The sequence below is a fragment of the Schistocerca piceifrons genome, chromosome 1 (genome assembly GCF_021461385.2).
Source record: "Schistocerca piceifrons isolate TAMUIC-IGC-003096 chromosome 1, iqSchPice1.1, whole genome shotgun sequence".
Taxonomy (NCBI): domain Eukaryota; kingdom Metazoa; phylum Arthropoda; class Insecta; order Orthoptera; family Acrididae; genus Schistocerca; species Schistocerca piceifrons.
The window spans coordinates 812437082-812725439 of record NC_060138.1 but is presented as its reverse complement, the minus strand read 5'-3'; the positions used below and the strand labels follow the sequence as shown (position 1 = coordinate 812725439).

Below are 288358 nucleotides of genomic sequence, written 5' to 3'. Positions count from 1 at the left end.
CAAGATCATACTTTTAATGATCCCAGCCGGCCGAAGTGGCCGTGCGGTTCTAGGCGCTGCAGTCTGGAACCGCGAGACCCCTACGGTCGCAAGTTCGAATCCTGCCTCGGGCATGGATGTGTGTGATGTCCTTAGGTTAGTTGGGTTCAACTAGTTCTAAGTTCTAGGGGGCTAATGACCTCCGAAGTTGAGTCCCATAGTGCTCAGAGCCATTTAAATGATCCCAAATGGTTCAAATGGCTCTGAGCACTATGGGACTTAACATCTATGGTCATCAGTCCCCTAGAACTTAGAACTACTTAAACCTAACTAACCTAAGGACATCACACACATCCATGCCCGAGGCAGGATTCGAACCTGCGACCGTAGCAGCCGCGCGGCTCCGGACTGAGCGCCTAGAACCGCGAGACCACCGCGGCCGGCAAATGATCCCAGCTTTCTTCTTCTTCACCTACAAGCATATTTCTACTTTAAACGATTGAGTTCAATATTTTCTTTGTATATCGTAGGTCGACTATAGACAAAGCCCTTTTTTCAGTTGTAGGAGGTCTGATTTGCTTCTCATTCAAGAGTTGCTTCACCATGTCATAGCCCGTCGGAGTGGCCGAGCGGTTTTAGGCGCCACAGTCTGGAACGGCGCGACCGCTACGGTCGCAGGTTCGAATGCCGCCTCGGGCATTGATGTGTCTAATGTCCTTAGGGTAGTTAGGTTTAAGTAGTTCTAAGTTCTAGGGGACTGATGATCACAGAAGTTAAGTCCCAAAGTGCTCAGAGCCATTTGAACAATTTTGAACCATGTCATAAAAATGGATTTAACGTCCTTACTCTATACTACGTATGTCCTATACTAATGACGGAAATAACTAACGTTTGTAAAACCATAGCCACCCATCTTACACATTCTTTTCTTCTTCGAATTATTTTTATTCAAGTTCTTAGGTTTGCAATCTTTTTTTCTTAATTTAGTTTTCATGTGTTGTGAACTCCAGCATTCTTCGTTTTGTGAACCAGTTGTTTCTTTCAGAGCGTTTCTCATGGCAGTATGGTACATCTCATCTCTGGTCTTTTTTCCACTACACTGCTTCCAGTACTCGTAACCACTGATAATTTATATCTCAGGTAACTTGACTTCATCTTTAAGTTACATGTATCCCTGTGGCGTAGTTGTCTTGAACCATCTTCAAATTGCTTACATGTATTACTCAAGCCTGTAAACACTCAACTATGAGATTTCTGTTTCATTGATGTTGAGCTGCTGGATCCTTTCCTTTTCACCAATAGTTTCTTTTGAATAAACCAATCGAAACAATGATTAGCCCCTCCATTTCTTCATCTATTTAATTCACCTTCTTCTGGTTACGGACTGAAAGTCTTTAGCAGTTGTGCTAATTTAATCCAGGTTCAAAGACGAATATTTTTTAATTGCAGTTTTCATCACAGTTTCGCTTGACCGCTTTCTTTCAATACGTATTTATTCTACCGTGGCAGACCATACCAAACCACCCTATTCATCTCTGTCTTCAGACTATATTTTTTATTTCCTTACATAGATAACCTTAACATTTACAAACTAAGTCATATAGCGCTAATATAATATCTTTTATTTCTGATGGTCTTTGAATAGCACTTTCAGTATTACCGCAAGTGACGTAAGCACATTTTTCCAATTCTGCTATTATTCTTCTTCCATTTCCGGCCACTATTTCCATCAAGTACAGTGAACTACTTCAATAAATCACTCGGTATTCCTTCACGTTAATACAGAATGTCTGTCACATTATATGGATGTAATTATCTTGTGCTGGAGAAATACTTCGTAAATCAGCTCTGGCATTTCAGTCGCTAGCATCTGCTATAAACTACAATTACTTTTGCATCTGCAATTTTGTCATATGATGACACGCTTGGAGGCCGTGGCTGTTATTTGAAGACAAATGTTGATGGTGTTAGAACAGCAACTGTACTGTTTTACCCAAAAAAAGGAACAACTTTATAATTACTGTAACAGTATTCGCTAAAAAAGTCACAAAATCAATGTCTCGCTGTACTAGTGTAAAAGGCGTTTTAATTGCATAAGTGAACATTTGATCTTTTTCCAAACGCAGGACATCTTCAAATGTTACGATATATCATAGCATTTTTGATACTCATATGTTTGTAAACACTTTGTATGTATCAAAACATGTGGTGCGTGGTAGAAGTCTTTTCAGTGACAAATCTAAAGTGTTCACTGAGAAAAATTTGCGTGTGCAACGATAAGAATGAAGTGGGGATGTATTCACATCTGTTGGACGAATGTTATTAGAACTAACACTCCAAACCGACATTTCACGTAAGTCACATCCAATGAAAACCTGTAACGCAATCATCTTTATGTTGTGTGCTTATAATTATGTGTTATTTATATTTTAGGACAATTAATCTGCAAAAAAACGCACCACATGTTGAAAAGAAAAGCATGTAAACCGTCTGAGGATGAAGCATAACAATTCGAAACCGGTAACGGTAACCTTTGAATAAAGGAACTGAAAGTGAATTTGTGGCTGGTTGCTGTCCCAACACCACCAACTTTTAGATCTAACTGTGAATCATCGGTTCACAGAGCTTCCATTCCATTAATCAACTTAAGATTCTTTTGTTACACATGTAGCAGTATCCACAAAAGCTTGAAGTGTCATTCGAGTATCGTACTGCTTTTTACATCCTGTCGACGTTAGAAGGGCGTAGTTTGACTTACTTGCGCTGTCTTCTTACACAATATCTGTTTTTTCGTAGCTTAATCGTAAGATATTATATACCTTACTCATATTGTTGTAAATAATTAGTTTTTGTTTATTTCCACTTGAAAAGGAATTCTCAAATGCTAATTTGTTCGACAGTTTTTGTTACGAGTATCTAGCAATTTCTGTTCCGTTCTGAGAAGTTCTGTTGCCGAGGAAGAACGTAGTTCCTAGGTAAACAGGCTTAGCGCCAGCAAGAAAGGGCCGCGGTATTACGCAGTGAAGTATCGTACAATAAGCCGATAATCTCCGAAGAGCTAATTAGCAAAGCAGATGAGCTCATCAACTGTGTACTCACCCCGGGGTCAAGATAAATCCGCACACACATCTACGGGTGCTGCAGAGATAGATAATTAATTTCCTGCTTCGCTGAAGAGAATCAGACGCGACTAACAACCATTCATTGAAATTGAAGATCTTTATTTCTGTTTAAAATTCACTCTGGCTTATTTACTTGTTTTTCTTCTCAAGATTGAGTTTCTAAAGCCCTCTCTTGCATCTAATTACACACTGCTAATATTTTACCACAACATTCACTGCAACACGCATTGCAAATGTCTTATATTCATTATTGAAACTAACGTGCAATATGGTCCATAACAGCTACAAAACAAATGACCGTTGTTGCGCTAACTGTCCGGGGAGGTTTTACGCTGTGCGTTCTGCAGCATTGTGAGTGAAGGAACAGATTGTAGATGAGGAGGAAAAGAAAAGTTTCGATAAAATGAAGATAAAAATAAAAATGAGAATTTTCTTGAAAGGAATCAGTTTCGTGCATGGGCTGCTATTTATTTCCATTTCATTTTTATTTTTCGTACCGTGACGTTTCGACTGTGCGACCGTTCTCAAGTAACAAGCTTGAAAGCTATAGCCATGCTATTTGGTACAGTTCAAAAAGCATCATACAGTTGCACCATTTACTACTGTCCGATATCACTGATCTCTGTGCAGCCTATGTTTGGCTACTCTGCCGAAACGTCGCCGCGCGCAAAATAATACTGAAATGGAAATAAAAAGCAGGTCAAAATGGTTCAAATGGCTTTGAGCACTATGGGACTTAACATCTGAGGTCATCAGTCCCCTATAAATTAGAACTACTTAAATCTAACTAACCTAAAGACATCACACACATCCATGCCCGAGGCAGGATTCGAACCTGCGACCGTAGCGATCGCGCGGCTCCAGACTGAAGCGCCTAGAACCGCTCGGCCACATGGCCGGCAAAAAGCACGTCACACAGGACACTTATTTCCTTCAAGAATTTGCAACTACAAATCAGGAGAGTGATTGAGACAGAAAAACGAAAACTAAAAGAAGCACTAGCGGTTCGTAATATACATTCTGGGTTTCACAAATTTTTAAATTTAGCTAAATATGAGAGTACGAAATTAATAGCATTTTCTGTATAACAGTTATGCTCATCAACATATTTATGCAACTACAGCTGCTGTCAATAACAATTATGGAAATTGAAATACCGTGTGGCTAGGGTCTCCCGTTGGATAGACCGTTCGTCTGGTGCAAGTCTTTCGAGTTGACGCCACTTCGGCGACTTGCGTGTCGATGGGGATGAAATGATGATGATAAGGGCAACACAACACCCAGTCCCTGAGCGGAGAAAATCTCCGATCCAGCCGGGAATCGAACCCGGGCCGTTAGGCATGACATTCCGTTGCGCTGACCACTCACCTACATGGGGCGGACATAATAATAACAATAATAATAATACGCATAACTTGCCTGAAAAACGGAAGAATTAATTAAGTACAGTTTACGCCAAGAACATAATAATGTTTAAACTTTCGCTACTCTTTGTTTCGCACTTGTGTGAAAGTGGAAGTTTTCGTGTTTTTTTATTTTTTCGGACAAATGTACAAGATACCTAATTCATATTTTAGCTAACGAATTAACTTCTGGGCTGAAAATCGGGCATTCGTACGTTGCACCCACATGACGACTTACGCTTACTATGCACTGCTTTGTTAAATCTTCGCTTGTAGTCAAACGTATTTGATTTCGTCACTTTCTCAGACGACAAAACTTGTCTGGAAAGCCCTAGTTCCTTTGCGGCCAGCTTTTATACATAATTTTTTTTTGTTAGTGCTTGATACAGATTCAACAGAGTTCATGTTGACAATCCACAGGAAGGGCGATTCCTGTACGGTAGACAACCAACTCCAAACACAAGCTGCCGTTTGAGGAAATAATTAAATTCAAATAGTACTATTTACCAACAAGGTCACTTGTCTATAATACAAATGAGGCGCTGAGAGTCATAACGGCCAAAAGTACATCGTCTTCGACCCCTGTTTAAGTGAATATCAGAGAAACCAGAGAGACAGCTTTCTGTAAATGTTCAAACATACAGAGTGTAAATTTTAAGTTGGCAAGTCATAATAACTCGAAAAATAGCTTCACACGAAAAAATGTGTAGAATCCAAAGTTGATTATTTTCGAGGGGGACACTGCAGGTTCTAAAATCAGCCCGCAACCCCAGCCCCCTGTAAGTGGGGCGGGAGGCAACTTTAAAATTTCAAATGGAAACCCGCATTTTTTATTGCAGAGTCAGATTCTACAAAAAAAACTACGTGCATATTGTCTTAAACACTTGTTTTGATTCTTAGTAGTTAGCGCTGTAATTCAAGAAAATCCATGTCCTCGTTTTTGCGTGGGAAATGGTTACAGATAAATAAAAAATACTTATTTACTTCTTAAAGTTTGATTTGCTAAAACTAAAACTCTCCCTCTCTCCCCATAGGGTGGGGTTTGAGAGAGAGGAATTATTTACAAATGTTGACAACGAAACAAACAAAACTTATCTGAATCTGCGGAAAAAATTAATATTTGGGTCAACATTTATAAAATTCTAATTCGACGCACTAGAACGGCCATTTCAGAAATCTGAAGAAGCTACTCCTTCACGTCTGTCATAGCTTTACATATTATGTGTTATTTCCTTTTTCCTGTTAACATTACTCTTTTTCTTGATGCCTTCTCTCTTAAATCAAATATCGTAGTGTCCATAAAAACTAGTTACTCATCACGTGGGTCGTTCCATAGGGGCTTAACAAGAAGTGTTTGTTTCCATATTTTTGTCCATCAGGGATACTGATGTCGCGGACTCACTAGATGCAACTCAGAAATATTTCCGAACGGTTTCATAGTGGAAATTTGAAGACGAATAGAAATGCATTTACTTACTTTACTTTACGTGTGGCAAGGGCCTTATCGACCATACGCCTGCTCTATGAGCCTCTTCCACTTCTGTCTGTCCAATGCGCTGTTTGTCCAGTTGCTGTTGCTGTTCATCCTAGTTGTGTCCTCCCGAATGTTACCTCGCCGTCCAATTCTGGGTCTTCCTCTTCCTCTCGTTCCATCTATTGTTCTGCTCAATGTCATTCTTGCTATATGGCCTCCCGAATTCAACCTTCTCGTCTTGAGATCTTCGACAATGTTACGGTGTTTGTACAGCCCTCTTAATTCTTAATTTCTTCTTATTCTCCATTCCATGTTATTTTCATCGTATACAGGTCCAAAAATTTTCCTTAGCACTTTTCTTTCTAATATTAACAGTTTTTCTTCATCTTTCTTTCTAAATATTAATGTTTCACATCTATATAACATCACAGGTATAATGGTCGACTGATTTAAGCGGATTTTGAAGTTACTGCTAAGATCTTTTTCTTAGAATTTTGATGAAACTAAAAAGTGTCTTGTTTGCTGTTGCTAAATGGGCATCTATTTCTATATCTGTTGTTGTTATTACTAAAAAGTCTTCCTAAGTACTTGAAGTGGTCAACAGTGTTGAAATGGAATCCATCTAAAGTCAAAGGTGCATCTTTTCTGGTTTTCTTACTTATGGGCAGGTATTCTGTCATTCCTTCATTAACATGTAATCCTGTTTTCTCAGCAATTTTGTAGTAATTTTGCATCATTCTGATTAATTCTGTTTTGGAACTACTTATTCGTGCTTCATCATCTTCATGGGCAAGTCTTGTAATGTTCACATCCTGTAGCTGGATTCCTTGTGGACTGGTTTTAGAAATTTCTCCATCGATCTTCTCTAGGACAAGGTTAAATAAAATAGGTGAAATGGCATCCCCTTGTCTCAGTCCAGTGTACACCTTAAAATCTTCAGTTTCCCCTACCGGTGTCTTTATGCGACATAAAGTTTCGTCTATACACATTTTAACTAATCTGATTAATTTTGATGGTATTTTAAATTCCTTCATTATATTTAGGAGTGTCTGTCGCTGTATGCCATCATAGGCGTTTTTAAAATCTACGAATAATATGTGGACATCGACAATGAATTCCCACGCCTTCTCAGTTACTTGTCTTAGGGTCAATAAGTCATCTAGTGTGGATCTGTTTCTGCGGAAACCGCATTGGTAGTCCCCAATCAGTTCTTCCGTTATTGGTATCAGCCTGTTTAATAGGCAGCTCGATAAGATTTTGTAGGTGACATCCAGTAAGGCAATTCCTCTGTAGTTATCACAAACAAGTGGATCATTCTTCTTAAATATTGGGCATACAACTGAAGTTTTCCAATATGTAGGAATGGTTTCTGTCTTCCAAATTGTTTCTATTAACGCCTGTATTTCTAATTCCAGTTGTGGGCCTCCATTCTTTAATAACTCAGCGCATAACAAGCCTTGTTATTCTTTAGTTTCTTTATTGCTTGCTGGATTTCACTTACTGATGGACTAGTGACTGTACCAGTTGTATCAATTGTATCAAGTTCTTCCAATTTAAAGTAAGAGTGTGGGTAATTGCAGTTGAGAAGTTGCATTTATGTACTGTTTATTTGCCGAACTTTAAATATTATCTCTTTGAAGGAAGCTCCGAAGCTAATATTTCCCAACTGAACGTGCTATAGTATTGGGTGGATGCGCGCTTTGCGTCCTCTGTGTTGAACTTAATGTCAGTACTCTTAAAATTAGATTACTAGCTGAATGAAAACGTCTAACCCATAACTTCTTTCTTTTTAAAGCAACACTTGTTTCTGATGAAAAGTTACAATGGCAATTTAGTACATGGACAGAAAGCTTTAAACTGATTCCCTATACATTATCATGCGATAATCATGATAATTATGGGGTAGGGTGTGAACAAAAATGTGTAAACACCGCGAGAAATGCATGTTTGAACATAACTGCATGTTGCGCTGTTGTACTTGGCCACGAACGGCATCTGCCCAACGTCCTCAATATGTTGCAGGTCTCATTCGTGGTCAGAATAGTGTCCTCTGTATTTGAGAGCGCACTATCTCGGAGCCAAGTGAATTCCATCGCGCTGATCACTCAGCTACAAAGAGCAGACATAATAATATTACGCATAACTTGCCTGAAAAAGGGAAGAATTGTTTTTGTGGACTTATGTTGTTCTGTGCATAATTAAGTACAGTTTACGGCAGGAGCAAGATAATGTTTAAACTTCCGCTACTCTTCATTTCGCATTTGTGTGAAAGTGGAAGTCTTCGTGTTCAATATGTTGCAGGGCTCATTCGTGGTCAGAATAGTGTCCTCTGTATTTGAGAGTGCACTATCTCGGAGCCAAGTGAATTTGAACGTGGGAAAATTTTTGGTGCTCGTATGGTGGGTGTTTCCGAAACCAAGGGAGTAGAAGTGTTTGGTGCTCCAAGAGGCGTCGTACCACTATCGAAAATTTATACCGTATAGGGGAAAGAGGCGAAACATCGTCCGCTATGTCTAAACGCAGATGGAAGTGTGTGTTGATTGCTGACGACGGACGTTCTCTGAAGATGATTGTAACGAAAAATAAGAGACGACAGCTGCAAAAGTCACTGGAGAATTGAATGTCGCACTCGTGAATCCTGTCAGCACCAAAAAATCGAATGCGAATGGAGTGCGTAATCTGGAAACTGCATGGCGAGCTGTTAATCCAAAACCACTTTCGAGAGATGAAAATGCCCGTAACTGAGAAACGTGATGCCAAACGCACGGAACTTTGGCTGTGGAGCACTGGAAGAATGTCACTTGGTCGGGTGCGTCTTGTTTCACACTGTTTCCAAGTTTTTGTCGAATTAACGCCGAGGCGTGGGTACGGTGTTGATTTGGGCTGCCGTATTGTGATATTCCGTGAGCACCATGATCACTCTCAACATCGCGTTACATCCAAGGGTTATATGGGCATTTTGGCTGAACAGGTCCATCCCATGGTACAATGTTTGTTCCTCAGCGGTGATGCTGTTTTTCAAGACGATAGGGACTATGTTCACACAACTTGCATCTTGCAAGACTGGTTTTGTGGGCAAGCACCCTCTGCCAGGCACTTAAATGTGATTTGCAGAGTATCCATGCAGATGTAGATGAATAGTGTGAATTTCCGTACATCCCCCGGCCACCAGTGTCAATAGATTTGAATACTATTGAGCCTTTGCGTCCTGCTTTGGGTAGAAGCTTGCGTGATCGCTATCTACGTCCATCATCGAAACCGGAAGTACTTACTATTTTGCAGAAAGAATGATATAAGATTCCCTTCGAAACCATACGGGATCTGTATTTATCCATTCCGAGACGATGAGAAGCTGTTTTTTGTGCTAACGCTCTTCCTACACCGGATTAGGCATGGTAATGTGTTTGTGGCGTTTCCGTATTTTTTCCGCCCCTTGTATCTCTCTTACATACGTTGCTTGCTCTGCACGCATCGCTGGCCGAACTCTTCCTTTTGATGGGAACCGTGCAGCAGCGGCACACAGGAGCAGGAAAGGATCTGAAGATTGTGCTCACAGCCGCATATGCTCCAAGAGTGACACTGCACATCACAACGGCACGATGGGAGAGAGTAAGCGTGACACACTATCAAATGAAAGGTCTGAAGCAGCAGATTAGGATCTTTCTGCATCCCCTTGGCATATGGAGCGCTGTAATTGGTATAATCTTCTCTTTTCCTAGCCAGGATGGCAATACAAGTTGTCGTAAATCATTAGATTACTCAATACTGACTGTCGAATCTTTGCAAGTTGGCATTTATAGAATAGCTCATTATGATATACAAAACATTGAACGGAACATTATACAGTCTTTTCCGGTAAAGCATGAGAGGTCTGGCTATACAAATGGAGGCACCAATACTTTAGCCATTGCTACCCAGGCAGAATCTCTTAAGCTTATTTTTCTACACGGTGACAAACCCGGCATTGCGTGGGTATTCATTTTGTCAATTTCCTATTAGAAAGGAAAAAAATGTAGTGTGTTTATAGTGAAGTATCGAAAAAACATCGTTTCCATTGACTCGTGAAAACACTTTTGAAGCTATGAAATAGTCGTGCAAAGAAATATGCATAATTTACAAATGTATAAGTACAGTAGCCAGATTGAAAACATGATCCCGGACAGTTTCCGTACGCTGAAAGCAGATGCTTCGAATGTCTATAACGCGATTTTGTAAACATCTCTGTGACAACGCCTCTGCATAGCTGTGTAGTCGGCTAACGTTTTCGTCCACAGCCGTTTGCGCTTCGCATTTAAAACCTATCAAAAACGCTTCAAGGTGTCAGGGATTTCCTTAAGTCGACTCGACTACACGAGAGTCTCAGTAGTAAAGAATGATTGTATTAAAACTTAATTCATGATGCTAGGACAGTTGGAGTTGGGTCACAGTCTGGAGAAACAGTTTCAGACTCTATCTATTTTTCAATAACGTCTGGTTTTGAGTTTATTTAAATAGTGATGAGCATTTATTTTATAAACAATTGCTATCTGAGTAATATAAGACACTGAAAATTTTGTTTATTTTAAGTTCATGTACCTACCATGCGTTTGTGTGATCAACCCTAGCACAGACAGTGTACCAAAGTTTTAGTTTCAGCCCAAACATTGTCCCGAAACCCATTTTAAATACTCTCTAGATAAGGGACTGTGGCGCCGTACTTGGAAAAACTTAAAACATAAAACAACCAATGATTTGTAACCAGATAATCTCAAAACCGTATTTAAGCTTAGCATAATTTGGTTATTTATAACACTGAGGAGGGGGGCGTGCTGGATAGTCCGCACAGTTGTCAAAGCTACTGAGCTAGAGTGGCGTGGTGCGTCGCGCCTCTGCCTACTGAGCAGGAGACCCGGGGTTGAATCCTGGCCTTGGTACAAATTTTCTCAGTTTGCGGATATACATTATTTTTTGAGACTTGGGAAGACCTCTGAAACCTATTGTCTCATTTGATAAAATAACATAGTTAATTTCGCCGATAAGCAACAACAAAAATTACTATTCAATACAGAGCGCTTTCATTGCTGTGAGGGTTTTATTGCGTTTTACACATATGTATAATACAAGTAAAACAAGTGGTACTTTCCAAAATTTACACAGACCGTCAGTCGTGGTAGATTCTTTGGATATGACATGTGTCGAGCTGTGTGAAGTATTAGGAATGTGCATACATTACTGTGCATACATTTACTGAGAAACGCTTCAAAAGTTTTTCAGGTTTACTGAAACACGAGTAGGTGTCAAGCGTTATTTCGATTTTCGTTCACATTAGCATATTATGGTAGATAAGTAACATATGTGTTTAGTTTCAAAGAATCTATTGCAACGTGAAGAACATGAATAAGTAGAACAAATCTAACCAATATAATTTCATTGTTTTATAGTGCAACTCTGACTAGTTTCCTAGTGCAAATTCAGCTACTAGTAGCTATGTGTTGTAGCAATAATCGTAGCCAAATTTGGGACCACGAATTAGATGAGTGAAGCATTACTGTTACCTTGTAAGCAAAATGACATATGGACGAAGCAAGGAGAATATAGGAGGCAGAGTGTCACAGACAAAGAGGGTACACCTGCCAAAAAGAAGTTTAATAATTTCACGCCGAGTGATTCTAGGAATGTCTTTGCCACTGATATCAAACGAGCTTGCTACAACTGCTGTGTGGGAGTGTTATCTGTTGCCGAGAAGGAAGTGGAGCACCGTCAACTAGTGCAGAGGCTCCGTCACAGTCTGCCTGTGGACGAGGAAGACAGCACTCTGTCGACTGGGTTGTGTTTGGTGAGCATCCAGCCTGCATACGGAGTACAAGAAACGTATTTTCAGTTACGTATATCAACAACTTTCAGCTGTCGTCGTCCATGTGTCATAGCCTTCACTCATACGTTACGTATATTCCCGTCGAGGAAGTAAATTGGCATGCATATCCAAAGGAACATGGTGCAAGGTGGCTATAATTTCCTACCTTACAAGCACTCATCTACATATTTTGCCGTGATTTACAACTGGAATTGGGTATTATTTGATAGGTTGTATATAGTATATTTAAATATTTAAAGAAGACTGACGTTCTTACATACACCTTGTGGATAGTTGTTAATGTTTATTGTATGAAGGGTGATGATTGCCTATACTAGCAGAGGTCGGAATGCCAGTGGAAATGAAAAGGCAGGCGTAAGTCAAGCCCTGGGTGGAAAAGGCCGTACAGGTGTGTTGCTGCTGCTGAAAACATGTAGCAGCCCAAGACGGACAGTCAGAGTACCTGAGCCCTGAAGCACGATAGAGTAGCACCTGGCCTGTATTGTAGCTAGGCCAGAAGGATAACCGGAAACTCTGAAAACTTGGACGCAGCTGAGCTGAACAAGGAAGCGTTACTTTGTAAATCACACAGGCTGGGTTATTTCCGAAGTTATTTACTCTGAATTTTTAATTAACGGGGATAGGTATTTACTCGCAGACTTTCGGCCTGGACGACTAAAGACTAAAATACGGTTGGTCGGCGTTCGAAAGAATCTGTAGAGAGGGAGAATATTCCGTGGAGAATATGATTCGCCTTCTGCAGTTACGAGGGAGGCGAGACTAGCTTTGCTGGGTAGCCACCGGTGGAGAGAAAGAGGTCTTCCGTTTTGAGCACCCATGTTTGACAGTCGCTCACTATCAGCTTTGTTGGTACAGATGGACTGGCAGTCATTGCTCTCAGGAGCTTTTATAGTTACAACGATTAAGCACTGTACTATTGCGAACTTATACGATTCTCGACGGCCTCCAGGTAGGGAGTTGTCATTGAGTATGCAGTGTTCAGTGATTGAGAGCACGTCTTCTGCCTATAGTCACATTGAGTCCTTGTGGCTGGGAGTTCGGATTTCTCGTCTGTAGAACATAGAGAGGAGAAGACAGTACTAGATTATGCTAGTCAGAGGACCGTCTTCAGACGTCCTAGTGTTTGAGTGAGGTTTTCTTGTATTTTGTGGCTGGAGTTCTTCCGCCGTCGCGGACAAAAAAATGGTTCAAATGGCTCTGAGCACTATGGGACTTAGCGTCCGAGGTCATCAGTCCCCCAGAACTTAGAATTACTTAAACCTAACTAACCTAAGGACATCACACACATCCATGCCCGAGGCAGGATTCGAACCTACGACCGTAGCGGTCGCGCGGTTCCAGACTGTGGCGCCTAGAACCGCTCGGCCACTCCGGCCGGCTCCGTCGCAGACGTGTACGAGAACCATCACTCCGATGCACTGGACACAGTACTTACGATGATATTGCTAATTGCTTCGGCTATGAGGGCTATAAAGCTAAACAGCTGTGATCACGTAAATTTTATTTCCACTGAGGTTGCACAACACTGTGGATCATCTTTGAAAGTAGTGTCTTCTAGCGTTTGGTAAGTAGGTGACGTCAGTCATCTCGCATTTTAGATCGCGTAGCCATAAAAAAGGGCACATTTGGGGAAGTGATCAATCATATTAGTTAGGAAATCCATTTGTATCTCTAAGTCCATTGGACATTGATACAGAAACATTTGTAATATATAAAGGAGTTTTAATCCACAATAAATGTATAAGCATAAATAGCATTAATCATTTGTAGTTACTGGTTCTCTTAATTATTCATTTATATTGATGTTGTAATTTATATGTTAAAGAGCAAGAAGGAGGAGATAATATCACCACTAAGAGATCTTATGATCTGCTTCAGGTAGTTGTCAGACAGGGCCAAATCTTCATTTTCCGTTGCGCACATTCATTTTACACCCGCCTGGAGTAGCATCTTGTAATGGGATCGTACTTCTTAATAACAGAGGCATTGCTATTAATATACACAGAATCACCTAAGTGCGACCGTTTAGCCACGTCGGCGGTGCCGAGCCTCTGACGGTGGGTGCAGGCCATCTGCGTATCATTTGCTCTCCGCCGTGTTTTTTTTTATAGCGTCCGGAAGGATAGTGTGTAGGCACCGGAAATGAATGCAGGCTGCGTACCTGCCCTTTTTCGCTAGCGTGTGCAGAATACGATGCCCAGACAGATGCTACTGAGCTGCGAGCAACGAGTACAAACCATCTTGTCGCTGCCGTGTTCGAAGTACGATACGCTGGTTCATGCTGTACGTGGCACGTTCGGATGGATGCAGAAGTGACAGTCACATACTACCATAGTTTTCGGCTGCTGATGGAAGAGAACAAGTAGCCAAAATACCAGTGGTAGCCAGAGTAAAGTCATGGTATGTTTGCTGTGGTTCAGTGAACATCTCTTCTGGTGGAGCCATTCGTGTTTTCCTCTTGACTGCTGCATACCGGAACAGCAGTGTGATGCGTATCAAGAGTGTGGGTAAATTATGTTTAATCGACGTTGTGTGGCAGTCATTGTTCAGGTTTCAGTGACGTTGCTTGAGAGGTATTGTACTACGTCAGTGGCCGGCCGGAGTGGCCAAGCGGTTCTAGGCTCTACAGTGTGGAACCGTGCGACCGCTTCGGTCGCAGGTTCGAATCCTGGCTCGGGCATGGATGTGTGTGATGTCCTTAGGTTAGTTAGGTTTAAGTAGTTCTAAGTTCTAGGGGACTGATGACCTCAGAAGTTAAGTCCCATAGTGCTCAGAGCCATTTGAACCATTTTGAACTTCGTCAGTGTACAAGTGACTTTGTTTTAAACTGTCTTGACCTCTATTACGGCGTTGTCCTTGTCGGTGGCATCCTTTTGGTCATGTTTGGTGAAGTATTGCCTCGTGTTAGTGTTTCCTTCAACCGCGGATTCGTATCTTAAACTATATGTGTTATCTAGCACGAGTGTGGGGTTTCTTTACGACAACAAGATTTTCCTCGTCCATCCCCTATTTTAATTAAAATTATCTTGGATTCCCTTTTCTTCATATGTCTTTCAGTGATGTAAGGAACTCTAATGTTTGAGTTATGGAAGGAGCCCCCTTCCCCCTTGTTTTGTAATATTTCGTGCGACGTCTAGGGTGGCTGGTGTGTATAGATGGTATCATGTATACTTAGAGCCATCATGATTCAAAGTTTAATTTGATGGCCAGCACGTGTTTGTTTTGGTATTGTTCGACTGTGTTAAAGTTTAGAATGCTTGTTGTACTAGGGCTATGAGAAAGGTTTAATACCTCTAAAATAATTTGGTATGCTTTTATGTCTATTTTAATATGTGTCGAAGACATCTTTTGTGATTGGCAAGACCAAAGAGTTGTTAAAGTTATTGTTCAATGTGACCTAAATGCAAATGCCTATCAAATTTGGTAGTGACTGCAAAAGTGTTATATGGTGATGCTACGTTTACTAATAATGGTAACTTGGAACTATGTCCAGTAAAATACCCAGCACACTCAATTCTCCATCACTCACGCTCCAACCTTACCCCACACAATCTTCATTTGAGAAAAAAAATCTGAGAATACATGTTTGGAGGTTAGCACTGTATAATAACTAGAGACGGTGGGAAAGCCGGCCGATGTGGCCGAGCGGTTCTAGGCGCGTCATTCTGGAACCGTACGAATGCTACGGTCGCAGGTTCGAATCCTGCATCGGGAATGGATGTGTGTGATGTCCTTAGGTTAGTTTGGTTTAAGTAGTTCTACGTTCTAGGGGACTGATGACCTCAGATGTTAAGTCCCATAGTGCTCAGAGACATTTGAAATATTTGAAGTGGGAAACCCGGAAAAGAAGAGGATCGAAGCGTCTCAGATATGGCGCTATAAAAAGAGGTTGAAAATTAATTCGACTAATAAAATGAGAAATGAAATTCTCTATAAAATTGACAAGGAGGAAAACATGTGGAAAATATTCACAAGAAGGAGGGACAGCAGGGTAGTATTGGTATTAAAACATAAAAGAATGACTTTTGTGGTACTTTACGGGGCTGTAGAGGGTAAAAACTATAGGGAAGGCACATTCTGGAATACATATGTACAAAAAGCAAGTGCCTCATTCTGTGTCATGAAAGAAGCTAAGCTTTCTACAAAGTGCTGATGGATGATGACGCTTCTTATCATCTTTCGTATCATGGACAGTGTCCTGAAGACTAATGTCGGAAACATTTTCACGGTGCGTGGTTTGTCAAAGATACTTGTGGTTGCAGAGTGTGGATAATACGAACGGTGATCTCCTGCCTACTGAAAAAGAGAGAAGCCACAGGTTAGCAATGAAAACCGCAGCATCGGACTGTGAACCAATAACTCAATACAATCCTATTAACTGCTGGCAACGAGCCAGCCGTTAGTAGATCAATGGATTTGGTGGCCGGCGAAATCTCGATAAAGTCATTAAGGAACAAAGCTCTTTTTTCTATCTGAGGCGCGGTGCGCTTCCTGGTAGAACAGTTCAGCATCGTTTTTCTGTGATTCACAAATCTGGAGAACCTGAGTGAAAATCAGTCGAAATTTGTTTGTAATTGTGCAACAAATTAATATTCAATCTTTATGTTGATGTAAAAGGTACCTTTGTTAGAACTACGTGAAGAAATGGCTGTATCTGAAACAGGTTCCAATTTTAAACATCCATTTTTATCCCGTTTTGCTAGCCCATTATCTCGTTCTGTTTACTAGTGTTTTTATATTGGAACAATCTCTTCATATCCGAGTACATACTGAAATAACCATCTGTATATACTATACCTTCCTGTACCCGTTCACAGAAGTTTGTTGTTACACATATTTCTATTTACCGTTCGTTTCAACAGTCAAGTATTCATACCAAACGCAAGTTCAAAATTCATACATAAAAAGAGTTAAGAGTACAGGTTAATTGGTGAGTTTTTAGATGTTGATCTTGATCCTCGAAGAGCACAGTACATAATAACGCAATGAGTAACTTCTGGCTTAGGAGATAACAAAAAAATTAGTGCCTTTACGTTGCTCATGCTATGCACCTTCTTTACTATATTTGGACCTGCCCCTTCGTTTTTATCTCATCAGTGTGCAATGTAATGACTGGAGTCCATCCACATTGATAAGGTTAACGGTTATTTCGTAATTACGAACTGATCTATTTATTTATCTTACCTATAATAATTGCTACTGTACTCCTGTATTGGTTCCAGACCAAGTTCATATCAGATCTTCTCATTCTGAAATGTTCTCGGGTATTCAGCCGTTAGCAAGGACGACGTCACCCAGTTAAATACTCAAGAACATATCAAAATAACGAGACGCTGGGAAAGTCTAAAATCACACATTTTTTTCATTTATTTTCATTTTCTGGTCTGTGTAGTCCGATGTTTAGTGTCCGAACTTGGTCTCATTAGCAGCTATTTAGTCATCACTTCTGTTTAAAGTTCATGAGTTCCATAGTTAAAATGACGATAAAATAATAATAATTTTGAGGCCTATAAGTCTTTTTCTGTTCCGATAATTTTTCTTCTGCAACACTGTAATGGGCGAAAATCCGTCACTTGCCTTTATGAAAAGTGACTTAGATGGTGACAAAGCTGCTCACCATGCACAGGTGCCTCCTGCAAGAGTAGTAAGTGGGTTCCTTGAGTGCACTGTGGGATTATTTTATGATCAGACCCACCCCACCCACAAAATTAAATATAAAATCAAATCATTTAATATAATCCATTATGGAGTCGAGGTAGCAGTTGTCGTTATACCGGCAATTACTTCTTTCGCGATCTTCTTGTTAAATGATGGCTCAATATAACAAGAAGATCGCGAAAGAAGTAATTGCCCTCACTAAAATGACAACAGAAATTGCCAAATTAAATAATAATGAAACCGGGCATGTCGGTCATAAGCTACATAAAATAGTAAAAAATGAACTAAATAAGCGAAATAGTGTTAATCATAAGACTAGAGCAGACCGACTAACTGTCGATTCTATAAATAAAAAACTTAATGCAGTGAAAGCTATTGCCACGAAAGCGGATAAGGGGAATACGGTCGTAATATTAAAAGAGGAGGAGTACGTTTCGAAGACCTTCGCGTTTTTTGTCGAAAATAGCATTACGGAAATTCCGAAAGACATAACAGCCAATTTCCAAATTAAACTAATAAATGTTCTTCAACGCACACACTTCCTGCTGACAGAAGCCGAAAAAAGAAGATGTGTTATTATGAATCCAACGGCCCACAAATTAAGATCACAGGTGAAGATACATAAAGATCTGCATCCGGTTCGTCCGATTGTTAACGGTCGAAATAGTCCAGCATATAAAATAACGAAATTGTTGAACCAAATTCTGAAAAAGGCTTACGTGTATAAAAATAACTATTCGGTGCGTGGTAGTATGACCATGATAGGTGAAATTAAAGATACGCCAATCACTGACACTTCCCGTTTGGTTTCGTTGGATGTTAAGAACTTATACTCCAGTGTTCCGGTTAAAGAAATTATAGAAATCATTAAGAGAAATTTCCTTAAATACGGTAAAATTTCAACGCAAGAGACAATTGAATTTATTGAACTCCTACAGCTCATTACAAGTTTCAATTATTTTATGTTTAATAACAAATTTTATATTCAGGACGATGGGTTAGCCATGGGGTCCAGTATTTCAGGAACTATGGCGGACATTTTTATCAACGACCTTGAAGATGAAGTTCTCAATTCTGACGATAACATTATGGATAAAATCGTTTATTACAAACGTTATGTTGACGACACTCTGTTACTTGTCGATGGTTCCCGTGAGGACATTGAGGAAATAGTAAAAAAGTTCAACAACGCACATAAATAGTAGAATTTACCGTGGAGTAAGAAACTGACAATTGTTTACAGTTCCTGGACCTGAATATAAAAAAGCAGGGCAACAAACATGCGTTCTCCGTTTATAGAAAACAAACTACGACTGATGCCGTGATCCCGAATGATCCATGCCATCCGCAGGCTTATAAAGAAGCTGCTTTCCGTAGTCTCGTGCATAGGGCTCTCAATATACCTATGAGCGAAAAAGATAGGGAGACTGAAATTAATACCGTTAAGATAATAGCGATGAATAACGGTTACAGAATAGATATGGTTAAAAAACTGTTACGGAAAAGTAATAAGCGCAAAAAGAAAAAACCTGATGGAGAGAAAGTGAAAATTATCACGATGCCATACTACGGAACAGTCTCACAAAAGATAGCAAATTTTTTTAAGCCATACGATGTTAAAATAGCTTTTCAGACTAATAACCTAGTGAGGTATAGCCTTAAGCACGATATAGGCGAGAAGAGAAATAAGTTTGAAAGATCGGGAGTTTATAAGATTCAGTGCAGAAACTGTGATGCAAAATATATAGGGCAGACAGGAAGAGCATTCGCGATCCGGTATAAAGAACATAAAGATGCGTTCAGGTTAGGAAATTATGACAAATCAGCTGTTGCGAACCATATATATGAAACAGGCCATCCCCTTAATAGCATAGAAGATAACGTAGAAATATTGCATGTAGAAAAGAAAGGGAGGAAACTTTATTTACTAGAGGAATTCGAGAGAGCTATCCCTGAAAAGAAACAAAGCAATATTCTAAATGGACAAGATAATTTTAAAGAAATGAGATTTTTCAGGGGGTTTTTAGATTTATTTTAGGGTAGGTATGCGACTTTAAACTTGTAGCATGTCACTGACGGAGTTGCGAGAGGCTAACGATGGCAGACCAATGCAATAAGGAAATAAGGCGCCCAATAGCATAGCGTTACCGTCAAGCACACGGCTGTAACCACGCCACAACACCTAGGCACGTCAGTCCACAACAGCTCCCGAGCCGGCACAGTGCGACAGCATACTTGGTAGCTATGGGACGGCCATCGACTTGTGTCAACAACTTCAATGTAAGACGAGGACCCGCAGTCCAATATACTTTTCATTCTGTTTTACTCTATGGACTTCCCAACTATTTGTGATGGTATTCTGTCTTTTTAGCCCGTTTAATTTCATGACATAGACTTTACAACCTGATGATGAGGGCATTGTCTCTTGAAACGCGTTGTTAAAATATATGTATAAGAATCGCGGTTGAATGCTAACAGTGATAAACAAAATCAAATCAATAAAAATTTGCTCACATATTGAATTTTTTATCTATATAAAAATGATTAATGTGTGAAATGAATTTAAATTTGACATTTTTTCTGGAGAAACAAGTTGAATATAATATTTGCAAAGAATATTTTAAACCATCTTGAACGGTCACCTTCCCCATTGTTATCTTTTTTCTCTCTCTCCCAATGTAAGTTGTTGCATCTGTAGTCTATCTGCTTGGACAGTGACTGAAATTTGCATCCCATGTTTTTACTTCGACCGAATCGTTATGAATCAATGTACCGCGCTTCGGTTCCTCAATGGTCACTCTCTCCATTACTTCGCAGCACCATTCCCTTAGTCAAAATTATAGCAAAAATCCTTGGGGGGAAAACAGGGGAACAAAGCAGACATAAACATCACTAATATACACAAAAGACTTTTTTAAAATAAAACACCCTATAAAATTTGGCACACGCAAAATAATGGCACATGCAAGCATCCTCACCTTAACTATTTTCAAGAGCAAACTGGTAGCTCGCTGGTGGTGCAGTTCGACACCACGTGAGTGATCGACACCAACAACCAATTATTTTTTTTGCTCACGCCACTGTTCGTTCTTGTTTTCAATCTATACAATTATTCACACGCACAACCATTTATTTACCAATTAGTTAGAACGTGGAGCCTCATCTAGGTTGCTGCTGGCAAATGGGGGTAGTCATGAATCAAAAGATCCATGCACAAAATTTCTCTTCTTCAGAAATGCTTTCCTTGCCATTTCCAGTCTACATTTTATATCCTCTCTACTTCGACCACCATCAGTTATTTTCCTCCTCAAGTAGCAAAACTCATTTACTACTTTAAATGTCTCATTTTCTAATCAAATTCCCTCAGCATCACCAGACTTAATTCGACTACACTCCATTATCCTCGTTTTGCTTTTGATGATGTTCATCTTATATCCTCCTTTCAAGACATTATCCATTCCATTCAGCTTCTCTTCACAGAATTACCGTATCATAGGCAAACCTCAAAGTTTTAATTTCTTCTCCATGGATTTTAATTCCCAGTCCTAATTTTTCTTTTGTTTTCTTTACTGCTTGCTCAATATACAGATTGAATAACGTCGGGGAAAGACTACAACCCTGTCTCACTCCCTTACAAACCACTGCTTCCTTTCATGCCCCTCGACACATATAACTGCCATCTGGTTTCTGTACAAATTGTAAATAGCCTTTCGAGTCCTGTATTTGACCCCTGCCACATTCAGAATTTGAAAGAGAATATTCCAGTCAACATTTTCAAAAGCTTTTCTTAGTCTACAAATGCTAGAAACTTAGATTTGCCATTCCTTAATCTATCTTGTAAGATAAGTCGTAGGGTCATTTCTACGGAATCGAAACTGATTTTCCCCACAGTCGGCTTCTGCCAGTCTTTCCATTCGTCTTTAAAGAATTCGTGTTAGTGTTCTGCAGCCATGACTTATTAAACTGATAGTTCGGTAATTGTCACACTTGTCAACACCTGCTTTCTTTGGGATGGGAATTATGATCTTCTTGAACTCTGGGGGGTATTTCGCCTATCTCATACATCCTGCTCCGCAGATGTTAGAATTTTTGTCAGCGTTGGCTCTCCCAAGGTTATCAGTAGTTCTAATGGAATGTTGTCTGCTGCTGGGGCCATGATTCGAATCAGGTCTTTCAATCGCCTGTCAAACTCTTCACGCGCTATCATATCTCCCATTTCATCTTCATCTACATCCTCTTCCATTTCCATAATATTGTCCTGAAGTACAGCGCCCTTGTATAGACCCTCTACGTACTCCTTCCACCATTCTGCTTTCCCTTCTTTGCTTAGAACTGGTTTTACCTCTGAGCTCTTGATATTCAGATAAGTGGTTCTCTTTTCTCCAAGGGTTTCTTCAATTTTCCTGTAGGCAGCCTCTATCTTACCCTAAGTGATACCTACCTCTACATTCTTACATTTGTCCTCTAGTCATCCTTGCTTAGCTATTTTGCACTTCCTGTCAATCTCCTTTTTAGATATTTGTATTGCTTTTTGCCTGCTTCATGTACTACATTTTTATATTTTCTCCTTGCATCAATTAAATTCAATATCTCTTCTGCTACCCAAGGATTTCTCCTAGCCATCATACTTTTACCTACTTGATCCTTTGCTACCTTCACTATTTTATCCCTCAAAGCTACCCATTCGTCTTCTACTGTATTTCTTTCCCCCATTCCTGTCAATCGTTCCCTGATGCTCTCCCTGAAACTTCTAAAGCCTTTTGTTCTTTAAGTTTACCCAGGTCCCATCTCCTTAAATTCCCACCTTTTTGCAGTTTCTTCAGTTTTGGTCTACATTCATAACCAATAAATTGTGGTCAAAGTCCACATCTGCCCCTGGAAATGTCTTACAATTTAAAACCTGATTCCTAAACCTTTGTCTTTCCATTATATAATCTATCTGAAACCCTCCCTTGTCACCAGGCCTCTTCCACATATACAACCTTCTTTCATGATTCTTAAACCAAGTGTTAGCTATGATTAATTTATGCTCTGTGCAAAATGCTACCAGGCGGCTTCCTCTATCATTACTTACCTCCATTCCATATTCACCTACTACTTTTCCTTCTCTTCCTTTTCGTACTATCGAATTCCAGTCCCCCATGACTATTAAATTTTCGTCTCGTCTCATTATCGGAATGATTTCTTTTATCTCATCATACATTTCTTCAATCACTTTGTCATCTGCGGAGCTAGTTGGCATATAAACTTGTACTACTGTGGTAGACGTCGGCTTCGTGTCGATCTTGGCTACAATAATGCCTTCACTTTGCTGTTCGTTGTAGAATACCCACGTTCCTATTTTTTTATTCATTAATAAACCTACTCCTGCATCACCCCTATTTGATTTTGTATTTATAACACAATATTCACCTACCAATAGTTTTGTTCCTCCTGCCACCCAATATTCACTAATACCCGCTATATCTAACTTTAACCTATCCATTTCCGTTTTTAAATTTTCTAACCTACCTGCCCGATTAATGCATCTGACATTCCACACTCCGATCCGTAGAACGACAGTTTTCTTTCTATTGATGACGCCCTCCTGAGTAGTCCCCGCCTGGAGATCCGAATGGGGGACTATTTTAAGTCAGGAATATTTTATCCAATAGGATGCCATCATCATTTAAACATACAGTAAAGCTGCATGCCCTCAGGACAAATTACTGCTAGTCCAGATCAGTCAATCATCCAGACTGTTGCCCCTGGAACTACTGAAAAGGCTGCTGCCCCACTTCAGAGACCACATGTTTGTCTGACTTTTAAACAGATATCCCTCCATTGTGGTTGCACCTGCGGTAGGGCTATCTGTATCACTGAGGCAAGCAAGCCTCCCCACCAATGGCAAGGTCCATGGTTCATGGTGGGAATTCTTTAATTATGAAATCTGAAATGAAAAAATCTGATAAATTTCGAGATTGGGTAACTGGAGTAGTTTTATCAGCAGTTTACGAACATGGTGACTATAAGATTAGAAAAGTAATTGTAGATTCCTATTAAAATCAAATAAAAAATTTAGGAGAAATAAGCAAACTGGATGAGAAACGAATAGAATATTTGGAAGAAACAGTTAATATGGCATTAGATGTAATAAACAGAAAGAACAGTGCAATAGACACACTGTTACCTCATGTTTTTCCTCAAACAGTTCCTGAAAATTTAAGACCGTCTTCTGTTATTTGAAGATTATAATATTTTACTCATGAATATTATGTTATTCTGACACAATTTAAAAATGCGCAAAATCAAATAGATATTATCACGAACAGACCTCAAAATTGTGAAGAAATTTTAAGAATTAATTATGTGCCAAATAGTCCTCACATTCACACAACCGATGAGAAATCGTGGCATTAAGGTCTGATATACGGTCTCATTGCAGTTATTATAATAAGTAATACTCGTGATCACGGCCTTCTTAAATCACATGTAAACTACATGTAATTGCATATGTTGAGGGTTACCTCAGTTAACTGATCGCATTTTTAACCCAAAGAGAAAGTGTACTAATGAATGCAGTCAAGCATATCATCTCAGTGCTATGCTTGAAACTTTAACGTCTTTCTCTTTTTATGTTGTGTAAAATGTCTTCCATTGGTGGAAAAATTTATCCATGTAATCTGATCGGTACCTCGTTGTAAGGTTATGTTCAAAACATGGCTATTTTTATATACTGATGAGAAACCTATAGAGAAAATTGATTTTGCGCTATAGAACGAAAGAAGGGTCATTTTGATATGTATACCACAAGAATTTTGCACACAATATTGTCTTTCGAACACGTGGTACATAGTTTCGAGTTGATTCTTGAAGCAGCAAATGACAGTTGTATAGCTACAAACCATTCGTACTAACCACGGACATTGCACAAACAGAATGTATACATTCATCTGTCTACTGGATGTTGGCCAAGAGGATGACAGGCATATCATAGAACGCATTTTCTTCTAAATTTCAACTTTTTGTATTATACATCTAACGTTAAGCAAAACTAGACATTATAGTCATTGCAGTTGCAACAAAATGTTCGATTATTTCCATAGTTTGCCCGTTAAAAATTTTTTGTCCCTCTCGATGTAGACGATTTGCAGCGTTTTGAACTTAACTTGATAAACATGTGCAGGTACTTCAGATAACATGTAGACTAATCTTCCAAGACCTTTGCCACCTCTGCCCGATTTACGGTGTCATCTGTAATTCTTGAAGTTTTCGTTATGTCTTAATGAACTTTAATAGTAAGGACACGATGATCTAAAGGCAGAATCTTTTAACACTGACCAAATTTTCCTTTATCCCGAGCAGAAACCCACCACACTTTAAACTTTTCACTAAAATCATAAGAAATGCCGACTGAAGACTTCCGGCATAAGAAGTCACCCTCATCCTGTCAACGGCCTTGTCAAAGAGGATAGAAGGATCACAGCACTCTCTTGATCTTGGGATAGCAAACTAATCTTAAAGGGTAGAAGAATAAACAATGATCAACGGAATGAGGATGCAGAAGGCAATGGAAACCACCACATTAAAGCCACATAATGTGTACCTACAACAGATGTGGTCTGTAATTGAAAAAGTGTCATGGTGATCTCTCCATTGGCAAAAGATTCCGGGCCAGTCTCCCATTCAGACGTCTGGGAAGGGACTGCCATCAGAAAAAGAGTGAAAAACGAATGAAAGGGTAAAGTTTTACGTGTCGGGGCATGGACGTCATAGGGAAGCTAGAAAATCTGAAAACGGAAATTCTAAGGCCAATCTAGATATAGTGCGGATCATTGAAGCGAAATGGAAAGAAGACAATGATTTATGGGTAGGCGAGTAAAGGGTAATATCAAACGCAGTAGAAAATGGTGTAACGGGAGAAGAATTCGTTATGAATAGGAAGGTAGCGCAGACAGTGATTTACTGTGAACAGTTCAGTGATAGGTTTGTTCCCATCAAAGGCGACAGAAAACCAACATCGACAACAATTGTTCAGGTGTACATGCCGACGCGGCAGGCAGAAGATGAAGAGGTAGAGGGCATGAATGAAGTTACAGAACATGAAAAGAGAGATGAAAATCTAATACTCATGGAGCACTGCAGTACGGTTGCAGGGGATGGAGAAGAGAAAGCGTTACAGGAGACTACAGGGTTGGTAGCAGGAACGAAAGAGGAGAAAGACTAACTGAAATCTGCAAGAATATGTGGTATACGTGGAAAAGACCGGCGGATAAGTTGCATTACCAGACGATCAGGCAGAGATTCCGACCTCAGATATTGGATTGTAAGGTGTACCAAGCAAAGAATCAGTGCACAAAGAAGTGGAAAGAGAAGTACTAAGAAATGAAGAGATACGCTTTAGGCTGTAGACACTGCGATAATGAATATTACAGTAGGCAGTTCAGTTGAAGAGGAATTAAAATCTCCAAAAAAGGGCAATCAGAGAAGGTGGGAAGAAAAACACTAGTATAAAAAAGGTAAATGCGGAGAAACCATGGAAACATAAGAAAAACTTTATCTGAGCGACGAAACAAGGAAGTACAACAATATTCAGGAAAATTCAGGAATACAGAAATACAAGTCACTGAGGAATGAAATAAATAGGAAATGCAGAGACGCTGAGGCAAAATGGCTGAATGAAAAATCTGAAGAAATTGAAAAAGAAACTACTGTCGTAAGCATATACAAAAATCAAAACAACTTCTGGCGATGTTAAAAGCAACGGCCGTAACATTAAGAGTGCAGTGGGACTTCCACTGTTAAATGCAGAGGAGAGAGCGGGTAGGTGGAAAGGGTAGACTGAGCGGCTCTGTGACGGGAGGGCTTGTCTGGTGACGTAATAGAAGAAGAAACAAGATTCGACAGTGGAGAGTTAGGGGATTCAGTTTTAGAATCAAAATGTAAAAGAGCTTTGAATGACTTGGGATCAAATAAGGCAGAATGTGTATACAGCATTCTATCACAATCTCTTAAATCACTGTGGGAAGTGGCAAAAAAATGACTGTTCAAGTTGGTCTGTAGAGTCTATGAGACTGGCAACCTACCATTAGACTTTCGGAAAAAATATCATCCACACAAGGGCACATAAGTGCGAAAACTACCGAACAATCATCTTAACACATCTTGCTTCCAAGATGCTGACAAAAAAAATATCTATAAGAATGGAAAATAAAGTTGAGGATCTGTCAGATGACGACAAGTTTGGCCTTATGGAAGGTAAAGGTACCAGAGAGGATAATGGAAGAAACACTGAAGGGATTTCAAGATACATTTATTGGGTATATCGGCCTTGAAATAGCGTTCGACAGTGTGAACTAGTGCAACATGTTTGAAATTCTGAGAAAATCTGCAGTAAGCTGTAGGGAAATACGGATAATACACCCCATGTACATGAACGAAGGGGGAACAACAATATTGGAAGACCAAGAACGAAGTGCTCGGAATAAAAACGGTCTAGGACAGGAATGAAAGCTTTCGACTTTATTCTTCTATCGCGGATTCAAATTCAAGGTGGAAAGGTATCAGTAATAAGATTCGCTGATGACACTGTATCCTCAGTGAAAGTGAAGAAGAATTACAGGATCCGTTAAATGGAATGAGTCTCATGGGAGCAGAACATCAACTGATGGTGAGAGTAAGCCGAAGAAGCAGAAAAGTAGTGAGAGGTAGTAGAAATGAGAAAAGCGAGAAGCCTAGTACCAAAATTGATGATTAGGAAGGAGACAAATTTAAGGATTTCTGCTACTTTTGAAGCAAAATAACCCACGGTGGATGAAACAAGGTGGATATAAAAAGCAGACTTGCACAGGCAAAGAGGGCATCCTTGCCAAGAGAAGTCTGCTAGTATCAACCAATGAAACTTGTGAAATGTGAGTTTGGAGCACAGCATTGTATGGTAGTGAAACATGGTCTGTGTGAAAACTGGAACTGAGAGAATCGAAGCATTGAGATGTGATGCTACAGAAGAACATTGAAAATTAGATGGAATGATTAGCTAAGGAATGAATAGGTTTAGGTCTCTGTATTTTATCCCTACTAATTTCATAATTTAAAAGACTATATTACGTTCAACAGTGTCAAAAGCCTTAAATAAACCTAGGATCCGTATTGCTTCGCATAACTCTACATTTATCAGGAACTCAAAGTTAACGTCCGCCACGTCGATTTATGCAAGTCTCTCCATACCTCTGTAGATAATTTATGCTATATTTTGCAGCCAATTATTGATAAATTGATAGTTTGTAATACTTAAATCCGTCAACGCGTGCCCCCGCTATTATTGGATTACTACATCCCCGAAGTCTGTCAGTGTTTCGCCTGTCTCATACATCCCACACCTTAGGTGAAGCAATTTCCTCATGTTCGATTCATAATTTTAATTAGATGAATATGTAGAGATCATCACCGTAGAATACATAGGTCGTAAAAAGTGGTCTAAACCTAAGAGGAGGAAAAAAGGAGGAGAAAGTAGGTTCAAGGTGTTATTGTCGACGAGACGACGATAACTAACCATTGGATCACTACACAGATTCATATCTTTTTCAAACGTTTTAAAGCATCATACCCAGCAGCGAAAAAAGATTTTTTTTCAAATTGGCGAACACTGTATGGATGTACAAACGTACAGGGAGTAACGGGTATAAGTGCAGATATTTCTATTGGTGCCTGAGGACGGTGTGCACAACATTACATGACTATTAACGTCATTTGCAGACTAATAATTACAGAAGTCGCATGTTTTTAGCTTAGTTAGTACTTCGAAGTACATGAGGCAAGAGCAAGATATTAATGCTTATTTTCCTCACAGCAGCAGGTCAGGTGTTGAAGAGTGGTCACCAGTCTTTGCTGACGGTCGCAATCCACGTCGTGGTGCAGAAAATATTAGGTAGTAAGTGACACACACACACACACAAACAGTGGTTACGGTTACTACAAGCCACACCACAAGTTGGGAAACGGGGCCAAATTTTTAGTAGTTTACTGTCGAGTTGAGATTTTCACATACAAATGTTTTATTCATATCTTATGTAGTGTCGCGGAATAGTAAAGAGTAGGAAACGTGGAATATTGTCAAAGTTTCGTTGCCTATGCCGAGAGCCAGAGGCAGTAGGTTAGCCAAGAGCTAAGAGGATTGCACATATATCGGAATGTGTCGTCACGCAGGGGCAATGGCCTGGTTACGCACAACAGGCGAGAGAGAACTGCTTAGCACGCGGGTTTGTGTTAGACGGAGACTTTCGTAGAGTGCAAGACAGAGCTATAGCGTCAGCTGTACTGCATTTCACAACTTCGCTTAAGTCTGTCGCAACAACACGTAACTCTGTCGCAAGAACACCTAAGGGGCAAGTGCGACAGATGAATCAGCAGTATAAGTGGAACGAATGCGGTCATTACAAATGATCATGACGTCAGGACGTCGCTCGTGCTTCCTTTAAATACGCCAGCTTTGATAGCAACAAGGCACTCGACTCGCAGTTAGACTTGCAGTTAGATGTGTACTGGGTCGCTGCATAGCGCTCAGCTCGATGATCGATATGTCAATCTGTATTAAGGAGATGTTGCAGTAAGGGCGGCCCATCCAGCAGCAGACGTGAGGGGACAGTACCAGCTCTGGTCCTCTCTGCTGCTGCTGTCAATCATCAACCCAGGATTAGCAGACATCGCGGCAGACTCGTTCGCCGCCAATGCTGACCACATCAGTGAGCCGTCGTCGAGATCGTGCGGGGCCTAGGCCCTGTGCATCCGCCGTCACAACCGGGTGAGCCGACGACGCTGGGGGACTGCAGCCCGTTCCGCCCATCCACCGCGGACGAGCCACCAGGAGGAGCAGGGAAGAAGACGAGGTGGGATAGAGTACACTCCGCACTACGAGAGCGCTTCTCGTGCCGACAGCGCCGGGGACTCCAACCCGGAGCCTCTACGCGCAGCAGCCTGCTGTCCGCCGAGTCGGCCCAACCGGGCGCCGCCAGCCACGCGCAGCCGAAGTAAGGGCATTCCTCCGCTACGTCACAGCACTCGGCGCTGCGCTAGCAAGACTGCGCAGCCCGGATCTGGTGTCATCGCTACGAGTCAGCGAGGACGCGGGGAAGGTCGTTGATATCACCAAGCCACATTGTACTCGGCAGGAATAAAGATGTTATGGGTTAATAATGTTTCTTTGGCGTTTCTGACGCTTCTACAGCCATTTCCTAGCATCCTGACAACTGGAGAGGTCACCGCTCGGCCATCCAGTCCACCGTAGGCGACCGGGACCACTAGCAATATGGCAATAAACAGCTTTTTAGCCACGCCGCTAACAGCAATCAAATCATTTATAGCAAAACAACAATTTAAAAAAAAATTCTTTTTAAAAAAATAGAAGTAACAGTACGGCAATAACAGCCTTTCAAAACACGCCGCCAACGGCAATCAAGTAATTTATAGCAATGTAACAGTTTAAAAATTTCTTTAAAGAAAACCCACAGAGCAGATAGCAGTACGGCAATAACAGCCTTTCAAAACACGCCGCTAACGGCAATCAAGTAATTTATAGCAATACAACAATTTAAAAAATTTAAAGAACATTAGTAAACAGGCTACTAAAGTAAATACAGAATTTTGTTAATAAAGTACGGTGAGGTAGTGAAGCTACCAACACCGCCATTAAAAAAAAAATCAAAGGTCTCAGCAAACACATGATTAATGGCAATAAAGGAATGGAGTAATTTAAAAAGTTTTTAAACAAAAGTGTCCTGGAATATCATTAGAACATAATAGATATGACGGACCCGTGTAAGGCGGCCACAAATCACCCACTCAGGGATGCACAGGCTACGCAGAATACTGACCAATTTAAATACGCCCTTAAACACAGTTGCCACTCTCAGGCTGGTCACTGCACCGTCACTGCAGCGAAAACTTGCAATAAGATGGCTTAACTTGGTGACAGAATTAGAGTTAACCTCGTTCAAGGAAACATTATACCACACAGTCCTGAATCAGCGACCACATTATCAACCAACAAGAAGCATGAATTTACTCATAACACACGACAGAATAGCGAAACAATTAAACTGCCAAAACTACACCTCCCGTCGGGCAGTAAAGAGAGGAGGAGGAAAGATCACTATCTTCAATTACACCAGTGCCGGGGACAGGAAACCCGATCGCCGGAGGCCACAAGGCAGAAGAGACACTGTTTACGCAAACTTATTATTTAATGATTAAACCTTCCACTAATTTAACTTTCAATTATGCTCGAACAGGCAGTACACGACCTCTGATGGCAAGGATCCACACATCCGACCGCGCACGCGTCGCCAGCGTACCCAACACGCCACGGTCACGCGACAACACGCTCTGTCACCGGAGTTCACGTCTTCTCTGCAACGTTGAGGGGTAGTGACCGCTCCTTCATGTTAGGTGTCTCCTTTTTAAACTCCAGTGTTGAAACGGAGGACTTAAAGAAGCTTGTTAGCGTTCCACCAAGGTGAAATGAACAGCAACTAGTCGTGGGGCGATAATGTATTCAACCAACCCGCGGGGAGCTCTTCCGTCAACTCCACCCGGTCGTTCCACACAACCGACATACATCACGTGGCGACCCGGTACAACCGACCGCGCCTGGTCCGCGCTGGCGAGCCACACTGCCCTCCCGTGTCCACCACACTCTCTCTGAGCGCACCACGCCCCTACTTCCGCGTCACCACACGAAGTTACCACCGGTCAAAGATCTCACTTCCTCCATAGCAGTTTCCCGGAAGCAAAAACGCAGATATCGATAGCAGGGAAAAGACAACCAAGCAGCCACTTAATGACAGACAACATATCAAATAAACATGTCAGAGGAAGAAAAGGAAAATCAATGCAATTTAAACACAAGGTGTATCACGAGATGAGTTTGTGATAAAAAAGTTTGACACAGAAAAAGAACAACAAACAGTACATATTAAGGTACTACATAGAAAAATACCAGCACTTAAGTCCGTCACAACGTGTATTATTTACCAACACTAGGACATATTTCTAGATAAACCAATTGTCAATAGACCTGAAATTATATGAATTAACTGTGTTTACATATAGACTTAATTCCGCATATTTCCACGTCTGTTGGTAATGGTTTATCTGGAAACATAACCACATGTTGATAAATAAAATATTGTGAAGCTACAAGGTGTTTGTGAAGATGGTGTCATTCTTTTAGTCAGAAGGTATGCTCATACATACGGTTAAACTTGAATCACTTTCTTCGTCTCTTACCTGGTTTATAGTTCCTATTATTGCATGTTTCATATGTTCTGTTTGAAAATATCTTCTGATGCTATATATTTTGCACCCAAGTCTTTACTATGTAACTTCTGAATTTATTTTTAGATTGTTGGTTGTTGTCATTAACATATTTTCATTTGAGACTGGAATACAGCTTTGAGTTCAGCATTCAGTTTCAACTTACCTAAATGTTCGTTACTGCGTGTACATTGCTAAAGAATAAGAAGACAGAGTGTGTTTAAAGTGTATGATTTGGGATGTCCCAGAAGTGCTCATCCAGTAGCACAGATGGGGAAGAAGCTTAGTAGAAATGTAACCAAGTGACGAGTTGAAACAGTGAGTCGCTCTGAGAATAACTGTTTTCTCAGTTGAACTGTCGATTTCATTTATTTTTCTACTGTCCCCTATCGGATTGACGATTTGAAGCAGAAATTCCGGCTTGCTACGTACAAGGAAAAAATGGTTCTGAGCACTATGGGACTTAACATCTGTGGTCATCAGTCCCCTAGAACTTAGAACTACTTAAACCTAACTAACCTAAGGAGATCACACACATCCATGCCCGAGGCAGGATTCGAACCTGCGACCGTAGCAGTCGCGCAGTTCCGGACTACAAGGAAAACCTGAATTAGATCAGTCGTTATTATGAGACTTGATTTTTTTAAAAATTTGTCTCAAAATAATAAAATTCCCTTTCTATTTCTGTATAAGCATTTCTGGATATTTAACATGCCTAGTGTATGTGAATATTGTGAAGTTTTTGATGCTTAAGTGCATATTCATTTAAAGGACGACAGCTGAATTTAAACTGGCCCTACCGAATCAGAGCTCACTTGGTCACAGTTACCGTGAAGAATCATCGAAAATATTATTGGGAGGGAAGGTATGCATTGCGAACTAAATATATTTCCGGACATACCTTTCTTCGCCAGGTTGCTTTCAAGTGGACCTGTTTCTTACAAGGTTAGCCAAAAGACACTCATTACAGAGTACAGGAACCAGCGGATTTGCAGAGCCGAAGTCACCACATTTGCTCTGTGTTTCTACGGTCTTCCTGATCAGTGTGTAATATGAGCCGTACAGAATAGTGATCTCCAGTGACGAAAACAGATTGCCGTTTCGGAACTTTACGGCGAGTGCGATTGCTATCGGCAGGTGTATGATTGAGCCGAGCCTGTGGTCGACGCAGGAACCCGTGTGGTCACGGCAGCTCGCATGGAAATTGCGTACCAATGCTGTGCCCCATACTTCAGAGCAACCTCTACACGGTTGTCGCAATTCTTTTGCCACTGCACTGTTGCATTCAATTAGAACGTATTCCCTTCCAAGTGCCGATGCAAACTAACAGGCCGCCTGTTGACCGAAATGAAATAAAAGCTACTCGGTCCTCTTCTAAAACGATTTCGTTCATATATTTTGTTCCTTATATTCCTTTTATAAAACACTTTTAACTATGATACAACTACTGTATTAGGTGTTCTACATTTGTGACCCATACAATCACATAAAAGAATTTATTCTTACCAAAGCAGTTATTCTTACTACCATTCTGATCTCCGTAGTTTTGTACACATGCTTCATTGAATGAGACAATGACTGTAGCATTGTTCAAAAACATGATTGAGGTTTTGGTACCTGGAAGCGTTATGATCGCCATGTTTTGTTTTGTAAGTTACAAAAAAATGGTTCAAATGGCTCTGAGCACTATGGGACTCAACTGCTGAGGTCATTAGTCCCCTAGAACTTAGAACTAGTTAAACCTAACTAACCTAAGGACATCACAAACATCCATGCCCGAGGCAGGATTCGAACCTGCGACCGTAGCGGTCTTGCGGTTCCAGACTGCACGGCCTGTAAGTTACAGAATGCGATGTAATAAATGAGATGATGCAATAACTATAACTGTTTTTTTTTTTCAGGTCTACAGCTGAATTGCAAAGTTGTCTTGACACAATATCTCCGCGGTCTACATGGCCGCCATCTTGTGAGTGTAGGCTGTTGCACCAACTCGCGGCTCCTATATACATCGCGGAAGGGCAACAGCGCGTGCACAAAAAATCGTAACTGCTCTCTAGCGCAAGTGAACATACAACGCCCTTGAGGTGGAAGCTGGTGAAATCGCTAGATCGCTGTCAAAAACTAATAGCTGAGTTAAGGACTGTTGTATTTTAATGTGTGATAAAACATGATGACTTCATGATCCAGCTGCATACCCGAGAATAACGTTGTCAGTTCCTACGCCAGGAACACATACGTAGTCACAACTATAGTTGTGTTTTAAAGGAAGGACTGTTAAGTTGCCTTTGCTCTGTTTTGGATCACCTACCCTCTTTCTGCTATTCTTGCATAGAGAACATAATTGTATTTCACGCTGACAAGAAGCGTGTTGAACAGAAAGGGCAATATATTTATCAATGATTAAAAGAATGTACACCGCTGGCCACTAAAGCTGCAATGTCATGAAGACAGCAATAAACAAACATAAATTGGCATGAACTGTAGTACATGTTTTGGTATGTAAATGATTTCAGAGCAACTACACAAGTCAACTGGGAGTAAAAGTTCTAAATTACACATATAAGGAAAGATTACCCAGTGGGTTTCCCGTTCGGAAGCCGTATATAAATGTTGGTTTTTTGTGAGAAGATCACATAAGAAGAAAAAACGTCACTCAGCGTGTTCCACAATTCGACACCGGCAGGATCGTCAACTATCGACGATGCCGTTTATCGATCCGCGATATTGGTGCTTGCGTTTGTCGGAACCACACGACTGTCATGCAAATATGAAATCAATGGACGCAGCAGGGTCACAGTAAACGCCATGCAGTATGTCAGTGAGTCTGTCAGAGAGGACGGACATAAAATGTGACCGCCGCCCATGTTCGACGTCAAAGTTCAATAACCACTCATAGACCCCAGGAGGCAGCACGACAAGTGGATGGTATATACACCAAGGTGACAAGTCATGGGATAGCAATATTCACATAAACACATGGCGGTAGTATCGCGTACACAAGGTATAAAAGGCGAGTGCTTTGGTGGAGCTGGCGTTTCTACTCAGGTGACTCATGTGAAAAGGTTTGCGACGTATAGCAGCACGATGGGAATTAACAGATTCTGAACGCGGAGAGGCAGTTGGAGCTAGACGCATGGGACATTCTGTTCCGGAAATCGTTAGGAAATTCAATGTTTTGAGATCCACAGCGTCAAAAATACCAAATTTCACGCATTACCGCTCACCATGGACGACGAAGTGGCTGACGGCCTCCACTTATCAACCGAAAGCAGCGGCGTTTGCGAAGAGCTGTCAGTGTTAAGAGACAATCAACGCTGCTTGAAACTGCCGCAGAAATCAATGTGGGACGTACGACGAGCGTATCCGTTAAGGCAGTGCAGCGAAATTCGGCGTCAATGGGCTGTGGCAGCAGACGACCGACGTAAGTGCCTTTGATAAAAACACATCACCTGTAACGCCTCTCCTTGCACCCTAGACGACTGTAAACCCTTGCCTGGTTAGGTGACGCCCGATGTCAGTTGTAAGAGCTGATGGTAGGGTCCGAGTGTGGCGCGGACTCCACGAAGCCATCAACCCAAGCTATCGTCAAGGAACTGTGCACGCTGGTGATGGCTCCAAAACAGGGTGGGCAGTGTTCACATGGAATGGACTGGATCTTCTGGTCAAACTGACCAGATCATTTACTGGAAATTGTTATTTTCGATTACTTGGAGATCGCCTGCAGTATTCATGGATTTCATTTTCCCAAACAACGCGCCGTGTCACCGGGCCAAAATTGTTCGCGACTGGTCTGAAGAACATTCTGGACAATTCGAGCGAATGATTTGACCACCCATCGAACACTTATGGGACATAATCGAGACGTATGTTTCTGGAGGTCCGTTCTTGCACAGATTTATGCAACGGCAACACTTTCGCAATTACGGTCGGCTGTAGAGGCAGCATTACTCAGTATTTCTGCAGAGCACTTCCAACGACTTTTTGAGTTCATGCCACGTCGAGATGCTGCGCTACGTCGGATAGGACGAGGTCCGACACATTGTGATGAGGTATTCCAAAACTTTTGTCATCTAAGTGTAAAACATGTTGGAGGTGCGCGGAAAACAGTGCAGTCGTTGTCGTAATACAGAAAGAAGGGATTCGCCGGCGTCCAAAGGAGCATGACCATTGGCTTCCGAGCCAAGGGTGCAAGCATTTCCAAAACGACAAAGTTTGTAACCCATTCACTTACTATAGTTGTAATATTTTTCCCAGATCTGCAGCTGGATCACGAAGTCGTCTTGACACAATATTTCCGACGTCCATCTGGCCGCCATCTTCTGGTGAATGTAAGCTATTGCACCATCTCGCCGGAACTGAATTCACACTGCGGGCGGCGGTTCCGTTAGACGTCACTGAAGGCCATCAGTGCGTGCGCAAGATATCGTCGTAACTGCCCTCTAGCGCAAGTGAACATATAGTGTCCCAACGGTGGAAGCTGGGGAAATTGATAGATCGCTGTCAGAAACTATTCTGACAGCACCGTGGCAAAACCTGCACCGAGGCAATTGTGGTACACCACAGGCCGTAGATAATAAGAGTGAACGATGGCTGTGGAGATGTGTATGGACGAATAGATGTACAACTGCTTAGCAACTGATCGACCCGATGTACCAAGGGGCTACCAGCCATTCGGCGAACGTTTCTGCTATGGGTCTCTGTTGCGGACGCCAGTTTCAGGCAAGCATGCTAACTGCTGTTCACCGGCGATGAAGGCTAGAAATTGCACGCCACTATCATAACCAAACGTCATTGAGGGGCGACATGTGGTCTTTTCTGATGAATAAGGTTTTATGCTCAATCGATCAAATGATCGTTGGCGTGTGGGGAATGAAACGTCTGAAGGGAAACGCCCTACAACAATTGTCGGAAGGGTCCAGGCCGGAGGAGGGAATGTTTTAGCCTGGGGAATGTTCTCATGTTATTTTCTAGGTGATTTCGTCATTCTGGAAGGCACAATGCATCAACGCAAGTGTGCATCTATGCTTCGGGACCATGTCCACTTCCTCAGCGTCACTTAAGGCCTGAAGTTGGTGTACTGAATCACGGAAACTGGTAGCTATATAATAAATAACATTGAATGGGCGGCTGCAAGTGTTACATTTTTCTATATAAGTGAACGCCCCAAGTCCCTCAGATCTTCAGTCAGAAACATGGACATAGAAAAATTCCGTGACAATTTGTTGCTGCATCAATAATACTGCTTCCTGCACACTGCATCCTTCATTGGGGCTAACAGATGGCAGTCGGAAGGTGCGAAATTCAGGCTGTAGGTTGGATGAGGAAGGACAGTGCAATGAAGCTATGTTAGCTGCTCTCGGGGGCTCAGACTTGTGTGAAGGCTTGTGTTGTTGTGGAGAAGGAGAAGTTTACGTGCATTTTTGTGGACACGAGCACTCTGAAGTCGTTTCTTTCAGTTTCCCTAAGGTAGCATAATATACTTCAGAGTTGATCGTTGCACCATGAGGGAGAACATCAAACACAGTAACTCCTCCAGAGTCCCAGAAGACTGACAGCATGACTTTACCAGCTGAGAGTGTGGCTTTGCACTTTTTTTCCGAGGAAGGTGATGTGGCGCCATGGACTGTCATTTTGTCTCTTGTTCGAAGTGATGAACCCACGTTGCATCGCCTTTAACGATGTTCGACAAAAAATTGTGACGATCAGGCTCGTAACTCGCAAGCAATTCCCCTCAATGGTCTTTCTTTTGTCTATATGGTCTTCTGTTTGGCTGCGAAGAACGCAGCAGGCACACACCTTTGCGTGCCCCAACAGAGACGTCGAGATGAGAAGCGAGCTCCTTTATTGTGATCCGTAGATCACCTCGAATGACAATGTCCGCACGCTCCAACATTGCAGGAATCATAGCTGTGTTTGACCAGCCGGTACGCGGGAGATCGAACAATTTTGCACGACCTTATTGCGGCAATGACAGACGCATCGCCCAACGACTCACTGTGCTTTTGGACATTGCCAGGTCTTCGCAGACATTCTGCAAGCACCTATAAGAATCTGTGATTCTCTGGTTTTCCGAGGAAAAAACTCAATAACGTCTACCCGCTTAGAACACACCTCCGTTATAGACGCCATTCTGAAGGCTACGTGTTGCGCCACCGCCTATCAGAACATAAAAAAATTCTGCATTTTTTTCAACCGAAACGGAAGAAGAAAAGAATGTGTTGTATAGCTTATTGAATGTCCCACGAATGTATTGGTCTACAGAGGTTCTGAGGAGTACATCGATTTATTGCATTCCTCCTCATATGGACCCAGCACTTCACATAATGGTATGGGATGCCATTCGGTACACAACACTAACACATCTGGTTTTCATCACCGTTAGTTTGGGGAGAACACGTTTCGCTTCAGGTGTAAGGTGTATAATAATTACGTGTTATTTATGGTTGTTCAACGTAGGGATTCGGCAGAAAAACACGTAAAGACTTATTACAGGTTAAGTAAACATTTTAGAGACTTTGACACATAAGTCACAATATTTGGAAGCGGCAGCAGTCGAACAAGGAGGCCAATGACGAGCGGAGATTGCGCAGCAGCAGTCAGCATTTCGACAGATCAACGATGGGGTAATGCTTCCACGGAGAACAACGACCAGCACAGTTCGCACATCAGCGGTCGACACCCCAGCATTTCTCAGCATACTGAACTCACGTGCATGACCTGTCGGGGAATGCGGAGGAGGACGACAGGGCAATGCCTGATCACACCAGCGTAGAGGTGAAACAAGGAAAGCCGGCACCTGTGTTGAAACTGGTCACGTTTCTGCCCAACGTGAGAAGCATACATCAATGACCGCAGAGTAAGTAGGGAAAAAAAACGAATAAATACCTCCGACAAAGGGGCATGAGGGGGACCTTCAACGGGAGAAAAAAAAGACGAAAAAACGTCGTCTGGATGAACGGGCTGATGGTTAGTCAGTGGAACATCAAACAGTACAGGATTCCAACGAGAGATAACACCCCAATACAGAGTTCCTCAGCAATTACAACCGTTAATTGATGAATTCGTAGATCAGAAATTAACGGATGGTATAGCAGAATATTCGGATTCGCCACACAGCACAAATGTCGTAATTATGCCAAAGAAATCTGCTGACTGTGCCAAATGTTATAGATTCTGTTGTTTTCCTATTTAAATAAATAGCAAAACAATTTCAGATCTGTTTCCATTACCGAATATCATAGATACCATTGACCATCTCGGCAATAGTAAATAGTTCTCCACAACTGACTTGAGGAGCAGATAGCATCAAATAGAAGTTCCACCAGAGGACAGACATAAAACTGCTTTCTCCACCCCTTTAGGTCATTGGCACTTCTTAAGGATGTCTTTTGGATTTAAAAAAAATGCCCCGCAACATTCCAATGATTGCTAGATGGTGTGTTACATGGATTAAAACCTCGACAGTGCACGATTACCTCGATGACACAATCGTATTTTCAAAAGACAGCAAGGAGCATAAGATTCACTTACGAGAAGTTTTCCAACCTCTCAGGGACACTAAATTAATATTAAATTTGGAAAAGTGTCATTTCGCATTAAAGGAAGTAACGTATTTAGACCACATTATCAGCTATCACGGAATCAAAACCGATCCATGGCTAATAACTTCAGTTAAAGATTTTACAACACCGCAATCTATGAAGGAAGTACAGCAATTTCTAGGCCTCTCAAATTATTACCCAAAATTTGTAAAAGACTATGCAAAAATAGCACGACCTCTCAAGCAATTACTGAGAAAAGGTACTAAATTTCACTGGACAAGAGAATGCGACACAGTATTTGAGCCACTAAATACAAATTAACGCATAGTCCTGTACTAATCCACCTAGATTTCAGCGAAGAATTCATCCTGTCCTGCGATGCATCTGGAGATGCTGTCGAAGCAGTTTTCGATCAAAACATTAACGGTGTTGAACATCCAGCAGCCTACACATCCAGACAATTAAATATGGCAGAAAAGAAATTCTCAACAACGAAAAGGAGTTACTGAGTATCGTCTATGGTATTCAATATTTCAGGTGCTATCTGTACGGCAATAAATTCAAGATAATCATGGACCACGCTGCTCTCAAGTGATTACTTGGGCTAAAAGACCTTCTGTCGTTGATCATTGCTTCTCACGTCGTGTCCGCACAGGTGTCTGCTTTCCTTGTTTTACCTCCATGCTGGTGTGATCGCTACATAGGTCAGGCACGTAAGTTCAGTATGCTGAGAGTTCCTGAACCGTACACCACTGATGTGCGAACTGTGCTGGTCGTTGTTCTCCTTGGAAGCATTGCCCATCTGTATCGTCGTTGCAAGAGGTCATGTTGCGGGAGACCTACAGATGGCGGTATTTTTTGTGGTGTGCTCGACATGGTGGACGTAGTGTTGTCAGATTCGCGTAGATGGAGATATTGCATGTGGTTTCGTCGTATTTTCATAGATGGCGATGCTGTGTTTTGGCGGTACGGTTGGCGTAGTTTCGTTGGATTCCTGTAGATGGAAGTGTCGTTTCTGTGCGGGATGTCAATGTAGTTTAGTCACATTCCCATAGGTGGCGTTGTTGTACCTGTGGGTGGCATTATCGACGTCGTTGCATCGGAGTCCAATAGAGGGCAGTATGGTGTCCTAACGACATAGACGTCTCAGTGGCGTGGGTATTTCACAAAGGCGGTATGGTCTGTTTTTGGGATGTTTATTGTGGACATTGATATCGTCACTACGAGAGGGCGCGCGCGAATCCGTTGTGTATGTAACATAAGTTGGGGTGGTGCGACCATCATCTCTTTATTTATATGTCATTTATTTATTGATGTTGTCTATTTGGTTTATTTATTCATTTCATTGTCTATTTATGTATTGTTTATTTCGTTTATGCGCGTACAAATGTGCTGATACTATTGCGTATCTGTCGGAGTGATGAACACTGCTGCGCAAACTCAGCTAGTCATCGGCCTCCTTATACGACTCCTGCCGCTTCCGAATATTGTGGCTTAACGTATCAAACTCTCCAAAACGTTAACATATAACAAGTCTTTACGTATTCTTCTGCCGGACCTCTGCTCCGAACAACCATAAATAACACATAACTATTATACATAATTATTTTACATCCTACATTCCTCCCCCGTCCGGAAAAACTCGTTGTCCAATTTTCTTTTACGTTCATCTACAAATTACTAACATACAAGAAACAAAAACATCAGCATTAAGAAAACTTCTGGAAATAGTGTTAGAAATATGGCAGAATAACGATCAGCAATAATACAATGAAGTAGCAAGCAACAATTATCTCTACGTATATTTTAGCAGAACATGTGTATGCTCAGTAGTTTTGTAGCCACTCAACTGGAATTTGATGTAGGTTCCCGGAACTCCTTAAGATAGTAGTTGACTGTGAATATTATATCACAGACACAGTCCCTTTGAGTGTGCAAAGATGTAAACAACCATGCACGAGCAGCGAGCAGCGCCTATTAGACGGAGGGGGTCCGACAGCCGATCGGTTCAGTCATTCCACCAGGAAGGAAGTAAACGGCTCGTGTTGTCTGTAGTTCAACCATGCCTAGCCGGTAAATAGCGCCGTTCGATAGCGTCCGCATTTTTACGTTGTATGAGGAAAGGCTCTCAACAATGTAAGTGTCCAGGGGTCTTGGAGTGAACCTAAGTCATGTTGTTCGTACATGGAGGAGATACAGACAGGCAGGAACTGTCGATGACATGCCTCGCTCAGTCCGCCCAAGGGCAACAACTGCAGTGGATGACCGCTACCTACGGATTATGGCTCGGAGGAAACCTGACGGCAACGCCACCATGTTGATAATGCTTTTCGTGCAGCCACAGGACGTCGTGTTACGACTCAAATTGTGTGCAATAGGCTGCATGATGCGCAACTTCACTCCCGACGTCCAAGGCGAGGTGGATCTTCTGCAACCACGACACCATGCAGCGCGGTACAGATGGGCCCAACAACATGCTAAATGGACCGCTCAGAACTGGAATCACGTTCTCTTCACCGATGAGTGTCACATATGCGTTTAACCAGACGATCGTTGGAGACGTGTTTAGTGGCAACCCTGTCAGGCTGAACGCCTTACACACACTGTCCAGCGAGTGCAGCAAGGTGGAGGTTCCCTGCTGTTTTGGCGTAGCATGATGTAGGGCCGACGTACGCCGCTGGTGGCCATGGAAGGCGCCGTAACGGCTGTACGAAACGTATATGCCTTCCTCCGACCGATAGTGCAGCATATTGGCGAGGCATTCGTCTTCGTGGACGTCAATTCGCGCCCCCATCGTGCACATCTTGTGAATGACTTCCTTCAGGATAACGACATCGTTCGACTAGAGTGGCCAGCTCGTTCTCCAGACGTGAACCCTACCGAACATGACTGGGATGGATTGAATAGGGCAGTTTACGGGCGATGTGACCCACCAACCACTCTGAGGAATCTACGCCGAATCGCAGTTGGGGAGCGGGACAATCTGGACCAACAGTGCCGTGATGAGCTTGTGGATAGTATGCCACTACGAATACAGGAATCCACCAATGCAAGAGGACGTGCTGCTGGGTATTAGAGGTACCGGTGTGTACAGCAATCTGGAAAACCACCCCTGAAACTCTCGCTGTGTGGTGGTGAGCAATAAAAAGGGCGGAAATGATGCTTATATTGATCTATGTTCCAATTTTCTGTACAGGTTCTGGAACTCTCAGAACCGAGGTGATGCAAAACTTTTTTATGGTGTGTGTATTATTATGTGTCTTGGGTTTTCGTGTGATACACAGGATATCAGTGCAAAGTACAATTACGAATCAGGAGGTTTCAGAAATATCTGTGCCCAATATCATAATTCGTTGTAAGTTCCTCTTTCAACTGTACAGTATGCTGTATAATAGCGTTGGCATCAATATTGCCTTTTTGTGCAGTGATAAGAACATCTAAAGACTGCGGGATGGAGGAATCAAGAGAGTTGTTTAGGTAAGACAAGTTTTGAGGAGCCAATAGTTGCAACAGGTGTTTCTGACCAGTAAATTAGTGGATACGATGAGGTGACAATGGTCGAACTGGTTATGGCTGTGGGTAAGTGAAATTTCACACCTGATAGAGAACATAATGTGCCTGTAATATGGGAAGTAGTATTCCTAAGCGCATCTTACATAATTGTGATTTTACGGTAAAATAATAATTATTGTGCACTTTTTATGACCTAGATACCCTCATCGACACATTCTACTGAATGACTTATTTAAGCACACGTTGTCTAATCACATGTCGGTATTTCCTATCATTTAAAACCGAGAATGCCCCTTCGTGTATGTTTCTGATTCCCTTTTCTGTACCTGATTCGCTTTTAGTACATTATCACTAGAATCTGTAGTATACAAAGCTTACTTACATTTGCATTATAATGGTAGATTTTATACTGGCGATGCATAATTGACTGCGCGTGGCCGAAGGTTATTCGGGGCCAAGTGCGTGTTGTGTGTTGGTGGATCAGCGGTCCTCTGTTTCCACTGTCAAAAAAAAAATGGTTCAAATGGCTCTGAGCACTATGGGACTTAACTTCTGAGGTCATCAGCCCCCTAGAACTTAGAACTACTAAAACCTAACTAACCTAAGGACGTCCCACACATCCATGCCCGAGGCAGGATTCGAGCCTGCGACCGTAGCGGTAGCGCGGTTCCAGACTGTAGCGCCTAGAACCGCTCGACCACTCCAGCCGGCTTTCCATTGTCCAGTACGCCTCAGAACAGTATTTTCTACCATTGGTGGCATTACATGTGTTACGCCCCGGTTTCAATTGGCTTGCATGAAGAATAGTTGTTTTTGTGGGTAACTGTAGCTTGACGTTAACTGCTGACGTGATTTCGACCACTTAGCAAGAACCCTAGTAATTTGTCATAATTTTTTTCGTTTTTCCTGTAGGCAACATAGGGATAGGAAAACCCATTGTCCAATTTTGAAATCTGGATACTTAGCATGTATGTTGCATAATTTCTCTTGCCATTCTAGTGCTCTAGTATTTGCTTTCTGTACTTTTTTCTAAACGTCCTTAATGATTCGAGCAAATTTCCTAACTGCTTCTCCATTCTTTCCTCATTTGGGCTCAATAACATCGAATGGATACATCATCTTCCTTCCATAAATAACTTCATAAGGCGGCATGCCCGTTTCTTCATGTGTTTTGGCGCTTAACCAGTACTGAATGACAGTATCCCTATTGTTGTGTTGGTCGTTGATAAAATGACTAAGCATCTCTCTGTCCATCCGTTTGCCTGTGGGTGTAATGGGGCGATGCGTAATTTGCCTACTTTCAGCAAACAGCAAAGTTGTAACGGCCAGACTGGCTAACTTCAATGCCAATTAACTTAGAAAACGCGTAACGCACAGAATTTTTCGGACAGTTTCTGACCATCCTGTATATACAGGGTGAGTCAGCTGCCCTACCTATGGGTTTTATGCAAGTCACAACAACTTCAAAAGTCACAGGTGATATTTTCATATTCTCTCTCTTGTTAAGCACAAATTATTAGTCCTAAAGAAAAATGAACAAGACTTTTCTGTAGGAAATTTAATGTGGTTAAATTTTGTACTGGAATACATTTCTGCTGAACGCCACAATTTTCGAGTTAGTCAAGAAAACGGCACTTGAAAGTCAATCTTGTACGTTTTTCCTGAATAATTCGAAAAATATGGCTCTAGCGAAAACTTATCCTAGTTCAAAATTTAGGTACATTAAATTTCCTACGAAAATGTCCTGTTCATTTTTTCTGCGGGACTAATGGTTTGCACGTAGCAAGGCAGAGAATATGAAAATCTTACTCATGTATTTGAAGGCGTTGTGAGTTGCATAAAACCCGTAGGTTTTATCACACTGTATATTATATAACTTTTCCCTAACAAAACTTCAGCTTCTGGAAGAATCTGCACGTTTTTACGAAATAAACTGCTGCAAATTTCCCACGTTTAGGTACGCATGTGATGGATAAGCAAGTATGGTAGCTCAGTGTGTTCGTTCAGGAAACTGGCAATCCTCTGTAATAAAAAATAAAAAAATTAAAAAAAACGGTGCAGTCTCGTAGATGGAATTTCAGAGGTACCATCCAACAACCGCACACGCCGTGTCAGACACTGTTTTCGAAAATATCGTACTATATCGTTCACCTTCCACTAGGAAGGAACTACCAGTCTCAGTCAGCTTTACGTGTGAGATGGAATACCGATACATTTCAAAAAAATTGTTCGCGGAGTCGCCTCCCACCCCATCGGTTTAATATCGCTGGAAACTACACCAAGCACTGCCGTTATCGACTTTTCTTTACAGACTGTGTACGCGAATGTCCACGTCACAGTACGATTTCTGCGGTTAACAGTAGTATCGCCGACGGAATCAACTTGGCTGCCACGTTATGCGGGCGTGGCATTGAAATGTGTTCCACAGAGTTCGACAGAAGTGCCTGCCGTATAATTTATTCATGACTACCGCAGTGATTTGTGAGCATATATAATAAACTTGTGTGTGCGTGCGCCTAGCCAGTAGATGTTTCCAGCTTTGAGAGTAGCAATGCGTGCCCGACGAGGAATTCTCTCGAGGATCGCGGCAGCCGTTGTGGATTTCTGTCGTAGTACCAGCGTGCACGGCCTGCGATATGTCGCCGGGCATGACCTCCCGTGGACAGACAGGTTTCTGCTAGCTCTTGCCAGTACTACATCATTCTTGTTCATAAGATATTAAATAAAACTGCTGCTTGGCATCCACGTTTCTGCGAGCTCTTGCCAGCACTACAGCTTCCGTGTTCATGAGATATAAAATAAAATTGCTGCTTGGCATCCACACACTAAGACAAAAAAAAAACGACTCACCACGAAGGGATCATCCGAATAGGACGGAAATCGATATATATGATGTACATGTACAGACAAAAAGATGATTACAATTTCAGAAAAATTGGGTGAATTATTCAGGATAAAGAGCTTCATAAGCTGAGCAAGTCAGCAACGCATTGGTCCACCTCCAGCTGTTATTCGGCTTGTCTTTGATTAAAAGAGTTGCTGGATGTTCCCCTGGGCGATAACCGTGAAATGCTTTCCAACTGACGCGTGAGGTCGTCAAAATCCCGAGCTGGTTGGAAGGCCCTCCCCATAATGATCCGAACGTTCTCAATTTGGAAAAGATTCGGCGGCCTTGTTGGCCAAGGTAAGGTTTGGCAAGCACGAACGCAAGCAGTAGACACTCTCGCCGCGTGCGAGCGGGTATTATGTGGCTGAATATCGTCGATTTGCCGCTGTGCTGGAAGGGTGTTGCGGATGAAAACTAAATGGGTCCTGCTATGAAAGAAGTGCCACCCCAGACCATCACTCCTGGTTATCGGGCCGTGTGGTGGGTGACAGTGTGTTTGGTGACCCAACGTTGTCTGGATCGTCTCCAGACGCATCATCGCTGCTCAGTACAAAGCGGGTCTCATCACTGAACACAATTCTACTCCAATCAATGGGAGAAAAGGCCTAAAACACCAATTGGATAGAAATTGGCACGATATTCCTCAGGAGGGCATCCTACAACTCTATCAGTTATTGTCATGCCGAGTAACTACTCGCTTGAGGGCCAGAGCGGGACCAACACATTATTGAGTTGCTCAATTTGTGAATCTGTTTCTCTTGAATAAATTATCCATTATTTCTGTAATTATAGTCGTTTCTTTTTCTGTACATGTAAATCACATCTACCGATTTCAATCCTATTCTGATAATTCCTGGGTGGTGCGGCTTTTTTTTTTTTTCTTTTTTTTGTCTCGATTGTATGTCATGGTTTCAATGAACAAGGGGAAAACATGAAAGTATGAAAAATCGCTGACTATAGATGAAATAAAACAATTAAAAAGGAAGCTGATTTTGGTGTTCTACAACTATATCTGGATTTATCCCCCGAAAGTCATTGTACGGTGCATGGAGGAGGGTATATCGTTCCATTATTATTGATTATATTTCCTGTTCCATTTGCGCATTGAGCTAAGAAAAAAATAACTGTCCATATGCATCTCTACGTACACTGAACTCTATCACCTCACGCTTATGAGCTTAAGAGCTTAGGATATACGATGGTTGCAGCCTGTCGGCCGGAGTGGCCGAGCGGTTCTGGGCGCTACAGTCTGGAACCGCGTGACCGCTACTGTCGCAGGTTCGAATCCTGCCTCGGGCATGGATGTCTGTGATGTCCTTAGGTTAGTTAGGTTTAAGTAGTTCTAAGTCCTAGGGGACTGATGATCACAGCAGTTATGTCCCATAGTGCTCAGAGCCATTTGGTTGCAGTCTAATGGCCGAACAGTCTTCTTCGAATACAGATTCTCTAAATTCTCCGAACAGGTTTTCGCGAGAACTATATCGTATTTGTTCCAAGTACTCCAAATTAAGCTCCCCAAACATATCTTATACGTTTTTTAAGAGGTTAATCTGATCTGTCCTAGCAGCGCGTCTCTAAATTCATGCCTGCCTGATATGAACTCCAAACTATGGAACAATATTTTAGAGTAGGCCACATTGGCGTCTTGTACGACATATACTGTATACATGCATTCCATTTCCGCACAAAAATTTCAACAAATCTAAGTCATTCTTTCGCCATCCCTAAAGTTCATTTTCTATTACCATTCCATCTCATATCACTTCTTATTATTACGCGTATTAGACGACTTTCCGTGCTGAATATGTTCACCACTATCCTTGTAAGCAGCTACTATCGTGGTTGTTTCTCTTTGCTACAGACATTACCTTATGTTTATTCACTTTTAAAGAGACCTGTCATTCATTGCAGCAAGTGGATGTTTTGTTCAAGTCTTTCTGCTATTATTTAAGATCGTGCAACGTCGACGCTTCCTTGTACTCAGCAGCATCGCCAGCGAAGAGTTTCATAAAGAGGATGATAGTAACTGATAAATCATGTTTGCATAGTAAGAAATTTAGAGGTCCTATTGCGCTTCCTTGCAAGACACTTTCATTTCTACAGAACTTTCACTATCCAGTATATAAAACGGGGTTTTATCAGTCAATTATTCCTACGTATCTCCGAAGACACTCCGTATCATCCAGCCTTGGCTTGTGGAAGCCGATGTAACACAGTGTCGAAGATCTTCCGGAGCTCTAGAAAGACAGAGTCTACCTGTTCAATTGTATCTGTTGCTTGCAAGACGTCGTGTGCTAACAAAAGCAGCCAGGTGTTTCACGCCAGTGGTTTTCCCTGTAAACATGCCGATTTTGTGTGACACGCTAGTTCTCCTCCAAATGCTTTACTATCTTTGAGTTTACAATATGACCTAGGACGTATTCCTAATTTTGTATACAAGCTTCACAGAGCGCGATAATAACTGTAGTGTTTTGTTTATAGACGAGACATCGAGATAACGGTGTAATGTAACGATGTAGTAACTGTTGCTATTAACGATGTTGTTTCATGAGGCTCTGTAAGCACTTTTATATTTTACACAGCTTGCGAAAAAAAAAGTGCGAATAGAAGTGGAGCTGTGAGGCTAATTATGTGTATATACTCTTATATAGATAATAACAATAATGACCTGGTGCAACACTTTCTGCTGAGTGCCACTTCGGCGACACTTGCGTGCCCCTGTCCTACCCCAGCTGGGGAAAGGGCACCTATACTTCAATGTTAAATCCGAACCACGTGTTGTTTCTGGCGACTTCTTGCATCATTGAGAGGTGAAGGCTCAAAACGAAGAGAGAAATATTGGTGACCCGACCAAGATTCGATCCTGCGACCTTTCGGTGTTCGGGCAAGTGATTTGTTTCTTAACCACAGCTCATCTACAGGGTTTGATGAATGAGTCTGCGAGTACCGAGATATGTGACTGCACTGACTTAAAAACTTAATTTTTTCACAACGTCAAGGAATCGAAGATTTAGTATGTGACATAAATTTCAACTTGATGCCTCTACCCGTTCCTGAGGAAAAGGAAACTAATCAGTCTGACACACAGACATACAACAAGGTGACCCTACAAGAGTTCGTCTTTTACCGACTGAGATACGAAACCCTAAAAATTAAGCACTCAGTGGACAGGTGGAAACGAAATTAAACTTTACAGGTTGAGAGGGTGCGTCATATTGCTTTAACGATTATAAAATCGTGTCAAATTTACAAAAAACTTGGCAGTATTAGCCCATTTACTAGTAAGAAGATGTCCCCCTTTGGCCTTGGCGCATGCACTGATTCGATTGGGCGAGGTGTATCCTCTCCTGAGGGAAGCTGGTCCACAACTTAAGTAACCAGTGCTTGATATTCTGGATACTGACATAACGATGGAGCTGACATCGGGGCTTGTCCCACACCTGTTCTATCGGGGAAAAGTCTGGGGAGCTTGCTGGCCACTGGAGCACATCCGTGTCATCGTTCATAAGGACATGTGCCATGTGTGTATGACCATTGTCCTGTTGAGAAAAGGTACCACAATACTACCACATGAGAGGTAACAAATAAGGGCACAGGATAGCCGTGGCGTACCGTTGTACCGCCAGAGTTATCTCAGGCACTACCAGCAGTGTCCTGAAGTCGTACCTGGTGTATCTCCAAAACATTTGAAGAATGGGACCTCTCAGCAGTTCGCCGCCATACTCGTCAGCAATGGCCGTCTGGGGTACTGCAAAACCGCGATTCATCGTTGAACACAATGCGACGCCATTTATCATCAGTCCGCACTTCCTGGGCACGGTGCCGTTCCAGAGGCAGTCGTTTGTGTTGTGGTGCTAGCGGCAGCCGACTTGTGGGACAGTAATTAAATATCCTGGCTGCTGCTAGTCTCCGGTCATTGGTGCAGAGTGATACAGATTATTGCAGAGACTCCACTTGTTGTTCTCGGCTAGCAGGTGACATGTGAAGGGGTTACGATATCCTTGGTGCACAATACTGCGGCCCTCCTTTGTGGTTTGTTTTTGGATGACCGCGATAATATCCACATACAGTACCTATACTGTAAAGTTTGTGGAGTGATTTGAAGCAGGGGATAGACAAAGATAGTACAGGCTTCCTTGTAATGGAAGACGTATGGGGTACCTTCGTAAATCTTTTCAGAAAGAGACAATACACCATGGCAAGGTAGGTATATACTTTTCCTAGCACAGGAACACTTGTAATTTACTCCTCTCTGGACATGTAAAGAAAACAAAGAAAGAAAAGGAGACGCCGGCCGCTGTGGTCGAGCGGTTATAGGCGCTTCAGTCCGCAACCGTGCTGCTGCCTCGGGCATGGATGTGTGTGATGTCCTTAGGTTAGCTAGGTTTAAGGAGTTCTAAGTCTAGGGGGCTGATGACCTCAGATGTTAGCCTTGCATTTTGTTCCCATGCAATACAACATCGTGCCAATGTCACATCCGAATGCCCCATAAATCTGAACATCACTACTCGATCAGCTGATCAAATGAAGACCTACAACAAGGCTCCTAAAAAACTGTCAGGTGCTGACGACGCTGTCTTACACGAGGACACGCCATCTCCGTGTCTTCACAGTGATCACTCCACACCTTCCGCTGTTCTCGCCCGCTATGTGCACTACCAGGTCTCGTAACAAAAATAAAGACGGGCAACGCTGAAATCAAATGGAATGTCGTGTGGCTACAGTCTCCCGTGGACGACGCATCGACTTACGGAAACCCAAACGTATATCATTTTTTTCTCTACCACTTTTTTCCGCCCCTCGATAGGAAAGGGAAACTACAAAATAAATCTACTTGCCACTGCCGCTTGTGTTCTGACAAAAAAATAAAATGCAACTCTTCAGGCGTTGGCGTCTATCTAAGCCTATCCCAAAACAACTAACCTATTACTACAAGGGTGTAGGAAAGGAAGAAATTAGGGGGGAACATAGAGAGTAGCGATAAAAATGAAAGTAGCTGAGTACAGGCTTTTTTTCTAGTTTATTTTATTGCATTTTTTTATTTTTGCGTTTTTTTTATATGTACACTTTTATTTTCTTTTATTTATTTAATAATTTTTCATTTTTAATTTTTTTTCAACTTTTTTATTTAATTAGTCAATGTACCAGAATTCCAGGAGTCGCTAGCGCCTTCCGATTGGCGGAAAATCCAAACGTGATTTCTCGAATTTTAATGGAGATTCCATTTGAAGTGCGTTCAGAATATCATGTCGGCAAAAAATCATCAGCATCTCATGGGTTGGACGTTCCAGCAGGAAGGCAAGTCATGAAAGAAGGCATGTCATGAAAGCCGCTCCATAGAAAATTGGAAAAGGACTGATTGTATCTGGGGTTACCACCAAGTGCAGAGTGTCGATTATTAAGGTCCATCCAACAACCTAGTTCTGATTTCTCGTCAGAGCCAAAGAGGTAGAGGACTGAATATCCACACATCGAATTCACAGAGTTAATTTTTGTTGCGGAGTAATGATCACATCCGGGAATGCTGCTGTCTGTCTGTAAGTCACGAAATACAAAACGTCAAGAAAAAGTTTGTCAGTTTTCACAAAAGTGAAAGATTGTCTCCTTTTCTTTCAAAAAATGGCTCCAAGCACTTAACATCTGAGGTCATCAGCCCCCTAGACTTAGAACTCCTTAAACCTAGCTAACCTAAGGACATCACACACATCCATGCCCGAGGCAGCAGCACGGTTGCGGACTGAAGCGCCTATAACCGCTCGACCACAGCGGCCGGCGTCTCCTTTTCTTTCTTTGTTTTCTTTACATGTCCAGAGAGGAGTAAATTACAAGTGTTCCTGTGCTAGGAAAAGTATATACCTACCTTGCCATGGTGTATTGTCTCTTTCTGAAAAGATTTACGAAGGTACCCCATACGTCTTCCATTACAAGGAAGCCTGTACTATCTTTGTCTATCCCCTGCTTCAAATCACTCCACAAACTTTACAGTATAGGTACTGTATGTGGATATTATCGCGGTCATCCAAAAACAAACCAGCCGGAATGTATCGTAATGCCTTGGCCGAAGGAAGAAGCCATGCCACCTACAAAAGCGCTGAGGCTCCAAAATCGCTACTAGAGGGACATGGGAGCACACCCACGGGACGACAGAGCAAGCACGTGCACACATCGTCCGAAAACTGCATTCTATCTCTCTGAAAATAAAGAAAGGGAAGCTTCAAAACAAGAGAAAAGTGGTGTAGGCGTTTTCTGACAGTGGAGGGAATGCAGAGAATGGAATTTCATATAAGTATGGCACAAGTCTACGAAGAGCATTGCATATCAGTTATGAGGGTCAAGATGAGCGATATGCCATTCAAGGAAGGATCGGTGTCGTTGGCCGAAGATGGACGATGTGGAACGCCATATCTCATTACCGATACTACACCGGCGGGAAAAAAACCGTAGCACCAAAAAATAATTAATGTAGGGTAATGAAAATTCGGGCTGCATTTGCTAGGTAATAAATTTCAGTTCTTAACACTGCAGGATCACAGGTTAATGTAAGCGCGAGATAAGCCATTGCATATGTGAAATTCTGGGACATTAATAACCGGTGTAACGGCGAGAATGTTAAATGTATGGATGCAAACGTTCCAACATGTGTAAGACTGGTTCTGGTCCATCTTCCTATCACAGTTGCGCAAGCACACTCTGTGAGTGTTTTAGGAATTTGCGTTGAACCTAACGCCTGCACGGTAGAAAGATACCATCTCATGCACGCAGTGTTCAGAACAGTGCAGCAGTACGGACAGTAATGTAATCAGACAATGACCTCAATGTCGGTTCCACTACACTCCCTGTATAGGAAACGTTATCGCTAACAGAAATTAGTGTACGGATTCAGGCATGCATGGTAGCAAAAAAAGAAAACCTTAGATTTTCGTTATCATTACACAGGTTTATATTTTCCTTAAGTGTGACTTCCTGATATCATAATATCATAATTATAATACGTACATGATGGTAAAATATTGATACTGAGTGTTCACAACTGTGAAGCGAAATTCCTAGCTATTCTAAGGTTCTGTAATAGTAAAGTGGTTGACGACCATGTCTGGGAAACGATAAAATACAAACAAATTAAACATAATTGGGGCCAAAGATATGAATTATGCTAAAATGCACAATGAAAATACCCAAAATTGCATGGGGGTCGGTAAAGAGCAATCAAAAGAAGTACACAGTTAAAACAACTTAATAACTTCAGGGTAAAAAGCGCTCTACAGTGGCTGATCAGTTCTTTCCTTTGAATGGTATATTTCGCCTTTCTGTTTCAATTAAGCCCGACAATCGTGAATATATTTAACTACAGGTCATGGTTGAGTCTACAAAGCTGCACGGGATAGCCGTGCGGTCTGAGGCGCCTTGTCTCAGTTCGTGCGGCTGTGCCCGTCGGAGTTTCGAGTCCTCCCTCGGGCATGGGTGAGTGTATTATCCTTAGCATAAAAAAATGGTTCAAATGGCTCTGAGCACTATGGGACTCAACTGCTGAGGTCATTAGTCTCCTAGAACTTAGAACTAGTTAAACCGAACTAACCTAAGGACATCACAAACATCCATGCCCGAGGCAGGATTCGAACCTGCGACCGTAGCGGTCTTGCGGTTCCAGACTGCAGCGCCTTTAACCGCACGGCCACTTCGGCCGGCCCTTAGCATAAACCGATGACCTCAGTAGTTTTGTCCCATAGAACTTACCACAAATTTGAATCTACAAGGATAAAATAGGAGAGACGGAGACGAGTGAGTGTAATTGAATATCACTTGCTGGCGTAGCGTGAGCGCGCGTGTTTACCTTTCGGCGGCGGCGGCAGTGACGGCGGTCGGCGCGAGCTGTGAATCTGAGAATCTATTCTAAATCTCTCTCGACTGTTAAACCCCAGTCTGATACCTTTCCTTCGTCTTTGGTGATGCCGAGATTCCTAGTTATTTCCTAGCTAAGTTAAATGGCAAAGTACACGCTGTTTGGCTGGAATAGAGCATACGTTGTTGCCCTCAAATCGCTCGCAAGTGTTAACTGTCAGTACTTGGTGCGATTCTCTGTACAAGGAGACTTTGCAGTTCGACTGCTTACGAGTTAAGACGAACCTGTGAACAGGTTTTCACTTAATGACTCTCGCAATCGTCTCATTGCGGCGCGAATCGCCTTGCTGAAACACTCGATGATTTGCTGCAAGAGAAAGAGCGAATTATTCTCTCTACATTAGCCTGTATCAAAGCTGGTGGCCACGCGTTATCATTCTGGCCAGTCAGAGCGTTCGTACTTGTTATAATTCCACCCACTACAGTTTTTGTAGCCTATCACAGGCGTCGTTTCTTTCGCAGGATAGAGTTTAACTTCTGCTACGTAGTACTGAGATAAACAGCTTTTTCTTTCATGCAAGTTTTAACACAGGTGGCTACAGTGAGTCGCAATGTTTTGAGTTGGGTTTCTCCAGACATTTATCTGTCATCTCTGGCTGTGTTCCTATAGAAAGGCGTTCCGAAGGGTCGTCGTTAAAAGCAGGGACAAGGAGAGCTTTTGCTGCCATCGGTCTGCGCAGTGACTCCAGCGTCTCATTGTGTCTGCTAAAGGTCCCACTATGTGGTTTTCAGCCTAACGTTGGCAAGGGCATTGCCGTCGTAAAATCCTCCTTCCCTCAGAGCTGCACCTCGTAGCTCGGGTCTGGAAAATTACTTGTGTGCGATTACTAGTGTGAGTGTTAGTGGTTTATATTCATAAAATTCTGGCTTGTTTATTGGCTTTGTCTATCAATAATTCGTCCATTTTCGCGTAACTATGTTGTGTGACATATCGAGTTAACCGGAATTGTTTCAGGAGTTCAATGTAAGACGTGTTATTTGTTTGATGCCTTACAACATGCATCCAGAGTGTTCTACAGGCACCAGATGTCAGTTTATGGGATGGAGTTCCATATCTGGTGCACTTAATCAGTCAATAAGGGTTAATGCTCGATTTGTCATCCGATGATGTACCCTATATGTTCAATTGAAGACAGATCTGGTGATGGAGCAGGGAAAGACAAAATTTGGTCACTCTGTAGAGTATGTTGGGTTACAACAGCGGACGAGCGTCATCCTCTTGGAAAACACTCCTTGGAATTCTGTTGATGAATGGCATCCTATGACAAGACTGATGTACAAATTTGCAGTCAAGATGCATGAGATACTCATGAGAGTGCTCCCGCCGTCATACGAAATCACACCCCCGACCATAAGTCCAGGTATAGGTTCATCGCGACTAACATGCAGACTGGTTGGTTGTCTGACCTCCTCTTAACCAACACGTGGTCATCATTGGCACCAAGGGAAACCAGTTTTTACCAGAAAATACAACAGAATTCCACCCTGCCCTCCAATGAGTTATCACTTGACACCACTGAAGTCGCAAATGGCGGTGGTGTGGGGTCAGTGGAGTGTACGCTACAGGCAACTGACTCGGAGCTGTCCTAGAAGTAACAGATTTGTAACACTTTGTTGTGTCGCTGCGGCGGCAACTTCTGCTCGCATTGCTGCTACAGGTGCCACAGCCACACGCCGAACATGACGGTCTTCCCTCTCGGTAGTGCCATGTGGTCGTCTAGAACCTGGTCTTCCTAAGACTCTAAATTATCGTGACCACTGCTGCCAGCTATCATGCACACTGTTCACATTCCTGGCAAATCTTTTAGCAATATCGCAGAAGAAACATCCATATTTCAGTATTCCTTTTACACGACCTCGTTCAAACTCAGTGAGGTATTGATAATGGCGTCTTTGTCATCTTAAGCCCATTCTTGTCTAACATCGGCTCACCACGCACAGTCTCGAAGATAACTAATGCTCACGATCGTTACAACTTGTATTTAAAGCATACCTCATAGTGACGCTACTAGAACCACTACTATGCGACTGGCGCGAAATTTGAATAGACATCATCTTTCAAATGTAGAAACATGCCTATCAACTTTCGCTTATACCGCACAATTCCTTGTTGTTGTGGTTTTTTTCTCTCACTGTATTTATCCAGCAGGTGGATTTGCTCATTATAGAATACCGACGATTTATGGTGGCTGCCATTGCCGCAGAGGTCCGACTGACTGTCGGAATTGCAACGGACATGCAGTGGTCTCCTTATACTGGTGCCATACTTCGGTTCTGCTGTAAGGAAACGCGCTACCCCCCTTTGCTCTTATCTGAAGCGTCCGTTTCTCTATTTTCACCACTACTGAGTGCATTGGACAGCTGACATGTGCATGTGCTCGTTCTGTCGTCACATGGGTGTGCGGCCATGTCCTTCTAGCAACGAGTTTGGAGCTTCAGCACTATTGTAGAGAAAACATTTGCCTACCTAGGCAGTGAGATCACAGTACGATGCCTCAAGCGGGTTTCATTGTACAACCTCCGGCTCGTTTCTTTTTGAATGATCTTAAAAATATAATCAATAGATTATTTCTTAAAAAGCATTGGAAACAAAACTCGTACGCTTTATCTTCAGAAAAACAATCAAATAGTGTGGACAATTCTGTGCGAACTTCTCGAACAGAAGCAAATCGCATTTTCTTTTTTAATCATAGATACCTATCAGCATATACAAATACCTCCGCAGCAACTTTGCGTGCTGATTTTTCCGCTATACTTACATCCCCTCCAGCTGAATCTGGAATTACTAACCTGCCTTTAACAATGTCAAATGCCCCAGAAACACCTCTCAGGAAATACGTCTCCAACACTTGCTTTATGCCACCAAGCATATCTGTTACATTTTCCTTCGAATAGACGATTTTATGGCCCTTTTCATATTCATTTCCATGATGAAAGTGCAGTTTTCCCACAAATTAGGAAAAAACGAAATTTATTTTGTCATAATTCTTTATTGAGATGCATTGACTCACCTTCAGGTGACACACAGCATAACACGAAAGCCAGACGAAGCTATTAGCTGTCGAGCACAGAGTAAACACCTTGCTCCGAGTCTTAAATTAGACAAGAGTTATCGGCTAAAATAAATGGAACTTGGGAACCACATGGAGCCCACCATTCATAAAATAAATGTCTTTAAATGTCAACATCGTAGCACATCGCGGTTCCAGTCAAGACGGTTGCATCAATGTGATTATGGCGAAGGAGAGGTATAAAGGTACACTCCTTGTTACAAATAAAGCTCTGTCGTGTGGTACACGAGTAAACGGCCGTCATAGTGTCCTTTACCGATGTCATAATCTTAGAAAACTGAGCTTCTGGAGCTTTTTTTTTTGTCCAATCAGTTACTGATAATGACTCTTCTGGTCTGATATAACTGTATTTTCAGTTCCATCATCCATCAAAGTGAGGGTCATCCAATTTCATCATACTCTCTCCTAATGGGGACTGACACTTTACCCCACTTATATCAAGTACGAACCACAAGCACAAGCATTGCACTTGAACGCAGAGTTACGTTTTCCATCTCAACAATATTACTTTCTGCACTACTAGGAAACAGCTGAATATAACAATCCTACTCACAAGAAATTCACTGCGACAGAATCAACTGAAATGAAAGTTCCTACGCGTTTCAATGTCCAGCTTCGCATATACGGTGAAAATTCATTGTTACGCTGTAACCATCCAATAAAAATCCGAAGATGATCCATAATGGCAGAACCAGTAATCGCCTATATTAAATCCCAGCTGTGACTATAACAATTATCATTCATAGCTTTCCAGAGGTTACAACAACTCTATATAGACATTACGTCTGTCCTTACAAGTTCTTAATCGGTTCACTTCTAGATGGAGACGAGATGCTCTCTTGGTTAGACGTGAACTGTTGCTTGCATTTAGCTTTTACCTTATTTCTTATTTCCATTGGTATGTTCATTTTACCGCTCTCAGTCACTCTAAAACCCTGGTATAACCAAAATATTTACGTACTGACCTTTCTGACTCCTGCGATACAGCAGATGATGACATAATCACCTGTCAGAGGCACCACAGATTAGCGTAAGGTGTGGTACAGAACTACTGTAAGCCTGGATATGTCTATCACTTTACTAAATGAGTTCCAAATAATAAACAGCGATATACGAGTAATAACGGACCACTGAGTTCTAAGAATAAATTCCTCATAGAGTTGCAAGAACATTTAATCTGCGTTGTCAACAACAAACCGAAGTCGTAATTCATTAATTAACTACTCTAAACATGAGAGCTCGGGAATGAGCAGAAATAACTTCCTCGGTTTGCCGAATGCGTTATTCTATCCGCAGTGTAATTTAATTAATTCTGAGTGCATCCGCTCCTCCGCTTGATGCAAATGCCCTTCTAGAGGCGGGACGGTCCCTCCTGTTGGCAGTTTGCAAATACTATCCCATTCTCGGCCACCTACCTCGGTAAACTCTGCCGTTTACCAAAACGGTTAATAACTTTCCATTCCACCCAAGGGACAGTGAAACACTACAGTTGTAGTTACATTTCAAATTAAGTTCATATCTGACAAAGATCTAACAAAAATAATAATGGCTCCCTGTTCTAGAGACCCTATTTTACAGAGCATTTGCAATGATAATGTATTACTGACTGCGGCTGTATTTATCAGCACGGTGTCGAGATTCATTCACTGACCGCTTTTCGTGAATATTCTAGGGACACCTCCACTTAAAGAGCTGGGGATATACCTTCAGTGGTCAGAGTAAAGTGAATTTAAGCTGGATAAACCAAGCCTTAACGGGTCCTGGCAAAAAGTAACATTCGTGAATTTTTTTAAACTTCTATATTATCTCTGATAACTCCACACTGTTTGCAGAAACGTTCGACCTATACCTTTTTCACAGCATTTAGAGCCAGTAGATGGAAGTACTCCGACTAGGCAATGAAGCCATTAATTATTCCTCCCTCCTGGTTGGGAGTCCAGGTACTCTCTTCCTAACATGTTAATAACGCTTAACAAGCATCAATCTGGATCGCACTCACTCTGAGAAGGCGAGGCTGGATCAATCTGAAACGCGCAGCAGTAAAGACTGGGGCACCAGCAGAGAAACAGAAATCTTCAGTCTCCAGAAAGAGTGTAAAAGAATGGTTAAACGGAATAGACAAATAAATATCTTCAAAATACGCAACATCGTGTATCTGTCCACTCCCCGCAGAGGATTTGTGGATGTCTTTATGAACTCAGCGTTTTTTTTTTTTTTGTTTCTAGACGTAGCTAAGTAGAGTTTTAAGGATGATAATTACGAAGATGTTGCACTTCCATCGGGCGCATGACTCACATAACTGCGCTGGGTCGTCGTTCTGATCTATTGCAATTCTATAACTTGGACATTGTCAGTCTCCTCACACCACACCGGTGTTACTTATGTTTTAATGAAGAACATTATGTCTTATATTTTAATGTATGACTTGAGCAACTCAGCTCTTAAATCACTGTACATCTTTGACGATATGTTCTTCATGTAATTACCTTACCTTCTGATGAAGTCACCCTTAGAGGTGACGAAACCTGGTCAAGGTATATAGAAAACCTATGCAACCGGTTGGCAGATTTTTACATATTTTTAAAATTTGTGTGTTCGGTTGCTGCAAACGTCAGCCATGTTCAAATTTGTTGGAAAAAAGAAGTGAAAAGGAAGTGTAAGAAGAAATAACAGCATCTATGTTTGTTTGTAAAACAGTGGATACGAGCGGAAAAAGTGTCCAACGTATTGCGAGTAGCTCTCGAAAAAACATACGATGAAAAAGATATTCTTTCGGTATTTTTGAAAAGAGAGGTGACGCAGTGGTAAAAAAGCTGCTGGGCTTGTATTCGAGAGTACAGATGTTCAAATCCCAGTTCGGAGATCAAGAGTTTTAACAAATGTACTCCTTCAAAGACGCACGTCACGTAGTTCAGACCTAACACCTATAATCCTGGTAAACTATATATATGTAAGTATATTGTAAAATAATACAGCTAAACTCTGTTCCCCACCTGCACAGTTTGCAGAGTCGCGATTTCTTAAGTTCATTTCATACACGGCGTGGCCACTAGACAGCGAACTGTACCTCTCCTTACCAAACTGAACCGGTCAACTTGATCACTTCACTTGGATTGCACCTATGACGGAGCCGACGGTGCATGAAACTATAATATTATAGTCGTAATTAATAAAATTCTCTCGAGCTTCCAGCAGCGTCAATTGGTTTAAAATCCACGAGCTTTCAGTCGAGTGCTTCTCGGTCAGTGTTGCCATCCTTATATATATTTATACATTAACAAGCCAAAACCTTATCCAGCCAACCGCAATGTTGGACCCCACCTAGTGGAGTTGCGGGCACGTGACGTGGTGACAAAAGTATGTAACCAGAACAGACAAGAAAGGGGGATCACTCTAGCGAAGATATCGGCTGCAAATGATGAAATCCACTGAGATAAGCGACGTTCAGAAAGGGCAGATTATTATTGCGCAGAGCCTCTGAACTAGTACCTCGAAAACCGCGAAGCTGGTCGAATGTTCACGTGCTACTGTCGTGAGCATCTATGGAAAGAGACAGAAGGGCAGTGAAACCACCACTAGGCGCTAAGTGATTGGATATCCACGGCTCTTCACAGAACATGGGATTCGGAGGCTTGTTTGCTCTGTACAGTAGGACAGACGCTAATCTGCAGCATCTCTTCGAAAAGAGCACAATGTTGGTGCATGTACAAGTGTTTAGGAGCACACCGTTCATCGGACATCGTTGAACATGGAGCTCTGCAGCAGACGAACCCGTACGTGTTCGCATGTTGACCCAACGACATCGTCAATTGCGATTGCAGTGAGCACGGGACCGTCAGGATTCGACCATCGATCAATGGAAACGTGTCGGCTCCTCTGGCGAATCACGTTATTGCTGCACTAGGTCTATGATCGTCTCCACAAACGCCGTCATCGAGGAGAAAGGCGACTGGAAACGTGCAGCGCGCCACGGACGCAGGCTGGTGGGAACAGTATTATGCTATGGAAGACAGTCTCCTGCAATTGAATGGGACCTATGATAGTAATCGAAAACAAGCTGACAGCAGCGAACCACCTGCATCCATTCATGCTTGATTTCTTCCCCGACGGCGATGTTTTCTTCCATCAGTATATCTGTCCGCATCTCGGAGCCAGAACCATACCACAGTATAGTGGTTTAAGGAGCATTATAGTGAACTAACGTTGATGTCTCGGCGACCAAATTCGCATGATGTAAATCCTATGTAACCCATCTGGGTCGCTATGGGCCGCCATCACCGCATACGCAATTCAGCGACCCGTTATTTACGCGAATTACATGACCTGTGCGTAGACGTCTAATGCCACATACCTCCACAAATCTGCCAACAAACTGTCGGTTTCCTGATACGCAGAATCAGTGATGTAATTCGTTCCAAAGACGGACAAACAAGTCATGTTTTGGCTCATTAGTGTGTAGCTTGCGTTTTGCTGTTCTGTGTCTCAGTAACAGGAAAGATTAGCTGGTTCCTAAATAGGCATAAATCGATGCGGTCTTCAGGGCCCAATTCGACAACTAATGAGGCCTGTGAAACACGATGGAGGTCTCAGAACGCTAGGAATATACAAAGTATCGTGTGGGTGTGGATCGTTCGTTTTATGTCAGACGGACTGTACGTACTATTGAACGGCTTCATGTAGAACACGTGAGTTGTTTTCGCCTACGATATCCTGAGAAATCAGACGTAGCAGAATATGCTTTAGAAGATGGCACCGTATTGCATTTGCCGAGACATCTGTTACTGTACGAACTAATAATTCCTGTGAGAGAGTCGTAAAAGAAGCGATCGAGATAAAAGTTTGTGACAACACCCTCAATAAAGACGGCTGTCTGTATGTAACCACGGCCTGGTGCCCGGCCATTGGAAGGTTAAGGCGGGTGCGGCAAACACGCAACGAAAACATTACCGTATATGGCGCTGGTGCAAGCACCAGTGACGTCACGTAGGCAGCGGAGCTATGTAACGACGGCAGAGGTAATCTTTCGACAGTCACCACTTGACAATGGTCGAGAGCACTCTCCACCACTTGACAATGGTCGAGAGCACTCTGGTGAAAGCCCGTGAATTTTAAACCCCTTTTGGCGGCTGGAAGCACGAGGGAATTTTAGCAGTATATGTCGCCGTGAAACTATGCATTCGTATAGCTACTATAATTGTCGACTAAATGTGAATTATAGTTTTCAAAAAGACAAACAAATGAAAATTCGCAATTTATCACGCTTAGCCAAGTGTGACAATTAAATCTTCTGTGGTAGCAGCCAACCAGATTATCCGACTACCAAGTTAAAGAAATTTCACACCAATATTATGGCTTCAAGGCTAGAAATGTTCCACATATCACAGTCGTCTTACACTACCTTCTAACCTTACTAGTTACTGCAAGGACTCAACTCAACTCGATATTATCTGCGACGCAAAGTGTATCGTCACGTGTACGATGCGGGCACTTGACTCAGGTACCTCTGTCATACCATGACACGAGTTGATTGTACTGGAGACAACACCGAGTTGAATCTGATGATGGACACTGGCCGAAACTACTAATTTAGAAAAGTTGTAGATATAGTCGCGGTCCATCTGTGTTTTAAAATAAAGATCCGAAAATGTAGAATTAGGTTGTTAACAATGAAATGACAGAAGAAGTAAAATTTGTTGCTACCTAGGAAATAACTTAGCTGCTGCCAAGATATCGAAACAATAACTATTTCATATGTGGAACAACTATAAGAAGCTTAAGAAACAAAGAACATCAATGAAATTTTATGACACTCCACCCTTCTCACATATGGAAGTGAACGTTGTTTCCTTACTACATCTGCATATACATGATTATTCTGCAGTTCACAATCAAGTGCCTGGCAGAGGGTTCATCGGGTCACCTTCAAGCTATTTCACTACCGATCCACTCTAGAGCGCCGCGCGGGAAAAACCAACACTTAAATCTCTCTGTGCGAGCTCTGATTTCTCTTACTTTATCGTGATGATCATTCTTCCCTGTGTAGGTCGGCGCCAGCAGAATATTTTCGGAGAAAGCTGGCGATTGAAATTTCATGAGGAGATCATGTTGCAACGAAAAACCTAATTCATGTTACAAGCCCATGGCACTCTCTCCCCTACTTCGCGATAATAGACGAGCTGCCCTTCAGTATTCCAGAAGAGGGCGGACAAGCGTGGTGTAAGCAGACTCTTTGGGAGACCAGCTGTATTTTCTTTCTTCAAATAAATCGCAGTCTTTGCTTTGGTTTCACTACAACATTATCAATGTGGTCCTTCCAACTGAAGTTTTTCGTAATTGTAATCACTAAGCATTTAGTTGAAATTACAGCCATTAGATTTGTATTATTTAAAGTGTAACCGTAATTTATCGGATTTCTTTTAGTAATCATATGGATGACTTCACAATTTTCGTTATTTAGCATCTGCAAACAATCTAAGAGAGCTGCTCAGATTGTCTGCTATAGCTTTTATGTAGATCAGGAACGGCAGAGGGCCTACAGCACTTCCTTCGGAAACGCCAAATATTACTTTTGTTGTACTCGGTTACCTTCAGTCAGTTATTACGAACTGTGACCTTTCTGACAGCAAATCACGAATTCAGTCGCACAACTGAGGCGATACTCCATACCCACGCAATTTACTTAGAAGCGTCAAGTTTGAACGACGTCAAAAACCTTCTAAAAATCAAAAATTAGGAATCAATCTGACGTCCCCTGTCGATAGCACTAGTTACTTCGTGAGCCAGTTGCGTTTCACAAGAACGATGTTCTCTGAGTCCACACTGACTATTTGTCAATAAATTGTTTTCTTTTAGGTAATTCATAATGTTCGAACACAGTATGTGTTCCAAAAGCCTACTGCAAATCGACGTTAGTGACATGGGTCTGTGATTTATCGGATTAAAATCCTACTGCAAATCGACATTAGTGACATGGATCTGTGATTCAGCGATGACTCAGCGTGACTTGTGCAACTTTACAGTCTCTAGGTACGGGTCTTTCGACGAGCGAGCGATTGTGTATGATTGCTAAGTATGGAGCAATTGCATCAGCATATTCTGAAGGGAACATGACTGGTGTACAATCTGGACCGGAGCGCTTGACCGTATTAAGTGATTTAAGCGGCTTCGCTACACCGAGGGTATCTGCTTCTAAGCTACTCACTCTGGCAGTTATTCTCCATTCGAATACTGGAATATTTACTACGTCTTTTTAAGTGAAGGAGTTTCGGAAAACCGTGTTTAGTGACTGCTTTAGTGGCACTGTTGTCAGTGACATTACCATTGTTATCGTGCAGTGAAGGTATTGATTTCGTCTTACTGCTGGTCTACTTCACAAACGGGCAGAAGCTCTTTGATTTTTTTGCGAGATTTCGAGACAGAATTTGAAACCAGTCTTAGTTGGCCTTGAGCCGTTCAATTAAGGAAATGAATGACTTTAAATAAGTTTATTAAATATTATTTAATAGAGAATAATTAAAATAACTAAGAGAGTATAAGCTACAAAAGCTAAAATACGTACGGTTTTTTGTTTTTCTAATATTACAAGACCAAATTATGTGTTTTCCCCTTAAGATACCTGAAGGCTGTGGTTTTAATAAAGTGAGATATTTTTATAAAGAATTAACGCGCTGTCGTACGGTACGAGGCGGCGCTACACGCAGTTGTCTGAGTAATATCGGTTGCATTCAAATCAGGCTACGATCTCTGGATTGGTCTGTTCTGTTGAAAACAGTGAAAACCTTACATAAAATAAAAATAAAAAAAGGAACTTACGCAAATGATTGGTCTATTCACATTATAGATGAGAGTGAACATTTTAGCCAAGGAATATTAGCATGAACATTTCCTGCCAACTGTCAGGAAGCCAGAACACTAAGTAGAAATAACAGTGTGGTTTCTATCTAGACATAGGTTATCCATCAATTAGCGGAGTAGAATATTACGAAAGGTTAAAGACGAAATACACATGAAGATTCTTAACTAGGCTAGGCTTGTGACGTCTCCTTTGGCAAGATATCTGCATAGCAATCAATTAAACAAGAAACTATGAAAAGCGAGATATTGCGACAACGAGCTACGCGCACCACGAAGACGACGAAGAAAAAGACGACAGGCGGGAAACTTGTGACGACAAGTTCCGTTCCGGGAACTATTGAAGGCATTCCGCATTGAAGTTCGAGCTAAACTTCGAGTTTCTGTAAAACTTCCATTGTGATGGGGATTTAGAGTTCTTTTAAATTCGGCATGCTTTTTTTGTTGCTACTGCAACAGTGTTTCGACCTCATTTGTGGACTGTGGGGGAAAAGTACCATCTCTTATCAGCTTATTCCGTATATATCTCTCAGTTGCCGTTATACTATTTCTCTGAATTCAACCACATCTAGTTTACATATTCATATCGGAAGGAGTGAAGACTGTCTCTTAGGAAAGAGTCAAACGAATTTTTATCAGCTTTTTTAAATAGATATATTTCGCGTTTATTTTTGGAGATTTTCATGTTACAGTATTGTCTCGCTACAACATCCCTGTGGTCACTAATCCGTGTATCCGTCATGATGCTCCCTATTTGTTCAGGATTATTTGTTGCTAAGAGGTCTGGTACGTTTACGGAATCATTTTCACTTCAAGCGGGTATCTGAATAAATTGTTCAAAACAATTTTCTGAAGAAACATTCAGTAGAATATCGGAAGACGTTTTATGCGTACCGCATTATTGCCAAAATATCGAGGGTAGATTGAAGTCACCACCAACTATAATTGTATGAGTGCGGTACCTATTTGAGGTAAGACTCAAATTTTCTTTGAAGTGCTCAGCAGCAATTTCATCTGAGTCAGGGGGACGGTAAATCGAACCAATTATTAATTTATTCCGATTGTCAAAAATGAAAAGTCTAAAAGTGAAATACAGGTACGAGAAGTGCGATTTCATAGAAGAGTGAAAGGCTATTTAACAACAGACAGCATTACGTATGAAAGAATAAGGAAAGAACTACAGACATATAGCATCAATTAGATACTAGAACAGAATGGCTTCATGTTCGAACAAGCATCTGTAAAGAATGGTAAGTAAAAGATTACCCGTGGTAGCCAAAAATTATAAATTCGGGAAAGAAAAGGAACAAGGAGATGACGCAACAGAGGACTGCCGTAACGGACAATATTGTTTAATATTTGAAGTGAAGAGGAAACAGTTGTCGGCTACTCGTTGAGATAAGTACGGAAAATCTTTGAACTAACTTTTTTATATACTGTGGATAGACAAAACTACGAAAACACGACGAGAAATGCTTACCTGAGCATAATGCAGATGTTGGCCAAGCCCTCAGGTGTAGCAGTTATATCTGACCACAAGCGGTACCCGTGCAGTGCCCTCAATACGTGGTCAGACCAGTGTTCTCTGTAACTCTTAGAGAATCATGTCGGAGCTAAGTGAATTCGAGCGTGGGCAAATTGTTGAGGCTAGTATAATGAGTGCTTTCATAACCAAGAAAGCATAAGTGTTTGTTGTTTCAAGAAGCATCGTATCAAAGATTTATACGGTATAAACGAAAACGGGACAAAAAAATCCGCTGAATCAAAACGCGGAGGAAAGTGTGTGTTCAGTGATCGTGACGGACTGTCATTGAAGACGATCGTGATAAAAAATAAGAAGATGGCAGCTGCAAAATTCATTTCTGAACTGAACGTTGCACTCACGAACCCTATCAGCACCAGAACAATACGGCGAGACCTTCATGCTGGAATTGTAGAGCAAGCTGAAATTCCAAAACCACATATTAGTCATGCAAGTACCATTAAGAGGAAAACGTTGTACGAAACCATAAAACCTCGTCTGTGGAGGAATGGAAGAAAGTCGTTGGGTAGGATGAGATTTGTTTCACACTGTTTCCAACTTCTGGTCGAGTTTGCGTCCCAACAGTGAAACATGGCCGAAGATCAGTGATCAGTGATCAGTGATCGGTTTCAGGCTCTGTCTCAGGCTGATACTGATCTTCGGCCTGACATGGCTGCTTGTCCTGTTCCAGAGGTTGCCCCTCAGTCTGCAAGATCCGGGCAGTTGCAGAGGGTGGGCTTACTGGTAGTTGGGAGCTCCAACGTCAGGCGCGTAATGGGGCCCCTTAGGGAAATGGCAGCAAGAGAGGGGAAGAAAACCAATGTGCACTCCGTGTGCATACCGGGGGGAGTCATTCCAGATGTGGAAAGGGTCCTTCCGGATGCCATGAAGGGTACAGGGTGCACCTATCTGCAGGTGGTCGCTCATGTCGGCACCAATGATGTGTGTCGCTATGGATCGGAGGAAATCCTCTCTGGCTTCCGGCGGCTATCTGATTTGGTGAAGACTGCCAGTCTCGCTAGCGGGATGAAAGCAGAGCTCACCATCTGCAGCATCGTCGACAGGACTGACTGCGGACCTTTGGTACAGAGCCGAGTGGAGGGTCTGAATCAGAGGCTGAGACGGTTCTGCGACCGCGTGGGCTGCAGATTCCTCGACTTGCGCCATAGGGTGGTGGGGTTTCGGGTTCCGCTGGATAGGTCAGGAGTCCACTACACGCAACATGCGGCTACACGGGTAGCAGGGGTTGTGTGGCGTGGGCTGGGCGGTTTTTTAGGTTAGATGGCCTTGGGCAAGTACAGAAAGGGCAACAACCTCAACGGGTGCGGGGCAAAGTCAGGACATGCGGGGACCAAGCAGCAATCGGTATTGTAATTGTCAACTGTCGAAGCTGCGTTGGTAAAGTACCGGAACTTCAAGCGCTGATAGAAAGCACCGAAGCTGAAATCGTTATAGGTACAGAAAGCTGGCTTAAGCCAGAGATAAATTCTGCCGAAATTTTTACAAAGGTACAGACGGTGTTTAGAAAGGATAGATTGCATGCAACCAGTGGTGGAGTGTTCGTCGCTGTTAGTAGTAGTTTATCCTGTAGTGAAGTAGAAGTGGATAGTTCCTGTGAATTATTATGGGTGGAGGTTACACTAAACAACCGAACTAGGTTAATAATTGGCTCCTTTTACCGACCTCCCGACTCAGCAGCATTAGTGGCAGAACAACTGAGAGAAAATTTGGAATACATTTCACACAAATTTTCTCAGCATGTTATAGTCTTAGGTGGAGATTTCAATTTACCAGATATAGACTGGGACACTCAGATGTTTAGGACGGGTGGTAGGGACAGAGCATCGAGTGACATTATACTGAGTGCACTATCCGAAAATTACCTCGAGCAATTAAACAGAGAACCGACTCGTGGAGATAACATCTTGGACCTACTGATAACAAACAGACCCGAACTTTTCGACTCTGTATGCACAGAACAGGGAATCAGTGATCATAAGGCCGTTGCAGCATCCCTCAATATGGAAGTTAATAGGAATATAAAAAAAGGGAGGAAGGTTTATCTGTTTAGCAAGAGTAATAGAAGGCAGATTTCAGACTACCTAACAGATCAAAACGAAAATTTCTGTTCCGACACTGACAATGTTGAGTGTTTATGGAAAAAGTTCAAGGCAATCGTAAAACGCGTTTTAGACAGGTACGTGCCGAGTAAAACTGTGATGGACGGGAAAAACCCACCGTGGCACAACAACAAAGTTAGGAAACTACTGCGAAAGCAAAGAGAGCTCCACTCCAAGTTTAAACGCAGCCAAAACCTCTCAGACAAACAGAAGCTAAACGATGTCAAAGTTAGCGTAAGGAGGGCTATGCGTGAAGCGTTCATTGAATTCGAAAGTGAAATTCTATGTACCGACTTGACAGAAAATCCTAGGAAGTTCTGGTCTTACGTTAAATCAGTAAGTGGCTCGAAACAGCATATCCAGACACTACGGGATGATGATGGCATTGAAACAGAGGATGACACGCGTAAAGCTGAAATACTAAACACCTTTTTCCAAAGCTGTTTCACAGAGGAAGACCGCACTGCAGTTCCTTCTCTAAATCCTCGCACAAACGAAAAAATGGCTGACATCGAAATAAGTGTCCAAGGAATAGAAAAGCAACTGTAATCACTCAATAGAGGAAAGTCCACTGGACCTGACGGGATACCAATTCGATTCTACACAGAGTGCGCGAAAGAACTTCCCCCCCTTCTAACAGCCGTGTACCGCAAGTCTCTAGAGGAACGGAGGGTTCCAAATGATTGGAAAAGAGCACAGATAGTCCCAGTCTTCAAGAAAGGTCGTCGAGCAGATGCGCAAAACTATAGACCTATATCTCTTACGTCGATCTCTTGTAGAATTTTAGAACATGTTTTTTGCTCGCGTATCATGTCATTTCTGGAAACCCAGAATCTACTATGTAGGAATCAACATGGATTCCGGAAACAGCGATCGTGTGAGACCCAACTCGCTTTATTTGTTCATGAGACCCAGAAAATATTAGATACAGGCTCCCAGGTAGATGCTATTTTTCTTGACTTCCGGAAGGCGTTCGATACAGTTCCGCACTGTCGCCTGATAAACAAAGTAAGAGCCTACGGAATATCAGACCAGCTGTGTGGCTGGATTGAAGAGTTTTTAGCAAACAGAACACATCATGTTGTTATCAATCGAGAGACGTCTACAGACGTTAAAGTAACCTCTGGCGTGCCACAGGGGAGTGTTATGGGACCATTGCTTTTCACAATATATATAAATGACTTAGTAGATAGTGTCGGAAGTTCCATGCGGCTTTTCGCGGATGATGCTGTAGTATACAGAGAAGTTGCAGCATTAGAAAATTGTAGTGAAATGCAGGAAGATCTGCAGCGGATAGGCACTTGGTGCAGGGAGTGGCAACTGACCCTTAACATAGACAAATGTAATGTATTGCGAATACATAGAAAGAAGGATCCTTTATTGTATGATTATATGATAGCGGAACAAACACTGGTAGCAGTTACTTCTGTAAAATATCTGGGAGTATGCGTGCGGAACGATTTGAAGTGGAATGATCATATAAAATTAATTGTTGGTAAGGCGGGTACCAGGTTGAGATTCATTGGGAGAGTGCTTAGAAAATGTAGTCCATCAACAAAGGAGGTGGCTTACAAAACACTCGTTCGACCTATACTTGAGTATTGCTCATCAGTGTGGGATCCGTACCAGATCGGTCTGACGGAGGAGATAGAGAAGATCCAAAGAAGAGCGGCGCGTTTCGTCACAGGGTTATTTGGTAACCGTGATAGCGTTACGGAGATGTTTAATAAACTCAAGTGGCAGACTCTGCAAGAGAGGCGCTCTGCATCGCGGTGTAGCTTGCTCACCAGGTTTCGAGAGGGTGCGTTTCTGGATGAGGTATCGAATATATTGCTTCCCCCTACTTATACCTCCCGAGGAGATCACGAATGTAAAATTAGAGAGATTAGAGCGCGCACGGAGGCTTTCAAACAGTCGTTCTTCCCGCGAACCATACGCAACTGGAACAGGAAAGGGAGGTAATGACAGTGGCACGTAAAGTGCCCTCCGCCACACACCGTTGGGTGGCTTGCGGAGTATCAATGTAGATGTAGATGTAGCTGGTCAGCCATACCGTGTTATTAAGTGGGCCCCATGGTTGCTATGAAAGGACGCAATACTGCCGGGCATTATGTGACCATTCTTGTTGATCAGGTCCATCCCATGGTACAATGTTTGTTCCCCCATGGTGATGCTGTGTCCTAAGACGACCGGGCCCCTAATCACACACCTTATATTATCCGGGACTGGTTTTGTGAGCACGAGAATGAATTTTCACATATTCCCTGGCCACCACGGTCGCCAGATTTCAATATTACTGAGCCTTTATGGTCTACTTTAAAGAGATCAGTGCGTGATCGCTATCCAATTCCATCATTGTTATCTGAACTTGTTATTATTTTGCAAGAAGAATGGAATAAGATTCTCTTTAAAACCATACAGTCCCTATATGTATCCAGTCCAAGGTGACCGGAAGACATATTAAATGCCAACTGGTTTCCTACACCGTAGTAGGCATGGTAACGTGTTGTGTTTTTGGTGTTTCCATATTTTTGTCCAACCCATATATACACTACTGGCCATTAAAATTGCTACACCACGAAGATGACGTGCTACAGACGCGAAACTTAACCGCCAGGAAGAAGATGCTGTGATATGCAAATGATTAGCCTTTCAGAACATTCACACAGGGTTGACGCCGGTGGCGACACCTACAACGTGCTGACATGAGGAAAGCTTCCAACCGATTTCTCATACACAAACAGCAGTTGACGGGCGTTGCCTGGTGAAACGTCGTTGTGATGCCTCGTCAAAGGAGGAGAAATGCGTACCATCATGTTTCTGACTTTGATAAAGGTCGGATTGTAGCCTATCGCGATTGCGGTTTATCGTATCGCGACATTGATGCTCGCGTTGGTCGAGATCCAAAGACTGTTAGCAAAATATGGAATCGGTGGGTTCAGGAGGGTAATACGGAACGCCGTGCTGGATCCCAACGGCCTCGTATCACTAACGGATCGTGCAGCCACGTCTCGATCCCTGAGTCAACAGAAGGGGACGTTTGCAAGACAACAAACATCTGCACGAACAGTTCGACGACGTTTCCAGCAGCATGGACTATCAGCTCGGAGACCATGGCTGCGGCTACCCTTGACGCTGCATCACAGACAGGAGCGCCTGCGATGGTGTACTCAACGACGAACGTGGGTACACGAATGGCGTATCACCCGGCGTGATGGTTTGGAGTGCCATTGGTTACACGTCTCGGTCACCTCTTTTTCGCATTGAGGGCACTTTGAACAGTGGACGTTACATTTCAGATGTGTTACGACCCATGGCTCCACCCTTCATTCGATACCTGCAAAACCTTACATTTCAGCATGATAATGCACGACCGCATGTTGCAGGTCATGTATGGGCCTTTCTTGATGCAGAAAATGTTCGACTGCTGCCCTGGCCAGCACATTTTCCAGATCTCTCACCAATTGAAAACTCTGGTCAACAGTGGCCGAGCAACTCGCTCGTCACAATACGCCAGTCGCTACTCTTGATGAACTGTGGTATCGTGTTGAAGCTGCATGGGCAGCTGTACCTGTACACTCCATCCAAGCTCTGTTTGACTCAATTCCCAGGCGTATCAAGGCCGTTATTACGGCCAGAGGTGGTTGTTCTGGGTACTGATTTCTCAGGATCAATGCACCCAAATTGCGTGAAAATGTAATCATATTTCAGTTCTAGTATAATATATCTGTCCAATGTATACCCGTTTATCATCAGCATTTCTTCTTGGTGTAGCAATTTTAATGGCCAGTAGTGTATAATTTCAAAATATATGGTAAAAATGTAAGGTAACGGAAGGTATGTTAGAAAACATTCATAGATTAACATAATCTACAATCTTTCTAGCACTGCAATCTATTAAAGTGACGATAAAACTACGTAAAATTCTTCCCATGGTCAAAAATATGTAGGTGTTGCTTTTTGTGTCGGCACTCTCGCTGCAGTAATGGGAAGTAATTATTTGATAAATGTGAATATTTGATGGACTGTGTCAGAGAAGACATACACGTGAGCAAATTGGATAGTTCACTCAGCCGAACTGGCGTGTTCACTCAGCTGAGCAACATTTTGACAGATGTCTGCCGGCCAACGATTTGATTCGCACAGTTACTCGATATATAATTGAATAAGTTCGTTCGTTCGGTTTTCGTTGATAAGAATTCATTCTAACGTGTGCGCCATTTAACACCAGAAGCTGCTGTGGTGAACACTTACTGACGGGTAGTTTTGGTCAAGCGGCCATCTGCAAGTCACGGACTAACATTTCATCAAGTGGAAGAAATATTCCTTGGCACCTAATATATAATGTTTGTTAGTGGCAATATCTGTCACATACACTTGAGTCTATTACCTCTGCGAATGTGACAGACGCCGTATCTAAGAAAAGCAATTATGTATCTGACACCATGGAACGATTCTTAGATTAAATGCAATGTTAATCCGCGAACTGAAGACTGCCACCTCACCGAAGCTAGCTGCTTGTAAACAAATTCATTACGACAGCTTTTGGTAGTCCCATGATGTCGTTCTTTAAATATACTGAAGATGGCCAGCACTCTTCGCATAAAATATTTTGGTGAATCTCTTTCTTTTCTTCTATTTCACTTCATATTATGAAATGTACAACCGAAAGACTGCTCCAGTCCTTCAATAGCTTTCGGATTAACGTTGAATAAAGCACAAGATACACTTAAAGGAACCATGTAAGCAGTTTAATTTCTTGTGTAGTAATAAACTGACTCCGCAGTTTTTTCCTCTTTCATAGATACAGACTATCTAGCTACCTGTTAGGAAAAGGAGGCTTAAAATTTGACTGTAGCAAAAATAATTACATAATTTTTGTGTTTTATTCTTTGTTGTTATTTTATTCCCTCGCCTCTCACAGGCGACTGTGGGATGGCAGCAGTCCAGTAATCCGCTACTCTGTCATGCTTTTTTAAAATACACATATAAAATTTTAAAAATGTTGAAAATTTATAAATATTTTAAAATTACTAAAAAAGGATTTACACCCACGATGTTAAAACTACATGTAATCACTGTTGCCGTGCTTTAGAGTATTGAGACCACATGACTTTAAAAGGAAATACTGCACTTCACAGTATAGGAAGGACCTGAAATATGTAATGATAAATTTAGGGAGGGAATGCTTCCTGCTAGTGACGTAATGTGTTCAGTACAATGTGATAACGAGATTTAATATTTATAGGTGGGTGTAATGACCAATGTTTATGATAGGACATATGAGACGAGGAATATATGGGGAGGAAATAAGTAGATCATCAGAATGGATAGAGAGATGGGAATTTGCAGTTCAGGGGAGACTCGACTTTGTGTACAATAAAATATTCGCCCCGTCGATGCAAATTTGCAGACTTTCCCTCCATACGTGCCGTTAATCATATATACGATAATACCTAGCGGTTTATTACATAATAAGGTCCCAGATGCTGACATCCATTGGTGACTGTTGCAGAGCTCAGCACATTAATTAAGTGCGCTAAGAATTTCAGCCTGTCTGGAAATAAAGGCACAAAAATATGACCTGCGTCTCCCTAAGCTATGCTATTCCCGCTACAACTATGCATCCCCATCCATTGATTCTTGAGAGTATGTAATTTGAATAAAAAACTTTTATTGTATAGCTTGCCAATTAAAATAGCAAGAGTTCTTAGCACTTTTCAGGCAATACGGCGATTTTCTAGCCCTCCAACATTCATATTAATTAAGCTCGCTCTTATTCTACCATGTAGTTACCTATTTTAGTCAATTATTCATGTGCGTTGGCGATTTTCTAGCCCTCCAACATTCATACTAATTAAGCTCGCTCTTATTCTACCATGTAGTTACCTATTTTAGTCAATTATTCATGTGCGTTCCTTTACAATTGATCACTAAATTACCTGTGAAAAGTTCTGCAGTAATTCTACAGTGTGTAACTAAATACGCTTTACAGACGCTGAAGACTTGTGGTGGCGACCAAAATGGTTAAGGTTAGCGTAGCAACTCATATCCGGAAGTATACCCGCTGCATCCAAATTCCACAACACACGTTCGAATATCCCCGTTTTTCGGTACCACTGACTAAGGTCCACTATGTCATCAAAAGTATCCTAACACCTGGCGGAAAATGACTTACAAGTTCGCGGCGCCCTCCATCGGTAATGCTGGAATTCAGTATGGTGTTGACCCCCCCCCCCCCCCCCCACCTCTCCTATCCTTGTGGACAGCTTCCACTCTCGCAGCCATACGTTCAATCAGGTGCTGGAAGGTTTCTTGGGGAACGTCAGCCCATTCTTCACGGAGTGATGCACTGCGGAGAGTTATCGATGACTGTCGGCGAGGCCTGACACGAAGTTGGCGTTCCAAAACATCCCAAAGGTGTTCTATAGGATTCAGGTCAGGACTCTGTGGAGGCCAGTCCATCACGGGGATGTTACTGTCGTGTAACCACAGGCCATCCATTATGAACAAGTGGTCGATCGTATTGAAAGATACAGTCGCCATCCCCGAGTTGCTCTTCAACAGTGTGAAGCAAGAATGTGCTTAAAACATAAGTGTAGGCCTGTGCGGTGATAATGCCACGCACAACAACAAGGGGTGCAAGGCACCTCCATCAAAAACGCGACCACACCATAACACCACCGCCTCCGAAATTTACTGTTGGCACTACACACGCTTGCAGATGATGTTCACCGGGCATTCGCCACACCCACATCCTGCCATCGGATCGCCACATTGTGTACCGTGATTCGTCACTCCACACAAAGTTTCTCCACTGTTCAATCGTCCAACGTTTACGCTCCTTACACAAAGCGAAGCGTCGTTTGGCATTTACCGGCGTGATATGTGGCTCATGAGCGGCTGCTCGACCACGAAATCCAAGTTTTCTCTCCTCTCACCTAACTGTCATAGTATTTGCAGTGGATCCTGATGCAGATTGGCATTCCTGTGTGATTGTCTAGATAGATGTCTGTTTATTACACATTACGACCTCTTTAACTGTCGACGGTCTCTGTCAGTCAACAGACGAGGTCGGCCTGTACGCTTTTGTGCTGTACGTGGCCCTTCACGTATCCACTTCATTATCACAACGGAAACAGAGGACCTAGGGATATTTAAGTGTGTGTGGAAATCTCGCGTACAGACGTATGACACAAGTGACACCCAATCACCTGACCACGTTCGAAGTCTGTAAGTTCCGCGGAGAGCCCCGTTCTACTCTCTCACGATGTCTAATGGCTACTGAGGTCGCTGATATGGAGTACCTGGCAGTAGATGGCAGCACAATGCACCTAACGTGAAAAACTTGGAGGTGTCCGGATACTTTCGATCATATAGTGTATTACTTACGTCATCTCCCATGCCCAGTACAGATTTGTGTACATGCCATTTAGTTTGTGATTTGCCCGGAGAAATTCGTAACTGCTGCTGTTCTTGTGGTCTTTGTTCATACTGTACTGCTGTACCCGTCCAGAGAGTTTTGTACTTGCTCTTGTGGTTGTGGGTTCTGTTCATAATGTACTATACAAAATGTAAGCTGTACGTACATTTCATTTTTGGTGTGTTGTCGACGATGGTGAACTACATTTTGAAGAATACGCCTATATTGTGTTATTGTACGGTGAAGCTCGGTGCGATAAGAGTTGTTGTATGCGGGGCGTTTTCCACTCCGCCAGATACCTCCGCACTGCTTCTTTGCCACAGAGTACCAGCCGGACTCGGGGACGGGTACCTTCACTACCAGCAGTGTAAGAGGCAGCGACAACGAGTGCCAGAAACGGAGCAGTAAACTGAATGCGCATCGCGAAACTGTCTGGCTAGTTTTGCTTGAGCAGCGACTACACCCGTAACCGCAGATGGTACAGGCAATGCAGCCATAGGATTTTGCGTTACGAGCCCATTTCTGCATGTGGTTCTTGCACCATTGGGTGGAGGAGCCCGACTACCCCCGGCGGATCCTTTTCGCGGATGAAACCAAGGTCACCATTGGACGTGTTCTCAATTCCCATAACAGTCATGTTTAGCCTGGTGGACAGCATATTGAACAATTTTTGTACCAGTCACACGGAAATTAATTGATGCCTCTGATGTGGGCCGACCTATCCGGGCAGCCAACCAGCGCCCAACCGCATGGCAGTCAGACGTGCTGATCCATTTTATTTTTCTTTGTCTGCCGCATTTTGTTCATTATTGTACGTTACATTCGTTCGGGGCGGACGTTTTGAACGTGGGACTTCACAGCACCCATGTTACCATGTTGCCATAACGACATCGTCAGTTAGACTGCACTGGGTCACCGGGATCGGACCCTGGATCAATGACAACGAGTTGCCTGGGTCACATTTCTTGCTGCAAAAGGTCGATGGTTATGTGTCGTCATCATGGCGAACGGCTGCCCGAAACATACATTGCACTACTGACGTAGACTGCTGGGACTAGTACTATGGTGTGGGGGGACATTCATTGGGCTTCCATGGGACCTGTGGTAGTAATATAAGGCACCAAGACAATTATTAACTACCTAAACATTGTTGCGGGTCACCTGTATCGCTTCACTCTTGGTTTTCCTCCGGTAGAGATGGCATCTTCCAGCAAGATAACTGCCTATGTTACGCTGTCGGAATAGTGTTACAACGGTCTAAGGAACTTGACGGTGAATTCCCGTTGTTTTCTTGGCCACCAAATTCGTCTGATCTGAATCCGATGGAATACATCTTATAGAAAATCATATTTCGCTGTCAGAGACAGAACCATTATGCTTGAAACAGAATTTGTCTCTGTGTGATGAATTAATATCTTTTCCTGATTTTAGATTGTATCCTTTTTTTAAAGAAAAACCGAAGTACGATAAGTCTTCTTCATTTGGATAAACCTTGTAGTTCGGACTGTCATACTGTGAGGTCATTTATTTTTATATTCTGTAATCCTACTTGAACCATAAGAGATATCCTTACCGATGTTTTTACTGTCTGGTAATGTGATTGATCCTCTTTACTAATAATATATAAAGCTTGTGTTAATCTTTCAGCCTGGGAAATTCGTTGAAAGTGACTGGTTTGGTGACGCAATGGCGCACGATCGTTTATTCGAAGTACTATTATCACTGTTACTATCATGCAAATCATTTCGCTGCATTGAAACTGAAGATTAACGAGGTCTTGAATCACCAAACGTTTCTGCCCTACAACAACGACTCCTGGGTCTGATCAGTCATTTACATGAAGATAATAGATATTTTAGCAATTGAAGTGATTAGACGAAGCAGGCTTTCATTACTTTAGTATTCTCTTGTTGTCGTCAGTGTGATGCGGTCTTTTTTGGTGAACATTTTAATTCTAACTTCAAAAATCTTTTTAAAAAAATCCACACCGGTCGAAACAAAGCCAGCGTTACAATCTGAAACGCTCTGTCCACACAAATCACCAACCCATATTTTACGAGAATTTCTTGACCTGCGTCAAGGAAGGACTTGTCGAACCTATGCAACGTAGAAACGCTTTTTATTGCGTGCCAGAGGTGGAACAACACACTATTTAATAGGTGGTTCAAATGGCTCTGAGCACTATGGGACTTAACTTCTGAGGTCATCAGTCCCCTAGAACTTAGAACTACTGAAACCCAACTAATCCAAGGACACCACACACATCCATGCCCGAGGCAGGATTCGAACCCTCGACCGTAGCTTTCGCGCGGTTCCAGACTGAAGCGCCTAGAACCGCTCGGCCACCCGGCCGGCTAATAGGTGGTAATCATGTTTTGGCTCATCAGTGTATATGTCTTTAAAAAAAGGTAATTGATATACTGATACATAGTAGCATAGAAGACAATGTATAATTCATCGATATAATTAAGGAAAAGTTGACTAAATTATTAGAACAAGGCTAGAGAAGTCAGGTATCTATATAAAGACGAAACTGGAATTTGAATTGCATACAGTTCCTGGTTACCACTTAGAAATAACCACGATTATTGAGAACACTTAAATTTCAGATAAAACCCGTAAAGTATACTGATGAAAGATTCACACGAAGCGATCTCGTAAAATTATTGCTAACTCCTTAATTTTTACTGCAATAGCAGTAAAAATTAAGGAGTTATCCTTAATTTATTCTATTTAACACAGCAGTTACGTCAAGGATATGAATAAGTAACTCTACCTAAGTGAAGTTTATGAGATCTGTGTACGTTCGCTGCAATGACACTCTATGAACTGAACGCGAAACACAGTATAAGAGTGCAACTGCAAAATCTCTTACCATATTTCTCTGACCTAGTACAAGAAAGCAAGAGCAGACCAGGCCGTCGACTGTGACCACAAAGGAAGAGGTGAATGTAGTCCAAGAGCAAGTCCACATACATGGCTCGAGTCTCTAGTAACTAATGGAGGTGGCTTGATATCGGTCACAGCTGACTTATTGATGTTCAGACGAATGGCTGCAGCTAGAGGCCACGGGAAACCTAAGTCTAGATGGCCAAATTGGAATATGAACCTATCTCATCCTAAAGGCAAGCCCTGTGGTTTTAGCAACTGCGCCACATCGTGCGATGACTAAACTAAAGACCTATTTATGCTACTTAGAGCTGAAATGTAGCCGACTCTTAGCCAACATTATATATGTTTACACCCGGTGCCACATACTGATAATGAGGAAACAGACAATACGAAAACTGTAAAATTAACAAAATATATGAAGAACGACGAAAATCTGTTAGTCTTGAAAATTAGTAAGTCAACAGAAATATTGGAAAACGTTGATAGGGGATAGGAACGAGAGGCTAGAACTTGGAGAGTTTCAATTTATTGTAATGAATACTCTCTTGCAGAACCACCCATTATGTTTGAAGCAGCGATGAAGTATGTGGCTGAAGGTGGACTTTGTGTTATCAAAAAGTGCTTCGAGTGGATGATACCTCGACTACAAAATGGCTAGGCAAAAATGTAGAAATCAGATACCAGGCTGCAAAGTATTTAATTTTAAGAAGTTGGTCACGCCATGTCTAGTTTTAGCTAAACAGTTATGCTGAAGTATTTTAATGTGTTGCGAATGTCGGTTAGGTGAAAAACCCCTCATATGGACTGCACTTTTTCCGTTGAACATATACTCGGTGATCCTGAACTCCACTGATAGGATTTCGGAGGTTATTCAGGTATATTTTATGAGTATTTTGGGAGAAAGGACTCGTTGCCTCCTGTATGTTCCGTTTCATTTCTAACCACCATGCTCTGCAAATATCTGAACAACCGTCCAAATTTCGATAGTATTCACTGTGTGTACTGTTTGTGAACTGTCATGTTCCACTTAGCTCGCGGTACATGCCACTGGCAACAATTTACTCTTCACCCTCAAGCTTGCGTTCAGTACTGCTCGCTTCTATCTCAAGTCAGTTGTTCCAGCAGAGTTCGTTGTACGTTAACAGCAGAATGGATAGATTTACCACTGAAGAACTGGCCGATATGCACTTCTTGTATGGATTCGTTGAATGAAATGAAATGGGAAAGTGACACGACGACGCTACGCTAAGCCATCCATACAGTGATGGCAACCTCCATTGTACTTCTGTATCTGGTGGTTTTTACATTGCTCTGCAGTTGTACGTTTTGTGCTTGCATATTACAGGTTTTTTTCACTATTCTAAAGGTATTTTCACAGAAATAAACTTAACGGCACTAACGAAGCGACTAAATCATAATTACGTTCTCTTTCCATATCGAGTCACAGCAGATCACGGGTTCCTCACACAAAAATACCCAGAAATTATCCCTTAATGACCTCTGAAATTTGGTTGGTGGAGTTCAGGTTCACCAGGTAGAACACCAAATCTGTGATAGTCGTACCTATTACTACTACGCAAATGAAATGAATGAATAACAAACATTTTCATGCAGTAAAGTGACTTCTACGAGTATTATATGAGGGTTATCCGGAAAGTAAGGAACGATCGGTCGCGAAATGGAAACCACAGTGAAAATCCGATGGAGTTTTGCACAGGTGTGTTGGGCAGTGTCTCTAGTATGTGTGTCGATCGCGTTACGTCGTTCTTTTCAGTTCTGAGCACACAGGGAGCACATAAAGATACCTGGAACAATTGCGTCTCCCGCCATGTACCAAGGCCTGGTGAGAAATTTCGCCTCAAGCTATGCACCCAACATTACATAACTGTCGTGGGTTTTCTTCTTCAAGACAATTCTCAGCCACATTCTGCAGGAGCAATGAAGATGCTCCTGCATCGTTTTTAATTGGAAATGTTTGATTACCTACAATACAGCCCGTAATTGTCTCCCTCTGAGTTTCATCTCTGCTCACATGAACCGCTGGCTATGAAGACAACATTTTGGCACAGGCAACGAGCTGTAGGCCAGCGTAGAGAATTGGCGGAAACCACTGGTGGCCGCCTTCTATAACGAGGGTATTGGAAAGTTGGTACAACGCTACGACAACCGTCTAAGTCGGATCGGCGACTATGGAGATAAGTAGATGGTAGTTGTAGCTAACTGTTGCAAATAAAACAGTTTTGATTTTCACTGTGGTTTCCATTCCGCGACCTATAGTTCCTTACTTTCCGAATAGCCCTCGTAACTCGGTGTGTAGGACGGCTAGGTGTGGGCGCTGATCCTCCACCAAAGATGGGTGCAGGTACAGCAGAAAAGTCAGCTCATGGATACAGGAAACCCTTTATTGCTGTTTATTTACATTCACTAGTCTATGACATTGTTAGCGTTGACGGTGGGCAAGGGAAACGCATTGATCGGTGTCCCTTGGTATGCCGACCTCTAGCCTGGGTTTGTAGGCTATTGTGGTGACCATGCGCTAACACGTAGCTGCTGACCACCATGGAGTCTCATATTACCTGATCCTTAACTGTGTTCCATCGAGAGACAAGATATCATCTTTAATTCGCCTAAGCCCTAGGGCAATATACAGTAAGAGTACTTATAACATATAACGGGCTTATTTAAACGGTGTCAGACAGCTTCTCGATAGCAGACTGTTGCCTTTTGGTCGAAATACCGAATGGTTATAATTAAACTTTCCGTATTTAACACGTTATAACACGGAAATGAATAACCTTTGGAGTACCAAACTTGGTAGCGTTAATGTCCAGAGTATGGGGTGCATGATTTCCACGCATCACAGCGCCACCATCCAGTTCCGATCAGTCATCGTGATTGATAGTCTCACACTTGTTTTAAGTGCCAACATGAGCTTGGACAAAAGGAGCAGGGCCTTACTGGTGAAGCTCTATTACCAAAACAACAGTAATACTGCAGGTGCACTGCGAGATTATCACCGGCTGAAAGGATTACCGAAGGATCCTCTTTCTCCATCTGCTATGCAGAGCATGATGAAGAAGTTCGAATCAACGGGAGAACTGGGCATCGCTCCGGGAAGAGGCTGACAACCGGTTGCACCACAGGTGGTTCATGCGCACAGTTCCCAATCGTCAGACAGTGTGCGTACTGTGTCACAACAGTTGAACATCCCGTGGTCCACTGTACGGAAGGTGCTTCAAACCATTCTCAAATGGTATCCGTACGAGATCCATATCGCACAGCAGCTTACACCACAGGACGCAAAACGACGTGTTGACTTCACTCTCTATTTACTGTGAAGGATTGAAGTTGACGAGGGCTGGCCCTGGACCATCCTATGGACAGACGAAGCTCATTTTTCTCTAACAGGCGAGGTGAACACACAGAATTGATGAGAGTGGTGATTTTCACCTCCAGTCACTGTGCATGAAATTCCTCTGTATGGTGAACGTGTCACTGTATGATGTGGCTTCACGGCTAGGTTCATCATTGGCCCATTCTTTTCTGAACAGATTGGCGCTCTAGGACAAAAGACGTGCAGGATGGCTGGCCAGCGTTACTGCGATATGCTTTGCCAGCACGTCATACCCCTCACCCCTACAGGAGAGAGACGCATTGAAAAGTTTTCATACAAGATGGGGCCCCACCGCATATCGCTCGTGAAGTTCACCTGCTTCTCCGAAATCACATTTGGAGACCATCGAATTATCACCCGATCGTTTCCAAATGCTTGGCCGGTACGATCACCTGATCTGACTCCCTGTGATTTCTGGCTGTGAGGCTGCCTGAAGGACAGTGTTTATCAGGGGAACATTCACACAGATGCTGACCTGAAGAGCAGTGTATCAAGAGAGATAGCCAACATATCTAAAGACGTGCTTCGTTCTGCTGTGCAGAATGCAATGCTGCGCTTTCAGACTCTTCTGGACACTGGTGGGCGACATGTTGAGCCCCTTTTGTAGCAGTAATGGTTCTGATATGCAATGGTGCCGTAGCAGCACATTAAAAGTGTTTCAGCTGAATTGATTCTGCATTATTTTTCTTCCCCATCTCCTTGACATAAATGCTACCAAGTTTGATACTCATACGGTAATTAGTTTCCGTATTATAAGGTGTTAAATAGGAAAAGTTTAATTACAACCACTCGGTACTTCGACTGAGCACACCACGCTATCCAGCAACGACTCATAAAGCACTAGTACAGCTTCAGTTCTGCCGGTTCCTCTCCTGTACGACTTCTGCAACTTCGTTACACTGCTCATGTGCACTTTCACAAACGTCTCTTTACAACTATTATATATGATTAAATTTTCATGAGACATATATTAACAAGTTCGAATGAACATAAAATGAATTCAATTTATTTAAGTTTGAGATTCGCGTTAATAAGTGTAATTCACCTGTAAACATTGTTTTTGTGCGCAAAACAGAGTGCTGTGGGCGGCGCTGGTCGGCCTGTCGTGGGTGGGCGCCGGCTTCTTGATGAGCTCCGCCTACGACGCCTACCTGCTGGAGCCCACCAAGTTCGCCGTGGACACCGCCTACCTCGACTGGGACACAGTTTTCCCGGCCGTGACAATCTGCGAGAGGAGGAACAAGTCCAGGCTCACTGAGTACACCAAACGGTAAGTGGCCACATGCCGGGCTATGTATTCGCTCTTTTGTCCCGTACGCAAAGCACAGCTCAGGCTTCCTGTCTATTTCATTTCAAGTGGACCACAACAAAACAAACCGCCATATCCTGGAATGTATGTAAGTCAACACTATTGTTTCGCCAAGCACTTAGCGTATTTTTATTAATGAAACAACTGATAAAGTGGCACTAAATACTCAAATATACTTGTGGAGTGCGGAGCAGACGACATGCTGTTAACCAAAACATCTATGTAACGAGAAATGTTAACCATATGAAGATGGGTATGGTAGCCCGAAACCGGTTATGGCAGTACAATAAAAGACTTAAAATATATTTGTGGCTGATTGCGTCATTTACTATCATTATCGGCCGCGGAGTTCACAAGATCCAATATGGATGAAATAACATTACCATTTCTGTTTTACGGAGCTCTATTGGATCCAAGGGTTCTGGATTATTAGGAGTTTACAATGTCAGAACTAAAATTGCATAAATGTATATTATGTACATTTCATTACTATGTTAGAATATAGTGCCACGTTTTCCTCCTAAGAATGCTGCCCTCGTAAAAGATTTATAGAGTTTGCAGTGAACAAGAGGCATCTTGGCAGTTCGTAAATATTTCTGCAGTGCCTAGTTTTTCTTGTGATGTGTCATCCATCCAAGTTACCCAGAGATACGGCAGAATGCTTGTGTGCATATCTGCTTCTGAAAAGACATATCCCTCCTTCGATTGTAAATATAACGGATTTCCCATTATTGGCCAATTGAGTCTACTGTGCCATTTTCGCACTGTAGTTGACGGGCCTGAACACAAGCCACCAAGCTACCTAGTGCTTATGACATGCAGTTACACATCAAATGCTGTAAAACACTTAAAACCTAGTAGTTGAAACGACAGCACTGCCCAGTGTGACCCAACCCTAATAAAATAAATCACCATGGTACGGGCAGCCCTCTAGCAACGAGCAACACCAGCAATTCAGCGTACACTTAAGTCTTGTTCTCTTTCGTGTCAATGTTGACTGCCGTTGCAAAGGCGGAATATGCTACGTCACACATTGTTAGATATGTTGCAATGACTTGTGTCCACTCATTGAAGTTACCGTGAACATAGACCAGGATGTTCATTCCACCATTCTCGGTTAGCAGGTTTGGCCTTCCCTTCTACATCTTCGAAATGAGTATGTCATGGACTTTCACATCTTCCAAGATGACAACAGCTGCATCTTGACTGACCCGCTAAATCGCCCGGTCTTAGTCCCATAGTAAATGTCTGGGACTACTTGGAACGGTAGGTGAAATGTGGTAAGACACATCCCCGTAATTTGGCTGTAGCATGAGATCTAATGATCAAAGAGTGACTTCCGTTGCATGTGGCACACCTAAAGAATCTTGTGGAGTTCCTTTCTCACCGAACTGAGGTCATTATGACGGCTGTAGACGATGTTACATTGTGTTAGCGTGATGTCTCCTGTCTCCTGGTGGTGAATCTCTCTCTCTCTCTCTCTCTCCCCCCCCCCCTCTCTCTCTCTCTCTTTCTCCCTGAAATAAATGTAGAAAATGAGAAGCCTGGTAGAGTGGCTAGTAACAAGTATATTTCGCATAGCAACCCAAGTCCGCATCCCTTAGCGTACGGCGCCAGCCGCCGTTGAAAAGCGTCTCGCGGCGCCAAGAGGGTAGGCACGCAACACACCATCCGAACCGTCATGGAAGCAGGCCTGCAGGGCAACGATTTCAATGTATTTGTGACTTCAAGGTAAAAAGAGATCTCGGGTTTAAGTTTCATTTCCTTTATTTCCAAACGCTATAGTCGACGTAGTTAAGAATATTCCAGGTGGGACAACACTACAGGTTGTCCGTTCTTATTGGGACAAGAAGGCGTTGCTTTCAGCTGCGCAAATGCCTGTTTAATAGCTGTTGCATAGAGAGCAGTACCCGTGCACACTGTGAAGACTGGTTCTCCCTGCGTCAGTGTGTCATCAAACGGGGACACTGTTGTGGTTGTTATAGTGTGGAGCGGACAAGAAATGAGCTCTATTCTTGGGAGGAAAGGGCACACATGTATTGTGTTTACGGGGCCGCGGATGTAAATGCTCACGCTGCCCAACGTTTGTACATTCGGCGGTTTCCGAGTCTTCGAGTGCCAGATCCATACACATTTACTGGCAGTCACAGGTCCGTACGAGAGACAGGTTCACTCGACATACGTTTTCTACTAGTACGGTCTCGCAATGGCACATGTGCATTTAAGGACTATTTCTAAACCCGGTGTATTCATTTTGTGTTACAGGTGCGAAGCGTGACGGACGCAATCGTCAGTGCACAATATGTGCATCAGGGCTTGAAGAGAAGGCGTTAGCACTGCTGGAAAACACACCCTCAACAAGCTAGCGGCGTGTTGCGTGGGAAATGGGCGTAAGGCACTTCACAATTTGGCATTTGTGGCATGAAGATGATTTGCAACCCTACCTCCTTCAGAAGGACCGCGCCCTTAACACAGACAGTTTTCCACGTCAAATTGATATTTTTTTTTCCAAAGGTGTGCGTTCAACTGAACTTCCTGGACTGTGTACTTTTTACAGATGAGCTATCCTTTACAGGAAAGGGTATGTTCAACAGCCACAATCAACATATGTGGGAAAGAGAAAATCCGCAGCCTGCCTTTGTTCATGGTCACGAAGATCGCTTAGCTGTTAACATTTGGGCTGGCTTGGTCGGCGATAATCTGGTCGGTCCATAAATGTTCCCCTGGTGACTGAACGCAAACGAATACTTATCCTTTTTTGCGAGAAACTTTGCCAGAGTAGTCGGAACATATTCTGCTCAATGTGCGACACCGAGTGTGGTACCAACACGATGGCGCACCCGCACATTTCACACATGCAGTCCAAATACATTTAGATGAAACCTTTAGTGAGAACTGGATAGGGCGCAGTGAGCTGATGACATGGTCTGCTCGTTTCCCCGACTTGATGCCCACTGATTTTTTCTTCTGGGATAAACTGAAATCTGTTGTCTTTGAAACACCCGTTGAGACTGATGAAGAGCAGATAGCGCGCAATTTGGCAGTCTCCGATGCAATTTCCACTTTGCTAGGAGTGTTTGAAATAGTGCGACAGTGTCGTTACAGGGTGTGCATTCAAGCAGGAGGGCGAAATTTCGAGCCCTTTTTGTAACTCTTTTCAAATAAAGGTTACAAAGTTCACCCCGCCCACCAGACCTGCTACCATGACGGCACAGAATGACATGTTGTGTGCCTACCATCTTGACGTCGCGCAACGTTGTCCAATTCCGTCTAGCGCCGTACACCATGGTATGCGAACATGGATTGCTATGTGAAACATGCTTCTTATGAATCAACCTACCAGCTCTCTCATTGTTTACATTTATTTGACATAGAGTCAACACCAGGAGACAGGAGGCATCACGCTAACACCGTGTAGCATTTTAACTGATGACACTGAAACATCTCGAAAACTACATATCGGATCGGATCAAAGAATTTATAATTCCAATTCATTTGTCTCGGAGAGGGACATCCACTGATACCATACTCGACCGACCATCCTACCCCGTGGATGGACGTGGGCGGGGGGGGGGGGGGGGGGGGGGGGGGGGGCAAATTGCAGGTTACGATTCTGCGGCAAAATTTACATATGTTTTGTCTTAAGCATTTTCTTCGTTTCGCCACAGATGTAATCGGAGGAATAGAATTACTGTACAATCATAATTTACGACATGCTATTCAATGGCCCTTAACATTCAATGGCGCGTGGGACCCCACTTCCATGCTTTGAGGGTAGAACAGGTCAGTATTTCTAATTGGAAACCCCATTCGCATCGTTGCAATATATTGAACAGGGAACTACTCGACGCGCCACAGCGGCCGTGGCTACAGGCGAAAGCTACTCTACTTTCCCGATTAGAGTAAGGGTTCAAGTGCAGTACCGCCAACTTCAATACACTTAGTGATCCGCTTATCAAATGATTGTACACACGATAGAAGCATATCTGCGGAATATCAGCGCAGCCGTTTCTAAAGTGATCGATCATGTCTTCACGGCCTGTTGGCACTTGCTGGTGCACATTATCTTATAAATATCCCCCCCAGAAAGAAATCCGACGACGTCAAATCCAGTGACCTAATGGCCCAATTAATATAGCCACTTTTCTCGAACCACCAACCAGGGTAAACACCGTCTAATACCTCCCGTGCCTCAGTTGCGTAATGCGTTGGGCAACCGTCATGCTGAAACCATGTACGTTGTCGAACGTCCAGGTCACCATCCTGCTGTAGTACCTGTTCCAAAAGCGTTCGATATCTGTGTCCATTCAACATGCCAAAGATTAAATACGGCCCAATGCATTTATTAACCATGATGTCTCTCCGTACGTTAACCGATCAAGGACGTTGATGACCAGCTTGGCGTAACCAGTGCGGATTGTCTACACTCCTAAAATGCATGTTACGCTGGTTAATGCTATCATGGTTTGTGAATGTAGGCTCATCGCAAAACAGTATCTCGGCAAAGAACTCGGGGGTCCTTTGTATTTGCTGACGTGCCCAATGATAAAAACTACCTGGTTATGGAAATCGGCGCTATGAAGTTCTTGATGCAGTGACAAGTGGTAAGGATGATACTTATGACAATGCAGTATTGTGACAATACTATCTACGCTCATACCGGAATCGCGGTGTAATTGCCGTGCGCTTATCCGTGGCCTGTGGTGCACTGGCGATAGTACAGCTATTTCCTTAGCTTCTCCTGTAACATGTTTGCCGGAACGGTAGCTTAGCGTGTTCGGTCAGAGGGTTACTGCCCTCTGTAATTAATAATATAAAAAAACTGAGTGAACGGAGCAACGACCAACTTGAAGGGGTGTCATGAGACGTCCGCTCCGAATAAATACAACGAACTGTAACGAACAAAATGGAATAGAAAAAAAAGGTTGGTAGAGCACTTTACTGCGAAAGGCAAAGGTCCCGAGTTCGAGTCTCGGTCCGGCACACAGTTTTAATCTGCCAGGAAGTTTCACATTAGCTTACACTCCGCAGCAGAGTGGAAATTTCACTCTGGAAACGTGCCCCAGGCTGTGGCTAAACTACGTCTCTTCAATATCCTGTCTTCCAGGAGTGTTAGTTCTGCAAGGTTCGCAGGAGAGCTTCTGTGAAGTTGGGAAGGTAGGAGACGAGATATTGGCGGAAGTAGAGCTCTGAGGACGGGTCGTGAGTTGTGCTTGTGCAGCTCAGTTGGCAGAGTCTCGAGTCTCGGTCCGGCACACAGAAATTTCATTCTGTGATACTGGCCTGTCCTCGCAGAACTGACATGGGGTCCCACATTCCACTGAATATTCAAGAACCATTGAGAAGCATGTAGTAAATTATGACTGGGTACCCATTCCTGTTCCAACGATTAAAGCGCCACCTGTGGCGAAACGAAGAAAATGTTTTACACAAAAGATCTGTCGATTTTGCAGGAAAATCGTAATGTGCGATAAAAAAAAACAAGGTTTCCCACTGAATATTTCAAAATTTCTCTCCGACACCCATGCACGGGGTAAGGTCGGTGTTCGAATGTGGTACCATTGGATGTCTCCCTTCGATACAAACAAACTGGAATTATAACTTTTTTTGGCCTTATGTATAGTTTTCGAGATATTTCAATGTCTTCAGTTAAAATGAACACCCTGTATCAGGAGACATCATGCTAACGGCCTCAATGCGCTGAGGAAGAGAGTCCACAAGTTTCTTTAGGTATGCCACACGCGGCTGAAGCAACTCATTGATGATCAGGCCTGATGCTACAATCAAATTGCGGGGAAACGGATTTCCACATTTGAACCGCTGTTCCAAATAGTCGCAGACTATAAAGTGTATACACAAATAAAACCGACAAACTGCAGTGACGAGATCCATACTGAAAATGGAGAGAAAAAGATCATGTGAATCTGTGTCCGGAAATACGTCGTTGCCATGATAGATGTAGCTGGCGAATGACAGTTGCTCCTTGTATGCTGCAAGCATCGTAGTGTAGACAGCAGAATGGTCTGGAATTCATAACGGGAACAACTTGAGATGGTGTTTGTGTACAGCCAAGCAGATGGAAACGGTCGAGAGGCAGTATGGCCATACCAAAACGAGTACCCTCAAAGACACCAACCACATCACACAACATTTAAAGTCCTTCTTGGGCATTTTTATGACCATGGGTCCTTGCAGACATGCGGACGTGCAGGGAGGTGGCTGACAGTGCGTACACTGGATTTGGATGTCCAGGTTCAACAGGATATTGAGACGAACCCTAATAGAAGTTTCAGGCAAGTGGCCATCCAACATGGGGTAATTAATGAATATTGTTTGACAACCGCTACTGTCCCTATCACTGAAACCAGGAAGTCAAGGGAAGGCAGGAGTCGGTTACGATTGTGGACGGGACCGTAATCAATTACCATTTGTTGCCTTTTTCAGTTATATATAATTTATTTTAAACCAGTAATTCCAAACTCAACAATAAATAAAAATGCCACCCGTTATTAATGAAGGAATAAACAACTGTGTAAATAATAGCGTTTTCAATTAGTTACAATTTAGCAAATCACCTTTAATACAGATGCAGCAGATAATGTTCTGGGCAGAAGGCCTTACACGCCAGGAATGGAAATAAATTAAGGATTGTTTAAAACTCGCTGCAACTTACAAATTACAGGTATTGAAATATTAAAGGCAAGTCGCCACAAACACAGCAGTAGGCATCAGACGCCAGGAATGGCAGTAAACAAGGTTTTAAGGCTAACTGCTAAAATACAAATACCAAACTAGAATTTTAAGGCAAACGACCACAATCACGGCTGAAGGCCTTACATGCCAGGAACGGCGATAATATAAAAAATTTAGAAACCTGCTGTAAAACAGCAAATACAATAGCAAAAGTTAATTAAAAAAAAACAAGCAACTGATCACCAAACGGATGAAATAAGATGATGGTAAACTTTGTAACACAACCCTTAACATGCACTGAACACTACACCGCTAGATTTGTTCCAGAAAGCGACCAGAACTATTAACTAGACATATATAACCTTTAATGTAGGCATTACAAGGTATTGTAATAAATAATACAATAATAAAACACAAGGACCAGTACACAACTTCCTTGCAGGTACTGAGGCAGATTATACTCGTAGAGGGCGTGGACTGAACGAGCGTTACACTGAACTAATGGCCATCAGATCTCCTTTTAGAACACACATGTCTTACATGAACCAAGAGGCTACAGACGGTGCTCCAGTGTTCGACCTCTGAGAAGATCCGGCAACAAACACTTTCCCGAGAGATGAGATCGGCAGCCAAGAGTTGCATTCTCTTCACAAGATGGTAACTCAGACTAGTGGCAGTCTAACGAATGACTAATGATAATCTTGCTGAAGCTACCTGACGTCCGATAAACCAGATGCAACGATGGAACAATACGCCAAAGCCGGAACCGGCGGTCTGTACTATGTCCCCAGAATTCTGTGCTTAGAGCGCCCGGGACGAGAAAGGAATCACTACCACCAGAGCAGAATAATCACCAATCGGCCTACAATCAAGACAGCTGTCAAAACTACGCGTCTTACCGGACAGCAACGGCAAGGCGAGGAAACGAACACTGCCGTAGTAATAAAAAGTTGAGGAAAGCTAATCAGATCCACCTTCCTCAAGCATTCCGTTCTCTGCTCTTCGCCTCGGCGACACTACGAGCAGCAACACGAACCAAATCACTGGAGAATCGCGAGATATCACAATGGTGGAGGATTCTCTACTCGGACTGAAATGCACTCATCTGAAAGCTTGCTGGATCCGGTTTATGATAAGGTCGTGCACCCTTGTGACCACAGCCCTTCCATCTGGCAGTCCATGCGTGCCGCCAGCCGTCCCGACGTGTTCCCACACTGCGCAGACCTGGCTCTTCCTCGGTCCCCAACCAAACTGGCCCTCTCACACGACCCGGAAAAACAACAACGTCACCCAAAAGATAGGGCAACAGTTACTACAGTTACCGATAGCCAGTGCCACTCAACACGAGAAGAAGACATACAAGGGCAACCATGCCAACCAAACATTACCGTCTGGCCTCCAACAGAGGGTGGAAACCTACCAACAGCACAGCACCAATGTGAGCCACAGCATGGCTCAATCATCTGCAGCAAAGTAAAAACACACGCCACGTGGTCAGAAGAACTTTCATACATCAGTGCCATCTACTGTGGCAATGATGCAATATAGGTTGCTGCGTGGGGTAGCGGTCTAGGTCGTCTTGTCACAGCACGGGCGGCTCCCCCCGTCGAAGGTTCGAGTCCTCCCTCGGGCATGGGTGTGTGTGTTGTCCTTAGCGTAAGTTAGTTTAAGTTAGATTAAGTAGAGTGTAAGCTCAGGGACCGATGGCCTCAGCAGTTTGGCCCCTAAAGACCTTACCACAAATTTCCAAACATAGGTTTCGTTCCTGCAGTTTGTCTGTTTTATTAGTGTTCGCCCTGTACATTGAAACGTCATTTATTTTCAAAGAATATTCTTAAGAATTTATTTTATTTACTAGGGATTCATCAATAACATTAACACATTAATCACACTATGTAAACATGGAAGTAGTTGCCAGGGAGTGACTGATGAAATCATAACCAAATTCCTTTTAACAAATGAAAATTTTATTCACTTTAATAGTGCCTAAAAGCATTTTTTAAAAGAAACAGATTTAAAATTATAATCAGAAAGCACCCTCTAAATATCAAAGTTACAATTTATTCAGAGGCAGAAGGAAACAAGTTTTGGCTGTATGAGCTTTCTGGCAGAGAACCTTGCCGCTCCCTTTCGACACGACCGTAGTTACAACCGCTCACAACAGCCTCTGAAAGACTACACTGGTGCAAATCTGCAACACACCAGATAACTTTAAACTAAGAGCTTTAACAATTTACACAAGCACACAAACTATGCACACCCCCCCCCCCCCCCCCCTGTAGGAGAGTTGGAATTGGTACAAAACACTAACATTTAAAATATTAACCTTGCCACCGAAGGCGCAACTTGATTTTAACTTCTAAAAAAAGTCTTATGGTGAAAGGGTGGCAACTTTATATACTAAAATGATCATTTAAATAAAGTCCCATGAAATGCAATCTTATAATTGTATAAGTGATTGTGCAAGGAAAAGGATGCTGGTAGACCTCCTTAATTCATATAGTCTTATGCAAACCGTATTCTTTCCAACGAGAGTGCAAGGGAACAGTAGAACAACCACAGACAACATTTTTGTTCATTCCTCATTACTAGAAGGGCATTCTGTTGCCAAAAAGGTGAATGGCCTTTCAGATCATGATGCACAAGTTTTAACTCTAAAAGATTTTTGTGCTGCAACACATGTTAAATATAGTTATCAACTTTTTAGGAAAGCTGATCGGGTTGCTGTAGAGACCTTTGTAAACCTTATCAAGGAACAAGAGTGGCAAGATGTTTACAGTGCTGATACAGTAGACGATAAATATAATGCTTTCCTCAAGACTTTTCTCGTTCTCTTTGAAAGTTGCTTTCCGTTAGAACGTTCAAAATAGGGTACTAGCACAAACAGGCAGCCTGGGTGGCTGACTAGAGGTATAAGAATATCCTGTAGAACAAAGTGGCAATTATATCAAAACGTTAGAAACAGTCACAATCTAAATGCAGCAGCCCATTACAAACAGTATTGTAAGGTGCTTAAAAAAGTTATTAGGAAGGCAAAAAGTATGTGGTATGCAGATAGAATAGCTAAGTCTCAGGATAAAATTAAAACCATATGGTCAGTCGTAAAGGAAGTGACTGGTCTGCAGAGACAGGTCGAGGATATAGAATCAGTGCGTAGTGGGAATGTCCGTGTTACTGATAAGTTGCATATATGTACAGTACTTAATAATCACTTTCTGAATGTAGCAGGTGAACTAAATAGAAACCTAGTCCCAACAGGGAATCATATAGCGCTTGTAGAAAAAAGTGTTCCGAGACCGTTATCTGAAATGCTCCTCCATGATACTGACAAGAGGGAGATTGAGTTAATAATTAAATCACTAATGACGGGCTATCTACCAGAATACTGAAGTATTGTTCTATGTATGTTAGCCCAGTACTTAGCCATTTCTGTAACTTTTCCTTTAGGAGTGGTTGGTTTCCTGACCGATTAAAGTACTCGGTAGTGAAGCCACATAATTTGCTGTCAAATGTACAGTTTGGTTTTAGAAATGGTTTAACAACTGAAAATGCTATATTCTCTTTTCTCTGTGAGGTTTTGGAATGCTAGGTGTTTTCTTTGATTTAACGAAGGCTTTTGACTGTGTTGACCACAAAATATTACTGCAGAAATTGGACCATTATGGAGTAAGGGGAGTAGCTTACAATTAGTTCGTCTCTTACTTTAAGAACAGAAAGCAGAAGGTAATTCTCCGCAATATTGAGAGTGGTAGTGATGTTCAGTCCCAATGGGGCACTGTTAAGTGGGGCGTTCCCCAAGGGTCAGTGCTGGAGCCACTGCTGTTTCTTATTTATATAAATGATATGCCTTCTAGTACTACAGGTGATTCAAAAATATTTCTGTTTGCTGATGACACCAGCTTGGTAGTGAAAGATCTTGTGTGTAATATTGAAACATTATCGAATAATGTAGTTCATGATATAAGTTTGTGGCTTGTAGAAAAAAATTTGATGCTAAATCACAGTAAGACTCGGTTTTTACAGTTTCTAACTCACAATTCAACAAGAACCGATATTTTGATCAGACAGAATGGGCATATTATAAGCGAGACGGAACAGTTCAAGTTCCTAGGCGTTCGGATAGATAGTAAGCTGTTGTGGAAAGCCCATGTTCAGGATCTTGTTCAGAAACTAAATGCTGCTTTATTTACCATTAGAACCGTATCTCAAGTAAGTGATAGTTCAACATGAAAAGTAGTCTACTTCGCATATCTTCATACGCTTATGTCATATGGTATTATTTTTTGGGGTCATTCTTCTGATACAAAAAGGGTATTTTTGGCCCATAACGGGCTGTTCGAGCTATATGTGTGTAAGTTCGTGAACCTCTTGTCGACCCCTATTCAATAGTCTGGGAATTCTGACATTGCCCCCACAGTATATATTTTCTTTAATGTCGTTTGTTGTTAGCAATATTAGCTTATTCCCAAGAGTTAGCAGCTTTCACTCAGTTAATACTAGGCAGAAATCAAATATGCACGTAGAATGCACTTCCTTGACTCTTGTGCAGAAAGGAGTGCACTATTCTACTGCGTCCATTTTCAATAAGCTACCACAAGAACCCAAAAATCTTAGCAGTAGCCCAAACACTTTTAAGTCCAAACTGAAGAGTTTCCTCATGGCTCACTCCTTCTATTCTGTCGAGGAGCTCCTGGAAGAGCTGAAAAATTAAGCAAATTCCAGTGTTACATTGTTGATTTTCTTTATATAAACTTACGAATTGTCGCCTGAATACATTTCTTATATTTCATTTTATCTGTTTCTACTATCGTGTTATAATTTCATGTATTGATTCGTTCCATGACCATGGAGACTTCCCCTTCATTTGGTCCCACGGAACAATAAATAGGTAAATAAAAAATAAAATTCTACAAGGTAGGGCAAACAATAGTTAAGATGCTCTACAGTACACATATACTGCCTCTCAAGATCATATGCAATAATATTTAGGTATTCAGGTATTAGGCCGTTACACTCCAAGCAATAAATTCGTTAACACACCAAATCCGACAAACATGACAGGTGCAGCTACTAACGTACGGTAGATTGATAGGGAGGTTACCGAACAACCCGAACCGCAGGTTGCTCTAACCCGCCCCTACTCCACAAGGGGAAACGGACCACCCAATTTATAAACAACCACCGTCCCGCGGGTGGGCAAGCGGAGAAGACTGGTGGGACGACCCAAAAGCAAAACGGCTGGTGACCTCACCAAGAAAACAAGTAGAATTTAACAAGAGTAAAACAAACAAGAAATCACCAATCACTTAACTTCTAATAAACAGTGATTTCTCGAGAAGACCTGGCGCAGCATCCCCAAATCGCTCTCCCGAACCGTCCGTTGCCAGCCGCTTCAACGGACGCAGGAAGGCGCGCCGATCTCCCGTATCACGGCGTCGCAGCTCGCACCGGCCAGACCGATGTCGTGGGCTGACTCCTGTTGCTCTCGTGTCGACCGCGAAGTCACTACCCCTTGCTATACGCCCACTGAACTTACGTGGCGACCTCACATGCGCCGACACTCAAGACGGACAAGTCATCTTGTGTCTCAGTGCGCGACCGACCAACCGATCGATACAACCGCCAATGACCATTGCCTGAGCAAACTCGAGCAGTCTGATGGTCTAACGTGCAGACTCAGATGCAGGAACTAAGCCCCGACCGGGCGACCACTCGCTGAGTTCTCTTAATGCCGGAGTGGAAAGACTCTCATTTTGCCGGCTTTAAAGGTTGATCCGAACGACAGACATACTAGCACTCCGAACGGCGGACAGACACTAACTGACTAACACATGCGGACGAGAGACAGACAAGCAAGCTGGGGACGAGAGACTGACCCAGACTGACCCCTGGCGAGGTTTTTTTTTTTTTTTTTTCTTTATTGTGATTTCATGCCCCTGCCCCATATGGGCAGGGGAGGGCTGTCAGCAGCACAATCCGCCGCTCTTCAGCCGAGTGACATGGTAACTAAAACAAGAATAAATTAATACATACATAAGGAGATAAAAAAGGGGAACATAAAACAGAGTAAGGGGAGAAAATGGAGGTAAAAATACACTGTCATGTAGAAGTTCATTGGGAACAGTTAAAAAAGTCACCAGAAAGTTAAAAAACACAGTTGGCGATTCTTAAAACACAGAGAAGACACTGGATGTGCATGCACAGGTTAAAAGTTGGCCACAGTATTAAAAACACTCCGAAACAACACACTTAAAACCCACTTGGAGCACAGACGACGAGGAATAAAACTACCAGGCGGGACCTGCCGAGGGAAAGGTCAGTGAGGATGGAAAAGGAGGGGAGAGCACGGGGCAGCTGGGGAAGCGGCGGGATGAAGAGAGGAGGGGCAACTGTGGGTTCACGAAGAGGCAGGAGACACATGGGGCGGGAGAGGAAAAGGGAAGACAGGGCAGGAGGGAGCGCAGAGACACTGAAAGAAGGCACAAGAGATGGATGGGGAGTAGGAGGGGAAATCCGCTCAGAAGGAGGGAGGGGGAGGAGAGGGAGCCCTGAGGAGGAGGCAGGAAGAGGGGGTTAGAGTTGGTAGGAAGGGAAGATGTCAGCGCGAAGCTCATCATCCGGGAGTGGTAGACGGTGGAAGTTGTGTTGGGAAAGGAGATGGAGGGTGTGGAGATGGAGAGAGGGAGGGACACAACGGTAAAGGCACGGCAACTGGTTGGGAGTGGAGAGGAAGGGAGACCCAGGGGGTGAGGGGGATCAAGGCGGCGGACAATATATAGTGTGCGGATGTGTTCAAGGAAAAGGAGAAGGTGGGGGAAGGGGATGAGGTCCTAGAGGATGCGCGTGGGGGACGGAAGGCGGATGCGGAAGGCGAGGCGGAGTGCATGGCGTTCGAGGATTTGGAGGGCTTTATAGAACTGGGGAGGGGCGGAAATCCAAGCGATGCTGGCATAACAAAGGATGGGGCGGATCATGGATTTGTAGGTGTGAAGGATGGTGGAAGGATGCAGACCCCACGTCCGGCCGGACAGGAGTTTCAGGAGGCGGAGGCGATTGTGAGCTTTGTTTTGGATGGTAAGGAGATGGGGAGTCCAGGTGAGGTGGCGGTCGAGTGTGAGGCCAAGGTATTTGAGGGTAGGAGTGAGGTGGATAGGACGGCTATAAATGGTGAGGTAGAAATCATGGAGGCGGAAGGCCCCTGGGGAGCTCATAGCGCCCCTTAAATGCACGTGAACAGGCAACCTTTCCCCCTTCCCACAAGAGGGAGACACCAAAGCTGCGATTGCCACAGCGGTGCCACCACCAGAAACGGAGGGCGACTGCTTCACACAACGCGCTGTGGCACGCTCTTCAAAACAGCAACTTTTACCACAGCTCATACATACTACTGTTAATTTCTTGCCCTCCCCTCTAAAGACAAAGCGTGCTGTTCTTACCTATTATGGAATAAGTGACTTTACAAATGGCTCTGAGCACTATGGGACTCAACTGCTGAGGTCATTATCCCCTAGAACTTAGAACTAGTTAAACCTAACTAACCAAAGGATATCACAAACATCCATGCCCGAGGCAGGATTCGAACCTGCGACCGTAGCGGTCTTGCGGTTCCAGACTGCAGCGCCTTTAACCGCACGGCCACTTCGGCCGGCTAAGTGACTTTATAGCCAAATAGTAAGTGAACTGTGGGTTGGCAGGAGGAATTCTTATTGGAGCGAAAGCCGAGAAGAACAGGACAACGATGTGCCAACCCGATGCCTCTCCTGCCACATTCAAACAATAGCATACGGCAGGGGATGACACAGTGCCCATTTTTATCACACTGACTTTTGCGCTATGTCGTTATTGTTTTGTTTATTTGACACTGTGGGAATCTAACTCGCAGTGTACACGACACCGAGTGTTAGTGTGGATGACTGCAGCAGTAGTTTGTCGGCAGGACGTTCGGCGCTCGGCACAGCTGGCAAATTGACCTGCTGCTGGAGACGCTGGCCTACGACTCTCCAAGCGAGCTGGTGCCCTCCTTCTGCCGCCGCGCCAGCTGTCCCACAGACAACTTCTCCGCCATCGTTGCACAGGTAATCAGCGCCTCAGAGACACTTCCGTTCGCTAAAACAGATAAGCTTCCGCGTCTGTAAGAATCTGTGTAAACTTTCTACAGTCCTCCACCAGTAGTGAGGCTTTTGTTTGTTTGCGCGCACTTGGAGACTGTGAGGTAGTGGGCGAGTTGTGGCGCCCTGAAAATATTCTTAGTTCGGAGTTGGGGTGGCCGCAGGGGCAGCTCGGCAAACCAGGGCTCGTCCGCAACAGCGTGGTCCCGAACATTACCCAGAGCAAGAGGGGTAGCCCCAGTGCATGGTCCACGCCGAATGTGTGGCTGTGTCGAGGTCTGTGCTTTGTGTCGATGAAGGAGACTTGTATAGCAGGAGTGCCAAAAAAAGTGGACTTTGTGAAACCATAATGGCAGACATTTCACAGTTACTGTAGAAATTAATAATAGCCAGAGGACTCATGATACCTTAAAAAGAAACTTGTACATTACCATTATTTCCATGAAGATTCTGATGGTGTAATCAGATTTTCAATATCTTTATTTGTTTAAAGTTTAGTATCTGACTGTAAATTATACGAGTAACACCCAGCAACGAACTTCCAAAATGTAAACGGTTCATCCGATTTTGTCCAGCAACGTGTCTTTAAAAAGCTGTTAGTGTAAACCTATCTTGATCTGAATTACAGGCATGTAATGTGAATAGTACAAGAGTTGTTGGAGGTCAAAGTGGCCGATTACTACCAATCGCGTCAGGCCATAAGTACTCCACAGTTACACGAAAAAGCGGTAGCAGCATGCTTATAAATATATATTTATTCACCTATGTCTTTATATCCGATACATACTATCCATGAAGAAATTGGTCAAATATTTACTGTGTTTTAGAAAGCACAGAGACATTAGCCTACTGGCCTACTTTTGCTTCTGTTTTTTTGATATATGCTTATTTAATTTGTTTATGGATTTGATAACGAGTGTTAGCGCTTGTTTATGGTCCATCTGTGGGAATATTTATTTAATTTTAGTTATTTAAATGTAAATCCAGTATATCTTATGTGTTTCAATACGATTGTGAGTGTGCTTTGGCTTGGAGACATGGCGGGAGGACTCTAGCCAACAACAGCGCTCGTTACTACGGTAGGCGACTACTGAAGTCAATGGACGGACTGTATGGGAGTAGGGAAGGAGCATCGCGCCGGAGAGGACACGAGGGGAGAGCTGGACGGGAAGGCACGACGGACGGTCGCAGGAAACATACTTGGAGAGTGTTGAGCAGTTTGCGCGTGGTTGCAGGAGATAGAAATATTTCGTAATGCCGACTTGTGCACTTGTGAGATTTTAGTGGCTTCTGCAGTGAAGACGTACTATGCGATTAGAAGTGAATATCTCGCGAGCTATGATGTCGCTCATAACTAATTACGTGAAGTAAGAACCTATTGTTTCCCTGTTATTCAACTTATATTTTATTTAATTGCTGGACGATCGACACCAATAAGTGTTTTACAGGGTTAAAGGGCATTCTTAAAGATACTTCTGCTATCGTACTCATCACTGAAAGTCGTTAAAACAGTAGCTGCAGATTTTATTTAATTGCAATCTTTCATTTATGAACTTCTATGTTATATTCAAAATTCGCAATTGCCGAGTGATAGGAAACTTCGACCATTCGATTCATGTGCATATTCAAACTATATACTGTAGTAATAAATGAAAAGCACCAGTTTGCTTTTGTTCTACAATATTGTTTTTATTGCTAACCGGTATTCGGCTTACAAGGCCATCTTCAGACATTTACGTCTATGTCTGAAGATGGCCTTGTAAGCCGAAAACCGGTTAGCAATAAAAATAATATTGTTGAACAAAAGCAAACTGGTGCTTTTCATTTATTATTATAATGTTGTTCTACCAAGAACCGACGGAAGATTCTGTTAATATATACTGTAGATTCAGCAGTATTTGGCTTGTAATGCGGCAACCACGTATCCCAGCCCATAGAGAACGAAACCAGCCAAAACTTTTAATATTTCGGCTCTGAGTTGAGAGCCATTAATTTTATTAGGAAGCCCGCAAGAGTACTGTCACGCAAAAGTAGTTGGGAGCTACCGTACGACTCGGACCACTCGTCGGATTTTGGAGCAGAGCATGGTGATGTTACTTTTATTATGGCGGTAATAAGTAATTAATTTTCGGAACGGGACAGAAGAGGCCCTTCCATGTTTTTCTTGAAACAGTTCATGCAGGAGCCGATTTACAGTCGTGAACACCGCAGTGTACTAAGCATGACATTTACATCGAACTGTGAACTGAAACACGAGGATTATTCATAAAAGTATTTTGTTGTGCGATGTACGTCGATCGCAGACTTATTATCGTGATAGCTGAAGTAGCTCCCCATGAGCCATGGAGCTTGCCAAGATGACTTGGCTTGCACGTCATAATGATAGCCATATCTTAGGTGCAAGCACAATGTAGGGGTATCTGTGGAGAGGACAGACTAACGTAAGGCCCCTAAATAGCAGCAGTATCCCATTCAGTAGTTTCAAGGGCAACAGTTTGAATGATTGTCTGGGAAACTATATTTGTTATTTCTCCTAAAGGAATTCCGTTCCGATGTATAGTTAAATGATGACATACTTTTTGCAACATTTTCAGAAGACACAGCACTCTCACGTTCAGTGCTTTGGGCAGGAATTACTCAGGTAGATGTCATCATCAAGGAAAACAAAACTGGCATTCTACAGGTCGGAGCATGGACTGTTATATCCCTTAACTGGCCAGGCAGGTTACAGAACTTATAAAGTGACATGGATGGATATAGTGATGGATAGATATAGCGGAAATTAGAGAAATGCAGTAGCAGGAGGAACTGGACTTCTGGTCAGCTCTCTCTCTCTCTCTCTCTCTCTCTCTCTCTCTCTCTCTCCCTCTCTCACATGTGGCGGCCTTGCTGCCGGGTGCAAATATTTTTATGCGACGCCACTTGGGCGACTTGTATGTCAGTTATGATGAAATGATGATGAGAATACAACACCCTATCCCCGAGTGGAGAAAATCTCCTATTCGGTCAGGAATTGAACCTGGGCCTCTTCAGTCAGAATTCTATCACAATACTTTGCAGCTACTGAGACAGACTTCTGGTTAACTGAACCCAAGATTATAAATACAAAATGAAGTAGAGGGGTTGGGAATAGGACTAATACTGAATAAGAAAATAGGAATGTGGGTTATAATGAAGAGCAGAGTGGACACATCAGTGAAGCCAAGATATAAACGAACCCAACACCCACCACAGTGGCAGAATGTTATATGTCAACTATGTCCATAGACGATGAAGATATTCAAAGAATACATTATGAGATAAAAGATTGTTGCGTAGACGAGGTCTGTTAACAGGCATGGGACTCCACTACCCATTGCCGGATGCGAACATGCGTTCTCTGCTGGGCGAGTGTAAGATGATGGAGGGGGTGTGTTCACGAATGATTTCTGACGACAGATAAACAACATTGGTTGTGGGCCATCTGGGCGAGGTTTGCTTCCGCTCGTGATATTCTCGGCAGCGACCGAGGTGGCCGACGGACACTCAGACGCGCCCCTTTTGCAGCGACTGCAGCTGCAGTGGGCCGCTGCGGTCTTGCTGGGTCGTACTGCGGAGGCTGGAACCACGCGCCGCGGGCCTCTGTTGATGGCTGATGGGGCCAGTGACGGCGGCGGTGGGACATTTCAGCGCCCTGTCTCTTCGATCATCCATGGCTGCGGCTGTCTGGTGTTGGCGGAGGAGAAGAAAATTTAGTTATGTTGGGGAACTGGAACTCGATAGGAGGAAAAAGAAGGAAAATAGTAGAAGAACGTAGAGTGGGGGAAACAATTGAGGGGGAAGCTGCCTTAGGAATTTTGCACGGAGAGTAATATTTAAGCAGCGATAACATTTGATAATCATGTTAGGAGATTTGGAGATCTTGGAAGGTATCAGATTGACTATATAGTGATAAGACAGAGATTTCGAAATCAGATTTAAGGCATTTCCACAGGCAGTTGCGGACCCTGGACATAACTTTTGGTAACAAATTGCAGATTAAAACTGAAGACACTGCGAAACTGTCGGAAATGAAGGAGATAGATGTACTGAAAGAACCGGTAGTTGTTGACAATTTCAAAGGAAGAATTAGCTAACACTTTTCTGAAAGCGGGGAAAAGAGTGCAACAGAAGATGAGTGGGTAGTTTGCGAGACGAAACAGTGAAGGCAGCAGAGGATCAAAGAGGCAAAGAGACAAGGTCTAGTAGACGTCCTTAGATAACAAAGGAGACACTAAAAGTAATTAACGAAAGTAGTGCATAAAAAATTCTCAAATGAAGCAAGCGAAAAGGAATAAAAACGTTTAAAAAATGATGTCGACAGAAAGCGCAAACTGGTTAAGCAGAAATAGCTACAGCACAAATGCAAAACTGTGGAAGAATGCGTAACTACGAGAAACATAGATACTGGCTGTAGGAAAATTAAAGAGATCTTTGAAGAAAAGAGAACCGCCTAAGTGAACGTCAAGATCTCGGATGGCAAGCCAGTACTGACAAGGAAATGGGACATGAAAGGTCGAAGGAATATATAGATGGCCCATGCAAGAGAAAAGAACCTGAAAGCAATAGCATAACAAGGGAAGAGGAAGAAGATGAAGATGAGATAAAAGATACGACACTACGAGAAGACTTTGACAGTGCACTGAAAGAACTAAGTAGAAATAATGCCTTTTGACTAGACGCCCCACCCTTAGAATTATTGAGATATTTGGGAAACCAGCCAGGACAAAAATATGGGAAAGACGATCTATCAGTATAATAAGTCACGAATATTATTTAAACAAGAATGGAAAATCTGGTAACAGCCAACCTCGGGGAAGATTATTTTGGGTTCCTGAGAAAGATAGAAACAAGTGAGGCAACACTGACCCTACGACGTAACTTAGAAGATAGGTTAAAGTTATGGAATTTATAGATTCAAAGAAAGCTTTTGACAATGTTCACTGGTCTACGTCTCTTAAATTCTGAAAGTAGCAGCGATAAAATACAGGGAGCTGAAGTTCCTTTACAATTTGTCTAGAAACCAAGCAGTAGTTATAAAAATCAAAGGACATCTATAGAAGTACTAGCAGAGACGGGTCAGGCGTGTAGCCTATCCCCAGTGTTATTCAGTTTGTACGTTAAGCAAGCATGGAATAAGACAAAGAAAAAATTTTGGAAAGCTATTAAACTACAGGAAGAACAAATAAAAATGCTGAGGCTTTCGGTTGACATTGTAATTCTGTCTTCGAAGACCAGTTGACTAGGATGACTAGTCTTGAAATGAGGTTGTAAGATGAACATCATCAAAGTAAAACAATACTAATGAAATGTGATCTAATTAAATAGAGCTATGCTGAGACAATTAGAGTAGTAAATGTGGCACCAAAAGTTGTAGATTAGTTTTGCTATTGGGACAGCAAAATAACCGATCATAGCAAAGTGGAGAAGATGTAAAATGCAGATTGTTTACAGCAAGAAAAGAATTTCTGAAAAAGATGAGTTTGTTAATATCTAATGCAAACTGAAATGTTTGGAATTCTTTTCTGGAGTATTTAGTGAAGCCTTGTATGGAAGGGAAAAATTCAGTCAAGAAGACAGTAGAATCTTTCGAACTGTAGTGATAGAATAGAATGCTAAAGATTAGATGGCTACATCGACTGAGGATATACTGGGATTAATTGGGGAAAAAAGAAATGTATGGCACAACTTGACTGACAGAAGGTATCGATTGAAACTTCTAGCAGATTAAAACTGTGTGCCGGACCGAGACTCTAACTCGGGACCTTTGCCTTTCACGGGCAAGAGTTCTACAAGCTGAGCTACCCAAGCACGACTCAGGACCCGTTCTCACGGCTCCAATTCCGCAGCATCTCAGCTCCTACCTTCCACACTTCACAGAAGCTCTCCTGCGAGCTGTGAGGACGGGTCGAGAGTCGTGCTTCGGTAGCCAAGTTGGTAGAGCCCTTGCCCGCGAAAGGCAAAGGTCCTGAGTTCGAGTCTCGGTCCAGCATACACTTTTAATATATCAGGAAGTTTCATATCAGCGCACACACCGCTGCAGTGTGAAAATTTCATTTTACTAAGGTATCGATTGTTAGGACACATATTGCAGCATCAAGGAATCATTAATTTGGTAATGGGGAGAAGAATAGAGGGTAAAAATTTCATCGTGAGACCATGGAACAGATAAACTAAGTAGGTTCAAATGGATATAGGATGCAGCAGTTATTCGGAGATGAAGAGGCTTGCGCATGATAATCTAGCGTGGAGAGTTGCATCAAACCAGTCTTCAGACTAAAGACCACAATAACGATATCTGAAGTCGAATAGAGTAGCTATCGCGAGAGACAGACATTTGTTATACTTACAAGAAGTCAGTCGCTAGGCTTGTAAAATCTGGCAGAGTGAGAGATTCTAAAGGAAATGTAATAGAACAGATTTTGCAGGGTGAGAGATTCACAATAGAAATCAAATTGTGCCAAAACTGTGTTATTTCTAATAGTAGAGCATTACTCATTGCCCAGCGAACTGAAGTTTTCTCTTGTATTAGAACTGTACAGCATTTCTAGGGCCGGTAGCGCCACAGAGGAAGAAGTAACCCCCACAAGACTACAGGTAGATCACACAGGAAACGCTCGTTAAAAATTTCCCTCCCCTGTCTGCGCAGTGCAGAATGAGAATTACTCAATGCTTTGGCCCGTAAGTCTTACATTTTCTCGAAGAAATCTAATTCAGTCATATTTCATTCACCTGAAACCTCGTTTCCATCTTATTTGTAAGTGGCTACTGTCATCTCAACGCAGTTCATTTTAATTGCATTCTTGTTTACAGTATATGCACTGAAGGCTCATGGAAAGGTAAGAAGATTAATAACGTCCCATTTCGGACTAGTTGGTTGGATCGTTGAATAGGTATAGTCTCTTAGCATTGCTTTCCAATGTCTAATAAATTTGACGTATTAAATGAAAGTATTTTAGAGAGCCGCCGAACCTAACTAAATCTAACATTTGTCGAAACAGTTGAAGTAAGTAATTAAACTAACTCAGCGTCACTCACCCCACAGCTGATGATCGTAATTTAGTACATTACGTTTTCGTTTGTGTCCGTTAGGGGCAGGGCTAGCGCGGCCATCATGGTGTCATGGCATTCCGCCGCTCAGTCGGCATACTGCCGTGCTATTGAGAGGTTCGTGTTGTACTCCGTTGAGTTACTGTGACAGTTTGAAATGTCAGCGTTAATTGAAAATGCCGCGAAGTGTGAAGTGCGTGCTGTAATAAGGTTTCTGCAAAAAACTGTACACCAATAGAAATCTATCGGCAGCTTTGTGAAGTGTATGGGGACAACATAATCACTGAAGATGGAGTGCGTCAATGGGTCATAAAATTTAAAAATGGCCGAACTAACGTTCACGACGAAGAGCGAAGTGGAAGACCCAGCATAGTGACTGCCGAACTTGTGAAAAAGTCGATGCCGCGGTCCGTGAAAACCGTAATTTCACAATAACGGAACTCTCTATGAGTTTTTCACAAATTTCACAAAGTTTGTTGCACGAAATCACTACCGAAAAGCTTGGTTACCACAAGTTTTGTGCAAGATGGTTACCAAAAATCTTGACAGAGATTCACAAAAATCAGCGAATGGCTGCAGCGTTAACGTTTTTGGACGCTTACGAGAAAGATGGCGACTCATTACTCGATCGCATCGCTACTGGTGACTAAACATGGGTTAAGCATGTGAACTGCGAGACAAACTTGCAGTCAATGCAGCGGGGGCACACAAATTACCCCCAAAAATCCAAGAAATGCATGCAGACAATGCCGGTAAGGAAGGTGATGGCGACTGTCTTGTGGGACATAAAAGGTGTGATTTTTGTGGATTTCCTGGAAAGAGGCACTACAATAAACTCTCAAAGGTATTGCCAAACTCTGCAAAAACTCAGAAGAGCAATACAAAACAAGCGCAGGGGAAAGTTGGGCTCAAAGATCTTGCTGATTCACGACAACGCCCGGGCCCACACGGCAAATGCCACTCGTGAAGTTCTCGAATCTTTTAAGTGGGAGTTGTTTCCTCATCCGCCGTACAGTCCAGACCTGGCACCGAGCGACTTCCACTTATTCCCAGCAATGAAGAAGTGGTTGGCTACACAGCGTTTTGATGACGACGCACAGCTCCAAGAAGAGGTAGCCACGTGGTTGAAGGGGCAGGCGGCCGAATTTTACGACGAAGGAATTTCCAAGCTCGTCCATCGCTACGATAAGTGCCTTAATTTAAATGGCAACTATGTAGAAAAGTAGTATTTAAGTGTGGCTTTCATCTGTATATAATAAAGATTTTTTCCAATACTTTATTTATTTTTAATTCCAAAACGTAATGTACTTTGTGGATAGCCCTCGTATCTTGAATTGGCCCATTATGTGCTCATTCAGTTCCGTCACGCACTATTTATGGCTCTTACTAATACGAGTTTCATAATGCTTTATCCCTGGCTTCGAGTTCTGACTGGCAACATCGGAAGACGATCATAGGGGTATCGTACCCTGCAGGAATCGTTGAAATATCTATTTTTATTTCGCGTGTGCGTATTATGTTATTGTTGAAATGGAAGGCTCATACCCGGAAATATTTAAGTGAAAGCGTTGATTTTTTGATATCATTTTTGGCGAACTGCCGTACGTTTCTAGACAAATGGTCATGTTGTAGCTGTCGAAAAAGTATGTATAAAGCTGCAGGTGTCGATTGTACCGTTGCCGGGAAAAATTTTTCGTAATATAAAAATTCGAGTCTATAGCCACTTAAGACTTCCGCAAGCATCTGCTTGTAATTGCTGGCAACCTAACATCAACTTCATTTCAACGCACTTGTACAGAAATTCGTTTGCTTGCTATTACGTAAAGTAGAAATGATGGATTTGAGGGTGAGTTTTTATATCGATACTAGCCTGTTTAGCGCAGATACAAATTCTCTAATTACTGGCTTCGATACTTTTCTATTATTAATAATCTGGACAACCATTGTCATAGTAAACCAGTCACGTCTTACGTATGGTCGAAAAAGAGCTTTGGTACTCGGTAAACTGTCCAAAAGTTTACGAAGGTCAAACAGGTAGGACGCTTCAAATATGTTTCCACCTATTTAAAACACTGACCGAAGTTGCGAAATACAGTACTCTGATATATTGTGCTGAGTAGACAAGACGGGTTGCTGATACAATTACATAGGTAAATTCTACTTTTATGTACTTTTTTTCTTTTCTACTATTGTGAAATGGTAAATGGAGTATATTTAGTTTTGTTTTGTTTTAGATCTGAAGATGATCCAGTGTGCTCGAAATATGTAACTGAATTAAAAAAGTCTGCAATTGACACAGGACAATAAATGGGAATCGTTTTATTCGTTAAATGTAACTGACTCTTATTGAACCTATATATTTATGACTGGACATCTGACTTGACAGCGTTCAGCGATAGTCGTTTATAATCAATGTCCACAGCAGAACACCTTTGTGTGGTGATCGGTCACCTGCTCGTTCCTTAGAAGTATCCCGTTTAATGGTGACTTTCTGTCTTCTTGTTACAACCCAAATGAGTTCAGATACCTTTCGAAAGTAAGTATCTTTGTAATCCGTTAGATTAATAGCACTTAGTGCTCAATGCAGCACATGTAATCACTCAGAATGCATTCATTCATCACGAGTAGTATCGCAATAATGATAGGCAACCACAAGCATCGTAATGCTTTATGTTTCATTGTTACGAGCGTTACCTGTGACTAAAGACAAAGAGCTTTGACAATACACACTTTTGAACGATCATACGTTAATACGTGACTGGTTTACCACTATCGTGGTTGTACAGAATATTAATAATAAGACATATTCAATACAATTAACAATGGAACTATTTTCTTCAAGCAGTGAACAAGCTAGTGTTGACTGTAAACCTTATCTTCAAATGCGTCACTTTCTTTTTGTGTAATATAATGAAAACGTTTCTCTTTTCAAGTGTTCTGAAATGAAGTTGCATATTGCTGCAAATAGTTACGTTTGTCATCAGTTACAGTAACACGAAACGTTTTACGAGGTATTTCAAATATGTTGACAGCAGATTGCATACCTGTCTTAGAAAAGATCTTGGTGGAAGCTGACTAGTTGCAAATTGTCTTCGCAATGCATACTACATGTTCTCTATGTAGAATATACGATAACTAGTGGCGTAAATACACGCAGCTGAAAGTAAACGACACTAGAAGCAAAAACGTCGCAGTAATCATTTGGTCCACAAAAGAAAAGTTTGCGAAATAATTGAGACTTCGCGATTGGCAGCCACAACTGACTTGATTCTGTACACATGCCATCCCAGTTAGGAAATGCAATAATACTGTAAAACATTAAAAAATTTATTAGAGTTAGATACAAATTCAGGTGTTTTGAAGGAACGCGACAACACTTGCACGATTGTACTCGTCGTTAAATGAGTTGTTGAAGGTGTCGTCCTTGTACCCTGATGCACGCCTAACCCGTCGCCGCAACGACTTTCAAATGTTCTCAGAATGCCTGGATGCCTGGATCATTTCGACATTCTTTACAAGAACAGAGAAGTCTCTGTTCCAGCTTTTCAACTGTGTTAACCGGTGTGGCGTATACTACATCTTTAAGGTGACCCCAAACAGAAATCCATGGGGTTCAAATCGGGTGATTATAGAAGCCACCTTTATGTGGATACGTGATTAAAGAAAATATAGTGATCCGTTACTTGCTTGTTCCTTAGAAGCATCGCGTTTATGGTGGATTTATGACTTCTTGTTACAAACCCAAGTGAGTTCAGATACCTTCCGAAAGTAAGTATTTTTGTAAGTCGTTAGATTAATAGCAGTTAGTGCTCAATGTGGCACATGTAATCACTCAGAACGCATTTATTCACCACGAGTAGTATCGCAATAATGATAGGCAACCACAAGTACGTAAAGCGTTGTGTCTCATTGCTACGGGTGTTGCCTGAGACCAATCCATCTTTGGCCATATCGGTGTATAAAATGTCTCACCATAGTAGCAAAATTTTCTGGCACTCCATCATGTATATACAACGTCATCTGCCGTTGCTCCAAGGGCACATCCTCAAGCAGTTCTGCAAGATGATGCCGCAGAAACAGAAGCTAATTCCTTCCATTCAAATTGTTTGACGTATGCGGCTCAATGAGATGATCACACAGCACCTGTAACAAGACATTTAATGAGAAACGTCGTTGATCTAGAGACTCACGCACAGCATATGAATTGGAGCCTAGATGACTCGTGAGAATTGTGATAATCAAACACACCATCACGAGTATACCCTGTTTCATATGTAAAAAAGGTGTTACTGTTACACGTAGAGTTGCTCACAGCGGGTTGGTGCATCCATTGACAGAATATTAGTCTAAGATTAAAGTCCGCCTCACTAAGACACTGAAGTCGTTAGAGATGATACGGGTACATTGCACTGATGCATTATTCTTCAAACACTACTGAGGCTCATTCCAAGAATTTGTGTGACAAGTCTCCTTGTCGAGATTCCTGGAGAATGTTCGTCTATTTCTAGCACCACGTCTTCAAGCACAGGTGTAATTCGTGCAGCCCACCCGCTCCCGCAGCATGTGCAAAGCTCCCAGTTTCTCGTAGGCATTGATGAATCCTTGTAAACGTTTGACTCCCAAGGTGATTTCGAGCAGGGTACGCTTCTCGGTGTAAGCGTGCGGCCTCCCGTGCACTGCCATTAGCTCCACCATACGTGGAGTACATATTCACATACTTCTCGTTATGGTAATGTTCCATGTTTTGACAGCCGGCCGCGGTGGTCTAGCGGTTCTAGGCGCTCAGTCCGGAACCGCGCGATTGCTACGGCCGCAGGTTCGAATACTGCCTCGGGCATGGATGTGTGTGATGTCCTTAGGTTAGTTAGGTTTAAGTAGTTCTGAGTTCTAGGGGACTGATGACCACAGATGTTAAGTCCCATAGTGCGCAGAGCCATTTGAACCATGTTTTGACAAACACTCGTATAAACATAACTGACGCTCCGCAAACAACTAACATTAGTGGCACATTGACTGTGAGTTATACTCTCGTATCTACATCTACATCTACACCCATGCTCCGCAAGCCACCTGACGGTGTGTGGCCGAGGGTACCTTCAGTACCTCTATCGGTTCTCCCTTCTATTCCAGTCTCATATCGTTCGTGGACAGAAAGATTGTCGGTATGACTCTGTGCGGGCTCTAATCTCTCTGATTTTATCCTCATAGTCTCTTCGCGAGATATACGTAGGAGGGAGCAATATACTGCTTGACTCTTCGGTGAAGGCATGTTCTCGAAACTTCAACAAAAGCCTGTACCGAGCTACTGAGCGTCTCTCTTGTAGAGTCTTCCACTGGAGTTTATCTATCATCTCCGTAACGCTTTCGCGATTACTAAATGATCCTGTAACGAAGCGCGCTGCTCTCCGTTGGATCTTCTCTCTCTCTTCTATCAACTCTATCTGTTACGGATCCCACACTGGTGAGCAGTATTCAGGCAGTGGGCGAACAAGCGCACTGTAAGCTCCTTCCATTGTTTTTGGACTGCATTTCCGTAGGATTCTTCCATTGAATCTCAGTCTGGCATCTGCTTTACCGACGATTGATTTTATATGGTATCCATTCTGTTTACAACTTCATGTCAAGAAAATGTGAACAACGACAACGCCACGGACGGGCATGCGGTGTTTACACAAAATCAAGTCAATTGTAATGGTTAACCATAAAGTTGCAATTATCTCGCAAACAGTTCGGATTTATGTTTACTGAGACTTCTTTGCCGCTGTTATCGTATACTTTCACTGGATGCGATTACGCCATTGCTAATGATACACCCTGAATATTTCAGATCCGTTTACGATACTGATTATTTCATGTTACGGATATCTTTCGTTGTGTATAATTAATCTTAGTCCATTGCTCGATGAGCATCCACAAATTGATTAACTGTACTGTCATACGCAAAAACTTCTGAATGACCTGAATTGCAGACCATGTGATTTTCACGCAGACCCCGTAAGTGTACGAACACAAGGAAGCCGCTAGTGTGCGTGCCGACTCGCAGCGCTGTCCAGCGGCAGTTACACGCTCCGAGAGACCTCTAGTTACCCGCTAGCTAAGGTGTAGAGGTGCCATTACGAGCAGAGCGTCGCACACGCTCCATTAACTCTGCAGTCTTTCTCAAAGGAATCTGAATAAACAATAATACAAAAAAAACTACGTTACTTATAGCTTTATATGTCACCTTCATAGAGCAGTAGGCAACGGCCTTACCACAGTGGATACACCGGTTCCCGTGAGATCACCGAAGTTAAGTGCTGGCACTTGGATGGGTGACCATCCAGGCCGCCATGCGCTGTTACCACTTTTCAGGGTGCACTCAGACTCGTTATGCCAATTGAGGAGCTACTCGACCGAATAATAGCGGCTCCGGTCAAAGAAAACCATCGTAACGACCGGGAGAGCGGTGTGCTGGCCACACGCCCCTCCCATCCACATCCTCAACTGAGGATGACACGGCTGTCGGATGGTCCCGATGGGCCACTTGTGGCCTGAAGATGGAGTGCTTTTTCATAGAGAAGTGCCCATCATTTCGTTCATAGTCATAGTTATCGCGATATTTTTTAGGCGCGAAATACGGAAAGTTTGCAATGAAAAATGAGGATCGCTATGATTGTCCCGCCAGATCCTCGAGCGCCATCCGCCTCATCCTCTGATTGCTCCTCTACTCCCAAACCCAGCCCTCTGCCGTGTTTTCACTGTTGTGTCCCCCTACCCTCCACCTCTACACCCTTCATCTCCTTTCCCAAGGTGACTTCCGTCAACTCCCCTCCATTTATCCCTCCTATCAACTCTGATCCACTCCCTTCCTCTGTCCTTTTCCTGGGCTCCCTCTCCCCCCCCCCCTTTCCATCCTGTTTTTTCCCTGCCTACCCTCTTTATGCCTCCCTTCTGTCCCCCAAGACCTTTTGCATTTCCCTCCTCTGCCTTTCTGCATTCCCTCTCGTGTCTGACCTGCCCCCCTCCCCCTTATGAGTCCACTCCTTCTGTCTGTTCTCCCCCCCCTTCGTTTTTCCTCTCCTCACCCTTTTCTTCCCCTCATATGTCCAGCCCCCCCGCCCCCCCCCCCCCCCGCCCTCTGTCCTTGGCTGTGGTGTGTCACCTTCGTGCCGACTTTTTAGTGCAGTGTTTCCAGTGGTTGTTAAGTGTTGTGCGCCTTTTCCGAAGTGTTGTGAATCATAAAAGTCGCTCGGTGTGATTTTTATAACTCTTGCGAACAGAAACCAGACTGTCGTCGTGGGTTTTTTCAATTGTCTGTCTACTATTTTACCTGTCTGCTTCCTCTGCATTTTATTAGCATCACCCACCCTTTGCTTTATGTTTTAACTTTCCGCAATTTTTCGCTTCTTTACAATTTAAGTTTCTTATCTTCTTCTATGTTTTAAAAATTCTGTAGGCTGAAGAGCAGCATACTAAGCTGCTGCCAGCCCACCCCCTCCGCGAGGGGGGGGAATCGAAATTCAATAAAGGAAAAAAAAGTCGCTATGGTTTTGCATTTGGTATATGTTGCATCATACATTGCTGTGAATCAAATTTAGCTATCTGCGGCAGCTAATACTCGTAAACTCCATCACATAATTCGTTCGGGATACCTAGTCAAAACAATCTCCTTTGTAACTAGAGGCGTTGCATCTGGAGGATGGTCGAGGCGTAATTTCTCAAGGCTGCTACATTCCACCATTGTCAAGTGTGAGTAGTGTCCCTGCCACGATCTACTGGCAGTCTCAAGTATGTTCTGTCAGGTTCATATCAGCAGATTCCATAGGGCCCTAGATTCCTTCCGCATTTAGGATGATGTTCATGGGATACGGGGGACGTCTATAGATTCGCTTCAGGTGGGACTGGCAGACAGTCTTTTGAATTACTTTTGGACGCGTTTCCCAAAAACCGCCTTGAACAGCTAGTTCGTCAACCCACATGCAATGGACATATTATAGCCCTTGTTGCTAGAAACAGGCCTGATCTTATCGAGAATATCAATATAGAGAAAAGTATTAGTGATCATGATGTCATCTGAGACACCGACGATGGTTACTAAAGTTAATAAATACATCAAAAAGGTGTGAATCAATGCGGCTTAATCGTGTGCATGTCTGAGTTTCATATTGTTTTCTATATACTGTGCATGAGACACTACAGCCACACACATATTTTTCTACTAGCTGCAAAGACAAATGTATATTTTCTTGTCCTTGAATGGCATTAAATGTATACCCACTTGATGCTGTGTTGCGAGCATTCCTTGTCTTACGGTCAAAGGTGATAAAGTATAGTTCGACATCAAACTGCCAGGGGTAGTCACTCTTGTAAGTAGGTGTAATATTTATATTTGGTCTTTTATTAATAAATTGTAAATTGAAATTAGTCCGATAAAACCACCAACAATTTCCACTTCCACTCTCCCATGCTCCCTGCTGTTTCAGAAGACATAGTTTCGTTGGGATTAAGGACTTACCATTGGTAATATTCCTAGAAAGAATTAACCTCCTAAAATAACTAAACCAATATCAAAGTCGAAAAATAGGTTGAAAGATCAAAGTCGGAATATATAGGGTGTCTACGTTGAAATGCCCTATTTTTTGAGGCGGTTTGAAAATAGTAAATCGTTCTTTGTGTCATATCTGTCTCATCCGATGGATGCAGGAGGACCCAAAGCCGCTGAAAAAAAGTTGGGACATCAAACTCGCATCCACCATGGAACTCTGTTTCACATCCTCATCAGGCTCCTTTTTTATTTTTTAGACATCCGCTCCCTAGTTCTTGTCGTCTATAAACAGGACATCATTTTTTCACTTAATAATATCCTGTCACATGACAGTGGAATCCATTAAACTGCATGCATGTTTCTACTTACTGCGCAGTGTACAACAACTAGTCCTGTCAGGTTCATGTAGAGCTGCTTCTCGATGGAGTACACAAACGGCGAACTCGTCAATATACTTCTGGTGCCGGGTACATCCGATAACCTAACTGCTGCTGCTGCTCGGGCGTATGCCGCACCGTATCTTCAAAGGCGTCATCCCTATAAGGATGGTTTTCGTCGCCTGGAGCAACGCCTTTCGGAATCCTTTAATCTTTGTCCACAAGTAATGGACAGAGGTCGTCCAAGGACTAGGCGTATTTCACAAACAGAGGTCACGGTTCTTCACCAGTCACCTCGGCGAAGTACTCCTGATCTTGGAAGACAGTTTCAGGAATCTCAAAACTGGATGTTGCACGATGAAGAGCTGCATTCATAATATTATTCGTTACCTCAGCACCAGCGCATTCGACGAGTACAGTTTGTAATACCATAGCTCTAATGCTGTACTGATTTATTTTGCTTTTGTTCCATTTAATGTTACATCGCTGAGCTTCTGTAAATGTGTTTGTTTGAATCGATAACACAAAACTGTATACTCCTTTCTTTGTTAATACTTTGATGTCATGATTTGATTCTATGCAACGTAGTATATCTGTCATTTAAATTCTTTGTCCCATTTGGAGGGAACAAAACTTACTGTATATAATTGTAATTTCTGTAAGAATAATTTTTTGTAGAAATACTAATATGTGCAAATGTTCAGTTTTATTTCAAATGTTTGTTTGCTGTTATGTAAAGTGCTGATCCTCACTTAGGGTTCTTAGTTATTCTGTATGTAAAAGTTGTTGAGGTTCCCCTCGGGAACGGAACTGTGTAGCGCGCGCAAATTGTGGTTGGCCTAGGTAGAAAAGGTGGAACAAGAGTCAGCCGGGTCGAGCTACCAAACAGTGCACTGCCATGTAAATGTTGCATACTGTGCTGGTTCAGAGAGAGGCTTTGTCTACTAATTTCCAATGCCTCGGATGGATGGATAAATAGCTGGAGCGATTCTGGAATTGGTATTCAATATCGCCACCAAGAAGGGCCAGAGTCCAGCAATTCTGTCTGCAAATCCGCCTACCAACATGCAGTTGCCACCACATTGCGCAATCACTGTAAAGGAGTACTATAATAATGTACAGTGAAGGATCAGCTTATCGGATGTTTTAGTGTGCACATATATAAGGTAACTTATAACTGAATTTATGTACCTACCTTAATTTTTTCCTTATCATAACACCTCTCAGGTTCCTCTCCGTTTGAACTAAAGTGATTACCGAGTGTCCCTACTGAAAGAACATTAAAGACCAGTGTTTTGCTAATTAATGCCTCTTGAACATAGTAAAAAGAAAGTTAAAGTTAATGTGGCAAGAGAGTGAGTTAAAGTAAATGATGCTTACTGAAAATAATTTTCCTATTAAAACTGCTTATTAAATTGTTGTTGCCAACTTCAAAATTAAAAGTTCTTAAGACTGAGGCTTATAAAGTTTTGCTTAGTAAATGATCACATTGCTGCCTGTTGTAAATCACAGAAGGTGAGTCAGTATCTTGCAAATTCGTCAACATTGTGTCTGACTGTAGTAAAAGTCGTGAATTGCATTTATGGAAGTTTATATACTCGTTTGCTAAGTGTTTGTCTCTCTTGTGTACTGGAAGTGCATATTAATAGTATAACAGGATCCACAGTTTGTCTATTGTGTTAATGCTAGGTAACAAGTAATGGGAAGACCACTATCTATGAAAACATTAATTTCTTTGTTCAAAAGACAGTGAGAAGTAACCTGTTGATGAATTCCATATAACCTTCATTCTTAATAGAAAAGTATTTAGTTGAGAGAGACTTACCCTGTGATCAGTTCATAATTTTGCAGTGAACTACATTTATAATTTTATGTCAGCTAGGAAAATGTTTGAACAATAATACTGAACCTATGTCCAATTAATGATTCTGCAGTGAATATTAATAGTAACGTTATAAAGACCATTCAGTTTGAATAAGCCCTGAAAGTAATAGTGTGTTTCGTTATCTGTTATATTTTTGCAAATAGTTTGTGCTACTCTAGCTGTTTGTTCCAACCTTAACATTAACATATGCAGGTGTCAGAGTTCGTTGCACTCGCGTGTGGCCAAGTCCAGGTTGTGTTTGTTCGTTAAAGTTACGCATACCTACTTTCTTAAACGAGAACGTTAATCTTTCTCTTGCCTAATTAGGCTGGCGACCGTTTTCCATAGTCTTTAAACAGTATAGCTAAGTAAAATATTATTTGTTACTGTTTAAATGTTTACGTAATTCTGACTTTCACTTCCGATAAGCCACTTCCATTAGGTACAATACGGTCAACATAGCAAAATTCCTCTCAGAGGGTAACACTGCTCTGTTGCTTTATACCATAATTACTCTAACAAAATAATTCTTTTTTGCAAACTGCCTCCAGCTTCGAGGTTATGGTATAGCAGTAGCAGACGGGAGTGTTATAAGTTCTGTGAATGGCTTTTGCACTAAACGGAAGATAACGAACATTTTATAAATAACGTACATGTACTGACGAATTTAGCTTCTCGAGTGAAGGTATTGTCAACCTCCACAACAGCCATTATTGGTCGGAACACAACCTACGTCTCACCCGTGAGCGTGACCTTCAGGAACGCTTTGGCATAAACCTGTGGACTGGAATCGTGGGAGCAGTGCTTTTGGGCTCTCACCTACCGCCGGACAAGACGGATGCGTCCTTGTATTGAATATTTCTTTCCAGTACTGTGGCTAACGCATTAGAAAACGTTTCAGTCGGTGTTCGGAATCAGCTGTTGTGCCAGCATGATCGTTCACCGTCACACTTCGGACTGTATGTGTAACTATTTAAATGAAGCATTTCCAGGGAAATGGACTGGTCGCGGACGTCCAATGTTCTAGTCTCCACGTTCCCCGGACCTTCATCTATCAGATTTTTATTTGTGGTAACTTAAAGAAACAAGTTTGTGGTACTCCACCTTGTCTGTACAGTACGTGTCTCCAGTATACTCACGTCTCGTCAGTTGCCATCAGCAAAGCCCGAGGTAAATGTCCCACAATTAGAAGAATCCATCAGAGCATTGTCCGTGACAGCTCCTGAGTTGTGCATCAGAGTATCCACAAGCTTATAAATCCTCGGTACCTCCTACTCTCTCCCAGAGCGTTGCATCGTTTTGAGACTGTACGAGTGTGATTGGTTTCTCCGACAACCGCATTAAAATTATTGTTTTCCTCTTCACTGTCCTAGGCGAAACCTCGCCATTTCCTCCATTGGGAATATGCGCAAATTTTTGCCAAATACCGCTAAGATGTTTTACTTCGTTCAGGCTTCTGTGGCGATATGTCTGAGGCTGCCGTTTCTCAGTCTACCAGGTAACTGTTGCTTCCGCCTGGCGAACGCTGGGGATCAGGTTCCACCGGCTGTTATTTCCTTCGACATGCCGCTCCGTACCTATGTAGCTTGCAAATTCCTGTGAAACTTCAGCTCCTCCAGGCTAATCGCATGTGTAAGTAGCTTCCGGGAATGTAGCCCGCTGTCGTTCTCGACAACTGCCGATATTTTAACAGGTGAATATATCGTCATTTTCAAAGCACAGATGAGATGAGAGATTGTTATGCATGGGAACATTTACCGTCGGTTGATGGGGCAGCGCCCACCAGGGGGCCAAAAGGCGGTGGATTCAGAAAGAACACTCGCCTCAGAAAACAAAATGGCCAGGTGCGGGTAGGTCTCACGCACTGAAGGTTCTGTACAAACTGAATAATGTGTACCGTCAGTTCATCCAAGCGGGTAATCGAGGATCTCGACAACTTTTGCCTCTTATCGACATTGATACGGACAAGACATAGATCCCAGGGATTCCAAGATTGTCGAGACTGTTCAAATTTCAAGTCGGCTAACAAATGATAGCGTGATAAGGAAGGACCAAAAAATATTTTTTTCATGTGTTATAATCATAATCATAATCATAATCATAATCATAATCTTCTGAAGAAGAGAAATTTGATAACATCGAGTATAGATTTAAGTGTCAGGAAGTCGTTTCTGAAAGTATTTGTATGGAGTGTAGCCATGTATGGAAGTGAAACATGGACGATAACCAGTTTCGACAAGAAGAGAATAGAAGCTTTCGAAATGTGGTGCTACAGAAGAATGCTGAAGATAAGGTGGGTAGATCACGTAACTAATGAGGAGGTATTGAATAGGATTGGGGAGAAGAGAGGTTTGTGGCACAACTTGACTAGAAGAAGGGATCGGTTGGTAGGACATGTTTTGAGGCATCAAGGGATCACAAATTTAGCATTGGAGGGCAGCGTGGAGGGTAAAAACCGTAGAGGGAGACCAAGAGATCAATACACTAAGCAGATTCAGAAGGATGTAGGTTGCAGTAGGTACTGGGAGATGAAGAAGCTTGCACAAGATAGAGTAGCATGGAGAGCTGCATCAAACCAGTCTCAGGACTGAAGACCACAACAACAACAACAATCATAAATCCGCAATTTTCTGATTTTTTTCCATTAGCTGTAGCGTGAAATCTTGCTTCTTCGCTAATTTCATGATTCTACGTCAACGGAAATTACCCTGTAAGATTTGATAAGTTTGTGAGTACCGAAATATGTAACATAAACTTAAACTGTGTGAAAGGTCTCTGTTGGATTCCTTTCATGTTTAATTTCTTAAATCTGTTGTCATTTACGGCATAAATTCCTCTTCTAAATTTACTGTGGCGTTTCTGACTATCTGGGAGGAGACTGTATAGTGGAACGTGTTACTTTTACACACAAACAAGAACGATCTGTCACACTACTACACTTTAAAACACAGTTTATATGTAATTCATGTCACACAGTCTCATACGGAACCTACATCCGCTTTCTTTTATATACTGTATATGATAAGATACTGTCATCCCCCTTCCCTTCTGTGTGAGAGGATGAATGAGCAAATGTATTTCTAGTTACATGCTTGAGGGTAGCAGACAAGCCTGTCTGCTAGAGAACAGTAGGACCAACGTCGGAACAGGTAGCTACGCTTTCTAAAAGCAAAGAGGTTTCTATCCTTAGTATGGTCCTGTCCGTCTGTTGTCATGTTGGTATAGGAAGCTGCCCCTCTGGCCACTTCCGTTTGTATCTGTTAAACACCCTCGGTAGGGGCCCAGGCAGTCTGTCCGCGGCGAGCGTCTGAAGTGGTAAGATCTCTGGCTAAGCGCGTGTCTGCTAAGTCCGTAGGACAATGGATTTCTTAAGTTCAGCCTAACTGAAAATTTAATCACCTTTATTTCAGGTTTAGCTCTAAAATATCTAATGTTATCTTAAATTTCAGCGCAGTGTAATTCTCGTGTGAAGTTCAGAATATATTCCGGTAGTTGCTTTTCAACTGCTTTATGAGTAAAGTGGAACCACGTGTTGATCATTAACTCTAACTAAGATCATCAATCTTAAATGCGAGTGTGCGTGAGATTATAACATCTCGTCTTGACAATATTTTTCAATATAGCAACTTTTCTTTATGTTCAACCCACGTGGGGTGTACTTTGTGAGACCACTACCATGTGCTTATATAATTGTTTGACCTATCAAGTTAATAGTAAGACGTTAGTAACCAGTTCGAGGTTTTTCTTTTGTAAATTGCTTTTCGATCTAATTTAATTATCAAAATTATTGTGGAGTTACACGCTTTGTGTAAACCAAGTTGACCACGTGAAGCATGTGGTGTAATCATCAAAGTAGCCCTCAGCTATTCTTCTTGGGAAGATTTCACAGAGAGTTAGTATGAATTTAGTATACCAGTGTGTGGTAATTACACGACGGACAGGATTGTGCTACGAATGTAACTTCTTTGGGTGAAAATTGAATCGGTTGGTTGTGGTTAATTTTCTCTTGCATCTGTTTCAACGTTCTTCGTGTGTTATTTTATGAATGCAGTGTTGTACGCAGTCTCCCAATCTTGGCTCCCTATTTGATGTGTTCGGTAAGAGTACAAACTCACATTTTCACAATCCTAAATAAGGCACCAGCTTAGTTAAGACTCACATTTAATATGCTGAAATTTCAATGATCAATGTTAAAATAAATTTCCAAATATAAACTGATTTATTTCTTTTTATTTATATATATATATATATATATATATATATATATATATATATATATATATATATCACTGGATGTCGTATAACTATTAAAAGATTATAATTAATGTTAGTCTGGTTGGGAATTTTGTAAGCTAGACTGGATACCTGGTGAAACAGTTGCGCAGTAATGCAAGGTTAACTTCCCCAGACAGCTCACAGCTTTTAACCCGCTTTTATTGGCTATCAGTACCGCGTTCATAGCAAAATTAAAGTAACAACATTACATGTGTTCTTCCTTATGGCAGGTCTTGTCATGGGGGAAGCCTCGTCACAGAGGTCCACCGCATGAGCGTCTAGAGAAGTGATTCCAGTGATGGTTTCCCGTTGCCTTCCACTGGTGATGATGTAATGATAATGAGGACAACACAACACCCAGTCCCTGAGAGGAGAAAATCTCCGACCCAGCCGGGAATCGAACGCGGGCCCCTTGGCGTGACAGACCGCCACGCTGACCACTCAGCTATCGGAGGAGACTATGTGACATAAATGCCCCTATATTTATTTTGCGTCGACATAAAGCTTACATTCATTACACCACCAAGTCATCATAGACCTTAGTAAGTGACATAAAACGTTTACTCCTTCCTGAGAAAAATAGTTTTGAACAGTCTGACAGTCAGACAGACAGACGGACGGACGGACAACAATGTGATCCTATAATGGTTTCCGATTTTACAGACTGAGGTACGGAACCCTAAAAAGAGGAGAAAACAAAAACTTGTGCCGCCACACAATCAACAGCTGGTGAACAAGTTTCGCTAGTCCCTACGTTGAGTGACCAACAGTGTCTAAGCAGATACCTCCGACTCAGTAAGGTCACTTACTGACTTAATCTCAACAGCTTCCTTTATAGCACTATCCCAGTATCTCTTTGTTTTTATACGCCATCGAATGATCAGTTCCAAGGCAATGTTCTGCAGTTACTGATTTGCTGTCTGCTGTAAGCCTGTGTGACGCTTATAGTTTATAAACCGATTGCCAGATGGTCTGGCCGATGTATGACATACTGCTCGGGATACAGGGCATACCCACCTTACGCAAAGCAAGATCATCCTTTAGTGGTCCTAAAAGGGCACCAATCGTTGATCTTTTCTCCGTGTTTCCTCAGTATACGAACAATCCTATTCGAAATACTACTACCTGCGTAAGACAAAAAACTGTAGACGTATACGTCGCCCCATTATTCTCGCCATTCACCTTTTCACAGTTGGTCTACAGCACAACGCCTGCCTTACCTGTCCCTCACTACACCCATTCTGGTGAAAGGTAATTATCTCAGCCAACAAACTTTTAGGGTGTGGGAAGGTCCCTGTGAAATCCTTCACGCTCTAGGAGACAACTACCAGGCTAAAGATACAAATTAGTGAGAGCCGGTTTCTTACAAACGGCATGTCCGAGCGTACCATCGTTCTTCCCCCTTCTTAAATTCTGCTCGGATTCATGTTCTCTTTCTGGTCAAAGTACAGAGGCATGAAGTCAGTGCTACTTGTTCACAAATTGTTGGTTAATATTTCACGATCGGTAAAATGTGACGTCTGTCGTATTTGATTGTGTATGTTGTGTTTCGACATATGCAGTCTTTTGATTTACTGGTTGACCGAGCCCCGTCCACCGCGGATGTAAATGGCCAAGCACAACGATCTGTCGCTTCATTTTTGCCTTGACAGGCTGTTCATCTGTCGAAACGGCGGTTGTCGAGGACATTATCGGGTTGGTAAGTTGTCTGAAGTTACAAATCCCGTTGTCCGTCTAGTCGCAAAAGTGCGCTGCCTCTGTGGCGCCATGGGAGTGTTTGTCAGAACTGCTCCTCCAGACCACCTGTTACAGTCGTAAGTCGTCCCGCGGCAGCGCGTGGTCTTCTGTCACAGGAATGTTCCCCTACAGGGCGAAGCTGGTAACTCCGTTGCTCGTATCTCCTTGTTAATTGTCGGTGGGCTACAATATCTTTATGGTACACGGTGGGCTGTTGGGAGGGCACTCTTGGTTTTGAACTGTGGTGTCTACTAAACAGGGACGTCCAATACCGCAAGAAAGCAAATAAATTTAATATCAGATTTTGTGGTATAATTTTCAAGAATGAAACAATAAGATTTATGATATCGATGGTGAAAAGAAATCACATGCATGTTGTTAAGTATGTAGTTTTTGCCCTTATAGGTCAAGGGATCATAACGCACCATATCATTCGGTGACCTTAAATAAGTTATAATTTCGTAAATTTAAGAGTATGTTCTTTTCCAAGCAATACACTCAAAGAAACATGTACACGATATATGACATCATAAACACTGAGATGTGTGAAAAATGCTGCATCGTATAGGTCGTATAGGACGTTTTAATACATTTATTCTTTACTATTACGACACTCTTTCAGTAGAGTCAGCTTAAGGAAATCCTTGACACTTGGCATGACTTTTGACAGATTTATACAGCGAAGCACTAACGGCTGTATGTGAAAGCAAAAGTCGTGTATAGAGCTATGAGGAGGCGTTGCCATAGAGTCCTTTACAAAATCGAGTTGTAGATATGCAAAGTAGTAGCACCCAGCATACAGAAATTTTCCAGAATCATCTCACACCAGGTATACTGCAGGAGTACATATAAGGTTTCGTTTCTAATAAAAAATTGGCAAAATGAATAGCCGGGCAATGCCGGGTTTGTCGGCTAGAATTATACGTGTACACCGGCTGTCTATCGTTAAGGGTCGCCAGGCGCACTTTTTCTGGCGTTTTTGCAACGTGTAGCTGGAATGAGCCAAAATAAATACTGCTGATCTCGTCTTTCATACGAAGCCCAGCGTCAACGAAGAGCGTCGATTTGCTTCCCATTACAAACAAAATGATTTTTAAATAGGTGTCTTACGTGCCCACTCGACAGAGTTGTCCCAAACTACTCTAGTGTGTTATTCGTTTTATATATATATATATATATATATATATATATATATATTGGTTTAATTTCTGTATTGTTGTCAATGAGGCACACTAGTTTACATAGATTGTGATATGACAATTTCAGCACTATTATCAAGATCATCTATTACATCCTGCTCAGCAGAAATAACACTGAACACAACAATATCAAATTTAAATAGAAGGTTCTCTACAAGTTTCATCTTACATCCAGACAGTGAAGCACTGTCTGAGTTGGCCAATATTACGAGTACGTCAAATCATCCATTTCCAGTTCTGAGTACAGTAACATTTAGAATGACAATCAAGTCTACGGAGGATGCTTAGTTTTTTGTGACAAGATATGAAAAAGACTACTCTCAAGGTTGCCCGTTTTCACAGTTGGTGCAAGATGGTGAGCCAATAATTTTACGCTTCTGCCAGCGGCATTTACCTTTAGCTGCGACGTGTTGTCAGCTGCATGGCTGCTCTCACCATCTGAAAATCCTATGAAAAGCTAATCAAAATCTTTAGTGGTTTTATCAGCTGAAACTGCCCTATGTTTCTCGTTAGGCGAGAAAACATGCAGTCATCCCTAGTCTGGAAAATATAGCGATATACACGTGCATAGATGAAGCAGCATGTGTACTTCAACATCCTCTCAGTTCTTGCAAGAACAATTAACTACGTGGCTGTTTTGTTTCTCCGCTATCGGAGCTCAACGACGCTTCAGCTAACTTCTAGCTGAATGTCAACCAAAGTGAACACAGTGTTTACACAAAATTCATCTTTTGGAGTCGTGCAGAGCGTGATGCGCCCTGTTCTACATTTGATGCTGGTTCAGAGGAGAGTTCCCACCTGCATCCTTTCGTGCTTTGCATCATGGCCTTTTTTGACCAATGGGAGCGATCGTTTCATCTCATGGAAACTACCCTCCGCCAATCGCAAAGGGCGTACCCTGAAACTACGCCATAATCTCGCCACTTCTACTGCTTCCGAGTTTATTTCAGCCAACTGGACATTTTGTGCCCGCTCCTGACGCCTAAAAGTTACACGCATACATCATAAGAACACCACGAACCTTTCATGTGATCAGTAATTGTGACTCTCTTTTAACTGCGTCTCAGTCCTGTTTGTATCCATCTGGAAATAACCCAACGCAATTTTCTAAAGAATTTCTCCGTCGCAGGCAGGGCTGGGCCTTTACCTGCTACCTTCCAGGTAAACTGCTGGTGCGTTCATTGCCGCCCTCACCGCAGGTCAGCAACTCCCTTTTAAAAGACTTTCATTGCATTTGGGCTGTGGATGTGAAACCCGAGTCCGTCTCAAACTAAAGCGTCTCTTCCAGCAGCTTTTTTCACCTTTTGCTCATTGACATGCAGAATTTGGGTTCAGTGCGTTGATACTGTCGAATCGAGTGACATACCTTTTTGCATTACATACCGTACCTTTTGATAGGCAAATCCGCTCACTATCATCGAAGAATGTCATGTGACATATCCATCTACTCGTTATGTCATATGAAATCTCATGTAAGGTACGAAGTTAACATCCATTCAAGCTGCCACATTACAACTGGTCAGGCTAAATAAGCAATAAATAAATAAAATAAAATAATTTGGTGCGGCTCTATAGAATGGTTATGTCAAATGCCACTTAAAAAATCATGTTGTTTGTAACAGGGAACAAACCAGCACATTCCGTTGACACTGGGCGTCACATGAAAGACGCAATCATTATTTGCTTAGGCTGACTCCAGCTACACGTTGCAAAAACAAAATTTCTAATGTCTGCCAAAACAGCACAAACAATGGCCATGATGTCTCTTAGGAGAGACACTCTTTATAGCAGAGGTCGTCGTTTGTAGTGTCAAGTCCCAGGCTGTTCCGGGCTGCTACACATCAAGGTGGGTGACAGGAACAGCGAGGGAGAGGGTAGATGTATGCTGGGGCATACATTCAAATGGCGGTAGTACTGACAGGTGTTTACTTAAGCAGCCCTGCACTGCACTCCGGCCTTCCTCATAGCTGCATTGCATGCTTGCAAATACAGCTGATCGCAGAATGTGCTGACGTCCCAGCCCACCGTTGTCCTGGGTCGCGGGCAGCAGCTACCGCAAAGTCGGGCAGCCCACCATCAAGCGACACGGTGCGTGCCACCAGCGATTAAGAACGAGCGTGACCCGTCCAGCTTCCAACATCGGCGAAGTTTCTTAAGTCCCGCAGCCATCACAACACGGGTAGGCGCGCCTGGGCCGGAATTCACAACTCAGTCAGCAAGCGGCTAGTCGGCCGATCTTCATTACCAGGGATAGGTCGCGATTTTTCTGGAACTCAAAAGTCCACCATTCCCTCCCGTTCAAGATTCAGACAGAATAGTGGCACGCCAGAATGCTTTGAGCCCCTAAACTCGATCATTTATACCCTTACAGTTACGCTTATGACATAGTCCTATTGGAAGGGGACAAGTAAGTTTGGTTCCTATTATTTGTCATGTCTGATTTTCCCAGCTCGCTCTGCCACTAGCACGGGTTGCTAGGCCCAGTAACATTTTTAACTTGTGAGTTTCTCGGTAGCATGTGCCCGAGTTACAAAATATTACTTCACCCTTGGTCACACCGTGTTAGCTGTTCCATGCGCTCGACCATTGATCTGTGTCACAAACTCCTGTTTATCTGGAGCCTTTTGTCGTAGTGGCAACAATATCGTCCAGTGGCTTCCGTCTACTGCAAGGCCGTGACAGGAATAAAACATTAAAAATGCACAATTCGCAAGCCAAAATTTCAGGGGTGCAACAGTAGCTTGCACTGTCATAATTCCACGCAGAAGACATTATTGTATAAAGTAATGCAGATTATCGTGCAGTAGAGGTGTGAAAACGATTTCGTCATTGCTGTCGAAAGTAGCAGGAGAAGGTTCTTCAGGATAACGTGACACATAAATGACTGTCTGTAGAACTGGGTGTCTGTTGGACAATATCGATCCAAACATTAACAGTGAGTGATGAAAATGGTCCCATGGTCTCACGTGTTTTTTCCTCGTTTGGGTTCAGATCACAATTTTATTCGATGGCAAAATGAGCTCAGGTGTCTATGAAAACTTTGGAGATAATACCACTCAGTGAAAAAAGTTCTGTTTTACATTTTTTTGTACTGGCATGATAATGGTCGTCTCCACAGTCTAAGTACCTTGTTAATATTTGCAGCAGCAATTTGGAGTTAACTAGCCCCCAAGTGAAAAGCGCTGTCTGAAATTCCATGAGCATACTATAGGCCTGACTGCAGGCAGTGCGCAAACTTTCTTCGCCACGGCACTGGCCGCCTTTCTCCCACGGGGAAAGATCACCGGTAATTATTTGATAGCAGGCTGGGTGGATCTGGGACCTTTCTGGAGGGACTTGAACGAGGAAGAAACCCCACACCTCTGTGGGACTAAATCGAGAATCTCTACAGCCGGAGTCTTGTGCCCTACCCGCTAGATAACCACAGCTACAAGTAAACAAACAAGTGAAGTACAGCTCTGAAACATTTACTTCATAAAATGTCTGTACCATCTACGAAACAATAATAATTTTCTTTGACAAGAAAATGAGACCTGATGTAATTTTTTCCATAATTTTCATATTCTGTGTCCGCTTTACAACAATTATTGTAAGATGATGATGAACGTTTGATAATGATTCTTTAAATCTCAAACTGGTAATAAGAGAATGAATAGAAGTATGTTGAAACTGTGGAAGATTCATTTCTTGCAGTAAGAAGAAACTGACGGTTACTAAAATTATTGTGCAGATTCTACAAGCAATCTACGTACTCCTATATAACAGGATGAAAAAAAGCTTATAATTGGCGGTCAAGCCACTGCTTCGCCAGTCTCAGGGCGATGCAAGCGCTAACGGACCCCATCGGTTTTGACGGATTGATAGCTTTTTACGTTCTATTTATACATAGTTTGCTTGTAGAGTTTGCACAACAATATCAACAACATTTGCCTTTTTTCTTCTCAGAGATAACTTGAAAATGAACGAGTGACATCCGTGAACTAGTGCAACTTGTCGTTAAATATACTGTATTGCGCAAGTGAAACAGTGTACTACATTACAACAATCTGAGGACCGTGTCACCATATATTGAAGAAAAACAGGTCGATTAAACATATTGACTTCCTACCAGCTCCTAACTGAACTCCATAGGACATTTCTGTAATGTTGTGTTTGACAGGTTACATATCAGAACAATTCTACTCAATACTCCAGCATAACTACCCACCAGGCTTGAACAAGAATGAAAATAATTGCCGCCCTTAGTGTACCAGAGCTCATGACGAATATACGCTGTAACAGTTACATACTGAGGTCTTACGTTGTTTGTTTCTCCAGAACTAACAGGATTCAGTGTTTGTGTAGCGCAGCTGTTGGCAACAATACGTACACTTTCCAAGTTCGTATCCAAGAAACTTGAAACTTAATAGTTTTTACTTCTTACTGCTGAGTGAAACTGAACCTAACTGAGCCTACTTTCTTTTTTCTTATTCTTATAATTTCAACACTGACCTACAGAATTAGCCCAGATAAACACAACTCAAAGTTCTCCTATTCATTAATTATCCACAATATTCAAGAATAACGCGATCTGACTGCTTTAAAATTAACTTAAAAGAATGGCACTGAATAAGAAGGAAACCTAAGAATAACCCATACATATCATAAGTGACTTACCTCACAAAAATCTTCATTACATGAACTACGGCAATGCCGCAAGCGCCAATACAGACAGCTAAATAAAAGATTCTAACTACTGAAGGCTCTAACTATTAATAGGCATGTGGTTAGCAAAGTAAAGATTTTGTTGCAGACCAAACAATTTATTTACTTTAATAATGTGACAACCAATTCAAAAATTATATAATCATCAGTAGTAAATCTCCGTGACGCATACATATTCAGACCGTCCGCTCGTGCTAATATTGCAAACCTCCAACACTGCTAATTAATAACCTCCGCCGGCCGGAGTGGCCGTGCGGTTCTAGGCGCAATTCAGACTCTTCATCGGAGCCGAGTGACCGCTACGGTCGCAGGTTCGAATCCTACCTCGGGCATGGATGTGTGTGATGTCCTTAGGTTAGTTAGGTTTAATTAGTTCTAAGTTCTAGGCGACTGATGACCTCAGAAGTTAAGTCACATAGTGCTCAGAGCCATTTGAACCATTTTTAATAACCTCTAACCTCCATCACTGCTGACTACTCACTCCCTTCTTCCATCACTGCTGGCTGTTCACCTTAAACTGCAAGTCCGACCAGCCACAGAGTCTCTTACAGAGTTCGCACAGCGCTGCCAGAGTTATTATTGCGGTCTATCGCGCTGCCAACATACAGACACATAAACAAGCTACTTACAAATTGTATTCCGACTTTTCCGTTTCTTTGACGGTTCAAATGGCTCTGAGAACTATGGGACTTAACTTCTGAGTTCATCAGTCGCCTAGAACTTAGAACTACTTGAACCTAACCAACCTAAGGGCATCACACACATCCATGCCCGAGGCAGGATTCGAACCTGCGACCGCAGTCGTTCCTTTGATGCTGCACTGTCCAATAAAGTTGTATGCGTAGCATTTCCATCTAGGAAGCTATTAAGATGCAGTAAATAAACGTCATTGTTTCAGATACACAGGCCTTGCGAGGAGCTGCTGTCCCGGTGCTGGTGGAACGGCGAGCCCTTCGTCTGCTGCCAGCACGCGCCGCGCCTCAGAACAGAGGTGGGCTCCTGCTTCGCCATCAACAGCGCCCAGACGGACGGGTGAGCTTGACATGTGGAGCTAAAGACCATTATATATCTCGAAATAACTACTGCAGCTCGAAACAGGTGAGACTGCTTAGGGTGGGAGACCAGTTCAGCATGAAGTATAAATCATTGGCCGAAATCATTCCTTCTGTAAATAATAGGTCTTGATAACTACGGAGGTAATTATCCTTTAAATGTGGAATCCAGTTTAGGGTATTTATTACAAACTTATTTGTCGAAAATACAGTCCTTATTGGTATCACAGCGGGGTAGGGGTAGCGTCTTAGGCTGGGTCCAGGATTCGAATGCAGAATAAAAACTATCAGCAAAAGCGGCCTAAGACTTTCAGCATGCCGAATCACCCTCATTCTGTCAACGGCCTTGGCAAAGAATGTGCAGGAGCAGGCAGGGGTCCAGTACACTCCCTTACTCTTAAGTTGGGAAACTGCTACTAAAAGGAGGTCGAAAATCAGTAATGATTAACGACATGAGGATGCTGAATTCAACGGAAACCACAGCGTTAAAGACACATAAAGGGTCTACAGGATACGTGGACCGTAATTGGAAAATATTCATGATCAGCCGATCTCCGGGAGGGGACTGCCATGGTGCAGATAACCATGACATAAAGAGGGAGTACCCAACGAGAGGGTGACATGTTGCGAGTCAGAGAGTGGAATATTAGGGATCTGAAAGCGGTAGGGAAGCTATAAAATATGTAAACGGAAATACAAAGGTTCAATCTAGATCTTGGGGCGGAGGAGACAGTGAAGTGAAATGGAACGATTTCTGGTCAAACGAATGAAGCGTAGTCTCAACTGCAGCAGAAAATGATATATCGGAAATAGGAATTATGAATAGGAAAGTCGGTCAGAGAATGAGGGACTTTGAACAGTTCAGTGATAGGATTATTCTCATCAGAGTCAGCAGCAAACCAAGGCCATCAACAATAGTTCTAATATACATGCCAACGTCACAAGCAGTAGAAAAAGAGAAAGAATAGGACGGCACTGAGCGAGTAACTCAGTAGGTAAAGGGAGATGACAAGCCAATAATCATGGACGATTGGAACAAAATTGGAGACGGAGTCACGGGATAATAGGGGTTGAGTAGTAGGAACGAACTAGGAGAGCGACTAGTAGAGTTCTATAGGAAATTAAAGTTAATAATTGTGAATACACTGTTCAAAAATGACGAGAGGAGGAGGTACACTTGGAAGATGATGCAACTGGATTACATTATGATAACACAGATTTCGAAATCAAATATTGGATTGTAAGGAGTACCAAGGAGCAGCTATAAACTCATAGCATAATCTGGCTATGACGAAGAGTAGGCAGAAACTATGGAGAAACGTCAGGAGGAATCAACGTAGAAAAAAGAGGGATATTGAAGTACTGAGGAACCATGGGATGTGTTTGAAATTCGCTGAAGCTTCAGATACTGTGATGACGAATATTGCGATAGTCAGTTCAGTTGAACAGGAATGGAAATCTATAAAAATGCAGCCAAGACCTGGACAGACAGGTATGGGTACAAAGACCGTGATTGCGAAGACAATTTGGGTAACAGGAAAAATACTTCTGTTCATCGACGAAAATAGGAAGTACAAATATGCTTAGGAAAAGACAGGAATGCAGCAATACAAATCACTCAACAAAAATATAAACGAAAGTGTAGGGATATTAAGGTGAAATAGCACCGAAGAAATGTAAAGAAATCGAAGAAGGAATTATCACCGAAAAGATTCATTCAGTATACCTGAGGAGAAGTTAAAAACAAAGGTGTCAACATTAAAAGGACATGAGGAATTCCTCTAGTAAACTTAGAGGAGAGAGCGAATAAGTTGAAAAATACATGGAAGGCCTCTACAAATGTCAGGAACAGTCTGCTGACACGATAGAAGAAAAACTGAAGTCGTTTTGGAAGAAATAGGAGGTATTATCATCGGAGTACGACAGAGCTACGGATGACTTGCGATCAAGAAAAGGGATGTAAGCTGTATGAAAAGAAGCGGAATAAGCAATAGGCATGAAAACGAAGAAGGTACAATAAGAATGGAGTACCAAGGACAATTTAACCCCATTAGAAACGCTAAGACAGGGATGCTGTCTTTCTCCCTTACAGTTCAGTCTTTACGTCGAAGTATCAGTGCCAGATATAAAAAATAGGTTCAGAATTAAAGTTCAGGGCGAAATAATGACAATGATAAGATTCGTCGATGACACGGCTGTCCTCAGTACAGATGAGGAGGAATTACAGGACACTCTGAATGTTATTAACAGTTCAATGAGTACAGTGGGTTGACAGTAAACCGAAGAAAGAGGAATTTAATGGGGAGTAGCAGAGATGAGAACAGCGACTAACATAAGTACTGGAGACCACGGAATAGGCGAAGTGAAGGAATTCTGTTACCTTGGAAAAAACAACGTATGACTGACGGACCAAGGAAGACGTAAAACCCAGATTACTACAGACAAGGAGGGCTTTCCAGGCCAAAAAAAGTCTACTCATATCAAACATTGGCCATATTTGGGGAAGATATTTCTGAGGATGTACGTTTGGAGCACCGCATTGTATGGTAGTGAACATGGGCCGTAGGAATATCCGGAAAAGAAGACAGTCGAAGAGTTTGAGTCGTGATGCTATGGAAGGATGCTGAAAATTAGATGGACTGATAAGGGAAGAAATGAGAAACCTCTCCGCAGAATCAGCGAGGAAAGAAATGAGTGGAAAGCACTGACAAGAAGAATGGTCAGGGGTTGCGATTTCGTACGACAAGAGGGGCAATCTCGTGGTTGACCCCCGCATCCGGACTGCAAATGTGTCAGCCTGGTGATACGACATATTGGGCTGCCATTCATGAACAGCATTCCAGGGAGTGTTTTTCCGGTTACGCCATTTGTTAATGTACCACCATGTCACATTTGCAATGGCTTATTTAGCATTTATATTAACATGCGATCTTGTGATTTTAATCATTTATATATGTTACCTAAACAAATTTACTCCCAAAATTTATCACTTTCTTTTAATTTTTTTATGGTGTTGCAACTTTTCCCGTCAGTGTAACTTTTCTCTTCGCACACACTGCTAGAGGCGTACAAGAGAAACAGTCAGTTGTAATGCCTGAGATAAACAAAGCACAGTAACAATACACAAAGCCAAAGTAATCGTGAGTTTTATCGTTACACATTTATTCCGTAAATGCTCTTGTTTAATTCCGTTTTGTTACTCTCTGTTTCAGGAATGAATCCGACAGAAGAAAATTAACGTGTAATCGCACGACGGGGCGCGGATCATTGAAGGTCGAAGTAAAAGCTGAAGTTATAGTAGGTGCTCTTTCTTTTTTACTTACCTTCGTCTTAGATATGTTGTTCATCTGTATCCAATTGTGTGGACTGTATGAAAATGAACGGCTTATGTAAATTAGAATGTTGATTATGACAAATAGCAAAAAAAGCTGTTGTCTCAATCACTGTGGTCAGATAATTAAAGAGAAATCGTAAATTTTTCTTCTAAAACTAGATTCCACTGAGGTTATGAGTCTTAATTGTGAATACCTAAAGTACCTGAGAAGAGCTACTAGTTGACAAAATAATAATATCTGGTGAATGATACTAAGTAGATACAATCACTGCTTGAGTGATCCAATGGAAAAAATAGCATTTTTTTAAATGTGGTATCTACGGTTGAGTGAGAATGTGAAACGGAAGACATATACATGCCTTGTCGTTTACCGTTTGTCCTCAGCAGAAACTCGATCTGCTCTCGTTTCCTTTTTTGGAGAATGTCCGTGGTGAATGAGACACAGTTTTGCGATCGCCAAAACAGAGGATATCTAAAAAAAAAATGACACATATGAGGTAACTAATGGCGCTGGCCCAACATCCCAAGAGAGTATACTTGACGCCGTTGTCGACACAGCAAAATCTCCGACACATATACGTCATCTGCTGCATGATGTACTATGGTAGAATGATGGAATAGTAAGGCTTTTGAAATATTCACGAGTATGCGGCCAGGTGCTACGATACTTCGGAAAACTAACGTATTGCCACCTTCAGGCGGTCTTGATGACTGTCTACCGCTGGGTGTGGTCTTACACTGAGATGACAAAAACTTCCTCATATCGTGTAGGACATTTGTCTGCTCGGCGTAGTGCAGAAATTAGACATGGCATGGGCTCAAAAAGTCGTTAGAATTCCCCTGCAGAAGTACTGAGCCATGCTGCCCCTGTAGCTGTCCATAATTGCGGAAGTACTGCCGGTGCAGAAATCTGTGCAGGAACTGTTCCACAAATGTTCAATGGAATTCATGTCGGGAGATCTGGTGGGGCCAAGTCATTCCCTCGCATTGTCCAGAAAGTTCTTCAAACTAGTCGCCAGCAATTGTAACCCGGTGACGTGGCGCATTGTCAGCCATAAAAATTCCATCGTTGTTTAGGAACAGAAAGTCCATGAATGACTGCAAATGGTCTCCAAGCAGCCGAACATCAAGAGGACTCAGTCCACTCCATGTCAACACAGCCCACACCATTATAGAGCCACCACTAGCTTCTACTGGGCCTTGTTGACAACTTGGCTTCGTGGGGTCTGCACCACACTGAACCCTACCATCAGCTGTTACCGACTGAGATCGTGACATATCTGAGCAGGCCATAGTTTTTCAGTCGTCAAGGGTCATGAGACCAGGAGAGGCGCTGCAGGTAATTACGCGTTGTCATCAAAGGTGCTAGCGTCGGTAGTCTCCTGCCATAGCCCATTAACGCCTAATTTCATCGCACTGTCCTAATGGATTCGTTCGTTGTACGTCCCATAATAATTTCTGCGGTTATTTCAAGCAGTGTTGATTGTCTGTTAGCGTTGACAACTTTACGCAAACGCCGCTGCTCTCGGTCGTTAAGCGAAGGCCGTCGGTCACTGCGTTGTCCATGGTGAGATGTAATGCCTGAAATGTATTATTCTCGGCAAACTATTGACACTGCAGATCTCGGAATACTGAATTACCTAAAGACTTCTGAAATGGAATGTCCCATGCGTCTCGCTCCAAGTACCATCCCGCTTTGGAAGACTGTTGATTCTCGTCATGCCGCCATAATCGCTTCGAAAACCTTTTCACATGCATCATATGAATAGAAATGACAGCTCCGCCAGTGCGCTGCTTTTTTTTATACCTTTCGTAAGCGGTGCTACTGCCATTTGTATATGTGCTTATCGCTATCCCATGAGTTCTGTCATCTCAATTATAGGCCGCGCCTTTTCACGCCGAAAGTACCCGTCCGTGGAGCATCTTGCGAGGTGGAGGGGTCAGTGCGTGGCCGAGACACGAACAGCGATCCCGAAGCCCTGTGCCGCCACCGCGGGGTTGTCACGCTGCTGATAGGGAAGAGGACTGCCTACGAAGTGTCGTCTCAGTCATTCAGTTGACGTGGCGCGAGTGGAACTTCCCATGGACTGTCGTACTTCGAGCGCACTGAAGGCTGGGTCCCAAATATGAATTAGTCGGAAACCACTGACTTTATGCATGCAGGGGGATCTCTACAGGTTCTTTTAAAACGCAATTCCGAAATTTGTTGGCCTGTTTCAACAAGCTGACGCCGACATAACTCATATGTTCTTTGGAGATGGGGTGCTCTGTGACAACTAAATTTGTTGATTGTTATTAATCTGTATGACGCTTGGCTCTGTGCATCTTTCCTATACTGTTCCGCATTGTCAAGGGGTGCCTAGTCCTAGGTCGACCTTAACACATCCCAACGATGCTTTCGTCTTGGATGAAGTACATACTTGACGTTATATCTCTGGAATATTTTTCGGTGAAGTATTCGCTACGTAAGGATTAAAACATGACACGCTGGATGTGACGGAGGTTGTAATCACTCTTCCGGAAAATCGTCTGCAGATGCTGCAGCTCCGCTTTTGGTTGGGATTTTGCTCACAAAGTATGCCTTGTAGCGCCTTTACGGAATTAGTTCTCAGGAAGGGCCAAACCTGTGAAGCCTTGAAGAAGAATTATCTCTCTGAATCGTCATTTCAGTGACGAGATTAATTAGAAGAAAAGATGTAGTGTGATTAATCAAAAATGTACCTCCATTTGGGAGGAGGACGAAGGTTCAATCCCGCGTCCGGCCATCCTGATTTAGGTTTTCTGTGATTTCCCTAAATCTCTCCAGGCAAATGCCGAGGTGATTCCTTTGAAAGGGCACGGCCGACTTCCTTCCCCATCTTTCCCTAATCCGATGAGACCGATTATCTCGCTGTCTGGTCTCCTCCCCCAAACAACCCAACCTACATCTGTGTCGCTCTTTCTTGCAGTTTCATACGTAAATTATACCTTACTGCAAAACTACCCGTCTCCTTGTCCCAGCATCGGATCTCGCAAACGAAACCAGGTGTTTCAGTCGATGAGCGATTATGTCATTTATGGATTGGGGCAAGGGCTACAGAAGTAACTGCGATGGTGCAAATGAATTAAAATCTGTATATCACTCTTAGGAAGAATTGGAGAAGCGAGACAGCCTTCACAGTGTGGAAACAGCCAAGGGTCCACACTTACAGATTACTACTAGCACAAGCAAGGTATTCATGGAATAATACATGAATTACGTAGTGAGAGTTCTTCCAGGCCTTTGGAGAGAGTATTCTTTGCATTAAGAGAGAGGCAACCAACGGAAGATCTACACAATGAGCTATGAAAGAGATGGTGACGAAAAAACGAGGACGCGTTACAAGTGCATCGAAGATTAGTTGGTGGAATGCCCACAGATTCGGAAGCGAGCGTGTGTTGTCACCGTGATTGCGACTCTACCGTGCGTCTTCTAAAAATGCAGCCGGATTCTTATCGCATATTTAGTGGGCACGTCTGGCTTCATGATAATGAAGTCCAGTACATGCTGCGACTAACATAGTGGCTGACGTGCACGCCAGTCTTACAATGTACCGTATTTAACCTACCGCGTCTAGACGCCACTTCAGAGTGGGCACCGGAGCGAGCGTCTCCCGGTTTCGTTACCTCGGAAGCGACACAGAACTATTGGTACTCCGGAAAATATTAGTTCTGTAGTACCGACCTAAGCAGGGAGGCACTGCTCTCCCTCCTGCGGCGGATCAGACGAAGGGGAGGGAGCGATTCCTGTGCTTTACGTTTTCTACTCTGAGGATGTGTCAAAGCAGAACTCCGGTGAAACACAAAGTCTCCCCACTTGGAAGAGAGACTGCGAACCACCAATTGAACGTAACGGCTTAAGTCGACCTTTCCAACAGACTCGCCATCTCTGGACTATTTTACTAATTTGTTTATTTGTTTAGCCAAATCTAATTAGGCGCATCAAGTCCTCTGTTACATCGGACCAGAGTTTTATACATACTCGTACGGTAGTATCATGTCGTAGTTACCTAAGAAATAACGATTTTTGTATCACAACCGGTATTAAACGGATTTGATTGAAGTGGCAGCGAGAGTAAATTATACTGACTACGAACTAGCAAAATTAATACTGACATTATTTGTACTAATCCAGTTGGTGCCACTAATCGTGATAATCTACATCTACATCCATACTCTGCAAGCCACCTGACGGTGTGTGGCGGAGGGTACCTTGAGTACCTCTATCGGTTCTCCCTTCTATTCCATTCTCGTATTGTTCGTGGAAAGAAGGATTGTCGGTATGCCTCTGTGTGGGCTCTAATCTGTCTGATTTTATCCTCATGGTCTCTTCGCGAGATATACGTAGGAGGGAGCAATATACTGCTTGACTCTTCGGTGAAGGTATGTTCTCGAAACTTAGACAAAAGCCCGTACCGAGCTACTGAGCGTCTCTCCTGCAGAGTCTTCCACTGGAGTTTATCTATCATCTCCGTAACGCTTTCGCGATTACTAAATGATCCTGTAACGAAGCGCGCTGCTCTGCGTTGGATCTTCTCTATATCTTCTATCAACCCTATCTGGTACGGATCCCACACTGCTGAGCAGTATTCAAGCAGTGGGCGAACAAGCGTACTGTAACCTACTTCCTTTGTTTTCGGATTGCATTTCCTTAGGATTCTTCCAATGAATCTCAGTCTGGGATCTGCTTTACCGACGATCAACATTATATGATCATTCCATTTTAAATCACTCCTAAAGCGTACTCCCAGATAATTTATGGAATTAACTGCTTCCAGTTGCTGACCTGCTATTTTGTAGCTAAATGATAAAGGATCTATCTTTCTATGTATTCGCAGCACATTACACTTGTCTACATTGAGATTCAATTGCCATTCCCTGCACCATGCGTCAATTCGCTGCAGATCCTCCTGCATTTCAGTACAATTTTCCATTGTTACAACCTCTCGATACACCACAGCATCATCCGCAAAAAGCCTCAGTGAACTTCCGATGTCATCCACAAGGTCATTTATGTATATTGTGAATAGCAACGGTCCTATGACACTCCCCTGCGGCACACCTGAAATCACTCTTACTTCGGAAGACTTCTCTCCATTGAGAATGACATGCTGCGTCCTGTTATCTAGGAACTCCTCAATCCAATCACACAATTGGTCTGATAGTCCATCTGCTATTACTTTGTTGATTAAACGACTGTGGGGAACTGTATCGAACGCCTTGCGGAAGTCAAGAAACACGGCATCTACCTGTGAACCCTTAATAATAATTGTGACAAAGGAACCGTCAGGAGCGCCCCAGGAAAGTCTTATAGGACCCCAATTGTTCTCCGCATACATAAATAATTTTGCGGACAGGTTGGGCAGCAATCTGCGATTGTTTGCCGATGATGTCGTGGTGTACGGTAAGGTGACGAAGTTGTGTGACAGTAGGAAGATACAAGACGACTTCGACCAGTTGGTGAGATGAATGCCAGCAAGCCCTAAATGTAGAAAAATGTAAGGTAATGCGGATGAGTAGGAAGATCAAACCTGTAATGTTCAGATACAGTATTACTAGTGTCCTACTTGACACAGTCAAGTAGTTTAAATATCTGGGCGTAACGTCGCAAAGCGATATGAGATGGAACGAGCATGTGAGAACTGTGGTATGGAAGGCGAATGGTCAGCTTCTGTTTATTGGGAGAATTTTAGGAGAGAGTGGTTCACCTATAAAGGAGACCGCATGTAGGACGCTGGTGCGATCAATTCTTGTGTGCTGCTCGAGTGTTTTTGATCTTTACTAAGTTGGATTAAACGAAGACATCGAAGCAAATCAGAGGCACGCTGCTAGATTGTCACCGGTAGGTTCGAACAACGCTTAACTGTTACGGAGATGCTTCAGGAACTCAAATGGCAATCCCTGGTGGTAAGGTGACGTTCTTTTTGAAAAATTCTATTGAGAGTATTTAGAAAACCGGCATTTGAAACTGACTGCGAACGATTCTACTCCCGCCAACATACACTGCGCGTAAAGTCCACGAAGATAAGATTCGTGAAATAAGGGCTCATACGCTCTGTTCATATAAGATGAACATCAACAAAAGCAAAACGAGGATAATGGAATGTACTCAAATTAAGTCGGGTGATGCTGAGGGAATTAGATTAGGAAATGAGACACTTAAAGTAGTAAAGGAGTTTTGCTATTTGGGGAGTAAAATAACTGATGATGGTCGAAGTAGAGAGGATATAAAATGTAGACTGGCAATGGCAAGGAAAGCGTTTCTCAAGAAGAGAAATTTGTTAATATCGAGTATAGATTTAAGTGTCACGAAGTCATTTCTGAAAGTATTTGTATGGAGTGTAGCCATGTATGGAAGTGAAACATGGACGATAACTAGTTTGGACAAGAAGAGAATAGAAGCTTTCGAAATGTGGTGCTACAGAAGAATGCTGAAGATAAGGTGGGTAGATCACGTAACTAATGAGGAGGTATTGAATAGGATTGGGGAGAAGAGAAGTTTGTGGCACAACTTGACCAGAAGAAGGGATCGGTTGGTAGGACATGTTTTGAGGCATCAAGGGTTCACAAATTTAGCATTGGAGGGCAGCGTGGAGGGTAAAAATCGTAGAGGGAGACCAAGAGATGAATACACTAAGCAGATTCAGAAGGATGTAGGTTGCAGTAGGTACTGGGAGATGAAGAAGCTTGCACAGGATAGAGTAGCATGGAGAGCTGCATCAAACCAGTCTCAGGACTGAAGACCACAACAACAACAACGCTCTGTTTGCGAGTAGAACAGGAAGGAAATGACTAGTAATGGTACAGGGTACCCTCCACCACGCACCTTACAGTGGCTTGCGAAGTATCTATGTAGATGTAAATACAGATGTAGATGAATAACAATCATGGTAAATATAAGAAGAATTTATAGGTGTACAAAATATATATTTTCTGGTGTAGCGAGTTCTGGGAAAGGAAATTTAAGCGAGGCTGCATCAATTAAGAGTACTGGAAAATGAGGAAGATCGGGTTGAAAAGAGGGATGTACATGGATAACGATTGCGTACAGAGACAATGGTAATCCTTACTGTTGCTTTGGTAGGCACGTTATTGCCTGTTTCCTGAAGCGGGAGATGTTATTTAATTTTCTAATATAATACGGGAATTTGTTTCAGAGTCGGGTTCCTGCTACTGGGAAGTACGTCAGGAAGGTGGTTGAACGATGGAATGGGTCAGAACGTATTATGCTCTGATGGGAACAGTCGTTTCCACCATGTTGTTCAGACAACAGTGTTAACGTCGAGGAGAGCTATGAAGCACATTGTTCATTGAAAAGACAGTTGAGAAGACAAAGGGTATGGAAATCTCTGCGCTTATCTGCACACAGTCAGGGAAGCCGCGCATATGCTGGCGAAATATGATCAATGAGTCAAATGTCAAAGGTATAACGAACATAGACATTCATAACCAGTTAAAGGCACTGTTAGCTTTCCCGAGAAAGGCCTTGCATGGGGGTGTCTGGAAAAGAAAAACTAACCTGAAGTTCTCATCCAGTTGTTCTTTATCTTGAGAATTCGTTGGTCACTTCAGAACTGCTGTAAAAGTTACTTATAACGATAAAAGTGCCTATGAATTTTATCTGCCCATTAATTATGCATGTAATTCACTCGTGATTAAACATACTTCTTACACCCTCAGTCTGCACTTGGATTTTAAATTGCTTAAACATGTCACATTCCTTTCTTTATAAGGCAGAACGAAATAGTCGTTGTCACTTCTAAACTTGGGTACGTTTGTGTGTGTATGTGTGTGTGTGTGTGTGTGTGTGTGTGTGTGTTGGGAAAGCGTCTCATTTACCTGCTTCCTTGTAGTACTGCCAAGCTGGCTGATCTGAGGAGTCTTAAGACTAAGGAGTTTATTTTTCACATGATACAGATTTTAGCGAAATCGCTTTGTTCTCACTGAAAAATGTGACTATAGCAGCTTGAAGAAAATAATATTTCTCTCTACGAACATCTCGAATTTAATTTGAGGCTATAAAGTGACACAATTCATTCGAGGAACGGAAAATCGCACAGCATCGCAACTACTGTCTCCAATACACAAGGATGCAGTTTGCGTTAAGCAAAAAATAAACACTGCAACAGAATTTGGGATAGATACCAGTATTGTTACATCCGTGAATGACGCGTTATAAAATGTGTGTATGTGTCTGTACGTGAATTTTTCACCTCAGTCTATTTTATGTGCTTATATTAGGAAGAGAATACCACATACTGCGGCTTTGACGACTGTTTATCCTGATTCACACAACATTTTATTTTAATTAGTGATTACAGACATAAATATATTACCCACGGGTAAGCGAAAGAAATTTTGATCCAACTTGCTACAAGAGCCTTACACTTGTTTCTGGTATTTTCGAGAGCTAATTACATAATCATTGACAGAAACATGAAATTTCCTGATGAACAGCACAAAAGTGTTTGGATATTCGAGTGTACACATTTCCCAACCAGCCCGTGAGCGTCAGCTCCACAGCAAATATTGGAATTGTTAATTGTGTCAACACCATCGTTTGCGTACTACACGAAACCGGAAATTCTATGATAACTTGACCGTCGAAACCTTACAGAGGATTATTGTTTATGACATTTCCAATGTTAACAGTGTCAGTGACAGCGCTCCTTCGCATTGAGATATGCAAGGGTGTCCCATGTACCTTGAAAACCGCAGGTAACTTCTGGTTCAGAAGAACAATAAAAAATCATATCAAATAAATAACTACAAGGGCCACATTAATCATTATGATTTCTTTTATTGTATCTTTGTTCGTCACGAATATATGAACAGCAGTAGGTCACTTTTAAACTACACCCTATATTTTTCATTCGGCAATTTATTCCTCTCCTCAAAAGCTACTCAAAACGTCTTCCGTATTCGCGTAAGCATAACATTCAAATTAATAAGAAACAAAAAATAGAATATTTAATATCATTGTGTACTACCGTAATACTTTGTGGGCAAAAAAAGGGTAGAGCAGTAACAGGTGTTCAAAGTAGTGACCATGAACACGGACACATTGAAGGAATTCATCGCTGTTTCCAATGTTGCCTGCTGAAATGAATTACGTTCCTTTATGTTATCTGGAATAGCTGGAATGTTTCGATAGAGAAAGTTTTTCATGCATTCCCACAGAAAAAAGTCCAGAGGAGTAAAGTCTGGAGACCGAGCAGACCAATCCTCCGCTCACCCACGACCAATCTATCTGGCTGGATACCTTCGGCTACGAACACGATACAACTGCAAGGCATTACGTGTTGGATATCCATCGCACTGGTACCACGTAAGCATCTCGAATCTTAGCGTCACTTCTTCCAGAAGATGAGAAAGAGATCACGAGAAAGATGGCGTCTACCTGTCAGTTAGGTTACTGTTGATGAAATAAAGGCCAATAACTGAAGTAACAAGCACCCGTCATCAGACATTATCTCTCCATTGATGCAGATATTCCACCCATCTAAGCCAATGTGGATTTTCGCTGGAATAGTAATGCATATTCCTTGTACTTATCTGTCGTTTGCTTGAGAAGAAACACACAACGGTAAAAAAAAAAAAAATTAAAAAGTCGGAAAAGACGTTCTCACGGGCGACGATTCGCTGCTGTGGCCACCGACAGAACTGTAGTATACGATTCTCGAACGCATTTGCATGCAATTCTTGGTGTAAATGCACATAACAAGATGTAGCAGATGATGACGTCTTTAAATGCAATGTACACTGGTTTTAAAATTTGCAGTCTTCTGCTAAAGCCGTCGTGCACTCTCGTGTGAAATCATTCCAACAGAAATGAGAACAGTAATTTTGGCGGTTCCTATATTAAATCCTAGGACGATTGTGTTGCTTGAGTTTTCGTGTTTCCTGTAGCGCCAGAACAAGATGAGAAAACATCCGTGCAGAAGGTGCGTCTTTGTAAGGATATAGCTCTGCCTGACTAGCATTACGACTACATTCAGTGACAATAAAAGTGATACTAGTCCAGTATCCCGTGGCAAGAAAGCGCAACTTTTTTTACTTCTTAGTGTTTTAACGTGTCGTTATTAACGGCTTAATCAAGAAAAGGACTTTTTCTTAAAGTCTGTATTCTGGGACGCGTGATGCCTACGCACTTTAAAATACGTCGGGAAACTTATACTAGCTAAAACTATTTTATGCATTATTCACAATATAAAGCTAGAAAATCTAAAACTTGAAATGTAACGACTGGAAATCGATATCCTAGGCATCTCGGAGATGAGATGGCCCCAACGAGGTGATTTATGCTCTGAAGAATACAGAGTCATTCACACCGGGACTGACCAAGATAGACCAGGAATGGGAGGAGTTGGAATAATTTTGAGGAAAAACTATGTTCCACGTTTCAAGGGACATGTGCAATATAGCTCTCGAATAATACTAGTCATACTTGAAACCAAACCAAAGGATACTGTGATACGTGATGACTGGGTGTTGTGTGATGTCCTTAGGTTAGTTAGGTTTAAGTAGTTCTAAGTTCTAGGGGACTGATGACCATAGATGTTAAGTCCCATAGTGCTCAGAGCCATTTGAACCATTTTTTTTTTTTTGATACTGTGATAATACAAATACACATGCCAACATCCAAAGAAGAACATGCAGTTGTTGACAAAATATACGAAGAAATAATTAATGCGATGATAAATGTTAAGGGAGATGAAAACCTGATTACCATGGAGGACTGTAATGCGGTTGTTGGTGGTGAACCGGAGGAAGGAATTGTTGAAAAATATGGACTTGGAGGAAGAAATGAAAGAGGAGATCGACTAATCAAGTTCTGCTCGAGGCACCAATTAGTTGTTGCAACCACACTTTTCCAACACCACAAACGAAGAAGATACACATGGAAGTCCCCTGTAGACCTGAGGAGACAACAGTTTCACTACATTCTAGTGGAAGCACGTTTTAGGAACCAGGTAAAAGATTGCAGCAGCTATCCATCTACAGACACAGGCAGTGACCATAACCGGGTCCTGATGAAAAATTCATTCAGATACAAATGTTTTAAGAAGCCAGTAAAACTTAAATGGGAACTAGAAAAACTGAAAACTGAGGTGCTGGTAAAGCGCTATGCGCAAGAAACAGTCAACCTATCTAAAAATTTCCAACATGGTGAAGTAAATGAAGACTGGGATCAAATTAAATCCGTACATACTAAGCAGTAGAAAAGATAGTTGGGAAAATTAAACCCAAAAACAAGGTGCAATAGATTACAGCAGATATTATTGAGCTTATAGAAAACAGATTATACAAAAACGCATCTGATGAATTAGGAAAAGCTGAATACAGAAGACTAAGGAATTTAGTCAATAGAGAAGCTTGGAAAGTGAAAGAAAATTTTCTTGAGGAAATGTGCAGGGAAGTGAAGGAAAATATGCAAAACGGAAGGACTGATTTAGCCTACAGAACAGAAAATGAATTTTTTAACAAACGTAAAACAACACTCTCAGGCACAATAGAAAATAAAGAGGGGAAAATGCTGTTAGGTGCAGACATTGTGAAAAGATGGGAAGAATACATATAGGAGTTGTATGTCGGAACACCTCTTTCGTAGGACGTAATAGGAAGAGAAAAGCGAGTAGACGAAGATGGCAAGGGAGATGACATTCTGCAAGAAGAATTTGACAAAGCTCTAAAAGAACTACGGGACAACAAAGTGACAGGTATTGATGATACCCCTGGGAACTAACAAAGAATGCTGGTGACAGCATGAAAACGATGCCGCTTTAATTTATTAGGTCCCTCTATAACACAGGTGAGATACCGACAGACGTCCAGAAATGCATCATTGTTCTTATACCAAAAAAGGCAGCAGCTACAAAATGTGAACAGTACCGACCTTTAAACCTAATATCACATGCATCAAAAATTCTCATAAAAATAGTTTTGAAGAGAATTGAAGAGAAGGTGGAGGATATGCTGAGTGAAGATCAGGTTGGTTTCAGAAGGGGATTGGGAACAAGAGAAGCGATTCTGGCACTGAGACTCCTTGTCGAAAATCAATTACAGAAAAATAAACCAACTTATATTGCCTTTGTAGACCTGGAAAAGTCATTTCATAACGTTATCTGGCAAGAGATGTTCAGAGTGCTGAGGAAAAGTGGAATGAAGTACAAAGACATCCGTGTGATACTCAGTTTCTATAATAATGAGTTGGCAATCACTAGGAACTGTCACCAGGAACAATAAGAAAATATTAGAAAAGGGGTAAGACAAGGATGTGCTCTGTCTCCTCTTATATTCAGTGCTTACATCCAGGAAGCTATAGACCAAGTTCAAGAAACTACTGAGGTGGTGATCAAAATTAATGGACAGAAGATAGACATGCTACGTTATGCAGAAGATATTGCTATAGTCAGGGAGGCAAAAGAAGGTCTAGAGGATGTCCCCAGAACAATGGAAAGGATTCTATGCAGTCAGTATGGAATGAGAATAAACAAGAAAAAGACTAAAGTGATTGAAACCTGGTAGTCAAGGGAAGGCAGGATTCGGTTACGATTGTGGACGGGGCCGTAATCAGTTACTATTGGTAACCTTTTACAGCTACACACAATTTATTTTAAACCAGTAATTCCAGACTCAACAAATAAATAAAAATGCCTCACGTTATTAATGAAGGAATAAACAACTGTAAATAACAGTGTTTTCTGTGAGTTACAATTTAGCAAATCACAATTAAATACAAATAGAGCAGATAATGTTTTAAAAGCAAGCCACTGTGATCTGGGCAGAAGGCCTTACAAGCCAGAAATGGCAACAAATTAAGAATTGTTTAAAACTCGCTGCAAATTAGAAATTAGGTATTGAAATGTTAAAGGCAAGTCGCCACAAACACAGCAGAAGGCATCAGACGCCAGTAATGGCAGTTAATAAGGTTTTAAAAGCTTATTGCGTAAATATAAATACCAAATTAGAATTTTAAGGCAAGTGACCATAATCACGGCTGAAGGCCTTACACGACAGGAATGGCAATAATATAAAAATTAAGAAGCCTGCTGTAAAATAGCAAATACAATAGCAAAGGTTAATTAAAAAACAAGCAACTGATCACCAAACGGGTGAAGTAAGATGATAGTAAACTTTGTAACACAACCCTTAACATCCTCTGAACACTACACTGCTAGATTTATTCCACAAGGCGACCAGAACTAGACAAATATAACCTATAATGTAGGCGTTACAAGGTGTTGCAATAAATAACAAAATAATAAAACACGAGGACCAGTACATAAGTTCCTTAAAGGCAGACTATACCCGCAGAGGGCGTGGACTGAAGGAGAGTTACACTGAACTACTGGCCATCAGACCTCCTTTTAGAACACACATGTCTTACAAGAACCAAGGGGCCACTGACGGTGCTCCAGGAATCGACCTCTGAGAAGGTCCGGCAACAGACACTTCCGCGAGCGATGAGATAGGCAGCCAGGAGTGGCATTCACTTCACAAGATGGCAACTCAGACTAGTGGCAGTCTAACGAATGACTAATGATAATCTTGCTGAAGCTACCTGACGTCCGATAAACCAAATTCAACGATGGAACAATATGCCAAAGCTGGAACCGGCGGTCTGTACTATGTTCCCAGAGAACTGTGTTTAAAGCGCCCAGAACGGAAAGGAACCACTACCACCAGAGTAGAAGAATCACCAACCGGCCTACAATCAAGAAAGCTGTCAAAACTACGAGCCTTACCGGACAGCAGCGGCAAGGCGAGAAAACGTACACTGCCGTTGCATACACTTACCCCCAGGGCAGGTAACTGGGGCGTTAACGGAACCAGCCAACAAAAATTATGACTGGTTGAACTTAACAAATCTAACAATTTGAACGGAGTAAATAGTAATACGAAGTCGAGGAAAGCTGATCAGATCCACCTTCCCCAAGCATTCCACTCGCTGCTCTTCGCCTCGGCGACACTACGAGCAGCAACACGAACCCAAGTCACTCGAGAATCGCGAGACATCACAGTAGTGGAGGTTTCTCTACTTGTATTAAAATGCACTCACCTTAAAGCTTGCTGGATCCGGTTTACGACGAGGTCGTGCAGCCTAGTGACCACAGCCCTTCCATCCGGCAGTCCATGTGTGCCGCCAGTGGTCCCAGTGTGTTCTCACTGCGCGGACCTGGCTCCTCCTGAGTCCCCAACCGAACTCGCACACTCACACAACCCGGAAAAACAACGACGTCGCCCCAAAGATAGGGCAACAATTACTGCATGCCACTAGCGGACAGGACACGCTTGCGAAACCGAGTGGCACCAGTCAACACGAGAAGAGGACAAACAACCGCAACCATGCCAACTAAACGATACCGTCTGGCCTCCAAGAGAGGGCTGAAACCTATAAACAGCACCAACGTGAACTGCACCATGGCTCAGTGATGGTTTGCAGTACAGAAGGAGAATGTGAACCTTGGAGAATGAGAATTGGAAGTGATAGAGGAATTTACTTACCTGGGAAGCAAAGTCACAAGGGATGGTAGAAGCCGGAAAGAAATTGCGAGCAGAATATTAAAGGCCAAAATTGCATTTAATCGGAGGAGGAACTTACTCACCAGCAAGAACATTAGTCTTAAAATAAGGAAGCTTTCGTTTGGAGTGTAGCCCTATACGGATGTGAAGCTTGGACAATTGGAGGAGAAGAGAGAAGAAGGCTTGAGGCCCTGGAGATGTGCTATAAAAGGATGATGAAGATCAGCTGGAAAGACAAAGTAATAAATGGTGTTACTTTTGAATGCATTATGGGAACAGCAGTGATCAATAAAATTGTAAATAATTACTATTAAAAACAGTCTTGATCACAATTTATTTTATAAGGTGACCGGTTTCGACCACTGCTGTGGTCATCTTCAGACCATTGAGTGGAAACCCCTTTCTGTTGGAGATTCTCCAACAGAAAGGGGGTTTCCACTCAATGGTCTGAAGATGACCACAGCAGTGGTCGAAACCGGTCACCTTATAAAATAAATTGTGATCAAGACTGTTTTTAATAGTAATTATTAATAAATGGTGCTTATAAGAGTACAGGAAACTAGATCTCTATGGAGGCACATTGAAACAAGAAGAGACAAACCTGTAATGCACATCCTACGACACAATAACATCATTGGAACAATAGCAGAAGGAGCTATTGAGGGAAGGAATCGGAGGGAGCGAGCAAAGATATCATGCATGCAACAGATCATGAATGACATTGGATGTAACACATACGTGGAAATGAAGATGAATGCAGACAGAAGAGAGGAATGGCGCTCTGTTGCAAACCAACCTCAGGTTTGAACACTAGAAGAAGAAGAAGATCAAATCGTTAACGCAAAAAGTCTGCAAGAATCTGACTAGGACTAACACCGTTAGAAACGTTTCAAAGGTGTCAAAAACGTACACTGTTAACCCAAGATGTGAAGATGTGAAGATATGAGCTGTAAATGGGGATATCCATTGACATAAGCGACTCCTGACAAGGAGCAGGTTATTTAATACTTTAATAATAAAAACGAGTATCTTCAAAACGGCGAAGCTGGTCGAATATTCACTTGCTACTGTGGTGAGCATCTAAGGAAAGAGACAGAAAGACAGTGAAACTACCACTAGGCGCTAAATGGTTGGACATCCACGACTCTTCAAAGAACGTGGGGTTCGGAGGCTTGTCTGTTCTGTAAAGTAGGATAGATGCTAATCTGTGGTATCTCTGCCGAAAGAGCACAATGCTGGCGCACGCCCAAGTCTTTCGGAGCACACCGTTCGTTGTACATCGTTGAACATGTAGCTTCGCAGCAGACCACCCATACGTGTCCACATATTGATCGAATGACGACGTCAATTACCATTGCAGTGGGCAGCAGACCATAGGGTTTCTACCGTCGATCGATGGAAACGTGTCGTCTCTTCGGATGAATCACATTTTTGCCACAGTAGGTCGATGGTCGTCTTCACAAAGACCGTCATCGAGGTAAACGGCGGCTCGAAACGTGCAGTGCGCCACGGACGCAGGCTGGAGGTCGTAGTATAGCTACAGGGGACATTCTGTTCTCCAGTGCTTGCATGCGACCTGTGGTAGCAATCGAACACACGTTAACAGCTGTGAACAACCTGTACCCGTTCATGTTTGTTGCCTTCCCCTAAGGGGCTGTCATGTCTCAGCTGTGTAATTGTCCGTGTCTCGGAGCCAGAACTGTGCTACAGTTGTCTGAGGAGCATTATAGTTCTTCACTTTGATGTCTCGGTGACCAAATTCGCCTGTGTAAATCCTACGGCACCCATCTGGATTGCTATCGGCTACCATCAGCACGTAGGTCAATCAGCGGCCCCTCTGTTTACACGAATTACATGACCTGTGCGTAGAGATCTAATGCCACATACCTCCACAACCTACCGAGAAACTGTGTGTTCCCTGATACGCAGAATCAGTGATGTATTTCGTTCCAGAGACGGAAAAATAAGCTGTTAAGCAGGTGACCATAATGTTTGGCTCATCATTGTATATGGTGCAATCGTTTTACACACCTTAAAATCTTTGTCGTTTGCTTCCGGTCTCATCACATTAATATAAAAAAATATATAAAATAGAAATTCTCTGGAATCTAGACAGTCAGCAACGCTAAAAGGGCGCGCAATGGACGACCCGTCTGTGTTTTATTGTTTGCCATTCTAAGTTTTTTATTCGTATAGTATTTTTACATCATAAAAGCTATAAATAAACAGTTTTTCGAACATCCTTAAAAACATGTAATTATTAGTCGCTCTCATCCCTTTAGCCAGCAGCGGTGGCTGAGCGGTTCTAGGCGCTTCATTCCGGAACCGCGCGACTGCTACGGTCGCAGGTTCGAATCCTGCCTCGGGCATGAATGTGTATGATGTCCTTAGGTTAGTTAGGTTTAAGTAGTCCTAAGTTCTTGGGGACTCACGAGCTCAGTTGTTAAGTCTCATAGTGCTCACAGCCATTTGAACCATTTTTTCTCATCCCTCTAGATTTGCTCTCGTCGGTCCCCATCGAACCAATAGCATTCATGTAAATAATCAACTTCTATCCATCCGTTATTTAAAGATAATTCAGGTGTCGGTATTATCAGATTAGCAATTCTATATACACAGGTGATACATCCAGCTCTTTAGATTTGTTTGTTTGGTTCTTTCTGGCAGGGTGGAAAATTAGAGGTATCAACATTCTTGGCTATAATTTTGAAACAAGCTTCAGTACTTTTAAAATTGTACGTTTCTGAGGTTGTGCGGATGACTATAGCCAAAGCTGTCATGAAAGGACCGACCTTCTCCAAATAGTGGGGATCATTGCTGTGAGGGGTGAGAACAGGGGAACTGAGGCCAAAAGACGAGAGAACAGCTGCTCTATTATGCTGCTATATTCCTGCGCCGAAACAAATCTGTATACTTGGTTTCGAATTCAAATAATATTCATTGTATAGTATTCACTGCAATGAATGTTATTGATGGTAACAATATTGCATTGTAAATATCAAAAAATAAAATTACAGTAATAATACACGTTTGTTTACTATTATAAATATTTTAAACAATCAAATTTGAAAAAAAAGTGCTACACTGGTTATCCGGGTTGAACATATAAGAATGTAAAACGTAATAATTCAGACGTAATTGAGATATTTGTTGGCGATTTGCTTCCACAAATATGGCAATTCGAAATGTTTCCTGTGTTTCCTTGCGGCAGTTGGTACCACGTGAACTGCCTTGTTCACGTAAGCGCGCGACAGTAGCAATATCGACTCTACAGCAAAAGTAATTGTGTGAGTATTGTATCGCGGAGCTAAGGTCTGTTACAGTGGTACAACGTCGTTTTCGGAGTGAGTATGAACTGTGACCAACTGAAGCTGTTTCCATTTACATAACAATAACGAAATGGGACAAGCGGTTCGGGGAAATCGGGAGTTTGCTTTCGATGTCGGGCCACCACGCCGAGCACGCAATACCAGAGGCTACTGTTGAATTAATCCTGACGTCCATACGGCGGAGCCCTCGTAAGTCAATCAGACAAGCAAGTAGGCAGTTACAGTTACCTCGTTCGACAGCACACGATGCATTCCATTAAATTTTGCGCCTACAGGCGTACAAACTGCAGCTTCGTCACAATATCAAGCCAGAGGACAGGCCGTGACGGCATTCGCGGAGACAATTTTGGCGAAAACGAAAGAAAGCGAGGCATTCCTCAATTTCGTCTGTTTCTCTAACGATACTACATTCCACACTTTCGGCACAGTAAACAAGCAGGCATTTAATGCATACCGTCAACAAATATTTCAATTACTTCTCAAGGTATTACATTTTATATTATTATATGCTTATCCCAGACACCCTCTATAAATAAAAAGAATTGTAAAAAAAATGTTCAAATGTGTGTGAAATCTTATGAGACTTAACTGCTAAGGTCATCAGTCCCTAAGCTTACACATTAATTAACCTAAATTATCCGAAGGACAAACATACACACCCATGCACGGGGAAGGCCTCGAACCTCCGCCGGGACCAGCCGCACAGTCCATGACTGCAGCGTCTTGACCTCTCGGCTAATCCCACGCGGCAAAAAGAATTGTAAGAAAAAGCAATAAAATATGAGGCAGGTTGCCTGCTCATTTGGTGTCGAAATTTCTGAAGGTACATTTCTAACATGCTCAACGAAGTTTCGTGAGGGCACCTAGGGTGTTGCCGAGCTGGGCGTCTTAGGGGAACCTATTGCTGTTTTATTCACTCCCTTGTTAATGTTGCACTGCCGCATGATCATGTCACAGGAGAGTTAAATGTAAATGTCGTGTGACTAGGGCCTCCCGTCGGGTACGCCGTTCGCCGGGTGCAAGTCTTTCGATTGGACGCCACTTCAGCGAATTGCGCGTCGATGGGGATGAAATGATGATGATTAGGACAACACAACACCCAGTCCCTGAGCGGAGAAAATCTCCGACCCCGCCGGGAATCGAACCCGGACCCTTAAGTGTGACATTCTGTCGCGCTCACCACTCTGCTACCGGAGGCGGACACAGGAGAGCTGACAACGCATAAGTACCCTTTGCTGCTTCAGATCATGTTCAAATTTACTAGAATGATTTTGAACGGTCCCTAGTGGCTCCAACCTGTACACAAGTGCAAAATTGCGGACACGTTCCATTACAAAGAGGTACTATCATGTTCAGCGAGGATACAATCCCCCAAAGTCCTTGTAGTGTCAAAGGTTGTCAAGAACATTTTCTCGTTGCTAATTGCTCTATGAACTGTCGTTTTCGACCGGAAAACGTTTGTGAAACAACGACTCAGGGAAAGGGGTTATTTCATTGACGCCCTTTGTGCCATCCCTTGAGCCGTTTCATCTGGATTCTGAACTGCGATGTGTCTGAAATGTTTTCCTCGGCCACCCATTAGAAAACCGCCCCGGATATCGCGGTTCTGATCTCGAGCGCAGAGACGTCAGAAGAAGGGGTGAAATATGGATAAGAGGAGCTACGACGACCTTCTGGTCGCGTGACATGTCCACCGTGAGGTTGGGCAGAATTATAGTGAAATGTGATGCCAATATGACCTTCTTGACTCACCTTACAGCTCACATGAACTTCCGAGCTGCGGTTGTTTTTTTCGCATGTGTCGACATCTTGTGTGAAGCGTCGCTGAGCCCAAAGGTGGCGCCTCGGGGTGCCACGCTTGTCCACCGTTACAGAAGAAGGTCATAGGCACCTTTGAGCTAAATTTCAAACTTATGCATCGTTACAGGAGGCAGTTACGAGCTATCGAAAAAATGATCCTTTAATTTCGTTGAGCAATGTACTTTCATTTGAGAACGGAACCCAGCGTTGTGTTGAGCTCACTATTTCACCTAGCCCCAAATGTTCACCGCTGCGTGAACGCGATTAAAAAATAAGACTACAGCATGTCAGTAAAGCCCCCTGAGTATGTAGATGCTCCCAAAAGTGCAAATCCAATACTACAGCTTAGTAGAAATAAAACCAAGTAACGAGTTGCAACAGAGAGTCGCACCATTTAGGTACTTACTGACTCTTTCCAGCAACAATTCACATTGCTAAAAAAGTTTTATCTAATATAAGGTAGTTTCCGCACACGTTTGAAAGTGCGTGGGGGTCGCACATCCCAGACTTTACAATAATGGGCTTTTCTTGCTAAGTCGTCAATAATGACACAATGAAATACCAAGTCGCATAAAATTGTTGCAGTTTTTTGTCAAGGGCTCTAGGACTGTAATGATACAGTTTTAAATCAATGACTGCCTTTACTGTACACAACAAAGCGTTTAAAAGTACTGCTGTACTGTCCTACATGTAGTTCTACCTGTCCGTCTTTTATCCACTCTCGTTGGATCGACGATGTAATCAGAATTTCTCAAATTTATTTTATTTATCATTGCGGCCGGGTGCCATTCCTGGAGCCATATTCGTCAGTTAGCTAAGGGGGCGAAGTCGTGCGGGCCATCTACATCTGAAAATTTCTGAGTGTAGTCGTATGTTTATTGTTTGCGTATCGTATTTTATGAGGCGGAAATTCTGCCCAGTGTATGCCTAAACGAGTGTGGGAAACCACAAAAAGCCACACTCAGCTTGATTTAGATTTTGTTTCCAACAGTTTAGTCCTTGAACAAATGCAGAGTGTCACTGTGACATTAATTTATAACATTTTCTCGAGCTTCCAGCTCTGTCAAGTGAGTAAATATACATGAACTTTCGGAGGAGTGTTCCTCAGCCAGCATCATGTGGTGATCTCCTGTGATTGCTGCTTCTGTCCGTAAAACAGCCGCGCTGTCTCCTTGGCGTCGCTGGTGTCCTGTCAAGAGCAGTATAAGGCAATGTTTTCGTTGCACGTCTGCTGTATCCGCTTCAACATTCCGATGACGGAGTCCCAGGCTCGGCTTAACCGCAAGCCATCACCTGTACTGAAGGTATTGTAGCAGAACAGGATCTGAAAAACGGAACACCGAATTGTATTGGACGAGACAGCTATCATTAAACTTAGTAATGGTGTCTGGGACTGTATGATAAAAGTACCTGACAACACCCTCAATAAAGACGGTGACTTGCAGTCAAGCACAGCTTGGGATCCGGTCATCGGAAGGTTGAACCTGGTGAAACGGACAGACAACGAAAACATTCCTTCTGTAATCGTGTCGGAGACGCGGACACCGACTGTCAGGATTTTCGTCTCGAACTCAGACTGGCGTGTGCAGGACGGTGGATTTCATAGCATCAGCAGTGGAAAATTCGAGTGGCCCGCCAGAGACGGTTTCGCCATACGTGCTCTTCGTCTGATTTCCTAAAAACCGAGAAAGGGAGCGACACAAAATTTGTCTATGGGACAACAGTAAAGATCAAACCCGAGCCAAAGCCTGAGCAGTCTCCTGGACTATCAGCTACGCTATGAGAACAACTGGCACTAATTGTATCTTTCGAGCCGCTTGAATTTGCACGAGCAACGGACTGATTAGCTAACTTCGACGCTAATTAACCCGGAAATGGCGCAACGTATTAATTTTTTCTTTACATTTATTTCTCAGTATAATCTGTCCTGAAACACTCTTACAAGTTTTTCAGTCTATTTCTGACCGCCGTGAATAATTCCTATAAAACGATTAAAAATTTTGAAAATATTATCCCTATATGTCGAGTATTTTGTGTTTGTTGAATATAAACATTCAGAATGAACTAATTTCCTCATCAAATCATCTATAATATTGGGAATGTAGCCGAAATAGTGCGCATTTAACTCTAGGTAGTGGGTGATCTACGTTAATCCCAAAGATTTAACTTCTTTAAGTGCTTTTATATTGTCTGAATATTTTTTTTAGCTTGTGGAGTCCTATGATAATTATTGAATCATAATTTGAGTCTTGCCAAAATTCATTACGCTAATCAGTTTTCTTTGAAACGTCATTATCTTTACACATATTCAACTAGCTGCCTTTTTGGTAAGAAGACCAGCACCATATTTTATATCTGTCTTCTATTAAGACCTAGTTGGAACCAACGCCCTTCGAGTAAACTGTTCCCCTCAGAATTTTTGAGATTCTTAGGAGAGCGAGCCATGACGAAACTATTCCACGTGGTATGCAAGATACATGAGACAATAAAATATCCGTAGACTTCAAGAAGAATGTAATAACCTCCATCTGCACAGATACTCCGCCAGCCACTTTATAGTACATGACGGAGGGTGTATTGTACCAACATTATCAACGTTCTTTCCAAATTCATTCAGGTACTGAGTGAGGGAACAAAGACTGTCTACAAGAATCCTTACGCGCCCCAATATCTCGCATCTTTTCTTCGCTATCCCTACGCGAGCTATATGTTGGTGACAGTATAAGTCGTTTTCGAATTACATGTTGTATAAATTAAAGTGACAGGTTGTCGTAAAAACTGTAACACCTTTTCTTCAAGGACTCATCTTTTAAGTAAAAAAAATTCCAGTCTAGAGCACAAATGCATTCGTTAGTGCACAGAGCGTCTTCAGACCAGTGCCGGCCGCGGTGGTCTAGCGGTTCAGGCGCTCAGTCCGGAACCGCGGGACTGCTACGGTCGCGGGTTCGAATCCTGCCTCGGGCATGAATGTGTGTGATGTCCTTAGGTTAGTTAGGTTTAAGTAGTTCTACGTCCTAGGGGACTGATGACCACAGATGTTAAGTCCCATAGTGCTCAGAGCCATTTGAACCATTTTTTCAGACCAGTAATGTCTCCACCGGTGACGCGATGAGTCGATGGTTCAAATGGCTCTGAGCACTATGGGACTCAACTGCTGAGGTCATTAGTCCCCTAGAACTTAGAACTAGTTAAACCTAACTAACCTAAGGACATCACAAACATCCACGCCCGAGGCAGGATTCGAACCTGCGACCGTAGCGTTCTTGCGGTTCCAGACTGCAGCGCCTTTAACCGCACGGCCACTTCGGCCGGCGATGAGTCGATGCGTGGAGCTCTTGTGAGTGCAAGACACACCTGTCAGTTAGTTGTTTTTTTGTTAGATTACGATACAAAATCGCTGACGTTCCAATTATGAGTCCTAAAATTATTTCAGGTTTAAATACTCAGAGCAATTCTGTTGGACTTTTGTGTTGTCTGTACTAACGTACTACGATCCAAGCGGAGAGTCTCTGAATTCGATGGATGTCCGTTGTCAAGTCTTCTTGATGGGGACTCCCAATACAGCAACAGCAGTTAGAATTGGTCGCACTAGAATCTTGTGTGCGACTTCCTTTATAGATGCACAGCACTTCCCCATAACACTTCCAAAATATGTAAATCTTCCATTCGCCTTCTGTAACATCTATTATACGTGATCGTCCCATTTCATACTGCTTCTTAGCGTTACACCTAAATATTTACACGATTTAATATGCTCACAATACTCACCATTAAACTTCTAATTAGACGCTATACGGTTCTTTGTCCTTCTCTTTGTTAAACTCATCACCATATATTTATCGACAAGTCGTTATGAATATTGTCAACTACGGTACTTCCCTGTACACAATCGCATCGTCAGCGATCAGTCTTATAATGCAGCGTGTCCCGTGTGTGAAAGGTCCTATTATGCTTCCTTGCGACACCCAAGTATCTTAATGTGAAATTTATTCTAGGCCTCACGCATGGCCCTTATTACGGATGCACGAGTTTCTATCGCCTTTTGTCTATTAGTTCCCCAGTAACATCTTTTGAAGCGAGAATATATTATTTCCTAGAACTGTGTGCCAGACCGAGACTCGGCCGATGGCTTTCGCCGGCATGTGTTCTACAAACTGAGCTACCCAAGCACGACTCACGACCCCTCTGCAGAGCTTCAAGTCTGCTAGTACCTCGTCTAATACCTTCCGAACCTCACAGAAGCTCTTCTGCGAAACTTGCGGAACTAGCACTCCTGGAAGAAAGGATAGTGCGGAGACATGGCTTAGCGACATGCTGGGGGATGTTTCCAGAATGAGATTTTCACTCTGCAGCGGAGTGTGCGTTGATATGAAACTTCCTGGCAGATTGAAACTGTCTGCCGGAACAAGACTCGAACTCCCGAGTTCGAGTCTCGGTCTTGCACACAGTTTTAATCTCCCATGACGTTTCATATCAGCGCACACTCCGCTGCAGAGTGAAAGTCTCATTCTGTTATTGAAGCTATCAGTGGCTCAGAACGATATTCAGTATACAGCACTAAAATTTTTGATCATTTCCCAATAAAGTGTATGATAGGTAGCAAAGCAAGTTTTAAATCTAATTTCAAATAATTTGTCCCTGTCACTCCTTCTATCCCACCGACGAATTTCTATTTAAAAATTAGTAACCAGAAAAAAAATTGTTTTAAGTGTAGATACATGAGTAGGACTAAAATAATGTGTTCATTAATGTTAACATTAATCATCTATACATATCCTGTAAACAGACTCGTTTCAAATCATTTTGATATAAGTATCGTTCAAATGATCTATGTAACATGTAACTAACACCAAATTACGAGTGGCATCTTGTCAAATGCGTTGCTCTCCATCAGGCAAAACGACTAAGACTTTTCAAAACATGTTGGACGGAGTTTTGAAGTTTTAAATGAAGAAAGAAAGACTAGAATTTGACATACCGTTGACATTAACGTGATTGGAGGCGGGTAATAAGCTGGGTTTGTTACAGGGATGGGGAAGGAAATCGGACGTGTACTTTAGAAGGAACCATCCTTGCATTTGCCTGGAGGTATTTAGGGAAATCACGGAATACGTAAATCAGGATGGCCGGAAGCGTATCTGAACCGTCAATTATGAAATGATGTCGCTTTCGGGGAAAACTATTTCGTTTCATACCTCGTTTCATCCAAACCAGGACCCATAAGACTTGAAAGTTAGCTTGCATTATATCAAGGTCGTTCTACGAATGTACCTGCCGCTTTTGATCATGTACAGCAGTCGAAATAATCATTTTCGGAAGTGAAGCTAATCAGACAGAGGCTTAAGATCTCCACATTAGAAGACAGGCTCAACGTTCATGTCTTCACTCAATAATGAAATTGATATTTTAAGTCTACTACGTTATTAATACATTTAAGTTGCTTCGTTAGTACGAAGTACATATGGAAAGAGTCTAACTTATAAGAATACTTAAAACATATATTTTAAGGCTGACTGCTTGGGAAATTATAATATTTGAGTTAATTATAGGTGAAGTTTGCTTGTATATCCCTTCCGTTATCTTGCATTCACCTAAGAAACATGCTTGCTTATACGAGGTTTGGAACTTTAATAGTGGCAACTATTTATTTGCAGCTCGTAAAAAACAGATACGTGTTTCAAAGTTTTACTGAACTTCAATGTAGTCGTCAGTATTGTGTATAACCCGTTGCCAGCGATGTGCAAGTCGTAGGACACTCTTAGCAGTGCCAGTTGTGTTGACAGTTCGAGCGGCGCGGTGTATTGCCCGACGAATTTGTAGCAGTTCTGAAGCGAATGTCGTGAACTGTTTCCTTCAGTTTAGAAATCGAGTAGAAATCACGAGGGCTTAAGTCAGGGGAGTGCAGTAGGTGGAACAGCACTTTGCAGCCCCATCAGTCAAACAAATCAGTAACAGCTTGCACTGTATGTGCTTGAGCATTGTCCTGCAAAATGATGTTCAGGTCCTGCAAAAAGTGTCATCGCTTCTGTCTCTAAGCTGGTCGTAGGTTGTGTTCCAAAAATGAACAGTATAGAGACAGAAGTGTTTCTGCAGGACCTGACCATCATTTTGCAGGACAATGCACAAGCACGTACAGTGCAAAGTGTTACTGATTTGTTTGACTGATGCGGCTGCTAAGTGTTGTACCACCTACTGCAGTCCCCTGACGTAAGCCCTCGTAAGTTCAGCTGAGTTCTAAACTGAAGGAAACACCTCACGGCATTCGATTCAGGACTGCTACAAATTCGTCGGGCAATAGACCGCGTCGCTCGAACTGTCAATACAACTGGCACTGCTAAGAGTATCCTACGACTTCCACATCGCTCGAAACGGGTTATACACAATGCTAGTGACTACTTCGAAGGCCAGTAAAACTTTGAAACACGTATGTATTTTGTACGAGCTGTAAATAAATAGTTGCCACTATTAAAGTTCCAATCCTCGTAGTTAAAATAAGCCATTTTTTAAAATTGGAAGACAGGTATTTGGATCGACATGATTCTCTAAATTTTCTTCTTACTTTGAAAAACAGATATTGATAGCGATATTAATAAATCTTATTGAATACATTAATGACCCATTGAGACAGACAAGCGTGCTAGCATGCCGCTTTCGGAATTCTGGAAGGCGAGCCTGCCACATATTGAACTTGCCTCGCGGATTAACGACGAGGACTGATGAGCTGGCAGTCTGTATGTGTTTTTAGGCTCTTTCCCACATGCAACTAGGTGAATGCTGGGCTGGTACCCACGTTAGAAACACACTAGGTCACTTGAACATGAGATTTGCACTAGACGCAGACAGATAGGGTACACAGCTTCCGTCCCGGGGCCAGTGGAGGCACCAGGAATGGCATCCGGCGACCGACTGCGAAAGCCCACATAACAAACCGGATCCCACAGAGTAAGGGGAAAAGGCGAGGAGGAAGAAGACCGAATAACTTAACGATGTCAAATTGTCTTCATCTTCCAATACCATTTCATTAAATCATAAACAGTGAAGTTTTATACAATTAAATTGTAAACCTTAAATGCTACGTAATAGGCTTTAATTCTGAAGTTGCTCCAAAATGATATTTTTACAGAACAGTTGTCACAAAATTTCCATCTAGTAGAGATCGTACCACAGGTTGTAATATTTATGCCTTTACAACCATCATAATCAGCGACAAGAAGCTCTTCTTGCAGCAGTTGAGAAGGCAGCAGTGGAAAGATGACGTAATAAGATGTGAGGTAACGGTGACAGATGGCTTGTTGGGTACGTGTATCGTGAGACAGACAGCCGAATTTGTGAGCGTTCTCTGCGATTAGCAACTGTGTTCGGAATAGCGCGTCAAAATGATAAACTACTGTTATTAATATTAGAAAAACTAAACAGTGAATTTACTTGAATTTCATACAAAAGTATGTCTCAATAGCAGGCTATCATCCCATTATTCCAATAATGTTAATTACCAGGAGAATAATAAACAACGGCTAAACGAAAAGGCAGAAGAAGCACTTCGGAGATCTTCGTGTGGCGCCTAACTTGAATGGTGAGCGTGGTGGTTCGGCTGTCAGATCAGATCTCGATGGGCAGTCTCGGGCGACAGACATGTTGTCCTCCGCAGTCGATATCAGTAAAGACTTAATTAGCAATCTCCGGTTTGTAAACGTAAGTGCTCGATCGGCAATCTCGGGGGACAGACATGTTGACTGCCACAGTCGGTATTGGTTAAGAACTTAATTATCAGTCTCTGGTTTTTGGACATGGAATTGAGAACGAGTTTGATAGTAACCATGCAAACATTATTTTGTTTACTCTCTGCGAAATTGTGAAGAACGCAGAATATTTTTGTGATTCTTCAGTTTCTCCCGGCGTATTTGTTGCTCGAACAGTACACGGGTATACTGCCGGTTCATAGTGTCCAACGGGCACAATATTTCGACGATCAGACATGTAGCCATCGTCAGGTACGCTGACTAACTGAGCTCCTGAGGGCAGGCGGCCGATTTAAATCCCCTCCCCCCGCGGGCCGCTCTCTTCGCCGTCCGCGCCCGCGTGCCGGCGGTCGCGACGACGTGGGCGTCGGAATCTGTCGTAGCGTCGATGTGCTTGCTACGTCCGCCCTGGTCGCCAGTTCGTACTTCTTGCTGAGAGTCTTCTAATTACATTCAGTGCCGGCTCACAAGCCTTGCTGAGATTGTAGCCGCAATCTCGGTTGATAAGACCTTCCCTGGTGCGAATTTCGATAGACCCCTTATAACGCTGTACCAATATTTAGAGGTCTGAGCCAGGATCTTGATACGCTCATAATCCATCTCGTGTTTCTCTGACAAACAGTGCTCTGCTACCGCCGACTTATTTGGATATTTCAGTCGAGTGTGCCTTTGATGTTCTCGGCAACGATCTTCGATGGTGCGTACTGTTTGTCCGATATAAGTCTTCCCACACTCACAGGGAATTTGGTATATGCCGGCCTTCCTCAAATCGAGCTCATCTTTCACACTTCCCAGTAATGCCTGTGTTTTATTGGGCGGACAAAAGACGGTTTTAACTCGGTGTTTCTTCAATATACGGTCGATTTTCCACGATAGTGCGCCATTGTACGGAATAAAGGCAGTGGCTACCTCTTCTTCCGTGACTTCATCCGTCTCCACAGGTTGTGCTGTGGTGGTGGGACGGAGAGCGCGTGTAATCTGCCATTCCGAGTACCCGTTTTTTCGGAACACGGTCTTGAGGTGTTCTAATTCCTGGGGCAGATTCTCTGCGTCTGAGATGCTGTGCGCCCTGTGTACTAGTGTTTTTAGTACTCCATTCCTCTGATAAGGGTGGTGGCAGCTGTCTGCATGCAGGTACGGGGTCCGTGTGCGTTTTCTTGCTGTACACACCGTGGCTCAGGATACCATCAGCTCTTCTCCTGACCATGACGTCTAGGAATGGTAATCTTGCTTCTTCCGATATGTCGATGACACGTTCGTCATCTAGCCCCGTGGTAGGGACAAGCTCATGCATTTCCTTACACACCTAAACTTCATACATCCAAACATCAAATTCACTATGGAGACGGAAGCGTGATTCCGGACTGAGGCTCTTAGAACCACTCGACCACAGCGGCCGGCACTAATTCAAAATTTAGTTATTTATACAATACCAGTTCTTTGCTAGCAGCTTATTGCTGCTTCAAGACAACTGAATCACGACCTACGTGCTGTTTTCTGCGCACGGGACAACGAGTACAGAAGACTGCAGGTTGGTGAACATCATTCAGAACCTACGCATTCCCTTCAGGGCGGTGGAAGCAATTAGGCACCTTGCGTGAACAAATGAGATCAATGACACGTCATATGTTGTAACACAGAGGAGGTATGAGCGAAGGAAATTTTCGAGGGAAGGGATTTATCATATACACATGAATCCCTCTCGTTATCTCTCTCTTTCACTTGCCGTGAGGTTCCGGCTAGGTATCTGTGGATCCTAAATATGGCCCTGAGCAGAAATGATATAGGGCCACTAATATAACCATGAACAAAACAGATTTCATGAAATTGTGGCTGTTGCTCTGTGATTGACATCCATACTCTGTCTTCTGTCATGTATACTATTGGGCATTAAAATTGCTACACCATGAAGATGACGTGCTACAGACGCCAAATTTAACCGACACGAAGAAAATGCTGTGATATGCAAATGATAAGCTTTTGAGAGCATTCACACAAGGTTGGCGCCGGTGGCGACACCTACAACGTGCTGCCATAAGGAACGTTTCCAACCCATTTCTCATACACAAACAGCAGCTGACCGACGCTGCCTGGTGAAACGTAGTTGTGATGCCTCGTGTCAGGAGGAGAAATGCATACCATCACGTTTCCGACTTTGATAAAGGTCGGATTGTAGCTTATCGCGATTGCGTTTTATCGTATCGCCACAGTGCTTCTCGCGTTGGTCGAGATCCAATGACTGTTAGCAGAATATGGAATCGGTGGGTGCAGGAGGGTAATAGAGAACGCCGTGTTGGATCCCAACGGCCTCGTATCACTAGGAGTCGAGATGACAGGCATCTTATCCACATGGCTGTAAAGGATCGTGCAGCCACGTCTCGATCCCTGAGTCAACAGATGGGGACATTTGCAAGACAACAACCATCTGCACGAACAGTTCGACGATGTTTGCAGCAGCATGGACTATCAGCTCGGAGACTATGGCTGCGGTTACCCTTGACGCTGCATCACAGACAGGAGCGCCTGCGATGGTGTACTCAACGACGAACCTGGGTGCACGAATGGCAAAACGTCATTTTTTCGGATGAATCCAGGTTGTGTTTACAGCATCATGATGGTCGCATCCATGTTTGGCGATATCGCGGTGAACGCACATTCGAAGCGTGTATTCTTCATCGCCATACTGGCGTATCACCCGGTGTGATGGTATGCGGTGCCATCGGTTACACGTCTCGGTCACCTCTTGTTCGCATTGACGGCACTTTGAACAGTGGACGTTACATTTCAGATGTGTTACGACCCGTGCCTCTACCCTTCATTCGATCCCTGCGAAATCCTACATTTCAGCAGGATAATGCGCGACCGCATATTGCAGGTCCTGTTCGGGGCTTTCTGGATACAGAAAATGTTCGACTGCTGCCCTGGCCAGCACATTCTCCAGATCTCTCACCAACTGAAAACGTCTGGTGAATGGTGGCCGAGCAACTGGCTCGTCACAATACGCCAATCACTACTCTTGATGAACTGTGGTATCGTGTTGAAGCTGCATGGGCACCTGTACCTGTACACGCCATCCAAGCTCTGTTTGACTCAATGCCCAGGCGTATCAAGGCTGTTATTACGGCCAGAGGTGGCTGTTCTGGGTACTGATTTCTCAGGATCTATGCACCCAAATCGCGTGCAAATGTAATCACATGTCAGTTCTAGTATAATATATTTGTCCAATGAATACCCGTTTATCATCTTCATTTCTTCTTCGTGTAGCAATTTTAATGGCCAGGGGAACCACGAAGCTCCTGTATCTGGCATTTCACAATATTTTTAAAAATGGCAGGTGTTCGTGCACCCGCGGGACGAGGTGCCGCACCTGACGACGACGGTGGCGCGCGCGGTGGTGCCGGCCCGCGGCGTGCGCCACCGTCACATGGTGCGGGTGCGCGAGGCGCGCTTCGAGCCGGCGGTGGGCAGGATGGGCGCGGCGCGGCGCGGCTGCCGCCTTCCCGGCGAACTCGCCGACTGGCCGTCGGCGCTGTACCCCGTATACTCGCGGGGCGCCTGCGTCGCCAGCTGCCGCGCGCACCGCCTGTTCCAGCTCTGCAACTGCACGCCGCCGCTCACGCCCCGGCTCCCAGGTGCGCCACTCACATAAGAACGCTCCAACACGCTCGTATACCGTGCCTTGTCACCTACACTGAGAAGAGACAGCGACAGCTCGTTTTAACTACAACTACATCTACGTAGGTACTCCGCAAGCTACCGAACGGCGTGTGGCGTAGGGTACCCTGTACTACTACTTGTCATTTCCTTTCCTGTTCCATTCGCAAACAGAGAGAGGGAAAAACAACTGTCTGTATGCTACTAAAATGTAAACTTGCACGGCCGTAAATATCATGTCCATTATAATTATCCGGGCTGTTATGCCGTGGTCGGTTGATGAATTCTGTGGTGATTCCCAACGTTTTATGAGCAAACGGATGGCGTGGCTATGGGAAGCCCCCTAAGTCCCGTTTTTGCAAACTTCTTTATGGAGAAATTCGAAGAACAGGCCTTAGGTACTGCCAGCAAGAAACCAAACGTATGGTTCCGATACGTGGATGACACTTTTGTGTTGTGGAGACATGGTAGGGAGGAACTAAGCCGGTTCCACGAACATCTGAACAGTATAAGCTCAAGAATTCAGTTTACAATGGAGGAGGAGGTAGACGGCAAACTACATTTCCTCGATGTGCTTGTGTTTAGAAACGAAAATGGTAGTTTGGGCCACTCAGTGTACCGCAAACCCACGCACACGGACCGTTATTTGCACCGGGATTCGAACCACCACCCACAACAGAAGCGGGGTGTTATCAAGACGTTAGCGGACAGAGCTAGAAATATCTGTGAACCTGAGTTGCTCGACGCTGAGATGGAACATCTCCACAATGCACTAACGAAGAACGGATATTCGTCCGCCGAAATAAAACGTGCGTTGAGGCAGCCACGCAGAAATCATACTGACGTACAGGCTACTGCAAAATCTAAGGTTTTCCTGCCGTTTGTTATAAATGTAACGGAAAGAATAGGGAGGATCTTGACGAAGCGGAATATTACCGTAATTTACAAGCCCACCAGGAAGATACAGGAATACCTTAGGCCTGCCAACGAAGCTCGCAAACCATTGAAAAAATCTGGAGTGTATAGGATCCCATGCAGCTGTGGTGATGTTTATGTGGGTACCACCAAAAGAACTGTTTCTAAACGTTTGGAAGAGCACAAGGGAAATTGTAGAAGAGGAGAAACGGAACGATCAGCTGTTGCGGAGCATGCTTTCCAGCCAGGGAACCACAATATTCGTTTCGAGGAGACGCAAGTACTAGCGGCCACGAGTGGATACTACGAAACGCTCTACAGGGAGGCAATCGAAATCGCTAAACACCCAAATAATTTCAACCGAAAGGAGGAGAGCGTCAAATTAAACGGTATATGGATGCCGGTGTTAAAGAAGATGTGTACCACTCGTCCACTACTGGGTGATGGCAACGGCGATCGACGGCGACGGACAGCGGCCAATTGCACTGACGTTTTCAAAACACGTGACGTCACACCGCGGCGCGGGGGCGCGCGGACACGGAATTTAGCGGAAGTCAGTAGCGAGCCAGTGTGTGTGTTGGACCTTCCCTCAAGCTACGGACCCCCTGAAAGATGTCTCCCGCAGTCGGAGACGAAACGTTGGGAATCACCACAGAATTCATCAACCGACCACGACTTAACAGCCCGGATAATTATAATGGACATGTCTGTATGCTGCTCGAACAGTCCACGGGTATACTGCCGGTTCATAGTGTCCAACGGGCCCGTGGATTGTTCGAGCAACAAATACGCTGGGAGAAACTGAAGAATCATGTCTGTATACTGTCTGTATGTGCCGTAATTATTCGTATCTTATCTTCGAGGACCTTACTAGCGAATTATGTTGGCGCCAGTAGATTCGCTCGGCAATCAGCTTCAACTGCCGGCTCTCTAAGTTTTCTCAATAGCCTTTCTCGAAAAGAATGTCACCTGCTGCAAATCTCTTCCGATTCTCCCCAGTGACGAAGAGTTCTTCCAATTTTTCTTTTTCTCCTTTTCATCTAAAATGGCTCTGAGCACTATGGGACTTAACATCTGAGATCATCAGTCCCCTAGAACTTAGAATTACTTAAACCTAACTAACCTAAGGACATCACACACATCCATGCCCGAGGCAGGATTCGAACCTCCGACCGTTGCGGACGCGCGGTTCCAGACTAAAGAACCCAGAACTGCTCGGCCACAACGGCCGGTCCTCTTCATTTATGTCTAAAAAGAGATACTTTGGCAGTTCTCTCTAACGCACAGTTTGCAAAACACATGAAAATACATCTCAAGCAACAACATCTTCTTTCAAAAAACGAACTTTATTAAGTTAACACCATTAGCAAGCAACGAACTTGTTAGAAACTAAGAATAATAAAACACGTAGTGTCATTTACGTTTCGTAATATCATTTGCTTCTCCGTTTTATTCACATATACAGGATGTTACAAAAAGGTACGGCCAAACTTTCAGGAAACATTCCTCATACATAAATAAAGAAAAGATGTTATGTGGACATGTGTCCGGAAACGCTTAATTTCCATGTTAGAGCTCATTTTAGTTTCGTCAGTACGTACTGTACTTCCTCGATTCTCCGCCAGTTGGCCCAATTGAAGGAAGGTAATGTTGACTTCGGTGCTTGTGTTGACATGCGACTCATTGCTCTACAGTACTAGCATCAAGCACATCAGTACGTAGCATCAACAGGTTAGTGTTCATCACGAACGTGGTTTTGCAGTCAGTGCAATGTTTACAAATGCGGAGTTGGCAGATGCCCATTTGATGTATGGATTAGCGCGGGGCAATAGCCGTGGCGCGGTACGTGTGTATCAAGACAGATTTCCAGAACGAAGGTGTCCCGACAGGAAGAGGTTCGAAGCAATTGATCGGCGTCTTAGGGAGCACGGAACATTCCAGCCTATGACTCGCGACTGGGGAAGACCTAGAACGACGAGGACACCTGCAATGGACAAGGCAGTTCTTCGTGCAGTTGACGATAACCCTAATGTCAGCGTCAGAGAAGTTGCTGCTGTACAAAGTAACGCTGACCACGTCACTGTATGGAGAGTGCTACGGGAGAACCAGTTGTTTCCGTACCATGTACAGCGTGTGCAGGCACTATCAGCAGCTGATTGGCCCCCACGGGTACACTTCTGCGCATGGTTCATCCAACAATGTGTTAATCCTCATTTCAGTGCAAATGTTCTCTTTACGGATGAGGCTTCATTCCAACGTGATCAAATTGTAAATTTTCACAATCAACATGTGTGGGCTGACCAGAATACGCACACAATTGTGCAATCACGTCATGAACACAGATTTTCTGTGAACGTTTGGGCAGGCATTGTTGGTGGTGTCTTGATTGGGCACCATGTTCTTCCACCTACGCTCAATAGAGCACGTTATCATGATTTCATACGGGATACTCTACCTGTGCTGCTAGAACATGTGCCTTTACAAGTACGACACAACATGTGGTTCTTGCACTATAGAGCTCCTGCACATTTCAGTCGAAGTGTTCGTATGCTTCTCAACAACAGATTCGGTGACCGATGGATTGGTAGAGGCGGAGCAATTCCATGGCCTCCACGCTCTTCTGACCTCAACCCTCTTGACTTTCATTTATAGGGGCATTTGAAAGCTCTTGTCTACCCAACCCCGGTACCAAATGTGGAGACTGTTTGTTCTCGTATTGTGGACGACTGTGATACAATACGCCATTCTCCAGGGCTGCATCAGCGCATCAGGGATTCCATGCGACGGAGGGTGGATGCATGTATCCTCGGTAACGGAGGACATTTTGAACATTTCCTGTAACAAAGTGTTTGAAGTCACGCTGGTACGTTCTGTTGCTGTGTGTTTCCATTCCACGGTTAATGTGATTTGAAGAGAAGTAATAAAAAGAGCTCTAACATGGAAAGTAAGCGTTTCCGGACACATGTCCACATAACATATTTTCTTTCTTTGTGTGTGAGGAATGTTTCCTCAAAGTTTGGCCGTACCTTTTTGTAACACCCTGTATAAGCAAATAGTCAACGATGTAATTTAACCTCTCAGATTAGTACACACTTCCCAAGATTTAAAAAGATTGTCATCTGCACTAATATTAGTACGTTTAATCTTTTATCTTGTTCCTCCAGTGCACAGATATTGATATTCAGACATGGAATACTACAGAAGTCGATCACTGGTACAGAAATGTAGAGTGGAGAGTACAGAATATGTAGAGTGGACGAGAACTCCACCGGCAAATATTCAGACGTGATAGTATGGATCAAAACAAGAAAAAAAGCCTAGTAAACATAGGCTCTAAGATGCATGCCTTGCGAGTTATGAGCACCTGTTCCTCTTTGATACGGTGAAACACAAGTCTTCTGCTGCAAGCTCTTTGCTTTCCATATTTTGGGTGGAGGTAGTATGGACGAAAACAAGAAAAAATGCCTGGTAAACAAGGGCGCTACAATGCATACCTTAGAGTTACAAGCATTCCTTGACCTTCGCTGCTATGAAATAAGTCTCGCCTAGTGAAAAAGTGCTATAAGCTCTTAAGATATGCACTTTAGAATTCTGGTTTACCTTTATATATGCAGGGTGTAACTGACACAGATGTTTTTACTGGCGACTGAGGATAGTGCACTAAACAACATTATATCGGAGTTTACTTCATTTGTAGACTAATAATTACATCCATTAGGAGTTGCATGTTTTTAGGTTAGTTAGTGCCTCCATGCATATGCTTATTTTCCTCTGGGCAGCAGATCAGGTGTTGAAGTATAGACGCATGGATGCAAAATAGTTAATCCATACTGACAGGCGTAGTTCACTTAGTGGTGCAGTTACGACTGTGCAGCAAACTTCAGGCAGTAAATTATGTGACGTGCTTGAAGGAAAACTGTTCGATGCAGAGAAAAATATAACCGACACATTGGTGTGGGTACATTTTTGCGGTACCATGTAAAAATATATCTGCACTTGTTCCCGTTACACCCTGTGTATAATGGTGTGCAAAACTTGAAAGTAGGTTCCGCATGATGTGTCATTGCATATTAACGTACACTATGTGATCAAAAGTATCCGGACATACTCAAAAAAATTCTTTTTTCATATTAGGTGCATTTTGCTGCCACCTACTGCCAGGTACTCCATATCAGCGACCTCAATATTCACTGGACATAGTGAGAGAGCAGAATGGTGAGCTTCGCGGAACTCATGGACTTCGAACGTGGTCTGGTGCTGTATGCGAGATTTCCACACTCCTAAACATCCCTAGGTCCACTGTTTCCGATGTGATAGTGAAGTAGAAACGTGAAGGGACACGTACAGCACAAAAGCGTACCGGCCGATCTCGTCTGTTCACTCATACACCACCGACAGTTGAAGAGGGTCGTAATGTGTAATAGGCAGACATCTATCCAGACCATCACACAGGAGTTCCAAACTGCGTCAGGATCCGCTGCAAGTACTGTGAAGCTAGGTAGGAGGTGAGAAAACTTGGATTACATGGTCGAGCGGCTGCTCATAAGCCACACATCACGCCGGTAAATGCCAAACGACGCCTCGTTTGGTGTAAGGAGTGTAAACATTGGACGAATGAACAGTGGAAAAACGTTGTGTGAAGCGACGAAGCACAGCAGAAAATGTGACGATCCAATGGCAGGGTGTGGGTATGGAGAATGTTAGGCGAACATCATCTGTGAGCGGGTGTAGCGTCAACAGTAAAATTCGGAGCCGGTGGTGTTATGGTGTGGTCGTGTTTTTCATGGTGTGGTATCAGACGCAAAATGCGGCGAGAAGACACCAAATGTAGTGAATGGGTGCCAGGAGGTGCCGTATTAAAATTCGGCGAGAGCTTTCCAAATGATTTATTTGCTTCCACTCTAACATTCTGCGTGGTGTCTGTTTGTTCTTAAGTCGTGTCTCCCTACCACTTGCACGCAACGACGCTCTGAGCGTGTTTTTTAGGGAATTGACTAGTTTGAACCTGGGACCTGTTGCTGGTAAGGAGACGCCAGACCACACATGACATGCAGAATTCAGAAGAGTTCAGTGAGACTAGCGATGGTATAACCAAATACTTAATGATTTCAGCGTCAGCTCCACTGCACTCCCTGTAAAAGAATCTTAATACTAACTAAATTTAGTGGAAGGGGTTCAAGGCTTTCCGATTTTTAGTTAGCTGGTAAAATAACGTCGAAAAAGCAGTTAAGTTTACCATTGGAAATTTTATTCTACTCACAAAACATTGTTTATAAATTGCATTATTGATAAAAGGAAATGGTTCAATACAGGATGGTAAAAACCAACTGCGTTCAACAAAAACGTGAACAAATATTCCCTGAGTGGGTTTCCAAGTTCTACAATGGATCGAAGGATGACCTATGCCATATCACATCTATAATCTAGGTTTAAATTAAGTTTCACAAGAGAGAAAACTATCAAAATGGTCTACAGTGACCCTCAATTATCTTTAATTACTTATCTAACTTGTCGTAAATTACAGTGGCGGATGTGGCTTCTCAATAACTATATAACAGAAAAATCATCGCACTTCAGATTTCTGCTTCAAGTGGCAAATGTGAACACCATGAGCTTCAATTTACGATCGACACTAGTATTACGCAAAAAGGGGGTGTAACAGATGAGACTTCTGCAGTTCTGAGTGAAGCCTTATGCGCTCAAAAATGCGGCATCACATGCGTTCATTACCTTATCGGTGTTCGTCAGGGGGCGGTGGACAGCACAGCTCCACTCACCTAGCCGTCTCGCAGGCAACTCTCTCCTAACTTCTCCTTACTACAATTTACCGAAGTTAGTTTAAAAAAACTATCTGGCTGTGTTTTCATCTGACCAATCAGGGTCTCAATGTTAACCTTAAGCTCCGCCTACAAAAATTCTGTCTATCCAATGAGAAACGTTATACTTTCCGTGGTGGGGCAATGTTTTTAACGTTTGCAACATAACAGAGACGCGAAAAAGTCTCACGCTAAAACTTGCAGCTGGTGTGGTCCTTTTAGCGTTATCGTAAGACCTATACTGTTCTTCTGGAGGGCTCTAGCTTTTAACATGGGCTGGAGGGTGGTCCTGACGTAACAGAGACGCGAAAAAGTCTCACGCTAAAAACTTGCGGGTGGTGTGGCCCTTTTTGTGTTATCGTAAGATCTATACTGTTCTTCTGGAGGGCTCTAGCTTTTAACATGGGCTGGGGGGTGGTCCCAACGTAACAGAGACGTGAAAAAGTCTCACGCTAAAATTTGCAGCTGGGGTGGCCCTAGTGGTTAGCTGGCGACGTGGGTGTCCAGTCCGTCCCTTATCGTAGGGCCTTCTAGCTTAACACGGTTCTGCCCTCGGCTTCTGTTCTCGTTTCTCCCCTCGGAACTGCGTCTGTCTCACGGTGGGAAGGTATGACATGCATTTAGGCATTCTTGTGTTAGTCTGTGGTATTCCATTTGCTCACTCGTTACTCGTATTACTTTGGTTAATTTAATGTCACGATTTATTCGGAGCTATGTGACATACTACTGGATTTGCTTATCATGTCAGGGTTTTCATGGAAGGTGTTGGATTTGCCTTACACCTTACACCACTACAGTGCTCCATTCACCTCAGTCTCCGTCACTGGGCCCAGCAATGCTGAGGAAGCATTCCAGCGACCTGTGCAACTCAACGCTGTGTTGTGCCGGACTTGTACGCCAGCTGCAGACTTCTGATTACATCAGCATGGCTCAGCGGACACCGCCCCCATTGATTCTGCACTGCTCCACCAGGAGCCTCGGAAGTCTCCGGCATGTGTCGGCAGCCGATACGACTGCCCGCAGCAGCGAGCCAAAGAGTGGCCCGCCCTGGCTGGCTGCGACCCAGCGTTGGCCTCAGAGGGTCGAACCAACGACCCGCCATGGACTGCGACCCTGGAGCCCCATCTCTTGCTGTGCATAGCCTGGCAGTGTGACACGCCCCGCCGTCCAGGAGAGCTCCCACACTTGAATGACTCTCGTTAGAAAACAACACCTCTTTATACTCGGCTGTGCTCCTCTGTTTCGCTAATGCACTGCTTCACGTCACGTATGCACAAAACTTAGGTTGGCTAGTGGCCCTCTTCTTCCTGTGACTTGCGCCGTGGAAACTGCTGTGTGCGCCCTCTCCGGCAGTTCTATGTCCCTGTGGCCTCTATTTGCCTTCACAACTGCTGGTATGCGTAACTTACTGCAATCTGGCCCACACTTGGCTGTAACTCGTGCTCCGAATATCGCACAAAACTAACTTCCCCTATACTAAACAGTGGTGCCGCTGCAATGAGGAGGGTTTGCACCTCTTGCTGTTTTGCGTGGCACTATCACAGCACAGGCCTACATTGATGTTTAAGCACCTTCTTGCTTCCCACTGTTAAAGAGTAATTCGGGTATGGCGATTGCATCTTTGAACACGATCGAGCATCTGTTCATAATGCACGACCTGTAGCGGAGTGGTTACTTTACAGTAACATCCCTGTAATGGACTGGCCTACACAGAGTCCTGACCTGAATCCTGTAGAAAACCTTTGGGATGTTTTGGAACCCCGACTTCATGCCAGGCCTCACCGACCGACATCGATACCTCTCCTCAGTGCAGCACTCCATGAAGAATGGGCTGCCACTCCCCAAGAAACCTTCCAGCACACAAATTGAACGTATGCCTGCGAGAGTGGAAACTGTCATCAAGGTTAAGGATGGACCAACACCATATGAATTCCAGCATTACCAGTGGAGTGCGCCACGGACTTGTAAGTCAGTTTTAGCCAGGTTTCCGGATAGTTTTGATCACATAGTGTACTTCGTTGAAACAGGGACCATATAGAGAAAAAATTGTTACAGTATAGTACAGAAGGCAGCTGAAAGAAATAAGCAGTAAGACGAACAGAAATGACACTTTTATTCACCGCAATACATGATGGTCCCCTGAACGTTACAAACGGCGGTACATGGTTCTTAATGGATTTTGTGATCACCAAGGATGGCGATCCATGCGCCGGAATGTGCTCCCATGCTGGCTACAAGGTTGGTAAAGTGTTCGTGTGGAAGAGCATACCATTCCCTCCCCATGCACGTGAAGCAGTACTGTGAGCAGTACCGAAATCCTGCGTGTCACACTTTGTCCTTCCTCTGTTTTCTCGATTATTTCACCCCATGTGAACCCATCCAAATGTTGTCTCCGTAACATGTAAAGAGAACATCACCACAGTACACCGTAAATGTTCGATGACTGACACACACACACACACACATACAAGCACTCGCGCGCGCTCGCGTTACTTTTCCTGTTCCTTCAACTGCTTCGCGTTGCAGAGTCAGCCCCATTTGGCTCTATAGTCACACTAGCCTCACGCCATGTGACGGGCAACTTCTCGTGCACGACTCTGGCAACATGCTCCCATATTTTCATTCATTTCCTAAAAATGGTTCAAATGGCTCTGAGCACTATGGGACTTAGCATCTGAGGCCAGCCGGCCGATGGTGGCCGAGCGGCTCTACGCGCATCAGTCTGGAAACGCGCGCCCGCTACGGTCGCAGGTTCGAATCCTGCCTCGGGCGTGGATGTGTGTGATGTCCTTAGGTTAGTTAGGTTTAAGTAGTTCTAAGGTCTAGGGGACTTATGACCACAGCAGTTGAGTCCCATAGTGCTCAGAGCCATTTGACCCATCTGAGGCCATCAGTCCCCTAGACTTAGAAATAGTTAAACCTAACTAACCTAAGGACATCACACACATCCATGCCCGTGGCAGGATTCTAACCTGCGACCGTAGCAGCAGCGCGGTTCCGGACTGAAGCGCATAGAACGGCTCGGCCACAGCGGCCGGCCACCCATTTCCATGGAGTCGTTAATACGTTATGTTACTTTCATTGTCTCATCCTTAAGTTTTGCAGAGCAGTGTGTATTACAAATACTACTTTTTTGCTATTGTTTCAGAGAAAACGCTTTCACCATATTTCATTACAAAAGATAACTGTCATGAAAATGAAATTTCATTCTGGATAACCGTCATTGTTCAAATTCATGTGAAAAATTACTAAATATGCAGCAACCAGTCGCAAAATCATGTTTTATTTATTCACTTTTGCAAATCGATTTCAACTGATTAACAGCCATCATCGGTGCTTTCAACCAATATGTGCCCTGCTTAAGGCAGTGCTACTACTCAGGGCACATATTGGTTGAAAGCACCGATGATGGCTGTTAATCTGTTGAAATCGATTTGCAAAAGTGAATAAATAAAACATGATTTTGCGATTGGTTGCTGCATATTTGGTAATTTTATGGTTTACGGTCGCTGCACGACTTGGGAACCACATGGAATCCACCATTGACATGTGAAAAATTTTCGAAGTACTTCCTGATAATTTATATGCTGCAACACATAATCGAAAAATATTTTTTAATGTACATTTTATGGCGAATTCGGCTCATTGCCTCTAAGTAAATGCCGTGCCTGACTAAGAATAGCTGTGGTGTGGACATTCAGATACACAGAACAGAATTTTTGTCCCCGACATATGTCACCCCCAAAGCCACGTGACTATGGTGCGACGTACATACACCTTCAGTTTATCGCACCTGAACGCCGTATCTGTCCGATAAATTGTCAAAATACCAGAGACAACTGTGCAGTTCAGGCAGCCCATTCTCCTGCACGCGAGTATTCCGTGACGATAAACTGCGCAATTCTCTCCGGTAATTGTATAGCTCGCAGGGTCTTGTCGTCCCAAGTCATCTGAACCTCAACCCCTTGTCCTCACGACATCCATGAAAAAACATGAGCTTTTAGCTTTTATTGACGGCTACCTGTATCTCCGGTAACTTTGATGCTCACATTTTAATAGTGTAAAAAAAAAAAGAGAGAAAGCGGTGGCGTACAATGTTCTGGAGACTGACACGATTCAAAAAGCTTAGTGAAGAAAATAAACAACGTTCCATTCGCTTTTCTGAAACAGTCAGGGAAGTAACACAGCTGTAACTATGCAGTAAATAGTGGCTATTATTTTTCTGTCAGGCATTGTCACTTTATCGTACTAACACTGAACGGAACAACAGATCTGACAGAACTCACAATGGAACTAAGAGGAAAATTAAATGTAACCTAAATACCTTCAAGTCAGGTAATCGTAAAGATACTGACTTGGGCGAATAACTATATAGATAAGCTATAGGTGTGTAGGTCCCTCAAAGTTTCCCTTAAGCACTCTGTAGATTTTGAATGATCTTCACACAAATCGCGGTCAGTAGCACAATGGATTTGATACACGTGATTCATAGGCGCCTTAACAATTTTCAGTCGATATGTGGAAAGAACTTTTCTTAAAGCTGTAAAGAGAAACACAAGGGCACTTCACGTTTTAGTGTCACAGCTCAGATGTGACTTTCTTTTGTTATACGAAAAGAATGGATACCCACCGCTTATTTTTAGTTTTCGATGTACATTTCATCGTATTACCGAGTCTCTGTAAAAATTATGCTGCGGCGTGTGAGGTCACAGTTACTGCATCTCAGTCGATACAAGAGTAAGTAAAACCGTTATGAGGAGCGACAATAAGCGGTTAAGCCTCTCTGGGATCGACAGTGAGATTTACGGTTGCGTGTTTTCTAGTGCGCTCCAGCGCGACAATCGTTAGACTGAAGACTACCAGATGCGGTCGTGCGCGAACACTGGGTCGGACGAAGTATACGAAAGAACGAATCGAAACGGCCAAGTAAAATTTCCTATGCCCACACTAGCCGAACATTTCCCCACTATCTCCTTTATCCGTTGACTGAGCGACAAACCCAGAACGACTTACGCAGGGGACCCAAGCGACATAATGTGCGAAATTCCGAAAACCACTGATAGTCCACTGCTGATATGGCACTACCCGAAACGAGCAGAGCACAGCCGTTTCGTGATTCAGCTGGGTGCACACGAAAGGTAACTGGGTGCCCGTAACTCCCACTATTCTGCGAAAACGCTTGGGAATCATTTCCCGCGTATTTGTACCCTCCTTCCTACACCGTCAACTGTTTTTTTGCTTCTTCCGATCATATGGGCAGTCGCGCACAAGGTGACCTTCCTGGCGACAACGAAAACATACTTTTGTTTGGAAATTATCGGTCGCGGGACTTCGCCCTGGAGTAAACAACTCGGTTGTCGACCCCTAATTTGAGAGCTCACCCGGTGACTGTCAGCATACGACAGCTTCTCAATTTCTGATGCTAATACACTGAGTTCGCCCAAAGTGGTAGGTTTCTTAGCAAACGTCATCCGCGACCTGTCTTCGGTTCAAATGGCTCTGAGCACTATGGGACTTAACATCTGAGGTCATCAGTCCCCTAGAACGTAGAACTACTTAAACCTAACTAACCTAAGGACATCACACACATCCATGCCCGAGGCAGGATTCGAACCTGCGACCGTAGCGGTCACCCGGTTCCAGACTGAAGCGTCTAGAACCGCTCAGCCACACCGGCCGGCGACCTGTCTTCGAGTCTAACTCCCCCCAAAATGTTTCCGATACCTGTAGCTGCACAACTAGGATGGATGTTCGCACATTTTCGATGAACTTAGTCAAGGATTCATTATCTCCCTCCACCCCCTAATATTGCTTATGTTGTAAGTCATTCAATAAACGTGGGGACGTCTTACGTGCAATTACTTGCTTACGTAGTTCCCTCAACCTTATTCCTTCCTGCAAAATTTCAGCAATAACTTAGTCAAATCCTAAGAGAACGAGTACTCAGCAATTTATTATTATTATGCCAAGTCCTGATGAGACAAGTACTTAAGAGCTTTAATAGAGTTTAGAGAAATGGTGCCCCATAATGCCCCCTACCCAGATGACGAATGATCGCAACCACGCTCTGCTACCATTTTGACACGGCTCCGCAGGATTTAGCTGGGTTACATACCGGGGAAGACATCAGACAACGCCCGAAGGCCAATGCTTTGAATACGTGGAAGTTGTGGGGAGTATGGGTAGGCCCCATTTCTCTAAAAGCCTCTTTTTAACTTTTAAAATTTTACAACTTTGTTAACTTTATTTTAAAATAGTAAGTAAACATTCGATATCCTGAACAATAAGATCCTATACAGGGTGTTACAAAAAGGTAAGGCCAAACTTTCAGGAAACAGTCCTCACACGCAAATAAAGAAAATATGTTACGTGGACATGTGTCCAGAAACGCTTAATTTCCATGTTAGAGCTCATTTTATTTTCGTCAGTATGTACTGTACTTCCTCGATTCACCGCCATGATTTCATACGGGATACTCTACACATTTCAGTCGAAGTGTTCGTACGCTTCTCAACAACAAAAATCAAATGGCTCCGAGCACTATGGGACTTAACAGCTGTGGTCATCAGTCCCCTAGAACTTACAACTACTTAAACCTAACTAACCTAAGGACATCACACACATCCATGCCCGAGGCAGGATTCTCAACAACAGATTCGGTGACCGATGGATTGCTAGAGGCGGACCAATTCCATGGCCTCCACGCTCTCCTGACCTCAACCCTCTTGACTTTCATTTTTGGGGGCATTTGAAAGCTCTTCTCTACGCAACCCCGGTACCAAATGTAGAGACTCTTCGTGCTCGTATTGTGGACGGCTGTGATACAATACGCCATTCTCCAGGGCTGCATCAGCGCTTCAGAGATTCCATGCGACGGAGGGTGAATACCTGTGTCCTCGATAACGGAGGACATTTTGAACATTTCTTGTAATAAAGTGTTTGAAGTCACGCTAGTACGTTCTGTTGCTGTGTGTTTCCATTCCATGATTAATGTGATTTGAAGAGAAGTAATAAAATGAGCTCTAACATGGAAAGTAAGCGTTTCCGGACACATGTCCACATAACATATTTCCTTTTTTGTGTGTGAGGAATGTTTCCTGAAAGTTTGGCCGTACCTTTTTGTAACACCCTGTATATAGTTTGTTAATCAAAGGAAAAACATACAAATTGCATAATGCAAGGTTAAATAAAAGATTCTAACGGCACATGGCAATACCAAAATATTCCTAAATATGACTTGTGATCTCTAAAAACAATGAAATATTGATCACAATTTTTTTGATTGAAACAACTTAAACGCAATAAAATCTGATTACTATCGGGGTACACACAAACCCCGTAGCCTCTACTATGCGCACCGTATCACAAAATGTTTTACTTACAAAAAATATTTCAAATGGCTCTGAGCACTATGGGAGTTAACTTCTGAGGTCATGAGTCCCCTAGAACTTAAACCTAACTAACCTAAGGACATCAGACACATCCATGCCCGAGGCAGGATTCGAACCTGCGACCGTAGCGGTCGCGCGGTTCCAAACTGTAGCGCCTAGAACCGCTCAGCCACTCCGGCCGGCATTTTCCTTACATTTAAACATTAACCTCTCTACATGTGATGCATACTACACCCAACGAATTACGGCAATTAATCATAAATGTTGTGATTAACCAGGTATGTAATCTTTTACTTTCAAAATAAATAAAAAAACACAAATCAACTCTCAAGCACAGAGGTTATATCCATTAAAACATTTACAATACATATCTTTTGATTTCTTCGTGGCCATGCGCTGTTGTGCATTGTGCTCTCCTTCAGGATCACATGCGGCACGGGAAAGATTTTTCACGATCGTTAACAGGGGGCAACCAACTTACACAACTTGCGTACTGGAATTATATGTCGATGTGTATGCGGCTCGCAAATCTTAAAACGGGCGAGGGAGTAGAGGCGGTACTACTGAACAACTATACCGCACCGCACCAAACAGCAGTACTGTGAGGTAGACAAAAGACAAATTAACAACTGTTGCAAGGCATCCTCATCAAGGCAGTAAGAAAATATTTGGAACTTTAAACTCTTGGGAGGGTCACACCAATCCACAGAATGACGTCCCAAGCTAAATTACGAAAATACTATCGGCGATTGCGCCACAAGTAGAATCGTAAAATATCATAGGAAGTGAACTGCAATTAACACAATTCATAAGCGTCCGACGGAAAAGCTCCACAGTCAATCTTTATAAATTTGTGGTAAGGTCTTACGGGACCAAATTGCTCAGATCATCGGCCCCTAAGCTTACACACTACTTCATATAACTTAAAATAAATTATGCTAAGGACAACACAAACACACTCATGCCCGAGGGAGGACTCGAACCTCGGATGGGGGGAGCCGTACGAACAGTCAATCTTTCCCCTACTACAAACACTTAACAGTACCTGCAAAAAATGTTCAAATGTGTGTGAAATCTTATGGGACTTAACTACTAAGGTCATCAGTCCCTAAGCTTACACAGTACTTAACCTAAATTATCCTAAGGACAAACTCACACACACACACACACACACACACACACACACACACACACACACACATACACACACACACGCCCGAGGGAGGACTCGAAAGTTCGCCGGGACCAGCCGCACAGTCCATGACTGAAGCGCCTCAGACCGCTCGGCTGATCCCGCGCGGCACAGTACCTGCAAAGTTCACTCGTGGACACTACGAGATTGTCAATTACTCGTTATAACTGTAGATAACAGAGTTTAACACGCTGAGACCGACTTAGGTTCCTTAATAAGACAAGCAGTGATTCGGTCCTTCACTTGGATCCACCTCCGATCCAAAACTTTAAAGCAGCTAAATAGATGCCCATGCCGACGCCGGCCGGAGTGACCGTGCGGTTCTAGGCGCCTTAGACCGCTCGGCTAATCCAGCGCGGCCCACCTCATGCATCAAACTTGACATAATTCTTCGTCGGAATCCAAGGGCAGAACCAAGAAATCACTTCTCAGCCCTTGAATGACCACGCTGATCGCCCTCGGGACAGCACCAGCCCTCCACACTAGGATCTTCGAGCCCACGGCGTTCCGTCCCCAACCGACTGCTTCTCCGGGCCCCACCTACCAAGCGGCCTTGCCCTCCGACACCGACGTCGCTCCTCACGAACAGCCCAGAGCTAACTCCTGGCAAACCCCTTCATCTTCGCTCTCTCCGCCTCGCTGCGCGCGGGAAGCCAACTCGCCAAAGATATGCGGCGACCAGAGACTCTAATCCAATCTCGATATTGACATCGTGGCGAGTACTGAGAAGGCGAAATTTAAATAGCGAGCCGTACCGGCTCACTTGATACGTCGTTCCTGAGAAAAAAGGGTTCTTAACTGTCAGACAAAAAAAAATGATTCTGTAAGGCTTCTGTTTTTGCAGACTAAGCCACGAAACCCTAAAATATCAAAATGGAGAGTCTATAAATGGCGAATGATGAAACACTGACTGAAGTCAGAAATATTTTTTTGACGGCCAATATGACAGGCAGTAAGCAGACACAAGAGGGAAGAGAGAGAGGGGAAGATTTCCGCACTACCCGCCTCACTTCCCGGAGGCGTTCTTCTCAGCTCCCCAGTGTAGCTGAGGTGTCAGCCCGGTTGCTGGGCAGTGTGGGCCGCCCATTGGGCAGGTGCAGCGAGTCGGCTGGTGACGCGGTGTGCGGGCGTGTCGTGTCGCCAGGCGCGGAGGAGTGCGACCTGGCGGGCCTGGGCTGCCTGCGCCGGAGCGCCGGCCAGTGGCTGCGGCAGGCGCCGCGGTGGGCGCCTCCCGGCCACGGCCTGCACTGCGACTGCCCGCTCGCTTGCCTCGACGCCGAAGTCGACACCGTCCACCAGCGCGCTGACAGGTGAGCGTCGCAGCTGCTGCTGCTCACACTCCACTTTTACGCCCTTATTTACTTCCACTACTCTTTTTATTTCATGTTTCTACCCTTACAGGAGACGTACACTACTGGCCATTGTAATTGCTACACCAAGGGAAATGCAGATGATAATCGAGTATTCATTGGGCAAATATATTATACTAGAACTGACATGTGATTACATTTTCACGCAATTTGGGTGCATAGATCCTGAGAAATCAGTATCCAGAACAACCACCTCTGGCCGTAATAATGGCCTTGATACACCTCGACATTGAGTCAAACAGAGCTTGGATGGCGTGTACAGGTACAGCTGCCCATGGAGCTTCAACACGGTACCACAGTTCATCGAGAGTAGTGACTGGAGTATTGTGACGAGCCAGTTGCTCGGTCACCATTGACCGGACGTTTTCAGTTGGTGAGAGATCTGGAGAATGTGCTGGCCACGGCTGCAGTCGAACATTTCCTGTATCCAGAAAGCCCCGTACAGGACCTGCAACATGCGGTCGTGCATTATCCTGCTGAAATGGAGGGTTTCGCAGGGATCGAATGAAGGGTAGAGCCACGGGTCGTAACACGTCTGAAATGTAACGCCCACTGTTCAAAGTGCCGTCAATGCGAACAGGAAGTGACCGAGACGTGTAACCAATGGCGCTCCATACTATCACGCCCCGTGATACGCCAGTACGGCGATGCCGAATACACGCTTCCAATGTGCGTTCACCGCGATGTCGCCAAACACGGATGCGACCATCATGATGCTATAAACACAACCTGGATTCATCCGAAAAAATGACGTTTTGCCATTCACCCAGGTTCGTCGTTGAGTACACCATCGCAGGCGCTCCTGTCTGTGATGCAGCGTCAAGGGTAACCGCAGACATGGCCTACGAGCTATTAGTCCATGCTGCTGCAAACGTCGTCCAACTGTTCGTGCAGATGGTGGTTGTCTTGCAAACGTCCCCATTTTTTTGCCTCAGGGATCGAGACGCGGCTGCACGATCCGTTACAGCCATGCGGATAAGATGCCTGTCATCCCGAGTGCTAGTGATACTGGGCCGTTGGGATCCAGCACGGCGTTCCGTATTACCCTCCTGAACCCACTGATTCCATATTCTGCTAACAGTCATTGGATCTCGACCAACGCGAGCAGATACGTCGCGATACGATAAACCGCAATCGCGATAGGCTACAATCCGACCTTATCAAACTCGGAAACGTGATGGTACGCATTTCTCCTCCTTACATGAGGCATCACAACAACGTTTCACCAGGCAACGCCGGTCAACTGCTGTTTGTGTATGAGAAATCGTTGGAAACTTTCCTCATTTCAGCACGTTGTAGGTGTCGCCACCGACGCCAACCTTGTGTGAATGCTCTGAAAAGTTAATTATTTGCATATCACATCATCTTCTTCCTGTCGGTTAAATTTCGCGCCTGTAGCACGTCATCTTCATGGTGTAGCGATTTTAATGACCAGTAGTGTACTTCTTACATATTAGGTTGGTGCGTAAGTTGTTTGAGCCGCGCACGGATCGCGTTTATCCCATTTATTGTTTATCATCTTCTATTACGGTACTGCCGCCTCGTTTTCTTATTCCGTTTACTGGCGCCTTACTTGCCCATGAGTGGCAGCAGCAACGGGTGTCGATAAGTGCGCTATAGTACCATCTCTGGAGCGCCCGATAGAATTTTCGAGTCGTCGTATGTCTGGCAGTCAGTTCAGAACGGACCAGCTCTGCAGTCGAGACGCAGCAGCCGTGAATGCGGAGGACGGAGCGCCGGTGAGGCGCCGACAGCCAGTGCTCGCCTACCGCTGACGACAGACATGAACTGTCCGACGGAGGGAGATTGGAGCGGGACGACCTTTGGTTGGTCATTCGGTTGGTGGTCTTATTGGCCGACGTATACTTGCTCCTTTCACCGTTTCCGTGCCTGGGCAGTTGATCTATTGGCGTGGAGCAGAGAGGAAATCTCGGCGGTGCGTAGTTTGGCCGAGGCCGCTGGTGGCGTCCACGCGCGGGCGGAGTGTGTGGTGCTGTTCCCTTTGCTACGAGGTGCGTGGCTCACCGATCCTGGACACGAAAGTTGAGTTTTGACTTAATCTACCAGCAAGTCACGACTGTTCGCATTGTGTTGTTTGGATTTCGTTGTCGGCTGTTGAGACATTCCCGCGAGCAATAACGTGTGTTTTAAAGTAGGCAAATTTTAGCTATCCTCCGTTGGAGTTTAACTGTATTTGGTTATTTTGAATTGAAGTGCACCAGCGGAATCTCCTGCCTTGTGGCCGTTAACGTTCCGGTTACCTGCTCTGGCCGTTGACGTAAATTCAGGCAGTGTATTTTCCTCATCGTATTGTTGCTGCCCTTAAGGCATGAGATCGTACGGCGCATTCAGCCGGTAATTAAGTTCCAAAAATTAATGCTGTGTTTTCTTTTTTTAAATATTCTTGGCTCTTGTAATGTTTGATGAAACAAATTAAGTTGTGTGTTCGAGTGTAACTCACAGTCGCTTATTTTGGCCCCTTTCCACAGTTTAAACTACCAACCTGTTCTGCGGGTTTAACAGGGCGTCTCATTGGTTTTTGTTCTGCTTGTCGGTATTCCAGTTGCTACTGGTTCGTTTATCGATTGTGATTTTTTATTTGTATTTCACTGTTGCTATTTGAGTTTTGTCATTTGGAGATGAGTGGAGCTGTGGACGCTAGGAAATGGAGTGCCAAGTTAAGAAATCAGAACATTTCCATCATATTATTCTGTTTCACTTGAATAGAGGGGTGACAGCAGCAGAGGCAGCCAGAAACATTTTCGATATGCATGGGGATAATCCCCCTTGGAAAGAACACAGCAAGAAAAGTTCTTCACGGTTTATGGATGTCGTTTTGACATTAGTGACTCTCCACGTTCAGGAAGATCTTCGAGGTTTCACGAAGATCGTTTAAACGCATTAATCCACGATTATCCACATCAGTGTATTGGAGAGCTGGCAAATGTGATGGACTATGATTATTCCACCATCATGTGACATTTGCATACAATTGGGAAAGCTGTTTGCTAGTCATCAACTGGCTCGTGAACAGCACTGACCGCATTCCTCTCCTGTATCGTTACTGGTGACGAGAAATTGTCACTTTATGTTAATATAAGGAAAAGGAAGTAATTCTGAGTCCAAACAAAAAAAGCAACTCCCCGTACAAAGACCTGCGCGTATCTACAAAAGATGGTATCTGGTAGAACAGCGACGGTGTGGTGTATTGCGTATCGTTTCCCTGACGCGTAATTATCACTGCTAACACTGGAAATGGAAATGAGCGTTTGGCGTCATTGGCCGGGAGGCCCCTTATGGGGCAGGTCCGGCCGCCTTGGAGCAGGTCTTATTACATTCGACGCCACATTTGGTGACCTGTGCGCCAGATGGGAATGAAATGAAGACAACACAACACCCAATCCCTGAGCGGAGAAAACCCCCGACTCAGCCGGGAATCGAACCTGGGCTCGTAGGACGACAATCCGTCACGCTGACCATTCAGCTATCGGGGCGGACACTGCTAACATTTATTGTCAATAACTGAGACGTCTTGCACACAAAGTCAGAGAAGAACGAGCAGGAACACTGCATGAAGCGATGTTCCTCCGCGATAACACCAGCCCGCATTCTGCTAGAACGACAAAAAAACACTATAGAGGACAGGGGTTGGGAAGTCATTCCCCACCCACCTTATTCACCTGATCTTGTGCCCTTAGATTTTCATCTTTTTCATGTGATTTCTACAGTCACGGAATCGAAACGTTAACCCCAGCGATGACAGACTGTTGTAAATAGTCAAGGAGATAGTATTACTGATTACGATAGTCTCTGCTATGTGTATCTGTTGTGTTTATTAGACTTACGGGAAAACGCTACGAACGTACGCAACAACCTAATACAGTCTGCAGCTGATGAGTCACTCTTCGTCTTTTTTTCTTTGTCCAGATGCCCTTCCTAACATAGGACCAATATGTTAGCGTGGATTCACAGCAGACAGAACGGAACGTCAACGTCAGATTATGCAAAGGACGACAAAGTCAGGGTTTCTCAACAAGAAAATCTTGATGCGATGTTGGTCTGGAGACAGTGGTATAATCTGCTAACATTGGAATCGAATCTATGCTCGCCACCGTCATTCGTGATGTATGTGCCATGGACGAGCAATTCATCACACAGGTGAATTCCCTTCCTACCTAGCAAGGGGTGCCATCACGTCTCTTGTGTTCAAATTACCTGTGGAGGTGCATGTATCAGACGATTTTGTGGACACAGCGCCTCGCTGAGGTGGGGTATGCCTGTGCGGCACAGCAGAGGGTGGAGCGGCGACTGGAACTGTAGTGGCGACATCTGGGAACCAGCACCAGTGGTCATTAATGCATGATAGACAAGTGGTCGCTGCAGTGCTAGGCCAAACGTGACATGCATGCTGAGCTTGTTTGGGTATCAACTGGCTGATCCAAGGAGCTGCTAACCGTCCAGTTCCATGTAGATGGAGGAAAGGGCAGCTGCTGTCGTCATCAGCTAAGGAAATCTTCAGTGGACTAGTGGGAGATAGAAACGGACAACGAAAAAGAACATTACTAGCAACTAGGAGAATGAGAACAGCCACCAGCAAAGACAGAGTAGGAAGCACAGGGCAGATGGCCGAAGCTGATGGTGGCCTGCTGTCACATTGGGAATCGTTCCACCCAGAGCAGCAGATGTTATTTGGCTTCACGGATCCAGAGAACACAGAAGAGAAGAGATGGTTATGGCAATGTCACACCAAGCTGGAGTGTGCAACGGTGGCACAGTAGTGGGCAGTCTGGGGCACGGAACTCTAGCGGAAACAACAGCTTGGAGCGAGCACCTGGGGACAGTGGACAGAGTTGAATAAGTTGTTGTTGCAGCACCGGGACCTTGCATGGCCCGCCACTCCAGTTTGTTTGTTTGTAGGAGTAGTTGGCCCAGGGAGTTGCTGGTGACAACATAGTTCTGTTTAGATGAAGACAGGCAACCACAGTGAAACGAAGGTAGGTCAGCATGTAATCTGCCTCCTCCTTCCTACTTGCAGCTATTTTCTGCAATAAGCAAAGTCTTTCATGAAAAATTTGAGAGGAGCGAAGATTACAATAAACTTTCTAGTTTACTTAGCTCCTCATGTTACATTATTACTTTCGATTATTAGTTCGTAAATAAATCCAGAAATAAACATAGTCATCAGTACAGTAATGCGTAATTAATAATAGAAATTTTTAGAAATTTTTAGTGTGCCAACAGTTCGTAATTTCAAGTGTTCCTAAAAAAAAAAAAAAAAAAAAAAGAAAGAAAAAAACTGTACATTCAGAACTAGTACTTATCAATTATAACATCGAGACCAAAACATTTTATAAAGTAATTCATTTTCATAAATTTTAGCTTGAAATGTAATAAACTGTGAATAAAATTATATGAAAGTTTTCGGAAGAGCAACTGAGATAATACTGACCTGTCCAAACTCAGAAAAATAATACTGGTATCGACAACTAGGTTGAGGAAAAGTAATGCTGGAGAGGGATGTCGCGTTACAAGCACAGCCAGCAAAGGAGAACATTACTGGCAACTGGAAGTACAATAATACCCGTTTTGTAAATAAGAACCGCCCATGTTTGCTTGCTGCAGATGACGACCATGCAAACTGACTTTTTATAAGAACAGCCAAACACCTTCACAGCTGCGAGGCAGCCTGGTGGGCGGATAGCTGAGGCTGGTAATGGCTTGCTGTCATCACTGGGCATCGTTCGGGCCAGAACGGCAGTCAATACTTGGCTTCGTGGATCCAGGGGACATAGCGCAGCTGGACCTGATGAGTTGGATGCTGTGGCTTGTTTTCAGATATGACAGTTAGAGGAGACTGTGACTGATGGGTTCAGTGCATGCTTCTAGTGTATATGATTGAGTCTGAGCTGGCCTAATTAAGTCACCTAATGGCTATGTTTGTGAGTCACTGTGAGGCAGCTGTTGGTCCTAATCTATTCAGCTGAAAAAGTTCTGTTTGGTTGCGGTGTGTCTATTGAGATTTTATTTTCCATTGCTGATGGATTTCGTTGATTTACTTTTGTTGTCTTCTGCGTGCAGCAGATTGTCTTTACAGTGATTTTGTCTCTCTTTTATTGTCTGTCTAGTACTAAATAAGGTATTGGCTGTGGTTGGGGGAATTTTAGGATTTGCTTCATTGGTAAAATCTGTTATTGAGTATTCTCATATTCTCAAACAATGTTCAAAATGTGTGTGAAATCTTATGGGACTTAACTGCTAAGGTCATCAGTCCCTAAGCTTACACACAACTTAACCTAAATTATCCTAAGGACAAACACATACACCCGTGCCCGAGGGAGGACTCGAACCTCCGCCCGCACCAGCCGCGCAGTCGATGACTGCAGCGCCACAAACCGCTCGGCTAATCCCACGCGGCCCTCATATTCTCCTTTTCCCGTGTATTGTTATTTGTTCTACTAATTCATGCTCCTCTTCTTTTAAGCCTGAATGAATTCAGAGCGACAGATTTATTGACACTTATTTCTCTTGTATTAGGTATTTTTGTGTTGTTATTTTTGTATATTAATCCGCGTTGCCTTCATTGTAAAGTTTATTACGATATTTCATGTCTGTATTATTCCGAATAACGATGCAAAGGTCCTCTGGACATGCAAGTATGTTCGAAGGAACAGGCACTGCTCCGATTACAGCCATTATGAAATACATGAAATGTATTCGCAGTTGTGAATATGGACTACCACCAGCTGTTTAATGGAGCCGGCCGCGGTGGCCGAGCGGTTCTAGGCGCTTCAGTCCAGAACTGCGCGACTTCTACGGTCGCAGGTTCGAATCCAGCCTCGGGCATGGATGTGTATGATGTCCTTAGGTTAGTTAGGTTTAAGTACTTCTACGTTCTAGCGGACTGATGACCTCAGATGTTAAGTCCCATAGTGCTCAGAGCCATTTGAACAATTTTTTTTTTTTGTTTAATGGAAAGACGACAATGAAAATTTGTGCCAAACTGACACTCGAACCCGGGTTTCCCACTTATCGCAAGCGATCGCTTTCCCATTAGGCTATCCAAGCACGACTCACAGCAAGACCCAAACTTCGATATATCGTCAAGTAAAATTTTTCCCCACCACGAAGCAACGTCTCCAAAGCAGAAACGACAGCACTTAGTACCCGCAAGGAAGACAAAGAAATCGTTGTCCTTCCTACCGATAACGGCAACGCTACCGTTCCCCTTCAACAGAAGGACTAATGCTAGAGGTTCTGGACGATCCAGCATAACAGAAAATAGCAGCAGATCCTACCAAGGAAGTTATGGAACGGATCTTTCGGTGATGACGTCACCAAATCATTTCGCCGGCGCACTGCTGTACTGCCTACACAGTATGGTCTGCGAAAGACCCAGAAACAGGGCACTCGGCCAACAGTGAGCCTCATTGTAGCACCAACATATCTCTTGTCAGAGCGTCTGGCTTATCTCTCGGGCCCTCACTTGCATAAGAGTACACGGAAACAAGGAGGATTGGATTTAACGTCCCGTCGACATCGAGATCATTAGAGACCGAGCACACCTCGGATTGTATGAAGGTTGGGGAAGGAAATATTCCGTGTTCTTTCAAAGGAACCATCCCGGCATTTTTCTGAAACGATTTAGGGAAATCAAGCAAAACCTAAGTCTGGGTGGCTGGACGTGTGTTTGAACCGCCGTCCCCCCGATTGCGAGTCCAGTGTGCTAACTTGCAAGTGTACACGCCACGCACTAAACTCGGGTGATTTCATCTGTAGGCTGAAGCAACTAAGGCTGCAGTTGTTCTGAGGCAGAATTATGTCGCACGTTTTGGCGATGTAATTTTTTAAGGTTCGTTTCTCTCTATTGAAACAGCACGAGACGAATAATATATGAGAAAAGAACATGTAAAAATTTGTAACTTCATGTATGTAATATAGGTCTTGTATATTTGTGCAGACAGTCGAGTAACTTGTAAAGCATTTTCGGCAGGTGGTGGCAAAGATCATCCGTCAGGCCAGAGAAGCCGCAGAGCTCTGGAGCCAGAGACTATCTTGCACCAGCTGGCCGCTAGAAGGACCACCGATGACTGTAGTTGCTCATTGATAATTATTAAGGAATAGTGGTTGCGCCTTACTTTTGTCAACGAAATGGTTCAGCCTTGGTTTTATGCCCGAAGAAAAGGCAGTTACTATCGAGGAACAGTGAGAGACACTTAAGAGGAACTACGTTTGTGTTTAGAGGGTCGGAAGGACCGGATATTTAGTTGCTGTTTGTTCGTTACCTTGACCTGTTGAGGTTAGCTACCGATATTAATCAATCGGACGGTTGTATCGATTTATTGTGCATATTTTGCAATTGGTGTTTTTAAATTGAGTTAAAATGTGATGGTAGCACCTAGGATTTGTTTGTCAAGCGATCACTCGGCGTCCGTCTCTGTACGTTGTTGGTAAAGAGAAGGAAATAAACTGTTACTTTGTATTATTACTATTATTTTGAGTTTTTCCTCATTACAGAGGCTTATCTCCAACATAATAATTTACTTGGAAATTACAATACAAACAATAAACGTTCTTAAACTATACTCTCAAAATATTTCTCCAGGTGTTTCGATCTTGCGTGTCCTCTTCCTCTGCGCCCATTCTCCTCACTGTGTGCTGTACATTTTGGAGCCAGGTGGTCACAGGTCGTCCTCTCCTTCTTCTCCCCTCCGGTTCCCACTTCAGTATCAATTTTGGTATTCTGGCTTCCTCCATTCGTCGTACATGCCCGTACCACTGTAATTTCTTCCTATCCATTACGTCATATATTCTTTCTTTGATTTCCATTCTCCTTATTACTTCGGTGTTCCTTATCTTTTCTTTCCTGGAGATTCTTGCCGATCTTCTCCAAAAGTCCATCTCTAGAGCTTGTAATTTTTTAATGTGCTTCATGTTAATTGTCCAGGTCTCCGTTCCATACAGAACCACACTCTCTAATATGGATTTGTATATTAATTTTTTAGTTCTGCTCATTACATTCCTGCTCCATAAGACTGAGTTAAGCATCCCAATGACCCTCCGTCCGCTACTAATTCTTTTATTGATTTCTGACTCTGATTTTCCCTCGATTTACCTTTTTGAATTTCTTTCCTTCAATGTATAGCTCATCTGAATCATTAGTCAAGTATTCTGTTTTTTTGATAATTAATCTTCAAACCCCAAGTTTTGTATGCTACTGCTAGTTGATTGCACATATAGTTAGCATCCTCCCCATCTTGTGCTGCGACTACTTGGTCATCAGCAAATAATAAATGATGTAGGTAAACTCCATCTCTTATTTCTAATCCCATACTATTACATTTACGAGACCATTTTCTAAGGCTAATATCTATATAGATTTTAAATAATGATGGTGACATGGGACAGCCCTGTAAAAGGCCTTTACTTGCTCTAAATTTCTGTGAAAGTTTATTACCAACTTTCACTTGGCAAATGTTATCTTTATACATCTGTTGTATTATTTTAATCAAGGAAGGGTTTATGTTTGCCATATGTAGTGCTCTCCAAAGTAATTTTCTTGGAACAGTATCATACGCTTTTTCTAGATGTATGAAAATTAATCCTATACTTTTTGATTTTTCCCTATGTTTCTCCAAAATCTGTCGTAATGTGGAAATATGGTCTACACATGATCTCCCAGCCGTGAATCCACATTTTTCTTCTTGGGTTCTAAAATTTTTTTCCAGTTTGTTTTTAATTACTTTCGCAAAAATTCTCATTAATGTATTTGTAACACAAATTCCTCGATAGTTTGAACAAATTTTGCGATCCCCGTTCTTAAATATTGTATTAATGTAACCTAGCTTCATCTCGTTGGGTATTGAATCTCCATGTATCATTTTGTTTAAGAGCTGTGTTATCAGTTTCACAATTTTGTCACCACCATATTTCAGACACTCCAGATTGATATTGCCTGGTCCTGGTGATTTACCATTCTTTACTGTTCTCACCGCCGGAAGTACTTCACTTTCTAAAATCTGGATCTCATCATCTTCATGTCCTTTATCTTCCCCTGTTCCTTCTTCTAGATATTCTTCTCTGTCCTCATTTAATAATTTTTGGAAATACTCTTTTCATTCCTTTTGTGTTATCAGTTGGAGATTAGTTTTGCTTTTTGTATCCTGTCGAAGCCCTTTCAATACTGACCATGCTTCTTTTGCTCTCCCAAATCCTAATTTGCTATTCACCTTGGCACATGTTCTTTCCCATGCTTCATTTTTTGCCATCCTTTTTTTTCATCCATTCTTCTTTTCCTTGTATATTGACCTTGTTTCTTCTGATTTATCATTCAACAACTGAAGGAACGCATTTCGTTTTTCTCTAACGAGGACCTCTAGTTCCTCTGACCACCACTCTGCTGCACGGTTGTGGTTGCTATCTTTTTTACCCAACACCTCTGTTGCTATGATTTTCACATTGTCTTTTATATAGTCATATATTTCCTCTGTACTTCCTTCAAATGATTCAACCAGTTTCCTTTCCATCTCGGCCGCAAAGAGTGTTCTGATACTTTCATGTTATTTTGTTTAAAAGTAAAAACCTAGTCCCTGCGTTCTCATTTAGCCCAAAGTTACTAAATAATTGCACTTTGAGAGAAATCGTTCACTATCATAGAAACAAGATCTTTAAATTTTGGAGTCTTTAACAATTAGAGATGAGCTTTCAAGGTAAGAGGTTTGTGAGTGACAAACGCAAGATAGGTAATCCAAAGTATAATAAAATAATTAGAGCTTTAATTCGTGTTTAAAAGGATGTAAGAGTGAGTTACCTATTTAAAAGTACAGAAAATACGAATGATTGGTTAATTTTTGTTCTGAAGATGAAAGTTTATGAACGTAGTTTCCTAACATAAAGACAGAGACGTTATTTATGTTATTCATGGGCGTTGCCATAGGAACGAAATAGATCACTAACTGTAGCCGTCCAGATTCATTGGTAGCACAATATATCAACCATTACTGTGATTTATTAAAAGCCCAACACGGAAGCGAGTGTATTTAAGATCTGACGTGTGTATTGGTAGTAGTGATTCTTGGTCACTCTAAAAGGTTATGAATAAGTAAATTAAATTATTTCCGGAATAGGAACAGTTCTAGAGCGCTACCTCTTACATGTATGTTTAGGTAAAATAATTTCAGATTAACTTCGATTAATTTAGGGCATTTAATCTTTGGTATTACAGGACAATAGGCTATATGAGGCTCAATTGCATTTTTCTGTTAGATTGTTGACGTCATTATAGGAGGAACTACCAATTACAACTCACTGCTGTTGACCTTCATAATTACGCATAACGAGAAGATCGATAACAATCTACGCAAATATCTGCCATTTGTGTGCACAATTGCAATTCCCGAGAACCTATGTAGCGAGTGTGTTACCGCTGCGTTCCTTCAAAATAAAAATCATGGTTCATAAGACTATTTAAAATAAGATTAAAAACAGCCGACCAGTTGCAAAGGATAAAGTAATCTTTACCTAGGTTTCGATAGATTTAAATCTATCTTTTTCAGAAGGCGGCCTGAGGACAATGAACATACAAAATATGAGAAGGATTTCTGGTACTTACAGTATTACATTAACATGGAGTGATATGTCATTGTCGTTTTTACAAACATCTGCATAGCTCCATTAGTCCAAATAAAATATAGCCCTGAGAATAGGGTTTGTCAGACAAATAAGAATAAGTACATGGAAGTTGGAGAGCTCATAAGCGACTGGTAAAATCGGCCAGCGTAGTAGCACTGCGGCCAGGGCAGGTGGCGCTCAGGTCGCGAACTATGTGCCGGTTGGCGTAGTGAAGCAACATGTAAAATATCAATATTAATTGCGTCCTTAGGTAGAGTTACAATAAATAAAAGGAAAGCATTTAACACTCCCGTTATGAAATTGTGGGAGCCTTAGGAACGATAAAGTAGACAGGTGGCGCTTACGCCATGAGTTACATGCAGTGGCATATACAGCCAGAATAAAAAGGTATATTACCATATTAGTGAAGCACATAGAACATATATAAGTCAAAACTATAAGAATAATCAGTAATGGCTCTTAAGACATAAATTACGAAACCTGGTCCACAATCCAGTTAATATAAATTCTCAGGGAGCCAAGGTTTTAGAATAAGAGAAAATTACGTGAGGGCCGATGTAGTGGCAGCCATACATCGTGAGAAAACCACATTACATAAAAGGTAGTGAGCTTAAAGATTTTAAAGTGCATTATAGCTTCCTGAGGAAATAGACTACTGAGGTTACCAACATTAATGTTATATATTAAACAGTACGGGTTTAAAGCCTTCGAAAAATTGTCTACAGGCAAGATTCAACTGATCGTTTAGTATATTACCGTCTTTGAGCTCTAGATGTTTAAAAATAAATAACTCTTCCCACAGATCTAGTCTCCGTCCTTTGACTTGTCTGTGTAGGATAACCGTGTCTTCTAACTGTTTAGGCGTATGGCCAGCTATCAAGAGGTGTTCAGCAAAAGTAGAGTTGTGAATATTTACCTAATAGATGTTCTTTATATCGTGTTTTCACAGCTCTGCCTGTTTGACCAATATAATATGAGGTTAGTTTGTAAACACCTGAATTAGAAAACCAATCGCTGGCAATCTCTACTGACTGTACAAGATTTCTTTTTAAACTGTTATCTGTAGAGAAGGAGACGTTACAGTTATATTTTTTATTTAGAAGACGTTTAATCCTATACGATATGTTACCCAAGAAAGGGATGGAAATAAATTTTTTAGTTTCTGTGGTATCTGTGGGGAGGTTATTGCTCAAAGTCGAACAATTTTGGGAAATTTTCTTATTGAGCAGGTAATCGATCATATTCTGTTTGTACCCATTATTAACAGCAATCGCTTTGATGACATTCAATTCCTTTTGTTGATCCGCAGGTGATAGAGGAGTGGTTACCATTCGGTGAATGGCGGAATGAAAAAACGCCAGTTTATGAGCTTTTGGATGAGTTGAGTCAGCCGGAATGACATTATCTGAATATGTTTCCTTGCGGAAGATATTGAAATGGAAGGTATTATCTTGTATAGAAATTGTTAAATCGAGAAAATTAAGTTCACGTTTATCATTTTGAAGTTCTTTTGTGAAGGAAATTTTTTCATGTAAACCGTTGAAAGTATTGAAGAGATGCTCTAACTCATGATCAGTGCCATCAAAAGCAATGAAAATGTCGTCAACATAACGTGCATAATAGCGGATTTAGTGGCGTAATTCTGAATTTGAATTAAAGAATGTTGTTTCCAGGGCGTTGATGAAAACCTCTGCTAGAATACCGGCGAGGGGGCTACCCATTGCTAGACCATCTGGCTGTACATACATTTTCCCGTTAAATGTGAAATAATTGTATTTTAAAATGACCTTAAGCAAACCAATGAGTTCCGCAATCTGAGTTTCACTTAGTTTTTTATGCTTAAGAAGATTCTCTTTTACGAGGTCTATGGTTTCATCAACTGGGACATTTGTATAAAGGCTGACGATGTCGAAGGACACCAGTCTAGTGTCAGGTGTACGTCTTACAGATTGAATATTGTTAATTAATTCCTTACTGTTTTTTACAGAAAAGTTATTTTCAAATGTGAAAGCATCTTTAATTTTAAAATGGAGGCGCCTAGCAAGTGTGTGATGTGGACTGCCAATACCATTCACTAAAGGGCGGATCGGGTGATTTTGTTTGCGCAGTTTAAACTGACTTCTGAGCACGGGTGGTTTCGGGTTCATATTTGTAAGCTCTTTCTTTTGAAACTTATTGAACAGGCTGACGGAATTAGTTAAAGTACGCCGGATTTCATTTTGCAGTTCAGCAGTAGGATCTACAGTAACCTCAGTGATGTCGTTTTCCTCAAAAAACTTTACAGTCTTCTCTATATATTCATTTTTATAAGCCACGACAGCGGTGTTCCCTTTGTCACTCTTAGTGACTAAGGCGTCGTGCTCTCTAAGTTTATGATTAATGCTTTTTACTATACTATATTCGCCCGACTGCCCATTAGGAAATAATTTAATTTCTTTTTCTATTATGTTATTACATTCGTAGGCACATTTGACTTGCTCCGTTTTCTCTAATTTCAGAGATTCTAAACCGATTTTTAGATCTACAATGAGATTACAGGTAACTGGATATTTATCGAGTTTAGCAGGCAAGTTATATTTAAGGCCTTTACACAACAAGTCATTCTCAGCCTGCGTAAAGGTAATATTGGTTTTGTTTAGTACTCTTTCGTAAAATAGGTGCTTGACACTATTGTCTGCTGTATTAACACTTTTACTTGTGGTCCTATTACTAAACTTCAAAAGCTTTCTTTCATGTCTAGCTTTGATTTCCACAGGTGGTCAATTTGAAAATTACAAAGATCTTTAAAGGCTTTAGTTAAAAATAGGTGTATACAGTAGGCTTCACTATTAAGAACATCTTTTTTCTTGTACAAATTTACTGTGCTATCCGAAATGACTAAATGCACTAACTTCTTTTTAATAGAAGTACCAGAAATCCTTCTCATATTTTGTAATACAAGATTCTCCTAATATATGTTAAACTCTATTCTTGACTTATGTTTCATACCTTTTAATATAAATTACGATGTTCATTGTCCTCAGGCCGCCTTCTGAAGAAGATAGATTTAAATCTATCGAAACCTAGGTAAAGATTACTTTATCCTTTGCAACTGGTCGGCTGTTTTTAATCTTATTACGTGGAACCGTTGCTGTTGCTATTTAAAATATTTTTTCACAATTTCTTCTGTTACTGCGGCGGGATTTTGTCTGCTAGTAACAGGGCTAGTTACGTGAAGTTATAGGCGACAATTCCGCCACAGTGCAGAGTCCGACATTATGGACAGCTTCGATGTCGTCCCACTTTTCACTCGCTTCCCATTGGAGGAGTCCATAAAACTAATCAACGAGAAGTTCAGCTCTGAGCTGACTCAACGTTATGTTCTGAAATCGACCAATTTTATTTTCAATGGGCAATATTATGAGCAGACTGATGGCGGAATGCCGACGACACTTTGTCATCTGGCGACATGGGCCCGAGAAACTACAGAAATTCTTAGAATAACTGAATTTCATCCATGAAAACATCCAGTTTACCATAGAAAAAGAAAAAGATAACGAAGTACCTTTTCTCGATTACCGAATCCAGCGTAGGCCCGCCGGCTCCCTTACCCACAGTGTATACCGTAAGCCAGAGCATACATATTTATGTCTCTATGCCTCCAACTGACACCTTCCCTTGCAGAACACCGAGCTCAACACTCTAGTATACAAAGAATACTCCACCACAGACGAACAAAGTATGACGGCAGAACTGCAGCATCTGAAATCCGTCTTCCACGAGAATGGATACAGCAACCGACAGATTCGGACAACCCTGCCACGCAGGAACCTCTGGAACGGCAGGGAGGCCGAAAACATCTACATCTACATGGTTACTCTGCAATTCACACTTAAGTACCTGGCAGAGGGTTCATCGAACCATTTTCATACTGTTACTCTACCATTCCACTCTCGAATGGCACGTGAGGAAAAAGAACATACAAATCTTTCCGTTCGAGCTCTAATTTCTCTTATTTTTAATATGATGATCATTTCTCGCTACGTAAGTGGGTGTCAACAAAATATTTACGCATTCGGAAGAGAAAGTTGGTGATTGAAATTTCGTAAAGCCCAAAAAGTCTGCAATAGCAGAACACTGAATTGAAAATGGACATAAAATGAATTACCAGCAAACGAAACTCCTGGCTACCACCGATAAATTGTGGATTCCATTTAGAAAGGAGCGGTTGAAATCTGTGTGACAGACAATTTAATCAACAGGTACATGGGCTTCCAGATATGCAAGGTATGGGAGCCAATACTAAGCTCCATCAAAGCAATATGCGACATCCGTACGCGAGATTCGACAGGGGCTGCGGCAGAAAAAACAGACTTCCCCACCATCGCAGCACCGGGGCATGCCCCCCCCGCCCACCGACCAACTGCCGACCCGGCGCAGAGCTGGCGAAGCCCAACTTCTAGACCGGCAGACGAAAATACCACCATCACGCAACAGACACATCATTCCATCAGGACCTCCCGATGATGGTGGAACGGTTTTGCGCCGAAATATCGTGGGTCTTGGGCGAATGGATACTGCAGTACGGCCGAGAGACTTGGAAGCAGCATGTACGCCGTGAAAACGTCAAATCACATACAAAAAAATGGTGTTTCAGTATTTCTGCAACTGCAGCCTATAATGATGTGAAATAAAATGTGAAATTTTTAAAGTAAGTAATTTTTGAAGAATTACTAAAGCATTTTTAAAGCTACATTGATGAAAATTGGAATTTGATTTCTCGCCTGGAAATTAAAAAAAGAAACACGTGTCTCATTGTCTTTCGAATTTCAATCCCAAAGGAGATAGAAATAAATATGTGTTAAGGGATGAAAGTTTATGTGGAAATATCATCACAGGCAGCTTGCACAGTGTACAGATTTACACATGAGCATGAGCAATGGGCCTACCAAACACAAGTTCGATTAAAGAAAAACAAAAAGAAAATCTGTGCAGACCGTACAGTCTACGGCAGCGAAACAATGAGTGCTAAACTGGTTTCAGCATGTATGACAAATGGTAGCTTTAATTGCTTGCTTATCTGTTTTTGTGTACTATTTCTCTGTATTGGATATTATACTGCTGACTGGCTTGTAAAGTGAACAGTCAATGAAATGTGCAGCAATTTATCTTTAGAATAAAAGTAACACAAACGGCGCTCGCGTGCTTCATTTGAACGATGATGAGGAGTGATACTATTATGTGATAGCTTTGAAAGGCTTTTTATCTAACAGAAACTGTAAAAGTTCCGTATTTTCAATTGGCAGCATTAATAGGTTCACATGTCTCTCACGTTTATGTTATTCTGTGACATACAGTGGAACCACACTAAACTATTTTCTTTCATATACATCAACATCTACATCCACTTCGGCACTCTGCAAATCACATTTAAGTGCCTAGTAGAGCGTTCATCGAACCACGTTCACAATAATTCTCTATTAATCCAATCGCGTACAGGCGCGGAGGAAACGAACACCCATATCTTTCAGTGCAAGCTCTGATTTCTCTTATTTTATTATGGTGATCATTTCTCCTTATGTAGATCGGCGGCAACGGAGTATTTTCGCATTCGGAGGAGAAAATTGGTGATTGAAATTTCGTGAAAAGATCCCGCCGCAACGAAAAACGCCTTAATTTTAATGATGTCCGCCCCAAATCTTGTATCATTTCAGTGACACTCTATCCCCTATTTCGCGACAGTACAAACTGTGCTGCCCTTCTTTGAACTTTTTCGATGTACTCCGTCAATACTATGTGGTAAGGATCCCAGGCCGTGCAACAGTATTCTAAAAGAGGGCGGACAAGCCTAGTGTAGGTAGTCTCTTTAGTAGATGTTACATTTTCTAAGTGTACTACCAATAAATCAAAGTCTTTGGTTAGCCCTCCCCACAACATTTTCTGTATGCTCCTTCCACTTTAAGTTGTTTGTAATTGTAATTCCTACGTATTTAGTTGAATTAACGGCCTTTAGATTTGATTGTTTTATCGTGTAACCGAAGTTTAACGGATTCCTTTTAGCACTCATGTGAATGACCGCACACTTTTCGTTATTTAGAGTCAATTGCCAATTTTCGCACAATACAGATATCTTTTCTAAATAGTTTTGCAATTTGTTTTGAGCTTCGGATGACTTTACTAGTCGATAAACGAGAGTGTCATCTGCAAACAGCCTAAGACGGCTGCTTAGATTGTCTCCCAAATAGTTTATATAGAATAGGAACAGTAAAGGGTCTATAACAATACTTTGGGAAACGCCAGAAATGACATCTGTTGTACTCGATGACTTTCCGTCAATTACTAGTAACTGTGACCTCTGACAGGAAATCACGAATCCAATCACATAACTGAGACAATACTCCATAAGCAAGCAATTTCACTATATGCCACTTGTGTGGTATAGTGTCAAAAGCCTTCTGGAAATCTAGAAATACAGAATCAATTTGAAATCCCTTGTCAATAGCACTCAACACTTCATACGAGTAAAGAGCTAGTTGTGTTTCACAAGAACGATGTTTTCTAAATCCGTGTTGACTGTGTGTCGATAGACCTTTGACGTAATTCATAATGTACGAACACAATATATGTTCCAGAATACTGCTGCATATCGACGTTAATGACACAAAAAATGGTTCAAATGGCTCTGAGCACTATGGGACCCAACGTCTGAGGTCATCAGTCCCCTATAACTTAGAACTACTTAAACCTAACTATTTAAGAACATCACATACATCCTTGCCCGAGGCAGGATTCGAACCTGCGACCGTAGCGGTCGCGCGGTTCCAGACTGTAGCGCCTAGAACCGCTTAGCCACATCGGCCGGCGTTAATGACATGGACCTCTCATTTAGTGAATTATTCCTACTACCTTCTTGAATACTGATGTGACCTGTGCAACTTTCCAGTCTTTGGGTACGGATCTTTCGTCGAGCGAACGGTTGTATATGACTGTTAAGTATGGAGCTATTGTATCAGCATACTCTGAAAGGAACCTAATTGGTATTCAGTCTGGACGGGAAGACTTGCTTTTGTTGAGTAATTTAAGTTCCTTCACTGCTTTACTCATGTTGACAACTGTTCTTGATTCGAATTCTGGAATATTTTCGTCTTCTTTGGTGCACGAATTTTGGAAGGCTGTGTTTAGTAACTCTGCTTTGTCAGCACTGTCGTCGATAGTACTAATATCTCCACTGCTATCGCGCAGAAAAGGCTTGATTATCTCTTGCCGCTAGCATATTTCACATACGACCATAATCTCTTTGGGTTTTCTGCCAAGTTTCTAGACAAAGTTTCGTTGTTGAAACTATTGTAAGCATCTCGCTTTGAAGTCCGCGCTAAATTTAGAGCTTTTGTAAAAGATCTCTAATCTTGAAGATTTTGCGTCCGTTTAAATTTGGCACGTTTTTTCCGTCGTTTCTGCAACAGTTCTCTGACCCGTTTTGTGTACCAAGGAGGCTAAGCTACGTTGTTTGTTAATTTATTTGGCATAAATATCTCAATTGCTGCCGATACTACTACTCTGAGTCCAAGCCACATTTGGTCTACACTTATATTGTTAATTTGGAAGGAGTGGAGATTGTCTCTCAGAAAGGCTTCAAGTGAATTTTTATCTGCTTTTTTAAATAGGTATATTTCTCGTTTATTTTTAGAGGATTTGGAGGTTACAATATTTAATCTCGCTATGACAACCCTATGTTCACTAATCCCAGTATCCGTTTTGATGATTGTTATTAGCTAAGGATTACTTGTTGTTAAGAGATCAAGTGTGTTTTCGCAACCCTTTTTTGTATTCACCTGGGCTCATGAACTAACTGCTCGAAATAATTTTCAGAGAATGCGTTTAGCACAATTTCGGATGATGTTTTATGCGTATCTTCGGAATTAAACACATATTTTCGCCAACATATGGAGGGTAAATTAAAGTCACCACCAATTACGAGGACTCGCATTCGGGAGGACGACGGTTCAATCCCGCGTCCGGCCATCCTGGTTTAGGTTTTCCGTGATTTCCCTAAATCACTTCAGGAAAATGCCGGGATGATTCCTTTGAAAGGGTACGGCCGACTTCCTTCCCCATCCTTCCCTAATCCGATGAGACCAATGACCTCGCTGTCTGGTCTCCTTCCCCAAACAACCCAACAAAACTAATTACGAGTGTATGAGTCGGGTACGTATTTGAAATCAAACTCAAGCTTTCTTTGAACCTTTCAGCAACTGTATCATCTGAACTGGGAGGTCGGTAAAATGATCCAATTATTATTTTATTCCGGTTACCAAGAATGATCTCTGCCTCTATTAACTCACAGGAGCTATCTACTTCAATTTCGCGACAAGCTAAACTACTTCTAACAGCAACAAACACGTCACTGCCAACTGTGTTTAGCCTATCCTTTTGGAACACCGATAGGTTCTTCGCAAAAATTTCAGCTGAACTTATCACTGGCCGTAAGAAACTTTCAGTGCCTGTAACGATTTGAGCACCAGTGCTTTCTATTAGCGCCTGGAGCTCTGGTTCTTTCCCAACACAGCTACGACAGTTTACAACTGCTATACCAATGGTTCCTGTGTCTACGTTCTTCCTCTGTTCGGCCTGCACCCTTTGTGACTGAAGCCCTTCTAGTGTTTTTCCGAGAACCTCTAACCTAAAGAAAACCTCCCAGTTCACGCCACACAGTTCCTGCTTCCCATGTAACCTCCTCCTGCATGTAATGGACTCCTAACCTATTCAGCAAACCCGAATCCCAACCACCGTATGGTGTAAGTAGAGGCATCTGCAGTCTACACGGCTGCAGAACCGTCTGAGACTCTGATTCAAACCCTCCGCTCGGCTCTGTACCAGAGGTCCGCAATCGGTCCTGTCGACTATGCTGCTAATGGCGAGCTCTGCGTTCATCTCGCAAGCGAGACTGGCAGCCTTTACCACTTTTGTTAGCCGCTCGAAACCAGAGAGAATCTCTTCCTATCAAAAGTGACACACATCATTGGTACTTTTTTTCCTATCCCATAATTGTCCACTCATGCTCAGAACATCAAATATTCCACACGTTAAAGTATACATTTTCGTTCTTTTCTCAAATATGTGTACATGTTTCAGTTGAATAAGATATTAAACATCCACCAATTTTGATATATGTGGTTAAGGAAGATAATCAGACACATGGCTCACACTGTCAGCTGCTACCGGCTACAAGCGAGCATTTGAAGCAACAATTATCGTTTTCTGAATCAACATTTATCGTGTTATGTTTTGTAAGTAGGCTGTTTAGGTTTTTATGTTGGTAACGCCACGTAGCGCTCTGTATGAAAATCACTGACTGTGCCGTATGCAGTCTGTGGCTGGTTTGCATTGTTGGAATACTTGCTATTGTAGTGTTGGGCAGTTGGATGTGAACAGCGCGTAGCGTTGCGCAGTTGGAGGTGAGCCGCCAGCAGCGGTGGATGTGGGGAGAGAGATTGCGGAATTTTGAGAGCGGATGATCTGGACGTGTGTCTATCAGAGAGAGTAAATTTGTAAGACTGGACGTCATGAACTGATATATATACGAGGGCTGTCCAGAAAGTAAGTTACGATCGGTCGCGAAATGGAAACGACTATGAAAATCAGATAAAGCTTTGCAAAGATGTGTTGGGCAGTGTCTCTAGTATGGCTCTAGGTAGAATTATGTCGCTCTTTTCATTCCTGAGCTCTTAGTGAGCGCGTAAAGATGCTATAGAAAATAGTGTCTCCCGCCAAGTACGAGGGCCTGGTGAGAAATTTCCCCTGAAGCTATGCAACCAACATTACATAACTGTCGTGCGGTTTCTTCTTCAAGACAATTCTCAGCCTCATTCTGCAGGGGCAATGAAGATGTTCCTGCATCGTTTCAATTGGAAATGTTTGGTTACCCTCAATACAGCCCGTAATTTTCTCCCACTGAGTTTCATCTCTGCTCAAACGAACCGCTGGCTATGAAGACAACATTCTGGCACAGACAACGAGCTTTAGGCCAGCGTAGAGAATTGGCGGAAAGCACTGGCGGCTTCCTTCTATGAAGAGGGTATTGGAAAGTTGGTACAACGCTACAACGAATGTCTGAATCAGAACGGCGTCTACGTAGAGAAGTAGCTGAAAGGTGTAGTTATCTGTTACAAATGAAACATTTCTGACTTTCACTGTGATTTTCATTTCGCGATCAATCGTAACTTTCTTTCTGGACAGCCCTAGTATTATGATTTTCGATCACTATTAAGGTAAATACATTGTTTGTTCTCTATCGAAATCTTTCATTTGCTAACCATGACTATCAGTAGTTAGTGCCTTCAGTAGTTAGAATCCTTTATTTAGCTGGCAGTATTGGCGCTCGCTGTATTGAAGTAGTTCGAGTGACGAAAATTTTTGTGAGCCAAGTGATTCATGAATGGTATAGGTTATTGTTAGTCAGGGCCATTCTTTTGTAGGGATTATTGAAAGTCAGACTACATTGCGCTAAAAATACTGTGTGTCAGTTTAGTGATGATCAAAATAAGTAAAGAGAGAAATGTCTGAGCACGTTCAGTTTTGCTCAGCTGTTTGAAAATCAAATAACGTAAGGGATTTACCAGCACTGTCATTCATACTTTTTCTAAGGGGATGTTTCAGTTTATTGTTACTTTTGGTAATTTATGGAAGCTATGTCTTCCAAGTCTCGCGGTGTGTGGCTATGAAAGGGTGGATGTTTTTCAAGTTATTTAATATTTCTGTAAATTCAGTTAGTATTGCTACAAAAGCAGTTGATGTTTATGTAAGACTGCTTGAAAGTTCCTAAAAACCGTTTTGTAAAGGCTCGAAAAACATTGAAAGGTATTAAAAAATACCGAAATATCGAAAAATATTTGAAGCATTGTAAGAGTATGAGAAGTGCCAAAAAAAATGAAAAATAGTATAAAAAATATCACATCTATCGAAAAGTATCAAAAAGAATCAGAAATGACTGCAATGTATCGAATGAACCGGAATTTCGTTAGGAGTGTCCGATACATATTTTTTTCATGAAGCAAATGCTTCTCCCTCATGCATTCAAGTCGGCATGGTGGAATATGATACCCTGCAAGATTGTATAATCAATTCCTTAAATGCGCGTCTTGACTCATCTGAGACATTGCTGAAAAAACGGAAATATACATATTAAAAGCAAGGCAGCCACTAGTAATAGGCCACTGATATTGTTTCTGGTACAATTACCTGTCCAGTGTGTAGGTGTCCAGAGATTTTGCGCTCGCGAGCGCAGGCGCACACACACACACACACACACACACACACACACACACACACACACTGTAAAATTCCCAAGTCCATGATGGTGGTTGGGAGTTAAAGGAAATTCGAAAACTTCGCTTTAATCTAAATATAAATGAAATCTTTTGTGTGGGAATGAACATAAAATTACCGCCGGCCTAAGTGGCCGTGCGGTTAAAGGCGCTGCAGTCTGGAACCGCAAGACCGCTACGGTCGCAGGTTCGAATCCTGCCTCGGGCATGGATGTTTGTGATGTCCTTAGGTTAGTTAGGTTTAACTAGTTCTAAGTTCTAGGCGACTAATGACCTCAGCAGTTGAGTCCCATAGTGCTCAGAGCCTTTGAGCCATAAAATTACCAAAAACTATTCCAAATGAACATGCCATTATAATTGTTGATTCAACGAATGATAACTATTGCTTAAAATTGGCAATTATAGCTGAGAATATGAGCTGTGTGCCTAATTATCTTCCTTATTCAGATGTATTAAAATTATTAGTTCTTTCATTTCCTACTCAATTGAAATTTGGGAAAAACAACGAAAATTATTCTTTTAATATGTAGGATATGCAGTACGCTGTGCATGAGTGGATGATTACAGCAGGGAAAAAATGTGTACAAAGGAAAAGAGTTTAATGTGGTTCCATTGCAAGTCTCGAAACGACATAAACGTAACATGTGAACCTGTTAATGCTGCCAATTGAAAATACAGAACTTTTACAATTTCTGTTACATAAAAAATCTTTCAGAGATATCACGTAGTGGAATTGCTCCTCATCACCATTCAAATGAGTCTGTGAGCGTTGTTTGTGTTATTTTCATTCCAAAGAGAAGATGACTGCTCATTTAGTTGATTGATGACAATTCAAGGCAGTCATCCGTGTAATGCCCAACGCAGAGAAATAGTACACAAAATCTGATAAGCTCTGTGCGGACCTCGCTCGTCCTGAGTCCCTAACCGAACTGCCCACTGACACGACCCGGAAGAACCCCGACGTCTCAAAGATAGGGCCACAATTACTACATATCGATAACCACAGCTGCTGCCACTAGCGGACAGGCAATGCTTGCGAAATCAAGTGGCGCCAGTCAACCGAGAAGAAGACAAACAACCGCAACCATGTCAACTAAACGATACGGTCTGGCCTCCAACAGAGGACGGAAACCTACAAACAGCACCAACGCGAGCCGAAGCATGGCTCAGTAAATTACACAAACACGAGGAAAAAACTGACTATAAGAAAAGGGAGAAAATAAATCCACGTCATGTTTCTGTGTTTACGATAAATAGGGAAAAATCGTAAAATATTCACTGAAACTATCGCAGTGAAACATCATTGCAACATCAAATTTCGCTTTACAGCTTCCTTAAACTTTATGCCACATTCTGTAGAAAAGAGTGTGTCATACGTAAAACCTGATGAGTTGAAAATAACAATAAAGTATTTCACCTACAGTTAAAAGTTTAGTTTGATTAATAATAAAGCTGTGTTTCCATATATGTAACTGCCGAATCGGTTTTGTTGGATGTACATTTGCCATCAGTTGAAGCTTCCAAATGCTTATTAACTGGTGAAACAACTAACAAATAATATGAATATAATATATGTAACTGCCGAATCGGTTTTGTTGGATGTACATTTGCCATCAGTTGAAGCTTCCAAATGCTTATTAACTGGTGAAACAACTAACAAATAATATGAATACCAAAAGCATGCAAAGTGTGGTGTTTGTTTGAATTCAAGACATTAGGAGATTGCTCTGGCTTATATTTGAAAACCGAGATCTTGTTGTTAGCCTACGTCTTGTGAGATTTCCATGTTTTCTTCACCTAGTAAAGCGTGGTATTCTTTGCTGAAAATAACTAACGTAAAATTGCAGCTACTACGGACATATAACAATTATAATTTGATTTACATATATTGTGAGAAGTAATGGCCTATAACACTCACCTGGAGCACGCCTGAAGTTTCTTTTACGTATGAAGATTTCTCACCGTTCAGAATGAGATGCTGTGTTCTGTTTGTTAGAAACTCTCTAATCCAATCATACAGTTGGTTGATATTCCATTCGCTCGTATATTGCTCTCTAGGGGGAAGTGTTGAACTGTATCTAGTGTTTTCCAGAAGTCAGGGTACAATCCAACTGGGCGCCGTTATGTACTGCTTTCCAGTAACAGCAATGGTAAAAGGAATGACGTCTCAAACTTAGTGATTGATTGGTTCAAAATGGTTCAAATGGCTCTGAGCACTATGAGACTTAACTTGTGAGGTCATCAGTGCCCTAGAACTTAGAACTACTTAAACCTAACTAACCTAATGACATCACACACATCCATGCCCGAGACATGATTCGAACCTGCGACCGTAGCTGTCACGCGGTTCCAGACTGAAGCGCCTAGAACCGCACGGCCACCCAAGCCGGCTAGTGATTGGTAGCTGTACTTATAACATACACTGGTGTGCAAAACTTAAGGATAAACATAACTTTCACGTGATTTGTCACAGCCGGGTAACATACCTCTATGAAATGTGGAGCATACATAGAAATAACTGCCACAGTGCAGTCCGATACAGAACATACCTCCGAAAAATATGTAATGAGACGAATAGAAATGAAACTTTTTTCAAAGATAATAGTTGCACTGAAGTCACCACGACTCATGATGGTGTTCTGACATAACAAAAGTAAACCTGCCACTGGCTGGCCCGTGACAACAGGCCATTGCAGGGTGAGCACTCTTTGAATGCCAAGTCCAGCCTGCATCCTGGAGGAACTGGCCATCGCCCATTACCTCCAAAACTATTTTATCTATGCTTGGAATAAAACAGTTACTTGTGACTGCTGTTTCTATGGCAGGGTATTGTGCAACTACCTGACACCAACCCACCACACCACTGTAACCACTGATAAGGTGGTGAACTACAGGTCTCCTGATCAGTAGTAGTCCATTTCACCACCTACCATAGAGGTCATCCACCTCTGACGTCTTCACAACTTTTATTACATGAAAATTTAGTTTGTGACTGTGAAGCACCAACTGATCTAACAAACGCAATCCTTCCTGCTGCTACAAAGATCTGCAACAGCTCGGCTACTGAGAGATAGATCGCTCCACAACGGATACAGATGCTGAATCAAGATCTGTGCACACTAGATTTGATAATATCAAAGGGGGTAGCCCGAGAAAATTTTTCCAGGGTGTTGGGCTTCACATAAATCTTTGAAAGTATACTGCATACAAAAAGGATTCATTAACTACTCAATTAAAATCTTGGCTGTTCTATGAAACAGTCCTGCCTCATCAGATTCTTTTATAGTCTGGCAACGCACGGTTTTCCCATGATCAGAGTCAGCTCCTAGCCTTCTATTCTCTAGTATTTTTTAATAACGTCCAGGGAACACATCTCCATATTTTGGGTGGCAAAATTCCCTATTCTACCGGGTCGAATCGGCTGACGCAATTTGCTTTGACCAGGAGAAAGGCAGTGCAGTAAACAAAGCTGAAGAGCGTCGCTTCCTTGGGAGGGCAGGAGGCAGTGATATGCGGAAACTGTTCCCCGCTGCACATGCCTTCTAAAAGGTCAGTGGTCCGATTACAATGCTTGGCCTGGTTATGAAACGGTTTGCTACAAGCAACTCCCTCCACGGTTCATTATTTTCGCATTTTAATCGAATACAGGGTGCTTGCACTGGCCGCCTACAGCCCATGGAAAAAATTTGCGGGGCGTGCTGAATGGCGCGCAGCACAACAATGTTGGGTGAGTAACAGCAGCCCAGCAGACCAGAAGCACTATCCCTCCTCCTGTTGGCCGGGCCTCAGAAGCAAACCTCTATCCTTTACAAAGTGTCTCTGTGCTGATCTCGGCCTGCAGACCCAGGAGTGGCCTATCGACGGCTCCCAAAACTGTAGCTCAAAAGCAATGTCTGTTATCCCACATGGAAAGATTTCCAATCAGAACAGAGAAGGCTAAACGATAGGAAACGATGGTGTAACCTTGACATTCACTGATATCACTACTGTCATTAGCAACAAGTGTAATTCAATCGGTAGAAACATAATTGTGGCTAACGGAGATCACGTGATAAACAGATCTGTTAACGGAGTAACGCACTGAAGACTCTCATGATGAAAAAAGACCCTCCCATCTGAGCAATCAATTACCTGTGGATCTAGTGCTTGTAATCGACATTAGACTGATAAAAGGAGTGGAAAAATCACGCAGCACCATGGTCCCTACACTTTAGGCCGTATGAACCATGATCTGGTGCATTCATCGTGAGAGACTCCCACCGGCAACGCTTCTCAATGGTGTGTCATCGAAAATTCAGTTCTAAAAAATGCAAGAGGGTTCAGGGCTGGTGACACCAAAAAATTTTCAAAGTGTGCCGACACTAGAGAATAACCAATAAAATTCGACTATCGTAAGTTGTTGAAGTGCAGCTATAGAAAATGAGTAGTTGTCACATCACTCCCTAAAATGGTATGTATTTCTTTCTATTTCTGTAAAAGAGGTAGATTTTAAATTTTAAACTGGTTTCATTCATAAACCTTCTTAGTTTTATGAGGGACAAAACTGAGGAACAACTGGTTTGCCAAAAGACAAATAACGGTTGAAAAATTACTTGAATGAAATTGATTGAAAGTAACAGCGTTTCTGAAATTTATAGTAAGAAGCCAGTCATAAAAATCATGGAGAAGTCCTGCACGCAATTTATTCTGCATCTCTTGTTTGTTTCCATTCTAACATCTTTCCAACAGAGAACGCATTAACAACGTGACATAATCTCAAGCGCGGTGCATCAGAGTATTCGCTTTAAGTGGCGCGGAAACCAAGGAAAAGAAACAGGTAGACAGGAAAGAGATTTGAAATCACTTCCTCTAGAAATTCGTTCTTTAATACAGTTCCAGTGAAAACTGTAGCAGGTGACACTCTATAGGACAGAGTATGTGCTGGTGAAAACTACAACAGTCTTTGTAGTTGTCAGTTAATGCAAACCAACAGTTCCTCATTTTAATCACTTTTCCGCATTATATCTACAACTGCACAATGATGCTCAGATCACGTAGCAGTGCAGAAGCAACTAAAGCGAAAACGAGATTTGATCGTAGAAATTACGTAGTTGATAACAGTATCATAAGCAGCTTAACTAGGAAGATCGTTCTCTAGGCATTAGCTGTGTTTAAATTTCGTAGCACTCCGTCTTCATGCCACAAGTGGCCCAACGGGACCATCCGACCGCCGTGTCATCCTCAGTTGAGGATGCGGATAGGATGGGCGTCTGGTCAGCACACCGCTCTCTCGGTCGTTATGATGGTTTTCTTTGACCGGAGCCGCTGCTATTCGGTCCAGTAGCTCCTCAGTTGGCACCACGAGGCTGATTGCACCCCGAAAAATTTTGTAGGGCATGCCGTTTTTATCTATTGTATTTATTCATTTAATCTGATCAGAATCAGATTAGGATCAACAAGCCCTCTCTTTCATCAGACCATGGTTTCACACATGCTGTGCTTCTTTAAAATCATAGTTGCCCAAAAACAAAGTTTTAGTATGACAAACGGTATTAAAATGATTTGAGTCTCTGAACTCATACGCGAGTAAATAATACTGACTACGAACTAATGAAGTTAATACTGGCGGTACTTGCATCACTGCAGCTGCTGTCACTAATAGTAATAATAATAATAATAATAATAATGACAGTAATAACAATTATAGTGGCAGATATAAAAAGAATTTATAGGTGTGCAAAAAACATGTTTTCTGATATAGTGAGTACTGGAGAAAGGAAATTTAAGGAGACTTCATCAGCTAAGAATGTGGAAGATCAGGTTGGAAACAAGTATATGGGCCTACAATGATAAGGAGTGAATTCAGGGACAACGGTAGTCTTAATTGTTGCTTTAATAGATATGTCATTAACTGTCTTCTGAAGCAGGAGATGCTATTCAGTTCTCCAATACTATGCGGTGGGTTATTCCAGAGTCAGGTTTCTGTTAAGGAGAAGAATGTCGAGAAAGTGGCTGAACAATATAGTGACACAGAAAGGATTTTGCTCTGATGGGAATGGGCGTTTCTGTCACGTTGTTCGCAGAAGAGCGTTAAGGTCGAAGAGAGATATGAGGGACAGCGTTCGATGATAATACAGTAGAGAAGACGTAGGGTATGGAAATCTCTGCACTTGTCTGCACGCAGCCCGTATAGCTCTGCATGTGATGGTGAAATGTGATCAAAAACTCGAACGTCACAGATATAACTAAAATAGGCATGCATAACCAGTTCTAGTTGCCATTAGCTTTCCTGAGAAAGGTCTTGCAGGATAACATCGTTTTAATCAATAAACAGAATAATAAGTGTTTGTACAAGTTTCTTTTCCAGTCAAGAAGTGAGAGCTTTTTATATTTTGCAGGGCATGGAGGGAGACTGATGCCTTCTTGCACATTGCAGTTACGTGCTCAGACCAGTTTAGATTTCCATCTATTATTATTCCTAGGGTCTTTGTTGATGGAGCGAAGTTGATATTTGTCCCATTTACGATTAAAGATGGCAAGGATTCCCGATATTTCAGGCTACTGAACCTGGAATGACCAACCAGTACCGCTTGCGTTTCGGATGGGTTGTGCTGTTAACGCTATATCCTACGCCCACTTTTTAGAGTGCTCGAAGGTAGGTATTCAGATTCTCAATAGCTGTCTTCAGGTTTATTGGTTTTGCACTTAGATACAACTGGAGGTCACCTGAGCATGTGTGGTGTTTCCAGTAGGACAAAACTGGTGACACATCATTGACATACAATATAAAGAGTATAGGACCTAATATCGAGCCCTGAGGGATGCTTGATACCACCTGCTCCATTACGCCTTTATGGTGCCAAACATGACGCATTGCTGACGAGACGTCAGATTATGAGCGAAGCCATTGCACTGCACCTGATGAGAAATTTAGGCTGCCAAGTTTGGCAAATAAAATGTCGAAGTCGACAGTGTTAAAGACTTTGTTGAAGTCTAAAAGATACCTGATAGTTGCCTTTTGTTTATCCACGGCAAGTCTGAGATCATCTATTACTTTTGTTAAGGCAGATGTCGGGCTGCGATGTTTACAGAAACCCGACTGCTATTCATCTAGTAGGTTGCTCATAGTTAGATAGTTTGTTAACTGCTCGTGGATTATGTATTCTAAGTCCTTGGACAGCGCAGGAAGAATGCAAGTAGGTCGGTAATCAGAGAGTGGTGAAGCAACGTCCTTTTTAGGTAATGTCTTAACTAGGGTAAGGTGGTACAATTGCGATCATTCCGGACAAATGTTATTGTAACTGGAAATATATAGAGAAAATAGATAATTTTAACTGTGGCACTTGTTCTTGGATGTTTAATGAATATGTAACACAAATATTAGACAATTACAAATATTGGTATAAACACAAAAAAGTTACAGAATTGAGAAAAATCGATCGAACATGTATCACACTAGGTACAATTGTGATCACTTCCTGGTACAATTTTGATCACTGGCATCTCCACATAAAAACCACTTTTTCCCTCGGCACCAACGCATACTTCGTGGTAACAAACATTGCATTTTTGGCAGCGAATCCAGTCACCCTTAGCTACTGATTCTGCACTATAATAATTCAATAAACAAAATCCACAAATATTCTTGTTGTTTGCTGGCGATTTGAAGCTTGGTACACTTCTTTCATCATTACTCACAGACGTACATTCCTGTTTATTGTTCTTGTGTTCTTGTTGCATTTTTTCATTGCTTTCTTTGTGTCCTGTTGTAAAGGTTTTCACTTGCTGTGGGGGTTTTCCAGGTTTTTAACAAAGTGAGTCTAGCTGATGTCTGTGTTTTCCTCTTCAGAGACGATAACTTTTTCTCTGGGCTTGGCAAAATGTCCTTGACAGCATCGTGCTGAGATATGGTAATGGTCCCTAGCGTTACGAATTTGCCGTGTTCTTCATTTACATCTTTTGAAGATAAGGATTCTTCTCCCATAATGCTGTTAGTAGCTTGTCTAGTGGAGTTTGAAGGAGCAGGAGCCTCGAATAACTTTGAACCTGCAAATTTCTCCTGGGGACAATGTCTTTGCAAAAGGGCATTGTTCCTGTACATTGGAACCGCGTGACTGCCCACCCAACGTACGTAGTTTTGCTCCAGGCATCACAGAAAATAGTACAGAATCGTTATTTTGTAATGCTTCCCTTGGGATTGAATCCAGTCAATTGCATTTCTGTGATACTGAGCCATTAGGGACTTGAAGAAAGTTCTATCTAATGGTATACTGTGCGGAGGCAATCCCAAAAGTTCTATCCCATTTTCCCGACAATATTCTACAGCATCTAAGCCGGTATGGCTGCCATAGTTGTCAATAATAAGAAGTGTAATAGGGCCACCCATTGTTTTGTATTTCTTGAAGTGTCGAAGCCAGAGCATGAACAATTCTTCATTAATGTACCATCTCTGTAATGGAACCAGGAGGTAAGCCATCTTGAAATTCAGAGCGTTTCCTCACTCCTTTAAAAATTACCGTTGGTGGTAAATACGTACCACTTGCATTCATGCATGCAGCAACAGTCACATTTTGTCCTCTTTCTATGTTTGTTAGTGAAACAACTTCTCGCTTTCCTTTACGACTTACCATTTTTGTGGGTCTGTTGTTAAGAGGAAAGCCGGATTCATCCATATTATAAATACACTCTGTTTTATCAAACAGATCATATTCCTTTAAGATTTCTTCTAAATTCTGAAAATATTTACTGCTTTATTTAAGCCTTCAGCTCTGGCTCGCGAAAGACCCTCGGGTTTTCTCAGGCTAAGGTGAGTGTGTCTCTTAACAAATGCTCCAAACCAATCGATTCCAGCAACCTTGCCTTCTAAGTTCCATGGATGTTTCAAATTATTTTTCTCAGGTAACCGAAATGCAGCTTTGCTTAACTGGAGTGGCGACAGACCAATCCTCGCTGTTCTAGAAATAAGGCTCTTTGGACCAAAGCATCTTCCATTTCAGAACTGAGTATTGTTGGATGACAAAATCTGTTTTCTTTCTCGTATATGACTAGTTGGAGTTAATCCACCTTGCATTTTCAATTTAATTTGCATTTACCATGTAAAGTGCTGAATGTCGTATAATTCTGAAGCAGCTCGATGGCTCAAATGTCCACTCATTACAATCTTTATTGCCTCATCTAATGCAGCTGGACTCCATTTATTGTAGATTTTCTTTTCTGCTTGTTTTCGTGGCATCTAGAAAATAAGAGGTGACTAAAAAATCGAGTAGGAAAATGTTTAAATATACAGAATTTATTTGCAATAATTGTGTACAATATGTCTATGGTAACCAATCGTGACGGACTAAACTAAAAAACTGTATTGATCGAAACTGTGCTAGGGTATCGAAATTGTACAATTTTTCTGATCGAAAATTTACTATTGGCGTTAGTGAAATCACGAGCAAATAGCAGTGAATTGTGCCAATAGATGGCAGCACATGTCACAGAGGCTTTCTCTGAAGGTGACTCAGAAGACGCCCGAACGGAAAACAAGTTTCTAACCTCACTAATATAGAATTTGCAAGCGCGTGGAAACTAGAAAATTTATAAGTGCGCGTTAGACTAAGTAGTTTCTCTTACTTCTTAACAGGAAAAAATTTATATCTCCGTAGCACAAAGTGGTGTATTCTTGGAAAAGACAGGAGGAACTGTGGAAACCTGTTACACTACAACGCCACACAAAGGCAAATGCTACCAACACTACGAGACTGACAAGTGTCGCGAAATCTTATGTTGATCGAAATTGTATCTATATCGAAATTGTACCACCATACCCTAGCCCCTCTTTATCAACCTCAGGGAAAACAGTTGCGATTAAGGAGTAGTTGAAGATATCTGTTATGGTGTGCAGTAATGGGTCAGTAAAAAGTTTCATGATTTTGGACTGTGATGCCATTGTGTCTAGTAGATGCCGATCCGATATTAATGATGTCTTTCTTGACGGTGTTGCAAGTAACATGTTTTAGAATGAATTCATCGTGGCTATCGTCGTTAACTCCCATGATGTAACCAATGAGTCTCTGTTTCGTCTGTGGTTCAGCTGTAGTTGTATGTAATGTGAAGTATGGGTTCACTTCTTTGGCTGGGACAGTGGGATCAGCAGCAGTTTTTGCTTTGTCTATACCTAGTCTACGCAGATTTTTCCATAGGACAGCTGGTCTACTTTCATTGTGGGTTAATGTGTAGTAATGCCCAAGTATTGCATTTGTCACAGTTTGACTGGCTCTTTCCACTACTCCTTCTAATAAATATCGTTTTCAGGCTTGGGACGCAGTTTGTATTCCCTATGCGAAGCGTCTCTGAGATTCATGAGCTGTTTTAGTTGTTCAGTTAGCCAATGTACTGGTTTCCTTCTTACTTTTTCGGCCTTTGGGACAGCATATTTGTCAGATAATTGAATAAGTTTGTTAATGAATCCATTAAGTTTTTCCTGTAACTCCGAGATGCGAGTAGAAGACGTCCCCTAAACTATTTCTTGTGCCTCAGTTGGAAGTCTCGGTATGTTGTCAGTTGCGGTTTCTTTCTGGGGCATTCTAGCGAGTACATCACCGAACTATGTCATGGGCAGCAGTGAAGGTGCAGATACATCAGAGGTGCGAACTACTCAGTTTATGGATTTTGTTGCAAATCTATCTAAGAGAGAGGACTGTTGTTTGTGTGATGGGTGGGAGCAAGCTGAATTAGCAACATGTTTGAAGAAGAAAACACCCAGTTAAATTTCACAGTGGAAAAATTACTCTACAGAAAATTTATGTTAGAGTCACCAGCTATATCCTCGCATGTCGGTTCGAGTCTTGAAAGAGTAATTTTGAAGCAGGCAAATCCGCCTTCTTTAAAGCTTCGTAGAGGACATGTATCAAGTACTTTCCGTTAACGGTTTTGGTCTGTATGGACATATATTCCTCTTGTTGACCATTATTGTTGGATATGTGTGGCACAGGTAATAAATCAGGGGTTATGTACGCCCCTACTCCATGCCCTCATCGGTTACATCAGTCATATCTTCGAAAGTTGTAGCTGTCCAGATATATTCAACTTATGGGAACACTTGGTTTGAGACAGGTCTCTGACAGAAGAATTACATGGATGTCTATGTCATGGAATATATTACGGAACTCGTTGAGATGAACTGGCAGAGATTCCACATTGGAGCTTAGTGCGTTCGGGTGCAAAGCTTGCGAGGATGATGCTGCTGGACGTTAGCGATTATGGTTCAGAGCGGGCGAAGAAACAAAGCATAGCGGAGCGCTCTGAGGCAGGGAAGTGGGATCCCGGAAGTGAGGATGGCAGGTATCTTGAGGGAGAATGGAGGTTTTTGCAGCCAATGCCTGCGCGCGTTGCAGCGGTTGCTAAATAGCCGACTAGATACACAGAGCTAGAAAAATCTGTGGGCAACAGTATTAAAGATAGATAAACGGAATAAAACAGGGAATAGTGTTAACGGTCCTAATGATGAATAACAAGAATAATATGATAATAAACTGCTAAATAACGATGGAAGTAAGACAGTAAAGTAATCATCTGAATCAGAGCCCTGTGAAAATAATGAAGTAATAGTGAAATAACGAACTACATTGGTATTGAAAGTATGAAAACTAAAAACGAAAATTTTTAATTGGTACCATAAGTAAACCTAAGCAAACATATGACAATAACAGAAAACTTTTTGAAGGAAAGTATTACAAAATAAATTATTTCTTTACAAATTTAAGACACAAAAATAAACACGCAAACTAGAGGCAACAAGAGTAGACACGTTTTTAGCTCCAAAAGCACAGGCGTTCGAGTTCGTCTGCATTGCGGACTGATCGTTTGCCATTTTCGGTCTTCAAAGCTACCCTGCGGTCGTTTGTCCACATGTTTTGCAGCCCAGATCTCGAGACTGCATTGTTAAAAACTCTTATTCTTTCAGAGATGAGATCCACTCATTTTGTCAGACCTGTCGCTCTGAAGATTTCCGATCTCTCACCATGCGATACAAACTTCACTATTATGGGTCTAGGCTTTGAAGATCCTAGCGTCTTATGTCCCACTCCATGACTTCTGTTTATGTCATTCAGTCTAATTCTGAAGACTTAGCTTCTTCCGGGCAAGATTGATCACTAACTCGTCTGTATTCGCTGTTGCTCTCAGGAATCTCGAACAGTCCGACATTATTGCGTCTCTGGTGCTGTTTCAGTTGGTCAGATATAGGTTTCACGCTCTATACTTTGCACTCTTTCTCGAAATTATCACAAAGGAAAGAAATGCTTGTTTCTTCCTTTCTTTATTCTCCGGGTTTAACGTAGATACCACATACGCTGCCCTACGGCGCCGGAGATGAGAAACAAATTAAAAGAGTTGTTTAAAGTTTTCTTTTATCTTCCGTTCTTCTTTAAGTGTTTGATCTAAGATTCTCTAAGACATCAACAAACACTTTTGAGGCATGTCCAGTGAGATGTTTACTTATACGGCAAGAGTTCTCATTAGTATAATCTGTTCGCTCTGTCTGGTACTCTTTCCGCAATGTTAACACAGCCTCACGGCCAATTTAATGGCCTGTCCAGTTAACAAGCTAACTGCTGGACTTCTTGTAAAGAAATCCTCCTTTCAGGCTACTTCGTAATATAGTTCTCCAATTAACTTTATCTCAAGCATCTTCTTCGAGATATCTGCCGCTGATAGTTAAATTGCTGGCGATGAAATGAAATACAAACTTCTACGAATCTTTAACGACTTCTAAGCGCTATAATATCCGCTACAGTAAACATCAGCCCGTTCCCCTTCTTTACGACGACTACAGACGAGGGAAAATAATTAATATAACACATAAAATTATTATGTATATTCAAAAGAAAATAAATATAAGCCAAAACAGTTTCTCAGATTGATAACTAGTAGGGGCTTCGAAAGGTACGTCATAATTCTTATTTGTCTGATTTATTGTTGAATGTATAGGACGCTTAATAATTAGGTCATTAACTCCCTCACTTAAATTGTTGAGGTGAATGCTATTAAAATATTTCAAACCGCGTTCTAGATGGTGAAATTCGTAGCTGATATTTGTTCCAGTCTCACTCAAGTGCACTCACATATTCATCATCAATGATGTAACAAATAAAATACGTCCTCCAGATATGTCATAAAACCCATAGTAAAATTACCGGTAAGATACAATGCGGTATCTGAAATAATCTGCTGAGGCAATGGCAACCGAACAACTTAAATAGAAGGTCAGATGCTACACACTCTGCTTGACAATGAAAGTGAAGCCCCAAATACTTGGTCGGAAGTCCATGTAATTTCGTACACCTAATTGGCGGGTATGTCAATGATAAAAGTTGCAATTCTCTGACTGACAGAACGGCCACTGGAGTGCATTAGTATTGTTAGTATTTAGTGTTGTTAACAGGCCTGGTAAGGTATGTAAAGGCCATCAGCAGCGTCATATATCGAGTGACCTCTGTGAAGGACATGGAGATGCCATCTACTCGTGTAAGACTGTGTTATCAGCACCTGATAGAGTTTGAAGGGGCCTCATCGTGAGTCTGCAATTGACCAGCTGGACAAATGGTGCAATATCCAGATTTTTTTAGAGATTCTGACGTGAGAGTCGTCAAGGTCCAGTCAATTACATGTGACCACCGCATGGTAGGATCGCAGTATTGTGGCACCAAGCATTTGCGGAAGCATCTTTTGGTTCTCTTTTCAGATTTGGTGTCCACTAACGCATGTGATTGACCACTTTTAAATCAGCACAGTTATTAATAGCATTGCAATCAAAATTTAAACAAAGTTACTGGCAAAATAGTAAACTGTTCATTAAATAACTACACAAGTATGACAAAATATGAGGTATTCATACTGTATTCATTTGCTTTTTAACTGTGGAATATATGATGTCTGACAAACATTTGCATAATGAAACAGATACTTGTATAAAGCCGGCGTAATTCAAGAAATAGGTACAAATACCTAGCTTTCAGCAATGATAGCTATAGTGTAATGATGCCATCCGAGATACTGTTTGCTGAAATCGCATGGTGTGATTAAATTTTAATTCAAACGTTCATTGTGTGAATGTTTATTCCCTGCGAAATATTGACTTCTATAATTTTAAAGATATTGAAGTATTATTGTGCCATTGAATGTTCCTCATTTTTCTGAGATCACAGATGTATCGGGTGATCAAAAAGTCAGAATAAATTTGAAAACTGAATACATCACGGAATAATGCAGGTAGAGAGGTACAAATTGACACACATACTTGGAATGACATGGGGTTTTATTAGAACAAAAAAAAATACAAAAGTGCAAAAAATGTCCCACAGATGGCGCTTTATTTTATCAGAATAGCAATAATTAGCATAACAAAGTAAGACAAAGCAAAGATGATGTTCTTTACAGGAAATGCTCAATATGTCCACCATCATTCCTCAGAAATAGCTGTACTCGAGGAATAATGTTGTGAATAGCACTGTAAAGCATGTCCGGAGTTATTGTGAGGCATTGGCGTCGGTTGTAGTCTTTCAGCATCCCTAGAGATGCCGGTCGATCACGATACACTTGCGACTTCAGGTAACCCCAAAGCCAATAATCCCACGGTCTGGGGACCTGGGAGGCCAAGCATGACGAAAGTGGCGGCTGACCACACGTTCATTACCAAACGACGCGCGCAAGGGATCTTCCACGCGTCTAGCAATATGGGGTGGAGCGCCTGGTTCTCATAAAACCCCATGTCATTCCAAGCATGTGTGTCAATTTTTACCTCTCTATCTACATTCCGTGGTTTATTAAGTTTTCAAATTTATACTGACTTTTTGATCACCCGGTACTCAGATTTGCTCTAATATTTGTCTGCGAGTTACTGTCGAATCTCAAAGAGCTGTAACTTAGCCATCTTTAAGACTGTCTGACACTCCACCATTTCTTGGAGCACTGTCTCCTGCATATGGGCAATGCAAGCGAAAGCCATCCAGATTCCCAGCGTTGGGATTTACCTGTTTCCAGTGGCGCTGCTAGTATTTGTACTTCGATTCATCCATACCGGCCACCTAGCTAGAACCCGAAACTGCCGCGTTGCGCCCTGAGACCTGGGCCCGCTTGCATTCAGCCACACAACAAACTCATATCACCCTGTACCAATACTGGGCAGTCGATTAGCTCGCCTAAATACGCGTAACGTTACTTGCGATTAATATTGCACATTAGTTCGCTAATTTAACACATTAAGTCGCATCAAATTTGCCATACTTACATAATAAAACGTGCATTACATAATAAATAGAATACCCTACTTGTGTGTCAGAACAATAGTGTGTCTTTTTGGTGCTGTATGAAACAGCATGTTCCTCCTAGGATGTGTCGTAACACCTTATCAGCGTACATCTACTAAATCTAATGCAAATCATAAAAACTGCGGCATATTAATTAGATGACCGAATAAACACATCAAAACTGTCGAGTAAGCTCGTCCTTTTGAAAAGTTTTTAGCTCTTCTGCGCTCATTTGATAGCACTTTTTGCATTGACCACATCGCAGCACTTCACTAACAGAAACACACCACATGATCGGTTTTCTAACGTCGAAGTTCAGATAGTTCGCAGTCCAACCGCCTCTGTCGAAATTCACGGTCCCCTTGGTCACGTACTACGCCAAAACATGCGTCAGTTCCCAGTCAGCGCCAGTACTGGAGGATGATAGCAGTCGAAATACGAATGTGGTTTAGTTACCAATAATCAAATGACTTCCAGAATCTCCATAGAGCAGACGCTTAATGCTCTCCCCAGTGGAATCGATACATTCACAAACAGGGTAGTAAACAAAAACTAATTTATAGCGTACACAAAACATTTGATTCAACTCGACATTTCATACACTCTGTACATGTTTCCACTAGAAAGCATGTCTTTCGAGTTGTTTAATTTGTTCGGCACAACAAAGCAACTAACATTTCGTCATTTGTCTGCAATTTTACCGCTTACAACTAGAAACTTTAAAGTTAATACTCCCCTGCGCACATATCCCTCTTTTAACTTTTCTTCCAACTCCTCAGATAACTTCGTTCTAATTTCATCAATATCCTATTCGGATGATAAAAAGCTCATCCCGAAAATTATTCTCTTAAACATATTACGGAATTGTCCCCAAAATTTCGCATAGAAATCTATTCAAACCCTTCCAAAACAATGTATATTATAGAGTTACTCAACGAAATGTACCTCCCAAAAATCAGCTCATGCTTTGCATGGAACTAGTTGTTTTACTCCCACAAGCAATAAAAATTTGATGACCTCCAAGCACTAACTTCTGCGCGAACAATAATTACAATTAAATTACACGTATTACTCGAGAAACCCATCAAAAATACTACACATAACACATTTTAATAACCCCTTTAATTTCCACCCCCCCCTCCCCCTCACTAAATCTTACGTACAGAACAATTCGTATTCTACTCGTACGTAAATAACGAAATTAATTATGTTCTGCTGACCTCCGCGTACCAATAGTCGTGCGGCCAATGTCGACACTCTCCTTGCACTAAGTTGTGCCTCCGCACATTTTACAAGCATCTTAAATACATTTTTACCCTTTACACAAGTAATATAAACCTCCAATTTTCTTACATACTACACATGAAATTACACTTACATACACACGTACTGTATATCAATACAAGCTACATTTTTCATTCACAAAGCCAACTCTGCAACCGTTGCCTCTTATGACATCTTTCTCACCGTGTGGGTGTGTTCTGAAACTCACTTTTTTGCGTCTTTTCAACTGCTCAAACTCGAGCCCTCTTCCCTCGTTCACCAACAGACTCTTACGTTTACAGGAAAATTTTGTGACTACCGCTGGAGCACCACTTTTAGTTTCGAGAAATGCACACTTTCTTTCATCCTCATTAAAATCAATCAATTCACTTATAGGCTGCACATTATTATTTTCATCCCTTTCCAAACATTGCGCCCTCAATCTCATTATCCATGCCTAAATTCTCCATATCTACCTCCAGCTCATCTATAGACCTTAAATCGACCTCAGAGTCCTTCATCTTATCATCCTCGTAAGCGTCAAATATACTGTTCCCTTCCTCTGAACTAGCAATTCTCAAAATTAACCACACAACGTAAAAGTTCGACTCTCTTAAGGAAATTCTCACTTATTTCCCCCAATTCACTACAAACTTTAGCAGAATTAATTGTATCAGTATCCGCCGATAACTCATAAGATTTGTTACTTAAAATATCCATTACATCCGTCGATACGTTACAGAAGTCAGCACTAATAACTCTGTTAACCTCCATCGATATACCATATAAATTGCCGCTACTACATCGTTCCATATTAGAACTTACAGTGCACACGAATTCTGCCAAACTCGGATCTAATCCCTTCTCCTTCACATTTCCTATACTCTAAGATTTCTCCGACACTTTGGATTCTGATCCACTACCCAACACATTACTTTCACATTCATTCTTCAACGTTCATCCATTTCATTCTTTTATCAAGAGCCATTGGTCCGCTTCCATCAATGAAAATAAATGCACATATTCCTTCTTCCGAGATATCTAAACCAGTAGCGTCAACCTTCTCAGCTTGACCATCTAAAACATCGCCTTCACTTCCCTTTAACAATAAAACATTCACTTCCCCCGACACATAATAAAAGTCATCACCAGCTGACGAGACAATGCTACGCCACCTTCATAAACAGCTTCACAGACATCCGTCCATAGGCTACAAGACTCATCTCCAGCTAACGAGCCTACAAAATGGTTGAAATGGCTCTGAGCACTATGGCACTTAACATCTGAGGTCATCATTCCCCTAGAACTTAAAACTACTTAAACCTAACTAACCTAAGACATTGCACACATCCATGCCCGAGGCAGGATTCGAACCTGCGACCGTAGCGGTCGCGCGGTTCCAGACTGAAGCGCTTAGAACCGCTCGGCCATAACGACTGGCTAACGAGCCTACAGCTTCGCCGCCTTCACACATTGCTCCATCTACTGCCACCGACACAAAATCATCTACTTTACTTTCACATACATCACTACTGACCTATGCCTCATACATTCAACCACTACTATATTCAGATCCACCTCTGCCTCTCTTTTGAACATAGAATCTTTCAGCAAACATACATTCATTCAGTCATTCACTTCCCTTTCACCAAATCGTTCACCAAAATAATTTTCCAGCCTCATATTATTATTGATGCATCACAACAAGGGTTGGGATAATTTTGAGGAAAAACACATGGAAGGTGGACCCACATACTTCGTCAGTTGTCATTTCATGGAATACAATTCAATACTTAACGAAAATTATTATGATGACAGACTAAACACGTTGTCAAAAAATGAATAACAACGCTCACAATAATTTAAATAACTTGAACAAGATCAATTCATTAATAAAAACTTTAACAATGTATACAATTAAGAACAGGGCTTAAAACCAGGAATATACATAACTCCTCAAATACAGGTAAGAAGTCACAAGTTTCTACAAACCGAATTTTATCAGTAACATGAATTACAAACGACTGCCATTAAAAGTAATAACAATCCCCAAGCATGGACAAAACTTTAAACAAACAGACAACGCCCACCCAAAATACAGAAGGGATAACAGGTCACATCACTGATTGTGGCTGTCGGAAGGCCCTTAACAACATATAAACCTCAGTGAAATCGCTTACGCAATAAAATACACAGTCCCCCAAAATACAAGAAAAGTTCGGAAGGCATATAAAGGTGACTTCCAACTGGTACACACCAGCAACAACATTAATAATGACCCTTAAATAAAAATACAATCCCTCAAAGTACAAGAAGGGTGACAAGTTACAGCAAACTGGCAGCAACCACGCAAATTTTTGAGTGAACGGAGTTAGCTAATGACTACGGATACAAAACTCAACAATACATACTCATAAGTAAAAGCCTTTAAAAGGAAACGCGCTCCAGAAATAGCAAATAGGGCCTGCAAGATGTAAAAAGTCGTTGAAGGGCAAATATAATCACAAGGAGGTTCATACTTGTAGAACATACCATAATGCTTGTGTGCTTGCTCAGCTCTCAGTATGAGCAGATCAAGGGCTCCGGAATTAATTGGGGCACACTCCGCCGTGGCACGTACAGAACGATCAAATTTGCTTAACTTGAGCTGACACGAAGCAGCTGGTAGAGGCGGTTGGCTAAGGGAAAATCTAGACGGAAGTGTCGCCGCAGCAGGAAGAAAACACGTCTCTGCTACGGCCCCAGGAAACAGGAACGAGTCGTCCTCTGCCATAACTAACCTGCCAAGATGCATCAGAAAGGAGACAGTAATCTGTCCAAATAAGGCTACAAATGACAATACCTAAGATGTAGGAAATATTAACTTATTGGGGAAGTGGCTACGCGTACAAGCCACGAACTTGACGCTCCTTAATAGTACATGAAAATTGACGACATGAACTACCACCACATGCAAATCCAAATACAAGGGCACCCCTCTTTTAGCAGAGCATTGACTTCGACACAGAATAATTAGTCCCCGTTAGATCAACTCAGTTAAAAACAGGGAGTATTCATACACCCGCAATGAATATGATCTGCAAGAAACAAATTAAAATCATTTACACTGACGGGTGACCATCCAAACAATCACTCGGAGGCATAATAAACATGACGAGACCACAGAATGAGATTTTCACTCTGCAGCGGAGTGTGCGCTGATATGAAACTTCCTGGCAGATTGAAACTGTGTGCCGGACCGAGACTCGAACTCGGGACCTTTGCCTTTCGCGGGAAAGTGCTCTACCAACTGAGCTACCCAAGCACGACTCACGTCCCGTCCTCACAGCTTTACTTCTGCCAGTACCTCGTCTCCTACTTTCCAAACTTAACAGAAGCTCTCCTGCGAACCTTGCAGACATGGCTAAGCCATGTCTCCGCAATATCCTTTCTCTCAGGAGTGCTAGTTCTGCGAGGTTCGCAGGAGAGCTTCTGTTAAGTTTGGAAGGTAGGAGACGAGGTATTGGCAAAAGTAAAGCTGTGAGGACGGGGCGTGAGTCGTGCTTGGGTAGCTCAGTTGGTAGAGCACTTGCCTGCGAAAGGCAAAGCTCCCGAGTTCGAGTCTCGGTCTGGAACACAGTTTTAATCTACCAGGAAGTTTCATATCAGCGCACACTCCGCTGCAGAGTGAAAATCTCATTCTGGAAACATCCCCCAGGCTGTGGCTAAGCCATGTCCCCGCAGTATCCTTTCTTTCAGGAGTGCTAGTTCTGCAAGGTCCGCAGGAGAGCTTCTGTAAAGTTTGGAAGATAGGAGACGATGTACTGGCAGAAGTAAAGCTGTGAGGACGGGGCGTGAGTCGTGCTTGGTTAGCTCAGTTGATAGAGCACTTATCCGCGAAAGGCAAGGGTCCCGAGTTCGAGTCTCGATCCGGCACACAGTTTTAATCTGCCAGGAAGTTTCATGACGAGTCTAATTCAAGATTGCCGGCCGGAGTGGCCGAGCGGTTCTAGGCGCTTCCTTCTGGAACCGCGCGACCCCTATGGTCGCAGGTTCGAATCCTGCCTAGGGCATGGATATGTGTGATGTTCTTAGGTTAGTTAGGTTTAATTAGTTCTAAGTTCTAAGGGACTGATGACCTCCACTGTTAAGTCCCATAGTGCTCAGAGCCATTTGAACCATTTTTTTTTTTCATTCAAGATTAACACAGACGTGGGCTTGCGATCAAGAGTACCAATAAAATTTCAGTACTTAACTTCATTCATGTGTGAAGGAGCCATGACTTCCAGAATTCCCAGTAGGGGTGTTATTGCCTCCAATCCGTGCAGGTGATCTGCAGGTGCCATAATGTTTAAGCCTCCAGAGTTGGTCCGGTGCTTGCTGGCCAGCTCACCACTATCAGTACTTAATCCAGTCGGAAAACTTTGCGTGCGACCAATTTAACAAAAAAAATGGCTCTGAGCACTATGGGACTTAACATCTATGGTCATCAGTCCCCTAGAACTTAGAACTACTTAAACCTAACTAACCTAAGGACAGCACACAACACCCAGCCATCACGAGGCAGAGAAAATCCCTGACCCCGCCGGGAATCGAACCCGGGAACCCGGGCGTGCAATTTAACAAGTCGCGGCTTTATGGAGCTCCAAGCCCGTACAACAGGAACACCGCAAAAACCAACTCGCCATCCTTGTGGCCTCCCGCTCACTCCGGTACGACGACCCGCCTAACCCAATAACACACTCCTCTAGCGAAGACCCTAGTCCTGGCACATGACCAGGATCGATATCGGCTGTACAAGTAGTTCGTGTAGCCCGTGGAGTGGCATGCCCACCAAAATTTAGGGCCCCACGTCTCAATAATTATCGAATCTCTCAACACATTTTATAGTATTTCTTCCGCCCTCTTTATGTTTGCTCTGGTATCCATTTCCCTTTCTACAGTTCCAATAATGTGGGTTGAAATTCAAAGCTGGATCAAGTTTCTCAATAAAATCTAAAAACTCCTCAACTGAATTTGTCGGATCGTGCCAAGATCCCCCTATTTGCAAAAATTCCGGTAATTGTGTCTTGGGCATCGAAATCTCCGTCAACACTCCCAGCGGACGATTTATAAGCGTTAACGTAGCAGTTCACGCTCACAAAAACCCCGCATCGACGCACTGCCATAGCTGAAACTTGGTCCGTTTAGCAACTCATTCTGAAGTCGCGTTGGTTTCGCTTCACTCCATAATTTGTTCAGGAAACGACTGTTAGACACTTCATAGGTAATAAATGAAGCACTCATTAAATCTGCTCATGATTGTGCATTGTCCTCAACCTGTCTTTTAGCGAACTTAATCTTTGCCTCTTCCGACATTCCTCTCACTAAACCATATTTACAAATAGCAAGAAAATTAACTAGATGGTATTTTTCATCATCTCCAACGCACTGAATTGCGTCACAGGACACCCATCACAACAGCAGCCTGATACGCTGCTGGAGCATTTAATTCTACCCGTACATCTTTAATTTGCTATTCCCGCCGCAGAACTTGGTTATTAATCTCTGCTTCCAAATCTTGTTTATTTTTCACCACTTCTTTTTCACACTCTACCGCTCTACCAGACAAACTGTTAATATACTTAGTGGTCACTTCCTCAAGTGCATTTTGCCTCAGCACACAATTCTTTATCTCGCCACCCAGCTACTAATGTATCTTTTCCAACTTGTCCCCGCAATCTTTTTCCACTGTGTCGACTTGGTGTTAACCTGGCCAACCTCTTAAGAAATTTTGCCTACATCTGCCCTTACAGCTTCTAATTTGGATCTATAATTTCTTCTTCAACTCATCATCTTTTCTTCACCTCAGCTTTTATACTTTCTACTACACTTGTCTCTACTGAACCTACCTCTGTTTTTATTGAACCTATCTCTGTACCCAACACCCCATTTTAGAGTTCAAATTTGTCAGAATTTCCTAACCACGCCACTGAATCATCCGCAACTACATTTCCTTTCTCTGAATTTGTCCTATCTGGCCCACTAATACCGTTTGTATCAACATTACTACGTTCAGATTTTGGACTGTCTGGCGCAATAAAGTTATTTGAATCACACATGATTATTTTCGTCCATAACGGCTACATCTGTGAACCGTAACTGTGTAGATAATTATTTATTTCTAATTTTGTGCTGCCAGTCACTTTTATTTTTTGTTTTACGTTTAATCTGACATAATACAACGCGTTTCGAACATGTTGTGTTTATCATCAGGCGTTTATACATACATAAATACAGAGAAATATTACTTAAAAATAAATTGTCTTAAACTAAATTAAACTAGAACTTTTTGTCCGTTGTTCGTTACTGTAGTGGCTGGTGTGGCATTTGAGGGGAGGTGGGTAGTGGATGGCCAGAAATCGATGTCAGTGATGTCTACAGCTGGTTTTTCTTGTTGTTGGTTATGTACGACATCACAGCCTGTATGGAATGCAGATAGTTTTGCATCAGTTGTGTGTTGCGAAAATCGTGCGAAAGACGTTTATATGACTGTCGTACCAATGCCGATATCCATCATCAAAGGTGTCCGCCCGCGGTAGCTGAGTGGCGCCGGCACGGTAGCTCAGCGTGTTCGGTCGGAGGGCTGCGTGCTCTCTGTAATAAAAAAACTGAGTCAAGGAATCAACGATCGACTTGAACGGATGTCTTGTGACGTTCGCCCAGACCAAACGCAACGAACTATATGGAAAGAAAAAAGTGGTCAGCTCGACAGAATATCAATCCTTAGGGCCCCGGTTCGATTTCCGGCTGGGTCGGAGATTTTCTCCGCTCAGGGACTGTGTATTGAGTTGTCCTAATCATCATCATCTCATCCTCATCGACGCGCAAGTCACCGAAGTGGCGTCAAATCGAAAGACTTGCAACCGGCGAACGGTCTACCCGACGGGAGACCCTAGACACACGACATTTACATTTTTTACCAAAAGGTCGTCGTGGTTGGCCTCAATCATCATTCTCTTCGGTTCTAGATGCAGACAGAATGGCGACACAACTACTCTCCTTGAGCCTCCAGGCTCGCTTGTTTCTAATTTCTGACGTAGTTCCTCTGGAGGGAACAAGTGGAGTGCTCTTTGCTAGCTACAACGTCAGCTTTCCTCAGCCCACTTTGCTCTCTATATACAGGTCACTAGGCGCTGTTGTAACTGCAATGTAAGGATTCTTCATAGCACGACAGTGCCCTGTGCTGTCCTGATTACTTCACCTTTGTATAGAGTGCCCGTCGGGTTATTCCTTCTAGCCTGCCATCGGTGTCGTAAACCTGCCTCTGTATAATCGTTTGCAAAAATTCTTCGCCCGTGCCTACCATCCGACGTGCCAGTCAGTCCCTTAACTACTGCTTCCCAGCCATAGTTGCACGAGGTTTATAAGAATTCCCCAAATCACGCCTGTACTTATTCGTGGCGCAGCATACCTCCTCCCATCCTATGAGGTTCGTCCCGAACCTTTAACATCGTGCTCCCACTCAACTACCATAACTCCAGTAATTTACATATTCAGTACAATCTTACAGATTCATCATACAGGACTCCTGCTCAGATTTTACTACTACGATGTGTTCCTTGTCATACCCCTTTATATACAAATTAACACCTTAAAACTAATTTCTTCCCCGACCAATGCCGCTTAGCCATTCTGCAGGTAACTGGTGTGTTGGCACATCCACAACCTGTGCCTTCTTGCGTGTTACCCAGAAGGCTGATTGAAACACGCAACAACTAGTGGTCAATACGCTCACCACTAATACTTTGTGCCCCTGTTCTTCCTCGAAATGGTGTACATACTGCCGCATTTGTTTCACTGAAATTCCCCCTTGCTGGAACTCTCTAATTCCGTCAACGGACTGCAAAAACTCTAGATTGATTGTGTCACTTAAATACATTAAATTCTGAACGGGTAATAACCTCAGAGATCCTTCTACCCAATACAACGTTATTCGCGATAAAGTCATAACAGTTGAGACTGTAAGCACAGCCGGAAACGAAAATCCGTCCTGACTACCTCACAAGTCGTGCCATTAATGGTCATTCTGCTTCGCCAAAGCTCGAGTGTTTTCAACCCTACAGTCTATCTTCTTCGTAGTAATTCAGCCATACACTTTCTGACGTTAATACTGAACATAACCAATGAGCACCCACCCTCTGGAAGTACGTTTGGGCTGGCAGAAGCTCCTTCCCACAACACGTCTCCTAGAAAAAAACTCGCTTCACATGTCCGCTTATCAGTCCGTACTTGGCCACAAGACAGATCACAAATCACTCTATAACCCCTCCCTTTTTCCAAGAAAGCTCAATCCACCAAACAACAATATCAATGATAATGACATGAAAAACTAACAACTCTACAAAAAATAGGAAAACACAAATATCCATGTGGCAAAAAATACATGTTCCGTGATATACTAAAGAAAAATAAAAAAGAGACAAATTTAAACTATACAACTTATTTATGCGACCTTAACCTGTATGGCAGATCAGGCACTTTACATTTTTCACCAATTCCAGGGTCCTTTTTTTTAATCCTTTGTAACTTTCACTTCCTGATTGGTTGCTGATAACTGTGGTATCCTCTCTCCAATTCCTTTAAACGGTTTCACGCGACCGATGCTTTTGTGAGGAAGTGTATTTTCATATTGACCAGTGAGATTATTTCCACGACCTCGTATGGTCCCTTGTATTTTGTTAAAAATTACTTCGTTTTCCCCTTTGACGTACAGGAACTACTGACCATTACCCATTGCCGCACACGGTATTGCGGCAGTTTGCCCATGCGTCTGTTTGGTTGTTCCTGGTGTTCTAGCATCTTCGTGATTGCCTTTTGCACATTCCTCTTAACATCCCTAATTCTTCTGGCAAACTCCGTCACCGACTCACCATCCGGTCCTGATTTAGGAATCAAAACGTCAAAGGGACATGGCGTTTTCCTGCCATGCACCACCACAAATGGCGACAAACCCGTTGCAGTATGAACCTTCGAATTATATGCACACAGTACATATGGTAAATAGGTATCCCAATCGTTATTCCTGAAACATACGCAGTAGCTCAACATCTTTTGCAATTGTCTTGTTCACGTGTTCCGTTCTCCCATCGGTCCACGGATGAAATGGACTCGTGTGTAACTTCCTTATAGCATAGTTGTTTAATTAAATCCGTGACAAAATTCGTACCTTAGTCCTTAATTATGGTCCCAGGCACCCCAAACTTTAATATCTAGTTGTTTTGTAACGCTTGCGCTACAGTTCAAAAAATGGCTCTGAGCACTATGGGACTCAACTGCTGAGGTCATTAGTCCCCTAGAACTTAGGACTAGTTAAACCTAACTAACCTAAGGACATCACAAACATCCATGCCCGAGGCATGATTCGAACCTGCGACCACAGCGGTCTTGCGGTTCCAGACTGCAGCGCCTTTAACCGCACGACCACTTCGGCCGGCTGCGCTACAGTACTAGGCCGTTGATCTGGTATTAGTGCCGTTGCCAAAAATCGAGAAAAATTATATATGCAACGGGACTTTCTGATGCGTAATGTCGGCCCTTTGCACACATGGTACACAGTCTTTAACATACTGCTCCACGTCACGCTTCCTGTTCCTCCATCAAAACCGCTCTGCTGCACGTCTGTCCATTGTACGTGACCCATCATGAATGTACAACATACGGTCGTGAGCTCATTGCAAAACTTCCTTCTGAAAACCCTCTGGAACCACCACATGTGGTCCGCACCTCGTCCTTCTACACAACAAACCCTCACGCATAACGAAATGTGACTATGACTTAAATGTCTGGTGCTCCTTATCCTTTGCCTGCGCCTGCTGCCAGTCTTCAACGCTCTTCCCTAGCGTACTTGACATTGCTACCCCGCGACTTATTGAATCCGCATTTGCATGTGATCTCTCTGGCTTCTGGATTATCTCGTAATCGAATTCACTAAGCTGAAGTGCCCACTAGCGTTCTTGCTTCCCACGCCCGGGTTCGATTCCCGGCGGGGTCAGGGATTTTCTCTGCCTCGTGATGACTGGGTGTTGTGTGACGTCCTTAGGTTAGTTAGGTTTAAGTAGTTCTAAGTTCTAGGGGACTGATGACCATAGATGTTAAGTCCCATAGTGCTCAGAGCCATTTTTGAAGTGCCCACTGAGTTAATTTACTTGATGGGTCTTTCAAACCAAGCAACTATTTCAGTGAGGCATGATCTGTCACGACCTTAAACTTCCTGCCACACAGATAACACCGAAAATATGTAATACCGTATATGACCGCCAACATCTCTTTCTCCATTGCTAGCTACAATGTCAGCTTTGCTCAGCCCACTTTGATTAACTGCCTTGAAACGTAAGCTACCGGAAGTTCCTGACTATCTACCATCTGTTCCAAAACACAACTGACTGCCTGACTTGAAGCATCACATGAAAGGATAAACTCTTTCTCTAAATCCGGAAGAACCAGTACTGGATCTGAAACTAACATTTCTTCCAATTTCTCAAATGCTTTCTGACATTCCTGTGGCCAATGGTGTTTCGTCCCCTCCTTCAGTAGTTTACTCAAGGGTCCAGCTATTTTCGCCAAGTCTTTCACGAACCGTCTATAATAATTACAGAGGCCAATGAACGATTGTACCTGCTTATTTGTTTGTGGTATCGGATAGTTTTGAATTGCGTATAAGACGAAGATTGGTCTGTACGCCATGCTCACTAATCACGTGCCCCAGATAGCTTACTTGAGTTTGCGCAAAATGGTACTTGTCCACATGTAACATGAAACTTGCCGATCGTAGTCTACTAAAGACATCCTCCAAAAGTGTCACATGCTCTGGTAAATCCTCCGAATGGACAATTACGTCGTTGAGATAGAATAGGCAAGTTTTTGGCTTTAATTTTCTTAGTACCCCATCTAACAACTGCTGAAAAGTTGCTTTCTTTAGTCCAAATGGCATGCGTTTGTAATGAAAATGTCCTGCTGGAACGGTAAATGCTGTTTTCGGCCTATCTTCAGGTGCCACTTCCAAACTAATGGCATCCACTCCTGAGGTCCATAGTTGCAAAGAACCGACACTGACCCAGATTATCCAAAGTTTCAGTGATGTTTCAAATTGTATAAGCATCCGAAATGGGTCACTCGTTTAGATATCTGTATTCACAGCAAAATCTGTATTTCCGGGTCCTGTCCGCCGAATTTTTTGGCACGATGACAATATTTGTACTTCAGGGACTATCACTCGGTTCTATGATCCCATCTCGCAGTTGTTGGTCAATAAATTCTTCTGCCATTGGTTGCAGTCGCTTTGCTATACGGTATGGCTTCCTATAAATTGATGTACTGTCCCCAATCAGTATGCATCAGTGGGGTTGCTCGTAACCTTCCGTTCGCACAAAGTAAATCACTAAACCTCAACAACAAGTTCTCCATAGCTTTTCGATCACTGCCCTTCAAATGATCTACTTTCCCATGTAACATTTCCTTCTCGATGGCTTGCTAGTGGCTTTCCTCTAGACTCGACCTATCGAAGTCCTCGTCTTCCAAGATTTCCAGATTATTTATTATGCACCCTTTGACAGAGTCACCTCCCCTCCGCCAAAGTTTTCCACACTAACCGGAGACATCTGTTTCCCATTAGTGTCACTCACATGCGCTAAACGCCTACGGATAAAACAATGCGAACTGTCCAACTATTCATTGCTAAAGTGCGGTTCAATTCCTTCACGGATGATCTACGGTATCAGTACCCTGATCACTCAAAGAACGATCTACGTCCGTTTCAAAGGTACCATGATCGGACCTTTTTATGTCTCCCAGGGCTTGCCGCACGGTGCAATTTTAAGTGGTGTACGTAAATTATAAATATGTCTTGCTGATGAAGCTATTTCATAATTGGTGTGAATTGTAAGCCAAGGCACTTTTAATTATTTTCCAAATCAATTCAATTCAATTTTTAAAACATTATGTACAAACCTGTAACAGTTAAGCTTTTTATTCTTGTATATATGCATTTCTTTATTTGTTTATTCAATTATGTGTACATTGTCACTATGTGTTGCCCATGGCTAAATTGAGTACACACTCAAAGGCCAAATAAAAAAATAAAAAATAAATTAAAAAAAACACATATAATGTTTTCCTCGGCAAATCGGTATCCAATGAAACCCACACTGTCTTTCCCGTACGTGCTAGTATCTTATCCTGGTGATCGATCTTTACTGAAAACGTACGTAGTTTAGTTGGTTTCACCTTCATGATAGTTGACCCTTGCGACATTGTCTCCGTTGCAACTGTTTCCCCCAGCCGAAACAAAGTCTCACTGACTTACACTGTGCGTTGCAAAACATCGATCTTAGCGTAATGTTTGTCGAGAAAGTCTAGCCCGAGAATCACTGAATAACCTTCATTTACACATAACAACACCTCCATGCGTTCTCTAAATTTAGTTTTCCCGACTGAAAACACCAGTACTGCCGTACCCAATGATTCCACCCTACAATCGCGAACCCCACGTGGTGGTCCCAGGCTCCTCTGTCCCACGAGGTCCAGACTGATAACGGACACATTTGCACCTGTGTTTACCAAAACTCTGTTTCATGGTTCAAATGGCTCTGAGCACTGTTGGACTCACCTTCTGAGGTCATCAGTCCCCTAAAACTTAGAACTACTTAAACCTAACTAACCTAAGGACATCACACACATCCATGCCCGCGGCAGGATTCGAACCTGTGACCGTAGCGGTCGCGCGGTTCCAGACTGTAGCGCCTAGAACCGCTCAACCACCTCGGCCGGCCTGTGTTTCATGCCATCCAGTAAGGCCATCAATCTACATTCCGTGGGTGCACTAACTTGTGCCGTATTACGGCCTATGGGGACTGCTTTCTGACGGTTGAACTAATCCCGTTTGCGTTTAATGGCTGCTTCCATTGCCGGTGCTTTCCACCCTTCCTACCTCTACATTCAAATGCCCGGTGGCCCACTATGCCACACGCATAGTACCCTGGTTGGTTACACTGCTTCCTTACATGCCCTCCCTGTCACATCCATAACACTTGACTTCAGAAGCGAACACGCGATAGTCCACTCTCTGCTTTGTGGTCATATCCACCTCCTCTATAAATGTTGCGATCCTAAGTGCTGACTCCAAGTCCTCTGGTTTCTCCATCCAAGAAGAAGAAGAATCATCCAACGCTCTATTTTCTGCCTCCTGTAACAGAATTATATTAGCTGCCAGGCACGAATCTGCCCACGAATTAGTGTCGAGGTCTGGTGTGTCGGCCAGTCTGTGGATGGTTTTTAGGGCGGTTTTCTACCACGGCGAATTCGGGCTGGTTCCCCTTATACCGCCTCCACCATGTCGGCGACTGCTGTGCAAACAGTCTCCACGTACGCGTACACCATCATTACTCTACCACGCAAAATTTTGGGGCTACACTCGTCTTATATAAGACGTTCCTGGGGGGCTCCACTCGGGACGGAACCCTGGGTTCGAAGTAGGGCGGCGGTGTGGAAATGCCGTGTGGCTAGGGCCTCCCATCGGGTAGACCGTTCGCCTGATGTAAGTCTTTCGAGTTGACGCCACTTCAGCGACTTGCGTGTCGATGGGAATGAAATGACGATAATAAGGACAACATCACACCCAGTCCCTGAACGGAGAAAATCTCCGACCCAGCCGGGAATCGAACCCGGGCCGTTAGGTATGACATTCCGTCGCGCTGACCACTCATCTACCAGGGACGGACAGGGCGGCGTTGAGGTGGTTGGACTGCTGTGGCCTGTTGTGTGGTTGTGAATCACTGAGAGCTACGGTGGAACGAAGCCTCTCCGTCGTTTCTAGGTCCCCGGTTCAATACAGAATACACCCTATTAGCTTCTGCGTTCTGCGTCTGCACATATGTTTTTGCGCTTAGCTTACGGATTCTATCCAGGGACGGACAGGGCGGCGTTGAGGTGGTTGGACTGCTGTGGCCTGTTGTGTGGTTGTGAATCACTGAGAGCTACAGTGGAACGAAGCCTCTCCGTCGTTTCTAGGTCCCCGGTTTAATACAGAATACACCCTATTAGCTTCTGCGATCTGCGTCTGCACATATGTTTTTGCACTTAGCTTACGGATTCTAACCGAGATCGCTTCCACAGACTCGTTGGGCTGCATCGACAACATACTTAATTCCTCCTGGAAAAATCGCGCACTTTTCTGCTTTTGGTATCGCTGGCACAATCTCGCGGCACACTCCTGGAAAGTAAGTGCTTCATTCAATGTCTCGTGTTAGACAATATATGCCTTGGCATACCCCGCCTAACGCATATTAGCAACATATAGGGTTACGTCATCTGACCAGCCATGTGATTCTGCAGCATCTTTAACATCCTTAACGAAAATTGCCACGTCCTCCGTTGCCTTGTCCGAGAAGGGATCAATCAGTGGTACCACTGCTGGGTCATACGAAACAGAAGGGACTCTCAATGCAGATTTACATTCCAGAGACTCTGGTTTGCAATTGATTAAGACTCTCTTTACGAGCCTCTAACTTACGATTAAATTCGAAATTTCTCTCCTTCATGCTCTCAAAATGAGCTGTTAACGCTTGAACTTGCGAGTTAAAACAGTAACTGCATCTGCGGCAGCACCACGTATTTCCACCATTTTGCGTACTCTACTTCGACCTTAAAGCAAGCGATATATTTATAAAAAAAAAGACAAAACACAAACTCTCATTCAACTCTCACAAAAATTAATTCCTTCGGCGAATCAGTGCCCATTCACATTCAATAAACTACTAGACAGATGACCAGTACGTCTACATACAGAACAAACAGCTCTCGTACACGGAAACTCGTGCCACGACAAATTGCGAAATGCACACCTCACTGGCACTAAATTATCCCGTCTGCCATTACCTCTAAGCAAAACAAGTCCACGGATTCCTGTGACAGTACGAAAGTAAAACTCTAAACATCTTGTACCCTTGCTTACACAACTAATTCTGACAACGAGAGCAAGCCTCAAAAATAATATAACTAAAACTTAAACTCACCACCCCACATTGTGCTGAGCTGGTCTAACATTCTGCGTGGTGTCTGTTTGTTCTAAGTCGTGTCTCCCTGCCACTTTCGCGCAACGACGCTCTGAGCGTGTTTTTTAAGGAATTGACTAGTTTGAACCTGGGACCTGTTGCTGGTAAGGAGACGCCAGACCACACATGACATGTAGAGTTCAGAAGACTTCAGTGAGACTAGCGATGATATAACCAAATACGTAATGATTTCAGCGTCAGCTCCACTGCACTCCCTGTAAAAGAATCTTAATACTAACTAAATTAGGGGAAGGGGATCAAGGCTTTCCTATTTTTTGTTATCTGGTAAAATAACGTCGAAAAAGCAGTTAAGTTTACCATTGGAAATTTTATTCTACTCACAAAACATTGGTTATAAATTGCACTATTGATAAAGGGAAATATTTTAATACAGGATAATAAATACCAACTGCGTTCAACAAAAATGTGAACGAATATTCCCTGAGTGGGTTTCCAAGTTCTACAGTGGATCGAAGGATGACCTATGCCATATCACATCTATAATCTAGGTTTAAATTAAGTTTCACAAGAGAGAAAACTATCAAAATGGTCTACAGTGACCCTCAATTATCTTTAATTACTTATCTAACTTGTCGTAAATTACAGTGGCTGATGTGGCTTCTCAATAATTATACAACAGAAAAATCATCGCGTTTCAGATTTTAACTTACGTAACAAATGTGAATACCATGAGCTTCAATTGACGATCGACACTAGTATTACGTAAAAAGGGGATGTAACAGATGAGACTTCTGCAGTTCTGAGTGAAGCCTTATGCGCTCAAAAATGCGGCATCGCGTGCGTTCATTACCTTGTCGGTATTCGTCAAGGGGCGGCGGGTGGCACAGCTCCACGCACCTCGCCGTCTCGGAAGCAACTCTCTCCTAACTTCTCCTTACTACAATTTACCGAAGTTGGTTTTAAAAAAACTATCTGGCTGTGTTTTCGTCTGACCAATCAAGGTCTCAATGTTAACCTTAATCTCTGCCTACAAAAATTCTGTCTATCCAATGAGAAACGTTATACTTTTCGTGGTGGGGCAATGTTTTTAACGTTTGCAACGTAACAGAGACGCGAAAAAGTCTCACGCTAAAACTTGCAGCTGGTGTGGCCCTTTTAGTGTTATCGTAAGATCTATACTGTTCTTCTGGAGGGCTCTATCTTTTAACATGGGCTGGGGGATCGTCCTGGCGGTTACTTTTCGTGGTGGGGCAATGTGGGTGTCCGTCCCTTATCGTAGGGCCTTCTAGCTTAACACGGCTCTGCTCTCCGCTTCCGTTCTCGTTTCTTCCCTCGGAACTGCGTCTGTTTCACGGTGGGAAGGTATGACATGCATTTAGGCGTTCTTGTGTTAGTCTGTGGTATTCCATTTGCTCACTCGTTGATGGTATTACTTTGGTTAATTTAATGTCACGATTTATTCGGAGCTATGTGACATACTGCCGGATTTGCTTATCATGTCAGGGTTTTCATGGAAGGTGTTGGATTTGCCTGACACCTTACAGTGGTAACTACGTCAAGCGCTATTGCCTCACTCACCTCTCACCAAAACGTAACGTTGGACGTGGTAGGACAATTTACGACTCAACGTATTGTGTTGGAAAGCGAAACAACCATTCCTGTCACCAAATTGTTACAACCACCCGAGCTCAGTGGTTGTAATGTGGCATGGTTTGTAATGTGGTATGGTTTGAGAGAGAGGGACGACTCACGCCGAAGGGTGCAGAGAAACATAGATAAGTGTGTCACTGACTTTGTTACATCGAAGATACATAGCGAGTCTTCTGCTGAACTCGGCGATGGCGCAGCCCAGCGTGCGTGGGTCAGCGCCAAAGCGAAATGTCGAAACCTGCAGCGTCGGTGTCCGGTTGCCCAGCCTCGCGGCCACGGCTAAGTTGTCGCCATGTATGTTAGACGCGCCCGATAGCCTGGGACACGGCTGCCTGCTCCCTCAAGCGCGACCCGTGGACTCCATGTAGAGCGCCGAAGGGAACAGCCGATCGCCGTCGGCGTAGTGAGCCTTAGCAGCTCCAGCCGTCCGCCCAGGGCAGCCCGTTCAGTGCCCGCAGACAGCTCTGCACTTGGGAGGCCGCGAGTTCGTGCCTGGCTCCGCCCCTGCGAACGACAGCTTGCAGTCCGTCGGACGATGCCATCCAGAGAGCGGAGCTAGCAGCCCTCTTGCTCCTAGCTCCGGTGTAGCTCCAAGGTGCGACGCGCCCCGCCATAGCAATGACGTGTCCGTGCAGTGTAGGTCGGAGGTAGCTTCAGTAGACCGGATGGCCGACGATACCCATCACCAAAAGGTCGTCGGGGTTAGCCTGCAACTTAAACAAACGTTATTCTCTCCAGATCTATACTCAAACATAATGACGACATGCCTACTCTCTTTGAACCTTCGCGCTCGCTTATTAATACTTTTCCCTAGGCCTCCGACGTAATACCTCTGGAGGGGACAAGTGGAGTGTTCTTTGCTAGCTATAACGTCAGCTTTCCTCAGCCCAATTCGGCCCCTACGCACAAGTCACTAGCTGCAATGTATGTGTTCTTCACAACACTTCAGTGCCCTGTGCTGTCCTGATTATTTCACGTTTGTGTACAGTGCCCGCCGCGCCGTTCCTTCTAGCCTGCGAGCGGTGTCGTAAACCTGACTCCGCAGAATCATTTGCAAAATTTCAACATCGCCCGCACCTGCCATCCGATTTGCCAATCGGTCCTTTAACTACAGCCTTCCAGCCATAGCTACGCAAGATTCATAAGAATTCCCCAAATCCGCACCTGCACTTATTCGTGGCGCAGCGTAAGTATTTATCGATCCTGACTCCGCGGAATCTTTTGCAAAATTTCAACATCGCCCGCACCTGCCATCCGATTTGCCAATCGGTCCTTTAACTACAGCCTTCCAGCCATAGCTGCGCAAGATTCATAAGAACTCCCCAAATCCGCGCCTGTACTTATTCGTGGCGCAGCATAAGTATTTATCGATCTATATCTCTGTTTTCTCACATCTATCACAGAGCTAATCTTACTTAACGACAGTAATTCATCCTTGTAAGACATAATGTCACGAATATCTTTATAATAGAGTATAAAATACCAAAGTATATAGAGAGGCCCCCCCCCTTACCTTCACTGCTAGGTTTGTACACTATAACATTCAGTTGCCTGCGTTCGCATCCCATTTGCATCCTATCCCTCAATCCCTCGCCTTCACCCCACCCCCCTTCTTTCATAACATCTGCCGTATTTGGTGACTTGCGGATGCATCAGGCACCTTGTATGGTGCGGTTCTGTTGTGGTGGCATGCACACGCCCAACATAAAATGATATTGTAGCAGAGTAAATACCAGAGTCACACATCATGCATGTAATAATAAGAACTTTTCAAAGATTTTGTGAGAATGTAAACAATGATTCATGTACAAATACAGTAGAGTTTCGTAATCGTTACAATCTTTAAATACAATTCACAATACCTTGTAACTTTTAAATGTAGAAACAGAATAATTTAGTCTATGTAGGAGCCATCTAGAGGCTGTAACATGCTGTACGCGCCTTAAGAATCTCAATGTATGGAACATATCACTCAAATGCGTGTTTAAAGTATATTATCATCTGTGAGCGCTACGTACAAAGACATGGCCATGTGCTTTTTAACCGTAAATGTTTTATTTCTGGCGAACATTTGTGTAATGTGCTGTATTTTATCCACCATAATGACAACATTTCATAAGGTTCTAACTCGCTATCAACATTTTTTAACAAAAATTTTTGATTGTATGTAAGTGTACAGTTTTCGTTTTCGTGTTTGTAATATCAAAGAAAAACTTTTTTCTCAATTATAATGTCATAAACCACGACAAGATCTATCCCATGTATATGCAGTTTGTTGCAGACCAGAAGATGACTGTTATATCTATCTCTATGAGTGGCGTCCTTTCCGATGGGTCTAGGGGACTGGGGAACATTACGTTTGTGTCAGATGGGAATTTTGGATTGAGGGGTAGGCGTGCTTGAATAGTCCATGCAGTTGTGTCTAACCACTGTGACAAGATGGCTTAGATTGTTAATGGCTCTGCCTGGTGAGCTAGGGACCTGGGTTTAAATCCTGATCTTGGAACAAATTTTCATGAACTCTTTTCTTGTCCGAATGAAACAGAGATAGGAATTTCTTCTTTCTGAACAGTTATATCTGTCGAAACTGGCTGTCGAAAACAAAGACGAATTAATGCGACCTTGGCTGTCGAAATTTTTTTACCAAGAAAAACATAGCTCACTCCTTGTAATTTCTCAACATGAGGAATTTCAGTCTTTGTCGCAGCGTACAAACACGCAGTGTGCCGCTCAATTATGTAATTTTAGAACTATTCGTTAAAGAGTAAAACTGCAGTACAGATGTGATATTCCTTGATCATCGTCAAAATTAAAATAGTTTGCTGCACCCAAATTAGAATCTAGAGACTAACGGTTCTTATTTGACACAAATAATCAACACAGTGCACATGCATAAGAGGTAAAGGGTTTTCTAATTTCTTTGGTCTGCTTTGCAGCCAAGGACAGTAGGCCAGTAGGGAAAACAGTGTCACTGTACTGACTTTCACGCCTAATCGGTCTGTCCTTTCTTTGGCAGCATTGCGAGTCACACATCATTCTACGAGTTGCAGCTTAACCAGTTGCCCACGGAACGGGACTTCAGGCTCGTCGCTAACGACGGACTCAGCCTTGTGGGTAAGTACCGAGCAAGGCGGTAACACTCTGAACTCGCATTCAGAAGGGCCTTGATTTTGTTCTCCATCTAACCATCCACATTAAGGTTTTCTGAGATCACCTTAAATAATTTGAGGCAAATGCTGGTATGGTTCCTTTGAACCTGCCCGGTTAGCCGTGCGGTCTAACACACGGTTTTCCGGATTGGGAAGGAGCGCCTGGTCCCCGGCACGAATCCGCCCGGCGGACTTGTGTCGAGGTCGAGAGAGCCGGCCAGTCTGTGGATGGTTTTTAGGCTGTTCTCCATCTGCCTCGGCGTATGCGGGCTGGTTCCTCTTATTCCGCCTCTGCTACACTATGTCGGCGGTTGCTGCGCAAACAGGTTCTCCATGTACGCGCACACCACCATTACTCTACCACGCAAACATCCACCGGGAGGCCCCGGTTAACATGCATTACAATGGTTCCTTTGGAAAGGACACAATTCATTTTCTTCTCGATCCCTCCGACATAAAAGCAGAGGGTACATCTCTACTGATTCGTCGTGAAAGCAGTGTTAAAAGTACACCTATCTTGCTTCCTCCTTTTGTGGATATGTATGCATTGCCACGCATTCCAGCTGACAGTAGAAGTCACACGTAAAAACTGTGTTGATGCAGTAGACACCAAATTCTCAAAACGTAAATCACAACCAGGTGCTAAAATTTGTTAGTCACAACGGGTGACTCATTTATATTTTCGGGGAATGATCTTGGCCATATCTTGACAGAACAGCTGCGACACACACGCACACACACACACACACACAAACACACACACACACACACATCAAAATTGACGACTAAAACGTGACTTTGGACTCTCAGTTTTAGTAGCCCCATGCCATTTTCATGTCTAAACAGTTTCAAAATATATGCGGTTAAAAAAATAAAGTGCTAAGCAAGAAGCTGACATTTTCTTTTTAGGCCTAAATGAGGCTGTGTAGAAAAACACACGTGGCCAAGCTTATAGTTGCACAAAAGACATGTTTGCTGAAATACTGTGATGAGTAGGCGAACAGTGATAGCTGGCACACGCAAATAGCTGTCTGAATTACTATCAACTACTGGAAGAATGCAGTTACTGTGTAACGTACACTTGACGCCAAAATCATGACTGTAAACTTTAATTTTAATTCTACATCAAAAATTGTTCTACAGCTGTATAAAATACTTGTAGCTTTCTAAGCAGGCAACTGACATTTCATCCTAGGACTAAACTAGAGTATGAACAAAAGCAAACCTGAGCAAGCAGCATTTTAGTGGGAAGTACATAACAACATAGCCAATGTTTATGTCTAATATCACAATGTTACTTTCATGTTTAAAAAAATCAAAAAACTGCTTAAAGGATGTAATGTACAGTACTTCCATGTCTAAAATGTATGCCAAAAATTTTGGTTTTTCAGTAATGTATCACGTCACCGAGCATGGTTTCAGGTGAGAAGATGATAATGCACAATGTTCTACGCTAGAAAGATATATTTTATGATGCTGATTTTTATTACATTTGACCTAGGCCTACTCTAAATTATGTGCAAAAACAAACTTTTGAGGAATGCTGCAAAATTTACCGATCGAAAGCATGGTGCTAATGCTCTCTTAAATACTTACAGACTCTATTTCGTTTCCATGATCAACTACTAAATAACACCAATAACCAGTGATTGATCGTGACAGTATGCACCAGTAAGCTGTACAGGTACTGCTAAAGAAAAAATTAGAGAAGCAGAATTTGAGATGTGGTAGGATAGAACTTTGTTGCAGTTGAGGATATCTAAAACAAATGTTCTATTCACAATTTTAGAATGCTCAGAAATGTCTCAAAATAAATTTTTAAGTAGTCTAAATTTCAAAAACACTTGCTAGAAGGTCACAGTAATAGAACCTCTTTTTTTTTTTTTTTTTTTTTTTTTTTAACAAATCGAACACTGCCAATATCTAATTGTGTTCCAATATATGAGATTTAAAAGAAACACACAACACAGCCAAAGATAAATGAACTGGTCAAGCACGCTTTTGAGTGGTAAGAATTCGTTTTCAGGACATTTTTATTGCATTATATCACGTAAATTGCATAGTTTCATAATTCTGTAATGCTCCAAGTTTGAGATATGAGATGTAAACAGACAACATTGCTGATGAAAAGGATGGACAAGTTTGCATTCATCGACAAAAAAGTTTTATACCTGAAAAACGTACTCATATTGCTTATTGTAACACACAAATGTAATTACAGTTATCTGATCACAAACAAAATTCAAACTGCACAAAAAATCAGCAGTTTAAATGATGACATCAAGTACAAAACACATGTGGAATTACTATCACAACTTAATTGTTCTATACACACAGCATGGCTTCCTTAATGGTACTACTGACAGAACTTGCAGGTTAAACAGCACTTGTCAATTACTGCAGTTCGATATGTGTACTACACGTAGCATGATGGACCCTCACATTAAGTATTTCCACACCTAAACTGTCTGCAACACTTACCAAAATAAACACAGCTAGTTTACTGTCACTAGAGATATGAAACAAAGTGCACTCATCAGTACCATTAGTTTGATCTTTGTACCAAAGCAAACGATGTTATACCCACTTCTAAACTGTCTGTATTAATTGTCAAAAACTTGGTTTGACTAGAAGTGATGTCAAAGTCAATCAGATATCATATTGTCCGCATGGCTAGGATATGAACTTCATCTTGCAGCATTAAGCCTTTGCCATCTTCTGCTGACGCTAATTTATGTTGTCACGCAGTGGAAACTATATGACTCTTCAATCAACAGTAGTAATACAGATTATCTCAAGTAAGAAACGAGAATTGCTATGCTTTCCAACTTCTTTTCAGAGTTATCCACACATTATAGCGATTCCATGATAGGGTGTTAAGTTTATCTTGCATTACAAAATGCATGTCATTTTCTGCTATGCACAATGGAGACAACATGACATTTTGCCTCCCATACACCATCATTTTACAGCAAAATTGTAACAAACTGCCTCATACATCATTATGTTATAGCAGAACTGAAAAGAGAAATGGCTGCATATTACAAAATATAACAAATTACCGCATACTTCGACATATTACAGAAAACTGAAACGAGCTGCTCATTGTACTATGTCACAACAGAACTGTAACAAATTATTCCACACATCGTCATGCTACATCAAAATTGTAACAAGTTGTCTGATACATTGACATGTTACAATGTATTATCATTATTAACGTAACTGCAACAAATTGCCCCATACATCGACATATTACACCAAAACTGTCAGAGATTAATCCAAGTAAGAAACCTTTCTGATCTTGTATTGATAATGTTAACTTATGTAATAATTACAATGCTATGCAAGTGAAACAGTGATAGATGACACGAATAAATAGGTGGTTAGGCTGACAGTGAATGTGCATTAACTTGACAATGGGTGTCAGCAACTGAATCTTAAAATAATATCGACTTTTTGATTTCCTACTACCACAGATGGATTAGTTCCGCCATCTTGAATGTTGAATTTCCTACCACCTTGCATTTTTAAATTTCCCACCAGCACAATCTTGATTTTTTTTAATTTCCTGCCAGTGACATCTAGGATTAAGTGACTGCCGTGTCACACTTCACCTGCAGGACGTAGCTATACTACTCTCTGTGGAAATTCTTTTTGTTATATTTGTGAAGAGTTTGAAATTGCAAAAACAGAAAGATAAGCCACTTGTAAAGAAGTGCTGCAAACTTTATTTCAGGTGCTATGTTGGTGGCCAGGACAAGAATGCCTTCCATCCCCAACATATAAGCTGTTCACCATGTGCTACATTCCTGATAGGCTGGTTAAGAGGATTACGGCATACAGCCTTTTCTGTTCCCATAATTTGGAGAGAACCAACAGATCACACAATGGTTATCGTTTTTGTCTGACAAAACTGCACTGACGGAAAAAAATCGCAACACTAAAAAAAATTAATGTAGAATAAATAATTTCGCGAATACATTTGTCTAGGTAATATATTTAAGTGATTAACATTACAAGATCACAGGTTAATATAAGCGCGAGATAAGCCTTTGGACACCTAAAATAGTGGTACATTACTAACCGGTGTAACCGCCAGAATGTTGAATAAAGCTTGCAAGCGTCCATGCATTATGTTGTGCAGGTGCCAGATGTCAGTTTGTAGGATGGTGTTCCATGCCTACTGCACTTTTGCACTTGGTCGAAATGGTTCAAATGGCTCTGAGCACTATGGGACTTAACATCTGAGGTCATCAGTCCCCTAGAACTTAGAACTACCTAAACCTAACTAACCTAAGGACATCAGATATATCCATGCCCGAGGCAGGATTGCAACCTGTGACTGTAGCGGTCGCGCGGTTCCAGACTGAGCACTTGGTCGATCAATCCACAGACGGTTAATGGTGTCTGTGGATGTCACTGCAGTTGTCGTTCGATGATGCTCCGTATGTGTTCGATTGCAGACAGATCTGGTGATTGTGCAGGCCAAGGCAACATGTCGACACACTGTAGAGCGTGTTTCGCTACAACAGCGGTATGTGGGTCACCGTTAGCCTGTTGGAAACACTTTCTGGCATGCTCTTCGTGAATGGCAGCACAACAGGTCGAATTACCAGACTGATGTGCAATTTTGCAGTCAGGGTGCGTGGGATAAACACGAGAGTGCTCCTGCTCTCATACGAAATCGCACTCCAGGCCATAACTCCAGGTGTAGGTCCAGTGTGTCTAGCACGCAGATATGTTGGTTGCAGGCGCTCAACTAGCCTCCTCCTACGCACTATACGGCCATTTCTAGCACTGAGGCAGAACCATTTTTTATCAGAAAATACAACAAACCTCCACCATGCCCTCCAATGAGTTCTCGCTGGACACCACTGAAGTCGCAAATGGCGGTCGTATGGTGTCTACGGAATGCACGCTACAGGGCGTCTGGCTCTGAGCTGTCCTTGGAGCACCCGACTTGAAATAGTTCCTGGTGTCACTGTGGTGCCAGCTGCTGCTTAAATTGCTGCTGCAGATGCAGTGCGATGCACCAGAGCCATACGCTGAACAAAATGGTCTTTCCTCTCGGTAGTGCCGTATGGTTGCCTGGAACCCGGTCTTCTCGCGACTGTACATTCTCCTGAGAACCAGTACTAGCAACCATGTACAATGGCTACATTCCTGCCAAGGCTTTCTGCAGTACCGCAGAAAGAACATCCAGCTTCTCCTGGCCCTATTACACGACCTCGTTCAAACTCCGTGAGGTGTTGGTAATAGCGTCTTTGTCGCCTTAAAGGCACTCTTGACTAGTATTAACGCTCTCCAATCTCAAAAGTAACTAATACTCACGACCGTTACAGCGTGTATGTACAGCAAACCTGATTTTCAGTCTCGTAATAGCGCTATTAGCGTCATTTTCATGCGACTAGCGCGAAAACTGAATAAACTTCATCTTTCAGGCGTAGAAACACACTTACCAACTTTCATTTATCTCGCACAGCTCCTTATTGGTGTTGCGATCTTTTTCGCCAGTGTAGATTTAAGCACTTCTTTGCAGTTTCCTAATTTAGTATCTGGTACAACGCAAATGGAGGACTACAGTGGTGTCCGACTGCTGCTGGTCCTTAGGAAGTTAAATTTCTGAGGCAACGTATCGCAGAAAATCTGGACGCTAATATTTTTAGAAATTATTCTTTATTTTTCTATACCCATATGTTACTCATTTCTGTGATACCTTTTTGTACAGGCACATTTTTTTGCTGTTTGCGTTTGGTAACTTTTTTTTCGGAGACTTGTCATTTTGTGAAATACAAAGTGTGTTAAAAAATTCCAGAAACTTTTGTATTTTGGAACTAATTTTATTTATTTGTCTGCATCAATGGTGTAGCCTTAAAAATAGTCTCCATCGGATATCAGATATTTATGCAAGCGATTTTTCGAATCTTTGAAGGACTTCTGTATCTAGAATCTTGATGTTAACATTTACCTGTCTCACCAATGCGTTTTAATGGCATCTTTGCTTGTAAAACGCCGGCCCTTTAAGTTTTCCTTTATTTTTCACAACAGAAAAAAATCACAGTAGGCATTTAAATCGAGTAAGAAGATGGAGCATCATTATATTACGTTTTTGGTCAAACATTCACCAAAAGAAACGGAACTGTGAGCAGGTGTATTATCGTGCAGCAAAAGTCATGAATTGTTTCGCTAACAATCCGGGTACTTTTAAGCAAATGGAGTTGAACCTTTTAACAGTTCAACATTCTGTTAGGAACTCATGTTGCACTACGCCGTTAAAAATGGAACAATACAGTGTGCATAATCGTCACATTTCACTGCAACTGTTGATCTTTTTTCGGCTTCGTGGCCCAGAATGCTTCCACTGAGACGACTGAGTTTTAGTTTCGACGCCATATCTAGAAACCCACTTTTCATCACTTATTATGACGTTGTTGACATCATCTAACGGGTCCTGAGCTGGTTGTATTTGCATCTGTTTTTGTTCTAAATTCATTAATTTTGGACCAGACTTTTCTGTCACTTTTTTTACACCCGAATCACACTATAAAACTTTATGAGATGAACCAACGGATATTCCGATATTATCAGCGACTTCTCTCATCGTGGTTGGGCAATCTTTCATAGTCATTTCTTTTACCTTTCCCCCGATTTTATTAGTTGATAATGTGCTGGGGCATGTAGGGCGCTTGTCGTATCCAGCGTCTTCATGCCCTTATTCGAAACGCTTATACCACTTTTAAACCCTTTATTACTCATAGAAGACTCACAAAAAGCAATATTTAACATTTGTAAAAGTTTGCAGCACTTTATTTTTATAGGAAAAATTAATATAAATTTACTGGCCCATCTCTATCGAAAAATGGTTCAGATGGCTCTGAGCACTATGGGACTTAACATCTGAGGTCATCAGTCCCCTAGCACTTAGAACTACTTAAACCTAACTAACCTAAGGACATCACACACGTCCATGCTCGAGGCAGGATTCGAACCTGCGACCATAGCGGTAGTGCGGTTCGAGAATGAAGCGCCTAGAACCGCTCAGCCGCACCGGCCGGCCCGTTTTTATAGAAAATAAGTAGCTGCCGATTCTACCAAAAAAGTAACCTTTTTGACAGCTGACAACAGACTAAACATCCGATATAGCTAGCACCATACAGATGTTTCTCACACGTGTTTAGAACACAGTAACGAAAAAATTCCGCGAATCGGACTAATACAAGGGCGTGCTGGAAGAAATGCCTTCGAAATTTTTACTTACAAATATTTAAAGCTTTTTAAATAACACGAACATTATTAACATTATACATATTTATCATCATGTCTACATATTTATTTCTCAAAATAGACACCAGGGCGAAAAACACATTTCTGTCAAAGAGACACCAGTTTGTTGACACCGGCACCCTAGAATGTTTTACTTTGTTAACGGAGCCACGAGCTGACATCTGCTGGCACCGATTCGTTACTGTCAAAGTGAAGTCCTCGAAGGTGTTCTTTAAGTTCTGGGAGCAGATGAAAATCTGGTGGGGCCAAGTCGGCACTATATCATCGTTGACAGTGAACCCAAGGTGTCGGATTGTTGCAGACGAGACGGCACTCGTGCGTGGTCTGGCTTTGTCACGCTGAAGGAGAGGGTGCTCCATGTGTGGACGAACTCTTGGAATTCGGAGCTCTATTACACGCTGTTTCTCACGCACTGACTTAGCTATGGTACACGATACCTTGTTAGACGCTATATTTCTGAGCTCTCTAGCGGCAGAGGGTTGCAAATACGAAGACATGAAGGACAAGATGTAGAATGTTGACAACGTTTATTTCATTTAAAATGCTTTAAGAGATTTCACATAAAAAATTCAGAGTCACTACTTTGAAGCACACCCTCGTAGAAAATGAGAAGTCACAAATTTCCAATTATGTTTTGAACACACCTCATACATACTCTGAAGAGTCAAAGAAACTGACCCACCGGCCTAATATCGTGTAGGGCCGCCGCGAGCACGCAGAAGTTCCGCAACACAACGTGGCGTGACTCGACTAATGTCTGAAGTAGTGCTGGAAATAACTGAACCATGAATCCTGCATGGCTGTCCGTAAATCCGTAAGAGTACGGTGGTGTGGAGACCTCTTCTGGAGAGCGCGCGGCAAGGTATCCCAGATATGCTCAATAATCTTCAGGTTTGGGGAGTTTGGTGGCCAGTAGAAGTGTTAAAACTCAGAACAGTGTTCCTGGAGCCACTCTGTAGCAGTTGTGAATGTGTGGGATGTTGCGGGGTGTCCCATTTTCCTGCTGGAATTGTCCAAGTTCGTTGTAATGCACAATGGGAATGATTGGACGCAGGTGATCAGACAGGATGCTTATGTACATGTCACCTGCCAGAGTAGTATTTAGACGTATCAGGGGTCCCATATCCCTCCAACTGCACACACCCCACACCATTACAGAGCTGGAATAGTCCCCTGCTGACATGTAGGATACAGGGATTCCTGAGGTTTTCTCCATACCCGTACTCGTTGATCTGCTCGATACAGACTGAAACAAAACTCGTCCGACCAGGCAACATGTTTCCAGTTATCAACAGTACAATGGCGGTGTTGACGGAACCAGGCCACGCGTAAAGCTTTGTATCGTGCAGTCATTAAGGATACACGAGTGGGCCTTAGGCTCCGAAAGCCTATATCGATTATGTTTCGTTGAATGGTTCGCACGTTGACGCTTGTTGATGGCCCAGCAGTGAAATATGCAGCAATATGCTGAAGGGTTGCAGTTCTGTCAGCAGACCGGTTTGGCCGAGCGGTTCTAGGCGCTTCAGTCTGGAACCGCGCGACCACTACGGTCGTAGGTTCGAATTCTGCCTCGGGCATGGATGTGTTTGATGTCCTTAGGTTAGTTTGGTTTAAGTAGTTCTAGGCGACTGATGACGTCAGATATTAAGTCCTATAGTGCTCAGAGCCACTTCTGTCACGTTGAATATTCTCTTCATTCTTAGTTGGTCTCGTTCTTGCAGGATCTTTTCCAGCCGCAGCAATGTCGGAGATCTGATGTTTTACCGGATTCCTGATATTCACGGTGCATTCATGAAATTGTCGTACGAGAAAGTCCCCATGTCATCGCTAACTCGGAGATGCTGTGTCCTTCGCTCGTATGGCGACTATAAAACCACGTTCAAAATCATTTAAATCTTGATAACCTGCCATTGTAGCAGCAGTAACCGATCTAACAACCGCAACAGACAATTTTTGTCTTGAATGAGATTTTCACTCTGCAGCGGAGTGTGCGCTGATATGAAACATCCTGGCAGATTAAAACTGTGTGCCGGGCCGAGACTCGAACTCGAGACCTTTGCCTTTCGCGGGCAAGTGCTCTACTGGCAGAAGTAAGGCTGTGAGGACGGGGCGTGAGTCGTGCTTGGGTAGCTCAGTTGGTAGAGCACTTGCCCACGAAAAGCAAAGGTCCCGAGTTCGAGCCTCGGTGCGGCACACAGTTTTAATCTGCCAGGAAGTTTCAAATTTTGTCTTGTATAGGTGCTGCCGGCCGCAGCGCCGTATTCTGCTTGTTTACACATCTCTGCATTTGAATACGCATGCCCATACCTGTTTCTTTGTCGCTTCAGTGTATAACACAAAGGACTGACGTAAGCATTTATAAAAGCCAGGACTTGTACAGAAATTCTGAAATATCTGGATTTAGGAGCGAATTGTGTGCTAGTAGAAGTGTGCATTGTTCTCGTTTGACCTGTGTAACTTTGTGTGCCAGTGTCCATCGGCGGCGCGGCGGGCCTGTTCGCGGGAGCCAGCCTGCTGAGCTTCGTGGAGCTGCCCTACTACCTGTGCCTCAGAACTCGCTGCTGCGCCGCACGCCACAGCCGACCGCCTCCGCCGACCGGACGTATGCCGTTCCTGCCGTAGCCAGGCGTCACGCAGCAAGTTCTGCATGCGGCTGTCCGTCCTAGTGTTAGCCCACTCTCATAACGTAGAGCTGTTGCCTACCTAGAGCATCTCTCCTGTGCTGCACGGCAATTGAATTCAGTGGACGCTACGCAAGTGCTTCCTATCAAACACCTTATAACACTATCGATACTTTTACTCCTTTTTTCCCTTACTAATGTTCTCCTGATACTTAGATGGAAAAATTGTTTTTCAATGCACATATCTGTGTAAGATTCATGCATACACGCAAACTGGACATCTGTAAACTACATAGTTTCTGCTAAATAAAATTGTAATATTGCTTGCTGTTAGTTTATTATTCGATTCAAAATATTTCGTCATTTAAAAAAATATTTTTCACGAAAATGACATAAATATGTGCTGACAATATTTATAAGTTAGGAGAGAAATTACACATTATACAAGACATATTCAGTATTTTGTTTCTACTATTTTTCAAATGTTCAGTGTCACACTCTGGTGATGGTCACTTTCAACATGTAATTATTTTCCTTGCTACAGATTTTCGTTTACATGGCAATTCCATGTGAAGTGATTAGAGGTAAAATGTATTAAATCAGGGATTTCAGAATTAATTTCAATATATATATATATATATATATATATATATATATATATATATATATATATATATACTGTGTGGTATGTATGTGCAGCATCTCTTTCCAAACGACTGGATCAGTTTCAACCCTAACTTGTATACAAACACAAATCGTCAGGCGTATCAGCACTGTGCGGGTTAGAAGCTCCTAGCTGCCATAGCAACGGAGATATGGACGAAAGAGTGTTTTTTTCCCGTCTGTGTTGTGTAGTTTTCCCAGCAAAACATGTGTGTCGTGTTGGAGTAGTATTGGTCTGCCTTATCGACCTGTTATTGAGGAGCTACACGCGTGGAAGGCCATGGCTGGAGGGTCATTGAGATGGATGGGGAAGGGGATAGAGAGGGAGTTGATTAGGATGGGATGGACAGAGGGGGGGGGGGAAGAACAAAGAGAGAAGGAGGGAGAGATGGGTAGGGAGGAGGAGAGGGATGGGGAGAGGGAGCAGGAGGAGATAGATAGGAAGAGAAGAGGAGGGGGTGACAGAGAGAAGGAAAGAGGATATGGACAGAGGGTAGAAATATATGGTCAGAGAGAGGGGGGATGGTGGATATGAACAAAGAGAGAGGGGGAGAATGGACTCTAAATCAGGAGGAGAAGACAGACAAATAGTGGATGGACAATGAGGTGGACAGAGAGATGGAGGGAGGAAAAGATGGTCACACAGATTGAGGAGGAAGAGATTTGTGCAATATACGAGGATAATCCCAAAATTAAGGTCTCCTATTTTTTTGTAAGTTTACAGCTTGAATATTTAGCTATTTTTCGACATAATCACCATTTCTATCGATGCAGTTTTTGTAGACGCTGTGGCAGTTTTTGTATGCCCATGTCATACCATCTCACCGCCATGCTGTTCATAAAGTTGCTTGGTCTCAGGTGTAAAGTGGTATGCTCAGGTTTCAACCCGTGACAATTGAGTCCAGAAAGTTGTCCTGTTCGGCTGCAAGGCCGTGAAGAAATGCGCGGGAAGCATCAACTTCTCATTGCCGCATGTGGTCTTCAGTCAGCATGCGTGGCACCCATCTTGCGCACACCTTCCGGTAGTTCAATGTTTCCGTTAAAATTCTGATAGATGTGCTTAGGGAAACCTCTGGAACCAACGTGCAGAGTCCAGGGTGATCCGCCGATCTTCACGCATGCTTTGTTCAACCTTCAACACCGTCTCCTCAGAAACTGACGGTCTCCGGCTCCATTGTTCGTCGTAAATTTCGGCCCGACCAGCAGTAAACTCTCTACACCACTTACGAACATTTTTGACATCCATGCACGACTCACCACACACTTCCGTCAATTGACGATGGATTTCAATCGGCGCAGTGCCCTCTGCGTTCAAAAACCGAATAACTGCGCGCAATTCGCACTTGGCGGTAACATCCAACGGGAGCTTCATTCTCAACGGCTGCCAAGCCAAGACAGCGCCTCAGCGCGGCGTGCGCATGTTTACACAAAGCACGTTTCATAACAGTGTGACCAACTGCCACACAGAGTTATTTACTTATAAAAAAATAGGAGACCTTACTTTTGGGATTACCCTCGTATGAACTAGTACCTGCAGAAAGGGAACAACTGCACCTTTCTAAATTTCATACGAGGGACAAAAAAACTGTTTGATGCAAAAACACTCAAGCAAAATTAGTCTATATTTTTTCTAAAAAAGGTGTCTAAAGTGTTTTAGACATTGCTATTTCCGTATTTTTATCCAACTTTTTGTTAATAGTTGCCTAAACTTTTTTGTATTGGGCATCTTCTCTTTTGCAGCAAAAAAAATGTATAATATACTCGTATATTAAAAGCCATATATTTTGAGAATACAAATTTATTTTACAAATCTTTTTCAAACTAAACACATTTTAAGCATTATTACATCAAAATAGATTCGTGGACTTAAAAATCCTCTTCAGTGTCACCTCCTTCTGTTCTTGGATCTGCCAAAATTTCATTCCAAAATTGCATATTTCCTTCCGTAAAGGGGATAAAACTTTTTTTTAATATCATCCATATTTAATGTGTTTATGAGTAGTTTGGCTTTATAGCAGGCTCGTTGGGAATTATTAAATTCATATGAGTATTTTCTAAATAAATGCTATCAGCTTGTGGGCAATTGATATTTATCTTACACCAATTGTGCAGCTTCGCTGGAACTAAATTCATGATATTTTGACAGGACAAAATAGATCTTTTGCCCCTTTGGAACATCTTTACTAAGCTATTTTTTTAGAATAATGACCACCAAGTATTGTAATCTGTGAAGTCTTCTGTTTCCATGAGAATAAAAAGAACAGCAGGCAGATGAGCTGTTTCAAATGCCGTGTAATCTGATATTTCCAGAGCCACTAGATCAGTAGTACACTTGCTACAGGAAATATTGTTAATTGCAGAAAGGGAATACATGGAGGACATGTTCCCTTTTTGTTGTAAGTCGTGAATTGTCATTGCCGTTAAAGGTGGTTTACTGATTGTGAACAAGACTGTGTCTGCAGTAAATAATGCACCTATCCAGCTTAACTTATTGGGTGCAATGAAACGAATTTTGAAAATTTTGTACATGTGTCGTTTCTGCAGTCAGCGATTCATATGTGCCAAATGCATACATGAGCGAAGCACCTAAAAGGCTAGTATATACGAGGGGCATCCAAAAAGTAAGAACGCAACAATTGTTAAAATTCGAACAGTGAATGTTTTTAATGAAACTTACAAAAGCATATTATTTTTCCACATAATTGCCACTAAGGTCAATGCATTTTTGAAGCGTTGGCACCAGCTTTCATATACCCTCCTCATATATGACCTGCCCCAAATCCTGAAGCCGTTTTATCGCAGTTTCCATGACCTCCTGATCGTCTGAAAAGTGGTGCTCCCCAAGAGCTCCTTCAATGCAGCGAATTGGTAATCGCAAGGTACCAGGCCGGGGAGTAGGATGGATGAGTCACAATGCCACAAGCAACTGACATGATCGGATCTTGAGCGCATCAGGTGGTATGGAGTCCAGTGTTGTCATGAAGGTGTGACACACTACAAGTCAGCTTTGCCCTCCTTTTGTCATTAATTTTTTTCTCAACCTATACCGTGTCTCATAATACACAGCAGCGGTAATGGTGATCCCTTAGGGCATGAAATCGAACACCAAGTACCTTTTCCTGTCCCAAAACATGGGCGCCCTGATGTTCCTCTCTGAAGATTAAACTTTGAATTTTTAGGGGCTGGAGAATGGATGTCGCAGCACTGCAGAGACCGTCTTCTTGACTCAGGAGTACAGTGAAACAACCCCGTTTATTCCCTAGTCACAACTCAGTCGAGAAAGGATTCAACCTCAGTTTGAAAATGTTTAAAAATTTTTGACACCTTTCATGCACACAACTTCTTAAACCAAGTCTTTGTGACACGATTTCACTCAGAAGACTTCGTGAAACTCTTGGAAAATTTTCTTTAATGGAGCTGAGAATCACATGACGATCATCGCGAACTATTTCTGCAAACTAGTAACAGGCTCTTCTGGATTGACAGACGACCTTCAGCATCTTTCTTCGTCAAGGGGTAACCCACTTGATAAAATCCTGACGATTCATTTCCTAAGATGAGTAGGTTTCCGCAAGATGGTGAGGGATGCTGGTCGCTGATTCGTTAGGCAAGGTGAGGAACCAATGACGAACCAAATCACATACCTGTTGTAGGTGAAGCAAACGGAGGACGCACTAGATATGTTATGCTGTTGCCATGACATTTCAGGCCTGACGGAGGTGCTCGATGGCCTGCTTCAATCGTTACAAACCCCTCTACACGTCACTGGCGCCAACTCTCAAAACAAAATCTGTATGTCTTGCACAGCCCTTTTATTCTTACTTTCTGGATATGCCTCATATATAAAGCAGCATGTTTGTAAATACAGGATCTTCTCCCAAACCCATGAATCGATTGCAACAATATATGGCACAAAAACAGCAAGGCAGCCTACAAGTCAAGGACAAAAAAGTTTTTCCAGCATGCCCTCCCCCCCCCGTCCCACGAAAGTGCTGGCCGTCATTCACAGTAGGTGTGTTGTGTTTGAGCATCATGGGGTGCCCTGTGTGGACGGGCATAGCTGGGTAGATGTTGAGATGGTGTGGCGTCTCTCTATGAACTGCTTAGTGATTTAAGAAAATTTGTTCTTTTTCAAAGTAATCCTATGTGTATAATGGAAAGAATTGTATCCTACAGTATTACGGTTTACTTAAAGTGTCATGTTTGTCTAAGATAAAACATACAGTAAGTGGCTAGAGCTTCGGATTTGTTTCATGTTTCAGTAAATATAGTTATTCACAGCATGGAGAGCTGCATCAAACCAGTCTCTGGACTGAAGACCACAACAACAACAACAACAACAACAACAGTTATTCACAACAAAGACTCGTTTATTCTATTCCATTGTCTTCTTTTGTCTTTACGATTATCACTGCGACTGCTGCCTTTACTCTGATGAATGTAAGTGTCTGTTTCTAACTGAAATAATAACGACTGAAAAGATTCTCTCCACCTTCTTTACGTCGTTTCCTATCCTTTATTTTTCTGAAACATTAAAGTGAAATGTGGCTACTGTAATTGTACTACTGGAAGCTAGTGTGGTTTTGCATAACACCATTAACTTATCTTGATTCTTAACAGCCACTACTTTTATCTGTTGTTCAACAGAACCTACACGTAGTGTACATGCTTTTGAAGTCCGATATTTCATTGGGTTTAACATTGCAAATAATTTTACAGTAGATATCTATTTGATATGCAACCACACAATCTGAAGCTTGAGCAAAAAATCAGCGTGTTTTTCTTAGGAAGGAAAATAATTGGCTCCACATGTGAGTAAAAGGGAAAATATAACATGCTTTGCTAGTAATTCAAGGCTGAGCTCAGAAATGTTGTTTAACTTAGATAACCACTTCTCACAACTGTGACAACTTTATAGCTGATTCTATTGAAATATTACTGCAGCCTATAAAAGAAAGATTTCATGACCTTCTTGTTGTGAGATAATTTCAAATAACAATAGAGGTCAGTTATAATAGATAGAAGAGGGGATGGGTAGAGAGTGGGGGACGATGAGACAGACTGAGACAGGGAGGAGAGCATGAGATGTACAGACGTATGGTCAAGGAGGAGGTGGCAAAGAGAGAGAGAGAGAGAGAGAGAGAGAGAGAGAGAGAGAGAGAGCGGGTGAGAGAGAGAGAGAGAGAGAGAGAGAGAGAGAGAGAGAGAGAGGGAGGAGGAGACAGATAGGACGAGGAGGAAATATTAGATGGAAAGGGAGAGGGGCAGGAAGAGATGAATAAAGAGAAGTGGGGAGTAGGATATGGACAGAGAGAGGGGGTGGGAAGAGATGGACAGAGAGAGCAAACAGAATGAGAGAGAGAAGGACAAAGAGAGATGGGGAGAAGGAGATGGACAGAGGAGGAGGAGTGGGAGATGCAAGAGGCAGGTGGTAGATGTAGTGGAGTAATGAGCAGCTGGAAAAAGAATTGGCGGAGGTAGAAATGGACAGAGAGAGGTGGAGGAAGATACGAACAAAGGGAAGGGAAGGAAGGTATGGTTGGAGAGAGGGATGGAGGAGAATAGCAAAGAGAGGAGGAGGAGGAGGAGGAGACAGAGAGAGTGGGGAGGAGGGCATCGACACTCAGAGGAGGGACGATGAGGTGGACACAGAGAGGGAGGAAGAGGAAGATATGTGTGAAATATATGTGTTGAAAGCATATGCGGGTGAACCCACAGGGGAAGGCTAGTATTACCAAACACAAACTGTAAACCCATGTAGAAAAGAATGATTCAAGACATATCGTAACCATAAAAACAAATATTAGTTTGAGACTCTTAGAAAATGTCACAATTGTCATATTTTGCAACACCTGATACATTAGATACATTAGGTTCAAACAACAAAATCACTTTACTTTACTTAAGTTTTGAATGCCGTTTTCTCAAGAATTTAATTTATTCTCACCGGTAAGCAGTCCAACAAAATGTTTTACACATTTCTTTTCAGAAAACCTCACTAGAACATCAACTGATCTATCAGAGAGCATGGATACTAGCAGGATGCCAGGGTTCAACATCAGCTCGCGAAAAACGAACATGCAGTTTTTATTTAATTACTTGAAAGAATTTAAAAAATCTTCTTATACTTTAAGTACAATTAATTTGAACTGCACTTGACTAGTGCAGGTTTACTTACAATTTTTGAAACTGAGTTGCTTAATACATGAGGCACATATTTTAGAGGTTAAAATAAACATGATTTGAGAAATTTTTTAAAATTTTTTTGTTGGTAGACATGGTAATGTTTAAACAGCTACATAATCAGCTAGATAATCTGACTACTGCACACTTAACTTCGCCTTGCCTTCTGCATAAGAGGAAGACTTCTTTAAACTGCGTGTTCGTTTTTGTTATGTACAACTGATACTGTTTAAAATGTTTTCTTTTGTTATCTCTGTTTTTGATGCCTGAAGATATACGGGAACGCAAAATGAATGACGACGACGTTGCTTCAAACTCTACCTTTTCTAAAATGGAGTGGCTCCTTCCTCGGTTTCATGCGAATGTACACTGAAATAATTATTCACTCTTGAATGAAAAACCAGCTTGAATTAAAAAACTTTTCTGAAAAGTACGAATGGCTTCGGAGTAGTATACCAAGGAATATCTATGTGGGATTTGTATTTTCATTTTAGCCTCAATCTCTGAGTGTCAGTATTTGATAGCGATGCCCAATGCGGACAGTAATTGTAGGGGCGCAATACCTTATTAAATGGAAACGACACATAATTTAATTATATGTACTATGTCTTCTCAAAAATGTTCTTTAGTAATCAACAATTCCTCGCCGTAATTCAGTAAAAAGCCCGATTCCTCCATTACTAACTGTGAGTCCCTGTGTCGTTCCACTCCTAATTTTCATGAATTCGACATGGAGAAAACTTCTCGCTAACCGTCCTTTTTTCTCTCCCTCTTTACTTCAACTATCCGTTCACCTGCTCTAACATAAAACACACACACACACACACACACACACACACACACACACACACATAACAATAATACCTCCGTGCACATACCTGCTCGTACAGCGTAATGCGCAACTCGATAACTTGTGAGACATGGATGGGAGCCAGGTCCGCGTGGATTCCTCACGGCAGAATAACGACAGTGAGCTGGTGCACCGGTGGGCGGGAGTATGGCTTCAGGCAGTTTCTCACGCTTATTTGGGCAAATTCTGGTCTGATTACCAAATTCCTTCTCAAGGAATACGATAACAAGCAGAACAAAATTTACGCGGTCACGCAAAGCTAGAGCAGACCACTTCCCTCCCTTAGGTCCTTCACAACTCTAGCGACAGGGAGAGTATCGGTCTACATGTTAAATAATGAAATAAAATTTGCCATATCCCGATAAAGCAAACACCATACTAGAAAGGGATAAACTCTGGAAAAAAAACGAAAGAAAGAAGAAGGTTAACCTCTCTGGGAACAGCACCCATGCAACATAAAATATGCATGTACCACATTTATTTACATATTTCATGTAACACAGATAATATTACAAGAAAAAATATGTATAATATGTATAAATAAAAACGACAGGAAAAATCCATCACAGCCTTCGATAATGAAACCTATCTTTCCATACAGTATGAAATATTTGTCAACGCCAATAAACACCAGTATCACATTGTAAGGTATTTTCTTTCTCAGTACACGTAAAAATACATTCAATTTTTTGAGCATCATAACCAACAACGTGCCGTAAACATAAAAATCCTACCGACTTCCGCAGCTATGGAGAAATACGAGTATATCATTACTGCACCACAGCCTATCACTACACCTCCTGCTTTAACATCTACGTCCACACTTTTCACACACAGGTAAAATGAATGTGTAAGCAAAAAGACGTTGTATAATTTATGGTTTTTTTTCTAGTCATCAGTCTTCTGACTGCTTTGATGCAGCCCGCCACAAATTCCTCCCATGGGCCAACCTCTTCATCTCAAAGTAGCACTTCTAACCTCCGTCCCCAATTATTTGCTGGGTGTACTCCAATCATCGTCTTCCTCTAAAGTTTTTGCCCTCTATAACTCCCTTTAGTACGATGGAAGTCATTCCCTGATGTCTCAACAAATGTCCTATCATCATGTTCCTTCTCCTTGTCGGTGTTTTCCGCATTTTCCTTTCCTGTCCGATTCTGCGCCGAATCTCCTCGTTCCTTACCTTATCAGTCTACCTAATTTTTAACATTCGTCTGTAGCACCACATCACAGATGCTTCGATTCTCTTCTGGTCCGGTTTTCCCATAATCCATGTTTCACTACCGTACAATTCTGTGATCCAAACGAACATTCTCAGAAATTTCTTCCTCAAATTAAGGCCTATGTTTTATACAAATAGACTTCTTTTAGCCAGAAATGGCCTTTTTACCAGTGTTATTCTACTTTTGATGTCCTTGCTCCGTCCGTCATTCGTTATTTTTCTGCGTAGGTAGCGGAATTCCTAGACTTCATCTACTTCGTGACCGCCAATCCTGATAAGTTTCTCGCTGTTCTCATTTCTGCAACTTCTCATTAATTTCGTCTTTCTTCGACTTACTCTCAATCAAAATTCTGTACTCATTAGGCTGTTCATCCCATTCAGCAAATCATGTAATTATTCTTCACTTTCAGCCAGTATAGCAATGTCATCAGCGAGTATTTCATTGATATCCTTTCAGCATGAATTTGAACTCCACTCCTGAACCTTTCTTTTATTTCCATCATTGCTTCTTCGATGTACAGATTGAACAATAGGGGTGAAAGACTACATCTTTGTCTTACACCCTTTTTAATCCGAGCACCTAGTTCTTGGTCGTCCACTCTTGCTATTCCCATTTGGCTCTTGTACATATTGTATATTACCTGTCTCTCCCTATAGCTTACTCCTATTTTTCTCAAAATTTCGAACATCTTGCACAGCCCGCCAAATGCGTTCGACATGTAAAATGGTGCAAAATTCACAGTTTATATATCCAATAAAAAGGTCTGAATTTAAACATAACAAATCGGCAGTGGGCGGTAATTCTTATAAACAGTGTGGAATTTCAGTTAAATCAATGTTTAATTAAATTCCTCAACCAAACAACATACGTGTTCATATTACTCTTTAATGCAGTCGCATCCTGTGCTGAGCGACAACTTCCTGCACACAAACGACTGACAACTGACAGGCGTCGTCCCAACCTAGTATACACTGAGGCAATAAAAGTCGTCGGAAAGTGATATGTACGCATACAGCCATCGGTAATATCGCGTACACGAGATATAAAAGGGCAGTGAATTGGCGGAGCTCTCATTTGTGAGTCATGTGAAAAGGTTTCCGATGTGATTATGGCCGAACGACGGCAATTACAGACTTTGAACACGGAATGGCAGTTGGTGCTAGACGCATGGGACAGTCCATCTCGGAAATCTTTAGGGAATTCAACATTCCGAAGTTCACAGTGTCGAGAGTGTGCCGAGAATACCTATAACTCAGGCTTCATACAACACCAGCTCTGTCGACCTTGAGGGCCAGTTAATTGCACTACCAAAAATAATCCAGCGATTGGGGTAAGTGCGGTTGAGACCCTACCTAAAGCGTCTAGTAAAACGTGAAGGGACTCCGTCAGCCGCGCGGGATCAGCCGAGCGGTCTCGGGCGCTGCAGTCATGGACTGTTCGGCTGATCCCGGCGGAGGTTCGAGTCCTCCCTCGGGCATGGGTGTGTGTGTTTGTCCTTAGGATAATTTAGGTTAAGTAGTGTGTAAGCTTAGGGACTGATGGCCCATAAGATTTCACATACATTTGAACATTTGGACTCCGTCATGCTGTTAAGTACAATGCAGTCCACGTGACCAAATGAACGTCCTCAATGTGTTCAACAAATGGAGTTTCCAAAAAAGTGCAAGTAATTCTGCCCCGTCATTCGTTCTTCTAAAATGCCTTAACCAATGAATATGTTACCGATAATGCATCACCAAACACTCATCGAAAAACGAACTTGGAAGTGATTTCCATTGTAGCGGGTGGATTTTTCTGCGACGATTGATGATAACTACGTGTGTTGTTGATTGCCTCCGTGTACACACGGATTCATCGGTGAATAGTATTAACGGAAGCAAATGGCGATTGTCATTTAGCAGTGACAAAATTCAAGTCATGTGACATGTCGCCCATGCCAAGATTGTGGATATGCTGTATGTGAAATGTGTAGAAGTTTTCCGCACCTAATTTTCACCATACACTTGTTCGTGGTACTCCGATACGTGCAAGGTAGCGGGACTGCGCTGCACCATTTCAACAATGTGTTGCTGTTCCTGCATAGGTTGTTGAACTACATGTACAGAAAGAAGGAAACTTGAAAGAATACATGTTTCACGCAACACACTGAAAATTGAGGATAACAATCTACGATCAAAAATATGCCGTATCGGAAAGAGCTGACGGTGTTCTTCGACAGCAGCAGAAGCATTATCACCGCAGAATCCGTAAACATAATCCTTATCCGTATATTCTTCATTAGTACAGATGTGTGGCATTCTGATTAGCACGTGTACAAACACAGTTAACAGATGTTTCTCTCTGATATTCTTTCAGTCCCTCGCACTACTTCACTCACAACACAGCAGGAACATCGGCGCATTGAACCGGCTCGTTACAGGCAGCAATACACCACGACCAAAGAGCCTGAAAGCAACGAGGGAGGTTGGTCTACAAAAAAGTCAAAGAGATTGGCTGGCTAAGACACGTACGTACATGCCATTATCCCAAAAATAAATACGTGTTAAATGTGCTCTATCTCAGAAACTATTCGAAAAGTGGCATTCCTCTCATATCGCTGGATACTGATCACTACTCCTGGGACACTCTGTACATTGTGGACAATAATGATCTCACAACACTCCACTGGACGCTACTTTCCCTCCATTATGATCAACATACGGCGCTCTGTTTGCTAAGAAGTCTTCAGTCAACTTATAAAGTTAGTCTAATATTCTGTTTGCTCTTATTTCGTTTATTAAGCCACAGTGAGGAATTGTATAGACCGCCTTCCGGAAGTCAAGGGACACAGAATCAACTCCCGGGTATCATGGACGTGACGAAACGTTAACATCTACAAAGCAGATTTTCGTTCTGTAAATACACTGAAGAGCCAAAAAACTGCTACACCTGCCTAATACCGTGTAGGGTCCCCGCGAGCACGCAGAAGGACCGCAACACGACGTGGCATGGCCTCAACCAATGTCTGAAGTAGTGCTGGAGGGAACTGACACCAATAATCCCGCAGGAATGTCCATAAATCCGTAAGAGCACAAGGGGGTGGAGATCTCTTCTGAACAGCTCGTTGCAAGGCATCCCAGATATGCTCAATAATGTTCATGTCTGGGGAGTTTGGTGACCAGCGGAGAGAGTGTTCCTGAAGCCACTCTGTAACAATTCTGGACGTGTGCGGTGTCGCATTGTTCTGCTAGAATTGTCCAACTCCAGCGGAATGCACAATAGACATGACTGGGTGTAGGTGATCAGACAGGATGCTTACGTACGTGTCACCTGTCAGAGTCGTATCTAGACGTATGAGGGCTCTCATATTACTCCAACTGCACCCCTCCCCCCCCCCCCCCCCACACACACACATACACCATTACAGAGCCCCCACCAGCATGAACAGTCTCCTGCTGACATTAGGGTCCATGGATTCGTGAAGTTGTCTGCATACCCGTAAACGTCCATTCACTCGATACAATTTGAAACGTGACTCGTCCGACCAGGCAACATGTCTCCAGTCATCAACAGTCCAATGTTGGCGTTGACGGACCCAGGCGAGGCGTAAAGCTTTGTGTCGTCCAGTCATCAAAGGTACACGATTGGGCCTTCGGCTCCGAAAGCCCATATCGATGATGTTTCGTTGAATGGTTCGCACGCTGACACTTTTTGATGGCCTAGCGCTGAAATATGCAGCAGTTTGCGGAAGGGTTGTACATCTGTCAAGTCATGTGATATGTCGCCAATGCGAAGATTGTGGATACGCTGTATGTGAAATGTGTAGAAGTTTTCAGTCGTCATTGGTCCCATTCTTGCAGGATCTTTTTCCAGCCACAGCGGTGTCGGATTCCTGATATTCACGGTGCACTCATGAAAGTCGCCATTTCATCGCTACCTCGGAGACGCTGTCTCCCATCGCCCGTTCGCCGACTATACCACCACGTTCAAACTCACTTAAATCTTGTTAACCTGCCATTGAAGCAGCATTAACCGATATAAGAACTGCGCCACACACTTGTCTTATATAGGCGCTGCGAGAGCAGTGCCGTATTCTGCCCGTTTACATATATCTGTATTTGAATGCTCATGTCTATAGCAGTTACTTTGGCGCTTCAGTGTATTATGTATGTATGTATAGTATTTTCAGGGGTAACAGTGTTTTTAATTTCACATATTCTTATATAAGTTCTTATATTAATTTTTGTTTTTATTCTTATATTTATTCTTGAGGAAGTTTTGTTCCATTCCCTTGGATGATACAGACCGTAGAAACATCCGAAACACAGAAGTTCCAAGCACCACGAGCATCGCGCGAAGCTAGGTTAGAACAGTGACATTTCTTCGTATGAATATCATTCGGGTAAGAAACGTCGTTAACATTGCTGAACATTTCACGCGTAGCCAATAATTTTGTTGGAAATCAACGGATCACTATTCGAGAAACTGGTGCATGCAATGGATTATGAATCAAGGTACACTACAGGAACTACTCCGAAAACAATTTCAAGTCACTTTTTGATTAATTTACTGCTTTTTTTAATTTATTCAGCAGACATACACTCCTGGAAATGGAAAAAGAACACATTGACACCGGTGTGTCAGACCCACCATACTTGCTCCGGACACTGCGAGAGGGCTGTACAAGCAATGATCACACGCACGGCACAGCGGACACACCAGGAACCGCGGTGTTGGCCGTCGAATGGCGCTAGCTGCGCAGCATTTGTGCACCGCCGCCGTCAGTGTCAGCCAGTTTGCCGTGGCATACGGAGCTCCATCGCAGTCTTTAACACTGGTAGCATGCCGCGACAGCGTGGACGTGAACCGTATGAGCAGTTGAAGCACTTTGAGCGAAGGCGTATAGTGGGCATGCGGGAGGCCGGGTGGACGTACCGCCGAATTGCTCAACACGTGGGGCGTGAGGTCTCCACAGTACATCGATGTTGTCGCCAGTGGTCGGCGGAAGGTGCACGTGCCCGTCGACCTGAGATCGCACCGCAGCGACGCACGGATGCACGCCAAGACCGTAGGATCCTACGCAGTGCCGTAGGGGACTGCACCGCCACTTCCCAGCAAATTAGGAACACTGTTGCTCCTAGGGTATCGGCGAGGACCATTCGCAACCGTCTCTATGAAGCTGGGCTACGGTCCCGCACACCGTTAGGCCGTCTTCCGCTCACGCCCCAACATCGTGCAGTCCGCCTCCAGTGGTGTCGCGACAGGCGTGAATGGAGGGACGAATGGAGACGTGTCGTCTTCAGCGATGAGAGTCGCTTCTGCCTTGGTGCCAATGATGGTCGTATGCGTGTTTGGCGCCGTGCAGGCGAGCGCCACAATCAGGACTGCATACGACCGAGGCACACAGGGCCAACACCCGGCATCATGGTGTGGGGAGCGATCTCCTACACTGGCCGTACACCACTGGTGATCGTCGAGGGGACACTGAATAGTGCACGGTACATCCAAACCGTCATCGAACCCATCGTTCTACCATTCCTAGACCGGCAAGGGAACTTGCTGTTCCAACAGGACAATGCACGTCCGCATGTATCCCGTGCCAACGAACGTGCTCTAGAAGGTGTAAGTCAACTACCCTGGCCAGCAAGATCTCCGGATCTGTCCCCCATTGAGCATGTTTGGGACTGGATGAAGCGTCGTCTCACGCGGTCTGCACGTCCAGCACGAACGCTGGTCCAACTGAGGCGCCAGGTGGAAATGGCATGGCAAGCCGTCCCACAGGACTACATCCAGCATCTCTACGATCGTCTCCATGGGAGAATAGCAGCCTGCATTGCTGCGAAAGGTGGATATACACTGTACTAGTGCCGACATTGTGCATGCTCTGTTGCCTGTGTCTATGTGCCTGTGGTTCTGTCAGTGTGATCATGTGATGTATCTGACCCCAGGAATGTGTCAATAAAGTTTCCCCTTCCTGGGACAATGAATTCACGGTGTTCTTGTTTCAATTTCCAGGAGTGTATATTTAGTAGATGAAAAGGGACAACGTTATTTCAATATACACTGGAAAACATTTGTGTAGTTATCTTCTACTGACATGGGTAAACAAATGGGAAACAAAAATTAAAGCAAAAATCGGGTTTCGAACGTGGTGCTCAAAAAGAGTGATGCAGCAGTACTAGTCACTGTGCCAGCCCTTAGGTTGAACGACTTACTCGCAAAAACGCACATAAACTACTTCGAAAATTTTGACCGCCGTTTTGTCAGAAATGGCCGTTTATCTACGTATAAGCCGAGACACACGTTTGAACCCTCTTCCACTGAACAAAGTTTCTGGGAAATCTGATTACGGTCGTGTTCCCCTCATAAGCAATGTGGGACCATACGGTAATGTTTTCGAAAACACGTGACTGGCTTGAGGAATATTTGACTAATAGAAGAAAATAACATACTGTAAGTCGAATGTTCGACGAAAACGATAGTAACAACTGGCGTGCTCTGAGCAAGGGTAATAGAGTTTGTGCTGGAAACATAGTTGTTGGACGATCGTAAGGAACTGCAGAAAGACCGGGACAAAATTTCCACAGCTGTAGTGAATGGCAGCACTCTTTAAATGTGCATATATGTAAGGTAATCCTTATAACAAAGAGAAGGGATGTATAGCATCTGAATGCTGAATTAGTGCTGCATATTTTGAGCACATCGCATCACGTAAGTACTGATGGGTAGTGTTAACAAGCTATTTGAAACGTGAGGGGCCACGTAAATTCATTATTAGAGAAAGTGAATGGGAACCATAGATTTGAAACTTCCTGGCAGATTGGAACTGTGTATCGTACTTGCATTCGAACGGAGGACATTTGCCTTTCGCGGGCCAGTGCTCTACCAACTGAGCTACCCAAGAACGACTAGCAATCCGTCCCCACAGCTCTACTTCAGCCAGTACCTCGTCTCCTACTTTCCAAACTTCACAGTAGCTCTCTGGAAGAAAGGATATTGCAGAGACATGGTTTAGCCACAGCCTGCGGGACGTTTTCAGAATGAAATTTTCACTCTGCAGTGGAGTGTGTGCTGATGTGAAACTTCCTGGCAAATTAAAACTTTTCGTTGGACCGAGACTCGAACTCGGGACCTTTGCCTTTCGCGGGCAAGTGCTCCACCAACTGAGCTACCCAAGCACGACTCAGGACCCGTCCTCAGAGCTTTATTTCCGCCAGCACCTCGTCTCCTTGTCTTCCAAACTTCACAAAATCTCTCCTGCAAATGTTTGATGGTGGGAGACGAGGTACTGGCCGAAGCAAATCTGCGGAAACGGGTGGTGAGTCGGCTTTTATAGTTCAGTTGGTAGAGCACTTGCCTCCGAAAAGCATAGGTCCCGAGTTCGAGTCTCGGTCCGGCACATAGTTTTAATCTGCCAGGAAGTTTAATATCAGCACACACTCTGCTGCAGAGTGAAAATCTCGTTCTGGAACCATAGATTTGTTTGAAAGTTTTGTGACAAACCCCTCTATACGACACTGGCGCCAGCGCTGGAAACAAAATCTGTATGTCTTGCACAGCCCTTTTATTCTTACTTTCTGGATATGCCTCATATACGAGGGCTATCCACAAAGTAGATTACGTTTTGGAATTAAAAATAAATAAAGTATTGGAATTTTCTTTATTATATACAGATGAAAGCCACACTTAAATACTACTTTTCTACATAGTTGCCATTTAAATTAAGGCACTTATCGTAGAGATGGACGAGCTTGGAAACTCCGTCGTAAAATTCGGCCGCCTGCGCCTTCAATCACGTGGTTACCTCTACTTGAAGCTGTGCGACTCATTACTCGATCGCATCGTTACTGGTGACGAAACATGGGTTAAGCATGTGAACTGCGAGACAAAATTGCAGTCAATGCAGTGGGGGCACACAAATTCCCCCCAAAAACGCAAGAAATGCATGCAGACAATGTCGGCAAGGAAGGTGATGGCGACTGTCTTTTTGGACAGAAAAGGTGTGTTTTTTGTGGATTCTCTGGAAAGAGGCACTACAATAAACTCTCAAAGGTATTGCCAAACTCTGCACAACCTCAGAAGAGCAATACAAGCTCTTGTGGTCCGGTTTTCCCACAATCTATGTTTCACTGCCGTACAATTCTGTGATCCAAACGTACATTCGTAGAAATTTCTTCCTCAAATTAAGGCCTATGTTTGATACAAATAGACTTCTCTTTGCTAGGAATGCCCTTTTGTGCCAGTGTTATTCTACTTTTGATGTCTTGCTCCGTCCGTCATTCGTTATTTTTCTGTCTAGGCAGCAGAATTCCTAGACTTCATTTACTTCGTGTCCGTCAGTCCTGATATTAAGTTTCTCGCTGTTCTCATTTCTGCAGCTTCTCATTACTTTCGTCCTTCTTCCATTTACTTTCAATCAAAATTCTGTACTCGTAAGGCTGCTCATTCCATTCAGCAGATCATGTAATTCTTCTTCACTTTCAGTCCATGCAGCAATGTCATCAGCGAATCGTTTCATTGACATCCTTTCACGTTGAATTTTAATTCCACTCCTGAACCTTTCTTTTATTTCCATCATTGCTTCTTCGATGTACAGATTGAACAGTAGGGGTGAAAGACTACATCCCTGTCTTGCAACTTTTTTAATCCGTGCACTTCGTTCCTGGTCGTCCACGCTTACTATTCCCTGTTGGCTCTTGTACATATTGTATATTACCCGTCTCTCCCTATAGCTTACCCCTATTTTTCTCAAAATTTCGAACATCTTGCACGACCTGCAAAAAGCGATCGACAATGTAAAATGGTGCAAAATTCACAGTTTATTTATGCAATAAAAAGGTCTGAAATTAAACATAACAAATCGGCAGTGGACGGTAATTCTTATAAACAATGTGAAATTCAGTTAAAGCAATGTTTGATTAAATTCTTTAACCAAACAACAGATGTGTTCATATCATGAGAACAGACACTCTTTAGTTCTGTTGCATCCTGTACTGAGCGACAACTTCCTGCACACAAACGACTGACAACTGACTGGCGTCGTCCCAAGCTAACATACACTGAGGTGATAAAAGTCATCGGAAAGTGATATGTACATATACAGACGGCAGCAGTATCGCGTACACGAGACATAAAAGGGCAGTGCATTGACGGAGCTCTCATTTGTACTCAGGTGAGTCATGCTCCTGCTGCTGTCGAAGAATACCGTCAAATCTTTCCGTGACCTCATATTTTTGATAGTATAGTGTTTACCGCACGACGCCAATTACAGACTTTGACGGCGAATGGTAGTTGGTGCTAGACGAATGGGACAATCCATCTCGGAACTGTTTAGGGAATTCAACATTCCGTGACCCACTGTGTCGAGAGTGTGCCGAGAATACCTACAACTCAGGCTTCATACAACCCCAGCTCTGGTGATCTTGAGGGCCAGTTAATTGAAATACCACGACTAATCCAGCGATTGGGGTAAATGCGGTTGAGACGTTAACTAAAGCGTCTGGTAAAACGTGGAGGAACTCCGTCGTGCTGGAAGTACATTGCCGTACACGTGGCCAAAGGAACGTTCTCAATTTGTTCAGCAAATGGAGTTTCCAAAAAAGTGCAAGTAATTCTGTCACGTCATTCGATCTTCTAAAATGTCTTGACCGATGAATATGTTACCGATAATGCAGCACCAAACCCTGATCGAAAAACGTACTTGGAAGTGCTTCCCATTGTAGTGGGTGGATTTTTCTGCCACGATCGATGATTACGTGTGTTGTTGATTGCCTCCGTGTAAACGCGGATTGATCGGTGAATACTATTAATGGAAGCAAATGATAATTATTTACCAGTGGAAAAACTTAAAATCATGTGACATGTCGATAATGCGAAGATTGTGTAGAAGCTTTCAGCACGTAATTTTCACCATACACTTGTTCGTGGTACTACGGTTCGTGCAAGGTAGCGGGACTACGCTGCACCATTTCAAAAATTTGTTGCTGTTCCTGCACAGGTTGTTTAACTACATGTACAGAAAGAAGGAAACTTGAAAGAATACCTGTTTCACGAAACACACTAAAAATTCAGGTAAACACTCTACTATCAAAAATATGAGGTCACGGAAAGAGTTGACGGTATTCTTCGACAGCAGCAGGAGCATTATCATCGCTGAACCCGTCAACATAAGCCTTATCCGTATATTCTTCATTAGTACAGATGCGTGGCATTCTGATTAGCACGTGTACAAACACAGTTAACAGATGCTTCTCTCTGATACTCTTTCAGTCCCTCGTACTACTTCACTTACAACACAGCAGGAACATCTGCGCGTTGAACCGGCTCGTTTAATGGCAGCAGTACACCCCGAGCAAACAGGCTGAAAGCAACGAGATAGGTTGGGCTACAAAAAAGTCAAAGAGATTGGCTGGCTAAGATACGTACGTACATGCCACTAGCCCAAAAACAACTGCGTGTTAAATATGCTCTATCTCAGAAACTATTCCGAATGTGCCATTCCTCTCATATCGCTGGAAGCTAACCACTCCTCCTGGGACACCCTGTATATTGCGGACAATAAAGGTCTCTCAATACTCCACTGGAGTATGTTGGACGCTACTTTCCCTCCATTATGAACAACACACGGCGCTCTGTTTGCTAATTAGTCTTGAGTCAAGTTATATAGTTTGTTCAAATGGTTCAAATGGCTCTGAGCACTATGGGACTTAACTTCTGAGGTCATCAATCCCCTAGGACTAAGAACTACTTAAACCTAACTAACCTTAGGACATCACACACATCCATGCCCGAAGCAGGATTCGAACTTGCGACCGTAGCAGCAGCACGGTTCCGGACTGAAGCGCCTAGAACCGCTCGGCCACAGCGGCCGGCTCAGCGATAGCTCTCCCAAATATCAAGTGATGGCTGTACGGAGCTGAAACTTGGACTGAGCGTACGGATGGGATGAACACACCACTCTACACAACGAGAACAACACGTCGTTGCCAAATCACTCGCAGTGTTGTCTGTCTCACACATCTAATACAGACACGACACTCTGGTGCGAAAGTGGTTACCGTCTGACAGTTGCAGCGACACTAACGCTCCAAGCGATTAGAAAGCAGACAGTCTCAAGCATCGTAAGGCTAATCTTTATTTTCAGTTATTTTCTATTTAATAAACGAAACAGTTGTTATACTTGATACATTTTTCGTTCCATGGGTTCGGAAGTTACCAAGAGGCATGAAGTACCATTAAATGCACGTGCAACAGCCGAATCAAACCAATTCAGTGACGTAAGCTAGAACTTATTCATGCAGAAATTCTGACGAATATGTGCATTTGCAGCAAGAGAATGTAAACACATATTTCATGCATGAGAAACATTTATTCTGATATGTGGTCGGAGGCTTTCCCATTCTTATTCGCCGAAATATCGTGGTACTTCAACGATCGCTTGCGGCTGGACACCCGAGAGCCCTGGAAACGGTGTTTATTTAGTTATCATCATAGGCACTTTCCTCGACACTTAAAAAAATTTTATGGCATACAGTGATTCGCCCATTCTTGAATATCACTCGACTTTCTAATACACAAATATTTTTGTAAATGTAATTAATTTTGCTTCAAAAGCGAACGTGTTGAAGGTTCTTGCCGTTCGTGGCTCGGATTTAGCAACATTTGTTGAATAGCTTCTTTCTATATTGAAAAACAGTTTTATTGCTTTTGGACAGTTATTAACACGTTTGTGTGTGTGTGTGGTTTCCTCTTAAGCTGCAGTTGTGGTAGATTATTTGGTACGTTAAATAACGTAAGTATTACATTCCATATACACTGAACCACCAAAGAAACTGGTATAGGCACGCGTATTCAGTGAAAACAGGCAGAATACGGCGCTGTGGTCGGCAATGCCTATATAATACAACAATTATCTGGCGCAGCTGTAAGATCGGTTACTGCTGCTACAATGACAGGTTATCAAGGTTTGGAAAATTTGAATTTTAAATTTGTGATAAGGTCTTTTGGGACCTAACTGCTGAGGTCATCGGTCCCTAAGCCTACACACTACTTAATCTAACTGAAACTAACTTACGCTGTGGACAACACACACACCCAATCCCGAGGGAGGGAGCCGCACGGACCGTGACAATGCGCCCCAGACCGCACGGCAACCCCGCGCCGCTGTCAAGATTTAATTTAGTTTGAACGTGGTGGTAGAGTCGGCGCACAAGTGATGGGACACAGTATCCCCGAGGTTGCAATGAAGTGGGGATTTTTCCGTACGACCATTTCACTAGTGCACCGTGTATATCAGGAATCCGGTAAAACATCAAATCTTCGAAATCGCTGCGGCCGGAAAAAGAGCCTGCAAGAACGGCACCAATGACGACTGAAAAGAATGGTTCAGCCTGACAGAAGTGCAACCCCTCCGCAAATTGCTGCAGGTTTAAACGCTGGGCCACTAACAAGTATCAGAGTGCGAACCATTTAAAGAAATATCATCCGTATGGGCTTTCGGAGCCGAAGGCCCACGGGTGTACCCATGATGACTGCACAACACAAAGCTTTACGCCTCGCCTGGGCCCGTCAACACCGACATTGGACTGTTGATAACTGGGAACATGTTGCCTGGTCGGAAGAGTCTCGTTTCAAATTGTGTCGAGCGGATGGATGTGTACCTGCATGTCAGCAGGGGACTGCTGAAGCTAGGGGAGGCTGTGTAATAGTGTGGGGCGTGTGCAGTTGGAGTGATATGAGACCCCTGATACGGCTAGATACAACTCTGACAGGTGACACGTTCGTAAAAATCCTGTCTGATCACCTGCATCCATTCATGTCCATTCTGGATGCCGACGGACTTGGGCAATTCCAGCAGGACAATGCGACACCCTACACCTCCAGAATTGCTACAGAGGCGCTCCATGAACACTCTTCTAACACTTCGCTCGCCACCAAACTCCCCAGACATGAATATTACTGAGCATATCAGGGATGCCTTGCAATGTACTGTTGAGAAGAGATCTCCAACCTCTCGGGCTGTTACGGATTTACGGACAGCCCTGCAGGATTCATGGTGTCAGTTCCCCCCAGCACTACTTCAGACATTAGGTGAGCCCACGCTATGTCGCGTTGCTGCACTTCTGCGTACTCGCGAGGGTCCTACACGATATTGGGCCGGTGCACCAGTTTCTTTGGCTCTTCAGTGTATGTTTCCTACAATCCACGTTCACTAATTTGGCTGAAAGTGTAGCGAACAAAAAACTACACTGCTCGGCAGATATACGACATCTTTCTGCAGGAGATCAGGTCTTCTGGAGTTTACTAGCAATTTCTTATTATTAAGTGCAAACGTCATTATTCGAAAAATATCTGTACATTAGACGAGAATCGTAAGTAAAGTGCCTAGTAAATTACAGTTCCATACCTCCCATGTTGCTTACGAAACTAAAGGATGACATATGTGGCCCCGTATTTGAAACCTGGTGGTCAATGGAAGGCAGGAGTCGGTTACGACTGTGGACGGGGCCGTAATCAGTTACTATTGGATACCTTTTACAGTTAGACACATTTATTTTTAAAACAGTAATTGCAGACTCAACAATAAATTTTAAAAAAATACCACACGTTATTAATGAAGGAATAAACAACTGTGTAAATAATAGTGTTTTCAGTGCGTTACAAATTAGCAATCACCATAAAATACAGATACAGATAATGTTTAAAAAAAAAAAAAGCCGCTGTGATCACTGCTGAAGGCCTTACATGCCAAGAACGGCAACTATGTAAAAAATTCAGAAACCTTCTGTAAAACAGCCAATACAAGCAGAGGTTAATTAAAAGAAACAAGCAACTGACCACCACTGTTTGATTAATTCCAGAAGGCGACCAGAACTATTAAAAGGACATACATAACCTATAATGTAGGCATTACAAGATATGGTAATAAAGAATACAATAATAAAACACAAGGACCAGTCACAGACGGTGCTCCAGGAATCGCCCTCCGAGAAGGTCTGGCAACAAATTTTTTCACTAGCGGTGAGATAGGCAGACAAGAGTTGCATACGCTTCACAAGATGGTAACTCAGACTAGCGACAGTCTAACGAATGACTAATGATAACCTTTCTGAAGCTACCTGACGTCCGATAAACCAAATGCAACGACGGTCTGCACTATGTCCCAGGATACTGTGTTTAGAGCGCCCGGAACGAGAAAGGAACCACTACCAGATTTCCGTCCGATTCCACAAAGCCGAAAATCTGAACAAACAAGTCACAGTACAGAACACCAGACAAACTAACAGTAACTAACACCCACTCGATTTGCGTGCGAGGCAAAACCGAAATGTAACCTACCAGAATCAGCAACCACACGTCATTGCGGAAACAATCGCAAAGCGAGCCAAAACAAGTACCAAATGAGTGACATCAAATTAATTAGGCACACAAACGCACACTGAACTCACTGTGACAACTCTGATGACGGTTAGCAGAATAACACAAATCTATTCACTGCTGTATTAATTCACAGTTGAGTAACCACACCGTGTAATCACTGAGCCAAGTGCTTTTAACACAGTAGGGTCTTCAAGTACTATGCGGTACGCAGATCTACCACACTGCTCATGACGGTGCGATGATAATCTGTCACAGCGTCACATACGTACAACAGGGCCCACACGGGTGACTGACTCTGCTCTACTTGGATTTAAATGCACTCATCTTAAGCTTGCTGGATCAGGTTTACGACGAGGTCGTGCACCCTCGTGACCACAGCCCTTCCATCCGGCAGTCCATGGGTGCCGCCTGCGGCCCCGGCGTGTTCTTCATTCTGCGGACCTGGCTTCTCCTGAGTCCCCAACCGAATTAGCCACTCACACGACCCGGAAAAACAGCGACGTCGCCCCGATGATAGGGCAACAGTTACTACATATCGATAGCCGCCGCTGCTGCCACTAGCGGACAGGCAGAGCTTTCGAAATCGAGTGGCGCCAGTCAACACGAGAAGAAGACAAACAACTGCAACCATGCCAACTAAACCAAACCGTCTGGCCTGCAACAGAGGGCGTGAATTGCTATAATAATAATTATAAAAGGTGGCAATTTTATTTACGCACTGTCTTTTAAATAGATACGATGGTATCTGATACTCAAGTATTAATGCAAAGCAACCTAATGATGCTAAAATGCTTTAAATTCTTGCTGTGATTTAATTTTTAAAATTTAATAATTCTCTTCCTGTTAATATTTAATTAATTAACTTACGTCGTTCAGATTTCGTAACGCTGACGGCGTTAAAATTTAAAGTTGTTCAGTCCCTGTTTTGTTTTCTTTCAATTGTTGCGAGCCAGCGATGGTGCAATGCTGTTCGCTTTCAAGTCTACACATTTATAAAAATCAGGTCCAGGAAACACTTTTGTGATCACGGTTGAGATTTAGACGGTATTCGCGTAATTTTACTGATTAAGAGTTATCGTTTCCGAAAGATGCAGGTTCGATCAAAGCTGTGTGCACTTTTGCGCGTATAATGAAAATATTCCTAACACGTCGCCTAACAAAAAGTAACATGCGAATCACAATCGTGGTCAAACGAAGAAAATATATGCTGATATAAATGTTCTCCGCTGTTATTCAGCACAGGTTTAGATTAAACACCGCAATTTTCAGTCTTTAGAAATCACAAGACGATACACTTTAGAGATATTTGTTTTGAATAACTTGTATTTACCTTTTCTTATACAATATGGTGATTGTCTGCAAGGATTATCTCTCTCTCTCTCTTTTTTATAGCCTTTATACATTCACATTACATACTTCGATTAAGAAACTTTTCTTTCTCTACCGACCAGTACGAGAACAAAATCCGCCCAGACAAAATGTCTTACATAGAATCAGTTCTCACTTAACAATCATATATAGTTTCGTAGTACAAACAATGCTAGTTTATTCCGTGCACTAGAAAGTCTTTGATTTACTGAGCACAAAAATTAAAATAATAAAATTATATATACATTTTTAGTATCGTCAATTCTTCTTTATATCATGAAAATAAGGTTTGACATGGTCGTAATATTATTTTTCATCGTTGTAGCACTATAGGCGGAAACCTACAAACAGCACCAACGCGAGCCGCAGCACGGCTCAATGTTTTAGTTAGTGTCGATTTTTATGGCAGTACATCTTACTCTTGGGGCACTGCTACCTCTGTGGGTAACAGAAAAGAGACTGAGTGTCGCGAGTCTTATTTTAGAGTGTGGTTTCATTACCTCTCTCACACACCTCGTACGTCGGCAGTGCCGCCTGCAGCAGACGCGCTAGCGCGGAACAGACCGTATCGCTGTCCAGCTGACCGGCCGCACAGATTCGTCCGGAAATTGAAGAGCGCGGCGCAGCTTCGGGCCGTGTCCGGGGTGACGGATGGCGCTCCGGAAGGCAACGCGCCAGCCCGGCCCGCCAGGCCAACGGCCGCCGCAGCCGCACCTGCGCACTGGCCAGAGCCAACGCCGCGGCGGCGGGGAACCCCCTCGGCGGGCACTACGCTGGCCCACTCGGCTCTGGCGGTTTCATCGGCCGACAAATGGCGCCCCGCATTTGCTGCTTCTTGTTTTTTCGGCGTAGCCGTCAATGAAATGCAAATCAACACTGCGGTGACACTGAAATAGTGCGCCGATATTTCACCCGGCAGCCGAACGCTAGTTGGCTCTTTAGCTCGCAGTTGTCACGCAAGTTTCCGAGTCCGCAAATGTAGCGAAATGCCGTCGCCTGATTAGATTAGTTTCAGGTCAGACATCTGGCTTGTTTCGTGGGCCCACAGTGACGTGATCGCATGGATGTGGAATATCCTGCAAAATAAGCACAAAATACATCATGGTTTTAAGGAGGTGGTGCCCCACAGTTCGTAATAATCAGAAAAACGTCATGACTCGCCTCCAAGAGTTGCTGATAAAAATTTCTTCCTTATGCTACCGATCACTGTCCACAGACCATCATCAGGTACCCTGTGTACCAGTCGAAACAACATATGAAAAGAAACTTCCTGGCAGATTAAAACTGTGTGCCGGACCGAGACTCGAACCCGGGACCTTTCCCCTTCGCGGGCAAGTGCTCTGCCAACTGAGCTACCCAAGTACGACTCATGACCCGTCCTCACAGCTTCAATTCTGCCAGTACCTCTTCTCCTACCTTCCAAGTTTCACAGAAACTCTTCTTCAATGAAGATTATTGCGGAGATATGGCTTATCCATAGCCTTGGGGATGTTTTCAAAATGAGATTTTCACTCTGCAGCGAAGTGTGCGCTGATATGAAACTTCCTGGCAAATTAAAACTGTATGCCGGACCGAGACTCGAGCCCGGGACCTTTGCCTTTCGCGGGCAAGTGCTCTGCAAGTGCTAGAACTTAGAACTACTTTAACCTAACTAACCTAAGGACATCACACAACACCCAGTCATCGCGAGGCAGAGAAAATCCCTGACCCCACCGGGAATCGAACCCGGGAACCCGGGCGTGGGAAGCGAGAACGCTACCGCGCGACCACGAGCTGCGGACGCGGTGCAGTGGTGAAAATGTTATTTGCACTCAGGTGATTCACGTGTAAAGGTTCCCGACGTGATTATGACCACACGACGGGAACTAACAGACTTTGAACGCAGAATGATAGTTGGTGCTAGAAGCATGGGACCTTCCATTTTGGAAATTGTTAGGGAATTCAGTACCCCTCGATCCATAATATCACGAGAATACCGAGAATACCACATTTGAAGCGTTAACTCTCACCGCAGACGACGCAGTGGCCTTCACCCAACGACCGAGAGCAGATGCGTTTGCGTAGAGTTGTCAGTGTTAGCAGAGAAGCAACACTGCTTGAAACAGCCACAGCAATCAATGTGGGAAGCAGGACGAACGCATCCGTTAGCAGTGTGTGCGAAATTTGGCGTTAATGAGTTACTGCAGCAAACTATTGACGCGAGTGCCTTTGCTAGGAGCACGACATGGTCTGCAACATATTTTCAGTTGGTAAGAGCTGATGGTAGTGTACGAGTGTGATGCGGACATAGTGTGCGAGTGTGGTGCTGACGCCACGAAGCCATGGACCCAAGTTGTCAACAAGGTACAGTGCAAATTGGATGTGGTTCCATAACGATGTGGGCTGTGTTAACGTGGAATTGAGTGGATCCTCTGCGTGTTGGCTACTTGGAAACCATGTGCAGCCATTCATCCAAGTCATGGAGTTTTTATGGATAAAAATGCGCCATGTCACCGGATCAAAACTGTTGGTGATTGGTTTGAAGATACTCTGGACAGTTCGAGCGAATGGCGGGCGACATTTATGGGACACAATCAAATTTCTGCTCCGGCAACATTTCTGCAATAATGGACGGCTATAGACACATCATGGCCAATACACTGATCAGGCAGAACATTATGACCACCTATCTAATACCCGGTACGTCCACGTTTGGCACGGATAATCGTGGTGACGCGTCGTGGGATGGAAAGAATGAGGCCTTGGTAGGTCACTGGATGGAGCTGGCACCACATCTGCACGCAAAAGTCACCTAATTCCCGTAAATTCTGGGGAAGGGGCGGTGAGCTCTGACACCACGTTCAATCACATCCCAGATATGTTCCATCGGGCTCAGATCGGGGGAGTGGGGGCGCCAGCACATCAACTAGAACTTGCCACTGTGTTCCTCGAACCACTCCATCACACTTCTGGCCACGTGACATGGCGCATTATCTTGTTGAAAATGGCCACTGCCGTCGGGAAACATGATCGTCATGAAAGAGTGTACGTGGTCTGCAACCAGTATTCACTTCTTGGTCGTCGTGGTGCCTTGTGCGAGCTCCACTGGATCCATGAATGACCACGTGAATGTTCCCCAGAATATAATGGAGCCGCCGCCACCTTGTCTCCCTCCTGCAGTACAGGTGTCAAGGAGCTGTTCCCCCGGAAGGCGAGGGATTCGTACTATTCCATCGGCGCGATGAAGAAGAAAGTAGCGGTATTCATTAGAACATGCAACGCTCTACCACTGCGCCAACGTTCAGTGTCGATGGTCATGTGCTGATTTCTGTCGTAGTTGCCGATGTCGTAGTGTTAACTTTGGCATATGCATGGGTCGTCGGCTGCGGAGGCCCATCGCTAGAAGTATTCGGTGCACTGTGTGTACTCTGCTCAGCATTAAAGCTTATGTTACTTCCGCCACAGTTCGCCGCCTGTCCTGTTTTACCAGTCTGCCCAGCCTACGCCGTTCGACATCTGTAATGAGGAGTGACCGCCCAACTCCTCAAACACCCGACAAGTCGTGCAGTTTCCGTTATGCTCCTACCGAGCTTCCGGGCCATCACAATCTGCCGTCGGTCAGACTAAAATAGATCGAGCGCCTTCACCATTCTAGACACGGACAGCACACTCACTGGTATTACATGCACCGTGCATGTGCCTGTGCCTGGCTAGCAGCCAATCCTCGTCATAAGCTAATCTCCTAGACGGGTTTATATCGATAGCAGGTCGGTGGTCATCTTTTTCGACCTGATCAGTGTATTTCTGTATCGGACTTCCAACTACTAGAGTTCACGTCACGTCGAGTTGCTACACTACGCCTGGAAAACACGATATTAGAAGGTATCCCATGACTTTCGTCACCTCAGTGTATGTGATGACAGGTAGCTCTGTGTAAATTCAATGTATGGTTCAAATGGCTCTGAGCACTATGGGACTTAACATCTGCGGTCATCAGTCCCCTAGAACTAAGACTACTTAAACCCAACTAACCTAAGGACATCACACACATCCATGCCCGAGGCAGGATTCGAACCTGCGACCGTAGCGGTCGCGCGGTTCTAGACTGAAGCGCCTAGAACCGATCGGCCACACCGCCGGCAAATGCAGTGTATCTAAGTATTTCGTGATATGTGTTCATACAGTCTGTTACATTACTTTCTGTATCGTATTTTTATTTTCAGTGACGAATCATGGAGTTCGTATTATTTGACAGCACTGATTTCATTACGCCTTGCAAGCTGTTGTAAATATTTTATGTATTTGGAATATTAGTACGAGAGTTTTTCGTAAACATGCACTCCAGTCAGCGGTACGTTGACAGTTCAGTTTGATATGCTTTTCATGTGTTTCGCCTATTCGTATGCATGATACCTAATGATGGTTTCTTATCCGAAACAGACTGTACAATAAAGAAATTTGTATCAGTATTTGCTGGCGGAGAATCATGTCATTTTCCAAACAAAGTAAAAAAATACTCTTAAATTTATTTTGCATTCTGTAAATGGGCCGTCTGGTTTAATGACGCTTTATGGTGCACTTCGCCAGGTCACAGAAAAATTTGTTTTAGTACTGTGCCCTGTAGCACCTACCTGTAGTACACGCCTTCAAATTATAGAATCAACTTGACACGAAAAATATGCAAAAACATTTCAAACAATAATAATCATAAAAATATGGCATTTCAGTATTTTGATCGCTATTTTTTTTTTTATTTTCTATGGCCGGTTTCAGGCTAGCTGCCCATCTTCAGATCTGTTAGACAAAGTTAAAAATGTAATTAACAAGAGAGATACAGTTAGTGATAGAAACATCTTAGTTTACAAAATGAAATTTTGGTTCTCTGTCATAACTAAAGTAAATTTTAATCTGTTAAAACCTTATATCGCAGTTTTAGAGAAACCTGATTGGTAACAGTAAAAAGTGCCCTCTACCTTTAAGAATTGTGCATTTGTCATTTTTTCACCGTACATATTAATGGCGAATATACTTTTTAATAAAACAATTTTTAAAGTAATAACATATGAATAATCTTTTTTTGAGTGGACCATGAACCGAAATAATTTACACTAATTTAAAATTTCTTTTTAATGTTGGCATTTAATACGTTCCAAAAAATTTCTTTTTGTAAACTAAGATATTTCTATCATTAACTGTATCTCTCTTGTTAATTATATTTTTAACTTTGTCTAACAGATCTGAAGACGGGCAGCTAGCGATCAAAAGACTGAAATGCCATATTGTTATTTAATGAACGATTGCGGAAGTCCCATTAAGACAATCATGTCTAGTTTTGATAAATAATAATCATAATAGTAATACTGTATGGGTCAGCGGTCTTCTGCAAATCTTTGAATTAGACGCCACTTCGGCGGCTTGATGACCCTAACCTACCCCAGTGACTCTTCCAATAAAAGGCGACCTACCGTTTAGCGTAGAATCCAAATCACATTTAGTTCCTGGCTAATTTTCACATCATCGACAAGTGGAATATTCCGTATTCCGACCGGAATTCGACCTCGCGACCTTTCAGTTTCCAGGCATGCGCTTTATCACTATGAAATGCAATAACACCCGAGACCATTCTCCTTTCTGTCGAGCCGTCTGGAGGGCAACAGTCACGTTGGCGTTCTATAAGTGTCCGGCTTGTCTCCAGACAGGTCTTCACTGGTCATCGGGGCTCATTTCTAAGCGGGATTCGTCACTGAAAACAGTCCCACTTCATTCAATGAGATTACAAGCCGAATGTGCCAGAGACCACTGCAGGCGAGATTTCTGGTGTACAGAGGTCAACAGAAATCGGCGTAAGGGGTGTCGTGAGCTGAGCCGCCTTTCTGTGAGCCGCCTGTTAATGGTCCTTGCGGGCACTGAAACACTAACTGCAGGGCGCTTAGATGCTGATGAGGAAAAAGTGATGCTGAGGGTTGTAATGCTATTGTAAATATAATACTGCCATTAATCTGTATATTTTAAAATTTGTTTGTTCCATAATAATTTTGAACAATTAACAAAATACTATAACAAGAGTAAGCTTTTGTTAAGTGTAGTTTATCTATTTAAAATAACCTCTTTGACTTTGGTGGAATAAATGTATTAAAACATATTTTTGGAAATAATTATGTAATATTTCAAGTACAACTGTAATTAATTATGTCAATTTTGTATGTATATACTGTCATGCAATTGTAGATGGTTCATACTTAGGGTTTTTATAAGCAGAAGTGTAAATTGAAAAGGTGTAGGGATCATAGGTAGAACGGAACTCCGTTCTGTAGTGGAATGGAAAAGGTAGGGGGCGCGCGAGTGAAATTTGGCGCGCAAGTGGCTCATATAGTCGGTAGCTGCCCTGCAAGTGGCGAACACGCATTACGTTGGTCAAGCACTAGAGGCCTCGAATTTACCTGCAAGACTGGGTTTTTGGCCTCTGACGTGTTCTACATGATTGACGCAGTACGGCAATAAATTAATAGCTCAGAAATTTGCAATTTTATCGTCGCCACCAAGAGGAAGACAGAGCTATGTACATCAAGAGCTGTACCTGCGCAATGTTACTACGCAGCACCACCTCACGCCACCTTCGACATCAGTAACAGGCAAAGTACTTTATTTAGAAGTGTATCACAGTGTGAACCATCCATCTTCAATCAGTGGAATATAAGAGTTAAATGTACGTTTGTGTTTAACCGTGATTTCCTTTACCTCAGTAGGATCCTTACCTAAACGAGTTTATTCCGAGTATCCTGATGTTTATTGAAGCTTGAATAATAGTAAATTACTAGCAAGAGTACTGTTTTGGTAGTAAGTTCTGAAAATCATTATTAAATACTAAAGTTTGCACGTATCAATTTAAGGGCCACCGCTTTGCGTGACCATGAGGATAAGTTTTCAATAGTATTTCTGAAAGTAAAGTAACATAATTGTTTAACTGCAACAATCTTAACAGTAATTGTTCGTGTTGCTTCTCCATGTCAAAGAAAGCCAGACAAATATTGGTGTTAGTAAAACGTTAACAAATAACAGTACTAAAGAAATGAAATTTAGTCGAGTTAAATAATACTTTTGGTCATATGAATGATAGCTATAAGTTCAATATTTTTTTATATCCTTGTTGAAACAAATTTGTGTCTTCTTCAAATAATTACTAAAGTATAGTGATTAATTCCATAAGTAACAGAAAGTGGAATTAATAGCACTTATTGCCAAGTGACCGTAGTAAATGGAAGTAGTTGTTTATTCAGTGTCGAAAATTGACTTCATCTTTTTGTGTAGACATTGTGCCCGATTTGGGCTGGTGGCCGTTTTATTAAGCGAAACAGTTTATTGTTCTAACAGGCTTTGATAAAAGGTTTCCAAAAGTAGTTATTCTCACTGTTTTTCCCCCAAACTGTATGATTCGGAGAAAAATAGTTCGATACTTTACCATTGGGTTGAACACGGTTAACATCTCTCTCCGAGAGTTGATGGTTTGGAGTGTTAGTGCTGCGTGATTTTGTGGTGGTGTTCCTGCCGCTACTTACTACACAGTTCTGACTTTCCGAATCGCGGATCTTCCGTCTTTACAGTGGTAGAACTTAAACGTTCTGGTACCGTATTGACGAGAACGCGAAAGTACCGTTGCAGGGTCTCTAAGACGATTATTCTGTCCCCATGTTCCATAGTTTCTCTAGATCGACCGCTTTCTTCTTGACACTGTGTTCGCCATGTTTCACCAATTCCTGCCAACATTGGCGATTATTGGCATCTCTCCTATTCAAATATCGAGCGATTCCCTGATTACTCCAACCAGCTTCTTTGACCCCAACCACACGTCCTCTCTCAAATACTGACATCTGCCTATATTATTCATGTGCCCGTCTGCGAGGCATAGCTCTGTCCATCTGAGTACACGGAATGAAAGCCGCAAAGACTTTGTAGGCTGGTATCGACATGCCCTGTTTACTACACTTGCCAGCTGCAACGTGAAACTGCGCTGTAGCACCACACATTCATCCATCTGGCCGCACGGAGTAGCTGCGCAGCTCCCCGCGTTGGAGGTTCGAGTCCTCCCTCGGACATGGGTGTGTGTGTGTGTTGTCCCTAGCGTAAGTTAGTTTAAGTTAGATTAAGTAGTGCATAAGCTTAGGGACCGATGACCTCAGCAGTTTGATCCCATAAGACCTTACCACAAATTTCCAAAATTTTTCCGTCCATCGGCCGCCAAAATTTACGATTTTGTATTTTCCGTCGACACCTGTATGTCTATCAGTTTGTGACAAGTACGCAACTCCTTCGTGGAGCGTCGTTGCTTTTGTTTTTTTTTTTTTTTGTCTTATACCTCAACTTGCTTTTTGCTTACTCCATAAAGATTCTATGAAAGTAAACATGTAGATTATAGACTAATACACAACACGTTACACCCAAGGCTATTGACCTTAAGTGTCAAATGAGACTATCTTCAAAATACGTTTTTTACAACAAGAACATGTGAAAATTAGACACTGTCAAACGTTGAATGTTCCTCGATAATCAGGTTATTAACTCTAGACAGCAACTGTTCCACTACATCTCTTCCGGCTATACGTCTTGATATAGGGTCCTTCAGCTGCAGAAGTTCTCGAATTTAATACAGACGTTATCCGCTATTAACGTTTCCAGAATTTCTTCGTCTGTTTCCTTCTCGCTCGTGGCCCTTCTCCAGTAAGTACTTCTGTCCACTTCGCAAACTTCTAATCCACTTTTCTACTTTCCTTCTATACCACCACAGCCCAGGTTTATTTAAAATATATGGTAATTCAATATCAAGTTCATCAAAACATATCTAACTCATCACCGTTACCCAACGACACTACAACAGTCTTTATCACTCTACAATATCTCACAAAACCGACTTCAATTTTTACTGTACTATTAAGCACTTCTCTTAACACCTCATTTCCTCTTTACCGCATTTCATAAAACAGTGCACACTTGCTCACTTCCACTCCAATCAACTGTCTGCTATCAACTGTCAGCTTCCTCCTACTTCGCTTAAAAGCACAGATTATATTTATTCCAAAATCGACGCAGTGATCATCATCATCATCATCATCATATCATCATCATATCATAATCATCATCATAAGTCATTGTGCTCATTGCTGAGCATCGTGACCCCATGAACCAAGCGTCTCCATCCCGGACGGTTGCCAGCTTCTCTTAGTGCCTGCTGAAGAGGTAGGCCGGAGATCATCTTGATTTGATCTATCTTGATTTGATCCTCGTGGTTTCGTGCCTCGGTTTTTCCTTGCAAAATTATTTTCTCTAGATTTTCTCCATCTCTTCTAACAATATGGAAAAATAACTGGAGAATTTTTTCGGTGACTCGAAAAGGAAGGCGTCTGGAGATATTGAATTGTTCAACAATGGACACATTTGTTATTCTTTTGGTCCATTTTATGCGAAGCATCCTAGGCCAACACCAAAGCTCAAACGCGTCAATGCACTGTTTGTCTCTGGCCTTGAGTGTCCATATTTCGCAAACCATGAAAGAATACAGAAAACACGAGTGTTTCGACTTGCAGAATCTTTGTGCTATTTGTTATTGCTCTGCTCTGCCAGATCTTGGTGAGCTGCTCCAAAGCCACTGGCCCTAGCGTGATCCGTCTTCTTATCTCCTCTTCACAACTTCCCGTGCTACAGATGGTTGACCCAAGATAGTTCCTTTAATCGACCTTTGAGCTTGATCTGTTCTTATCGATCAATTAACATGAGTTTGGACTTGCTAAGGTTGATGTCTAATCCATATGCTAGACTAATGTCCTTCTTGTTAGTAGATCAGCAGTACGTGTGTCAGTTTACAATAATTTTTACATCATACATATTGTACTTAAACTAAACATACTCATGTTCAGGAAAAAAAACAGAACATCTTGAATGTCTAGAGACTGGATGTTCATATTCACAGGACATGTGCATTAGTATGTCCTTCAAAAATTATTAGCATTTCGGTAACCTCGGTTCAGCATGCTTCCTGTTTACTAGTAGGCACAGGGTCCTCCATATGCCCTTATAACTTGTTCCATGTTTGATGGCATCGACGCGTATAAGGCGCGAATGGCGTCCTGTGGTATAACCATCCATGCTGCATTCACCTGATTCCAAAGTTCATCTGTGGTGGTTGGCACTGGGTCACAGCGCAGCACATGTCGTTTCACCATATCGCACACGCTTTCGATTGGCGACAAGTCTGGTGATCTGGCGGCCCAGGGCAGAAGGCTAGCATACTGTGACACTAGGAATGCACGTGTTCTTAGAGCAACATGTGGTCGTGCATTGTCTGGCTGAAAAATGGCGAATAGGATGTTGTACAGAAGGGGTATGGCTAGTGTCGCAGGATGTCATTCACCTAGGTCAAACTCGACACAGTGCCCTGGGCATGCACCAGCTCTGATTTGTGGTTGTATCCAATAGCACGCCACGCCATAAGGCCTTGGATCGCTGTAGTATGTCTTGCGCTAATGCAGTCACTGTGATACCGCTCCCCCTGTCTGCAGCGAACCAAAATGCGGCCATCATTTTTAAACGAACAGAACCTGGATTCGTCCGGAAACATTACCTGATGCCATTCCTGTCCCCGGTGACGTCTTTCCATACAACATTGCGTCTAGCATGTTTCTGGACATTAGTCAAAGGTAGGCGGAGAAGTGGACGCCGCTCACGTAACCCATGCCGTAATAAACGGCGACGGACTATCACCCCTGATAATGTACGATGTGTTACACTGTGCCACTGTTGCGCCAGAGCCGAAGAGGACGCAGATCTGTCCTGCAATGCCATTCGGATGAGGTGTCGATCTTTTCGAGAGGTGGTCTGGGTGGTGCGACCTGACCCACCTCGACGTGTTCTACGGTCTTCCGTGAAACATTCTGCACACACCCGTTGCACTGCCGAAACACTTCGTCCCACAAAGGCAGCAATTTCCAGAATGGATGCATCACGTTCTCTCATGCCTATAATGCACCCTCTTTCATACTCACTGATTTGACGGTACAGTTCGCACGTACGTCCGCAAGGCATCCTGCACGTCTGCTCAGGTCACACTGATCCATTACCTTCGCTTTACAGCGACAACGAGGGCCGCAGGCACATTTTACGGGTACGTGGCGCTGCCCCGCGATATCGAGGTTGGCCCCGAACCCGCGGGTCGTCTTGGTTCAAACGCTAACCATTTCTGCAAAATGTCCTATGACTATCAATTTTCTATCTCTAGTCGTTCAAGGTGTCCTTTCTGAACATGAGTGTATATTCATAAAAATAAGTTTGCCAATAAACATGAAAAGAATATACACTAGAAACAAAACAGAGAATAACATTTAACCAGAACAGATAAGTACGTAACAAAATATTCGTTTCAACTTCTCCAACGAAATGAAGATATCTGATAAGGTTTTTTATTTATGGACCATGGATATTTTCTACCTTCAGTTTTTCAATTGTTCAGGTAATTTACCCATTTGTCTTCAGTGCACGTCAACCTTCATGCAACACTTTTGTAAATTGTTTCAGGGTGGTGACTTTAGGTGCAACAGGAAGACTGTCTCGTGCTACAAAATGTTCATTGTTTACGTCGTGTTCTCCAGTCACCGTATCTTTCCTCGAAAGCCACTCTTTCTGTATCCAATGTCCATGCAAAAGTAAGTAATTTTATATTTCTTGTGAGGCTAGTTTCTCACATGTTCGTCCATCATAAAAAGTGATGTGAACTGAAGAACTGTTGCTGACTTTTTCTTAAAAGCGCTATCAGTTCTGTAAATTAGTCATCAGAACGGCCGCGTATACATTCACCAGTCTCATCTAGATAAAACGTCGAATCAAAACACCTTCAGCCGTCTAAATTTCCAGTTATTTTATTTGAGCAAACCGTTTCAGAGAGACATTTGGCCATCTTCAGGCCCCCTGACCGACGTGTAGGAAGAATTCCACCTCTGATCCGATCAAAAAAGGGGTCCATAGATTTTTGACACAGCAATCCCTTCGATCGTTGGGAAGAGATCGCTGTGTCAAAAATCTACGGATACCAGTCAATGAATGCTGGCTGGCCTTTCGTCGTCAGTACCTACATGCTGGTCAGGGTGCCTGAAGATGGTGTAATGTAGCGCTGAAACTGGTAGCTCAAATAAAATAACAACTGGAAATTTACACGGCTGAAGGTGTTTTGATTCGACATTTTATACTGAACAGCCAAGATCCCGCAACCATATATATAAAGATGGACTTACAGAGTCTCTCATGGTTCCCTCTACAAATAGAGTGCACGAGGTCAGAAGTTCTTTTTCCTGCGGAGCGTACTTTTCACTTTTTTAGCTGTAGATCTGAACTACGCTTTCTCCATTCTTCTTTAATATCTGGCCATGAGGCTGCACAATACTGCGAAAAAAAAACTATATCATCTTCAGGATGTGGCTGTAGTTAAGTTTTTGGAATGATTCGTATGCGTACGCATTTACACAGAGCCATTTGCAGATACCTCAACGATCGTATTAGTGTCGTCACTTTCACTATAATATGGATGGAATTCAGAGAAAAATTCAAATTTACACATCTTTATGTGCAACAGTCAATATTGTTCCCGAAATTTCCAGAAATGACTAACATTCCCTCCAGGAAGTAGTCCCTTTGAACGTTCTCTTTGACGTTTGTATGAAAGTGACACTCGTTTGGGATACATTTCTGGCTAAACAAACGCTAGAACTTGCGTGTAAAACCAGGGTAGATCGTGTTACGAGATTAAATGAAATGATCACATGGCATTATGGCCGGGAGATACCGTGTGCAGCTGTTCGATGCCTAGAGTAAATCTGTTTATTTGACGCCAATTCCGCGACTTGCACGTCAGTGAAGATGAGATGAAATGAAAAGGACAACACAGACACCCAGACCCCGAGCGAAGAAAACCTCTGGCCCGTCCGGGGTTCGAACCCGGAACTCCGCACTCAGTGGACGCTAATTACTAGGCGATGAACTGGAGACTTATGAGATAACAAAATAACTACGTTTTATGCAGTGCTGCCATGCTACAGCTGTTAGGCGCGTCTCCCTTCTTCCCCAGTGATCTACATCTACATGGATACTCTGCAAATCACATTTAAATGACTGGCAGAAAGTTCATAGGACCACCTTCACAATTTTTCTATTATTCCAATCTCACATAGCGCGCGAAAAGAACCAACACCTATATCTTTCCGTACGAGCTCTCATTCCTCTTATTTTATCATGGTGATCGTTTCTCCCTATGTAGGTCGGTGTCAACAAAATATTTTTGCATTCGGAGGAGAAAGTATGTGACTGTAATTTCGTGAGAAGACTCCACCGCAACAAAAAACGCCTTTGTTTTACTGACGTCCACTACAAATCCTGTATCATTTCAGTGACACTGTATCGCCTATAATACAAAACGAGCTGTCCTCCTTTGAACTTTTTCGATGTATTCATCAATCCTATCTGGTAAGGATCCCATACGGCGCAGCAGTATTCTAAAAGAGGACGGACAAGCGTAGTGTGGGCAATCTCCTTAGTAGATCTATTACATTTTCTAAGTGTCCTGCCAATATAGCACAGTCTTTGGTTAGCCTTCCCCAAAATATTCTCTATGTGTTCCTTTCAATTGAAGTTGGTTGGTTGGTTGGTTGGTTTGTGGGTTTAAGGGACCAGACAGCAACGGTCATCGGTCCCTTGTTCCAAAACTTAAAAACACCAACACAGAGTAAAAACGAATAATGGAGACAACAGACGACACAAGATAAGAAAAACTCAGACAAAGAACAGACAAAACAAGTTAAAACTACACAGAGTGTGACGGTGGTTGGCCGACCATAGAGATAAAAAAGGAAAAGCCAACCACCGAGAACACATTAAAAACTCAGTTCAAAATCGTAGGCCAAAGGCCAGAATCAACACAAAACACTAAAATAAAACAGAAACACTCAGATTAAATGATAAAAAACCCCTGCCCGAATAAAACGTAAATCTAAGTCAGCCATAGCGGGGTCATCAGTTAAAAGGGCAGGGAGCGTATCAGGCAGCGCAAAGGTCTGCCTGAGCACAGCTAAAAGCGGACAAGACAATAAAATATGCACCACCGTCAAAACCGCCCCGTAGCGACAGAGAGGCGGGTCCTCACGGCGCAATAAGTGGCCGTGCGTCAGCCGAGTGTGCCCAATGCGCAGCCGGCAGAGGACAACAGACTCCTGGCGGGAGACCCGAATGGACGACCGTCACACAGTCGTCGTCGCCTTGATAGGGCCAAGTTTGTTGGGCATAGGCAGGTTGCGCCATTCAGTGTCCCATAAATCGAAAAGTTGTCGGCGTAAGATTGCCCGCAAATCAGTTACCGGGAGGCCAATCTCCAGAGGTGGTTTACTGGTGGCCTCTTTCGCCAGATGGTCAACATTTTCATTGCCGGGTATCCCAACATGACCCGGGGGTCCACACAAAGACCACAGAGCGGCCGCAACGTGCAAGAGTATGCAGGGACTCCTGGATAGCCGTCACCAGACGGGAACGAGGGAAACACTGGTCGAGAGCTCGTAAACCGCTCAGGGAATCGCTACAGATAACGAAGGACTCACCTGAGCAGGAGCGCATATACTCTAG

The 288358-nt window shown here is 42.8% G+C and overlaps 1 protein-coding gene across 1 annotated transcript; it reads left to right on the top strand.

The window, feature by feature from the left end:
- The first annotated feature begins 79075 nt into the window (after window positions 1-79075).
- On the top strand, window positions 79076-249089 carry LOC124775342. Its single transcript, XM_047250177.1, has 9 exons — window positions 79076-79080; window positions 82968-83162; window positions 97831-97969; window positions 128649-128782; window positions 132015-132099; window positions 162883-163180; window positions 179661-179826; window positions 239048-239145; window positions 248938-249089. The coding sequence occupies exons 1-9, from the start codon at window positions 79076-79078 to the stop codon at window positions 249087-249089; spliced, it is 1272 nt and encodes a 423-aa protein (XP_047106133.1).
- Window positions 249090-288358: the final 39269 nt, after the last annotated feature.

Excerpts from the sequence above, each read along its gene's own strand:
- LOC124775342 (XM_047250177.1), top strand. Across the intron at positions 128,783-132,014 it reads AACAGCGCCCAGACGGACGG|GAATGAATCCGACAGAAGAA; the intron begins GTGAGCTTGACA and ends TCTCTGTTTCAG. Across the intron at positions 163,181-179,660 it reads GCTCACGCCCCGGCTCCCAG|GCGCGGAGGAGTGCGACCTG; the intron begins GTGCGCCACTCA and ends TCGTGTCGCCAG.